The 230,292-nt window shown below is 47.8% G+C and overlaps 1 protein-coding gene across 2 annotated transcripts; it reads right to left on the minus strand.

Annotated features, from left to right (window-relative positions):
- Nucleotides 1–23,815: 23,815 nt before the first annotated feature.
- parga (poly (ADP-ribose) glycohydrolase a) lies at nt 23,816–144,612 on the minus strand. 2 transcript variants are annotated; one of them, XM_064949985.1, is made up of 19 exons: nt 144,565–144,612; nt 144,199–144,285; nt 143,931–144,037; nt 142,733–143,720; nt 138,734–138,902; nt 135,892–136,014; nt 130,191–130,262; nt 129,483–129,557; nt 93,579–93,671; nt 84,642–84,796; nt 68,714–68,793; nt 68,528–68,588; nt 68,221–68,296; nt 65,191–65,338; nt 52,631–52,709; nt 52,159–52,267; nt 31,012–31,117; nt 27,015–27,143; nt 23,816–24,263 (listed from the first exon to the last, which is right to left on the minus strand). In XM_064949985.1, exons 3-19 carry the CDS (start codon nt 144,034–144,036, stop codon nt 24,142–24,144), a joined length of 2,691 nt encoding a protein of 896 aa, XP_064806057.1. In that variant the 5' UTR covers nt 144,037; nt 144,199–144,285; nt 144,565–144,612; the 3' UTR covers nt 23,816–24,141. The 2 variants fall into 2 exon arrangements, with proteins under 2 accessions (XP_064806057.1, XP_064806056.1); XM_064949984.1 differs by having other exon boundaries at nt 144,199–144,606.
- Between the last annotated feature and the right edge of the window lie 85,680 nt (nt 144,613–230,292).

Consider the following 230,292-nt stretch of genomic DNA (forward strand, 5'->3'; position numbering starts at 1 on the left):
TGACGCTGTGTCATATAAAAAAAAAAAAGTCATTCATTTCCATGTGTCCCATCTGTGCTTGGAGCTGACCCAAAATAAACTAGCAGTGTTATTAAAACTCTTATTGAAACATTCAGCGATGATTTTAAATACCTCCAGACCTTTAATAAAACCTCCCAGGAAAACATTCAGGGAACCAAAGTAAACCGTTCTCAGAACCTCCCTGGAACCATAGTAAGACGTTGTCAGACCTCTATGGAACCATAGTAAAACATTCTCAGAACCTCCCTGGAACCATAGTAAAACATTCTCAGAACCTCTCTGGAACCATAGTAAAACATTCTCAGAACCTCTCTGGAACTATAGTAAAATGTTCTGAGAACCTCTCTGGAACCATAGTAAAACATTCTCAGAATCTCTCTGGGACCATAGTAAAACATTCTCAGAACCTCCCTGGAACCATACTAAAACATTCTCAGAACCTCCCTGGAACCACAGTAAAACATTCTCAGAACCTCCCTGGAACCATACTAAAACATTCTCAGAACCTCCCTGGAACCACAGTAAAACATTCTCAGAACCTCCCTGGAACCACAGTAAAACATTCTCAGAACCTCCCTGGAACCATAGTAAAACATTCTCAGAACCTCCCTGGAACCATAGTAAAACATTCTCAGAACCTCCCTGGAACCCTAGTAAAACATTCTCAGAACCTCCCTGGAACCATAGTAAAACATTCTCAGAACCTCCCCGGAACCATAGTAAAACATTCTCAGAACCTCCCTGGAACCCTAGTAAAACATTCTCAGAACCTCCCTGGAACCATAGTAAGATCTTCTGAGAACCTCTCTGCAACCTAAAAATAAACTTTCACAGAAAAGGTGACACTTTCAGTTCAGTTCTCAGAAAGTTAAAAAATAATTTTGTTTTGCTTCATTCCCACAAACAATGTGAAACCAAAAACATACGTTCCAATAACTTCTAAGGAAACAAATGTGTTAGCTGGGTATCTATACAGTTCTAATCTCAATTAAACGTCATACATACCCTAGAGTTTAAGAGAGGGTACTTGCAACCATTTTAACATGTTTTGATTCAAAAAGAGGCCTCTGTATAATACTCTGAGGACTTTCAGACGAGATCCAATTCATATTCAGTATGGAAGCTCAGCGGGGAATCGTTTTTAACTGTGAGACACTGGATCAACGACCATATAGCTAGTAACTATACCTCATACTATGAAACAGCCCTTTCCATCATCATACTAGCCTTGTTATATAGAAACCGAGATATTACAGAGACTAACAAATTGATACTGAATGACAAAGCACATTGGCTAAACTGCTTGATTATAATAGTCTCAACCCTCCCCAGTCCCAGCTCTCCCTAGCTCAGCCTCAATCCCAACCCTCCCCAGTCCCAGCTCTCCCTAGCTCAGCCTCAATCCCAACCATCCCCAGTCCCAGCTCTCCCTAGCTCAGCCTCAATCCCAACCATCCCCAGTCCCAGCTCTTCCTAGCTCAGCCTCAATCCCAACCATCCCCAGTCCCAGCTCTCCCTAGCTCAGCCTCAATCCCAACCCTCCCCAGTCCCAGCTCTCCCTAGCTCAGCCACAATCCCAACCCTCCCCAGTCCCAGCTCTCCCTAGCTCAGCCTCAATCCCAACCCTCCCCAGTCCCAGCTCTCCCTAGCTCAGCCTCAATCCCAACCCTCCCCAGCTCTCCCTAGCTCAGCCTCAATCCCAACCCTCCCCAGTCCCAGCTCTCCCTAGCTCAGCCTCAATCCCAACCCTCCCCAGTCCCAGCTCTCCCTAGCTCAGCCTCAATCCCAACCCTCCCCAGTCCCAGCTCTCCCTAGCTCAGCCTCAATCCCAACCCTCCCCAGTCCCAGCTCTCCCTAGCTCAGCCTCAATCCCAACCCTCCCCAGTCCCAGCTCTCCCTAGCTCAGCCTCGACGCCAACCTTCCCCAGTCCCAGCTCTCCCTAGCTCAGCCTCAATCCCAACCTTCCCCAGTCCCAGCTCTCCCTAGCTCAGCCTCAATCCCAACCCTCCCCAGTCCCAGCTCTCCCTAGCTCAGCCTCAATCCCAACCCTCCCCAGTCCCAGCTCTCCCTAGCTCAGCCTCAATCCCAACCCTCCCCAGTCCCAGCTCTCCCTAGCTCAGCCTCAATCCCAACCCTCCCCAGTCCCAGCTCTCCCTAGCTCAGCCTCGACGCCAACCCTCCCCAGTCCCAGCTCTCCCTAGCTCAGCCTCAATCCCAACCCTCCCCAGTCCCAGCTCTCCCTAGCTCAGCCTCAATCCCAACCCTCCCCAGTCCCAGCTCTCCCTAGCTCAGCCTCAATCCCAACCCTCCCCAGTCCCAGCTCTCCCTAGCTCAGCCTCAATCCCAACCATCCCCAGTCCCAGCTCTCCCTAGCTCAGCCTCAATCCCAACCCTCCCCAGTCCCAGCTCTCCCTAGCTCAGCCTCAATCCCAACCCTCCCTAGTCCCAGCTCTCCCTAGCTCAGCCTCAATCCCAACCATCCCCAGTCCCAGCTCTCCCTAGCTCAGCCTCAATCCCAACCCTCCCCAGTCCCAGCTCTCCCTAGCTCAGCCTCGACGCCAACCCTCCCTAGTCCCAGCTCTCCCTAGCTCAGCCTCAATCCCAACCCTCCCCAGTCCCAGCTCTCCCTAGCTCAGCCTCAATCCCAACCCTCCCCAGTCCCAGCTCTCCCTAGCTCAGCCTCAATCCCAACCCTCCCCAGTCCCAGCTCTCCCTAGCTCAGCCTCAATCCCAACCCTCCCCAGTCCCAGCTCTCCCTAGCTCAGCCTCAATCCCAACCCTCCCCAGCCCCAGCTCTCCCTAGCTTAGCCTCAATCCCAACCCTCCCCAGTCCCAGCTCTCCCTAGCTTAGCCTCAATCCCAACCCTCCCCAGTCCCAGCTCTCCCTAGCTCAGCCTCAATCCCAACCCTCCCCAGTCCCAGCTCTCCCTAGCTCAGCCTCGACGCCAACCCTCCCCAGTCCCAGCTCTCCCTAGCTCAGCCTCGACGCCAACCCTCCCCAGCCCCAGCTCTCCCTAGCTCAGCCTCGACGCCAACCCCAGCAATGACGCACAAACACATACACACTGCACAACATTCACACTGATAAATAACTATGGAGAGGAATGTTACATTTTTTAAATTTAATCTTTATTTAACTAGGCAAGTCAGTTAAGAACCAATTCTTATTTTACAATGACGGCCTACCCCGGGACAAACCCTCCCCTAACCCGGACGACGCTGGGCCAATTGTGTGCCGCCCTATGGGCCTCCCGATCACGGACGGTTGTGACACAGCCTGAGAACGAACCAGGGTCTGTAGTGACGCCTCTAGCACTGAGATGCAGTGACTTAGACCGCCGTGATACAGCCTGGATTCAAACCAGAGTCTGTAGTGACGCCTCTAGCACCGAGATGCAGTGCCTTAGACCGCCGTGATACAGCCTGGATTCAAACCAGGGTCTGTAGTGACGCCTCTAGCACTGAGATGCAGTGACGTAGACCACCGTGATACAGCCTGGATTCAAACCAGGGTCTGTAGTGACGCCTCTAGCACTGAGATGCAGTGACTTAGACCACCGTGATACAGCCTGGATTCAAACCAGGGTCTGTAGTGACGCCTCTAGCACTGAGATGCAGTGACTTAGACCACCGCGCCGCTCGGGAGGATTCTAAAAAAATAAAAAGGAGGACAGGAAGCCCAGGGCGGAAATCACGTTTCCAATACTTCCTGAATGTGACTTTCCCCACTGAAATATATGTACTTTCCTCTCTAAAACAGATGTGTAGGGAATCTAATTATACCCTTACAAATTATCAAAAGGGCCAAACCTAGCAATGTCTCCTTTGAAATGTGGAAGAAACATCTGTCTATGGCTGCCATGAAACGAGAGAAAAACAGCTGTGCCTGCTATGCTGTTGACTTGCATGGCTTATAAAAGCTATACAAATATATAGAAACTCCAAGTAATTTATTCGGTAAATTAACAAAAGTTTCGGTAATCACTGTGCCGTTACCATGGCAATATTATCAACAGACTCAGTAGGTAGTTTTTTTTTTTTTTTTGAGGTACACCCCACACACCAGTTCACAACGATAGTTGGTGCCAGGCACGCTGGTTCCAGTATCCCAGAAACGACCGGCCTCCTGGACTTTTCACACACGACAGTGTCTAAGGGTTTACTGAGAACGGTGCAACAAACAAACACACATCCAGTCAGCGGTGGGTGAAAACAGCTGGTTGATAAGAGAGGTGGGAAGGAGAATGGCAAGAATCGTGCGCGCTAACAGGCACTAACAGGCCGGCCACAAACAGACACATAACGGCGCAGTACAACAGCGGTGTGCACAACTCGTTGATCCTTGTCACGGACGGGTTATTACAGCAGGCGACCACACCTGAACGTCAATTGTACGCTCCCTCAAAACTTGAGACATCTGTGGCATTGTGTTGTGTGACAAAACTGCACATTTTAGAGTGGCCTTTTATTGTCCCCAGGACAAGGTGCACCTGTGCAATGATCATGCTGTTTAAATCAGCTTCTTGATATGCCACAGCTATCAGGTGGATGGATTATCATGGCAAAATAGAAATGCTCACTTACAGCAATGTAAACCAATTTTGTGCACAAACATTTTATAGAAATAAGCTTTTTGTGCAGTATGAAAAGTTTGATATCTTTTATTTCAGCTCATGAAACATGGGGACCAACGTTTCAAATTTTGTTAGATAGAGAGTGGGAGGGAGGGGGGGGGGTCTGCGTTCCAAATGACATCACTATTTCCTGGACAAAAGCAGTGCTCTACGTTGGATACGGCAGGGAAGCCTGGTGGTTAGAGAGTTGGACTAGTAACCGGAAGCTGACAAGGTACAAATCTGTCGTTCTGCCCCTGAACAGGCAGTTAACCCACTGTTCCCAGGCCGTCATTGAAAATAAGAATTTCTTAACTGACTTGCCTGGTTAAATAAAGGTAAAAAAATATATTTAAAAAATACACAGATTAGGGTGTTTTGTATGTATGTCCTCCTTGCCTTTACCACTAGACCGCACTGTTCTCGTTGACATGGTACTGCATTACACAATGCAGACCATCCGTTTATTTACGCAGACCTAAGTGGTCAGCACCAGAGGATGTCATACCATTATGTGATAATGTCATATCGTTACGTGATAAGGTCATATCATTACTGTGACATACAGTTCAATTAGACAATACTCGTCTTCCAAATGCAAATGCCAGGCAACATTTACTCACCCTCCTGTTTTTCACACTGTGTGAAATTGTGTTTTTTTTTAATTTTATTTTAAAGTATATATGCTGAATGTCACCAATGAGCCAAACTAACCTCACATGTACGACACATGGTTCTCCTGCTTGGCCCACAGCACTAAGCTGTTCCATACTAACCTCACATGTACGACACATGGTTCTCCTGCTTGGCCCACAGCACTAAGCTGTTCCATACTAAACTCACATGTAGACACATGGTTCTCCTGCTTGGCCCACAGCACTAAGCTGTTCCATACTAAACTCACATGTACGACACATGGTTCTCCTGCTTGGCCCACAGCACTAAGCTGTTCCATACTAACCTCACATGTACGACACATGGTTCTCCTGCTTGGCCCACAGCACTAAGCTGTTCCATACTAAACTCACATGTACGACACATGGTTCTCCTGCTTGGCCCACAGCACTAAGCTGTTCCATACTAAACTCACATGTACGACACATGGTTCTCCTGCTTGGCCCACAGCACTAAGCTGTTCCATACTAACCTCACATGTAAAAAACACACATGGTTCTCCTGCTTGGCCCACAGCTCTAAGCTGTTCCATACTAAACTCACATGTACGATACATGGTTCTCCTGCTTGGCCCACAGCACTAAGCTGTTCCATACTAAACTCACATGTACGACAATGGTTCTCCTGCTTGGCCCACAGCACTCTGCTCCATACTAAACTCACATGTACGACAATGGTTCTCCTGCAAATGCCCACAGCACTAAGCTGTTCCATACTAAACTCACATGTGTGAAATGGTTCTCCTGCTTGGCCCACAGCACTAAGCTGTTCCATACTAAACTCACATGTACGACACATGGTTCTCCTGCTTGGCCCACAGCACTAAGCTGTTCCATTCTTCATCTCCAGCTACCTTAGTCAATATCCATCCTCCCTCTCTGACAAAAACTCCATTCATGTTGTGATTTGACAAAGTAAACTCTTCTTGCTGAATGGCTGTGTCTCTGAACTCTGTCTGATCTACATGTTTCACATGCTTCCTCCGTCTTCCTGTTTTGATCTCCTCTCCTCTCCCTTCCCCTCTTCTCTCCCTTCCCCTCTTCTCTCCGTTCCCCTCTCCTCTCCGTTCCCCTCCTCTCCCTTCCCCCTTCTCCCCTCCCTCCTCTCCCCTTCCCCCTCCTCTCCTCTCCCTTCCCCTCCCTTCCCCTCTCCTCTCCTCTCCCTTCCCCTCTCCTCTCCTCTCCCTTCCCCTCTCCTCTCCTCTCCCTTCCCCTCTCCTCTCCCTTCCCCTCTCCTCTCCTCTCCCTTCCCCTCTTCTCTCCCTTCCCCTCTCCTCTCCCTTCCCCTCTCCTCTCCCTTCCCCTCTCCACTCCCTTCCCCCTTCTCTTCCTACCCTTCCCCTCTCCTTTCCCTCTCTCCTCTCCTCTCCCTTCCCTTCCCTTCCCCTCTTCTCTCCCTTCCCCTCTTCTCTCCCTTCCCCTCTCCAGGCTCCTCTCCTTCCCTCTCTCCTCTCCTCTCCTCTCCTCTCCTCTCCTCTCCCTCTCCTCCCTCTCCTCTCCTCTCCCCTCCCCTCCCCTCTGCTGACTTTCAGCAGTAGGAGCAGTTCCTCTGCGGCTGCCGGTGCTGAGTGAGGATAATTGGTCTCTCATGAGGCCCTGGCTGTAACAAGCTGAGACGGTTCCTGGTCCAAAGGCAACTTCCTCCATCAGAACCAGAGATTCTGCTTGCAATGTGGCTTCTACTCTGGTTGAGATGTAAATTCCAGTCAAACATACATGGAGGAAACTGAGGAGGAGGAGAATACACTGAGGAGGAGGAAGGAGGAGGAGAATACACTGAGGAGGAGGGAGGAGGAGGAGAATACACTGAGGAGGAGGAAGGAGGAGGAGAATACACTGAGGAGGAGGAAGGAGGAGGAGAATACACTGAGGAGGAGGAAGGAGGAGGAGAATACACTGAGGAGGAGGAAGGAGGAGGAGAATACACTGAGGAGGAGGAAGGAGGAGGAGAATACACTGAGGAGGAGGAAGGAGGAGGAGAATACACTGAGGAGGAGGAAGGAGGAGGAGAATACACTGAGGAGGAGGAAGGAGGAGGAGAATACACTGAGGAGGAGGAAGGAGGAGGAGAATACACTGAGGAGGAGGGAGGAGGAGGAGAATACACTGAGGAGGAGGAAGGAGGAGGATAATACTCTGAGGAGGAGGGAGGAGGAGGAGAATACACTGAGGAGGAGGAAGGAGGAGGAGAATACTCTGAGGAGGAGGAAGGAGGAGGAGAATACACGGAGGAGGAGGAGAATACACTGAGGAGGAGGAAGGAGGAGGAGAATACACTGAGGAGGAGGAAGGAGGAGGAGAATACACTGAGGAGGAGGAAGGAGGAGGAGAATACACTGAGGAGGAGGAAGGAGGAGGAGAATACACTGAGGAGGAGGAAGGAGGAGGAGAATACACTGAGGAGGAGGAAGGAGGAGGAGAATACACTGAGGAGGAGGAAGGAGGAAAATACACTGAGGAGGAGGGAGGAGGAGGAGAATACACTGAGGAGGAGGAAGGAGGAGGAGAATACACTGAGGAGGAGGAAGGAGGAGGAGAATACACTGAGGAGGAGGAAGGAGGAGGAGAATACACTGAGGAGGAGGAAGGAGGAGGAGAATACACTGAGGAGGAGGAAGGAGGAGGAGAATACACTGAGGAGGAGGAAGGAGGAAAATACACTGAGGAGGAGGGAGGAGGAGGAGAATACACTGAGGAGGAGGAAGGAGGAGGATAATACTCTGAGGAGGAGGGAGGAGGAGGAGAATACACTGAGGAGGAGGAAGGAGGAGGAGAATACTCTGAGGAGGAGGAAGGAGGAGGAGAATACACTGAGGAGGAGGAGAATACACTGAGGAGGAGGAGAATACACTGAGGAGGAGGAGAATACTCTGAGGAGGAGGAGAATACACTGAGGAGGAGGAAGGAGGAGGAGAATACTCTGAGGAGGAGGAGAATACACTGAGGAGGAGGAAGGAGGAGGAGGATACACTGAGGAGGAGGAAGGAGGAGGAGAATACTCTGAGGAGGAGGAGAATACTCTGAGGAGGAGGAGAATACACTGAGGAGGAGGAAGGAGGAGGAGAATACTCTGAGGAGGAGGAGAATACTCTGAGGAGGAGGAAGGAGGAGGAGAATACACTGAGGAGGAGGGAGGAGGAGGAGAATACTCTGAGGAGGAGGAGAATACACTGAGGAGGAGGAAGGAGGAGGAGGATACACTGAGGAGGAGGAAGGAGGAGGAGAATACTCTGAGGAGGAGGAGAATACACTGAGGAGGAGGAAGGAGGAGGAGAATACACTGAGGAGGAGGGAGGAGGAGGAGACTACTCTGAGGAGGAGGAGAATACTCTGAGGAGGAGGAGAATACACTGAGGAGGAGGAAGGAGGAGGAGAATACACTGAGGAGGAGGGAGGAGGAGGAGAATACTCTGAGGAGGAGGAGAATACTCTGAGGAGGAGGAAGGAGGAGGAGAATACACTGAGGAGGAGAATACACTGAGGAGGAGGAGAATACACTGAGGAGGAGGAAGGAGGAGGAGAATACACTGAGGAGGAGGAAGGAGGAGGAGAATACACTGAGAAGGAGGAAGGAGGAGGAGAATACACTGAGGAGGAGGAAGGAGGAGGAGAATACACTGAGGAGGAGGAGAATACACTGAGGAGGAGGAGGAAGGAGGAAGAGAATACACTGAGGAGGAGGAAGGAGGAGGAGAATACACTGAGGAGGAGGAAGGAGGAGGAGAATACACTGAGGAGGAGGAAGGAGGAGGAGAATACACTGAGGAGGAGGAAGGAGGAGGAGAATACACTGAGGAGGAAGGAGGAGGAGAATACACTGAGGAGGAGGAAGGAGGAGGAGAATACACTGAGGAGGAGGAGAATACACTGAGGAGGAGGAGGAAGGAGGAGGAGAATACACTGAGGAGGAGGAAGGAGGAGGAGAATACACTGAGAAGGAGGAAGGAGGAGGAGAATACACTGAGGAGGAGGAAGGAGGAGGAGAATACACTGAGGAGGAGGAGAATACACTGAGGAGGAGGAGGAAGGAGGAGGAGAATACACTGAGGAGGAGGAAGGAGGAGGAGAATACACTGAGGAGGAGGAGGAAGGAGGAGGAGAATACACTGAGGAGGAGGAAGGAGGAGGAGAATACACTGAGGAGGAGGAAGGAGGAGGAGAATACACTGAGGAGGAGGAGAATACACTGAGGAGGAGGAGGAAGGAGGAGGAGAATACACTGAGGAGGAGGAGAATACACTGAGGAGGAGGAGGAAGGAGGAGGAGAATACACTGAGGAGGAGGAAGGAGGAGGAGAATACACTGAGGAGGAGGAAGGAGGAGGAGAATACACTGAGGAGGAGGAAGGAGGAGGAGAATACACTGAGGAGGAGGAGGAAGGAGGAGGAGAATACACTGAGGAGGAGGAGAATACACTGAGGAGGAGGAGGAAGGAGGAGGAGAATACATGAGGAGGAGGAAGGAGGAGGAGAATACACTGAGGAGGAGGAAGGAGGAGGAGAATACACTGAGGAGGAGGAAGGAGGAGGAGAATACACTGAGGAGGAGGAAGGAGGAGGAGAATACACTGAGGAGGAGGAAGGAGGAGGAGAATACTCTGATGAGGAGGAAGGAGGAGGAGAATACACTGAGGAGGAGGAAGGATGAGGAGAATATTAGGAGGGGGAGGAGAATACACTGAGGAGGAGGAAGGAGGAGGAGAATACCAGGAGGAGGAAGGATGAGGAGAATATTAGGAGGGGAGGAGAATACACTGAGGAGGAGGAAGGAGGAGGAGAATACTCTGAGGAGGAGGAAGGATGAGGAGAATATTAGGAGGGGGAGGAGAATACACTGAGGAGGAGGAAGGAGGAGGAGAATACTCTGAGGAGGAGGAAGGATGAGGAGAATATTAGTAGGGGGAGGAGAATACACTGAGGAGGAGGAAGGAGGAGGAGAATACTCTGAGGAGGAGGAAGGATGAGGAGAATACTCTGAGGAGGAGGAAGGATGAGGAGAATATTAGGAGGGGGAGGAGAATACACTGAGGAGGAGGAAGGAGGAGGAGAATACTCTGAGGAGGAGGAAGGATGAGGAGAATATTAGGAGGGGGAGGAGAATACACTGAGGAGGAGGAAGGAGGAGGAGAATACTCTGAGGAGGAGGAAGGAGGAGGAGACTACTCTGAGGAGGAGGAGAATACTCTGAGGAGGAGGAGAATACACTGAGGAGGAGGAAGGAGGAGGAGAATACACTGAGGAGGAGGGAGGAGGAGGAGAATACTCTGAGGAGGAGGAGAATACTCTGAGGAGGAGGAAGGAGGAGGAGAATACACTGAGGAGGAGAATACACTGAGGAGGAGGAGAATACACTGAGGAGGAGGAAGGAGGAGGAGAATACACTGAGGAGGAGGAAGGAGGAGGAGAATACACTGAGAAGGAGGAAGGAGGAGGAGAATACACTGAGGAGGAGGAAGGAGGAGGAGAATACACTGAGGAGGAGGAGAATACACTGAGGAGGAGGAGGAAGGAGGAAGAGAATACACTGAGGAGGAGGAAGGAGGAGGAGAATACACTGAGGAGGAGGAAGGAGGAGGAGAATACACTGAGGAGGAGGAAGGAGGAGGAGAATACACTGAGGAGGAGGAGAATACACTGAGGAGGAAGGAGGAGGAGAATACACTGAGGAGGAGGAAGGAGGAGGAGAATACACTGAGGAGGAGGAGAATACACTGAGGAGGAGAATACACTGAGGAGGAGGAAGGAGGAGGAGAATACACTGAGAAGGAGGAAGGAGGAGGAGAATACACTGAGGAGGAGGAAGGAGGAGGAGAATACACTGAGGAGGAGGAGAATACACTGAGGAGGAGGAGGAAGGAGGAGGAGAATACACTGAGGAGGAGGAAGGAGGAGGAGAATACACTGAGGAGGAGGAAGGAGGAGGAGAATACACTGAGGAGGAGGAAGGAGGAGGAGAATACACTGAGGAGGAGGAAGGAGGAGGAGAATACACTGAGGAGGAGGAGAATACACTGAGGAGGAGGAGGAAGGAGGAGGAGAATACACTGAGGAGGAGGAGAATACACTGAGGAGGAGGAGGAAGGAGGAGGAGAATACACTGAGGAGGAGGAAGGAGGAGGAGAATACACTGAGGAGGAGGAAGGAGGAGGAGAATACACTGAGGAGGAGGAAGGAGGAGGAGAATCCATGAGGAGGAGGAGGAAGGAGGAGGAGAATACACTGAGGAGGAGGAGAATACACTGAGGAGGAGGAGGAAGGAGGAGGAGAATACACTGAGGAGGAGGAAGGAGGAGGAGAATACACTGAGGAGGAGGAAGGAGGAGGAAATACACTGAGGAGGAGGAAGGAAGGAGAATACACTGAGGAGGAGGAAGGAGGAGGAGAATACACTGAGGAGGAGGAAGGAGGAGGAGAATACTCTGATGAGGAGGAAGGAGGAGGAGAATACACTGAGGAGGAGGAAGGATGAGGAGAATATTAGGAGGGGGAGGAGAATACACTGAGGAGGAGGAAGGAGGAGGAGAATACTTGAGGAGGAGGAAGGATGAGGAGAATATTAGGAGGGGGAGGAGAATACACTGAGGAGGAGGAAGGAGGAGGAGAATACTTGAGGAGGAGGAAGGATGAGGAGAATATTAGGAGGGGGAGGAGAATACACTGAGGAGGAGGAAGGAGGAGGAGAATCCTGATTAGGAGGAAGGATCAGGAGAATATTAGTAGGGGGAGGAGAATACACTGAGGAGGAGGAAGGAGGAGGAGAATACTTGAGGAGGAGGAAGGATGAGGAGAATACTCTGAGGAGGAGGAAGGATGAGGAGAATATTAGGAGGGGGAGGAGAATACACTGAGGAGGAGGAAGGAGTTTTGTACTCTGAGGAGGAGGAAGGATGAGGAGAATATTAGGAGGGGGAGGAGAATACACTGAGGAGGAGGAAGGAGGAGGAGAATACTCTGAGGAGGAGGAAGGATGAGGAGAATATTAGGAGGGGGAGGAGAATACACTGAGGAGGAGGAAGGAGGAGGAGAATACTCTGAGGAGGAGGAAGGATGAGGAGAATATTAGGAGGAGGAGGAGAATACACTGAGGAGGAGGAGAATACTCTGAGGAGGAGGAAGGATGAGGAGAATATTAGGAGGGGGAGGAGAATACACTGAGGAGGCGAAAACCCCAAACCATCAGCAACGTCATTGTTTATTGATTGATTAATTGCTAAACAGGAGCAGCCTACAATAGCATAGTAAGCAGCAGTATCACTTGGCCAGCTCTGGCCACACTACGCGTCAGCAAAACCAGTGCTGCTACTCATGAAAAACACTAAACCTCCTGCTGATGTTGCAGTGGTATCCTACATCCATAGATAACTGTAGCTTCATCCAATGGGAGACCAACCCTCCAACAACAGGAAGCAGTGGTATCCTGCATCCATAGATAACTGTAGCTTCATCCAATGGGAGACCAACCCTCCAACAACAGGAAGCAGTGGTATCCTGCATCCATAGATAACTGTAGCTTCATCCAATGGGAGACCAACCCTCCAACAACAGGAAGCAGTGGTATCCTGCATCCATAGATAACTGTAGCTTCATCCAATGGGAGACCAACCCTCCAACAACAGGAAGCAGTGGTATCCTGCATCCATAGATAACTGTAGCTTCATCCAATGGGAGACCAACCCTCCAACAACAGGAAGCAGTGGTATCCTGCATCCATAGATAACTGTAGCTTCATCCAATGGGAGACCAACCCTCCAACAACAGGAAGCAGTGGTATCCTGCATCTATAGATAACTGTAGCTTCATCCAATGGGAGACCAACCCTCCAACAACAGGCAGCAGTGGTATCCTACATCCATAGATAACTGTAGCTTCATCCAATGGGAGACCAACCCTCCAACAACAGGCAGCAGTGGTATCCTGCATCCATAGATAACTGTAGCTTCATCCAATGGGAGACCAACCCTCCAACAACAGGCAGCAGTGGTGGGAAGCTTGCCAAAAAAAAATAAAAATAAATTAAGGAATTCCCTGGCTAATTAATTAGCACTATACCATTTGTATTATCTGAATAATGTCTGCGATAGTATTTCCCCCCCTGTCTTGACAACAACTGTAGCCACCAGTAGCTAGGTTTTGAAATTGGTAGGTACCACAGCAGTAGTACACTTCACATGTACCTATCCTGATTATTGACTCAATGTCATTGAACACACACACACACACACACACACACACACACACACACACACACACACACACACACGCGCACCGGTTTGTGTCCAGAACTGAAACGCTGCTGGATATTTCACACTCAACAGTTTTCTGTGTGTATCAAGAATGGTCCACCACTCAAAGGACATCCAGACAACTTGACACAACTGTGGGAAGCATTAGAGTCAACATGGGCCAGCATCAAGAGCAAAAGGGGGTATTAAAACTCCATATTAGGAAGGTGTTCCTAATGTTTTGTACACTCAGTCTATAAGTAAGTCTTTATTAGGAAGGTGTTCCTAATGTTTTGTACACTCAAGTCTATGGAAATCTATATTAGGAAGGTGTTCCTAATGTTTTGTACACTCAAGTCTATGGAAATCTATATTAGGAAGGTGTCCCTAATGTTTTGTACACTCAAGTCTATGTAAATCTATATTAGGAAGGTGTTCCTAATGTTTTGTACACTCAGTCTGTAAGTAAGTCTTTATTAGGAAGGCGTTCCTAATGTTTTGTCAACTCAGATTATATGTAAATGGTGCAACTCTAGATTAGAAAGGCATTCCTAATGTTTTGTCAACTCAGATTATATGTAAATGGTGCAACTCTAAATTAGAAAGGCATTCCTAATGTTTTGTCAACTCAGATTATATGTAAATGGTGCAACTCTAGATTAGAAAGGCATTCCTAATGTTTTGTCAACTCAGATTATATGTAAATGGTGCAACTCTAGATTAGAAAGGCATTCCTAATGTTTTATCAACTCAGATTATATGTAAATGGTGCAACTCTAGATTAGAAAGGCATTCCTAATGTTTTGTCAACTCAGATTATATGTAAATGGTGCAACTCTAGATTAGAAAGGCATTCCTAATGTTTTGTCCACTCAGATTATATGTAAACGGTTCAACTCTCGATTAGAAAGGCATTCCTAATGTTTTGTCAACTCAGATTATATGGGATAAAGGATAAAGCAATAAAGCAATCCTTCTCACCCCCCCCCCCCCCCCCCTTAAATGATTTAGATGCACTATTGTAAAGTGGCTGTTCCACTGATGTCAGAAGGTGAATTCACCAATTTGTAAGTCGCTCTGGATAAGAGCGTCTGCTAAATGACTTAAATGTAATGTAAATGTAAATGGTGCAACTCTCGATTAGAAAGGCATTCCTAATGTTTTGTCAACTCAGATTATATGTAAATGGTTCAACTCTCGATTAGAAAGGCATCCCTAATATTTTGTCCACTCAGTGTATTTGTAAGTGATCATGTTTTGTGACAGATGGTGTCAGAAAGGTCACAGACATGTATGGGGTCCCGTCGGATAGGGAACAAGCCATGAGCATCTCTGCTTTGCTCTGGAGGGTCTAACCTTGTGAAGGCTGCCACCAAAGAGCCTTTTGATGTCAGCATGCTGGAGTTAGACCCCCCCCCCATAGCAGGCTCTAATTCCACAGAGACACACAGCACCCTTCCCCGTGGAGGGAGAGAGACAGCACTTATACCTGGGGAGAAATCAATACTCAACACTCTAGGGAAGCATTCATGGCATATTCACATTCTTTTGAATACAGTAATGACTGTAGGACGGGGGGCGTGTATTACAAATGATCTAATTAAATCTGCAAAAAAAAAAAAAAAGAAACATCCCTTTTTCAGGACCCTGCCTTTCAAAGAAAAATCGTAAAAATCCAAATAACTTCACAGATCTTCATTGTAAAGGGTTTAAACACTGTTTCCCATGCTTGTTCAATGAACCATAAACAATTAATGAACATGCACCTGTGGAACGGTCGTTAAGACACTAACAGCTTACAGACGGTAGGCAAATAAGGTCACAGTTATGAAAACTTAGGACACTAAAGAGGCCTTTCTACTGACTCTGAAAAACACCAAAAGAAAGATGCCCTGGGTCCCTGCTCATCTGCGTGAACGTGCCTTAGGCATGCTGCAAGGAGGCATGAGGACTGCAGATGTGGCCAGGGCAATAAATTGCAATGTCCGTACTGTGAGACGCCTAAGACAGCGCTACATGTAGACAGGATGGACAGCTGATCGTCCTCGAAGTGGCAGACCACGTGTAACAACACCTGCACAGGATCGGTACATCTGAACATCACACATGCGGGACAGGTACAGGATGTCAACAACAACTGCCTGAATAACACCAGGAACGCACAATCCCTCCATCAGTGCTCACTGTCCACAATAGGCCTGTCTCTAGGCTAATGTTCAGCGGCCTGTCTATAGCCTAATGTCCACAAATACAGTGGGGAGAACAAGTATTTGATACACTGCCGACTTTGCAGGTTTTCCTACTTACAAAGCATGTAGAGGTCTGTCATTTTTATCATAGGTACACTTCAACTGTGAGAGACGGAATCTAAAACAAAAATCCAGAAAATCACATTGTATGATTTTTAAGTAATTAATTTGCATACAAATTACAGACCTCTACAATGCTTTGTAAGTAGGAAAACCAGCAAAATCGGCAGTGTATCAAATACTTGTTCTCCCCACTGTATCTTGGTATCTGGCTTGATGACAATCTGTCATTTAAAAAAACGTGTCTCTGAGCCGGTAAAGTTCAAGGTTGGTTTCTTTTAGACACAAAGCATGTCTGACTTTTGTTAATAGAAAGGAAATTGTCCAGGCCACGTTTGTCTATTTTAGATTATGAGAACATGATCTATATGCATGCAGCAGCATGTACACTTAAACCACTAGATGCTGCTTTCCATTGTTCCCTTAGGTTTATTACTGGTGATGGTTCTAGAACTCACCATTGTTCCTTACGGTATATTACTGGTGATGGTTCTAGAACTCACCATTGTTCCCTAAGGTTTATTACTGGTGATGGTTCTAGAACTCACCATTGTTCCTTACGGTTTATTACTGGTGATGGTTCTAGAACTTACCATCGTGTTTTGTATCAAAACATAGGTTGGCCCTCTTTGTATGTAAGGAAAGAGCAGCATTCTCTTGTGTTTATCTACAAAACACTCATGCAGAAACTTCTTATGTATCTATCATCATTAATTCAATTTAGACTTAAAAATGACCAATCCCGGTTTCATGCTTGGATAACACTGGAGGCCCCTTCGGTCTCCAGAGTTGGGTAAAGCTGCTTTTAAAAAAAGCTCTGAAATGAGATGTTCTGGTCCCTCTGTCATTTCAGAGTAATGACCAGAGACGTTTATGTTGATAAATGTGTCTTGTTTTCTTAATATCTTCTGTAATTTTGTATATTGAATGTCTTTGTTGTATTTATTCAGGGCTCATCTGTAAAACAGACCTAGACTCATTATAACTTCCTTGTCAAAATAAAGGCTAAATACATTTAACCTGTCTATAGACTGACGTCCACCAGAATAGAACCATGAGTCATTGAGGTCGTTAAGGTATGGTTCTATTTCAACCTGCACCATCAGTCAGAGGTTAAGGTATGGTTCTATTTTAACCTGCACCATCAGTCATTGAGGTTGTTAAGGTATGGTTCTATTTCAACCTGCACCATCAGTCAGAGGTTAAGGTATGGTTCTATTTCAACCTGCACCATCAGTCAGAGGTTAAGGTATGGTTCTATTTCAACCTGCACCATCAGTCAGAGGTTAAGGTATGGTTCTATTTCAAACTGCACCATCAGTCAGAGGTTAAGGTATGGTTCTATTTTAACCTGCACCATCAGTCAGAGGTTAAGGTATGGTTCTATTTTAACATGCACCATCAGTCATTGAGGTTGTTAAGGTATGGTTCTATTTCAACCTGCACCATCAGTCAGAGGTTAAGGTATGGTTCTATTTTAACCTGCACCATCAGTCAGAGGTTAAGGTATGGTTCTATTTCAACCTGCACCATCAGTCATTGAGGTTGTTAAGGTATGGTTCTATTTCAACCTGCACCATCAGTCAGAGGTTAAGGTATGGTTCTATTTCAACCTGCACCATCAGTCAGAGGTTAAGGTATGGTTCTATTTTAACCTGCACCATCAGTCAATGAGGTTGTTAAGGTATGGTTCTATTTCAACCTGCACCATCAGTCAGAGGTTAAGGTATGGTTCTATTTTAACCTGCACCATCAGTCATTGAGGTTGTTAAGGTATGGTTCTATTTTAACCTGCACCATCAGTCATTAAGGTTGTTAAGGTATGGTTCTATTTCAACCTGCACCATCAGTCAGAGGTTAAGGTATGGTTCTATTTTAACCTGCACCATCAGTCAGAGGTTAAGGTATGGTTCTATTTCAACCTGCACCATCAGTCAGAGGTTAAGGTATGGTTCTATTTCAACCTGCACCATCAGTCATTGAGGTTGTTAAGGTATGGTTCTATTTTAACCTGCACCATCAGTCAGAGGTTAAGGTATGGTTCTATTTCAACCTGCACCATCAGTCTTTGAGGTTGTTAAGGTATGGTTCTATTTCAACCTGCACCATCAGTCAGAGGTTTAGGTATGGTTCTATTTTAACCTGCACCATCAGTCAATGAGGTTGTTAAGGTATGGTTCTATTTTAACCTGCACCATCAGTCAATGAGGTTGTTAAGGTATGGTTCTATTTCAACCTGCACCATCAGTCAGAGGTTAAGGTATGGTTCTATTTTAACCTGCACCATCAGTCAGAGGTTAAGGTATGGTTCTATTTCAACCTGCACCATCAGTCAATGAGGTTGTTAAGGTATGGTTCTATTTTAACCTGCACCATCAGTCAATGAGGTTGTTTAGGTATGGTTCTATTTTAACCTGCACCATCAGTCAATGAGGTTGTTAAGGTATGGTTCTATTTTAACCTGCACCATCAGTCAATGAGGTTGTTTAGGTATGGTTCTATTTTAACCTGCACCATCAGTCAGAGGTTTAGGTATGGTTCTATTTTAACCTGCACCATCAGTCAGAGGTTAAGGTATGGTTCTATTTCAACCTGCACCATCAGTCAATGAGGTTGTTAAGGTATGGTTCTATTTCAACCTGCACCATCAGTTAGAGGTTTAGGTATGGTTCTATTTCAACCTGCACCATCAGTCAGAGGTTGTTAAGGTATGGTTCTATTTCAACCTGCACCATCAGTCAGAGGTTTAGGTATGGTTCTATTTCAACCTGCACCATCAGTCAGAGGTTGTTAAGGTGTGTGACTCATTTCAGGAAACTAGGTGTATGTTGCACTTCACTACTTAACAGGAGAACCGTTTGAAATTAAACACAAAAATAAAAATGCATTTTTGGGCAGAAATGCCTTCTGGAACATGTGAACTTTCAAGAGCCTTAACAACAAAAGTGTATGCCATCTTTAAATACGAATCAAATTGTTAAATGATTTGCCTAGTTGGTTTAGCAACAGAAAAAGACAGGAATCTTCCCGCTAGCCATGATTGGCTGAGATAATGGATGGGCGGGACATGCTGAGAGATGAGTTTGGATTGGTCTACCATGTAGCGTGCTTCTGTCTATATCATGAGCTGCTCATTATGTATAGGTAATCATTTCTAACGTGTCTTTTTTGAAAAAGATACCACAAAGACCTTCAAAAGTGTTGCTAATGATCTCCACTTTCTGGAGGACGATTGTGCCATGCTGACTCTCTAGGACTCTGAAAAGGAATAAGATGACGAGGAAATAAGTTGACCGAGTTGATTGCAAATATGTGGAGGGAGTCGAAAAGAGAACACACAAAACACCTAATCTCCCGGATTACATCATCATACTAAGGGTATTCATGGCATCTGTGACAGAGAGGAAGAAGCATTCATCCATGTGAACGGGTAAGAGTCTAGCTCCATTTTTTAGATATTACACATTTCTAATTTTGTCAGAAAGTTGTTTTCATTGCAAGTTAAAGCGTACTGTTAGCTAGCTAGCTAATGTTAGGTGTAGTAATATTATTTGCTTCTCAGAAATTAATTTGCATTGCTAGTTATAATAATGTTAGCTAGCTAGCTAGCTAGTTGGTTAGCTTTAGCTACCTGCAAATTCATGCATGGTAGTAGCGTTATGAGTTGGAATTATAGTTAATTATTTAGCTAGCTAGCTACCTACAGGTCTAAACCGTTGACACTTTCTGTATCCTGTCCATATGACAAATAAACATATATTTTATTTGATATAGTGTGTGTTTACTAGAGACTAATGTGAAGAACAACATGACCTGCGCCAAAGTCAAATTAGGACATAGCGTTAGGCCAACGAGACAGTGTCCAAGTTCTAAAATTCTCCAGTAGAATGCCCTGCTTTTATTACATCACACTCACAACCGTAAGTCATTTGTCATTAGCTCGCCATTAACTTGTAAATAATGATCTTGTTGCAAGTTTATTTTCCTGTAGTAATGAATACAAATTTGCTAAAGTTAAGACGTTGTCAGCTATGATATAGTCAATATTTGAACCCGGATAGCCAGCTAACTTAACATTAGCTAACAAGCTAGAAACGAACCAAAACATTGTTTTGAAAGTTGCTTTTAATTGCCTGGTTTCCTAGATTGATATTTACTAAATTCAGTTTTAAACAGATAGGTTTATTGGTTTTAAAATACCCATAATGCTATTTTGGACCATCAAGCTGCTCATGTCATGCAGCCTGTTGTTTTTGTGTTTATACTTTTTTCATAACGACAACGACAACTTTGATGTCAGACGACAATAGAATGTTCATGATGTCACGTCGACAACTGTCTACAGACAGTGTTATAAACCAGTCTTTAGTCTTGAAATCTTTGGTTGTTTAGTACACTACATTACTCCCTCTGTTTAGCACATGGCCTCACATGTGAATCCTTAAAGAGATGGGTGGGGCTAAAGCTTGAGAGGGTGTGAACGATGCTGAATGGGGGTTACAGTTTATCAACTTTCAAAGCAGAATTACTTTCCCATTGTTCCTCAACTGTAGTGTAGGATATACCATGTTTCTAGTTCTGAGTCTCTACTTTTATCCAGTGTAAAAAAAAAATAAAAAATTCAATTTTTGCTACATAAGGCCGAATCGAGCCAATCTGTCTGGTACGGTTCAATTTTAACCTGCACTAATATAATATATCCACTTAGAGGCCCATGGCTAGGGCCATGGTAATATATATCCACTTAGAGGACCATGGCAATATATATCCACTTAGAGGCTCATGGCTAGGGCCATGGTAATATATATCCACTTAGAGGACCATGGCTAGGGCCATGGTAATATATATCCACTTAGAGGACCATGGTAATATATATCCACTTAGAGGACCATGGTAATATATATCCACTTAGAGGACCATGGCTAGGGCCATGGTAATATATATCCACTTAGAGGACCATGGCTAGGGCCATGGTAATATATATCCACTTAGAGGACCATGGTAATATATATACACTTAGAGGACCATGGCTAGGGCCATGGTAATATATATCCACTTAGAGGACCATGGCTAGGGCCATGGTAATATATATCCACTTAGAGGACCATGGCTAGGGCCATGGTAATATATATCCACTTAGAGGACCATGGCTAGGGCCATGGTAATATATATCCACTTAGAGGGCCATGGTAATATATATCCACTTAGAGGGCCATGGTAATATATATCCACTTAGAGGACCATGGTAATATATATCCACTTAGAGGACCATGGCTAGGGCCATGGTAATATATATCCACTTAGAGGACCATGGTAATATATATCCACTTAGAGGACCATGGCTAGGGCCATGGTAATATATAACCACTTAGAGGACCATGGCTAGGGCCATGGTAATATATATCCACTTAGAGGACCATGGCTAGGGCCATGGTAATATATATCCACTATGAGGGCCATGGTAATATATATCCACTTAGAGGACCATGGTAATATATACCCACTTAGAGGACCATGGCTAGGGCCATGGTAATATATATCCACCTAGAGGCCCATGGCTAGGGCCATGGTAATATATCCACCATTAGACATTGAGGTTAAGGTATATTTTAATTTAACCAGCACCATTGTTTCTGTGAATAATTGAGGTCTGAAAAAGGACATTTGAAAGACAGTGCAGGCATATGTTATATTCAATATGGATTCCTAGGATCATATTACAAACTAAAAAAACAACAATATTCGTATAAAACGAGTTACATATTTTTAATTAATTATCCCCCCCAAAAAAATCCATAATCACACAAAACAATTCAAAACCAATTTTTCACTTTTCTATGTTTTAAGATGTTGAGGCATACAGCATTATCTTAATAAATCACTTTTCCTACAGTCAGACTACTACTTAGAGTTGAAAATCTAATTATATTATTGGACAGGGTGTCATTAAGTACACTTGTTCACATTATTTCCTGTATGTGGCACAAAAATAACAAATAATATATCCACTTAAACCCACGGCTTGGGCCATGGTAATATATATCCACTTAGAGGACCATGGTAATATATATCCACTTAGAGGACCATGGTAATATATATCCACTTAGAGGACCATGGCTAGGGCCATGGTAATATATATCCACTTAGAGGACCATGGCTAGGGCCATGGTAATATATATCCACTTAGAGGACCATGGTAATATATATCCACTTAGAGGCCCATGGCTAGGGCCATGGTAATATATCCACTTAGAGGACCATGGCTAGGGCCATGGTAATATATATCCACTTAGAGGACCATGGTAATATATATCCACTTAGAGGACCATGGCTAGGGCCATGGTAATATATATCCACTTAGAGGACCATGGCTAGGGCCAAGGTAATATATCCACTTAGAGGACCATGGCTAGGGCCATGGTAATATATCCACTTAGAGGACCATGGCCCATAATAATCTGAAATATTTGAAAAATAAAAGAAATGATCACGGCACACACTTTAAGTGATCATCCCCACAGAGTCAGCTTCTCTCCAGTGTAGAACAGAGTAACCAGCCAAAGACTGAAAATTATTTCCCTTATGATCAAATTAAAACATTTTTTAGTATTTTATTTTATTTTATAAATCCTCTCAAAGAACAGCTCTATTCATTCTTTCCATCAATTGAATTTCTGACAACTGATTCATTTAGTCTGGATTTATGTGGAGGGGGGGTGTAAAACCAAGGAAACATGACACACTCACAAGATGGATGACAGCCTTCCAAATCACAAATCCCAACACATCGAATCTCTATCCATGTGCGTATCAGCTACCAGTAGCAGAGTGGCAGGACAAAACTTCCACTGGAATCTCTCGTGGGGCACAGCGCTTGCTTTGTGTCCGGTGGGGGGGGGGAGTGGCATCTACGGTCTTCTAGGCGGAGCCCACCTGTGTGACGTGGCGTCTCCGATCTTCTAGGGGGAGACAGAGCTGCGTGTGTGTTTCTGGTCTAGGGGGAGAGAGCTGCGTGTGTGTTTCTGGTCTAGGGGGAGACAGAGCTGCGTGTGTGTTTCTGGTCTAGGGGGAGACAGAGCTGCGTGTGTGTTTCTGGTCTAGGGGGAGACAGAGCTGCGTGTGTGTTTCTGGTCCAGGGGGAGACAGAGTTGCGTGTGTGTTTCTGGTCTAGGGGGAGACAGAGCTGCGTGTGTGTTTCTGGTCTAGGGGGAGACAGAGCTGCGTGTGTGTTTCTGGTGTAGGGGGAGACAGAGCTGCGTGTGTGTTTCTGGTCTAGGGGGAGACAGAGCTGCGTGTGTGTTTCTGGTCTAGGGGGAGACAGAGCTGCGTGTGTGTTTCTGGTCTAGGGGGAGACAGAGCTGCGTGTGTGTTTCTGGTCTAGGGGAAGACAGAGCTGCGTGTGTGTTTCTGGTCTAGGGGGAGACAGAGCTGCGTGTGTGTTTCTGGTCTAGGGGGAGAGAGAGCTGCGTGTGTGTTTCTGGTCTAGGGGGAGACAGAGCTGCGTGTGTGTTTCTGGTCTAGGGGGAGACAGAGCTGCGTGTGTGTTTCTGGTCTAGGGGGAGACAGAGCTACGTGTGTGTTTCTGGTCTAGGGGGAGACAGAGCTGCGTGTGTGTTTCTGGTCTAGGGGAGACAGAGCTGCGTGTGTGTTTCTGGTCTAGGGGGAGACAGAGCTGCGTGTGTGTTTCTGGTCTAGGGGGAGACAGAGCTGCGTGTGTGTTTCTGGTCTAGGGGGAGAGAGAGCTGCGTGTGTGTTTCTGGTCTAGGGGGAGACAGAGCTGCGTGTGTGTTTCTGGTCTAGGGGGAGAGAGAGCTGCGTGTGTGTTTCTGGTCTAGGGGGAGACAGAGCTGCGTGTGTGTTTCTGGTCTAGGGGGAGACAGAGCTGCGTGTGTGTTTCTGGTCTAGGGGGAGACAGAGCTGCGTGTGTGTTTCTGGTCTAGGGGGAGAGAGAGCTGCGTGTGTGTTTCTGGTCGTGTGTGTTTCTGGTCTAGGGGGAGACAGAGCTGCGTGTGTGTTTCTGGTCTAGGGGGAGACAGAGCTGCGTGTGTGTTTCTGGTCTAGGGGGAGAGAGAGCTGCGTGTGTGTTTCTGGTCTAGGGGGAGAGAGAGCTGCGTGTGTGTTTCTGGTCTAGGGGGAGACAGAGCTGCGTGTGTGTTTCTGGTCTAGGGGGAGACAGAGCTGCGTGTGTGTTTCTGGTCTAGGGGGAGAGAGAGCTGCGTGTGTGTTTCTGGTCTAGGGGGAGACAGAGCTGCGTGTGTGTTTCTGGTCTAGGGGGAGACAGAGCTGCGTGTGTGTTTCTGGTCTAGGGGGAGAGAGAGCTGGCCTCGTGGTAGATGAAGGAGTAGAGGCTGACGTCGGGATGGTGGGTGAAGCAGCCCTGACACATTGAGCTGTAGTACTGACCCAGCAAACTGTACAGAGCCCCTATGAGACAGAGACAGAGACAGAGATGTCAGATACATCATCCATTCACCAAACAACCACAGCAGAGAATCTAGCAGAGGGCAAATATTGACAAATGGTATCGCAATTCTTATTGATTTTACAGTTTGTGATTTAATAAAACTAATTGCTTACCAAAATTACATAATTCTATAACCAATATAGTAAGATGTATGCCTTTGCAATGTGCAAAATCTGCATATATGTCAGTGTTGTATGTATAGAATTATAGAACATCATACAGTGTTGTATGTACAGAACACCAGACAGTGTTGTATGTATAGAACACCAGACAGTGTTGTATGTACAGAACACCAGGCAGTGTTGTATGTATAGAACACCAGACAGTGTTGTATGTATAGAACACCAGACAGTGTTGTATGTATAGAACACCAGACAGTGTTGTATGTATAGAACACCAGACAGTGTTGTATGTATAGAACACCAGGCAGTGTTGTATGTATAGAACACCAGACAGTGTTGTATGTATAGAACACCAGACAGTGTTGTATGTATAGAACACCAGACAGTGTTGTATGTATAGAACACCAGACAGTGCTGTATGTATAGAACACCAGACAGTGTTGTATGTACAGAACACCAGACAGTGTTGTATGTATAGAACTATAGAACACCAGACAGTGTTGTATGTATAGAACACCAGACAGTGTTGTATGTATAGAACACCAGACAGTGTTGTATGTATAGAACACCAGACAGTGTTGTATGTATAGAACACCAGACAGTGTTGTATGTATAGAACACCAGACAGTGTTGTATGTATAGAACACCAGACAGTGTTGTATGTATAGAACACCAGACAGTGTTGTATGTATAGAACACCAGACAGTGTTGTATGTACAGAACACCAGACAGTGTTGTATGTACAGAATTATAGAACACCAGACAGTGTTGTATGTACAGAATTATAGAACACCAGACAGTGTTGTATGTACAGAACACCAGACAGTGTTGTATGTACAGAACACCAGACAGTGTTGTATGTACAGAATTATAGAACACCAGACAGTGTTGTATGTTTAGAACTATAGAACACCAGACAGTGTTGTATGTATAGAACTATAGAACACCAGACAGTGTTGTATGTATAGAACTATAGAACACCAGACAGTGTTGTATGTATAGAACTATAGAACACCAGACAGTGTTGTATGTATAGAATTATAGAACACCAGGCAGTGTTGTATGTACAGAATTATAGAACACCAGACAGTGTTGTATGTACAGAACACCAGACAGTGTTGTATGTACAGAACACCAGACAGTGTTGTATGTACAGAATTATAGAACACCAGACAGTGTTGCATGTATAGAACACCAGACAGTGTTGCATGTATAGAACACCAGACAGTGTTGTATGTACAGAACACCAGACAGTGTTGTATGTACAGAACACCAGACAGTGTTGTATGTATAGAACTATAGAACACCAGACAGTGTTGTATGTATAGAACACCAGACAGTGTTGTATGTATAGAACTATAGAACACCAGACAGTGTTGTATGTATAGAACACCAGACAGTGTTGTATGTATAGAACACCAGACAGTGTTGTATGTATAGAACACCAGACAGTGTTGTATGTATAGAACACCAGACAGTGTTGTATGTACAGAATTATAGAACACCAGACAGTGTTGTATGTATAGAACACCAGACAGTGTTGTATGTATAGAACACCAGACAGTGTTGTATGTATAGAACACCAGACAGTGTTGTATGTATAGAACACCAGACAGTGTTGTATGTATAGAACACCAGACAGTGTTGTATGTATAGAACACCAGACAGTGTTGTATGTATAGAACACCAGACAGTGTTGTATGTATAGAATTATAGAACACCAAACAGTGTTGTATGTATAGAACACCAGGCAGTGTTGTATGTACAGAACACCAGACAGTGTTGTATGTATAGAACACCAGACAGTGTTGTATGTATAGAACACCAGACAGTGTTGTATGTATAGAACACCAGACAGTGTTGTATGTATAGAACACCAGACAGTGTTGTATGTACAGAACACCAGACAGTGTTGTATGTATAGAACACCAGACAGTGTTGTATGTACAGAACACCAGACAGTGTTGTATGTATAGAATAATAGAACACCAGACAGTGTTGTATGTATAGAACTATATGGTAGAGGGAGATCTGGTGTGAGCCAGGGGAATACAGTAGATATGACATGGTAATGTGGATAGGGAGATAGCATGTGCCTTACCGACGCTGACGTGTCTCTGTGTGAGGGTTAGGGACATGGTAATGTGGATAGGGAGATAGCATGACGTGTCTCTGTGTGAGGGTTAGGGACATGGTAATGTGGATAGGGAGATAGCATGTGCCTTACCGACGCTGACGTGTCTCTGTGTGAGGGTTAGGGACATGGTAATGTGGATAGGGAGATAGCATGTGCCTTACCGACGCTGACGTGTCTCTGTGTGAGGGTTAGGGACATGGTAATGTGGATAGGGAGATAGCATGACGTGTCTCTGTGTGAGGGTTAGGGACATGGTAATGTGGATAGGGAGATAGCATGACGTGTCTCTGTGTGAGGGTTAGGGACATGGTAATGTGGATAGGGAGATAACATGAAGTGTCTCTGTGTGAGGGTTAGGGACATGGTAATGTGGATAGGGAGATAACATGAAGTGTCTCTGTGTGAGGGTTAGGGACATGGTAATGTGGATAGGGAGATAGCATGTGCCTCACCGACGCTGACGTGTCTCTGTGTGAGGAAGTAGTGCATGTCGTAGACGTCTTTCATCAGGGCGCTGTCACCAAAGGTGAAATAGGCCACGTCTCGGCCTGCCTCAGAGGCTGCCAGAATCTGGAGCAGAGCTGGAGGGGTGGGGGGGAGAAGGACGGAGAGAGAGAGACGGAGAGACAGTGAGAGACATGGAGACAGACAGAGAGAAAGAGGGAGAGAGCGAGAGAGAGAAACTGTCTATACAGGACCGATACTTTCTACAGAACCAGTACAAGACATGATACAAGGATCAGAGTAAACATGCTGAAGACAGCGACAACACAACCAGATTCAACCGGCGCAATTTAAATTGTCATATTACACACCATGGCTCAGAATGAATGAAGAAATGACAAAAATACCCAGTCCCCCACTGAGGAGCCATACTTAGTCACCGTGTGAGCAAGGGAAGGCAGGCTCTGGCCCCAGAACCTTGTGAATATTTCATTAAGAGTCTGGAAATAAAGTCTGCTTTATTAATAAAGAAACCGTGACAGAGAGAGGCAACAGTAACGAGCTACGAACGCTGCTGAATAAACATCTGCGACGGTGGGGGGCTGAAGCTTCTCCTTTCAGAGTTTCCTTTCCTCCTTTTTCTACATTGTCATCACTCTTTCAACTTGTCCCACAATTAAAAGTATGGGATGGAGCGATTCGAGAGAGAGTCCAGGTAAACAGAGGGGAAACATTGGGCTATATTAAGTGTCTGTTCCCCCCCCCCCCCCCAGAGGCATGTCATTAAGAAGAAAGTGGAGTAAGAAAACTGCCAGTTGACTTCAGAGACCTGGACCGACGTCAGGCTAATTAACTAACTGGTTCCGGACCGATGCTAGGCTAATTAACTAACTGGTTCCGGACCGATGCTAGGCTAATTAACTGACTGGTTCCGGACCGATGCTAGGCTAATTAACTGACTGGTTCCGGACCGATGCTAGGCTAATTAACTAACTGGTTCCGGACCGATGCTAGGCTAATTAACTAACTGGTTCCGGACCGATGCTAGGCTAATTAACTAACTGGTTCCGGACCGGAATTAACTGACTGGTTCCGGACCGATGCTAGGCTAATTAACTAACTGGTTCCGGACCGGAACTGACTGGTTCCGGACCGACGTAGGCTAATTAACTAACTGGTTCCGGACCGATGCTAGGCTAATTAACTAACTGGTTCCGGACCGATGCTAGGCTAATTAACTAACTGGTTCCGGACCGATGCTAGGGTAATTAACTAACTGGCTTTGGACCGATGCTAACTAACTAACTGGTTCTGGACCGATACTAGGCTAATTAACTAACTGGTTCTGGACCGATGCTAGGCTGATAAACTAACTGGCTCTGGACCGATGCTAGGCTAATAAACTAACTGGCTTTGGACCGATGCTAACTAACTAACTGGTTCTGGACCGATACTAGGCTAACTAACTAACTGGAATACATGCTGATAAACCATATATACAGTACCTTCAGAAAGTATTCACACCCCTTGACTTTTCAAGAATTTTGTTTGGTTTAGGACCGATGCTAGGCTAATTAACTAACTTGAAAAAAAAAAAGTTTAATCGCTTTTGAATTCAGGCTGTAACAACAAAATGTGGAATAAGTCAAGGGGTATGACTACTTTCTGGAGGCACTTTATATACCAAACATTAGGAACACAGAGTTTCCCCTCCACTCCTTTTCCCCTCAGAACTGCCTCAATTAATCGGGGTATGGACTCTACAAGGTGTCGAAAGCGTTCCACAGGGATGCTGGCCCATGTTGACTACAATGTTTCTCACAGTTGTGTCAAGTTGGCTGGATGTCCTTTGGGTGGTGGACCATTCTTGACCATATACATGGAAAACTGTTGAGCGAGAAAAACCCAGGTCATATGTCAAAACTGTAACTGGAACCACTCAAGAACATTCAATGTCGTTTTGGTAAGCAACTCCAGGGTATATTTGGCCTTCTATTTTAGGTTATTGTCCTGCTGAAAGGTGAATTTCACTGCCATTGTCTGTCAACCAGGTTTTCCTCCCGGATTTTGCTTAGCTCTATTTTGTTAATTTTTTATCCTAACACACTCCCTAGTCCTTGTCAATGACAAGCATACCCATAACATGATGCAGTCATCACCAAGATTGAAAATATGAAGAGTGGTACTCAGTGATGAGTTGGATTTGCCCCAAATATAACGCTTTGCAATCAGAACATAAAGTACATTTCTTTGCCACTTTTTTTGGAGTTTTACTTTCATGCAAACAAGATGCATGTTTCGGGAATATTTTTTATTCTGTACAGGCTTCCTTCTTTTCACTCTGTCATTTAGGTTAGTGTTGTAGAGTAACTACAATGTTGTTGATCCATATTCAGTTTTCTCCCATCACAGCCATTAAACTCTGAGCTGGTTTCAGCTAGTGTATTTAGTCTCACAGCACCACTGGGTGCTAAGTGTTAGCGGTAGTTTAGTCTCACAGCACCACTGGGTGCTAAGTGTTAGCGGTAGTTTAGTCTCACAGCACCACTGGGTGCTAAGTGTTAGCGGTAGTTTAGTCTCACAGCACCACTGGGTGCTAAGTGTTGGGTGCTAAGCGGTAGTTTAGTCTCACAGCACCACTGGGTGCTAAGTGTTAGCGGTAGTTTAGTCTCACAGCACCACTGGGTGCAAGTGTTAGTCTCACAGGTAGTTTAGTCTCACAGCACCACTGGGTGCTAAGTGTTAGCGGTAGTTTAGTCTCACAGCACCACTGGGTGCTAAGTGTTAGCGGTAGTTTAGTCTCACAGCACCACTGGGTGCTAAGTGTTAGCGGTAGTTTAGTCTCACAGCACCACTGGGTGCTAAGTGTTAGCGGTAGTTTAGTCTCACAGCACCACTGGGTGCTAAGTGTTAGCGGTAGTTTAGTCTCACAGCACCACTGGGTGCAAGTGTTAGCGGTAGTTTAGTCTCACAGCACCACTGGGTGCTAAGTGTTAGCGGTAGTTTAGTCTCACAGCACCACTGGGTGCTAAGTGTTAGCGGTAGTTTAGTCTCACAGCACCACTGGGTGCTAAGTGTTAGAAGTAGTGCAGTAGTCTAGTGGTATCCTCCTCTGAGCCCCTGCCTGAGATTTTACCATAATTCTGTTACCAAACTTTGCATCTGCACAGCTTTTCCCCGTAAATGTTCATAAAAACAATTTTTACTGTGTAAATGATTTAAAGTTAGTCCTTGTGCATAGAGTTGTACGGGTTGTTAAACTTTGAAATCAAATGGTTTTATGTTTGGCATACATTCCTAAGTGAAAAATCGTGAGTCTCGGCGTAAATCCGTTAACGTGGAATTGCCCCGAGGTCTATAATGGATAGGTGGGCTGGGGCAGGCGATCAATTCCACTGTTAATGAAAAATATTAACGCTGTCAGTTGATCAATATGACGGGAGACAAATAGGCATTAAGTAAATAAATGTATTCCACAGCCAAGGCTAACGAGAGAGGGGCCAGTTCACACTAACAGCAATGTGTCCCAAATGGCACCCTATTCAGTACACTACTGTTGGCCATGGCCCATAGGGTGTACACTACATTATAGGGAATAGGGTGCTATTTGGGACTCAAATCAGGGCCCGTTGAAGCGTGGCTTTTCAACTGGAGATTTAATCATATTCTCTACTATACTCAACAGTACAGTCCAATTTGGACCACGTCGACACAGAAGAACGTTAAACAATTCATGGATTCTTTAAAATGTGTGTTTTTTAGTAAAAAAAAATGGTTTAAATAGCAAGTATTGTGATATGTGGTTGTGTTTTATTTTTTAACCTACTTTAGTTAAATTCAAGTTGCCCTGGATAAGAACGGTGCTCAACTTGGGCCGGAACACAAAATGAGTACAGGCACGTTCAGTCCACCTCAAGAAGTGGATAAGAGTGGCTCCTAAATGACTAAAATGTAAATGTAACATCAGCCATTTTGAGTGAAGTGCTAATGTTGCCCCATGCTTACCTTTAAACCTAGCGTCTCCACCGAACACACCACAGCCCCAGTTTCCTGTAGCAACCGCAGAGAGATCCTGACTCCTCTCCCCTGGGCGGGAAAAGCCACAGTATGCCTGAAGGATGGAGGGGGGGAGAGAAAGATTTAGAACAAAACACAAAAAAAGAGCAACAAAATTTCTCAGACAAGTGGTACCATGTAAATTGCACTGGTGAGAAATAAATCCTCAGTAATAAGTCCTCAGTTGGCTGGTCGATGCAGATGTGAGAATACGGACGTGACAGAATGTCAAGTCATTAGACCATGGCAGGCCCTGGCTGGGTACCAGCCAGTAGTAATGTGATGAGATCTCCTTGAACTACAAGCCAGAAGGAAGCCTTTTGCTCCTCTGACGGCCGTTTCGCGCAGTCCCACGTCACCGGTTAGTGTAGTCCCACATCCCTGTTTAGTGTAGTCCCACATCCCTGTTTAGTGTAGTCCCACATCACCGGTTAGTGTAGTCCCACATCCCTGTTTAGTATAGTCCCACATCACTGTTTAGTATAGTCCCACATCCCTGTTTAGTGGAGCCCCACATCCCTGTTTAGTGTAGTCCCACATCCCTGTTTAGTGTAGTCCCACATCCCTGTTTAGTGTAGTCCCACATCCCTGTTTAGTGTAGTCCCACATCCCTGTTTAGTGTAGTCCCACATCCCTGTTTAGTGGAGCCCCACATCCCTGTTTAGTGTAGTCCCACATCCCTGTTTAGTGTAGTCCCACATCCCTGTTTAGTGTAGTCCCACATCCCTGTTTAGTGTAGTCCCACATCCCTGTTTAGTGTAGTCCCACATCCCTGTTTAGTGTAGTCCCACGTCACCGGTTAGTGTAGTCCCACGTCACCGGTTAGTGTAGTCCCACATCCCTGTTTAGTGTAGTCCCACATCCCTGTTTAGTGTAGTCCCACATCACCGGTTAGTGTAGTCCCACATCCCTGTTTAGTATAGTCCCACATCACTGTTTAGTATAGTCCCACATCCCTGTTTAGTGGAGCCCCACATCCCTGTTTAGTGTAGTCCCACATCCCTGTTTAGTGTAGTCCCACATCCCTGTTTAGTGTAGTCCCACATCCCTGTTTAGTGTAGTCCCACATCCCTGTTTAGTGTAGTCCCACATCCCTGTTTAGTGTAGTCCCACATCCCTGTTTAGTGGAGCCCCACATCCCTGTTTAGTGTAGTCCCACATCCCTGTTTAGTGTAGTCCCACATCCCTGTTTAGTGTAGTCCCACATCCCTGTTTAGTGTAGTCCCACATCCCTGTTTAGTGTAGTCCCACGTCACCGGTTAGTGTAGTCCCACGTCACCGGTTAGTGTAGTCCCACATCCCTGTTTAGTATAGTCCCACGTCACCGGTTAGTGTAGTCCCACATCCCTGTTTAGTATAGTCCCACATCCCTGTTTAGTGGAGCCCCACATCCCTGTTTAGTGTAGTCCCACATCCCTGTTTAGTGTAGTCCCTCATCCCTGTTTAGTGTAGTCCCTCATCCCTGTTTAGTGTAGTCCCTCATCCCTGTTTAGTGTAGTCCCTCATCCCTGTTTAGTGTAGTCCCGCATCCCTGTTTAGTGTAGTCCCGCATCCCTGTTTAGTGTAGTCCCACATCCCTGTTTAGTATAGTCCCACATCCCTGTTTAGTGTAGTCCCACATCCCTGTTTAGTGTAGTCCCACATCCCTGTTTAGTGTAGTCCCACATCCCTGTTTAGTATAGTCCCACATCCCTGTTTAGTGTAGTCCCTCATCCCTGTTTAGTGTAGTCAAACATCCCTGTTTAGTGTAGTCAAACATCCCTGTTTAGTGTAGTCCCACATCCCTGTTTAGTGTAGTCAAACATCCCTGTTTAGTGTAGTCAAACATCCCTGTTTAGTGTAGTCAAACATCCCTGTTTAGTGTAGTCCCACATCCCTGTTTAGTGTAGTCAAACATCCCTGTTTAGTGTAGTTCCACGTCCCTGTTTAGTGTAGTCAAACATCCCTGTTTAGTGTAGTCCCGCATCCCTGTTTAGTGTAGTCCCGCATCCCTGTTTAGTGTAGTCTCTTATCCCTGTTTAGTGTAGTCAAACATCCCTGTTTAGTATAGTCCCACATCACTGTTTAGTGTAGTCCCTCATCCCTGTTTAGTGTAGTTCCACGTCCCTGTTTAGTGTAGTCAAACATCCCTGTTTAGTGTAGTCCCACATCCCTGTTTAGTGTAGTCCCGCATCCCTGTTTAGTGTAGTCAAACATCCCTGTTTAGTGTAGTCAAACATCCCTGTTTAGTGTAGTCCCACATCCCTGTTTAGTGTAGTCCCACATCCCTGTTTAGTGTAGTCCCACGTCCCTGTTTAGTGTAGTCCCACATCCCTGTTTAGTGTAGTCCCACATCCCTGTTTGTGTAGTCCCACATCCCTGGTACGTTTCATAATGTAATCATGAGAACTCTAGTAGGATCCTATACATTGACATGTAAATGGAATATGTAATGTACTGTATACTGCCTGCCGGGCTTGATGCTTGGGCACATCATTCAATGTAATGGCACGCTGCGTGTCAACTAAAAGCCCCTGAAGAAAGATCCGGTTGGCCCGAGTATTAACCATGCATTTTTAAAACGATCATTTAACAACTTCACATGTTGTAGAACTGCCAATTACACCTCCTATCAGACCCTACAGCCCATTTACATCGCGAAGGGGGGATTTTGATACGGCTGGACTTGACATCCTCTAACGAATACGGATACGAAGGGGCTCTGGACATCCATTTTCATCCCAAATGGCACCCTATTCCCTATATAGCGCACTACGGGACCTGGTGGAAAGTAGTGCACTATATAGGGAATAGGGTGCCATTTGGGATGTACCCTCCCCTGGAAGGCCAGAGGTAAATTCTAGGGTTTAAAAAGGGCAGATGGGACCGTTTCCTAACAACCCTCCAAAACAGGATTGATCTCCTTGTTCGGGTTATTTTTCCATCTCCTGTCAGAACGGTCAGTTTCTCTCTGAAGTGAAATTGGACAACATCAACATTTCACGTCTTCATTTCACATTGTCGTTTTCCTATCGGAGAATATTACGTGAAGAAATGGATAAATACGTTTTTATGATGTAATTAACCACCACGGTCAGGTTACTATAGTAAAAACCAAAAATAATTTACAAAATAATAATGTGTTCGCAATAACTTCACCGGTTAAACAAAAAACGTTGGATCAACTAATGCATGAAGTAGCAGAGATCGTAATGAAACATGATAGCCTTAACTAGCTAATCATAGACGTGATCCATTCCTGAATCAACAGCCAATGTTTATTATTGTTTATCTCAGAAGAACACGTGAGTCATTTCAGATCACTTTACATTTGGCAGTAGTGATCACGAGATCATTGCGTTGTCTTTTGTCTGATTGTATGCAACGGCTAGACACCAACGCTATTAAATCAACGTGACGAGACTAATTTGAACTTAAATGACAATTAAGGTTCTCGCTGATGCATGTAATTTTTTTTTTTAAAGGGACACACGGACACACACACACACACACACACACACACACACACACACACACACACACACACACACACACACACACACACACACAGATGGAAGATCAAAGCTTAACATCAAAGAGCGGTAGCTGTATCCTGACAACCTCCTCACTTCCACTTTCATTAATATTACAGAACGTTCATATTTGAGTCTACAGTACAACGGAAAGACAAAATTCACTTAAAAGCAGAAGCACTCCAGATACGAGAAGCAGAGAATGGGTGCTTCTCAAAGACGTAGCCAATTGTTTAAATACAGTATACACTAGTGACTCAATGCCACAGAGCCACCATCTTGGTTCTCTCCCCCAACCATTGTAAAGAAGATTCTAGAAGCTATAGAAAAATGATTTACATTAGTTTTCCCCCCACATTATAAACACCTTAATCCGTACTGTTAAATTATATTATATGACCGAAACTAACAAATATATATACAAAAATGTTCCTTAAGTATAACTTTTAGAGAGTAGAAAATGCTACTGTCCCCACTAAAACAAAACACTTAAATACATTTAATGTTGTTGTTGAAACATGTTGATTAAATAATGCAGAATCCCATTCATTCACATGGACTGCTTCTTCTGAGGAGCACCAATATGGCCGACCTGTGGCTTCAAAGCCTCTCATTGGCCCAATACATAGCATCAGCAATCCAGGGTTTATATACATCATTGACCCCAAACCAACACGACGACTACGTTCATGTTTTATAAGTTGACAAATGGTTATGTCACGTAAGGATGTTTTGTACTTGTTTGTTCTACAGTAGTGGTAACTCAATAAGATGAGCATGGTTCGTGGCTGGAGATTTGGGATAACGATGAATGTACACTTTAGGATCACTCTCCCAAACCTCCAGCCACTGTGGTGGTTAATTTCTGTATTATCAAACGAGGAGAGTCAAACTTATCACACAAGTCAGAGTTATACGTAAGCTGAATCTTTATTAGTGAGAGCTCTGCAATAGCGATGGCTGGTCGACGAACTGGCCCCCTCAGATGATTCGTTGAGAGCCAAGACACAAAGCCTACTAAAATATTTTACAGCAAAGATCCACCCCCTAGTCTACGTAACAAACAACAGATGTGTGGAACGGGTCACAAGGTGAGACTTGAGGTAGAGTACCTCATGATAAGCAGTCGACCACACTATCTACCAAGAGAGTTCTCATCTGTATTATTCTTAGCCGTCTATTTACCACCACAGAACGAAGCTGCCACCTAAGACTGCTCTCAACCAACTCTATAAGGCCATAAGCAAAGAAGAAAATGCTCACCCAGAAGCAGCGCTCCTAGTGGCCGGGGACTTAAATGCAGGCAAACTGAAATCAGTTTTACCAAATTTTCACCATGTGCAACCAGAAAAAAAAATCCTAGACCACCTATACTCCACACACAGAGATGCATACAAAAGGTCCCTCATCTTCCATTTGGCAAATCTGACCATACGTCTATCCTCCTGATTCCTGCTTACATGTAAAAACTAAAGCAGGAAGTACCAGTGACTCGCTCAATATGATGGTCAGATGACGCGGATGCTAAGCTATATGACAGTTTTACTAGCTCAGACTGGAATATGTTCCGGGATTCATTCAATGGCATTGAGGAGAATACCAGCTCAGTCACCAGCTTCATCAATAAGTGCATCGATGACGTCGTCCCAACAGTGACTGTACATACATATCCCATCCAGAAACCATGGATTACAGGCAACATCCGCATCGAGCTAAAGGCTGGAGTTGCCGCTTTCAAGGAGCGGGAGACTAATCCGGGCGTTTATAAGAAATCCTGCTGTGCCCTCAGACGAACCATCAAACAAGCAAAGCATCAATACAGGACTAAGATTGAATCAAACTACACCGGCTCTGACGCTCGTCGGATGTGGCAGGGCTTAAAAACTATTACGGACTACAAAGGGAAACCCAGACGCAAGCTGTCCAGTGAAGCTAGCCTACCAGACGAGCTAAATGTCTTTTATGCTTGCTTCAAGGCAAGCAACACTGATTCATGCACAAGTTCACCAGCTGTTTTGGATGACTGTGTGATAACGCTCTCGGTAGCTGATGTGAACAAAACCTTTAAACAGGTCAAAATTCACAAAGCCGCTGGGCCAGATGGATTACCAGGAAGTGTACTCAAATCATGTGTGGACCAACTGTCAAGTGTCTTCACTGACATTTTCAACCTCTCCCTGACCAAGTCTGTAATAACTCTCCCTGGTCGAGTTACCACCGGTCGAGTTCCTACCGCTCCACTTGGTCTAGATACCACCGGTGGAGTTACCACCGCTCACCCTGGTCTAGTTACCACCGCTCCCCCTGGTCTAGTTACCACCGCTCCCCCTGGTCTAGTTACCACCGCTCCCCCTGTCTAGTTACCACCGCTCCCCCCGGTCTAGTTACCACCGCTCCCCCCGGTCTAGTTACCACCGCTCCCCCTGTCTAGTTACCACCGCTCCCCCCGGTCTAGTTACCACCGCTCCCCGGTCTAGTTACCACCGCTCCCCTGGTCTAGTTACCACCGCTCCCCCGGTCTAGTTACCACCGCTCCCCCCGGTCTAGTTACCACCGCTCCCCCTGGTCTAGTTACCACCGCTCCCCCTGGTCTAGTTACCACCGCTCCCCCTGGTCTAGTTACCACCGCTCCCCTGTCTAGTTACCACCGCTCCCCAGGTCTAGTTACCACAGCTCCCCCGGTCCAGTTACCACCGCTCCCCCTGTCTAGTTACCACCGCTCCCCGGTCTAGTTACCACCGCTCCCCCTGGTCTAGTTACCACCGCTCCCCCGGTCCAGTTACCACCGCTCCCTCCGGTCCAGTTACCACCGCTCCCTCCGGTCCAGTTACCACCGCTCCCCGGTCCAGTTACCACCGCTCCCCCGGTCCAGTTACCACCGCTCCCCCTGTCTAGTTACCACCGCTCCCCCTGTCTAGTTACCACCGCTCCCCTGGTCTAGTTACCACCGCTCCCCTGTCTAGTTACCACCGCTCCCCTGGTCTAGTTACCACCGCTCCCCCGGTCTAGTTACCACCGCTCCCCGGTCTAGTTACCACCGCTCCCCGGTCTAGTTACCACCGCCCCCTGGACTAGTTAACACCCTCCCCTGGTCTAGTTACCACCGCCCCCTGTCTAGTTACCACCGCTCCCCTGGTCTAGTTACCACCGGTCTAGTTACCACCGCTCCCGCTGGTCTAGTTACCACCGCTCCCCTGTCTAGTTACCACCGCTCCCCCTGTCTAGTTACCACCGCTCCCCTGGTCTAGTTACCACCGCTCCCCTGGTCTAGTTACCACCGCTCCCCCTGGTCTAGTTACCACCGCTCCCCTGTCTAGTTACCACCGCTCCCCTGGTCTAGTTACCACCGCTCCCCTGGTCTAGTTACCACCGCTCCCCTGGTCTAGTTACCACCGCTCCCCCTGTCTAGTTAACACCGCTCCCCCTGTCTAGGTACCACCGCTCCCCCGGTCCAGTTACCACCGCTCCCCCGGTCTAGTTACCACCGCTCCCCGGTCCAGTTACCACCGCTCCCCCGGTCCAGTTACCACCGCTCCCCCGTCCAGTTACCACCGCTCCCCGGTCCAGTTACCACCGCTCCCCGGTCCAGTTACCACCGCTCCCCCTGTCCAGTTACCACCGCTCCCCCATGTCTAGTTACCACCGCTCCCCTGGTCTAGTTACCACCGCTCCCCCTGGTCTAGTTACCACCGCTCCCCCTGGTCTAGTTACCACCGCTTCCCCTGGTAGAGTTACCACCGCTCCCCTGGTCTAGTTACCACCGCTCCCCCTGGTCTAGTTACCACCGCTTCCCCCGGTCCAGTTACCACCGCTCCCCCCTGTCTAGTTACCACCGCTCCCCCTGGTCTAGTTACCACCGCTCCCCCTGTCTAGTTACCACCGCTCCCCCTGGTCTAGTTACCACCGCTCCCCCGGTCTAGTTACCACCGCTCCCCCCGGTCTAGTTACCACCGCTCCCCGGTCTAGTTACCACCGCTCCCCTGGACTAGTTAACACCCTCCCCTGGTCTAGTTACCACCGCCCCCCTGTCTAGTTACCACCGCTCCCCCTGGTCTAGTTACCACCGGTCTAGTTACCACCGCTCCCGCTGGTCTAGTTACCACCGCTCCCCCTGTCTAGTTACCACCGCTCCCCCTGTCTAGTTACCACCGCTCCCCCTGTCTAGTTACCACCGCTCCCCCTGTCTAGTTACCACCGCTCCCCCTGTCTAGTTACCACCGCTCCCCCTGTCTAGTTACCACAGCTCCCCCCGGTCCAGTTACCACCGCTCCCCCTGTCTAGTTACCACCGCTCCCCCTGGTCTAGTTACCACCGCTCCCCCTGGTCTAGTTACCACCGCTCCCCCTGGTCTAGTTACCACCGCTCCCCCTGTCTAGTTACCACCGCTCCCCCGGTCTAGTTACCACCGCTCCCCTGGTCTAGTTACCACCGCTCCCCTGGTCTAGTTACCACCGCTCCCCCTGTCTAGTTACCACCGCTCCCCCCCTGTCTAGGTACCACCGCTCCCCCGGTCCAGTTACCACCGCTCCCCCGGTCTAGTTACCACCGCTCCCCCGGTCCAGTTACCACCGCTCCCCCGGTCCAGTTACCACCGCTCCCCGGTCCAGTTACCACCGCTCCCCGGTCCAGTTACCACCGCTCCCCCGGTCCAGTTACCACCGCTCCCCCCTGTCCAGTTACCACCGCTCCCCCATGTCCAGTTACCACCGCTCCCCTGGTCTAGTTACCACCGCTCCCCTGGTCTAGTTACCACCGCTCCCCTGGTCTAGTTACCACCGCTTCCCCTGGTAGAGTTACCACCGCTCCCCTGGTCTAGTTACCACCGCTCCCCTGGTCTAGTTACCACCGCTCCCCCGGTCCAGTTACCACCGCTCCCCCTGTCTAGTTACCACCGCTCCCCCTGGTCTAGTTACCACCGCTCCCCTGTCTAGTTACCACCGCTCCCCTGGTCTAGTTACCACCGCTCCCCCGGTCTAGTTACCACCGCTCCCCGGTCTAGTTACCACCGCTCCCCCGGTCTAGTTACCACCGCTCCCCCTGGACTAGTTAACACCCTCCCCCTGGTCTAGTTACCACCGCCCCCTGTCTAGTTACCACCGCTCCCCCTGGTCTAGTTACCACCGGTCTAGTTACCACCGCTCCCGCTGGTCTAGTTACCACCGCTCCCCCTGTCTAGTTACCACCGCTCCCCCTGTCTAGTTACCACCGCTCCCCCTGTCTAGTTACCACCGCTCCCCTCTCTAGTTACCGCCGCTCCCCCGGTCTAGTTACCGCCGCTCCCCCGGTCTAGTTACCGCCGCTCCCCCCTGTCTAGTTACCACCGCTCCCCCTGTCTAGTTACCACCGCTCCCCTGTCTAGTTACCACCGCTCCCCTGTCTAGTTACCACCGCTCCCCTGGTCTAGTTACCACCGCTCCCCCTGGTCTAGTTACCACCGCTCCCCCGGTCTAGTTACCACCGCTCCCCTGTCTAGTTACCACCGCTCCCCCTGTCTAGTTACCACCGCTCCCCCTTGTTTAGTTACCACCGCTCCCCCTGTCTAGTTACCACCGCTCCCCCTGTCTAGTTACCACCGCTCCCCCTGGTCTAGTTACCACCGCTCCCCGGTCTAGTTACCACCGCTCCCCCGGTCTAGTTACCACCGCTCCCCTGTCTAGTTACCACCGCTCCCCCTGTCTAGTTACCACCGCTCCCCCTTGTTTAGTTACCACCGCTCCCCTGTCTAGTTACCACCGCTCCCCCTCTCTAGTTACCAACGCTCCCCCCGGTCTAGTTACCACCGCTCCCCTCTCTAGTTACCACCGCTCCCCCGGTCTAGTTACCACCGCTCCCCCTGTCTAGTTACCACCGCTCCCCCTGTCTAGTTACCACCGCTCCCCTGTCTAGTTACCACCGCTCCCCTGTCTAGTTACCACCGCTCCCCTGGTCTAGTTACCACCGCTCCCCTGTCTAGTTACCACCGCTCCCCGGTCTAGTTACCACCGCTCCCCCTGTCTAGTTACCACCGCTCCCCCTGTCTAGTTACCACCGCTCCCCCTGTCTAGTTACCACCGCTCCCCCTGTCTAGTTACCACCGCTCCCCCTGGTCTAGTTACCACCGCTCCCCCTGTCTAGTTACCACCGCTAGTTACCACCGCTCCCCTGTCTAGTTACCACCGCTCCCTCTGTCTAGTTACCACCGCCCCCTGGTCTGGTTACCACCGCCCCACCTGTCTAGTTACCACCGCTCCCTCTGTCTAGTTACCACCGCTCCCCCTGGTCTAGTTACCACCGCTCCCCCTGTCTAGTTACCACCGCTCCCCCGGTCCAGTTACCACCGCTCCCCCTGTCTAGTTACCACCGCTCACCCCTGTCTAGTTACCACCGCTCCCCCCGGTCCAGTTACCACCGCTCCCCCTGTCTAGTTACCACCGCTCCCCCTAGTCTAGTTACCACCGCTCCCCCTGGTCTAGTTACCACCGCTCCCCCTGGTCTAGTTACAACCGCTCCCCCTGTCTAGTTACCACCGCTCCCCCGGTCCAGTTACCACCGCTCCCCGGTCCAGTTACCACCGCTCCCCCGGTCCAGTTACCACCGCTCCCCGGTCCAGTTACCACCGCTCCCCCGTCCAGTTACCACCGCGCCCCTGTCTAGTTACCACCGCTCCCCCTGTCTAGTTACCACCGCTCCCCTGGTCTAGTTACCACAGCTCCCCTGGTCTAGTTACCACCGCTCCCCCTGGTCTAGTTACCACCGCTCCCCCTGGTCTAGTTACAACCGCTCCCCTGTCTAGTTACCACCGCTCCCCCGGTCCAGTTACCACCGCTCCCCCGGTCCAGTTACCACCGCTCCCCCGGTCCAGTTACCACCGCTCCCCCGGTCCAGTTACCACCGCTCCCCGGTCCAGTTACCACCGCGCCCCCTGTCTAGTTACCACCGCTCCCCCTGTCTAGTTACCACCGCTCCCCCTGGTCTAGTTACCACCGCTCCCCCTGGTCTAGTTACCACCGCTCCCCCTGGTCTAGTTACCACCGCTCCCACTGGTCTAGTTACCACCGCTCCCCCCGGTCTAGTTACCACCGCTCCCCCCGGTCTAGTTACCACCGCTCCCACTGTCTAGTTACCACCGCTCCCTTGTCTAGTTACCACCGCTCCCCCTGTCTAGTTACCACCGCTCCCCCGGTCTAGTTACCACCGTTCCCCCGGTCTAGTTACCACCGCTCCCCCGGTCTAGTTACCACCGCTCCCCCGGTCTAGTTACCACCGCCCCCTGGACTAGTTAACACCCTCCCCTGGTCTAGTTACCACCGCCCCCCTGTCTAGTTACCACCGCTCCCCTGGTCTAGTTACCACCGGTCTAGTTACCAGAGCTCCCCGGTCCAGTTACCACCGCTCCCCCTGTCTAGTTACCACCGCCCCCCTGTCTAGTTACCACCGCTCCCCCGGTCCAGTTACCACCGCTCCCCCTGTCTAGTTACCACCGCTCCCCGGTCCAGTTACCACCGCTCCCCCGGTCCAGTTACCACCGCTCCCCCGGTCCAGTTACCACCGCTCCCCCGGTCCAGTTACCACCGCTCCCCCGGTCCAGTTACCACCGCGCCCCCTGTCTAGTTACCACCGCTCCCCCTGTCTAGTTACCACCGCTCCCCTGGTCTAGTTACCACAGCTCCCCTGGTCTAGTTACCACCGCTCCCCCTGGTCTAGTTACCACCGCTCCCCCTGGTCTAGTTACAACCGCTCCCCCTGTCTAGTTACCACCGCTCCCCCCGGTCCAGTTACCACCGCTCCCCCCGGTCCAGTTACCACCGCTCCCCCCGGTCCAGTTACCACCGCTCCCCCCGGTCCAGTTACCACCGCTCCCCCCGGTCCAGTTACCACCGCTCCCCCTGTCTAGTTACCACCGCTCCCCCCTGTCTAGTTACCACCGCTCCCCCTGGTCTAGTTACCACAGCTCCCCCTGGTCTAGTTACCACCGCTCCCCCTGGTCTAGTTACCACCGCTCCCCCTGGTCTAGTTACCACCGCTCCCCCTGGTCTAGTTACCACCGCTCCCCCTGGTCTAGTTACCACCGCTCCCACTGGTCTAGTTACCACCGCTCCCACTGTCTAGTTACCACCGCTCACCTTGTCTAGTTACCACCGCTCCCCCTGTCTAGTTACCACCGCTCCCCCCGGTCTAGTTACCACCGTTCCCCCCGGTCTAGTTACCACCGCTCCCCCCGGTCTAGTTACCACCGCTCCCCCCGGTCTAGTTACCACCGCCCCCCCTGGACTAGTTAACACCCTCCCCCTGGTCTAGTTACCACCGCCCCCCTGTCTAGTTACCACCGCTCCCCTGGTCTAGTTACCACCGGTCTAGTTACCACAGCTCCCCCCGGTCCAGTTACCACCGCTCCCCCTGTCTAGTTACCACCGCTCCCCTGGTCTAGTTACCACCGCTCCCCCTGGTCTAGTTACCACCGCTCCCCTGGTCTAGTTACCACCGCTCCCCCTGTCTAGTTACCACCGCTCCCCTGGTCTAGTTACCACCGCTCCCCCTGGTCTAGTTACCACCGCTCCCCTGGTCTAGTTAACACCGCTCCCCCTGTCTAGGTACCACCGCTCCCCCGGTCCAGTTACCACTGCTCCCCTGTCTAGTTAACACCGGTCCCCCTGTCTAGGTACCACCGCTCCCCCCGGTCCAGTTACCACCGCTCCCCCGGTCTAGTTACCACCGCTCCCCGGTCCAGTTACCACCGCTCCCCCGGTCCAGTTACCACCGCTCCCCCGGTCCAGTTACCACCGCTCCCCCGGTCCAGTTACCACCGCTCCCCCGGTCCAGTTACCACCGCTCCCCCTGTTTAGTTACCACCGCTCCCCTGGTCTAGTTACCACCGCTCCCCCGGTCTAGTTACCACCGCTCCCCCGGTCTAGTTACCACCGCTCCCCCGGTCTAGTTACCACCGCTCCCCCTGGACTAGTTACCACCGCTCCCCCTGGACTAGTTAACACCCTCCCCCTGGTCTAGTTACCACCGCCCCCCCCCTGTCTAGTTACCACCGCTCCCCCTGGTCTAGTTACCACCGGTCTAGTTACCACCGCTCCCGCTGGTCTAGTTACCACCGCTCCCCTGTCTAGTTACCACCGCTCCCCCTGTCTAGTTACCACCGCTCCCCCTGTCTAGTTACCACCGCTCCCCCTCTCTAGTTACCACCGCTCCCCCCGGTCTAGTTACCGCCGCTCCCCCCGGTCTAGTTACCGCCGCTCCCCCTGTCTAGTTACCACCGCTCCCCCTGTCTAGTTACCACCGCTCCCCCCTGTCTAGTTACCACCGCTCCCCCTGTCTAGTTACCACCGCTCCCCCTGGTCTAGTTACCACCGCTCCCCCTGGTCTAGTTACCACCGCTCCCCCCGGTCTAGTTACCACCGCTCCCCCTGTCTAGTTACCACCGCTCCCCCTGTCTAGTTACCACCGCTCCCCCTTGTTTAGTTACCACCGCTCCCCCTGTCTAGTTACCACCGCTCCCCCTCTCTAGTTACCAACGCTCCCCCCGGTCTAGTTACCACCGCTCCCCCTCTCTAGTTACCACCGCTCCCCCCGGTCTAGTTACCACCGCTCCCCCTGTCTAGTTACCACCGCTCCCCCTGTCTAGTTACCACCGCTCCCCCTGTCTAGTTACCACCGCTCCCCTGGTCTAGTTACCACCGCTCCCCTGTCTAGTTACCACCGCTCCCCCGGTCTAGTTACCACCGCTCCCCCGGTCTAGTTACCACCGCCCCCCCGGTCTAGTTACCACCGCTCCCCCTGTCTAGTTTCCACCGCTCCCCCTGTCTAGTTACCACCGCTCCCCCCTGGTCTAGTTACCACCGCTCCCCCTGTCTAGTTACCACCGCTCCCTCTGTCTAGTTACCACCGCCCCCCCTGGTCTGGTTACCACCGCCCCACCTGTCTAGTTACCACCGCTCCTCTGTCTAGTTACCACCGCTCCCCTGGTCTAGTTACCACCGCTCCCCTGTCTAGTTACCACCGCTCCCCTGGTCTAGTTACCACCGCTCCCCCTGGTCTAGTTACCACCGCTCCCCCTGGTCTAGTTAACACCGCTCCCCCTGTCTAGGTACCACCGCTCCCCCCGGTCCAGTTACCACTGCTCCCCCTGTCTAGTTAACACCGGTCCCCCTGTCTAGGTACCACCGCTCCCCCCCGGTCCAGTTACCACCGCTCCCCGGTCTAGTTACCACCGCTCCCCCGGTCCAGTTACCACCGCTCCCCCGGTCCAGTTACCACCGCTCCCCCGGTCCAGTTACCACCGCTCCCCCGTCCAGTTACCACCGCTCCCCCGGTCCAGTTACCACCGCTCCCCCTGTTTAGTTACCACCGCTCCCCTGGTCTAGTTACCACCGCTCCCCCGGTCTAGTTACCACCGCTCCCCGGTCTAGTTACCACCGCTCCCCCGGTCTAGTTACCACCGCTCCCCCTGGACTAGTTAACACCCTCCCCTGGTCTAGTTACCACCGCCCCCTGTCTAGTTACCACCGCTCCCCCTGGTCTAGTTACCACCGGTCTAGTTACCACCGCTCCCGCTGGTCTAGTTACCACCGCTCCCCCTGTCTAGTTACCACCGCTCCCCTGTCTAGTTACCACCGCTCCCCCTGTCTAGTTACCACCGCTCCCCTCTCTAGTTACCACCGCTCCCCGGTCTAGTTACCACCGCTCCCCCTGGTCTAGTTACCACCGCTCCCCCTGTCTAGTTACCACCGCTCCCCCTGTCTAGTTACCACCGCTCCCCTGTCTAGTTACCACCGCTCCCCTGTCTAGTTACCACCGCTCCCCCTGGTCTAGTTACCACCGCTCCCCCTGGTCTAGTTACCACCGCTCCCCCGGTCTAGTTACCACCGCTCCCCCTGTCTAGTTACCACCGCTCCCCCTGTCTAGTTACCACCGCTCCCCCTTGTTTAGTTACCACCGCTCCCCCTGTCTAGTTACCACCGCTCCCCTCTCTAGTTACCACGCTCCCCGGTCCCGGTCTAGTTACCACCGCTCCCCCTCTCTAGTTACCACCGCTCCCCCCGGTCTAGTTACCACCGCTCCCCCTGTCTAGTTACCACCGCTCCCCCTGTCTAGTTACCACCGCTCCCCCTGTCTAGTTACCACCGCTCCCCCTGGTCTAGTTACCACCGCTCCCCCTGTCTAGTTACCACCGCTCCCCCGGTCTAGTTACCACCGCTCCCCCGGTCTAGTTACCACCGCTCCCCCGGTCTAGTTACCACCGCTCCCCCTGTCTAGTTACCACCGCTCCCCCTGTCTAGTTACCACCGCTCCCCCTGGTCTAGTTACCACCGCTCCCCTGTCTAGTTACCACCGCTCCCTCTGTCTAGTTACCACCGCCCCCCCTGGTCTGGTTACCACCGCCCCACCTGTCTAGTTACCACCGCTCCCTCTGTCTAGTTACCACCGCTCCCCCTGGTCTAGTTACCACCGCTCCCCCTGTCTAGTTACCACCGCTCCCCCCGGTCCAGTTACCACCGCTCCCCCCTGTCTAGTTACCACCGCTCACCCCTGTCTAGTTACCACCGCTCCCCGGTCCAGTTACCACCGCTCCCCTGTCTAGTTACCACCGCTCCCCTGGTCTAGTTACCACCGCTCCCCTGGTCTAGTTACCACCGCTCCCCTGGTCTAGTTACACCGCTCCCCCTGTCTAGTTACCACCGCTCCCCCTGGTCCAGTTACCACCGCTCCCCCGGTCCAGTTACCACCGCTCCCCTGTCTAGTTACCACCGCTCCCCTGTCTAGTTACCACCGCTCCCCCTGTCTAGTTACCACCGCTCCCCCGGTCTAGTTACCACCGCTCCCCTGTCTAGTTACCACCGCTCCCCTGTCTAGTTACCACAGCTCCCCCGGTCCAGTTACCACCGCGCCCCCCGGTCTAGTTACCACCGCTCCCCCTGGTCTAGTTACCACCGCTCCCCTGGTCTAGTTACCACCGCTCCCCTGGTCTAGTTACCACCGCTCCCCCTGTCTAGTTACCACCGCTCCCCCTGGTCTAGTTACCACCGCTCCCCCTGGTCTAGTTACCACCGCTCCCCCTGGTCTAGTTAACACCGCTCCCCCTGTCTAGGTACCACCGCTCCCCGGTCCAGTTACCACCGCTCCCCTGTCTAGTTACCACCGCTCCCCCTGTCTAGTACCACCGCTCCCCCCACCGGTCCAGTTACCACCGCTCCCCCGGTCTAGTTACCACCGCTCCCCGGTCCAGTTACCACCGCTCCCCCCGGTCCAGTTACCACCGCTCCCCCCGGTCCAGTTACCACCGCTCCCCCCGGTCTAGTTACCACCGCTCCCCCCGGTCCAGTTACCACCGCTCCCCCGGTCCAGTTACCACCGCTCCCCCATGTCTAGTTACCACCGCTCCCCCTGGTCTAGTTACCACCGCTCCCCCTGGTCTAGTTACCACCGCTTCCCCTGGTAGAGTTACCACCGCTCCCCCTGGTCTAGTTACCACCGCTCCCCCTGGTCTAGTTACCACCGCTTCCCCCGGTCCAGTTACCACCGCTCCCCCCTGTCTAGTTACCACCGCTCCCCTGGTCTAGTTACCACCGCTCCCCTGTCTAGTTACCACCGCTCCCCTGGTCTAGTTACCACCGCTCCCCCAGGTCTAGTTACCACCGCTCCCCCGGTCTAGTTACCACCGCTCCCCCCGGTCTAGTTACCACCGCTCCCCCTGGACTAGTTAACACCCTCCCCCTGGTCTAGTTACCACCGCCCCCCTGTCTAGTTACCACCGCTCCCCTGGTCTAGTTACCACCGGTCTAGTTACCACCGCTCCCGCTGGTCTAGTTACCACCGCTCCCCCTGTCTAGTTACCACCGCTCCCCCTGTCTAGTTACCACCGCTCCCCTGGTCTAGTTACCACCGCTCCCCCTGTCTAGTTACCACCGCTCCCCCGGTCCAGTTACCACCGCTCCCCCCCGTCTAGTTACCACCGCTCACCCTGTCTAGTTACCACCGCTCCCCCGGTCCAGTTACCACCGCTCCCCTGTCTAGTTACCACCGCTCCCCTGGTCTAGTTACCACCGCTCCCCTGGTCTAGTTACCACCGCTCCCCTGGTCTAGTTACCACCGCTCCCCCTCTAGTTACCACCGCTCCCCCGGTCCAGTTACCACCGCTCCCCCTGGTCCAGTTACCACCGCTCCCCCGGTCCAGTTACCACCGCTCCCCCGGTCCAGTTACCACCGCTCCCCGGTCCAGTTACCACCGCTCCCCTATCTAGTTACCACCGCCCCCTGTCTAGTTACCACCGCTCCCCCTGTCTAGTTACCACCGCTCCCCCGGTCTAGTTACCACCGCTCCCCCGGTCTAGTTACCACCGCTCCCCCGGTCTAGTTACCACCGCTCCCCCGGACTAGTTACCACCGCTCCCCCTGGTCTAGTTACCACCGCTCCCCTGTCTCGTTACCACCGCTCCCCGTCTAGTTACCACCGCTCCCCCTGTCTAGTTACCACCGCTCCCCGTCTAGTTACCACCGCTCCCCTGTCTAGTTACCACCGCTCCCCCTCTCTAGTTACCACCGCTCCCCTCGGTCTAGTTACCACCGCTCCCCCGGTCTAGTTACCACCGCCCCCCTGTCTAGTTACCACCGCTCCCCCTGTCTAGTTACCACCGCTCCCCCTCTCTAGTTACCACCGCTCCCCTCGGTCTAGTTACCACCGCTCCCCCCGGTCTAGTTACCACCGCTCCCCCCTGTCTAGTTACCACCGCTCCCCCTGTCTAGTTACCACCGCTCCCCCTGTCTAGTTACCACCGCTCCCCCGGTCTAGTTACCACCGCTCCCCCGGTCTAGTTACCACCGCTCCCCCGGTCTAGTTACCACCGCTCCCCCCCAGGTCTAGTTACCACCGCTCCCCCTGGACTAGTTACCACCGCTCCCCCTGGTCTAGTTACCACCGCTCCCCTGTCTAGTTACCACCGCTCCCCCTGGTCTAGTTACCACCGCCTAGTTACCACCGCTCCCGCTGGTCTAGTTACCACCGCTCCCCCTGTCTAGTTACCACCGCTCCCCTGTCTAGTTACCACCGCTCCCCCTGGTCTAGTTACCACCGCTCCCCCTGTCTAGTTACCACCGCTCCCCCGGTCCAGTTACCACCGCTCCCCCCCCTGTCTAGTTACCACCGCTCCCCCTGTCTAGTTACCACCGCTCCCCCCGGTCCAGTTACCACCGCTCCCCCCTGTCTAGTTACCACCGCTCCCCCTGGTCTAGTTACCACCGCTCCCCCTGGTCTAGTTACCACCGCTCCCCTGGTCTAGTTACAACCGCTCCCCTGTCTAGTTACCACCGCTCCCCCTGGTCCAGTTACCACCGCTCCCCCGGTCCAGTTACCACCGCTCCCCCTGGTCCAGTTACCACCGCTCCCCCGGTCCAGTTACCACCGCTCCCCGGTCCAGTTACCACCGCTCCCCCCGCTATCTAGTTACCACCGCGCCCCCTGTCTAGTTACCACCGCTCCCCTGGTCTAGTTACCACAGCTCCCCCTGGTCTAGTTACCACCGCTCCCCCTGGTCTAGTTACCACCGCTCCCCTGGTCTAGTTACCACCGCTCCCCTGGTCTAGTTACCACCGCTCCCCCTGGTCTAGTTACCACCGCTCCCCCTGTCTAGTTACCACCGCTCCCCCTCTCTAGTTACCACCGCTCCCCCGGTCTAGTTACCACCGCTCCCCCCGGTCTAGTTACCACCGCTCCCCCCGGACTAGTTAACACCCTCCCCCTGGTCTAGTTACCACCGCTACCCCTGTCTCGTTACCACCGCTCCCCGTCTAGTTACCACCGCTCCCCTGTCTAGTTACCACCGCTCCCCGTCTAGTTACCACCGCTCCCCCTGTCTAGTTACCACCGCTCCCCCTCTCTAGTTACCACCGCTCCCCTCGGTCTAGTTACCACCGCTCCCCCGGTCTAGTTACCACCGCTCCCCCTGTCTAGTTACCACCGCTCCCCCTGTCTAGTTACCACCGCTCCCCCTGGTCTAGTTACCACCGCTCCCCTGGTCTAGTTACCACCGCTCCCCTGGTCTAGTTACCACCGCTCCCCCTGTCTAGTTACCACCGCTCCCCTGTCTAGTTACCACCGCTCCCCTGTCTAGTTACCACCGCTCCCCGGTCTAGTTACCACCGCTCCCCCTGGTCTAGTTACCACCGCTCCCCCTGGTCTAGTTACCACCGCTCCCCCGGTCTAGTTACCACCGCTCCCCCTGTCTAGTTACCACCGCTCCCCTGTCTAGTTACCACCGCTCCCCTAGTTACCACCGCTCCCCCTGGTCTAGTTACCACCGCTCCCCCTGTCTAGTTACCACCGCTCCCCCTGTCTAGTTACCACCGCTCCCTCTGTCTAGTTACCACCGCTCCCCCTGGTCTAGTTACCACTGCTCCCCCTGTCTAGTTACCACCGCTCCCCTGGTCTAGTTACCACCGCTCCCCCTGGTCTAGTTACCACCGCTCCCCCTGGTCTAGTTACCACCGCTCCCCCGGACTAGTTACCACCGCTCCCCTGGTCTAGTTACCACCGCTCCCCCTGTCTAGTTACCACCGCTCCCCTGTCTAGTTACCACCGCTCCCCTGTCTAGTTACCACCGCTCCCCTGTCTAGTTACCACCACCGCTCCCCCTGTCTAGTTACCACCGCTCCCCTCTCTAGTTACCACCGCTCCCCTCGGTCTAGTTACCACCGCTCCCCCGGTCTAGTTACCACCGCTCCCCCTGTCTAGTTACCACCGCTCCCCCTGTCTAGTTACCACCGCTCCCCTGTCTAGTTACCACCGCTCCCCTGGTCTAGTTACCACCGCTCCCCCTGGTCTAGTTACCACCGCTCCCTCTCTCTAGTTACCACCGCTCCCTCTCTCCAGTTACCACCGCTCCCTCTCTCTAGTTACCACCACTCCCCCTGGTCTAGTTACCACCGCTCCCCTGTCTAGTTACCACCGCTCCCCCTGGTCTAGTTACCACCGCTCCCCCTCTCTAGTTACCACCGCTCCCCCTGTCTAGTTACCACCGCTCCCCTGTCTAGTTACCACCGCTCCCCTGGTCTAGTTACCACCGCCCCCTGGTCTAGTTACCACCGCTCCCCTGGTCTAGTTACCACCGCTCCCCTGGTCTAGTTACCACCGCTCCCCTGGTCTAGTTACCACCGCTCCCCGGTCTAGTTACCACCGCTCCCCCTGGTCTAGTTACCACCGCTCCCCTGTCTAGTTACCACCGCTCCCCTGTCTAGTTACCACCGCTCCCCTGGTCTAGTTACTACCGCTCCCCCTGTCTAGTTACCACCGCTCCCCCTCCCCCTCTAGTTACCACCGCTCCCCGGTCTAGTTACCACCGCTCCCCTGGTCTAGTTACCACCGCTCCCCTGGTCTAGTTACCACCGCTCCCCCTGGTCTAGTTACCACCGCTCCCCCTGGTCTAGTTACCACCGCTCCCCCCGGTCTAGTTACCACCGCTCCCCCGGTCTAGTTACCACCGCTCCCCCCCGTCTAGTTACCACCGCTCCCCCCGTCTAGTTACCACCGCTCCACCCCGTCTAGTTACCACCGCTCCCCCCTGTCTAGTTACCACCGCTCCCCCCGTCTAGTTACCACCGCTCCCCCCTGTCTAGTTACCACCGCTCCCCCCTGTCTAGTTACCACCGCTCCCCCTGGTCTAGTTACCACCAATCCCCCTGTCTAGTTACCACCGCTCCCCCTGGTCTAGTTACCACCGCTCCCCCTGGTCTAGTTACCACCGCTCCCTCTCTCCAGTTACCACCGCTCCCTCTCTCTAGTTACCACCGCTCCCTCTCTCTAGTTACCACCACTCCCCCTGGTCTAGTTACCACCGCTCCCCCTGTCTAGTTACCACCGCTCCCCCTCTCTAGTTACCACCGCTCCCCCTCTCTAGTTACCACCGCTCCCCCTGTCTAGTTACCATCGCTCCCCCTGTCTAGTTACCACCGCTCCCCCTCTCTAGTTACCACCGCTCCCCCTGGTAGAGTTACCACCGCTCCCCTGTCTAGTTACCACTACTCCCCCTGGTCTAGTTACCACCGCTCCCCTGTCTAGTTACCACCGCTCCCCCTCTCTAGTTACCACCGCTCCCCCTCTCTAGTTACCACCGCTCCCCCTGTCTAGTTACCACCGCTCCCTCTCTCTAGTTACCACCGCTCCCCTCTCTAGTTACCACCGCTCCCCCTGTCTAGTTACCACCGCTCCCCTGGTAGAGTTACCACCGCTCCCCCTCTCTAGTTACCACCGCTCCCCCCCCCTGTCTAGTTACCACCGCTCCCCTGGTCTAGTTACCACCGCTCCCCCTGTCTAGTTACCACCGCTCACCCCTGTCTAGTTACCACCGCTCCCCCTGGTCTAGTTACCACCGCTCCCCCTGTCTAGTTACCACCGCTCCCCCGGTCTAGTTACCACCGCTCCCCTGTCTAGTTACCACCGCTCCCCCTGTCTAGTTACCACCGCTCCCCCTGTCTAGTTACCACCGCTCCCCCTGGTAGAGTTACCACCACTCCCCCTGTCTAGTTACCACCGCTCCCCCTGTCTAGTTACCACCGCTCCCCCTGGTAGAGTTACCACCGCTCCCCCTGTCTAGTTACCACTACTCACCTTATTCAGTTCTCTGTTCATTTTCTCAGGGTGAAACTGGTCAAGGAAGTTCCTGAACTTCAGAGCGTCCATCGCTACGATCTCTGTGCACCTCCTCTGCCAGGTGTCTCTGTGGACGACAGAGTTAAGTCATATCAATCAAATGTACTTTATAAAGCCCTTTTTACTTCAGCAGTTGTCAAAGTGCTTAACAGAAACCCAGTCTAAAAACAAACAAACCCAGAGAGCAAGCAGAGGCAGAAACCCAGTGTCTAGGAAAACTCTCTAGAAGGCAGGAACCTAGGAAGAAACGTAGTGAGGAACCGGGCTCTGAAGGGTGGTCAGTCCTCTCCTGGTGACCGGTTTGTTGGGAGGAAAAGTCATTACATCAGGCTCTTGGTAATTGGGTAATCAATATTGTGAACAACTTCAGAGTGAAATCCTTTAAATATGTAAAGTATATTTTAAAACGGTCTGATCAGTAAGCGCGTACCTCGGGGTCTTGTCCTGATGTTTGCCGTTCCATAGGTAGCTGTCTGCGTAGCCAGTGTACGTACTGTACTGCTCAGTACCTGGGGGAAGGCCAAACAGAACACACACCGTTCATGATCAGACCAATATCATTAAAGCGATAGTGAAAGATTTTGGCAATTAACTTGTTCTAATTACACCCGAGTCATGTGTACACATGGATACCATTTGAATGCTTCTGCGTGCTGTTTGAAAGACGTTTAAGAGGGAGTTTCGCGAGCCAATGCTAACTAGCGTTAGGGCAATGACCGGAAGTTTACCATTGGCTCGCAAAAAACACCTTCAACTTCCTTCCAAAACTGTACACAGAGACATACAAATGATATCCCTGAATTCATCTGACCGGCTCAGTAGGAAATGGCTTAGTTGCCAAAAATCGCATACTTTTTCCTTTAAATGTTAGTGCTTTGACATCGGCAATTGAAGGACGTTATCAATGGAGCGTCAAATTACTGACACACCAGTGACTGACTATGACCCCGAAAAAATGTGATATTATTTGAGTAGTTGAGATATGATAAAACAAAACTGTCAGGAAAGCTGTGATTTTTACAGCCAGCCAATCGCTTAATCTTTTTGTTAATTATTCCATGTGAAGTGATGCCACAGGAGAGCAGCTGTCTCCAACAACAGGAAGGTCAACTTATTACCTCCCTAGGAAGAAGAGAGAGCTAGTCTGCATCACAAATGGCACCCTATCCCCTATATAGTGCACTACATAAGTAGCCCAACCCACAGGGGAGGAAGGGACAGAGGGGGAGGGTTCAGAACAACAGCCCAGCCCACAGGGGGGTGAGGGATAGAGGGGGAGGGTTCAGAACAACAGCCCAGCCCACAGGGGAGGAAGGGATAAAGGGGGAGGGTTCAGAACAACAGCCCAGCCCACAGGGGGGTGAGGGACAGAGGGGGAGGGTTCAGAACAACAGCCCAGCCCACAGGGGAGGAATGGATAGAGGGGGAGGGTTCAGAACAACAGCCCAACCCACAGGGGAGGGAGGGATAGAGGGGGAGGGTTCAGAACAACAGCCCAACCCACATGGGAGGAATGGATAGAAGGGGGAGGGTTCAGAACAACAGCCCAACCCACAGAGGAGGAAGGGATAGAAGGGGGAGGGTTCAGAACAACAGCCCAACCCACAGGGGAGGGAGGGATAGAGGGGGAGGGTTCAGAACAACAGCCCAGCCCACATGGGAGGAAGGGATAGAAGGGGGAGGGTTCAGAACAACAGCCCAACCCACAGGGGAGGAAGGGATAGAGGGGGAGGGTTCAGAACAACAGCCCAACCCACAGAGGAGGAAGGGATAGAAGGGGGAGGGTTCAGAACAACAGCCCAGCCCACAGGGGAGGAAGGGATAGAGGGGGAGGGTTCAGAACAACAGCCCAGCCCACATGGGAGGAAGGGATAGAAGGGGGAGGGTTCAGAACAACAGCCCAACCCACAGGGGAGGGAGGGATAGAGGGGGAGGGTTCAGAACAACAGCCCAGCCCACAGGGGAGGAAGGGATAGAGGGGAGGGTTCAGAACAACAGGGGAGGAAGGGACCAGAACAAAAGCCCAGCCCACAGGGGAGGAAGGGATAGAGGGGGAGGGTTCAGAACAAAAGCCCAACCCACAGGGGAGGGAGGGATAGAAGGGGGAGGGTTCAGAACAACAGCCCAACCCACAGGGGAGGAAGGGATAGAGGGGGAGGGTTCAGAACAACAGGGGAGGAAGGGACAGAGGGGGAGGGTTCAGAACAACAGCCCAGCCCACAGAGGAGGAAGGGATAGAGGGGGAGGGTTCAGAACAACAGCCCAACCCACAGGGGAGGAAGGGATAGAGGGGGAGGGTTCAGAACAACAGCCCAACCCACATGGGAGGAAGTGGGAGGGTTCAGAACAACAGCCCAACCCACAGGGGAGGAAGGGATAGAAGGGGGAGGGTTCAGAACAACAGCCCAACCCACAGGGGAGGGAGGGATAGAAGGGGAGGGTTCAGAACAACAGCCCAGCTCACAGAGGAGGGAGGGATAAAGGGGGAGGGTTCAGAACAACAGCCCAACCCACAGGGGAGGGAGGGATAGAGGGGGAGGGTTCAGAACAACAGCCCAACCCACAGGGGAGGGAGGGATAAAGGGGGAGGGTTCAGAACAACAGCCCAGCCCACAGAGGAGGAAGGGATAGAGGGGGAGGGTTCAGAACAACAGCCCAACCCACAGGGGAGGAAGGGATAGAGGGGGAGGGTTCAGAACAACAGCCCAACCCACAGGGGAGGAATGGATAGAAGGGGGAGGGTTCAGAACAACAGCCCAACCCACAGGGGAGGAAGGGATAGAGGGGGAGGGTTCAGAACAACAGCCCAACCCACAGGGGAGGAAGGGATAGAGGGGGAGGGTTCAGAACAACAGGGGAGGAAGGGACAGAGGGGGAGGGTTCAGAACAACAGCCCAACCCACATGGGAGGAAGGGATAGAGGGGGAGGGTTCAGAACAACAGCCCAACCCACAGGGGAGGGAGGGATAAAGGGGGAGGGTTCAGAACAACAGCCCAGCTCACAGAGGAGGGAGGGATAAAGGGGGAGGGTTCAGAACAACAGCCCAGCTCACAGAGGAGGGAGGGATAAAGGGGGAGGGTTCAGAACAACAGAAGGGACAAATGAACCTCTCATTCATTAGGCCTCATTAGTACCTGCGGTGGCTTTGTGTGTGTATACAAACAAGAGCAGATTACTGAAGCCTGGTCAGTGGGTGCCTCCTCTCAAGAAGAAAGAATCTCACAAGCCCTTCAACATTTGACAAGCCCACATCATTTTATTTTTTCTAGTGAACTTACACTCATTTGATGTATTTAACCAGGATTGTCTACTCTGTAAAAATCCCCACTGATTTCCAGGGAGTCCTGGTAAGTAATCACTGCCTCAGTAAGGCTCTCTGGTGTTTAATTCCAGTTCCCAGAATGATACACAAGGTTTATTAAATACGAATGTAGTGTTCCGGAAAAGATTTAAGGCGGTATACCGTATAGCGGGGTGTTTGGAAATACCCACGGGATGGTTTGCTTATACCGTGAATACCGTTTAAACTATTTCTTTACATTTTTTTTCAATAGATTTGAATATTTGTAGTTACTTTTTAAATGACATGTTAGGAGATAAAGCAGACTGCGTTCTTCATTTCACCTTTCACATTATTAAGCTTACCGTACTTCTCCAAAACGGCTTTCTGCCGTGTTTGAGAAGTCAAGCTCTGTATTTTGTCACTGTGCCTCCTCCTACCGTTTTCTTCCTCCTATGTTCTCCCCCCCTCTGCTCCGTGTTTACATGCTGCTCTTCCTCCTATGTTCTCCCCCCTCTGCTCCGTGTACCCATGCTGCTCTTCCTCCTACGTTCTCCCCCCTCTGCTCTGTGTACCCATGCTGCTCTTCCTCCTATGTTCTCCCCCTCTGCTCCGTGTACCCATGCTGCTCTTCCTCCTACGTTCTCCCCCCTCTGCTCCGTGTACCCATGCTGCTCTTCCTCCTCTGTTCCCCCCCCTCTGCTCTGTGTACCCATGCTGCTCTTCCTCCTCTGCCCCCCCTCTGCTCCGTGTGCCCATGCTGCACTTCCTCCTACGTTCTCCCCCTCTGGGAATATGCTGCTCTTCCTCCTATTCTCCCCCTCTGCTCCGTGTACCCATGCTGCTCTTCCTCCTAAAGTTCTCCCCCTCTGAATAGGGAATAGGGAATAGCTGCTCTTCCTCCTATAGGGAAAAGGGAATAGGTTTAATGGAATCTTCCTCCTATGTTCTCCCCCTCTGCTCCGGTATAGGGAAAAGGGAATGGGAATCTTCCTCCTATGTTCTCCCCCTCTGCATCTGTAGAGGATGCTGCTCTTCCTCCTATGTTCTCCCCCTCTGCTCCATGTACCCAGACAGACATGAAAAGGGAATGCTCTTCCTCCTACGTTCTCCCCCTCTGCTCCGTGTTTACATGCTGCTCTTCCTCCGACGTTCTCCCCCCTCTGCTCCGTGTACCCATGCTGCTCTTCCTCCTATGTTCTCCCCCCTCTGCTCCGTGTACCCATGCTGCTCTTCCTCCTATGTTCTCCCCCTTAACTCCATGTACCCATGCTGCTCTTCCTCCTAAGAGTTTCCCCCTCTGCTCCGTGTTTACTTGCTGCTCTTCCTCCGATGAAAGAGAGAGATACTTTTATTGATGCATGCAGCTCTTCCTCCTATGAAAGGGGAAGTGATATTGACATGCAGATCTTCCTCCTAAGAGGACTGCTCCGGTTCCCATTCAGCTCTTCCTCCTATGTTCTCCCCCTCTGCTCCGTGTACCCATGCTGCTCTTCCTCCTTCACGTTCCTCCCCCTCTGCTCTGTGTACACATGCTGCTCTTCCTCCTCTGCTCCCCCTCTGCTCCTGAAAGTGTACACATGCTGCTCTTCCTCCTCCGCCCCCTCTGCTCTGTGTACATGCTGCTCTTCCTACTCTGCCCCCCCTCTGCTCCAGTACAATGCTGCTTTTCCAAATATCCTAGTTCTGAAAAGGGAATAGGGAAAAGGGAATAGGGAAAAGGGAATAGGGAAAGGGAATAGGGAAACAAATAGGGAAAAGGGAATAGGGAAAAGGAATAGGGACAAGGGTGAAGGAATAGGGAATAGGAAGGTAGGGAAAAGGGAATAGGGAATAGGGAATAGGGAATAGGGAAAAGGGAATAGGGAATAGGGAATAGGGAAAAGGGAATAGGGAAAAGGGAATAGGGAAAAGGGAATAGGGAAAAGGGAATAGGGAATAGAATAGGAAAAGGGAATAGGGAATAGGGAAAAGGGAATAGGGAAAAGGGAATAGGGAAAAGGGAAAAGCCAGCATCTGGAGAGGAGCTTGGTTAATAGATAAGGGATACGTCCCAGATAACACCATGATATTAGACAGACATTTCACTAGAAAAGGGAATAGGGAAAAAAGGGTGCCATTTGGGACGGCAAGTAGACTAGTAGTTAGAGCGTTGGGCCAGTAACCAGAAAGGTTGCTGGATCGAATCCCCGAGCTGACAAGGTAACAATCTGAGTTCTGCCGCTGAACAAGGCAGTTAACCCCACTGTTCCCCGGTAGGCCGTCATTGAAAAGAAGAGTTTGTTCTTAACTGACTTGCCTAGTTCAATAAAGGTTAAATGAAAGAGAGAGATACTTTTATTCATGCACTGCAGGACGCAGGGGAAGTGAAAGGGGAAGTGATATTGACAGAGCAGATCCTCGGAAGAGGACGACCAAAGGTTCTTATTCAGACTAAACAAATGTTTGGATTCTCTGGAAAGCCAATGGTTGGGCATTTGACCCATTTCACCGGAGCAAGACTTGAAGTCTTTATAAAGCCAGTCGTTTCCCTCCCTCTTATAGCCACACAAAGTTGTTTAACATCTGAAAGATAATTTTGATAGGCAACAGACCAGACTAGAGGCCTTGGACTGACTAATGATTAGGAATTTCATTCACTTCAATGCTTTGATGCATTAATACCCCCAGGTCTCAGCTTTAATTGTTTCTGACAAATATACAGTATCTTATTTGTTGAGGACTGGTCAGTTGGGCGGGGCAGAGAAAGGTCAGAAACAAATTAAATCTGCAGCTTTGTCAAAGGACAACTGGACAAGTGGTGATGATTTCCCTCGAGAGGTTGTGGCGAAATCCGCATGGAGCCTTCACCGTGCGCTGCCACTTTAAGAGCGCATGAGCAGTAAGGAAGGAGGACATAAATACCGCTACAAGGTTACTGTCAGTCATGCCCCAACAAATTGAAGCTGTTCTGAGGGCCAAACGGGGTGCAACTCTAGATTAGGAAGGTGTTCCTAATGTTTTGTCCACTCAGTCTGTAATAATGGCACTGTATTCCCTATAGGTTGCCATTTGGGACACACCCAGGCCATATCAGTGAACGCTGTGGAAGTGGGACACAACCCAGGCCATATCAGTGAACGATATGAAAGTGGGACACTCCTTCCAGGAACTCACAAGCACCAAGAGTTTTCTAGCCCACCCAATCAGCATTCTAACCCTCTCCGCCAGCCAGCCAATCAGCATTCTAACCCTCTCCGCCAGCCAGCCAGGGACAGAGAGAGGACAGGTCACCTCTGAGAGAGGAGTAACCTTCAGCCTCCCTCCTCACCACTACTTGTCCCGACCCCGCACAGATCCACTCTTCCCTCCACTAGCCTCTCTCTCCTCCCCCCTCCACTAGCCTCCCCCCTCCACCACTAGCCTCCCCCCTCCCCACTAGCCTCTCTCTCCTCCCCCTCCACTAGCCTCCTCCACTCCTCCCCCTCCACTAGCCTCTCCCCCCCCTCCACTAGCCCCCCCCCCCTCCACTAGCCTCTCTCTCCTCCCCCTCCACTAGCCTCTCTCTCCTCCCCCTCCACTAGCCTCTCTCTCCTCCCCCCTCCACTAGCCTCTCTCTCCTCCCCCCTCCACTAGCCTCTCTCTCCTCCCCTCCACTAGCCCCCCCCCCCTCCACTAGCCTCTCTCTCCTCCCCCCTCCACTAGCCTCTCTCTCCTCCCCCTCCACTAGCCTCTCTCTCCCCCCCCTCCACTAGCCTCTCTCTCCTCCCCCCTCCACTAGCCTCTCTCTCCTCCCCCCTCCACTAGCCTCTCTCTCCCCCCCCTCCACTAGCCTCTCTCTCCTCCCCCCTCCACTAGCCTCTCTCTCCTCATCCCTCCACTAGCCTCTCTCTCCTCCCCCTCCACTAGCCTCTCTCTCCTCCCCCCCTCCACTAGCCTCTCTCTCCCCCTCCACTAGCCTCTCTCTCCTCCCCCCTCCACTAGTCTCTCTTTCCTCCCCCCTCCACTAGCCTCTCCCCTTCCCTCCTCCATCTCTCCTCTTTCCCCTCATGCCTCCCTTTCCTCTCCTCTTCCCTTCCCTCACCCCAACCTACCTACCTCCCTCCCCTCTCCTCTCCTCTTTCCCCTCATCCCTCCCTCCCTCCCCTCTTTCCCCTCATCCCTCCCTCCCTCCCCTCTTTCCCCTCATCCCTCCCTCCCTCCCCTCTCCTCCTTCCACTCCCTCCCCTTACCCCTACATCCCTCCCCTCTCCTCTCCCTCCCCTTACCCCTACCTACCTACCTCCCACCCTCCCCTCTCCCCCCTCATCCCTCCCCTCTCCTCTTTCCCCTCATCCCTCCCTCCCTCCCCTCTCCTCCTTCCACTCCCTCCCCTTACCCCTACATCCCTCCCCTCTCCTATCCCTCCCCTTACCCCCTTCCACTCCCTCCCCCTCCCCTACATCATCCCTCCCTCCCTCCCCTCTCCTCCTTCCCCTCATCCCTCCACCTACCTACCTACCTACCTACCTATCCTCTCCCCTTACTCCTACCTACCTCCCTCCCTCTCCCCTTCCCTCCCCTCTCCCCTCTCCCCTCATCCCTTCCCCCTCCTCCTTCCCCTCCCCACTCAAATCACTTAATGTTATTACAGCAGTACTAGAATTCATGACCTCAGAGCAGAAAGACCTGCCCAAGACCACTAATGGACTCTCCCATTCCATCATCTTTATTAAACCTTTTCCTGTGCCACCACCACCAGCAGCATTTTGTTGTATCATTGCGGGCCGGTGGTATTAAATCATATTCCCCCGCAATACGTCTTGACATGGGGGGTGGGGGTTAATGGATATTACCTCCCCCATTGAAATTTGCCAAAGTGCCCAGGCCTAATTGAATTAGTCTTGATTGCCTGGCCGGGCTGCGCTGTGACAGGGGAAAGCAGATGATTCACCGATGGTTATCCCGCTGACCAGGAAGGACGTGATGCAGAACAGAGCAAAAAAAAAAAAAAAACTCCCTCTGAGAAAACTAACCTGTGTGGTGTTACAGGGTAGCTAGCAAAAATGTTACTACGACTAACATCATGGATCTGCATTAGATTACACGTCAAACGTCTCAATGCAAAGTTATACACCTCTCTTTTCTATTTGAGGAGTTATCACATAAAACGGATCAGAATTCCCCAACAGTGACAAAGTCATGTAAAATGTAAAACTCCCAACAGAAATACCTTCACATGTATACCTTCAAATTAAAGCAAATTATTTGCACTCTTCACTACTGGTTTAAAAGAAAAAAACTGTTCTGCTGACTTATAAGAAAATACTTTATGGATGAATGTATACTTGAAAGGTTGCTAGCCAATTAGCATGCTAACGTTTGCCCTACGAGACTACCAGCTTCACGTTAGCACGACACGAGTCAGCCAGCTGCTATCAACACCTAGCTTACAGCTACATTAAAGTAAACCAAAGCTTTGGAAATACATAACACCATCTAACCAGTTATCAAAGAATGTTAGCTATACGCAGTTATCTAAGACAGCAAGCTAGCTATCCAGCTAACGTTAGCTATTTAGCCAACTTACTACTATCCTAGCCAACCACCACGGTTATGGTCAGCAAGCTAGAGCCCAACTACTGGAGACCAGCTAGAACTACTAAAACGTAACCACAAATCAAAGCAGAGAGAGCAGGGGCAGATTGATTGATGGCAAAACGTTTTAAAGCGTGCAGACTGAGTTAGTTATCAAAGCTAGGGGGAGGCAGATGCTTCACCGGCCGATTAAGAGTCAGGGAATTCAAAAATAGTTAGATTCCAGATGTCCGTCAGCTAGTGTGCTAGCATAAGCCAAGGTAGAAAAAGTTACAAAACACACGTAGCGTACTTCACAGAGAACATGCCGAAAAGTTGACGAAACAAAAAAGGAGAACAGACGAGGTACTACACAATTAGAGCAGGTATGATTTTCTCTTTCGTTTGGAGCCCACGGCAAGAAGGCACTGTAGTCTGCTGTGCTAAAAGGTTCCCACTAGATACCGTTAGCTACAAAGTCAGTGAAAAAAAGCACGCTGCATGGCAGCACTTGCTCCTTGTTTACATAACACTTCCTGGGATTGGTGGATTGTAGCTCACCCCTACCAACAGTTGGGTCTGGAATGTAATTACATGCTAGTGGCTAACGTTAGCCGGCTTGAGCTAGCCACCGAGCAAGCATATGAACTCGGTAGCACAGAATATATCCTCCAATGTAATGTTGAGAAATAATGCATTGTGGGTAGTTTAGAAGATATCTGGAAATGCAATAACCCAAAAACATAACTATGGTGACTAAAACTGAGTTACCTAGTCTTTGACCACAGTGTTGTTATACTGGTGAGTAAAAGCTCATGCTTCCTAACCCAACCAGTTATGCATTAGGGGGCGCTATTAAATTTTTTGGATGAAAAACGTTCCCGTTTTAAACAAGATATTTTGTCACGAAAAGATGCTCGACTATGCATATAATTGACAGCTTTGGAAAGAAAACACTCTGACGTTCCCAAAAACTACAAAGATATTGTCTGTGAGTGCCACAGAACTGATGTTACAGGCGAAACCCAGATAAAAATCCAATTGATACAGGGAGATACAGGAGGGTTGGTGATATGTTTTCAGGATTTCACTGTATGCATCCTTGTAGTCTAACTTCAAACCAGTTAGATATATATATATATTTTTCAACAAATTGTCTTTTTACAACAGTGTCTCTTTAAGAAAGGGGGAGATGTAGACAAGCTTGATTGATTATTGATTATGAATCAGCTGTGTAGTGCTAGGGGGGAAAAAACCAAAACGCGAACCTCTTGGGGTCCAGAGGACCGAGTTTGGGAAAACACCGTTGAAGACGGAGTGTTTGTGTGTCTACGTGTTTGCTTGCTGATTGTGCCTGTTGAGAGGTGGCTGATGAAGAGAGAGAAGGGAATCGTCACAGTGTGGTATCAACCAGACAGCCTCACAAATCAGCCTACGCACGTACACACCGTAGGCAGAATCCCTCTCTCTCCTTCGTCAACAACTCACCAATCACGCCGGTCATCCCTCTCCTCTCCTTGTTGGGACAGGAGGGTTCACATCTAAGAAGAGCTATGAGAGATCAGCCTGCAAAATAACGGACAATGGCTTCTAGCAGCTGCGAACCATATATTTAAGAAATATATATATGGAGGACTCAGAGTTTAAAGCCAGTGTTTTTAATGTTTTGGTTATACTGTATTTCTAGGCAAAGCCAAAAAATATATATTTTTAAAAATGATGTTTCAGTCTAAAATGTGATTTAAAATAACTGACAGGATCTGTGCTCTCAATGACTTGAGTGAAACTCTGTGCCATAAAAATACATGTAAAAAAAAATAATCTACCTTTCTGATCATACTATTTTCATTCAACTAACTTACTATTCCATGTTAACGCTTGCTTAAGCAGGCCGAGATGAGTTTTAGTGGCCTCGTTCAGACAGCCAGTGTGCGCCCAGGGGCTAAAACGCATCTCTGCCAGAGTTCACTAGGCTGAAGAGAGAGAGCGAGCCACCTTTGTCCTTGCATGCAGCCTTTCAATTCAGTTATCCAAAATGCATTCAGACATGACCCCCCCTTATAAACTCTTTGTCAACTTTTCCACTCATCATTATTCATGATTCACTCAGAACAATCATTATCATGGTCGCATCCACATTAATGTAGATGTATTTAGAAACATATTCTGTTCCTATTTACAATAAAACGTGACTCCAAAATAACACTAATTATTGACCATTAATTTATTTTGGGTACCAGATCTGAAACACGAGCTAAATGAAGAGCAGACACATCCAAAAGAATCACAAGCTTGACTTAATCATTACGTGCTAGGAATATGGGACCAAATACTAAACTCTAGACTACTTTAATACACATAAATGAATTTGCCCCAATACTTTTGGTCCCCTCAAATGTGTGTGTGTGTGTGTGTTGGGGGGGGGGGGGACTACGCACAAGAAGTGCTGTAACTCCTAAACGGTTCACCCGATATGAATGAACATACCCTACAATTACAGCTGACAGTCCACACATTAACTACACAGCCGTTGTTTCCTTTCAAATCCAGAGCGCTGGAGTACAGAGGCAAAACAACAACACCGATGTCACTGTCCCAACACTTTTGGAGCTCACTGTATTTCCGTTCGGTTTTCACTGTTCAAACATATGAATGGTTCAGGTTGAAAATAATGAAGCTTGTGTGGCAAAGTTAAGCAACGCCTTATAAAACATGGATATATTGATTGTAACATTACTGGTAAATAAATCTGTGTTTGTTTGTTAGTTTATTTGTCCATCAGAGCTATAAAGTTCAAGCACTTGATGTAATCCAGTAATTACCCCAGACACAGACAAACAGAGCAATCAACAGTCCTGATTGGGCCGATCTCAGGAAGAGCCAATCAGAGGAAATAACAGGGAGAGGTTGACAACTCCAGGAAGTGATTGTCACAGCAGTAGGTCCTGCTGGCTGGTGCTGTAAGAGGTACCTTACAGGTTGGACTGAAGGGTTCTGTCATTTACAGCAAACCCTGCTGTGAGTTACCCTTCATATGTCCTGGTCTTATTTACTCCTTCCGATGAGGGGTCCCCACAGCATTACACAGTACCCAAGCCAGCCAAATGGAGATGCAATGTCTATGTGGCTCTGCTCTCTCAGATTTCTCAACAGATTCTTGTCCACCAAAATATACCGAACACAAATATCAACGCATGAAACAGTTACAGTTCAAATAAGGAAGTCAGTGAATATAAATGAATTCATTAGGTCCTAATCTATGGATTTCACATGACTGGGAACACAGATAATCATCTGTTGGTCACAAATACCTTTAAAAAAAATAAAATAAATGGGCCTCAGGATCTCATCACGGTATCTCTGTCACGGTATCTCTTTATCTCATCGATAAAATGCAATTGTGTTCGTTGTCTGCAGCTTATGCCTTCCCATACAATAACCCCACCATGGGACAATTCTCTGGCAACAGCTCTGGTGGACATTCCTGCAGTCAGCATGACAATTGTACGCTCCCTCAAAACACCAGACGTCTGTGGCATTGTTGTTCTGTGACAAAACTGAACATTTTAGAGTGGCCTTTTACTGTCCCCCCCAGCACAAGGTGCACCTGTGAAATGATCATGCTGTTTCATCAGCTCCTTGATATGTCACACCTGTCAGGTGGATGGATTATCTTGGCAAAGGATAAAATGCTCACTAACAGGGATGTACAGCAATGTGTGCACAACATTTGAGAGAAATAAGATTTTTTTTGTGTGTGCCTATGAAACATTTCTGTGATCTTTAATTTCTGTATGGTGCACTGTATATCATCTACTGCATCTTTATGTAATACATGTATCACTAGTCACTTTAACTATGCCACTTTGTTTACATACTCATCTCACATGTATATACTGTACTCGATACCATCTACTGTATCTTGCCTATTCTGCTCTGTACCATCACTCATTCATATCTTTATGTACATATTCTTTATCCCCTTACACTTGTGTGTATAAGACAGTAGTTTTGGAATTGTTAGTTAGATTACTTGTTGGTTATTACTGCATTGTCGGAACTAGAAGCACAAGCATTTCGCTACACTCGCATTAACATCTGCTAACCATGTGTATGTGACAAATAAAATGTGATTTGATTAGACTAGAGCAGACACTGGTGGGGATTGTCTGACCTGTGACGACGAGACACTCATTCTGCAGCAGGGCTTCAGTGAAGAGGCGAGAGACGATGAGTTCAGGGTTAATCAGGAAGCGAATCTCTTCCTGAACCAGACCCGATCCGGTGACCCCTCCGCCCACAAACCGGTTGGCAAAGTCCACCTGTGGGGGGGGGGGGGACAGAAAGAAAGAAAGAAAGAAAGAAAGAGAAAGAGAGAGAGAGAGAGAGAAAGAAAGAAAGAAAGAAAGAAAGAAAAAGAGAAAGAGAGAAAGAGAGAAAGAAAGAAAGAAAGAAAGAAAGAAAGAAAGAAAGAAAGAAAGAAAGAAAGAGAGAAAGAAAGAAGAGAAAGAGAGAAAGAAAGAAAGAAAGAAAGAAAGAAAGAAAGAAAGAAAGAAAGAGAGAAAGAAAGAGAGAAAGAAAGAGAGAAAGAAAGAGTAAGTATCTAGGATAAATCATAAAGAAAGAGTACAGTATCTAGGATACATCATAGAGAGAGAGAGACAGTATCTAGGATACATCATAAGACAGCCGAGTACAGTATCTAGGATACATCATACAGCCGAGTACAGTATCTAGGATACATCATACAGCCGAGTACAGTATCTAGGATACATCATACAGCCGAGTACAGTATCTAGGATACATCATACAGCCGAGTACAGTATCTAGGATAAATCAGACAGCCGAGTACAGTATCTAGGATAAATCATACAGCCGAGTACAGTATCTAGGATACATCAGACAGCCGAGTACAGTATCTAGGATACATCATACAGAAGATGATAAAGTCCACCTCCAGAACACAACAGAGTAATGGACAGCAGAACAGAGTAATGGACAGCAGAACAGAGTAATGAACAGCAGAACAGAGTAATGGACAGCAGAACAGAGTAATGGACAGCAGAACAGAGTAATGGATAGCAGAACAGAGTAATGGCCAGCAGAACAGAGTAATGGACAGCAGAACAGAGTAATGGACAGCAGAACAGAGTAATGGACAGCAGAACAGAGTAATGGGCAGCAGAACAGAGTAATGGATAGCAGAACAGAATAATGGCCAGCAGAACAGAGTAATGGACAGCAGAACAGAGTAATGGATAGCAGAACAGAGTAATGGATAGCGGAGCAGAACAGAGTAATGGCCAGCAGAACAGAATAATGGGCAGCAGAACAGAGTAATGGACAGCAGAACAGAGTAATGGACAGCAGAACAGAGTAATGGGCAGCAGAACAGAGTAATGGGCAGCAGAACAGAATAATGGGCAGCAGAACAGAGTAATGGACAGCAGAACAGAGTAATGGACAGCAGAACAGAGTAATGGACAGCAGAACAGAGTAATGGCCAGCAGAACAGAGTAATGGACAGCAGAACAGAGTAATGGACAGCAGAACAGAGTAATGGACAGCAGAACAGAGTAATGGACAGCAGAACAGAGTAATGGACAGCAGAACAGAATAATGGCCAGCAGAACAGGCAGGCAGTCAGACTGTTGGGTGGGGGGGGAGGGGGGCAGTCAGACACAGTTTGGTGGGGGGAGGGGGGGCAGTTAGACAGTTGGGTGGTGGGGGGAGGGGGAACATAGTTAGTCAGACAGTTGGGTGGTGGGGGGGCACGTAGTCGGTTGGGTGGTGGGGGAGGCACATAGTCAGACAGTTGGGTGGTGGGGGGCACGTATTCAGACAGTTGGGTGGTGGGGGGCACGTAGTCACTGGGGGTGGGGGGCACATAGTCAGTCAGACAGTTGGGTGGTGCGGGGGGCACGTAGTCAGTTGGGTGGTGGGGGAGTCATATAGTAAGTCAGTTGGGTGGTGGGGGGGCACATAGTCAGTTGGGTGGTGGGGGAGGCACATAGTAAGTCAGTTGGGTGGTGGGGGGGCACAGTCAGTTGGGTGGTGGGGGGGCACATAGTCAGTCAGTTGGGTGGTGGGGGGGCACATAGTCAGTCAGTTGGGTGGTGGGGGAGGCACATAGTCAGTCAGTTGGGTGGTGAGGGGGGCCCAGTCAGTCAGTTGGGTGGTGAGGGGGGCCCAGTCAGTCAGTTGGGTGGTGGGAGGGGCCCAGTCAGTCAGTTGGGTGGTGAGGGGGCCCCAGTCAGTCAGTTGGGTGGTGGGAGGGGCCCAGTCAGTCAGTTGGGTGGTGGGAGGGGCCCAGTCAGTCAGTTGGGTGGTGGGAGGGGCCCAGTCAGTCAGTTCGGTGGTGGGAGGGGCCCAGTCAGTCAGTTCGGTGGTGGGAGGGGCCCAGTCAGTCAGTTCGGTGGTGGGAGGGGCCCTCGGAAGCAGCACACACAGTCCGCTGTCTTTCTTTGACAGGCTGTCAGAGAGCCCCTCCTCACCAGAGAGCCCCTCCTCACCAGAGAGCCCTTCACTCCGATGGCAGGGAGCCCAGGCCCTAGCTGAATCTGGTCATGTCACCCATCAGCTGTCAGCCCGTGGCAACCACAGCCTCCACAGGCAAACTAAAAGGTGAAAGGGACTGGGGAGAGGGGGCCGGCCTGACAGGGAGAGAGGAGAACGGACTGGGTAGAGAGCAGAGGGAGTGCAGGGCCTCGACCCCAGTCCCAGCATGCACACTCACTCCCACAGACGTGTTGTCACCCGTCTTCTTCCTCAAAAGGACCTGTTCAGTAGCAGTAAGCATCCCGAGTTAAAGCTGGGAGTGCGTGCGCGAGGTCGACTCTGTGATTGACAATCACAGCATATAAAAAGAGAAGGGAAAGGCAGGGAGGCCCCTCTAGGCTGGATGTGTGGCTCAGAATATAGAATGAAAAAACCCTGGCATGTACAGTAAGACTCCTGCTCCACCAAGATGCTTCTAGAATACTAAATCATGCCCTCTCGGCACAACACATGTGCATGTAAAATGGCTCCTGATTCCCTATTTCATCCACTACTTCTGACCAGAGGCCTATGGGCCTTTGTAAACAAAACAAAAAATAAATAAAAATAATTAGTGCACTAAATAGGGAATAGGGTGCCATTTGGGACAGAACCCCGTATACTTTAGTCAAATAGAGTTGTATGTCAAGTCTTCCGTACATCTTACCTGCAGCATGCCGTGCCCATCGTCTTCTATGGTTCCTTCACATGTTATGTGAAGCTTGGTGAGCTGATTCTGGGAGCTGGAACATAGAAAAACGAACGGCCATTTTCTTTTTTTTTTAGCTTGATCACCAATCAGGAAAAAAAAAAAAAAATCCCCTTGTTCCTATTTGGATAAAATCCATACAATTATTGGATACAATAACAAAATATATATATATATCATATTATATATTATTATCATATTATATATATATATAAATATATATATATATAAAAAAAGGACAGTAATTCCACATGAAGTGCATTACTTTTTCCAATTTGGAGGCCGATCCAAACACTTTCTTGTGTACGTCACAAGTCCAGTAGGTTCTGAAACATAAAACAAAACGCAAAAAAAATAAAAAAGTTAAAATCAAAATCATCAATGCTTTTGGTTTGAAACCAATATAAAATAAATGACATAACATTGATTTGATAATACAAAAAAACATTACTTTGCTCGATTACACTTCTAAAATAGCACAAAAGTGTTTTCAGTTTCTCCCTCTTCTTTGGGGAAGAGCCCTCAAACAACCTGAAAAGGAAGTAAGAGTTCATGTTAAGTCTCAAAGAGAGTCTTTCAAAGGCTACAGAACAGCTTAATAAATACATTTAAAATCAAGTTTAAAAATTTGTCTTGTTTCTAACAGTGTAAATAACAGTAGGGATGAACGATATATCGGTGAACATATCGGAATCGGACAATATTAGCTAAAAAATGCTAACATCAGTATTGACCTGATGTCTAGATGAACACCGATGTGAAAAAACGATGTCAAAGCTACCGTGCAGACCTATATAATGTAGGTACAGTGGGGCAAAAAAGTATTTAGTCAGCCACCAATTGTGCAAGTTCTCCCACTTAAAAAGATGAGTGAGGCCTGTAATTTTCATCATAGGTACACTTCAACTATGACAGACAAAATGAGAAAAGAAAATCCAGAAAATCACATTGTAGGATTTTTAATGAATTTATTTGCAAATTATGGTGGAAAATAAGTATTTGGTCAATAACAAAAGTTTATCTCAGTACTTTGTTATATACCCTTTGTTGGCAATGCCAGAGGTCAAACGTTTTCTGTAAGTCTTCACAAGGTTTTCACACACTGTTGCTGGTATTTTGGCCCATTCCTCCATGCAGATCTCCTCTAGAGCAGTCATGTTTTGGGGCTGTTGCTGGGCAACACAGACTTTCAACTCCCTCCAAAGATTTTCCATGGGGTTGAGATCTGGAGACTGGCTAGGCCACTCCAGGACCTTGAAATGCTTCTTACAAAGCCAGTCACAGGAGTGCTATAGGGGATATGGGTGGAGATCTTGGGATTGGGCATCAAGGGGGTTGAGGTTAGAACAGATCCCTTAAGGGAAAAACAATGGTTTATTACCCAATCACTTCGTCTTCCTGTCGGGCCATAAAATATGTAAGGATTGGAGAGAAGGAGGAGTGCCTAAATTGAAGCATATATATATGTTGAAACATGTTCTTGTCTAATGCAGCTGTATTGACACTCTGGGCAGAATAAACTTGGTTCAGCTTTCATAAATGTTAGTTGAGTGTTTTTCTACTCTGAGAATTAGAACCTAACACTGTGTCAAAACAGATACACGTCAAATAACACTATCACTATGTGCCGCATTATATAAGCGTCAAGTAACACCTTTCTATTGGAGAATGTTGTGTGTTCTGAATTTGCCGAGCGCCACCACTACTATCAGTAGCACTGTCAAAGCTGTACAAACAAACACCAGCCACGAACGATGTGTTTACACAATGTGTTTACACAATGTGTTTACACAATGTGTTTACCCGATGTGTTTACCCGATGTGTTTACCCGATGTGTTTACCCGATGTGTTTACCCGATGTGTTTACCCGATGTGTTTACCCGATGTGTTTACCCGATGTGTTTACCCGATGTGTTTACCCGATGTGTTTACCCGATGTGTTTACCCAATGTGTTTACACAATGTGTTTACACAATGTGTTTACACAATGTGTTTACAATACCGCGTTGGTAATAAAGCACTATTTGTTCAACCACAACTTCTGGGGTCGCTAGCTTTAGCTTGGTACCTAGCTAGCTTTAGCTTGGTACCTAGCTTTAGCTTGGTACACAGCTAGCTTTAGCTTGGTACACAGCTAGCTTTAGCTTGGTACACAGCTAGCTTTAGCTTGGTGCCTAGCTAGCACCAATACAACCAGCCTGAAAACAATGACCAGTAGAAACTGCAGTTATTTGCACTATTCTTAGCAATGATTTAGGAATCCTTGTGAGTAAGTATTAGCTAGGTTGCCACTTGTTGTTTGCCTATCAAAATTGAACTTCAGTTCATGAAAATAAATAGCTAGCCAGCCACTTAAACCTGTTGCCCAAAGCTAACGTTATAAGCAGCCAGCTAGCTTCATCTGGCTAGTGAGGATCGACCGGACCGGGTTATGTGTTGTGAAGTGAGCCACAATAAGAATTAGGCACAATAGTGGAATTTGCAGTTTGCCTTCAAAATAAAAGTACCTCTTTGAAAGTGATGCAGAAAGTTACAATTGGTGGAATCATGCCATATTTACACAAGATAATGTTAAACGAGGTTGGAATGTGAAGCAATGAAATGGGGGATCAGTCTGCTCAGTGACACCCACAGAACACAACTGTGAAAAGATTACGCAAATATTAGCATTGTAGCTCTCATCACGAGACTGTGACGGTGTGAAATCACCTCCCCAGTCAGCCTACTGTGTGTATTGACATTCATATTGCACTGTACAGCTTTACCTAAGGATTGGGGATCAATGAAATGGGGTCTCAGTCTACTCAACACCCAAGCTATTTTTCCCAACGTCCTCCTCAGAATTATCAGACTCCAAAACAACTATTGTTTTTCCTCGGGAATGCTACAATCCAAGTGTGCAAAACCCTTAGAGACCTACCCAGAAAGACTCACATCTGTAATCACAGCCAAAGGTGACTCTAACATGTATTGACTAAGGGGCGTGAATACTAAATGAGATTAAATTTAAAAAATAAATATTTAATCCATTTTGAATTCAGGCTGTAACAACAAAGTGTGGAATAAGTCATAAGGGGAATAAATACTTTCTGAAAGCACTGGACGGACGGACGTGTTCTAAACAAGTATGTCCATACCATCTGATTAGGTGATCTGGACCGCAGGTCACTGTTCTAAAAGGGTTCTGAAAACTGATTAGTGTACTATCTCCCCCCATCTACAGTGATGAGAACCAGGTAGCTAGAATGTAATCCGATACCACTTCCTGATTTCACAGACGGACCACTTAGACGTTACATGGTACATTATGATAGGACATAGGATTTCACCAAAATGACTGGAGTTTCATTATTTATTTTTTTCTTTCTTTCTGGGGGTGGATTATCCCTGTTAAGTAAGTAGCCTAATTATGTATCGACTGCACTACTATATTTCAGAACATCAAAGGCCAGTTGATGGTGGGCCTGAGGTGGTGGAACTAGGTGGAATGACGATGGAAAAAGCCACTGGGTGTTGGGAGTCCAGAAAGGTAGATCACACACACACATCCCAGTCCTTCTGGGCAGGCAGTGAATAATACTACTACCCTCTACTGAAATACCTTACCTGTAGGGGTCCTTTAAAGACCTACTGACAATTAGTTGGTTTCATTACTAAAATGAGAAGGATTGAAAGAGACCGAGACATGGAGAGAGAAGGTAAGAGCGAGAAGGAAAGAGAGTGAAGGAAGAGAGAGAGAGGAGGAAGAGTGAAGGAAGAGAGAGAAGGAAGAGAGAGAGAGATGGGGAGAGAAGGTCAGAGAGAGGGAAGGAAGGAAGAAAATAAAGAGAAGGGGGAGAGAAAGAGGGACAGAGAGAAGGAAAGAGGAGGAGAAGGAAAGGGGGAGAGAGAGAAAGAAAGAGGGACAGAGAGAAAGAAAGAGGGACGGAGAGAAAGAAAGAGAGTGAGAAAGAAAGAAAGAAAGAGGGAGAGAGAAAGAAAGAAAGAGGGAGAGAGAAGGAAAGAGGGAGAGAAATAAAGAGGGAGAGAGAAAGAAAGAGAAAGAAAGAGAGAGAGAGAAAGAAAGAGGGAGAGAGCACAGGCCTCAAACTTTGTCCATCCATGTGAGTTCAGTCAAGCTTGAACTTTTGATATGAATTAGAATCATCTCTCGCTCAGCTTCCCTTTCTCTCACTGCAGCCGGGCCAGGCCGGTTATGTAGAAATCAGTGGAGGCTCCTCAGAGGAGGGAGGGGAGAACCATCCTCAGTGAATTTCATAAAAATCAGTTGTACTTTTGAGATAAAATGATGCTAAATATAATCACGTCACCACATAACTGATTAAAACACTATTTTGTATGATATTACAGCACTGTTGGAGCTAGAAACCAAAGAATTTTGATTCTGTTGAAAATCGTATCTTAAAAGGAAGCAAAGGGAACAAAAAGGGGGATAAACATCCCTGAATTTGTCCAACAGAAACTCTCGTTTGCAACTGTTGGACTAATGAATGCACCCTATATCAGCTAGATGCAGGCAACTGTCTGTCACCTCAAATTTGTCTATCGACCTGTGTGTACCTACGTTGTTACTTTTATTCATAGGCGAGGTTGTAGCAACCTCATGATGGGTATAGGGAACATTAGAGAATCATGTAGTAACCTAAACCTGTCACTGTTACATTGAACTGGGTGAATATGAATGACAGTAACCTAAACCTGTCACTGTTACATTGAACTGGGTGAATATGAATGACAGTAACCTAAACCTGTCACTGTTACATTGAACTGGGTGAATATGAATGACAGTAACCTAAACCCATCACTGTTACATTGAACTGGGTGAATATGAATGACAGTAACCTAAACCTGTCACATTGAACTGGGTGAATGACAGTAACCTAAACCCATCACTGTTACATTGAACTGGGTGAATATGAATGACAGTAACCTAAACCTGTCACTGTTACATTGAACTGGGTGAATATGAATTACAGTAACCTAAACCCATCACTGTTACATTGAACTGGGTGAATATGAATTACAGTAACCTAAACCTGTCACTGTTACAATGAACTGGGTGAATATGAATGACAGTAACCTAAACCTGTCACTGTTGCATTGAACTGGGTGAATATGAATGACAGTAACCTAAACCTGTCACTGTTACATTGAACTGGGTGAATATGAATTACAGTAACCTAAACCAATCACTGTTACAATGAACTGGGTGAATGGAATATGAATGACAGTAACCTAAACCCATCACTGTTACATTGAACTGGGTGAATATGAATGACAGTAACCTAAACCAATCACTGTTACAATGAACTGGGTGAATGGAATATGAATGACAGTCATGCAATATGCTGTAATGGAAATAAGGTCATGCTAACGAAAAAAATAGTTTGTCCTCCCTCATCTAAAAATGGCACTGACCGCCACTGTTAGAAAGTCCTTCTTACATCGTTGCAACAATGGCAGTTGGCCCCAGGCCTCAGTCCCATCACAAAGTCACACTCATGTGTCCCTCCACTCCACAGCACTTACACAAAAAGGAAACGAACAGAAGACAATGAAAAAAAACAAAAAAAAACATGGCCCCCTTTCCACTTCCCCGCAACCCCAGGGCTACATTAACAAGGCCCCATGTCCCTTTTAAAAGAGGAGCAGGGACGCCAGGAGGCTATTCATCTCATGCAGTCTACTACAAAAGCTGACTGCCTACAGAGGTGCACTAGTGAGGCTATTTGAACTGAATGTCTAACCCAGCATTAAGACCAAATCTACTAAACTCCTGTGCTTTGCCTTTCTCCGGCATGCCATTTCAATCGGAGAGAGAGAGAGGAATTTCAATCAGAGAGAGAGAGAGAGAGAGAGCGAGAAATTTGATGAGAGCAAAAGGAATGACAAGGCTTAATGACGAAAGGCTTGATGCACTGAGAGGCTGAGAGCCCCTCCAGGCCCAGAGAAACTCATTCATTTAAGTCCATTCCTCATTTTTCTTTTCTGTCATTGTAGCCTAGTAGAAACAAATCTTGAGTCATGTTATTTAGCCCACAGGGCTCTCACATGGCAGCTAGCCAGCCAATGGTTGGTAAGAGCAGGTAAGAGCAGGCTTTTAGTAATAGAATTCCAATACGGTATTTTGGGGAATGGTGAAATGAATACATAATTATATAATGGCAACAATCCATCAAAGATGTTCCGTGTAGAGATGTGATGTGACGTAGCTCGGTTGCCTATTTAGAGAAAAGTGTTGCAGAGTGTAGGTCATTAAGACTGGAACTCTCATTTGTATGAAGAAACTAACAATAGAACAGCACCAAATCTACTTTACCGAGACAAACAAGAACACTTTTTTTCTATCTTTTTTAAAGAACTCCCCCTGTTAGACGACAAATGTATTTAAATGAATCCCAGATACATTTCTACTCATTGAGTTAAAAGGAGGACTGGCTGAGGGATCTAAGAAAACGTCTGTATTATTGCATCTCCCCAACGGGGAGGCCAAGGGTCCTTCCAAAATGGCACTCTCCTAAATGACCAAATCAGTGAAATCTCAATGCTCTTGTCTTGGACACAACACCATCAGTGGACGGTGTAGGCAGGGTGGACGGTGTCCTTGGGTGGTCAATAGGGGTTTTTCCCTGCCCTTATTGAGGTTGGGGGTTTATCTTCCACCAGGAATCTCCAGCAAAAGGTTCATTAAGCCTCAGCTTGTTCCCAAGTGCCACTAGACTGAACACTGGAGATTATAACAGAACATGGCCAAATCATTATCAATAGTGTTGTGATGTGGCCTAGGTTACATTGGGTATTTACCCTCTCTCTCTACGGGGGTGGGGTGGGTGGCTCTCTACAGGGGTGGGGGGGTGGGTGGCTCTCTACAGGGGTGGGGGGTGGGTGGCTCTCTGGGGTGGGTGGCTCTCTCACAGGGGTGGGGGGGGGTGGGTGGCTCTCTACAGGGGTGGGGGGGGGCTGGGTGGCTGGGTGGCTCTCTACAGGGGTGGGGGGTGGGTGGCTGGGTGGCTCTCTACAGGGGTGGGGTGGGTGGCTCTCTACAGGGGTGGGGGGGTGGGTGGCTCTCTCTACAGGGGTGGGGGGGGTGGGTGGCTCTCTACAGGGGGGTGGGGTGGGTGGCTCTCTGGGGGGTGGGTGGCAGGGGTGGGGGGGTGGGTGGCTCTCTACAGGGGGGGGGTGGGGGGTGGGTGGCTCTCTACAGGGGTGGGGGGGGGGTGGCTCTCTGGGGTGGGGCTCTCTACAGGGGTGGGGGGGGTGGGTGGCTCTCTACAGGGGTGGGGGGGGGGTGGGTGGCTCTCTACAGGGGTGGGGTGGGGGCTCTCTGGGGGTGGGTGGCTACAGGGGTGGGGTGGGGGGCTCTCTACAGGGAGGGGGGTGGGGGGGTGGCTCTCTACAGGGGTGGGGGGTGGGTGGCTCTCTACAGGGGTGGGGTGGGTGGCTCTCTACAGGGGTGGGGTGGGTGGCTCTCTACGGGGGTGGGGTGGGTGGCTCTCTACAGGGGTGGGGTGGGTGGCTCTCTACAGGGGTGGGGTGGGGGGCTCTCTACAGGGAGGGGGGGGTGGCTCTCTACAGGGGGGGGGGGGGGGTGGGTGGCTCTCTACAGGGGTGGGGGGGGGGTGGATGGCTCTCTCTACAGGGGTGGGGTGGGGGGCTCTCTACAGGGTGGGGGGGGGGCTCTCTACAGGGGTGGGGGGGGGGCTCTCTACAGGGGTGGGGGGGGTGGCTCTCTACAGGGGTGGGTGGCTCTCTACAGGGGTGGGGGGTGGATGGCTCTCTACAGGGGTGGGGTGGGGGGTGGCTCTCTACAGGGGTGGGGGGGTGGGTGGCTCTCTACAGGGGTGGGGGGGGGGGGCTCTCTACAGGGTGGGGGGGTGGCTCTCTACAGGGGTGGGGTGGGGGGCTCTCTACAGGGTGGGGGGGGTGGCTCTCTACAGGGGGTGGGGTGGGGGGCTCTCTACAGGGTGGGGGGGGGCTCTCTACAGGGTGGGGGGTCTCCCTCTCCTCCCACAGGCAACTCTACAGGGGTGGGCTAATCAGCCTTAGTTCCACTAGACTGACCAGCTCAGACAAACAGGATCTCTCCTTCACTGCTGCACGGCTACAGTCCGTCTCGGTGGTCTTTTACCAGGAACGCTTGTCCACCAACACACACACCATCGTCAGGGTTTCAGATCATTTCCAAACGCTTTTACTGTTAGCTAGCGAAGCGTCCATCTCAGACCCAAAGTAGAGGACTTCCTGGTTCTCTTTTCATTCAGGAAATCCTTATCCGACTGGCTGAATTAAATATTGAAGGGCTGTAGTTACAGCCACTATAATCCTCATGTATTTTAGTAAAAGGGCTGTAGTTACAGCCACTATAATCCTCCTGTATTTTAATAAAAGGGCTGTAGTTACAGCCACTATAATCCTCCTATGTTTTAGTAAAGGGCTGTAGCTACAGCCACTATAATGCTCCTGTATTTTAGTAAAAGGGCTGTAGCTACAGCCACTATAATCCTCCTATGTTTTAGTAAAGGGCTGTAGCTACAGCCACTATAATCCTCCTATGTTTTAGTAAAGGGCTGTAGCTACAGCCACTATAATGCTCCTGTATTTTAGTAAAGGGCTGTAGCTACAGCCACTATAATCCTCCTATGTTTTAGTAAAGGGCTGTAGCTACAGCCACTATAATCCTCATGTATTTTAGTAAAAGGGCTGTAGTTACAGCCACTATAATCCTCCAGTATTTTAGTAAAAGGGCTGTAGTTACAGCCACTATAATCCTCCAGTATTTTAGTAAAAGGGCTGTAGTTACAGCCACTATAATCCTCCAGTATTTTAGTAAAAGGGCTGTAGTTACAGCCACTATAATGCTCCTGTATTTTAGTAAAAGGGCTGTAGTTACAGCCACTATAATCCTCATGTATTTTAGTAAAAGGGCTGTAGCTACAGCCACTATAATCCTCATGTATTTTAGTAAAAGGGCTGTAGCTACAGATGGCCATCTGAGACAATGTTAATCTAATTTTCCCTTCTCCACTTAGATAATCACACTATCTGGGTCCCAAACGGTTCCCTATGCCCTTTAGGGCCCATAGGGCTCTGGTTAAACGTAGTGCACGATAAAAGGGCACTGGGGGGGGGGGGGGGGGTACCATTTGGAATGCAAAATAAAGTGTGATGCAGACAGAGATGGGGAGTGTGTACAGAGCAGCAGCTCCAGTCCTCTCCGTTCAGGAATTAGAGAGTGAGGCGCTAGTATTACATTACTTTAATCCTGTAAGGTCACCGGTGGAAGTAAAAGCTCCTCTATTAGGGAAAAAAAACCCGCACCACCACGGGCAACAACAATTCTGTTATCAGATCTTCTCCAAGGACAGACCTCGGGGGGGTTGGGTTGGAAATCGGAACAGACCTCGGGGGAGGGGGTTGAAATCGGGAAGCCTCCAACATTGACTCTGTACCGGTACCCCCTGTATATAGCCTCCGCATTGACTCTGTAACCCCTGAATATAGCCTCCACATTGACTCTGTACCGGTACCCCTGTATATAGCCTCCACATTGACTCTGTACCGGTACCCCCTGTATATAGCCTCCACATTGACTCTGTACCGGTACCCCCTGTATATAGCCTCCACATTGACTCTGTACCGTAACCCCTATATATAGCCTCCAACATTGACTCTGTAACCCCTGAATATAGCCTCCACATTGACTCTGTACCGGTACCCCCTATATATAGCCTCCACATTGACTCTGTACCGGTACCCCCTATATATAGCCTCCGCATTGACTCTGTAACCCCTGAATATAGCCTCCACATTGACTCTGTACCGGTACCCCCTATATATAGCCTCCGCATTGACTCTGTAACCCCTGAATATAGCCTCCACATTGACTCTGTACCGGTACCCCTGTATATAGCCTCCACATTGACTCTGTACCGGTACCCCCTGTATATAGCCTCCACATTGACTCTGTACCGGTACCCCCTGTATATAGCCTCCACATTGACTCTGTACCGGTACCCCTATATATAGCCTCCGCATTGACTCTGTAACCCCTGATATAGCCTCCACATTGACTCTGTACCGGTACCCCCTATATATAGCCTCCACATTGACTCTGTACCGGTACCCCTATATATAGCCTCCACATTGAAAAGGGCTGTGCTCTGTAACCCCTGAATATAGCCTCCACATTGACTCTGTACCGGTACCCCTGTATATAGCCTCCACATTGACTCTGTAACCTCTGAATATAGCCTCCACATTGACTCTGTACCGGTACCCCCTGTATATAGCCTCCACATTGACTCTGTAACCCCTGAATATAGCCTCCACCCCCTGTATATAGCCTCCACATTGACTCTGTAACCCCTGTATATAGCCTCCACATTGACTCTGTACCGGTACCCCCTGTATATAGCCTCCACATTGACTCTGTACCGGTACCCCCTATATATAGCCTCCGCATTGACTCTGTAACCCCTGAATATAGCCTCCACATTGACTCTGTACCGGTACCCCCTATATATAGCCTCCACATTGACTCTGTACCGGTACCCCCTATATATAGCCTCCGCATTGACTCTGTAACCCCTGAATATAGCCTCCAAATTGACTCTGTACCACTACCCCTGTATATAGCCTCCACATTGACTCTGTACCGGTACCCCCTGTTTTTAGTAAAGGGCTGATATAGCCTCCACATTGACTCTGTAACCCCTGAATATAGCCTCCACATTGACTCTGTACCGGTACCCCCTATATATAGCCTCCACATTGACTCTGTAACCCCTGAATATAGCCTCCACATTGACTCTGTACCGGTACCCCCTATATATAGCCTCCACATTGACTCTGTACAAGTAACCCCTATATATAGCCTCCACATTGACTCTGCACCGGTACCCCCCTGTATATAGCCTCCACATTGACTCTGTAACCCCTGAATATAGCCTCCACATTGACTCTGTACCGGTACCCCCTGTAGATAGCCTCCACATTGACTCTGTACCGGTACCCCCTATATATAGCCTCCACATTGACTCTGTACCGGTACCCCCTGTATATAGCCTCCACATTGACTCTGTACCGTAACATCCTGTATATAGCCTGTACATTTGTCAACAGTTACAGCCTCAAGGCTTCTTGGGTATGACGCTACAAGCTTGGCACACCTGTATTTAGAGTTTCTCCCATTCTTCTCTGCAGATCTTTTCAAGCTCTGTCAGGTTGGATGGGGAGCGTCGCTGCACAGCTATTTTCAGGTCTCTCCAGAGATGTTCGACTGGGTTCAAGTCCGGGCTCTGGCTGGGTCACTCAAGACATTCAGAGACTTGCCCCGAAGCCACTCCTGCATTGTCTTAGGTGTGTTCTTGGGGTCGTTGTCCTGTTGGAAGGTGAACTTTCACCTTAGTCTGAGGTCCTGAGCACTCTGGAGCAGGTTTTCGTCAAGGATCTCTTTGAACTTTGCTCCATTTATCTTTCCCTCAACCCTGACTAGTCTCCCAGTCTCTGCCGCTGAAAAACATCCCACAGCATGATGCTGCCACCACCATGCTTCACCGTAGGGATGGTGCCACCACCATGCTTCACCATAGGGATGGTGCCACCACCATGCTTCACCATAGGGATGGTACGATGAGCGATGCCTGGTTTCCTCCAGATGTTTGGCATTCAGGCCAATAACTTCAATCTTAGTTTCATCAGACCAGAGAATCTTGATTCTCATGGTCTGAGATTCCTTTAGGTGCCTTTTTAGCAAACTCCAAGCAGGCTGTCATGTGCCTTTTTACTGTGGAGTGGCTTCCGTCGACCTCATGGCTTGGTTTATGCACTCTCAACTGGGTGACCTTTATTTTTATTTTATTTTACCTTTATTTTACTAGGCAAGTCAGTTAAGAACAAATTCTTATTTTCAATGACGGCCTAGGAACAGTGGGTTAACTGCCTGTTCAGGGGCAGAACGACAGATTTGTACCTTGTCAGCTCGGGGATTCGAACTTGCAACCTTTCGGTTACTAATCCAACGCTCTAACCACTAGGTTACCCTGCCGCCTCTACACTCTAACCACTAGGCTACCCTGCCGCCCCTCCACTCTAACCACTAGGCTACCCTGCCGACAGGGGTCTACATACTTTTCAGAATGCACCGTCATGGATTATAATGAGGTTATAATGCTTGTATGAACCCTTATGTCTTATACCCTAATAAACATTTAATATCAATCATTAACTGCACTGCACTGGTCTGCAGAGCAGTGTTCAGGTAACTAATGCTTGCCTCACTGAGTCAAGACTATTGAGGGCGAGTGAACAAGGACGTAAGAGATATCATGTCTTCACCTTAGACCACCTTAAGGTGACCCTGTAGAATAACCGGACTGTCTGCTACCTCATGTATAATTTGGCTCATAATCAAAGTGCATGGGGCATTTGCCAGACATAGAGGAAGTGATGCAGTCGAGAACGCTGTGAGACCGGTGAGTTAGATCAAGATGAAGTCTGAGTGCCAGAGAGTCTGCTGTGAGGTCAAATCCCAACTGGATCCGTCACCAAACAGACCAACTGGGCAGCGTTTTGACCCTCAGAATGTTCCACTTTTGTAGGCTGAGTGCCAACTCATTTTTGTCATTGTCACCTTTTGGTGTATACCACAACAGAAGGTTCAATGAGTTAGCTTGAATAAACAACCCAAAACAACTAGTGATGATCTTGTTCATGAAGACCTTGTATTTTTGGTTGTTCAGACAATTAGACCAAATCCATATATTTTTTTTTTTACCCCTTTTTCTCCACAATTTTGTGGTATCCAATTGTTAGTAGCTACTATCTTGTCTCATCGCTACAACTCCCGTACGGGCTCTGGAGAGACGAAGGTTGAAAGTCATGCGTCCTCCGAGACACAACCCAACCAAGCAGCACTGCTTCTTAACACAATGCGCAGCCAGCCACACCATTGTGTTGGAGGAAACACTCTGCACCTGGCAACCTTGGTTAGCAACCGGATCGCCACAGGAGTCGCTGGTGCATGATGAGACAAGGATATCTCTACCGGCCAAACCCTCCCTAACCCGGACGACGCTAGGCCAATTGTGCATCACTCCACGGACCTCCCGGTCGCGGCCGGTTACAACAGAGCCTGGGCGCGAACCCAGAGTCTCTGATGGCACAGCTGGCGCTGCAGTACAGCGCCCCTAACCACTGCGCCACCCGGGAGGCCGACCAAGTCCATTTCAACCAAAATGTGTTTGTTTTTTCTGAACATTTAGGCAAGTTAGCTGGCTAACTCGTGGTTAACATTCTCCCCTCTAGGGGACAGGTCAACATTACTGTTACCTGGTGTTTGGTTCCCATGTTGATCCTGTGAAATAGATCTGCTACAGCACTGACCTGACACAGAAAGAATCTTATGTGTCGAAATACAATAACCCTCTTTCATAGACACTATGCCCTAAAAAAACATATTCAATAAAAGCCATACAATGTTGATACAAGTCAAATTGAATCGAAATGGTCTGCACAGTTATGGAAATGTAATCCGGTGATGTAATAAAGATAAGTCGAACAGTGGCTCTTAAAAGATGTGCTCATTTGAATTTATGCTGGACTGTTGTGTGTTAATAATAATAATAATATATCCCATTTAGCAGACGCTTTTGTCCAAAGCGACTTACAAGTCGGCTGGGGCCACTACTTTTTATTTTACATAATTTACTGGCCCCAGCGGTTAGAGCAAATTCTTATTTTCAATGACGACGCTTGGCGTTGTTAACTGCCATGCTCTACCGACTGAGCCACACAGGACCCAGTCATTTGTGGCAGTTGGATAAAAGGCATGCCAGCACCGTAATTGAGGGAGCAAGACTGATCCTTATTGAATAATTTCTTATAATGGTAAGGTATTAGTGTTCAATGTGCACCCCAATCGACAGGTAGCCTGGTGGTTAGAGCAGGTAGCCTAGTGGTTAGAGACAGGTAGCCTAGTGGTTAGAGACAGGTAGCCTAGTGGTTAGAGACAGGTAGCCTAGTGGTTAGAGACAGGTAGCCTAGTGGTTAGAGACAGGTAGCCTAGTGGTTAGAGACAGGTAGCCTAGTGGTTAGAGACAGGTAGCCTAGTGGTTAGAGACAGGTAGCCTAGTGGTTAGAGACAGGTAGCTTAGTGGTTAGAGACAGGTAGCCTAGTGGTTAGAGACAGGTAGCCTAGTGGTTAGAGACAGGTAGCCTAGTGGTTAGAGACAAGTAGCCTAGTGGTTAGAGACAAGTAGACTAGTGGTTAGAGACAGGAAGCCTAGTGGTTAGAGCAGGTAGCCTAGTGGTTAGAGACAGGTAGTCTAGTGGTTAGAGCAGGTATGCTAGTGGTTAGAGCAGGTAGCCTAGTGGTTAGAGACAGGTAGCCTAGTGGTTAGAGACAGGTAGCCTAGTGGTTAGAGACAGGTAGCCTAGTGGTTAGAGACAGGTAGCCTAGTGGTTAGAGACAGGTAGCCTAGTGGTTAGAGACAGGAAGCCTAGTGGTTAGAGCAGGTAGCCTAGTGGTTAGAGACAGGTAGTCTAGTGGTTAGAGCAGGTATGCTAGTGGTTAGAGCAGGTAGCCTAGTGGTTAGAGACAGGTAGCCTAGTGGTTAGAGACAGGTAGCCTAGTGGTTAGAGACAGGTAGCCTAGTGGTTAGAGACAGGTAGCCTAGTGGTTAGAGACAGGAAGCCTAGTGGTTAGAGCAGGTAGCCTAGTGGTTAGAGACAGGTAGCCTAGTGGTTAGAGACAGGAAGCCTAGTGGTTAGAGCAGGTAGCCTAGTGGTTAGAGACAGGTAGTCTAGTGGTTAGAGACAGGTAACCTAGTGGTTAGAGCAGGTATGCTAGTGGTTAGAGCAGGTAGCCTAGTGGTTAGAGACAGGTAGCCTAGTGGTTAGAGACAGGTAGCCTAGTGGTTAGAGACAGGTAGCCTAGTGGTTAGAGACAGGTAGCCTAGTGGTTAGAGACAGGAAGCCTAGTGGTTAGAGCAGGTAGCCTAGTGGTTAGAGACAGGTAGTCTAGTGGTTAGAGACAGGTAACCTAGTGGTTAGAGCAGGTATGTTAGTGGTTAGAGCAGGTATGCTAGTGGTTAGAGCAGGTAGCCTAGTGGTTAGAGACAGGTAGCCTAGTGGTTAGAGACAGGTAGCCTAGTGGTTAGAGACAGGTAGCCTAGTGGTTAGAGACAGGTAGCCTAGTGGTTAGAGACAGGTAGCCTAGTGGTTAGAGACAGGTAGCCTAGTGGTTAGAGACAGGTATCCTAGTGGTTAGAGACAGGTAGCCTAGTGGTTAGAGACAGGTATCCTAGTGGTTAGAGACAGGTAGCCTAGTGGTTAGAGGCAGGTATCCTGGTGGTTAGAGACAGGTAGCCTAGTGGTTAGAGACAGGTAGCCTAGTGGTTAGAGGCAGGTATCCTGGTGGTTAGAGACAGGTAGCCTAGTGGTTAGAGCAGGTAGCCTAGTGGTTAGAGTGTTGGGCCAGTAACCGAAAGGTTGCTGGATCAAATCCCTGAGCTGACAAGGTAAAAATCTGTCGTTTTGCCCCTGAACAAGGCATTTACCCCACTGTTCCTAGTCCGTCATTGTAAATAAGAATTTGTTCTTAACTGGCTTGCCAAGTTAAATAAAAACTAAAATAAAAAAATTATGAGTGGTTAGACATGGAAGTGGTACAGTGGATACAAGGACTATATTTCCAACAACAACAACAAAATGTAAGCGTTACTGAAGCTTTCAGACAAATATGAGGAGATATACTGAACAACTACCTCAGAGTGATTACAGAAGACAAAGTGATTAGTGAGGAAAGCAAAGTCAGTAGGCTAGTGCCCCCTTATGGAAATGGGACTCGTTTCAGACCTCCTCATCTATCGGATGTCAACCCGCCTACAAAACATCAACATCTATGTTCCAGGAACACAGACGCTAACTGTACCACTGTGTTCCCGTGGGAACACAGAACTCTTGACTTGTCAGAGCTATTCTATTGGCCGTTGCCTCTGATGTCAAAAGATTATGTCAATAGATACACCTTTCAGTATCCTAATGTAAAAACATGACGAGTACTAAAACCAACTGAGCTCCAGTGGTTCTCATTAGCTCGGTTGGTATAGCAACGCCAAGATAGTGTGGTTTGATCCCTGGATCAACAGTATATAAAACACAATGTGAATCGCTTTCGATAAAGGTGTCTTCTAAAGGTGTCTTCTAAATGGCATTTATTATATATATATATATATATATGAACTATTTTACAAAAATGTGCCTCCTTTGTGATCAAAGATGACAGAGGGTAAATCACACCTTTCTGTAGAAGTTGATGTCAGGGGAATATCCTAATGTTAAATGACCATATGACTACATGAAACATAGTAAGTAGTACCTGCAGAAGTTGATGTCAGGGTAGTTGAAGTATTCTGACTTCCTAGAGTTACGCCGGGGGAAGGTACAGAAGAAGGCATTGGCCAATAGAGAAGCCACCTGCATCTGAGACAGGGTGATGGAGTGGTTCACCCCTTCCTTCAGCAGAGGGATGGGCTGGGGAAAAGACAAAAAACATTTCTTGAATTGCATTTTGAGTCATTTAACAGACGCTCTTGTCCAGAGAGACTTACAGTTGCTTGATTTTTTAGTGGAGTAAACGTGGAGTAAAATAGGAGTAATGATATAAAATAGGAGTAGTGGAGTAAATATGGTGTATATGTTGAGTAAAATAGGAGTAGTGGAGTAAATGTGGAGTAAAATAGCAGTAGTGGAGTAAAATAGGAGTAGTGGAGTAAATGTGGAGTAAAATAGCAGTAGTGGAGTAAAATAGGAGTAGTGGAGTAAATGTGGACTAAATGTGGAGTAAAATAGGAGCAGTGGAGTAAATGTGGACTAAATGTGGAGTAAAATAGGAGTAGTGGAGTAAATGTGGAGTAAAATAGGAGTAGTGGAGTAAAATAGGAGTAGTGGAGTGAAATAGGAGTAGTGGAGTAAAATAGCAGTAGTGGAGTAAAATAGGAGTAGTGGAGTAAATGTGGACTAAATGTGGAGTAAAATAGGAGCAGTGGAGTAAATGTGGACTAAATGTGGAGTAAAATAGGAGTAGTGGAGTAAATGTGGACTAAATGTGGAGTAAAATAGTAGTGGAGTAAAATAGCAGTAGTGGAGTAAAATAGCAGTAGTGGAGTAAATGTGGACTAAATGTGGAGTAAAATAGGAGTAGTGGAGTAAAATAGGAGTAGTGGAGTAAATGTGGAGTAAAATAGGAGTAGTGGAGTAAACGGCCGAAGCAGTGATTGAAGGAGGTCAACATAATAATTTTGGCCATTTAAAGCCCTGGTCTGTGAATCCAAAAACACCAGGGTTCCTGCCTGTTCCTAAAACGTGGCGATTGATTGGTTCATTCATTCCTTAAGGAGCAAGAAAAGACAAAGGTGCATATGAAATGGCATCCTATGGCTCTGGTCAACAGTAGTGCACTCTATAGGGCCCTAGTCAACAGTAGTGCACTATATAGGGCTCTGGTCAACAGTAGTGCACTATATAGGGCCCTGGTCAACAGTAGTGCACTCTATAGGGCCCTAGTCAACAGTAGTGCACTATATAGGGCTCTAGTCAACAGTAGTGCACTATATAGGGCTCTGGTCAACAGTAGTGCACTATATAGGGCTCTGGTCAACAGTAGTGCACTATATAGGGCTCTGGTCAACAGTAGTGCACTATATAGGGCTCTGGTCAACAGTAGTGCACTATATAGGGCTCTGGTCAACAGTAGTGCACTATATAGGGCTCTGGTCAACAGTAGTGCACTATATAGGGCTCTGGTCAACAGTAGTGCACTATATAGGGCTCTGGTCAACAGTAGCGCACTATATAGGGCTCTGGTCAACAGTAGTGCACTATATAGGGCTCTGGTCAACAGTAGTGCACTATATAGGGCTCTGGTCAACAGTAGTGCACTATATAGGGCTCTGGTCAACAGTAGTGCACTATATAGGGCTCTGGTCAACAGTAGTGCACTATATAGGGCTCTGGTCAACAGTAGTGCACTACATAGGGCTCTGGTCAACAGTCTGGGCTCTGGTCAACAGTAGTGCACTATATAGGGCTCTGGTCAACAGTAGTGCACTATATAGGGCTCTAGTCAACAGTAGTGCACTATTAGGGCTCTGGTCAACAGTAGTGCACTATATAGGGCTCTGGTCAACAGTAGTGCACTATATAGGGCTCTGGTCAACAGTAGTGCACTATATAGGGCTCTGGTCAACAGTAGTGCACTATATAGGGCTCTGGTCAACAGTAGTGCACTATATAGGGCTCTGGTCAACAGTAGTGCACTATATAGGGCTCTGGTCACTATATAGGGCTCTGGTCAACAGTAGTGCACTATATAGGGCTCTGGTCAACAGTAGTGCACTATATAGGGCTCTGGTCAACAGTAGCACTATATAGGGCTCTGGTCAGTAGCGCACTATATAGGGCTCTGGTCAACAGTAGTGCACTATATAGGGCTCTGGTCAACAGTAGTGCACTATATAGGGCTCTGGTCAACAGTAGTGCACTACATAGGGCTCTGGTCAACAGTAGTGCACTACATAGGGCTCTGGTCAACAGTAGTGCACTACATAGGGCTCTGGTCAACAGTAGTGCACTATATAGGGCTCTGCAACAGTAGTGCACTATATAGGGCTCTGGTCAACAGTAGTGCACTATATAGGGCTCTGGTCAACAGTAGTGCACTATATAGGGCTCTGGTCAACAGTAGTGCACTATATAGGGCTCTGGTCAACAGTAGTGCACTATATAGGGCTCTGGTCAACAGTAGTGCACTATATAGGGCTCTGGTCAACAGTAGTGCACTATATAGGGCTCTGGTCAACAGTAGTGCACTATATAGGGCTCTGGTCAACAGTAGTGCACTATATAGGGCTCTGGTCAACAGTAGTGCACTATATAGGGCTCTGGTCAACAGTAGTGCACTATATAGGGCTCTAGTCAACAGTAGTGCACTATATAGGGCTCTGGTCAACAGTAGTGCACTATATAGGGCTCTGGTCAACAGTAGTGCACTATATAGGGCTCTGGTCAACAGTAGTGCACTATATAGGGCTCTGGTCAACAGTAGTGCACTATATAGGGCTCTGGTCAACAGTAGTGCACTATATAGGGCTCTGGTCAACAGTAGTGCACTATATAGGGCTCTGGTCAACAGTAGTGCACTATATAGGGCTCTGGTCAACAGTAGTGCACTATATAGGGCTCTGGTCAACAGTAGTGCACTATATAGGGCTCTGGTCAACAGTAGTGCACTATATAGGGCTCTGGTCAACAGTAGTGCACTATATAGGGCTCTGGTCAACAGTAGTGCACTATATAGGGCTCTGGTCAACAGTAGTGCACTATATAGGGCTCTATAGGGCTCTGGTCAACAGTAGTGCACTACATAGGGCTCTGGTCAACAGTAGTGCACTACATAGGGCTCTGGTCAACAGTAGTGCACTATATAGGGCTCTGGTCAACAGTAGTGCACTATATAGGGCTCTGGTCAACAGTAGTGCACTATATAGGGCTCTGGTCAACAGTAGTGCACTATATAGGGCTCTGGTCAACAGTAGTGTACTATATAGGGCTCTGGTCAACAGTAGTGCACTATATAGGGCTCTGGTCAACAGTAGTGCACTATATAGGGCTCTGGTCAACAGTAGTGTACTAGGGCAGTGTTTCCCAACTCCAGTCCTCTCAAACAGCACACATTTTATTGTAGCTCCGGACAAACTCAGTTAGTTGACAAGTTGAATCTGGTGTGTTTGTCTGGGGCTACAATAAAACGTGTACTGTTTGGGAGTACTGGAGGAGTGGAGTTGGGAAACACTGATATTTCAAATAGGGTGCCATTTTGGAAGCAGACATAGCGTTGATTAAGGGAGGTTAAAATAATGAGTTTGGTCATTTAAAACAAGGCAGCTGAATGATATTAAGTAAATTGAACAAAAGACTAATTTAGGCCCTACTCGTGGGGATGTTCAAATCAACCAGTATAGCCTTAATCACAGTCGAGGGTCATCTATAATCTATTTAACTCAAGTAGGGCTAAATTACTAATCCGGATTGAGGGTTAGCAAATACGCAATGTCTTTAACGTGAGTGGTAGTCATTTTTTATGGCATAAAATGTAAGTGAAAAAGAGCACAGTGGAACGAGACGAATGTAGAATAGACGACACACGAGACCAGATTTGTCCTAAATCGGCACAAAACCAGCTACAAAGGCACCGCGACGACAGAGAACAATCCTTTTTTTTCACAAAATGGTGGTTAAGGAAAAATGATGAAGGTATTTTTTTTTTTGTGGTCCCTTGTTCAAATCAAAAGAATTACAAATCTTTACACACCGTCATGACTGCTGACACATTCAATACATAAATCAGAGAGCTAGATCGGCACTAGTTCCCAATTTGGTGTTAGTCAGAGAGAGGAGGAATGTAATGGGGACTGAGCCCATTCGGTTTGGGCCTTCCCATTAATCTCTGGTCCAGGCTCCTCCAGCAGCACCTCACGGAAAAACCAATAGATTTCAAGAGGCTCAATCTCATCTCAGACTAGCTGACTCTTTATGGCCAAGTTAGCTCTAATCCGGGGGCTCGGGAATCGGTTTGTGCTGTGGAATCTAGTTGTCTTTCTATTTTTTGGGGAGGTTCACTGATGCTCATGTTAGGGAATGGTCTTTAACATGTCAACATGTAGCCTAAGGCTTGTATATACCGTATACTGAGGCATTTGGGGGAAAAGCATCATGCTGGTTTTCCCCCAATATCGTCAATACCGTTGAAACTATTTATTGAAAGTGTATTTTTATTTTTTATAAATACATTTGAATATTTGTAGCAACTTAAAGTAAATCCCTGCAGTCAAACTTGTGCAATACCGTTAGGAGATAAAAGCAGATTGCATTGTTCATTACACCTGTCACATTATTGTTCATTATGAAGCTTACAGGCAAATCCCCAGTCACACGGTGTTTGTTTACACACAACGACGAGAGACCAGAGCCTTGTTGTGCAGCATGCGCCAGGTGATCTAGTTACAGTATAGAATTCACAACTAAATGTCTGCCAGCTAGATATCTGATAACTATTAATTACCTGTCTTAACATGCGATTCATGCTCTACAGTTATGTTAGGGTTGTGGCGGTCACGAAATTGTGTCAACCGGTGATTTGTCAAGCAATAACTGTAGGTCTTATGGGCAATTGAACATTAATTAACATTAAAAAAAAAAAAATAAACATTTAGCATCTCCTGGCTTCCACACTGATGACCTTTGGAACATCAACATTTTTAAAAAGTCTAATATGTAATATAGAGACAAGATTTGCTTAGAATTCTGTGGCCTTATTTAATAATTTATAATACTAAGAATATAAATGAACAAAGCTGAATGAAATAAAAAGGGTATTTTCTCCAAAGGATTTGAGGGACACACAGGGCTATTCCGTGTTGAGCGGTTAAAGAAATAGGTGTTCCTACATGCTTCATTTAGAGTTATTAACTTTTAGTTCTACAAATGTTGGTCTTAATGTTTAGATGTTTAATACTACAAAAATCTCTGAAACTGGAAACACTTATCTCCCTCACTCGCTTTAAGCACCAACTGTCAGAGCAGCTCACAGATTACTGCACCTGTACATAGCCCATCTATAATATAGCCCAGACAACTACCTCTTCCCCTACTGAATTTAATTAATTATAGTTATTAATTATGTATATTAATTATTTAATAATTATTGTCTTTATGTTGAGATGTTTAATACGTTGTAAGGCAGCATGATGCAACTCTTATGATGATTTGAAAAAAGTTGCTTGAAAAGGCATGAGCTCCGCTTTGTTTTTGTGCGCAGGCTGTACACACGACATCAGGCACTCAGTCGCAATTTGACAAGCACTTGATAATGATAATGAATTTCACGGAGGCATCCCCTTTGTGTGGTCATAACGCACCCTAAAAAAAATTTTATCCATGCCTTTCGTTGGTCAGTGGCCGTTGTACGCTTCTCTCTGAGTGCTGTGCGCTCCGTCACATGATCGGGTCTTTCTCAAAGGCTACAAGTGAAGACAGAGACACATCGGGGATGGAACTGTGCTCGTCCTTTTCCAATTCCGAGGTGCAAAAAAACAGAAGAACCGTCTACATGTACTTTTCGCCAGCCAACAACGTGAGTAGACCTAACAAACAGCAACAGTGCAGAACAAAAGTTGACCTATTCTGTGCGAATAAATATTCCAAACATAGTCTGGGACAGTTGTGGGATGCGATAGAGCCCAAATGAATACAACCAATGGCATTTAAAAAAAAATAATAATAATAAAAAAAAAAATTATGCAATGTGGCTGACGCAATGGATCCGAACATTTAGCTTTAAATGTTGATAAACTATTAGGCTAATTCTTCACATTATAAGTGCAGCAATGTGCACATGGTAGTAGGCTATAAGTGGGAATGTCCCATTAGCGGAAAAGTGACCACAAATGCAATTATGCAGGTAACACTTTAATTATAAAGGTTTCTTATGGTGAAAATTATCTTCCCCAAACTCACGCGTGGCTTAATGTATCTCAGTTAGGCTCTACACCCCTTGTAAAGCAGATTAATGTGCTTATTTTTTTAAAGACGTTATTTGGCCGCTTTAGTTGTGATACAAAACCTTATTTTAAAAAAGATACAGGCCTATGGGCTAGGCTAAATGAGGTGTGCGATTTCAAAAAAAGTTGCAAAAGAAAGGCATTGTTTTTTTAATGCTGGGCATCATTCACACGTGATAGGCTAATATTGTCACCCATCAGACCAATGCTGATTTAATCTTGTCTTTACACACACACACACACACACACACACACACACACACACACAATATAGTGTAGACAGTTGAAGTCTGAAGTTTACATCCACATTAGCCAAATACATTTAAACTCAGTTTTTCACAATTCCTGACATTTAATCTTAATAAAAATTCCTTGTCTTAGGTCAATTAGGATCACCACTTTATTTTAAGAATGTGAAATGTCAGAATAATAGTAAAGAGAATGATTTATTTCAGCATTTATTTCTTTCATCACATTCCCAGTGGGTCAGAAGTTTACATACACTCAATTAGTATTTGGTAGCATTGCCTTTAAATTGTTTAACTTGGGATCAAACATTTCGTGTAGCCTTCCACAGGCTTCCCACAATATGTTGGGTGAATATTGGCCCATTCCTCCTGACAGAGCTGGTGTAACTGAGTCAGGTTTGTAGGCCTCCTTGTTCACACACAGTGTTTCAGTTCTGCCCACAAATTAGCTATAGAATTGAGGTCAGGGCTTTGTGATGGCCACTCCAATACCCTGACTTTGTTGTCCTTAAGTCATTTTGCCACAACTTTGGAAGTATGCTTGGGGACTGATGTCTTGAGATGTTGCTTCAATATATCCACATCATTTTCTTGCCTCATGATGCCATCTATTTTGTGAAGTGCACCAGTCCCTCCTTCAGCAAAGCAACCCCACAACATGATGCTGCCACCCCAATGCTTCACGGTTGGGATGGTGTTCTTCAGCTTGCAAGCCTCCCCCTTTTTCCTCCAAACATAACTGGTCTGATGAAACAAAAAATAGAACTGAGGACATTTCTCCAAAAAGTACGATCTTTGTCCCCATGTGCAGTTGCAAACCGTAGTCTGGCTTTTTTATGGTAGTTATGGAGCAGTGGCTTCTTCCTTGCTGAGCGGCCTTTCAGGTTGTAGATATAGGACTCGTTTTACTGTGGATATAGATACTTTTGTACCTGTTTCCTCCAGCATCTTCACAAGGTTCTTTGCTGTTGTTCTGGGATTGATTTGCACTTTTCGAACCAAAGTACGTTTATCTCTAGGAGACAGAATGCGTCTCCTTCCTGAGCGGTATGACGGCTGCGTGGTCCCATGGTGTTTATACTCGCGTACTATTGTTTGTACAGATGAACGTGGTACCTTCAGCCGTTTGAAAATTGCTCCCAAGGATGAACAAGACTTTTATGAGGTCTTGGTCGGAGTTCTTTTGATTTTCCCATGATGTCAAACAAAGAGGCACTGAGTTTGAAGGTATGCTTTGAAATACATCCACAGGTACACCTCCAATTGACTCATTATGTCAAGTAGCCTATCAGAAGCTTCTAAAGCCATGACATCATTTTCTGGAATTTTCCAAGCTGTTTAAAAGGCACAGTCAACTTAGTGTATGTAAACTAAATGACTTAAATGTAAATGTAAACTTCTGACCCACTGGAATTGTGATACAGTGAATTATAAGTGAAATAATCTGTCTAAACAATTGTTGTAAAAATGACTTGTGACATGCAAAGTAGATGTCCTAACCGACTTGCCAAAACTATAGGTTTGTTAACAAGACATTTGTGGAGGTGTTGAAAAACAAGTTAATGACTCCAACATAAGTGAATGGAAACTTCAGACTTCAACTGTATGTGTATGTTTCCACCATAATTTGCAAATAAATTCATTAAAAATCCTACAATGTCATTTTAATTTTTCCTAATTTTGCCTGTCATAGTTGAAGTGTACCTATGATGAAAATTACAGGCCTCTCATCTTTTTAAGTGGGAGAACTTTCACAATTGGTGGCCGACTAAATACTTTTTTTGCCCACTGTATGTCATACAATAAAATGCAAATGAATTACTGGATTTTTGTTTTAGATTTAGAAAACCTGCACAATTGTCAGTGTATCAAATACTTGTTCTCCCCACTGTGTGTGTGTGTGTGTGTGTGCGCGCGCATATATATATATATATATACATACATATACACACACGCACATTTTAATTATGCATTTAAAAGCATACAGAATCAAACAAATCATATGTGAAATTATCCCTGCCATATTACTTTCAAAAAGCACATTTCAGTCCAAAGGCTTGTTTTAATTTTTTGGGGGTGCAAATTCCCAGAGCTCAATCTTGGACTTCCCACTAGGGAGCAATGTGATTATTGACTGATTGGCTGACGGACGGCCTGCTAATGAATATGTTCCGGCTAGAGATCTGCATTGTACATCCAGGGTAGTATCCCAAACAGCACCCTAATCCCTATATAGTGCACTACTTTTCACTTAAGCCCTTGTCCAAAGTAGTTCACTATTTAGAGAGAAGCATGTTTACCCCACTCACAGGGTGTTTGTATGTATATACCCTGATGTTACCTTTGCATTCAGCTTAGATACTGAGTCACGTTTTGAGCTTCTGTGTCGTGTGAATGATTCAGAAGGAACACAGGACAGAGACACAGACAGACTGTATATGTAGTTACCTTGTTGCACAGCTCAGACACACTCAGTGCTAATTGGACCATTTCAGGCAGCAGAGACCGAAACAGATGATGAACGACATCGGGCTCCAGATCCTTGGAGAGGAAGAGAAGAGGTTTGTTTATGTTTAGTTGTTTAAAAAAACAATTAGCCTATTGGGTTTTAAATCATGCATGAATAAACAATAACAAAACCACACAGCCATGCAATCTCCATAGACAAACATCGGCAGTAGAATGGCTTGACTAAAGAGCTCAGTGACTTTCAATGTTGCACAGGTAATTTTGTCAAATTTCTGCCCTGCTAGAGCTGCCCCCGGTCGACTGTAAGTGCTGTCAGTGTGAAGTGGAAACGTCTAGGAGCAACAACGAGCTCACAGAACGAGCTCACAGAACGGGAACGCCGAGTGCTGAGGCACGTAGCATGTAGAAATCATGTCTTCGGTCACTACTGAGTTCCAAACTGCCTCTGGAAGCAACGTCAGCACATGAACCGTTCACGGGAGCTTCATGTAAAGGGTTTCCATGGCCGAGCAGCAGCACACAAGCCTAAGATCACCATTATGTGCAAATGCCAAGCTTCGTCTGGAGTGGTGTAAAGTTCGCCGCAATTGGACTCTGGAGCAGTGGAAACACATTCTCTGGAGTGACGAATCACGCTTCACCATCTGGCAGTCCGACGATGACTCTGGGTTTGGCGATGCCAGGAGAACACTACCTGCCCCAATGCACAGTGCCAACTGTAAAGTTTGGTGGAAGAGGACTAATGGTCTGGGGCTGTTTTTCATTGGTTCGGGCTAGGCCCCTTAGTTCCAGTGAAGGGAAATCTTAACGCTACATCATACTATGACATTCTAGACAATTCTGTGCTTACAACTTTGTGGCACTAATTCGGGGAAGGCCCTCTCCAGTTTCATCATGACAATGCCCCCGTGCACAACGTGAGGTCCATCAGCGTGGAAAGCGAAAGGGGGATACCTAGTCAGTTGTATAACTGAATGCATTCAATTGAATTGCATCGTATTTAACTCAACCTCTCTGATTCAGAGGTGCGGGGGGGGGGCTGCCTTAACCGCCATGGAAGAAATTGACTGGCCTGCACAGAACCCCGACCTCAACCTCATCGAACACTTTTGGGATGAATTGGAATGCCAACTGCGAGCCAGGCCTAATTGCCCCAACCTCACTAGTGCTCGTGGCTGAATGGAAGAAAGTCCCCGCGGCAACGAAGAGCGGAGGCTGTTATAGCAGCAATGTTCCAACATCTAGAGGAAAGCCTTCCCAGAAGAGTGGAGGCTGTTATAGCAGCAATGTTCCATCATCTAGAGGAAAGCCTTCCCAGAAGAGTGGAGGCTGTTATAGCAGCAATGTTCCAACATCTAGAGGAAAGCCTTCCCAGAAGAGTGGAGGCTGTTATAGCAGCAATGTTCCATCATCTAGAGGAAAGCCTTCCCAGAAGAGTGGAGGCTGTTATAGCAGCAATGTTCCAACATCTAGAGGAAAGCCTTCCCAGAAGAGTGGAGGCTGTTATAGCAGCAATGTTCCAACATCTAGTGGAAAGCCTTCCCAGAAGAGTGGAGGCTGTTATAGCAGCAATGTTCCAACATCTAGTGGAAAGCCTTCCCATAAGAGTGGAGGCTGTTATAGCAGCAACGCTCCAACATCTAGTGGAAAGCCTTCCCAGAAGAGTGGAGGCTGTTATAGCAGCAATGTTCCACCATCTAGTGGAAAGCCTTCCCAGAAGAGTGGAGGCTGTTATAGCAGCAATGTTCCACCATCTAGTGGAAAGCCTTCCCAGAAGAGTGGAGGCTGTTATAGCAGCAATGTTCCAACATCTAGTGGAAAGCCTTCCCAGAAGAGTGGAGGCTATTATAGCAGCAATGTTCCAACATCTAGTGGAAAGCCTTCCCAGAAGAGTGGAGGCTGTTATAGCAGCAACGCTCCAACATCTAGTGGAAAGCCTTCCCAGAAGAGTGGAGGCTGTTATAGCAGCAATGTTCCAACATCTAGTGGAAAGCCTTCCCAGAAGAGTGGAGGCTGTTATAGCAGCAATGTTCCAACATCTAGTGGAAAGCCTTCCCAGAAGAGTGGAGGCTGTTATAGCAGCAATGTTCCAACATCTAGTGGAAAGCCTTCCCAGAAGAGTGGAGGCTATTATAGCAGCAATGTTCCAACATCTAGTGGAAAGCCTTCCCAGAAGAGCGGAGGCTGTTATAGCAGCAATGTTCCACCATCTGTGGAAAGCCTTCCCAGAAGATGGAGGCTGTTATAGCAGCAATGTTCCAACATCTAGTGGAAATGCTCTAGAAACTGGAGGCTATTAAAAGGACCCCCATGTGGGTAATGGATAAGTGCACACTTTAGGAAAAAAGCATAGGCTGTTATAGCAGCAAAAAGGGGGAGGGGGGGTACCAACTCCATATTTAATGCCAATGACTTGGGAATGGAATGTTCGACATACTTTTGTAAATAGAGGTCAGTCTCATCGCTCTGTGGCATTGACACCATCTTCATTTTTAAGTTGTATGCGGCAATGCTCTACCAACTGAGCTACAAAAGGACCCCCCATGTGGGTAATGGATAAGTGCACACTTTAGGGAAAAAAAGCATAGGGTATTTGAGATGCATAGCCTGCAAGGGAGGGGGCTCAAACCTTCCAAGAGGCCAAACATTGACATCTATCTGGCCCAGAAAAACAAGCCTGCAAGGGAGGGGGCTCAAACCTTCCAAGAGGCCAAACATTGACATCTATCTGGCCCAGAAAAACAAGCCTGCAAGGGAGGGGGCTCAAACCTTCCAAGAGGCCAAACATTGACATCTATCTGGCCCAGAAAAACAAGCCTGCAAGGGAGGGGGCTCAAACCTTCCAAGAGGCCAAACATTGACATCTATCTGGCCCAGAAAAACAAGCCTGCAAGGGAGGGGCTCAAACCTTCCAAGAGGCCAAACATTGACATCTATCTGGCCCAGAAAAACAAGCCTGCAAGGGAGGGGGCTCAAACCTTCCAAGAGGCCAAACATTGACATCTATCTGGCCCAGAAAAACAAGCCTGCAAGGGAGGGGGCTCAAACCTTCCAAGAGGCCAAACATTGACATCTATCTGGCCCAGAAAAACAAGCCTGCAAGGGAGGGGGCTCAAACCTTCCAAGAGGCCAAACATTGACATCTATCTGGCCCAGAAAAACAAGCCTGCAAGGGAGGGGGCTCAAACCTTCCAAGAGGCCAAACATTGACATCTATCTGGCCCAGAAAAACAGTCTAATGTGCTATACAGCTGTAATGTATTGTACCCTGCCAAAATAAAGATAGCGAAAGCCATATTTTTAGACATTAATACAATTCATTAAATTAAAACATGTAATTCAATCAATCAAGTTTCATATTCAAACCATCAATATTCAACATTTACAGAGAACAATAGAGAATTATATATTTCTAAATATTTTGAAAATCAGCTTAAAATCCTGGTTTTACTATTTTATCAATTTAGTGTGAAAACAAACATTTCTGAAATGAAAATCAACAACATGATCACTACACTGTGCAAGGTTCTCTTTTTTTATTTAAACGTGTTCACTACGTTTCCGTTGCGACAAATTTAGTGGGGTTGTAATGAATTCAGGATAATATGTCAAACATGCAATAGAAAGTGTGTGAGTGATATGTTTATATGTAGTATGTATATATATATATATATATATATGTCTACCTGGAACACATGTGCTGAAAATCTGGGGGAAAAATAGGATACAAATACAAGTGGTAAAAATTAATAAAAATTACACCCCCTTCTGTAGAATGACCCATATAGGCCTAAGTGCTGTTATTCCATCATTGAAGATATTTACAACTATGTATTTATTTACACCCGTATCGGCTGACAAATGTCAGTGTGATCAATCACTGAGCAATTTCATCAAGGTTTCAGGAAGGGAGCATGGGGGGGGGGGTGTGTGGGCTGATTGAACGTGGCTTCTTTCTCGAACAGATGATCATGAACCATGAGTGTGTGTGTGTGCGTGTGTGCGTCTCATGTGTGAAGGATAGAAAGTGTGTTCACTTCCTGGACAGAGTAGAGACAGGGAGACTTGACTGCCGATTTAGCATTGGGCCACAGGAGAGGCATTTATATTGTAGGAAACAGGGCCTGACTAAACGCTGTCATAAGTAATAACCTGGGTGAAATCATAACGGATCCCTCTGGGTATAATGAATGAAGCAGGGACTGATGGGTAGGGATGGAAGAGATGGGATTTAGCTGAGCTAGCATTGCCCCGGGTTACCTCTAAATCACAGGGAGACAGACGATTAAATCAACTGAACTAACACTGGCTGTTTTGACTTGAAACAGGTCTATTCATCACATCAAACTGAAAGTCATCAAGTAAGAGGAGAGGGGGCTGCCGAGGAGAGGGGGTTGCCAGTGACCGGAGAGGGGGCTGCCGAGTAGAGGAGAGGGGGCTGCCGAGGAGAGGGGGCTGCCGGATGGAGCGGGGGCTGCCGAGGAGGGGAGAGTGGGCTGCCAGAGACCGGAGAGGGGGCTGAAGAGGAGAGGAGGCTGAAGAGGAGAGGAGAGGGGGCTGAAGAGGAGAGGGGCTGCCGGATGGAGCGGGGGCTGCCGAGGAGGGGAGAGTGGGCTGCCAGAGACCGGAGAGGGGGCTGAAGAGGAGAGGAGAGGGGGCTGAAGAGGAGAGGGGGCTGAAGAGGAGAGGAGAGGAGGCTGAAGAGGAGAGGAGAGGGGCTGAAGAGGAGAGGAGAGGGGGCTGAAGAGGAGAGGAGAGGGGCTGAAGAGGAGAGGAGAGGAGGCTGAAGAGGAGAGGAGAGGGGGCTGAAGAGGAGAGGAGAGGGGCTGAAGAGGAGAGGGGGCTGAAGAGGAGAGGGGGCTGAAGAGGAGAGGAGAGGGGCTGAAGAGGAGAGGGGGCTGAAGAGGAGAGGAGAGGGGGCTGAAGAGGAGAGGGGGCTGAAGAGGAGAGGAGGCTGAAGAGGAGAGGAGAGGGGGCTGAAGAGGAGAGGAGAGGGGGCTGAAGAGGAGAGGGGGCTGAAGAGGAGAGGGGCTGAAGAGGTGAGGAGAGGGGGCTGAAGAGGAGAGGGGGCTGAAGAGGAGAGGAGAGGGGGCTGAAGAGGAGAGGGGGCTGAAGAGGAGAGGGGGCTGAAGAGGAGAGGAGGCTAAAGAGGAGAGGAGAGGGGGCTGAAGAGGAGAGGAGGCTGAAGAGGAGAGGAGAGGGGGCTGAAGAGGAGAGGGGCTGAAGAGGAGAGGAGGCTGAAGAGGAGAGGAGGCTGAAGAGGAGAGGAGAGGAGGCTGAAGAGGAGAGGAGAGGGGGCTGAAGAGGAGAGGAGGCTGAAGATGGAGAGGGGGCTGAAGAGGAGAGGGGGCTGAAGAGGAGAGGAGAGGGGGCTGAAGAGGAGAGGAGAGGAGGCTGAAGAGGAGAGGAGAGGAGGCTGAAGAGGAGAGGAGAGGAGGCTGAAGAGGAGAGGAGAGGGGGCTGAAGAGGAGAGGGGGCTGAAGAGGAGAGGAGAGGAGGCTGAAGAGGAGAGGAGAGGGGGCTGAAGAGGAGAGGGGGCTGAAGAGGAGAGGAGAGGAGGCTGAAGAGGAGAGGAGAGGGGCTGAAGAGGAGAGGAGAGGGGGCTGAAGAGGAGAGGGGCTGAAGAGGAGAGGAGAGGGGGCTGAAGAGGAGAGGAGAGGGGGCTGAAGAGGAGAGGGGCTGAAGAGGAGAGGAGAGGGGGCTGAAGAGGAGAGGGGGCTGAAGAGGAGAGGAGAGGGGGCTGAAGAGGAGAGGAGAGGGGGCTGAAGAGGAGAGGGGGCTGAAGAGGAGAGGGGGCTGAAGAGGAGAGGAGAGGGGGCTGAAGAGGAGAGGGGGCTGAAGAGGAGAGGGGGCTGAAGAGGAGAGGAGAGGGGGCTGAAGAGGAGAGGGGGCTGAAGAGGAGAGGAGAGGGCTGAAGAGGAGAGGGGGCTGAAGAGGAGAGGAGGCTGAAGAGGAGAGGAGAGGGGGCTGAAGAGGAGAGGAGAGGGGGCTGAAGAGGAGAGGGGGCTGAAGAGGAGAGGAGGCTGAAGAGGAGAGGAGAGGGGGCTGAAGAGGAGAGGAGAGGGGGCTGAAGAGGAGAGGGGGCTGAAGAGGAGAGGGGGCTGAAGAGGAGAGGAGAGGGGGCTGAAGAGGAGAGGGGGCTGAAGAGGAGAGGAGAGGGGGCTGAAGAGGAGAGGAGGCTGAAGAGGAGAGGAGAGGGGGCTGAAGAGGAGAGGAGAGGGGCTGAAGAGGAGAGGGGGCTGAAGAGGAGAGGGGGCTGAAGAGGAGAGGGGGCTGAAGAGGAGAGGAGAGGGGGCTGAAGAGGAGAGGGGGCTGAAGAGGAGAGGGGGCTGAAGAGGAGAGGAGGCTAAAGAAGAGGAGAGGGGGGCTGAAGAGGAGAGGAGGCTGAAGAGGAGAGGAGAGGGGGCTGAAGAGGAGAGGGGGCTGAAGAGGAGAGGAGGCTGAAGAGGAGAGGAGGCTGAAGAGGAGAGGAGGCTGAAGAGGAGAGGAGAGGAGGCTGAAGAGGAGAGGAGAGGGGGCTGAAGAGGAGAGGAGAGGGGGCTGAAGAGGAGAGGAGGCTGAAGAGGAGAGGAGAGGAGGCTGAAGAGGAGAGGAGAGGAGGCTGAAGAGGAGAGGAGAGGGGCTGAAGAGGAGAGGAGGCTGAAGATGGAGAGGGGGCTGAAGAGGAGAGGGGGCTGAAGAGGAGAGGAGAGGGGGCTGAAGAGGAGAGGAGAGGAGGCTGAAGAGGAGAGGAGAGGAGGCTGAAGAGGAGAGGAGAGGAGGCTGAAGAGGAGAGGAGAGGGGGCTGAAGAGGAGAGGGGGCTGAAGAGGAGAGGAGAGGAGGCTGAAGAGGAGAGGAGAGGGGGCTGAAGAGGAGAGGAGAGGGGGCTGAAGAGGAGAGGGGGCTGAAGAGGAGAGGGGCTGAAGAGGAGAGGAGAGGGGCTGAAGAGGAGAGGGGCTGAAGAGGAGAGGAGAGGGGGCTGAAGAGGAGAGGGGGCTGAAGAGGAGAGGGGCTGAAGAGGAGAGGAGGCTGAAGAGGAGAGGAGAGGGGCTGAAGAGGAGAGGAGAGGGGGCTGAAGAGGAGAGGGGGCTGAAGAGGAGAGGGGGCTGAAGAGGAGAGGGGGCTGAAGAGGAGAGGAGAGGGGGCTGAAGAGGAGAGGGGGCTGAAGAGGAGAGGGGGCTGAAGAGGAGAGGAGGCTAAAGAGGAGAGGAGAGGGGGCTGAAGAGGAGAGGAGGCTGAAGAGGAGAGGAGAGGGGGCTGAAGAGGAGAGGGGGCTGAAGAGGAGAGGAGGCTGAAGAGGAGAGGAGGCTGAAGAGGAGAGGAGAGGAGGCTGAAGAGGAGAGGAGAGGGGGCTGAAGAGGAGAGGAGAGGGGGCTGAAGAGGAGGGAGAGGGGGCTGAAGAGGAGAGGAGGCTGAAGAGGAGAGGAGAGGAGGCTGAAGAGGAGAGGAGGCTGAAGAGGAGAGGAGAGGAGGCTGAAGAGGAGAGGAGAGGGGGCTGAAGAGGAGAGGAGGCTGAAGATGGAGAGGGGGCTGAAGAGGAGAGGGGCTGAAGAGGAGAGGAGAGGGGGCTGAAGAGGAGAGGAGAGGAGGCTGAAGAGGAGAGGAGAGGAGGCTGTAGAGGAGAGGAGGCTGAAGAGGAGAGGGGGCTGAAGAGGAGAGGGGGCTGAAGGAGAGGGGGCTGAAGAGGAGAGGAGAGGGGGCTGAAGAGGAGAGGAGGCTGAAGAGGAGAGGAGAGGGGGCTGAAGAGGAGAGGAGAGGAGGCTGAAGAGGAGAGGAGAGGGGCTGAAGAGGAGAGGAGGCTGAAGAGGAGAGGAGGCTGAAGAGGAGAGGAGAGGGGGCTGAAGAGGAGAGGAGAGGGGGCTGAAGAGGAGAGGAGAGGGGGCTGAAGAGGAGAGGGGCTGAAGAGGAGAGGAGGCTGAAGAGGAGAGGAGGCTGAAGAGGAGTGGAGGCTGAAGAGGAGAGGAGAGGGGGCTGAAGAGGAGAGGGGGCTGAAGAGGAGAGGAGGCTGAAGAGGAGTGGAGGCTGAAGAGGAGGAGAGGGGGCTGAAGAGGAGAGGAGAGGGGGCTGAAGAGGAGAGGGGGCTGAAGAGGAGAGGAGGCTGAAGAGGAGAGGAGAGGGGGCTGAAGAGGAGAGGAGAGTGGGCTGAAGAGGAGAGGAGAGGAGGCTGAAGAGGAGAGGAGAGGAGGCTGAAGAGGAGAGGAGGCTGAAGAGGAGTGTAGTCTGAAGAGGAGAGGAGGCTGAAGAGGAGAGGAGAGGGGGCTGAAGAGGAGAGGAGAGGGGGCTGAAGAGGAGAGGAGGCTGTTGAGGAGAGGAGAGGGGGCTGAAGAGGAGTGGAGGCTGAAGAGGAGAGGAGAGGGGGCTGAAGAGGAGAGGAGAGGAGGCTGAAGAGGAGTGGAGGCTGAAGAGGAGAGGGGCTGAAGAGGAGAGGAGAGGAGGCTGAAGAGGAGAGGAGAGGAGGCTGAAGAGGAGAGGAGAGGAGGCTGAAGAGGAGAGGAGAGGAGGCTGAAGAGGAGAGGAGAGGAGGCTGAAGAGGAGAGGAGAGGAGGCTGAAGAGGAGAGGAGAGGAGTGGAGGCTGAAGAGGAGAGGAGGCTGAAGAGGAGAGGAGAGGGGGCTGAAGAGGAGTGGAGGCTGAAGAGGAGAGGGGGCTGAAGAGGAGAGGAGAGGAGGCTGAAGAGGAGAGGAGAGGAGGCTGAAGAGGAGTGGAGGCTGAAGAGGAGAGGAGAGGAGGCTGAAGAGGAGTGGAGGCTGAAGAGGAGAGGGGGCTGAAGAGGAGAGGAGAGGAGGCTGAAGAGGAGAGGAGAGGAGGCTGAAGAGGAGTGGAGGCTGAAGAGGAGAGGGGGCTGAAGAGGAGAGGAGAGGAGGCTGAAGAGGAGTGGAGGCTGAAGAGGAGAGGAGGCTGAAGAGGAGAGGAGAGGGGGCTGCCAGAGACCGGAGAGGGGGCTGAAGAGGAGAGGAGAGGGGGCTGAAGAGGAGAGGGGGCTGAAGAGGAGAGGAGAGGGGCTGAAGAGGAGAGGAGGCTGAAGAGGAGAGGAGAGGGGGCTGAAGAGGAGAGGAGAGGGGGCTGAAGAGGAGAGGGGGCTGAAGAGGAGAGGAGAGGGGGCTGAAGAGGAGAGGGGGCTGAAGAGGAGAGGGGGCTGAAGAGGAGAAGGGGCTGAAGAGGAGAGGGGGCTGAAGAGGAGAGGGAGGCTAAAGAGGAGAGGAGAGGGGGCTGAAGAGGAGAGGAGAGGGGGCTGAAGAGGAGAGGAGGCTGAAGAGGAGAGGAGGCTGAAGAGGAGAGGGGGCTGAAGAGGAGAGGAGAGGAGGCTGAAGAGGAGAGGAGGCTGAAGAGGAGAGGAGAGGGGGCTGAAGAGGAGAGGAGAGGGGGCTGAAGAGGAGAGGAGAGGAGGCTGAAGAGGAGAGGAGAGGAGGCTGAAGAGGAGAGGGGGCTGAAGAGGAGAGGAGAGGAGGCTGAAGAGGAGAGGAGGCTGAAGAGGAGAGGAGGCTGAAGAGGAGAGGAGAGGGGGCTGAAGAGGAGAGGAGAGGGGGCTGAAGAGGAGAGGGGGCTGAAGAGGAGAGGAGGCTGAAGAGGAGAGGAGAGGGGGCTGAAGAGGACAGGAGGCTGAAGAGGAGAGGGGGCTGAAGAGGAGAGGGGGCTGAAGAGGAGAGGGGCTGAAGAGGAGAGGAGGCTGAAGAGGAGAGGAGAGGAGGCTGAAGAGGAGTGGAGGCTGAAGAGGAGAGGAGGCTGAAGAGGAGAGGAGAGGGGGCTGAAGAGGAGAGGGGGCTGAAGAGGAGAGGGGGCTGAAGAGGAGAGGGGGGGGCTGAAGAGGAGAGGAGGCTGAAGAGGAGAGGAGAGGGGGCTGAAGAGGAGAGGGGGCTGAAGAGGAGAGGAGAGGAGGCTGAAGAGGAGAGGAGGCTGAAGAGGAGAGGAGAGGGGGCTGAAGAGGAGAGGAGGCTGAAGAGGAGTGGAGGCTGAAGAGGAGAGGAGGCTGAAGAGGAGAGGAGGGGCTGAAGAGGAGAGGGGGCTGAAGAGGAGTGGAGGCTGAAGAGGAGAGGAGGCTGAAGAGGAGAGGAGAGGGGGCTGAAGAGGAGAGGGGGCTGAAGAGGAGTGGAGGCTGAAGAGGAGAGGGGCTGAAGAGGAGAGGGGGCTGAAGAGGAGAGGAGGCTGAAGAGGAGAGGGGGCTGAAGAGGAGAGGGGGCTGAAGAGGAGAGGAGGCTGAAGAGGAGAGGGGGCTGAAGAGGAGAGGGGGCTGAAGAGGAGAGGGGGCTGAAGAGGAGAGGGGCTGAAGAGGAGAGGAGGCTGAAGAGGAGAGGGCTGAAGAGGAGAGGAGGCTGAAGAGGAGTGGAGGCTGAAGAGGAGAGGAGGCTGAAGAGGAGAGGAGAGGGGGCTGAAGAGGAGTGGAGGCTGAAGAGGAGAGGAGAGGAGGCTGAAGAGGAGTGGAGGCTGAAGAGGAGAGGGGGCTGAAGAGGAGAGGGGCTGAAGAGGAGAGGAGGCTGAAGAGGAGTGGAGGCTGAAGAGGAGAGGAGGCTGAAGAGGAGAGGAGAGGGGGCTGAAGAGGAGTGGAGGCTGAAGAGGAGAGGAGAGGGGGCTGAAGAGGAGAGGAGAGGGGGCTGAAGAGGAGAGGAGGCTGAAGAGGAGAGGAGGCTGAAGAGGAGAGGAGGCTGAAGAGGAGAGGAGAGGGGGCTGAAGAGGAGAGGAGGCTGAAGAGGAGAGGAGAGGGGGCTGAAGAGGAGAGGAGGCTGAAGAGGAGAGGAGAGGGGGCTGAAGAGGAGAGGAGAGGGGGCTGAAGAGGAGAGGAGGCTGAAGAGGAGTGGAGGCTGAAGAGGAGAGGAGGCTGAAGAGGAGAGGAGAGGGGGCTGAAGAGGAGTGGAGGCTGAAGAGGAGAGGAGAGGGGGCTGAAGAGGAGAGGAGAGGAGGCTGAAGAGGAGTGGAGGCTGAAGAGGAGAGGGGGCTGAAGAGGAGAGGAGAGGAGGCTGAAGAGGAGTGGAGGCTGAAGAGGAGAGGAGGCTGAAGAGGAGAGGAGAGGGGGCTGAAGAGGAGAGGGGGCTGAAGAGGAGAGGGGGCTGAAGAGGAGAGGGGGCAGAAGAGGAGAGGAGGCTGAAGAGGAGAGGAGAGGGGGCTGAAGAGGAGAGGAGTGGGCTGCCAGAGACCGGAGAGGGGGCTGAAGAGGAGAGGAGAGGGGGCTGAAGAGGAGAGGGGGCTGAAGAGGAGAGGAGAGGGGGCTGAAGAGGAGAGGAGGCTGGAGGAGAGGAGAGGGGGGCTGAAGAGGAGAGGAGAGGGGGCTGAAGAGGAGAGGGGGCTGAAGAGGAGAGGAGAGGGGGCTGAAGAGGAGAGGGGGCTGAAGAGGAGAGGGGGCTGAAGAGGAGAGGGGGCTGAAGAGGAGAGGGGGCTGAAGAGGAGAGGAGGCTAAAGAGGAGAGGAGAGGGGGCTGAAGAGGAGAGGAGAGGGGCTGAAGAGGAGAGGAGGCTGAAGAGGAGAGGAGGCTGAAGAGGAGAGGAGAGGAGGCTGAAGAGGAGAGGAGAGGGGCTGAAGAGGAGAGGAGGCTGAAGAGGAGAGGAGGCTGAAGAGGAGAGGAGAGGGGGCTGAAGAGGAGAGGAGAGGGGCTGAAGAGGAGAGGAGGCTGAGGAGGAGAGGAGAGGGGGCTGAAGAGGAGAGGAGAGGAGGCTGAAGAGGAGAGGAGGCTGAAGAGGAGAGGAGAGGGGGCTGAAGAGGAGAGGAGAGGGGCTGAAGAGGAGAGGAGGCTGAAGAGGAGAGGAGGCTGAAGAGGAGAGGAGAGGGGGCTGAAGAGGAGGGGGGCTGAAGAGGAGAGGAGAGGGGGCTGAAGAGGAGAGGAGGCTGAAGAGGAGAGGAGGGGGGCTGAAGAGGAGAGGAGAGGAGGCTGAAGAGGAGAGGAGGCTGAAGAGGAGAGGAGAGGAGGCTGAAGAGGAGAGGAGAGGGGGCTGAAGAGGAGAGGAGGCTGAAGAGGAGTGGAGGCTGAAGAGGAGAGGGGGCTGAAGAGGAGAGGGGGCTGAAGAGGAGAGGAGAGGGGGCTGAAGAGGAGAGGGGGCTGAAGAGGAGAGGGGGCTGAAGAGGAGAGGAGGCTGAAGAGGAGAGGAGGGGGCTGAAGAGGAGAGGGGGCTGAAGAGGAGAGGGGGCTGAAGAGGAGAGGAGGCTAAAGAGGAGAGGAGAGGGGGCTGAAGAGGAGAGGAGGCTGAAGAGGAGAGGAGAGGGGGCTGAAGAGGAGAGGAGAGTGGGCTGCCAGAGACCGGAGAGGGGGCTGAAGAGGAGAGGGTGCTGAAGAGGAGAGGAGAGGGGGCTGAAGAGGAGAGGGGGCTGAAGAGGAGAGGAGAGGGGGCTGAAGAGGAGAGGAGGCTGAAGAGGAGGGAGAGGGGGCTGAAGAGGAGAGGGGGCTGAAGAGGAGAGGGGGCTGAAGAGGAGAGGGGGCTGAAGAGGAGAGGGGGGGGCTGAAGAGGAGAGGGGGCTGAAGAGGAGAGGGGCTGAAGAGGAGAGGGGGCTGAAGAGGAGAGGAGGCTGAAGAGGAGAGGAGAGGGGGCTGAAGAGGAGAGGAGAGTGGGCTGCCAGAGACCGGAGAGGGGGCTGAAGAGGAGAGGAGAGGGGGCTGAAGAGGAGAGGCGGCTGAAGAGGAGAGGAGAGGGGGCTGAAGAGGAGAGGAGGCTGAAGAGGAGAGGAGGGGGGCTGAAGAGGAGAGGAGAGGGGGCTGAAGAGGAGAGGGGGGGCTGAAGAGGAGAGGAGAGGGGGCTGAAGAGGAGAGGGGGCTGAAGAGGAGGGGGGGCTGAAGAGGAGAGGGGGCTGAAGAGGAGAGGGGGCTGAAGAGGAGAGGAGGCTAAAGAGGAGAGGAGAGGGGGCTGAAGAGGAGAGGAGAGGGGGCTGAAGAGGAGAGGAGGCTGAAGAGGAGAGGAGGCTGAAGAGGAGAGGAGAGGAGGCTGAAGAGGAGAGGAGAGGAGGCTGAAGAGGAGAGGAGGCTGAAGAGGAGAGGAGAGGAGGCTGAAGAGGAGAGGAGGCTGAAGAGGAGAGGAGAGGGGCTGAAGAGGAGAGGAGAGGAGGCTGAAGAGGAGAGGAGAAGAGGAGAGGAGGCTGAAGAGGAGAGGAGAGGGGGCTGAAGAGGAGAGGAGAGGGGGCTGAAGAGGAGAGGAGGCTGAGGAGGAGAGGAGAGGGGGCTGAAGAGGAGAGGAGAGGAGGCTGAAGAGGAGAGGAGGCTGAAGAGGAGAGGAGAGGGGGCTGAAGAGGAGAGGAGAGGAGGCTGAAGAGGAGAGGAGGCTGAAGAGGAGAGGAGGCTGAAGAGGAGAGGAGAGGGGGCTGAAGAGGAGAGGGGGCTGAAGAGGAGAGGAGAGGGGGCTGAAGAGGAGAGGAGGCTGAAGAGGAGAGGAGAGGGGGCTGAAGAGGAGAGGAGAGGAGGCTGAAGAGGAGAGGAGGCTGAAGAGGAGAGGAGAGGAGGCTGAAGAGGAGAGTAGAGGGGGCTGAAGAGGAGAGGAGGCTGAAGAGGAGGGAGGCTGAAGAGGAGAGGGGGGCTGAAGAGGAGAGGGGGCTGAAGAGGAGAGGAGAGGGGGCTGAAGAGGAGAGGGGGCTGAAGAGGAGAGGGGGCTGAAGAGGAGAGGAGGCTGAAGAGGAGAGGAGAGGGGGCTGAAGAGGAGAGGGGGCTGAAGAGGAGAGGGGGCTGAAGAGGAGAGGAGGCTAAAGAGGAGAGGAGAGGGGGCTGAAGAGGAGAGGAGGCTGAAGAGGAGAGGAGAGGGGGCTGAAGAGGAGAGGAGAGTGGGCTGCCAGAGACCGGAGAGGGGGCTGAAGAGGAGAGGAGAGGGGCTGAAGAGGAGAGGGGGCTGAAGAGGAGAGGAGAGGGGGCTGAAGAGGAGAGGAGGCTGAAGAGGAGAGGAGAGGGGGCTGAAGAGGAGAGGGGGGCTGAAGAGGAGAGGGGGAAGAGGAGAGGGGGCTGAAGAGGAGAGGGGGCTGAAGAGGAGAGGGGGCTGAAGAGGAGAGGAGGCTGAAGAGGAGAGGAGAGGGGGCTGAAGAGGAGAGGAGAGGGGGCTGAAGAGGAGAGGGGGCTGAAGAGGAGAGGGGGCTGAAGAGGAGAGGAGAGGGGGCTGAAGAGGAGAGGAGGGGGGCTGAAGAGGAGAGGAGAGGGGGCTGAAGAGGAGAGGGGGCTGAAGAGGAGAGGGGGCTGAAGAGGAGAGGGGGCTGAAGAGGAGAGGGGGCTGAAGAGGAGAGGGGGCTGAAGAGGAGAGGAGGGGGGGCTGAAGAGGAGAGGGGCTGAAGAGGAGAGGGGGCTGAAGAGGAGAGGGGGCTGAAGAGGAGAGGAGAGGGGGCTGAAGAGGAGAGGGGGCTGAAGAGGAGAGGAGGGGGCTGAAGAGGAGAGGGGGGCTGAAGAGGAGAGGGGGCTGAAGAGGAGAGGAGAGGGGGCTGAAGAGGAGAGGGGGCTGAAGAGGAGAGGAGAGGGGGGGCTGAAGAGGAGAGGGGGCTGAAGAGGAGAGGAGGCTGAAGAGGAGAGGAGAGGGGGGCTGAAGAGGAGAGGAGAGGGGGCTGAAGAGGAGAGGGGGCTGAAGAGGAGAGGGGGCTGAAGAGGAGAGGAGAGGGGGCTGAAGAGGAGAGGGGGCTGAAGAGGAGAGGAGAGGGGGCTGAAGAGGAGAGGGGCTGAAGAGGAGAGGGGGCTGAAGAGGAGAGGAGGCTAAAGAGGAGAGGAGAGGGGGCTGAAGAGAGAGGAGGCTGAAGAGGAGAGGAGGGGGGCTGAAGAGGAGAGGAGAGGGGGCTGAAGAGGAGAGGAGGCTGAAGAGGAGAGGGGGCTGAAGAGGAGAGGGGGCTGAAGAGGAGAGGGGGCTGAAGAGGAGAGGAGAGGGGGCTGAAGAGGAGAGGAGGCTGAAGAGGAGAGGAGAGGGGGCTGAAGAGGAGAGGAGAGGAGGCTGAAGAGGAGAGGAGAGGGGGCTGAAGAGGAGAGGAGAGGAGGCTGAAGAGGAGAGGAGGCTGAAGAGGAGAGGAGGCTGAAGAGGAGAGGAGAGGGGGCTGAAGAGGAGTGGAGGCTGAAGAGGAGAGGAGGCTGAAGAGGAGAGGGGGCTGAAGAGGAGAGGGGGCTGAAGAGGAGAGGAGGCTGAAGAGGAGTGGAGGCTGAAGAGGAGAGGGGCTGAAGAGGAGAGGAGGCTGAAGAGGAGAGGGGGCTGAAGAGGAGAGGAGAGGGGGCTGAAGAGGAGAGGGGGCTGAAGAGGAGAGGAGAGGGGGCTGAAGAGGAGAGGAGGCTGAAGAGGAGAGGAGAGGGGCTGAAGAGGAGAGGAGAGTGGGCTGCCAGAGACCGGAGAGGGGGCTGAAGAGGAGAGGAGAGGGGGCTGAAGAGGAGAGGGGGCTGAAGAGGAGAGGAGAGGGGGCTGAAGAGGAGAGGAGGCTGAAGAGGAGAGGAGAGGGGGCTGAAGAGGAGAGGGGCTGAAGAGGAGAGGGGGCTGAAGAGGAGAGGGGGCTGAAGAGGAGAGGGGGCTGAAGAGGAGAGGGGGCTGAAGAGGAGAGGGGGCTGAAGAGGAGAGGAGAGGAGGGCTGAAGAGGAGAGGAGGCTGAAGAGGAGAGGAGGCTGAAGAGGAGAGGAGGCTGAAGAGGAGAGGGGGCTGAAGAGGAGAGGGGGCTGAAGAGGAGAGGAGAGGGGGCTGAAGAGGAGAGGAGGCTGAAGAGGAGAGGAGAGGGGGCTGAAGAGGAGAGGAGAGGGGGCTGAAGAGGAGAGGAGGCTGAAGAGGAGAGGAGAGGAGGCTGAAGAGGAGAGGAGAGGGGGCTGAAGAGGAGAGGGGGCTGAAGAGGAGTGGAGGCTGAAGAGGAGAGGAGAGGAGGCTGAAGAGGAGAGGAGAGGGGGCTGAAGAGGAGAGGAGGCTGAAGAGGAGTGGAGGCTGAAGAGGAGAGGGGGCTGAAGAGGAGAGGGGGCTGAAGAGGAGAGGAGAGGAGGCTGAAGAGGAGAGGAGAGGGGGCTGAAGAGGAGAGGAGGCTGAAGAGGAGTGGAGGCTGAAGAGGAGAGGGGGCTGAAGAGGAGAGGGGGCTGAAGAGGAGAGGAGGCTGAAGAGGAGAGGAGAGGGGGCTGAAGAGGAGAGGGGGCTGAAGAGGAGAGGGGCTGAAGAGGAGAGGGGGGCTGAAGAGGAGAGGAGAGGGGGCTGAAGAGGAGAGGAGGCTGAAGAGGAGAGAGGGGGCTGAAGAGGAGAGGAGAGTGGGCTGCCAGAGACCGGAGAGGGGGCTGAAGAGGAGAGGAGAGGGGGCTGAAGAGGAGAGGGGCTGAAGAGGAGAGGAGAGGGGGCTGAAGAGGAGAGGAGAGGGGGCTGAAGAGGAGAGGGGGCTGAAGAGGAGAGGAGAGGGGGCTGAAGAGGAGAGGAGAGGGGGCTGAAGAGGAGAGGGGGCTGAAGAGGAGAGGAGAGGGGGCTGAAGAGGAGAGGGGGCTGAAGAGGAGAGGAGAGGGGGCTGAAGAGGAGAGGGGGCTGAAGAGGAGAGGGGGCTGAAGAGGAGAGGAGGCTAAAGAGGAGAGGAGAGGGGGCTGAAGAGGAGAGGGGAGGAGGCTGAAGAGGAGAGGAGGCTGAAGAGGAGAGGAGGCTGAAGAGGAGAGGAGGGGGAGGCTGAAGAGGAGAGGAGAGGGGCTGAAGAGGAGAGGAGAGGGGGCTGAAGAGGAGAGGAGGCTGAAGAGGAGAGGAGAGGAGGCTGAAGAGGAGAGGAGAGGAGGCTGAAGAGGAGAGGAGAGGGGCTGAAGAGGAGAGGAGGCTGAAGATGGAGAGGGGGCTGAAGAGGAGAGGGGGCTGAAGAGGAGAGGAGAGGGGGCTGAAGAGGAGAGGAGAGGGAGGCTGAAGAGGAGAGGAGAGGAGGCTGAAGAGGAGAGGGGGCTGAAGAGGAGAGGGGGCTGAAGAGGAGAGGGGGCTGAAGAGGAGAGGGAAGAGGAGAGGAGGCTGAAGAGGAGAGGAGAGGGGGCTGAAGAGGAGAGGAGAGGAGGCTGAAGAGGAGAGGAGAGGGGGCTGAAGAGGAGAGGAGAGGGGGCTGAAGAGGAGAGGAGGCTGAAGAGGAGAGGAGGGAGGCTGAAGAGGAGAGGAGAGGGGGCTGAAGAGGAGAGGAGAGGGGGCTGAAGAGGAGAGGGGGGCTGAAGAGGAGAGGAGAGGGGCTGAAGAGGAGAGGGGCTGAAGAGGAGTGGAGGCTGAAGAGGAGAGGAGAGGAGGCTGAAGAGGAGAGGAGAGGGGCTGAAGAGGAGAGGAGGCTGAAGAGGAGTGGAGGCTGAAGAGGAGAGGGGGCTGAAGAGGAGAGGGGGCTGAAGAGGAGAGGAGAGGAGGCTGAAGAGGAGAGGAGAGGGGGCTGAAGAGGAGAGGAGGCTGAAGAGGAGTGGAGGCTGAAGAGGAGGGGGGCTGAAGAGGAGAGGGGGCTGAAGAGGAGAGGAGGCTGAAGAGGAGAGGAGAGGGGGCTGAAGAGGAGAGGGGGCTGAAGAGGAGAGGGGGCTGAAGAGGAGAGGGGGCTGAAGAGGAGAGGAGAGGGGGCTGAAGAGGAGAGGAGGCTGAAGAGGAGAGGAGAGGGGGCTGAAGAGGAGAGGAGAGTGGGCTGCCAGAGACCGGAGAGGGGGCTGAAGAGGAGAGGAGAGGGGGCTGAAGAGGAGAGGGGCTGAAGAGGAGAGGAGAGGGGGCTGAAGAGGAGAGGAGAGGGGGCTGAAGAGGAGAGGGGGGCTGAAGAGGAGAGGAGAGGGGGCTGAAGAGGAGAGGAGAGGGGGCTGAAGAGGAGAGGGGGCTGAAGAGGAGAGGAGAGGGGGCTGAAGAGGAGAGGGGGCTGAAGAGGAGAGGAGAGGGGGCTGAAGAGGAGAGGGGGCTGAAGAGGAGGGGGCTGAAGAGGAGAGGAGGCTAAAGAGGAGAGGAGAGGGGGCTGAAGAGGAGAGGGGCTGAAGAGGAGAGGAGGCTGAAGAGGAGAGGAGGCTGAAGAGGAGAGGGGCTGAAGAGGAGAGGAGAGGAGGCTGAAGAGGAGAGGAGAGGGGGCTGAAGAGGAGAGGAGAGGGGGCTGAAGAGGAGAGGAGGCTGAAGAGGAGAGGAGAGGAGGCTGAAGAGGAGAGGAGGGGGCTGAAGAGGAGAGGAGAGGGGGCTGAAGAGGAGAGGAGGCTGAAGATGGAGAGGGGGCTGAAGAGGAGAGGGGGCTGAAGAGGAGAGGAGAGGGGGCTGAAGAGGAGAGGAGGCTGAAGAGGAGAGGAGAGGAGGCTGAAGAGGAGAGGGGGGCTGAAGAGGAGAGGGGCTGAAGAGGAGAGGGGGCTGAAGAGGAGAGGAGAGGGGGCTGAAGAGGAGAGGAGGCTGAAGAGGAGAGGAGAGGGGGCTGAAGAGGAGAGGAGAGGAGGCTGAAGAGGAGAGGAGAGGGGGCTGAAGAGGAGAGGAGAGGGGGCTGAAGAGGAGAGGAGGCTGAAGAGGAGAGGAGAGGAGGCTGAAGAGGAGAGGAGAGGGGGCTGAAGAGGAGAGGAGAGGGGGCTGAAGAGGAGAGGGGGCTGAAGAGGAGAGGAGGCTGAAGAGGAGTGGAGGCTGAAGAGGAGAGGCTGAAGAGGAGAGGGGGCTGAAGAGGAGAGGAGGCTGAAGAGGAGTGGAGGCTGAAGAGGAGAGGGGGGCTGAAGAGGAGAGGGGCTGAAGAGGAGTGGAGGCTGAAGAGGAGAGGGGCTGAAGAGGAGAGGAGGCTGAAGAGGAGGGGGCTGAAGAGGAGAGGGGGCTGAAGAGAGAGGAGGCTGAAGAGGAGTGGAGGCTGAAGAGGAGAGGGGGCTGAAGAGGAGAGGAGGCTGAAGAGGAGAGGGGGCTGAAGAGGAGAGGAGAGGGGGCTGAAGAGGAGAGGGGGCTGAAGAGGAGAGGAGGCTGAAGAGGAGAGGCTGAAGAGGAGGGGGCTGAAGAGGAGAGGAGGCTGAAGAGGAGAGGGGGCTGAAGAGGAGAGGAGAGGGGGCTGAAGAGGAGAGGAGAGGGGGCTGAAGAGGAGAGGAGAGGGGGCTGAAGAGGAGAGGAGAGGGGGCTGAAGAGGAGAGGAGAGGGGGCTGAAGAGGAGAGGAGAGGGGGCTGAAGAGGAGAGGAGGCTGAAGAGGAGAGGGGGCTGAAGAGGAGAGGGGCTGAAGAGGAGAGGAGGCTGAAGAGGAGAGGCTGAAGAGGAGAGGGGGCTGAAGAGGAGAGGAGGCTGAAGAGGAGAGGGGGCTGAAGAGGAGAGGAGAGGGGGCTGAAGAGGAGAGGGGGCTGAAGAGGAGGGGGGCTGAAGAGGAGAGGAGGCTGAAGAGGAGAGGAGAGGGGGCTGAAGAGGAGAGGAGAGGGGCTGAAGAGGAGAGGGGCTGAAGAGGAGAGGAGAGGGGGCTGAAGAGGAGAGGGGGCTGAAGAGGAGAGGAGGGGGGCTGAAGAGGAGAGGAGGCTGAAGAGGAGAGGAGAGGGGGCTGAAGAGGAGAGGAGGGGGGCTGAAGAGGAGAGGGGGCTGAAGAGGAGAGGAGAGGGGGCTGAAGAGGAGAGGGGGCTGAAGAGGAGAGGGGCTGAAGAGGAGAGGGGCTGAAGAGGAGAGGGGGCTGAAGAGGAGAGGAGGCTAAAGAGGAGAGGAGAGGGGGCTGAAGAGGAGAGGAGAGGGGGCTGAAGAGGAGAGGAGGCTGAAGAGGAGAGGAGGCTGAAGAGGAGAGGGGGCTGAAGAGGAGAGGAGAGGGGGCTGAAGAGGAGAGGAGAGGGGGCTGAAGAGGAGAGGAGAGGGGGCTGAAGAGGAGAGGAGGCTGAAGATGGAGAGGGGGCTGAAGAGGAGAGGGGGCTGAAGAGGAGAGGAGAGGGGGCTGAAGAGGAGAGGAGAGGCTGAAGGGAGAGGAGAGGAGGCTGAAGAGGGAGGGGGCTGAAGAGGAGAGGAGGCTGAAGAGGAGAGGAGGGAGGCTGAAGAGGAGAGGGGGGCTGAAGAGGAGAGGAGGCTGAAGAGGAGAGGAGAGGAGGCTGAAGAGGAGAGGAGGCTGAAGAGGAGAGGGGGCTGAAGAGGAGAGGAGGCTGAAGAGGAGGCTGAAGAGGAGAGGGGGCTGAAGAGGAGAGGAGGCTGAAGGAGAGGAGAGGAGGCTGAAGAGGAGAGGAGAGGAGGCTGAAGAGGAGAGGAGAGGGGCTGAAGAGGAGAGGGGGCTGAAGAGGAGAGGAGAGGGGGCTGAAGAGGAGAGGGGGCTGAAGAGGAGAGGGGGGCTGAAGAGGAAGAGGAGAGGGGCTGAAGAGGAGAGGAGAGGAGGCTGAAGAGGAGAGGAGGCTGAAGAGGAGAGGAGAGGGGCTGAAGAGGAGAGGAGAGGAGGCTGAAGAGGAGAGGAGAGGGGGCTGAAGAGGAGAGGAGAGGAGGCTGAAGAGGAGGGAGGCTGAAGAGGAGAGGAGAGGGGGCTGAAGAGGAGAGGAGAGGGGCTGAAGAGGAGAGGCTGAAGAGGAGAGGAGAGGAGGCTGAAGAGGAGAGGAGAGGAGGCTGAAGAGGAGAGGAGAGGGGGCTGAAGAGGAGAGGAGAGGAGGCTGAAGAGGAGAGGAGGCTGAAGAGGAGAGGAGAGGGGGCTGAAGAGGAGAGGAGAGGAGGCTGAAGAGGAGAGGAGGCTGAAGAGGAGAGGAGAGGAGGCTGAAGAGGAGAGGAGAGGAGGCTGAAGAGGAGAGGAGAGGGGGCTGAAGAGGAGAGGAGAGGAGGCTGAAGAGGAGAGGAGGCTGAAGAGGAGAGGAGGCTGAAGAGGAGAGGAGAGGGGGCTGAAGAGGAGAGGAGAGGAGGCTGAAGAGGAGAGGAGGCTGAAGAGGAGAGGAGAGGGGGCTGAAGAGGAGAGGAGAGGAGGCTGAAGAGGAGAGGGGCTGAAGAGGAGAGGAAGAGGAGAGGAGGCTGAAGAGGAGAGGAGAGGAGGCTGAAGAGGAGAGGAGAGGGGGCTGAAGAGGAGAGGAGGGCTGAAGAGGAGAGGAGAGGGGGCTGAAGAGGAGAGGGGCTGAAGAGGAGGAGGCTGAAGAGGAGAGGGGGCTGAAGAGGAGAGGGGGCTGAAGAGGAGAGGAGGCTGAAGAGGAGTGGAGGCTGAAGAGGAGAGGGGCTGAAGAGGAGAGGGGGCTGAAGAGGAGAGGAGGCTGAAGAGGAGAGGAGAGGGGGCTGAAGAGGAGAGGAAGAGGAGGGGGGCTGAAGAGGAGAGGAGGCTAAAGAGGAGAGGAGAGGGGCTGAAGAGGAGAGGAGGCTGAAGAGGAGAGGAGAGGGGGCTGAAGAGGAGAGGAGAGGGGGACCGGAGAGGGGGCTGAAGAGGAGAGGAGAGGGGGCTGAAGAGGAGAGGGGGCTGAAGAGGAGAGGAGAGGGGGCTGAAGAGGAGAGGAGGCTGAAGAGGAGAGGAGAGGGGGCTGAAGAGGAGAGGAGAGGGGCTGAAGGCTGAAGAAGAGGAGAGGAGAGGGGCTGAAGAGGAGAGGAGGCTGAAGAGGAGAGGAGAGGGGGCTGAAGAGGAGAGGAGAGGGGGCTGAAGAGGAGAGGGGGCTGAAGAGGAGAGGAGGGGGGCTGAAGAGGAGAGGGGCTGAAGAGGAGAGGAGAGGGGGCTGAAGAGGAGAGGGGGCTGAAGAGGAGAGGAGAGGGGGCTGAGAGGGGGAGGGGGCTGAAGAGGAGAGGAGGGGGGCTGAAGAGGAGAGGAGAGGGGGCTGAAGAGGAGAGGGGCTGAAGAGGAGAGGAGAGGGGGCTGAAGAGGAGGGGGGAGGAGAGGGGGCTGAAGAGGAGAGGAGAGGGGGCTGAAGAGGAGAGGGGGCTGAAGAGGAGAGGAGGAGAGGAGAGGGGGCTGAAGAGGAGAGGGGGCTGAAGAGGAGAGGAGAGGGGAAGAGGAGAGGGGGCTGAAGAGGAGAGGAGAGGGGGCTGAAGAGGAGAGGAGAGGGGGCTGAAGAGGAGAGGGGGCTGAAGAGGAGAGGGGCTGAAGAGGAGAGGAGAGGGGGCTGAAGAGGAGAGGGGGCTGAAGAGGAGAGGAGAGGGGGCTGAAGAGGAGAGGGGCTGAAGAGGGGGGCTGAAGAGGAGAGGGGGCTGAAGAGGAGGAGGCTAAAGAGGAGAGGAGAGGGGGCTGAAGAGGAGAGGAGGCTGAAGAGGAGAGGAGAGGGGGCTGAAGAGGAGAGGAGAGGGGGCTGAAGAGGAGAGGAGGCTGAAGAGGAGAGGAGGCTGAAGAGGAGGGGGGCTGAAGAGGAGAGGAGAGGGGGGCTGAAGAGGAGAGGAGGCTGAAGAGGAGAGGGAGGGGGCTGAAGAGGAGAGGAGAGGAGGCTGAAGAGGAGAGGAGAGGGGGCTGAAGAGGAGAGGAGAGGGGCTGAAGAGGAGAGGAGGCTGAAGAGGAGAGGAGAGGAGGCTGAAGAGGAGAGGAGAGGGGGCTGAAGAGGAGAGGAGGCTGAAGAGGGGGGGGCTGAAGAGGAGAGGGGGCTGAAGAGGAGAGGGGGCTGAAGAGGAGAGGAGGCTGAAGAGGAGTGGAGGCTGAAGAGGAGAGGGGGCTGAAGAGGAGAGGAGGCTGAAGAGGAGGGGGGCTGAAGAGGAGAGGAGGGGGGCTGAAGAGGAGAGGGGGCTGAAGAGGAGAGGAGAGGGGGCTGAAGAGGAGAGGAGGCTGAAGAGGAGAGGAGAGGGGCTGAAGAGGAGAGGAGGCTGAAGAGGAGAGGAGAGGGGGCTGAAGAGGAGAGGAGAGGGGGCTGAAGAGGAGAGGAGGCTGAAGAGGAGAGGAGGCTGAAGAGGAGAGGGGGCTGAAGAGGAGAGGGGGCTGAAGAGGAGGAGAGGGGGCTGAAGGGAGAGGAGGCTGAAGAGGAGAGGAGAGGGGGCTGAAGAGGAGAGGAGGGGGCTGAAGAGAGGAGAGGGGGGCTGAAGAGGAGAGGAGAGGAGGCTGAAGAGGAGAGGAGGCTGAAGAGGAGAGGAGAGGAGGCTGAAGAGGAGAGGAGAGGGGGCTGAAGAGGAGAGGCTGAAGAGGAGAGGGGCTGAAGAGGAGAGGGGCTGAAGAGGAGAGGGGGCTGAAGAGGAGAGGAGGCTGAAGAGGAGTGGAGGCTGAAGAGGAGAGGGGGCTGAAGAGGAGAGGAGGCTGAAGAGGAGAGGGGGCTGAAGAGGAGAGGAGAGGGGGCTGAAGAGGAGAGGGGGCTGAAGAGGAGAGGAGAGGGGGCTGAAGAGGAGAGGAGGCTGAAGAGGAGAGGAGAGGGGGCTGAAGAGGAGAGGAGAGGGGCTGAAGAGGACCGGAGAGGGGGCTGAAGAGGAGAGGAGAGGGGGCTGAAGAGGAGAGGGAGAGGGGGCTGAAGAGGAGAGGAGAGGGGGCTGAAGAGGAGAGGAGGCTGAAGAGGAGAGGAGAGGGGGCTGAAGAGGAGAGGAGAGGGGGCTGAAGAGGAGAGGGGGCTGAAGAGGAGAGGAGGGGGCTGAAGAGGAGAGGAGAGGGGGCTGAAGAGGAGAGGGGGCTGAAGAGGAGAGGGGCTGAAGAGGAGGGGGGCTGAAGAGGAGAGGGGGCTGAAGAGGAGAGGAGAGGGGGCTGAAGGGGAGAGGAGGCTGAAGAGGAGAGGAGGCTGAAGAGGAGAGGGGGCTGAAGAGGAGAGGAGGGGGCTGAAGAGGAGAGGAGGCTGAGGAGAGGAGAGGGGGCTGAAGAGGAGAGGAGAGGGGGCTGAAGAGGAGAGGAGGCTGAAGAGGAGAGGAGAGGGGGCTGAAGAGGAGAGGAGAGGAGGCTGAAGAGGAGAGGAGGCTGAAGAGGAGAGGAGAGGGGCTGAAGAGGAGAGGAGAGGGGGCTGAAGAGGAGAGGAGGCTGAAGAGGGGAGGCTGAAGAGGAGAGGGGGCTGAAGAGGAGAGGGGGCTGAAGAGGAGAGGAGGCTGAAGAGGAGAGGCTGAAGAGGGGGCTGAAGAGGAGAGGGGGCTGAAGGGAGGGAGGCTGAAGAGGAGAGGAGAGGGGGCTGAAGAGGAGAGGGGGCTGAAGAGGAGAGGGGGCTGAAGAGGAGAGGAGGCTAAAGAGGAGAGGAGGGGGGCTGAAGAGGAGAGGAGAGTGGGCTGAAGAGGGAGGAGGCTGAAGAGGAGAGGAGAGGGGGCTGAAGAGGAGAGGAGAGTGGGCTGCCAGAGACCGGAGAGGGGCTGAAGAGGAGAGGAGAGGGGGCTGAAGAGGAGAGGGGGCTGAAGAGGAGAGGAGAGGGGGGGCTGAAGAGGAGAGGAGGCTGAAGAGGAGAGGAGAGGGGGCTGAAGAGGAGAGGGGGAGGAGAGGAGAGGGGGCTGAAGAGGAGAGGAGAGGGGGCTGAAGAGGAGAGGGGGCTGAAGAGGAGAGGAGAGGGGGCTGAAGAGGAGAGGGGGCTGAAGAGGAGAGGGGGCTGAAGAGGAGAGGAGGCTGAAGAGGAGAGGGGGCTGAAGAGGAGAGGGGGCTGAAGAGGAGAGGAGGCTGAAGAGGAGAGGAGAGGGGGCTGAAGAGGAGAGGAGGCTGAAGAGGAGAGGGGGCTGAAGAGGAGAGGAGGCTGAAGAGGAGAGGAGAGGGGGCTGAAGAGGAGAGGAGGGGGGCTGAAGAGGAGAGGAGAGGGGGCTGAAGAGGAGAGGGGGCTGAAGAGGAGAGGGCTGAAGAGAGAGGAGGCTGAAAGGAGAGGAGGCTGAAGAGGAGAGGGGGCTGAAGAGGAGAGGGGGCTGAAGAGGAGAGGGGGCTGAAGAGGAGAGGGGCTGAAGAGGAGAGGGGGCTGAAGAGGAGAGGGGCTGAAGAGGAGAGGAGGCTGAAGAGGAGGAGAGGGGCTGAAGAGGAGAGGGGGCTGAAGAGGAGAGGGGCTGAAGAGGAGAGGGGGCTGAAGAGGAGAGGAGAGGAGGCTGAAGAGGAGAGGAGGCTGAAGAGGAGAGGAGAGGGGGCTGAAGAGGAGAGGAGAGGGGGCTGAAGAGGAGAGGAAGAGGAGGGGGCTGAAGAGGAGAGGGGGCTGAAGAGGAGAGGGGGCTGAAGAGGAGAGGAGGCTGAAGAGGAGAGGAGGGGGGCTGAAGAGGAGAGGAGGCTGAAGAGGAGAGGGGGCTGAAGAGGAGAGGAGAGGGGCTGAAGAGGAGAGGGGGCTGAAGAGGAGAGGAGAGGGGGCTGAAGAGGAGAGGAGAGGGGGCTGAAGAGGAGAGGAGAGGGGGCTGAAGAGGAGAGGGGGCTGAAGAGGAGTGGAGGCTGAAGAGGAGAGGAGAGGGGGCTGAAGAGGAGAGGGGCTGAAGAGGAGAGGAGGCTGAAGAGGAGAGGAGAGGAGGCTGAAGAGGAGAGGAGAGGAGGCTGAAGAGGAGAGGGGCTGAAGAGGAGAGGAGGGAGGCTGAAGAGGAGAGGAGGCTGAAGGGGGGAGGCTGAAGAGGAGAGGAGAGGGGGCTGAAGAGGAGAGGGGGCTGAAGAGGAGAGGAGGCTGAAGATGGAGACAGATTCAGAATTACCACTACCTCCTCTCTATATTTACCACAACCTCCTCTCTATATTTACCACTACCTCCTCTCTATATTTACCACAACCTCCTCTCTATACTTACCACTACCTCCTCTCTATACTTACCACTACCTCCTCTCTCCTCCTCTCTATATTTACCACTACCTCCTCTCTATACATACCACTACCTTCTCTCTATACATACCACTACCTCCTCTCTCATCCTCTCTATATTCATCACTACCTCCTCTCTATATGTACCACTACCTCCTCTCTATACTTACCACTACCTCCTCTCTCATCCTCTCTATGTTCATTACTACCTCCTCTCCCCTACTCTCTATATTTACCACTACCACCTCTCTATATTTACCACTACCTCCTCTCTCCTCTCCATATTCATCACTACCTCCTCTCTACATTTACCACTACCTCCTCTCTATACTTACCACTACCTCCTCTCTCATCCTTTCTATATTCATTACTACCTCCTCTCCCCTACTCTCTATATTTACCACTACCTCCTCTCTATATTTACCACTACCTCCTCTCTCCTCCTCTCTATATTTACCACTACCTCCTCTCTATATTTACCACTACCTCCTCTCCCCTACTCTCTATATTTACCACTACATCCTCTCTCCTCCTCTATATGTACCACTACCTCCTCTCTATATTTACCACTACCTCCTCTCTATATTTACCACTACCTCCTCTCTCATCCTCTCTATGTTCATTACTACCTCCTCTCCCCTACTCTCTATATTTACCACTACCTCCTCTCTCCTCCTCTATATTTACCACTACCTCCTCTCCCCTACTCTATATTTACCACTACATCCTCTCTCCTCCTCTATATTTACCACTACTTCCTCTCTATATTTACCACTACCTCCTCTCTCCTCCTCTATATTTACCACTATCTCCTCTCTCATCCTCTCTATATTTACCACTACCTCCTCCTCCTCTATACTTACCACTACCTCCTCTCTATATTTACCACTACCTCCTCTCTATATTTACCACTACCTCCTCTCCCCTACTCTCTATATTTACCACTACCTCTCTCCTCCTCTCTATATTTACCACTACCTCCTCTCTCCTCCTCTATATGTACCACTACCTCCTCTCTATATTTACCACTACATCCTCTCTATATTTACCACTACCTCCTCTCTATACTTACCATTACCTCCTCTCTCCTCTATATTTACCACTACCGCCTCTCTATATTTACCACTAACTCTCTCCTCCTCTCTATATTTACCACTACCTCCTCTCTCCTCTATATTTACCACTACCTCCTCTCTATATTTACCACTACATCCTCTCTATATTTACCACTACCTCCTCTCCCCTCCTCTCTATATTTACCACTACCTCCTCTCCCCTACTCTCTATATTTACCACTACCTCCTCTCTATATACACCACTACCTCCTCTCTATATACACCACTACCTCCTCTCTATATATACACCACTACCTCCTCTCTATATATACACCACTACCTCCTCTCTACATATACACCACTACCTCCTCTCTACATTTACCACTACCTCCTCTCTACATTTACCACTACCTCCTCTCTATATTTACCACTACCTCCTCTCTCCTCTATATTTACCACTATCTCCTCTCTCATCCTCTCTATATTTACCACTACCACCTCTCTCCTCCTCTATACTTACCACTACCTCCTCTCTATATTTACCACTACCTCCTCTCTATATTTACCACTACCTCCTCTCCCCTACTCTCTATATTTACCACTACCTCTCTCCTCCTCTCTATATTTACCACTACCTCCTCTCTCCTCCTCTATATGTACCACTACCTCTCTCTCATCCTCTCTATATTTACCACTACCTCCTCTCTATACTTACCATTACCTCCTCTCTCCTCTATATTTACCACTAACTCTCTATATTTACCACTCCTCTCCTCCTCTCTATATTTACCACTACCTCCTCTCTCCTCTATATTTACCACTACCTCCTCTCTATATTTACCACTATATTTACCGCTACCTTCTCCCCTACTCTCTATATTTACCACTAACTCCCTCTCCTCTCTATATTTACCACCAACCTCCTCTCTATATACACCACTCCTATATTTACACCACTACCTCCTCTCTATATATACACCACTACCTCCTCTCTATATATACACCACTACCTTCTCTCCCTCCTCTCTACATTTACCACTACCTCCTCCCCCCCCACCTATGCTGTACATCAAGTTATTAGCTTATCAGTTGTCCAAAAAATACATAGTGTGTGTGTGTGTGTTGTTTGTGTGTGTGGGGGGGGGTGCATATTCTAGAATCTGGTTCCTCATATTTCAGTTTTTTGATTTCATAAAAACAAGCGACTCCTGATACAAGCGCACGTCGCTTCAATTTTATTGTGAGGAAAAATATGGACACTACATATACAAAAGTGTGTGGACACCCCTTCAAATGTGTATTCGGCTATATCAACCACACCCGTTGCTGACAGGTGTATACAAATCCAGCACACAGCCATGCAATCTCCATAGACAAACTTGCCAGTAAAATGGCCTTACTGGAGAGCTCAGTGACTTTCAACGCAGCACCATCATAGGACGCCACCTTTCCAACAAGTCAGTTCGTCAAATTTCTGCCTTGCCAGAGCTGTTATTGTGAAGTGGAAACGTCTAGGAGCAACAACGGCTCATAGCACATTAAAAAAATGGTCCTCGGTTGCAACACTCACGGAGTTCCAAACTGCTTCCGGAAGCGACGTCATCACAATAACTGTTTGTCGGGTACTTCATGAAATGGTTTTCCATGGCCTGACCCGAGCAGCCTCACAAAAGCCTAAGTTAATCAGGCGCAATGCCTCGGCTGGAGTGTCGGCTGGAGGGGTGCAAAGCTCGCTTTGCTCGCATTGGACTCTGGAGCAATGGATACGCGTTCTCTCTGGAGTGATGCTTCACCGTCTGGCAGTCCGATCTATCAGACCGATGCCAGGAGAACGCTACCTACCCCAATGCATAGTGCCAACTGTAAAGTTTGGTGGAGGAGGACTAATGGTCTAGGGCTGTTTTTCATTGGTTCGGGCTGGGCCCCTTAGTTCCAGTGAAGGGAAATCTTAACGCTACAGCATACCATGACATTCTAGACAATTCTGTGCCTCCAACTTTGTGGCAGCAGTTTGGGGAAGGCTCTTTCCTGTTTCTGCATGTGCCCCCGTGCACAAAGCAAGGTCCATACAGTAATGGTTTGTCGAGATCGGTGTGGAAGAACTTGAATGGCCTGCACAGAGCCCTGGCCTCAACGAACACTGACTGTTAGCCCAACATCGGTACCCGCCCTCATTAATGCTCATTAATGCCATTATTTGTTACATGTGTGTATTGTTTTGAGTTGTTAGACGCTACTGCACTGTTAAACATAAGCATTTTGCTGCACCCTCAATAACACCTGCTAAATATGTGTATGTGAGCAGTAAATTTGAATTAATTATGTGTATGTGATTTGAATGGAATTAAGTCCCCCAGTGGAAAGCAATGTTATCAGCAATGTTCCATCATCTAGTGGAAAGCCTTCCCAGAAGAGTGGAGGCTGTTATAGCAGCAATGTTCCATACATCTAGTGGAAAGCCTTTCCCAGAAGAGTGGAGGCTGTTATAGCAGCAATGTTCCAACATCTAGTGGAAAGCCTTCCCAGAAGAGTGGAGGAGGCTGTTACAGCCGCAAAGGGGGGACAAACTCCATATTAATGATTTTGGAATGAGATGTTCGACAAGCAGGTGTCCAGACTTTTGTTCATGTATTGCATTTCCTATGTGTCAGTGTAAAACAAAATGTAAATAATTCATTCTATAAAAACATGATTTATGACATAAGTGTTTTGCAAATCAATTTGACAGGTTTAAGAATGGAATAATGCGTTTTCTCTGTGATATATGATGTCAGGCAGCTGTTTTCCTCCGACAGCCTACTAAACGCTACCTTTATACGGGATTAAATGAGTTCTCGACTCCCGTTTCGCCCCTGAATGTATAGCTGCCGACACAGCACTGTCATTCTCATACGTACTATACATTATATCAATTACATTTTGTGCTTAAAGATAAAGAAAAGGGTGATACCGAGTCACTGATATGTGTGTTCCGCATTTTACCCGACCCCTCTGAGTGAGAGATTTATGGGGGGGGGGGTTGCCTTAATAATCAACATCCATGTCTTCGGCGCCCAGGGAACAGTGAGGTTAACTGCCTTGTTCAGGGGCAGAATTACAGATTTTTTTTAACTTGTCAGCTCGGGGATTCGATCCAGCAACCTTTTGGTTACTGGCCCAACGCACGCTCTAACCACTAGGCTACCTGCCGTCTTGACACGCTCAGAATACAGAGGGATATATAGAATAGTGAAGACATCAAAACTATGAAATAACACACATATGGAATCATGTCGTAACCAAAAAAAGAGTGTTAAACTAATTGTCTTTTTTTTTATTATATTTGAGATTCTTCCACCCGTTTGCCTTGATGACAGCTTTGCAAATACTTTGAAGAATCTGAAATATATTTTAGATTTGTTTAACACTTTTTTGGTTACTACATGATTGGTGTTATTTCATAGTTTTGATATCTTCACTATTATTCTACAACATAGAAAATAGTACAAATAAATAGAAAATGAGTAGGTGTGAGGACCTGAGCCCTAGGACCATGCCTCAGGACTACCTGACATGATGGCTCCTTGCTGTCCCCAGTCCACCTGGCCGTGCTGCTGCTCCAGTTTCAACTGTTCTGCCTGTGATTATTATTATTTGACCATGCAGGTCATTTATGAACATTTTAACATCTTGGCCATGTTCTGTTATAATCTCCACCCGGCACAGCCAGATGAGGACTGGCCACCTCTCATAGCCTGGTTCCTCTCTAGGTTTCTTCCTAGGTTTTGGCCTTTCTAGGGAGTTTTTCCTAGCCACCGTGCTTCTACACCTGCATTGCTTGCTGTTTGTGGTTTTAGGCTGGGTTTCTGTACAGCACTTTGAGATATCAGCTGATGTACGAAGGGCTTTATAATTACATTTGATTTGATTTTGATTTGTGTGTGTAACCTTTTGCCTGGTACTGTATTTTCTTGAGACAACAAAGAAATTGTGTCTTTTCAAACAATTCTATTCTCCCGTAGCTCTACTGGAGCTATTTATTGTTAAACCTTTATTTAACCAGGAAGGGCTCATTGAGATTTAAAATCTCTTTCAAGAGCGTCCTGGCCAAGATAGGCAGCACCAAGTCATTACAACAATTAGACAGACAGACAGACATGAAAAACCACAAGTAATCTAGTAAAAACCATAGAATTCACAAGAGTATAACAAAATCAAAAACAGCTAAAAACATTGACAGGTGAGGGAAGCAAAGATTTCTGAACAATAAAAATGCACAAATAAAAAGGTAGTAAACCCAAAATGTCTTTTTAAATTAAAGTATACCAGTGACTGAGCCTACGAGTGACTAGAGAAGGCCAGCCAACCCTGGTATACAAAGTGCAGTGGTGCGTAAGGGTTTTGCAGTTTAAAATAAATCTCAAAGTGCCATGGTAAAGGGTGTCAATTGATCTCAAACACTGAGCAGAAGCATTCATATAAAATATCCCCATAGTCTCGTAAAGGCATAAATATAGCTGATACTAGCCTCCTTCTGGCATTCAAATGAAAAACCTTATTCCTAAAATAAAATCCCAATTTCAGCTTCAATTTTCTTTGTAAATTGGTGAATACGCAATTTAAAAGAGAGGCCGTCATCAATTAAAATTCCAAGATATTTATGAGGTTACAACCTCAATCTCCTGATAGGTAACAAATAATAGGTGAAAAGTTCAGAGGTCTATTTCTTGCTTTAGAAAACACCATTAGTTTAGTCAGTATCGAGGATAAGCTTCAATTGACAAAAGGTATGTTGAACAGTAAATAAATAAAACGCATTTTGCAAGTTCTAAGAAGCTTTCATAAGAGACGAGGCACAAGATGATAATAATAATAATAATAAATAACAGTATCATCAGCATTAAAATGGGATGTTAGAAGAACAACAGCAGAGCTGTAGAGAGAACGACACATCACTCCTTTAAAATCAGTTGATGACTAGACTTTATAAACCAATTGACTGTCAAGATGTCACCCATCTTGTATAAAAGGAGTTGGTGTCCACATCACCAACAAACTAACATGGTACAAGCACACCAAGACAGTCGTGACAGGCAGGGCACGATTCAAGATGGATCCCAATTCCCCCTCAGGAGACTGATCCCAAGTTCCCTAGTAGTTCCCTAGTGACGGTTAGCTAGATAGCAGGCAGATGGATCCCATGTTCCCTAGTGACGGTTAGCTAGATAGCAGGCAGATGGATCCCAAGTTCCCTAGTGACGGTTAGCTAGACAGCAGGCAGATGGATCCCAAGTTCCCTAGTGACGGTTAGCTAGACAGCAGGCAGATGGATCCCAAGTTCCCTAGTGACGGTTAGCTAGATAGCAGGCAGATGGATCCCATGTTCCCTAGTGACGGTTAGCTAGACAGCAGATAGGATCCCAAGTTCAGGCAAATTGCTAGATCCCATTTTCCCTAGTGACGGTTAGCTAGATAGCAGGCAAATTGATCCCATGTTCCCTAGTGACGGTTAGCTAGATAGCAGGCAAATTGATCCCATTTTCCCTAGTGACGGTTAGCTAAATAGCAGGCAAATTGATCCCATTTTCCCTAGTGACGGTTAGCTAAATAGCAGGCAAATTGATCCCATTTTCCCTAGTGACGGTTAGCTAGATAGCAGGCAGGTGCTGGTGTTGCGTTTATTTGGAGGTTCTCTCTGACTGGTCTGCTGTAGCCTGGTCCCAGATGGGTAAGTGTTGTCTTGCCAACTCATATTGTGATCGGCAGCAAGAGAGCACAAAAGATTGGGGACCAAGCAAGAACTGTAGCTACAGCAACAAGACAGGTGCCAACTGGCGACACATAAAAGAGAGAGACAGACAGAGACACAGACAGACAGAGAGAGACAGAGACAGGGAGAGACAGAGACAGGGAGAGACAGAGACAGGGAGAGACAGGGAGAGACAGGGAGAGACAGAGACAGACAGGTAGAGACAGGTAGAGACAGGTAGAGACAGAGACAGGGAGAGACAGGGAGAGACAGGGAGAGACAGGGAGAGACAGACAGACAGGGAGAGACAGGGAGAGACAGGGACAGAGACAGAGAGATGACAGAAAGAGACACAGGCAGACAGACGCAGGCGGACAGAGACACGACAGAGACAGGGAGAGACAAAGAGAGGGAGAGACAAAGAGATGAGTAGAGGATGGTGAGTTTGCCACTAGATAAGACAGACAGAGACACAGGCAGACAGAGACAGGGAGAGACAAAGAGAGGGAGAGACAGAGAGATGAGTAGAGGATGGTGAGTTTGCCACTAGATAAGACAGACAGTCAATAAGGCAGCTCTCTCATCACTGTGTGTATCCAGGTCTTCGCTGGGCTGTATGGCCCTGTAAATGATCTATCAAATTACATTTTATTAGTCACTTGTGCCGAATACAACCTTACAGTGTAATGCTGACTTACAAGCCCTTAAACCAACAAACCAGTTAAAAAAATATATATAATTACACACACAGATAAAAAAAAAACAGATAAGAATTAGAAAAAAGTAACAAGTAATGAATTAAAGAGCATTAGTAAAATAACAATAGTGAGACTATATACAAGGGTGTACTGGTACAGAGTCAATGTGCAGGGGCACCATTTAGTTGAGGTAATATATAGATAGAGGTCTTAAAATGACTATGCATAGATGTTAAAACTAAGATTAGCAGTGGTGTAAAAGAGGGGGGGAGGGCAATGCAAATAGTCTGGCAAGCCCTTTGATTAGGTGTTCAGGAGTCTGGCTTGGGGGTGAACGCTGTTTAAGAAGCCTCTTGGACCTAGACTTGGTGCTCCAGTACCGCTTGCCTTGCGGTACCAAAGAGAACAGTCGATGATTTAGGTGGCTGGAGTCTTTCACAATTCTTAGGGCCTTCCTCTGACACCGCTTGATATAGAGGTCCTGGATGGCAAGAAGCTTGGCCCCAGTGATGTACTGGGTTGTACGCACTACCCTCTATAGGCCGAGCAGTTGCCATAACAGGCAGTGATGCAACCAGTTAGGATGCTCTCGATGGTGCAGCTGTAGAACATTTTGAGGATCTGAGGACCCATGCCAAATCTTTTCAGTCTCCTGAGAGGGGAATAGGTTTTGTCGTTCCCTCTTCACGACTGTCTTGGTGTGTTTGGACCATGATAGTTTGTTGGTGATGTGGACACCAAGGATCTTGAAGCTCTCCACCTGCTCCACTGCAGCCCCGTCGATGAGAATGGGGGCGTGCTCGGTCCTCCTTTTCCTGTAGTCCACAATCATCTCCTTTGCCTTATTCACGTTGAGGGAGAGGTTGTTGTCCTGGCACCACACGGCCAGGTTTATGATCTCCTTCGTATGGGCTGTCTATTTATTGTCGGTGATCAGGCCTACCACTGTTCTTAACCACTGCAAACTTAATTATGGTGTTGGAGTTGTGCCTGGCCGTTCATTCATGAGTGAACAGGGAGTACAGGAGGAGACTGAGCACGCACCCCTGAGGGACCCCTGTGTTGAGGATCAGCGTGGTGGATGTGTTACCTAGGTGTTAAATCCCTTAGATTATTGATGAGCTTTGAGGGCACTGTGGTATTGAATACTGAGCTGCAGTCAATGAATAGCATTCTCACATAGGTGTTCCTTTTGTCCAGGTGGGAAAGGGCAATGTGTAGTGCAATAGAGATTGCATCATCTGTGGATCTGTTGGGGCAGTATGCAAATTGGAGTGGGTTTAGGGTTTCTGGGATAATGGTGTTGATGTGAGCCATGACCAGCCTTTCAAAGCACTTCATGGCTACGGACGTGAATGCTACGGGTCAGTAGTCATTTATGCAGGTTACCTTGGTGTTCTTGGGCAAAGGGACTATGGTGGTCTGCTTGACACATGTTGGTATTACAGACTCGGACAGGGAGAGGTTGAAAATGTCAGTGAAGACACTTGCCGGTTGGTCAGCGCATGCTCGGAGTACACGTCCTGGTAATCCATCTGGCCCTGCGGCCTTGGGAATGTTGACCTGTTTAAAAGGTCTTAATCACATCGGCTACGGAGAGCGTGATCACACAGTCTTCAAGAACCGCCGGTGCTCTCATGCATGTTGTTTCAGTGACATTTGCCTCAAAGCTAGCATAGAAGTAGTTTAGCTCGTCTGGTAGGCTCGTGTTACTGGGCAGCTCATGGCTGTGCTTCCCTTTGTAGTCTGTAATGGTTTGCCAGCTCTGCCACATCTGACGAGCGTCAGAGCCGGTGTAGTACGCTTTGATCTTAGTCCTGCATTGACGCTTTGCCTGTTTGATGGTTCGTCGGAGGGCATAGCGGAATTTCTTATTAGCTTCCAAGTTACAGTCCCACTCCTTGAAAGCGGCAGCTCTACCCTTTAGCTCAGTGAGGGTGTTGCCTGTAATCCATGGCTTCTGGTTGGGGTATGTACGTACAGTCACTGTGGGGACGACGTCATCCTAGACACGATTGAGTTTCAGACAGTAAAGAGGCTAGTCCCCAGAGTAAGTTATTCACAATTTACAGAGAATCAATATAAGCCATAGAATTTTGATTATAAACTTAAAAAAAATTAAAATAAAAAGTGATTTCGGCTATAAACCAATCAAATGTATTTATTTGGTTATTAGCTTTTTTGTGAATCTTCCTGGGGTCCAAACAAAACATGACAATTAACAAAACACCGATACACAAAAAGACAGTGACACAAATGTAAAATACAACGACACAAAAATATATTAATAAATAGTAATAGGGGAAGACAGACAGTGATAAATGTAATCAGTTTGTCACTTCAAAACTATTTTATAAAAATTTAAAAAAAAAAGGTAACATTTCACCGATAATACACAGCTAAACACCGATACACAAAAAGACAGTGACACAAATGTCAAATACAACGACACAAATTTAAAATAAAACATAATGTGTGTCCCCTCACAGTCCGTTTCATGAGTTATTTAATCTGTCATTGTTGTTTTTTTACCAGGGACCTAAATATTAATAGGGGAAGACAGACAGTGATAAATGTAATCAGTTTGTCACTTCAAAACTATTTTATAAAAATTAAAAAAAAAAGGTAACATTTCACCGATAATACACAGCTAAACGTACAGCGTCTGCTGTATAACGGTTGCGGTCTTTAGAGGCAGATTGTAGCCAGATGACTGACTCCGTATGAACGGATCATTGGTCCATCTGTGCCTAGCACCAGACGAGATCACAACAGCCCTGTGGTTTATGCCAATCTGACTGGTATATATTTACAATGGTTACTAAAAACATGATTAGTTTAATAGTGGTTCTTAAAACCAGATGCTGATTGTGTGTGTGTGTGTGTGTGTGTGTGTGTGTGTGTGTGTGTGTGTGTGTGTGTGTGTGTGTGTGTGTGTGTGTGTGTGTGTGTGTGTGTGTTTAAACGGATGGGGCCAGAGAAAAGGATTTTATTTTCAGATGTCCTTGAACCCAAATGGTCCACCTGATGACTATATTTTAGAAGGTGGATGGTTTTAACCAAAGAACATTATTTTCTTACCTTGTTGCAGAACAAATGAAGAGCTGTGAAGTCCCATCTCTTGGCATGAGCAACATTGTACTTCAATATGGCATTCTAAAATGGGGACACCAATAAATGTCATTAAAAACAATGTTCAGGACGCGCGTGCTTTTGTTTTGTTTGTTTGTTTTTTTGCAGTAAGTATCTTTGCCTTGATATCTGGGATCTTGGTGCCATCTCATGGCCAATTCGGGTAATAACATGTATTATTTATACAATAATGGATTTGATAGGTCCTCTCTCTAAAAACCACATTTGATAACACAGTGGATATGCATTTCAACACCACATAAAACACCCTCTCAATAATAATAATAATAATAATAATATCTAATAGTGATGCATCTGGTCAACAATAGATACTGTACATGTTGAATACATTGCTTAATGCTAAATTGTAATTATTTCCCCACTATGGCCTATGCCTACCTTCCCACTCTTCTACATTTGCACAAACTGTACATAGATTTTTCTATTGTGTTATTGAATGTATGTTTGTTTATGTGTAACTCTGTGTTGTTATTTGTGACGCACTGCTTTGCTTTATCTTGGCCAGGTCGCAGTTGTAAATGAGAACTTGTTCTCAACTGGCCTAACATGGTTAAATAAAAACACATTTTCAAAAAAAAAAATTTAAAAATTGCTCCACAGTGAACAAACAAAATATAAATTTCGTCATTAACTTACCTTCACATCATGAGAACTGGAAAACTCTCTGTTTAAAGCTTTCTGGATGAGTTCCCACCGTTCCTGCACTTCCTGCAAAACCAGGAAGTTAAACACCATCATCATCATCATCCTCCGCCTAATCTTTCCTGATCGTACAGGTCAGGTCAGGGTTAGTGGTCGGTTCTTTCCAAAACATGATATTGATTTGCATCATCACAAAACGAATGCCTTTATTAGTATCCCTGATTGATTTTATTTGGCAGTATACAGTTGAAGTCGGAAGTTTACATACACTTAGGTCGGAGTCATTAAAACTCATTTAATAATATATAATATAATATATAATAATAATATATCCCATTTAGCAGACGCTTTTGTCCAAAGCGACTTACAAGTCGGCTGGGGCCACTACTTTTACATATGGGTGGTCCCAGCGGGAATCGAACCCACGACGCTTGGCGTTGCAAGCGCCATGCTCTACCGACTGAGCCACACAGGACCACTCCACACATTTCTTGTTAACAAACTATAGTTTTGTCAAGTCAGTTAGGACATCTACTTTGTGCATGACCCCAGTAATTTTTCCAACAATTGTTTACAGATTATTTCACTGCATCACAATTCCAGTGGGTCAGAAGTTTACATACACTAAGTTGACTGTGCCTTTAAAGAGCTTGGAAAATTCCAGAAAATTATGTCATGGCTTTAGAAGCTTCTGATAGGCTATTTGACATCATTTGAGTCAATTGGAGGTGTACCTGTGGATGTATTTCAAGGCCTACCTTCAAACTCAGTGCCTCTTTGCTTGGCATCATGAGGGAATCAGCCAAGACCTCAGAAAAAAAACTTGTAGACCTCCAAAAGTCTGGTTCATCCTTGGGAGCAAATTCCCAAATGCCTGGAGGTACCACGTTCATCTGTACAAACAATAGTACGCAAGTATAAACACCATGTGACCACGCATCTGTCATACCGCTTAGGAAGGAGACGCGTTCTGTCTCCTGGAGATGAACGTACTTTGGTATGTAAAGTGCAAATCAATCCCAGAACAACAGCAAAGGACCTTGTGAAGATGATTGGAGGAAAAAAGTACAAAAGTATCTATATCCACAGTAAAACAAGTCCAATATCAACATAACCTGAAAGGCCGCTCAGCAAGGAAGAAGCCACTGCTCCAAACCCGCCAAAAAAAAGCCAGACTACGGTTTGCAACTGCACATGGGGACAAAGATCGCACATTTTGTAAAAATTTCCTCTGGTCTGATGAAACAAAAATAGAACTGTTTGGCCATAATGACCATCGTTATGTTTGGAAGAAAAAGGGGGAGGCTTGCAAGCTGAAGAACACCATCCCAACCGTGAAGCACGGGGGTGGCAGCATCATGTTGTGGGGGTGCTTTGCTGCAGGAGAGACCGGTGCACTTCACAAAATAGATGGCATCATGAGGAAAGAATTACGTGGAAATATTGAAGCAACATCTCAAGGCATCAGTCAGGAAGTTAAAGCGTGGTCGCAAATGGGTCTTCCAAATGGACAATGACCCCAAGCATACTTCCAAAGTTGTGGCAAAATGGCTTGAGGACAACAAAGTTAAGGTATTGGAGTGGCCATCACAAAGCCCTGACCTCAATTCTATAGAAAATGTGTGGGCAGAACTGACGAAAAATCATGTGCGAGCAAGGAGGCCTACAAACCTGACTCAGTTGCACCAGCTCTGTCAGGAGGAATGGGCCAAAACTCACCCAACTTATTGTGGGAAGCTTGTGGAAGGCTACCCGAAATGTTTGACCCAAGTTAAACAATTTAAAGGCAATGCTACCCAATACTAATTGAGTGCATCTAAACTTCTGACCCACTGGGAATGTGATGAAAGAAATAATTCTCTCTACTATTATTCTGACAATTCACATTCTTAAAATAAAGTGGTGATCCTAACTGACCAAAGACAGGGGCTATTTACTGGGATTAAATGTCAGGAATGTATTTGGCTACAGTAAACTTCCAACTTCAACTGTAGATATACACACAACATTTGAACAACTTCCCAAGGATATAACAAAGTCAATGACTTATTTATATTATTGTTGATTTGTTAGAATTACACTGAACCAAAAATATACTCTGAAAAGCAAAGATTTTAAAGGTAAAAGGGCAAGATGAACACACATTTATATAAGCGCAACATGTAAAGTGTTGGTCCCATGTTTCATGAGCTGAAATAAAAGATCAGAGAAATGTTCCACAAGCACATCAAGCTTATTTCTATCACAAGAAGCTGAATTAAACGGCATGATCATTACACATGTGCACCTTGTGCTGGGGACGAGAAAAGGCCATTAAAATGTGCCGTTTTGTTAACACAATGCCACAGAAGTTTTAATAGAGCGTGCAATTGGCATGCTGACTGCAGGAATGTCCAACCGAGTTGTTGCCAGAGAATTTAATGTTAATTTCTCTAACATAAAGTTAGAGCCCAACCGGCCTCACAACCGCAGACCACAGTGTAACAACGCCAGCCCAGGACCTCCACACGCGGCTTCTTCACCTGCAGGGATGGTCTGAGACCAGCCACCCAGACAGCTGATGAAAGCGTGTAGGTTTGCACAAGCAAAGAATTTCTGCACAAACTGTCAGAAACCGTCTCAGGGAAGCTCATCTGCTCGTCATCCTCACCAGGGTCTTCACCCTGACTGCAGTTCAGCGTCGTAACCGACTTCAGTGAACAAACGCTCACCTTCGATGGCCATTGGCACGCTGGAGAAGTGTGCTCTTCACGGATGAATCACGGATTCAACTGTACCGGGCAGATGGCAGACAGCGTGTATGGCTTTGTGTGAGCTAGCGGTTTGCTGATGTCAACGTCGTGAACAGAGTGCCCCATGGCGGTGGTGGGGTTATGCCTTGGGCAGGCAAAAGCTATGAACAACGAACACAATTGCATTTTATCTTTGGCAATTTTAATGTACAGAAATACCATGAGATCTTGAGGCCCGTACATCTGCCACCACTCATGTATCAGCATGAAAATGCATGGCGCAAGGATCTGTAAAAAATTTCTAGAAGCTGCAAATGTCCCAGTTGGTCCCCAACCTTTTCTGCCATAACTGCCTCCACTCTTCTGGGAAGACATTCCACTAGATGTTGGAACGTTGAGGCAGGGACTTGCTTCCATTCAGTTACAAGAGTGAGGTCGTGCACGGATATTGGGCGATTAGGCCTGGCTCGCAGTCAGTGTTCCAATTCGTCCCACAGGTGTTCGATGAGGTTGAGGTGAGGGCTCTGTACAGGCCTGTCAAGTTCTTCTACACCGATCTCAACAAACCATTTCTGTATGGACCTCACTTTGTGCATGGGAGGGCATTGTCATGCTGAAACAGTTAACGGTTTTGTCCAAACTGTTGCCACAAAGATGGAAGCACAGAATTGTCTAGAATGTTTTTGTATGCCGAAGTGTTAAAATTTCCCTTCACTGGAACTAAGGGGCCTAGCACGAAAAATGGAAAACAGCCCCGGGCCGTGATTCCTCCTCCACCAAACTTTACAGTTGGCACTATGCTTTGGGGCAGGTAGAGTTCTCCTGGCATCTGCCAAACCCAGATTTGTCTGTTGGACTGCCAGATGGGTAAGTGTGATTCATCACCCCAGAAAACACATTTCCACTGCTCCAGAGTCCAATGGCAGCGAGTGTTACACCATTCCCAGCCGACGCTTGGCATTGAGCATGGTGATCTTAGGCTTGTGTACAGCTGCTCGGCCATGGAAACCCAACTCACAAAGCTCCGCTCCCGACAAACAGTTCCTGTGTCTGCTTCCAGAGGCGTTGGAACTCAATAAGGAGTGTTGCAACCGAGGACAGACGATTTTTAAGCGCTATGCACTTCAGCGGTCCTGTTCTGTGAGATTCTGTGGCCTACCACTTTGCGGCTGTGCCATTGTTGCTCCTAGACATTTCACAATAACAGCACTTACAGTTAACTGGGGGTCAGCTCTAGGGCAGAGATTTGACAAACTGACTTGTTGGAAAGGTGGCATCCTATGACGATGCCATGTTGAAAGTCACTGAGCTCTTCAGTAAGACCATTCAACTGGCAATGTTTGTCTATGGAGATTGCATGGCTGTGTGCTCAATTTTTATACACCTGTCAGCAATGGGTGGGGCCGAAATAGCAGAATCCACTAATTTGAAGGGGTGTCCACATACTTCCGTATATATAGTGTATTTTTGTTGAGTGTAATTAGAGTGACAGAGCCTTCAGAAAGTATTCAAACCCCTTGACTTCATCCACATATTGTTACGTTACAGCCTGAATTTAAAAATAGATGTTTGTCGCTGGCCTACACACAATAACCCATAATGTCAAAGTGGAATAATGTTTTTGACATTTTTACAAATTAATACAAAATGAAACGCTGAAATGTTTTGAGTCAATAAGTATTCAACCCCTTTGTTATGGCAAGCCTAAATAAATTTGCTTCACAAGTTTTTGAATGACTACCTCATCTCTGTACCCCACACATACAATTATCTGTAAGGTCCCTTAGTCGAGCAGTGAATTTCAAAAGACAGATTCAACCAAATACCAGGGAGGTTTTCCAGTGCCTGGCACAGAAGGGAACCTATTGGTAGATGGGTGTACAAAAAAAAAAAAAAAAAAAAAAAGACACTGAGCATGCCTTTGAGCCTTTGAAGATATTAATTACACTAAAAACGATAAAGGCATCCTTCCAAACTCAGTTGCTGGAGAGGAAGGAAACCGTTCAGGGATTTCACCATGAGGCCAATGGTGACTTTAACGGAGGATGGATCAACAATGTAGTTACTCCACAATACTAACCTAATCAACAGAGGGAAAAGAACGAAGCCCGTACAGAATATTTTTCTCTCTCCAAAACATGCATCCTGTTTTTTAATATGGCACTAAAATAATACTGCAAAAAATGCAGCAAAGCATTTAACTTTTTTTCCTGAATACTGTGTTATGTTTGGGGCAAATCCAATACAACACATTACTGAGTACCACTCCCCATATTTTTAAGCACACTGTTGGCTGAATCATGTTATGGGTATGCTTGTAATCATTAAGGACTGGGGAGTTTTTCAGGATGAAAAAAGAAACAGAATGGAGCTAAACACAGGCAAAATCCTAGAGGAAAACCTGGTTCTGTCTACTTTCCACCAGACACTAGGAGATTAATGCACCTTACCAACACAATAGTTCCTGAGCGGCTGAGTTACAGTTTTGACTTAAATCGGCTTGAAAATCTATGGCAATACTTGACAGTTTTTTGTTGTCTAGAAATTAACAATAAGCCATTTGACAGAGCTTGAATAATTTAGAAAATAATAAAAACGTGCAAATGTTCTACAATCCAGGTGTGCAAAGCTCTTAAGAGACTTCGCTGCCAAAGGTGATTCTAACGTATTGACTTAGGGGTGTGAATAGTAATGCAAATAAGATATTTCTGATTTCTGTCACTTTGTCATTATGGGGGGGGGGGTTGCATTTATTGAATCCATTTTGAATTCAGGCTGTAACAACAACAAAATGTGTAATAAGTCCAGGGGTATGAATACTTTCTGAAGGCCCTGGAGATCAGCTCTTTCCCTAATGGTGAGAGATGTAGCTCAGAAGATGACTTGTAAGCTATAAACAACACTTGAAGTGAGTCCAATTTCCAACATGACAGTACAACGTGTAACTACGGGAGAAGCAGTACCTGATTTCCTACAGGGAACAGGTTGCTCTTTGAACAGGGCATTTTCACATGGACCTCGTCCCAGGTGTCTCTGAACTTGATGGGATAGGGAACAGGAATTTTGCCTGTTTGAAGGAGGTCTGTCTGTTGAAGAGAAAATACAGCATGATGAGAACATGAACGGCATCACCAGTGGAAGTTCTACCATTCATCCGGATGACCAGACGACGATGATGATGATGATGATGAATCATGTGTTTTACTAACTTTCACTATTTAATCATGAATAATGCACATTCATTCGTTCATCATACTTCACACATCCTTGGGGAGGCAGGTAGCCTAGCGGATAGAGGCAGGTAGCCTAGCGGTTAGAGGCAGGTAGCCTAGCGGTTAGAGACAGGTAGCCTAGCGGTTAGAGACAGGTAGCCTAGCGGTTAGAGGCAGGTAGCCTAGCGGTTAGAGGCAGGTAGCCTAGCGGTTAGAGGCAGGTAGCCTAGCGGTTAGAGGCAGGTAGCCTAGCGGTTAGAGGCAGGTAGCCTAGCGGTTAGAGACAGGTAGCCTAGCGGTTAGAGACAGGTAGCCTAGTGGTTAGAGACAGGTAGCCTAGTGGTTAGAGACAGGTAGCCTAGTGGTTAGAGACAGGTAGCCTAGTCCCCTGAGCAAGGCCGTTTAACCCACTGTTCCCCTGAGCAAGGCCGTTTAACCCACTGTTCCCCTGAGCAAGGCAGTTAACCCACTGTTCCCCTGAGCAAGGCCGTTAACCCCACTGTTCCCCTGAACAAGGCCGTTTAACCCACTGTTCCCCTGAGCAAGGCAGTTAACCCACTGTTCCCCTGAGCAAGGCAGTTAACCCACTGTTCCCCTGAGCAAGGCAGTTAACCCACTGTTCCCCTGAGCAAGGCAGTTAACCCACTGTTCCCCTGATCAAGGCAGTTAACCCACTGTTCCCCTGAGCAAGGCAGTTAACCCACTGTTCCCCTGAGCAAGGCAGTTTAACCCACTGTTCCCCTGAGCAAGGCAGTTTAACCCACTGTTCCCCTGAGCAAGGCCGTTTAACCCACTGTTCCCCTGAGCAAGGCAGTTAACCCACTGTTCCCCTGAGCAAGGCAGTTAACCCACTGTTCCCCTGAGCAAGGCAGTTAACCCACTGTTCCCCTGAGCAAGGCAGTTAACCCACTGTTCCCCAGAGCAAGGCAGTTAACCCACTGTTCCCCTAGTTAGCAAGGCAGTTAACCCACTGTTCCCCTGAGACAAGGACAGTTAACCCACTGTTCCCATTCTAGCAAGGCAGTTAACCCACTGTTCCCCTGAGCAAGGCAGTTAACCCACTGTTCCCCTGAACAAGGCCGTTTAACCCACTGTTCCCCTGAGCAAGGCAGTTAACCCACTGTTCCCAAGAGCAAGGCAGATTAACCCACTGTTCCCCTAGCAATCATTTAACCCACTGTTCCCCTGAGCAAGGCCGTTTAACCCACTGTTCCCTAGCAAGGCAGTTAACCCACTGTTCCCCTGAGCAAGGCAGTTAACCCACTGTTCCCTGGAGTCAAGGCAGTTAACCCACTGTTCCCCTGAGCAAGGCAGTTAACCCACTGTTCCCCTGAGCAAGGCAGTTAACCCACTGTTCCCCTGAGCAAGGCAGTTAACCCACTGTTCCCCTGAGCAAGGCAGTTAACCCACTGTTCCCCTGAGCAAGGCAGTTTAACCCACTGTTCCCCTGAACAAGGCCGTTTAACCCACTGTTCCCCTGAGCAAGGCAGTTAACCCACTGTTCCCCTGAGCAAGTGATTAGTTAACCCACTGTTCCCCTGAGCAAGGCAGTTAACCCACTGTTCCCCTGAACAAGGCAGTTAACCCACTGTTCCCCTGAGCAAGGCAGTTAACCCACTGTTCCCCTGAACAAGGCAGTTTAACACACTGTTCCCCTGAGCAAGGCAGTTAACCCACTGTTCCCCTGAACAAGGACGTTTAACCCACTGTTCCCCTGAACAAGGCCGTTTAACACACTGTTCCCCTGAACAAGGCAGTTTAACCCACTGTTCCCCTGAACACGGCCGTTTAACCCACTGTTCCCCTGTAGGCCGTCATGGTAAATAAGTATTTGTTCTTAACGGACTTATCCTAGTTAAATAAATAAAAATACATCCAACACAAATATTGAGACCAGGACTATAGTGGAATAGCACAAATCAAGGCTGAGACCATTCTATGGAGGGTCTAGTACAGTGATCAACTAGATTCAGCTGCGGGCCAATTATTAGCAGATGGCCGTAAATAATTATAAATCACTTGTAGACTGCACACTGACCACAAGAAACCCAAACAGATATAATATTTGACCAATACAATCATTTCAAACTTTGGTTTACAAGACCACATATCTGTATATTATGCATGGGGGGGGGGGAACCCTGATCTTACTGTTCACTTGTACCTGGTTGTCTAGGTCAGTGATTAGTGAGTAACTCCCCTCACCTGGTTGACCCCACTGGCTTGGACTAAAGGGGTTGACCCCACTGGCTTGGACTAAAGGGGGTTGACCCCACTGGCTTGGACTAAAGGGGGTTGACCCCACTGGCTTGGACTAAAGGGGGTTGACCCCACTGGCTTGGACTAAAGGGGGTTGACCCCACTGGCTTGGACTAAAGGGGGTTGACCCCACTGGCTTGGACTAAAGGGGGTTGACCCCACTGGCTTGGACTAAAGGGGGTTGACCCCACTGGCTTGGACTAAAGGGGGTTGACCCCACTGGCTTGGACTAAAGGGGGTTGACCCCACTGGCTTGGACTAAAGGGGGTTGACCCCACTGGCTTAGACTAAAGCATTCAGTTAGTTTTCCAAGGAGCTGCTCCCTCTCTCTCACCCTGATCATGACAGTGTGATGGTCAGGAATATTCTTCAGTGGTGGGAGTGGTCGACCACACTGTGGCATTCTCCTCAGATCACTGATGGGGCTTCCCAGCCACTTGGAATCGTATGGTGGAGGGCCGTCCTCTCCATCTCTGCGTTGTTTCTCCGAGGGAGCTTGGGCACTGTCACGTTGAAAAAAAAGGAGAAACGACTTTAACATGACACTGAAGAAAAAAAAAAAAAATGCAATAGATCAACAACAGGATGCACGAGGGTTTATAATAAACACCTTAAGAAGACATCAGAACAATCTAGCTAAAAACTACTGCCTACATCACAATAGACTGCCTTTTGACATTGACTTGATCTCTGTACGGACAGGAAGACACTGACTTGATCTCTGTACGGACAGGAAGACATTGACTTGATCTCTGTACGGACAGGAAGACATTGACTTGATCTCTGTACGGACAGGAAGACACTGACTTGATATCTGTACGGACAGGAAGACATTGACTTGATCTCTGTACGGACAGGAAGACATTGACTTGATCTCTGTAACGACAGGAAGACATTGACTTGATCTCTGTAACGACAGGAAGACATTGACTTGATCTCTGTAACGACAGGAAGACATTGACTTGATCTCTGTACGGACAGGAAGACATTGACTTGATCTCTGTACGGACAGGAAGACACTGACTTGATCTCTGTACGGACAGGAAGACACTGACTTGATCTCTGTACGGACAGGAAGACACTGACTTGATCTCTGTACGGACAGGAAGACATTGACTTGATCTCTGTACGGACAGGAAGACATTGACTTGATCTCTGTACGGACAGGAAGACATTGACTTGATCTCTGTAACGACAGGAAGACATTGACTTGATCTCTGTAACGACAGGAAGACATTGACTTGATCTCTGTACGGACAGGAAGACATTGACTTGATCTCTGTACGGACAGGAAGACACTGACTTGATCTCTGTAACGACAGGAAGACATTGACTTGATCTCTGTACGGACAAGAAGACATTGACTTGATCTCTGTACGGACAGGAAGACACTGACTTGATCTCTGTACGGACAGGAAGACACTGACTTGATCTCTGTACGGACAGGAAGACACTGACTTGATCTCTGTACGGACAGGAAGACATTGACTTGATCTCTGTACAGACAGGAAGACACTGACTTGATCTCTGTACGGACAGGAAGACATTGACTTGATCTCTGTACGGACAGGAAGACATTGACTTGATCTCTGTACAGACAGGAAGACACTGACTTGATCTCTGTACGGACAGGAAGACATTGACTTGATCTCTGTACGGACAGGAAGACACTGACTTGATCTCTGTACAGACAGGAAGACACTGACTTGACAGGAAGACACTGACTTGATCTCTGTACGGACAGGAAGACATTGACTTGATCTCTGTACAGACAGGAAGACACTGACTTGATCTCTGTACGGACAGGAAGACACTGACTTGATCTCTGTACGGACAGGAAGACACTGACTTGATCTCTGTACGGACAGGAAGACATTGACTTGACCTCTGTACGGACAGGAAGACATTGACTTGACCTCTGTACGGACAGGAAGACACTGACTTGATCTCTGTACGGACAGGAAGACATTGACTTGATCTCTGTACGGACAGGAAGACATTGACTTGATCTCTGTACGGACAGGAAGACATTGATTCTTCTGTTGCCATATTTTCTCAACCACTTGGTGAGTCACAACAGCCACCCCGGAGAAGAGCATGTTTCTCTGACAGTAAACAGGAACACAAATAACCGTCACGATAAAAACTAACCACAAATTAAAACAGCATGAATAACATTCAAATTCGGCGAGGTGTTCTAAATTGGTCAGTAGCCTAATAGTGAAAAAAACCCATAAAGAAGCTTCACAGCTTGTCCCTGAAACAACTTTATTGGTGGAAAATACTTATTCAAAAAGGTGAACCAAGAGAAAGGAGCATTCTGAGCCGGACACAGACTCATATCCTTACAGATCTTTGTTTACAACCCTAACAGTAGTAACCTACTTTAATTACTTACACACTAACTAACTTTTTGTTTTAAAGTCTGAAGTGAAGTATATATATTTGTGTGTGGATTCCTCATGTCTCGCTCAATGATTTAGATGCACTATTGTAAAGTGGCTGTTCCACTGGATGTCAAATCGGATGTAAGTCGCTCTGGATAAGAGCGTCTGCTTATATTTAAATGTAAATGTAAAAGTATAGCACCTATAAATATTTGTGACCAGATTCACCTGTCTCGCTCATTGGCCGGTCCAAATCGGATGTTCGGTATTATATTTATTGAATGTAAATATAGCACCTATAAACTTTTTACTGTTCACTGGTACCTGGTTGTCTAGGTCAGTGATTGGTTTTTACTGTTCACTGGTACCTGGTTGTCTAGGTCAGTGATTAGTTAGGAACTCCTCTCACCTGGTTGTCTAGGTCAGTGATTAGTTAGGTAGGAACTCCCCTCACCTGGTTGTCTAGGTCAGTGATAAGTTAGGTAGGAACTCCTCTCACCTGGTTGTCTAGGTCAGTGATTAGTAAATGCAAATGAATCATATAAATACAAATGTTGTATTAGACCTGACATGTTGTGTGTGTATGTACTGACATGTTGGCTGTGTGTGATGTTTTAAATGCATTTCAGTCCGTGACTAATAATGTTCTGTACTATGTCTTATGTCATGGTTCATGTGGACCCCAGGAAGAGTTGTTGATGTGGATCCTAATAAATACACACACAAAAATGGCCAATTTGGATGCACTCAATTAGCTTCCTTCCTTCAGAGATCAAATTGTATTTTCCACAAATGAGTGTTGCAGGAATGCAAGTCTGATCTGTTTCTAACAACAAATGTTTCCAGAACAATCTGAGACGGTGGGTGTTAAAATCCTCTTGTACTTTTTGAGGTGGAACGACCCAGGACAAAGAATTCTCAGCTCTCAAAAACTGTCCTCACCTGCTGGGACCCCCACTGTCCTCACCTGCTGGGACACCCACTGTCCTCACCTGCTGGGACACCCACTGTCCTCACCTGCTGGGACCCCCACTGTCCTCACTGTCACCCACTGTCCTCACCTGCTGGGACACCCACTGTCCTCACCTGCTGGGACCCCCACTGCCCTCACCTGCTGGGACCTGCCTCACCTGGGGACACCCCACTGTCCTCACCTGCTGGGACACCCACTGTCCTCACCTGCTGGGACACCCACTGTCCTCACCTGCTGGGACACCCACTGTCCTCACCTGCTGGGACACCCACTGTCCTCACCTGCTGGGACACCCACTGTCCTCACCTGCTGGGACACCCACTGTCCTCACCTGCTGGGACCCCCACTGTCCTCACCTGCTGGGACACCCACTGTCCTCACCTGCTGGGACACCCACTGTCCTCACCTGCTGGGACACCCACTGTCCTCACCTGCTGGGACCCCCACTGTCCTCACCTGCTGGGACCCCCACTGTCCTCACCTGCTGGGACACCCACTGTCCTCACCTGCTGGGACACCCACTGTCCTCACCTGCTGGGACACCCACTGCCCTCACCTGCTGGGACCCCCACCTGCTGGGACCCCCACCTGCTGGGACCCCCACCTGCTGGGACCCCCACTGCCCTCACCTGCTGGGACCCCCACTGCCCTCACCTGCTGGGACCCCCACTGTCCTCACCTGCTGGGACCCCCACTGTCCTCACCTGCCGGTACCCCCACTGTCCTCACCTGCTGGTACCCCCACTGTCCTCACCTGCTGGTACCCCCACTGTCCTATCAACCAACATTTGTAATGAAGCCTATACCCGACATGTAATAGAGGATGCTTAGACTATATAATCTTGAGATATGACCGTGAATCTAAGACGTGACGTAATTTTGCTCTCTTGCATATTTGAATGTAAAACACGTGAACCCAGAATTCTGTATATAAATGGGTTACTTCCACAGCACCAGGTATTCAATACTGTACCTTGTGGATGGGGCGAAGAAGTCTGTTATTTTTCCTTGGCCCTTGGAGGAGGATCTTTCTGTGTCCTGCTGCTTGTCCAGATGCCTGTTGATCTTGCTCACGGTCTCCTCCATTTGCTCATCACTGTTCCCTTTAGGATCTGTGGAGACTTCCGAGACCGCCTTGTGATCCGTGGGCACTTCCGAGACCGGCTTGTGATCCGTGGGCACTTCCGAGACCGGCTTGTGATCCTTGGGCACTTCCGAGACCGGCTTGTGATCCTTGGGCACTTCCGAGACCGGCTTGTGATCTGTGGAGACTTCCGAGACCGGCTTGTGATCTGTGGAGACTTCCGAGACCAGCTTGTGATCTGTGGAGACTTCTGAGACCGGCTTGTGATCTGTGGAGACTTCCGAGACCGGCTTGTGATCTGTGGAGACTTCCGAGACCGGCTTGTGATCTGTGGAGACTTCTGAGACCGGCTTGTGATCTGTGGAGACTTCCGAGACCAGCTTGTGATCTGTGGAGACTTCCGAGACCGGCCTGTGATCTGTGGAGACTTCCGAGACAGGCCTGTGATCTGTGGTGATTTGCGAGACGGGATTGTGATCTGTGGTGATTTGCGAGACGGGTTTGTGATCCTTTAAGTTGTCAGATGGTGTTAAGGGCGCTGTCTCGTCATCCTCCGGGTCTATAATACTAGAGACAACAGGTTCCTCAGAGTCTGAACTGTGGGTCTGGGCCTCGGTCTCTGTCTCCATGAACTGGATCTTGTGACTGCAGCCAGACTCGGAGCTGTCTGGACTCACCATCTCTACATCCTCCGGTTGTGGTTCAGCAGCTTCACACATGTCAGAAGCTGGGCTTGTGGTGCTTTGGGGACGTTCCAACGGCCACTTATCAGGGTTATTCTGTTGGGACTTGGGATTGTTTTTCTGACTAAGAGATGTTGCTTTGGCACTATGCTGCTGCCATTCCATTGCGTGTAGACTTGCCTCTTTGGAACTTGCTAATGGAGAGGACACAAAAGACAACAGAATGAGAATCAACTTGGATCATAATTAACTTGACTGGTAAGTCATAGTGAGTGTAGCCTATAGGCCTACCGTAAAAACACATCAGAAAATCAAACAACTCAAAAAAAAATGGAACTGAAGAAAAATCCACAATCAGATTACACAGAGGATCATTTAATATTCCCTTGCTCAGGGAGTGTTACCTTTAAAAGCCGATGAAAGAGGGCTCCTTGAACCGATAGGTGCTTGGAGGCCAAATTCAACCCGCAGTCTCTTTTTAGCAGGCTCCAAGTCTGACAGCGCAGTCATGCTTCAAGATAGAGAAAGAGCACCATAATAACGTTAGCATCCCTAGAATAGATGGGACGTGTGTTGATAAACCATCTAGCTAACGTTAGCCATTTCACACGCCACAAGCATTTGATTGTCTATAGTTCATGCAAAATAAAGTGAATCGTTATGCATACTCACAATACAACCTCATTCAGTAATACCACCGATGCGTTTTGGTAACGATGGTTCCAGAATGGTTTCACACGGAGTCCTCTCCTCAGCAGGCTAGTGAAAAATATCATACGGCTTGCAAACATACGACAGTGGATCTATAGCTAGTTTAACAACACAAAATACATTTTGGCATGTACAGCCAGCAGTGACCAAGGTCTAGCTAATTCGTAAAGGTTAGCTAGACACAATTCGCTTCACAGTTTTACGTTGTTGTCATGAGCGTTTTTACTTGGTACAATTTGTTGTTGTGTTTTTTTTACAGCTGATGTGAGGTGAGGTTAACTCTTAAATCAAAGATATTACATAAATACGGTTTCGACTGTAACGTACCACAAAACAGACACGTCATCGTCTCAGCAACAAAACAAAATCACTTCCGGGTCACAGATATTTTTTTTTTACGTTTCAAAATGTCCCCCACGTTATATTCGAAGAGTGTCAAAAATACAGTACTTATTCATAATACAGTGCCTTCAGAAAGTGTTAACACTCCTGGATTTTTTCGGCATTATCTTGGGTTACAACCTGCATTTAATATGGATTTTTTAAATTAGTATTCAAGTATTCAAACCCTTAGTTATGGAAAGCCTAAATACGTTCAGGAGTAAAAATGTGCTTAATTAACAAAGTATAATAATAAATTGCATGGACTCTGTGTGCAAAAAAAGTGTTTAAATTATTTTTGATTGACTAACTTATCTCTGTACCCACACATACAATTATATGTACGGTCCCTCAGTTGAGCAGTGAATTTCAACCACAAAGATCATGTTTTTTTTTCAATGCCTCGTAAAGAAGGGCACCTATTGGTAGACATTGAATATCCCTTTGAGCATGGTGAAGTTATTAATTACACTTTGGATGGTGTAACAATACACCCAGTCACTACAAAGATACAGGCGTCATTCCTAACTCAGTTGCAGCAGAGGAAGGAAACCGCTCAGGGATTTCACCATGTGGCCAATCTAAGTAACATAATTTCGCCCGTGCGTCAATCTAAGTAACATAATGAAAAAAATCACCATCAAAATCTGTCAGTTTAAGCTAGAGATATCTGATACGGGCTGCATCTCAATCCCCCACATTTTCCTATGTTGGCCTTCCGCATCTGAAGAAATGTGGCTTGTCACCTAAAACCCCCACAAACTTTTACAGATGCACAATTGAGAGCATCCTGTCGGGCTGTATCACTGCCTGGTACGGAAACTGCTCCGCCCACAACCGCAAGGCTCTCCAGAGGGTGGTGCGGTCTCTACGACGCCCGTGACAGAGGGGGTCAAATACTTATTTCCCTCATTAAAATGCAAATCAATTTATAACATTTTTGACATGCGTTTTTCAGGATTTTGTTGTTGTTATTCTGTCTCTCACTGTTCAAATAAACCTACCATTAAAATTATAGACGGATCATTTCTTTGTCAGTGGGCAAACGTACAAAATCAGCAGGGGATCAAATACTTTTTTTTCCCTCACTGTATCTAGATATAGCCTTCATATAAGTTACATGGCATTTACTTGAAAACAAAAATACATTTTAGAAACTAGATATAAACAGACATTGCCTTCTGTGTATTAGTGAACAGCAGCCTTGTGTTTCCCTGCCAATTAGCAAACAGCTGTTTCCCAGTCAATGTGTATGTCGCTAAGGTGTTGTTGGGACCGCTTGGGTAAGAGAGCGCTGCGGTAGAACAGTTTGTGGGAACATTTCTCGCTGTGGGACTGCAGATACGTCTCAAAATTAAAGTACAGGCAACAAACTGTTATTATTTATTTACTGCGCACAAAGGTGATGTTGCCCTGCTCAGATGTTGCAAGGATCAGCCAATGGTTGCGTGCCACGTCATCAACGGCACCAGATTATGCGGTTAGTAAAAACAGAACAGAACATAGTGTAGAAGCCTATCACCTATTTCTGTAGCACAATGCAGCTTGATGTACCAGTACACCCCCTGGACAGGACACTATTCTATGTCCTCAGTACACCCCCTGGACAGGACACCAGTCTATCTCCTCAGTACACCCCCTGGACAGGACACTAGTCTATCACAGGGCCTTACCCCCAATCTATCTCCTTATTGCTGAGTGCCAAGCAGAGATACACCCAGTTCCATTTTCACAGTCTTTGGTAGGACTCGGCCAGGGATTGAACTCACAACCTTCCAATCTCAGGGTGGACACTGTATCTGATGCTTTCTGGTCAGTGAAACAGCACCTCTCTGTCTCAGTATGTATAGACCATGTATCTGATGCTGTCTGGACAGTGAAACAGCACCCCCTCTGTCTCAGTATGTGTAGACCATGTATCTGATGCTGTCTGGACAGTGAAACAGCACCTCTCTGTCTCAGTATGTGTAGACCATGTATCTGATGCTTTCTGGTCAGTGAAACAGCACCTCTCTGTCTCAGTATGTATAGACCATGTATCTGATGCTGTCTGGACAGTGAAACAGCACCCCCTCTGTCTCAGTATGTGTAGACCATGTATCTGATGCTGTCTGGACAGTGAAACAGCACCTCTCTGTCTCAGTATGTGTAGACCATGTATCTGATGCTGTCTGTACAGTGAAACAATATCCCTTTTTTGATGTACAGATAACGAGTAGCTGTTCTAGTCTCATCTGTGAGTTAAAACAGGGCCCGGGGATACAATTATGGTATGGTAATTACAGTAATCAGACAAATCACTTACTTTGAACTAAAACGGAATCTCATACCGAACACTACAACCACTTTGACCACTGGATTTGCGCGTTGACAAGTCAATTGAGTCAATCGAGTCGACCTCAATGGCTAGTTGTCAAGTCGCTGTGCCCGACTCGGTGCTCTTTGTAGATGGGTAAATAAACCGCTGTGCCCGACTCGGTGCCCTTTGTAGATGGGTAAATAAACCGCTGTGCCCGACTCGGTGCCCTTTGTAGATGGGTAAATAATTCTCTGTGCCCGACTCGGTGCCCTTTGTAGATGGCTAAATAAACCAGTTGAATCTATGCTGAAATTAAGAATGTTTCATTTGACAGAAAAAAACATCGACTCTTTTAGGGAACCACAACCCATTGGAACCTCCTTAGGTTATTTTTTGTGTTTGTGTTTGTGTTTATTTGCAAATTAACACTGGGAGGTTTGTTCCCGAGATGAAGAAAGAAGCATGTTATGCCAATTCCCATCAACTGGAATGAGGATATCAATTCCAACTCCGCCTTATCTCAGTTCACTGGTCACGATGGCAACACCCATCCGTAGCACGCGCTCCAGCAGGTGTATCTCACTGATCATCCCTAAAGCCAACACCTCATTCGGCCGCCTTTCGTTCCAGTACTCTGCTGCCTGTGACTGGAACGAATTGCAAAAATCGCTGAAGTTGGAGACCTTTATCTCCCTCACCAACTTCAAACATCAGCTATCTGAGCAGCTAACCGATCGCTGCAGCTGTACATAATCTATTGGTAAATAGCCCACCCATTTTCACCTACCTCATCCCCACAGTTTTTATTTATTTACTTTTCTGCTCTTTTGCACACCAATATCTCTACCTGTACATGATCATTTATCAATCCAGTGTTAATCTGCAATATTGTAATTATTCGCCTACCTCCTCATGCCTTTTGCACACATTGTATATAGACTCCCCTTTTTTTCTACTGTGTTATTGACTTGTTAATTGTTTACTCCATGTGTAACTCTGTGTTGTCTGTTCACACTGCTATGCTTTATCTTGGCCAGGTCGCAGTTGTAAATGAGAACTTGTTCTCAACTAGCCTACCTGGTTAAATAAAGGTGAAATAAATAAAAATAAATAAAAAAATTGAGGGACTGGACTTTTAGTCGGTGTATATTACCGACGCAATATCGACATCTAGTGGTAGGATCTTATAATTGCATAGAGAATGTCTGTTTGACAGTGACCCTTTAATTCATTAAACAGTATGTTGTATAAAAACATTGAACCTGCAGTATATAACCTAAACATGATGGCATTGAGACTGTACAGTAGCTCAGCGCTTGGTGGCATATTTTCCAAGTAGCAGCATTGTGCTGAGTGAGATAGTGACCTTTGATTTCACTGAGGGCGAACCAACCTTTACTCTGCAGGAGAATAATCTCTGTCTCATTTTGTGGCATTGGTGCCAAAGGAAATAATTTTCAGTCTTGAGTTAGCTACCTCTTCCCATGAAGGACCTTAAACGGCAGGCTGTACAGGGCATTCGGAAGGTACTCAGACCCCTTGACTTTTTCCACATTTTGTTACATTGCAGCCTTATTCTAAAATTGATTAAATCATTTAAAATTCTCATCAATCTACACACAATACCCCGTAATGACAAATTGAAAACATGTTTTTAGATTTTTTTTTGCAAATGTATAAATTATAAGAAACAGAAATACCATATTTACATTTGCTTTGACGATTCGAAATTGAGCTCAGGTGCATCCTGTTTCCATTGATCAACTTGATTGGAGTCCACCTGTGGTATATTCAATTGATTGGACATGATTTGGAAAGGCACACACCTGTCTATATAAGGTCCCACAGTTGACAGTACATGTCACAGCAAAAACCAAGCCATGAGGTTGAATGAATTGTCCGTAGAGCTCCGAGACAGGATGGTGTCGAGGCACAGATCTGGGGAATGGTACCTAAACATTTCTGCAACATTGAAGGTACCCAAGAACACAGTGGCCTCCATCATTCTTAAATATAAGAAGTTTGGAACCACCAAGATTCTTCCTAGTTCTAGTGTTTGGTTTGAGATTATCTTTTAGTTCAAAGTAAGTGATTTGTCTGATTACTGTAATTACCATACCATAACTATAACCTCAGGCCCTGTTTTAACTCGCACATGAGACGAGAACAGCTACTCACTATCTGTACATCAAAAAATAAACAACACCTGGGGCTAATCTAGGCTAATCTAGCTAATCTAGCTAATCTAGAACATGTTTTTATTTTACCTCAGTTTACCCAGAGTCAGCGGACCTACTGTTAATAAAAATAAATAAAGCAAAACTGTCTGGCCAATCTGAGAAAAGCCTTGGTCAGGGAGGTGACCAATAACCCCATGGTCACTTTGACAGAGCTCCATATTTCCTCAGGGGAGTTGAGGAACCTTCCAGAAGGACAACCATCTCTACAGCACTCCACCAATCAGGCCTGTATGGTAGAGTGGCCAGACGGAAGCCACTCCTCATTAAAAGGCACATGACAGCCCTCTTGGAAAATGCCAATAGACACCTAAAAGACTAAACAAGATTCTCTGGTCTGATGAAACCAAGATTGAACTCTTTGGTTCTGAATGCCAAGAATCACATCTGGAGGAAACCTGGAACCATCCCCAAGGTGAAGCATGGTGGTGGCAGCATCCCTACGGTGAAGCATGATGGTGGCAGCATCATGCTGTGGGGATGTTTTTCAGCAGCAGGGAGACAAGTCAGGATTGAGGGAAAGAGGAACAGAGCAAAGTACAGAGATCCTTGATGAAAATCTGCTCCAGAGTGCTCAGGACCTCAGACTGGGGTGAAGGTTCACCTTCCAACATGACAACGACCATAAGCACAGAGCCATGACAATGCAAGAGAGGCTTCGGGACAAGTCTCTGAATGTTCTTGAGTGGCCCAGCCAGAGCCTGGACCTGAACCCGATCAAACATCTCTGGAGAGACCTGAAAATGGCTATGCAACGACGCTCACAATCCATCCCGAAGAGCTTGAAAGGATCTGCAGAGAAGAATGGGAGAAACTCCCCAAATACAGGTGTGACAAGCTTCTAGCGTCATACCAAACAAGACTCAAAGCTGTAATCGCTGCCAAAGGTGCTTCAACAAAGTACTGAGTAACGGGTCTGAATACCTATGTAAATGTGATAATTATTTTTTTCATTTTTAATTATTTATAAATGATGGGGTATTGTGTGTAGCTTGATGAGGAACATCAGTTTTATTTAAACCGTTTTAGAATAAGGCTGTAACATCACAAACTGTGGAAAAAGTCAAGGGTTCTGAATACTTTCTGAATGCACTGTACATTCTAATCACAGGAGGTTGGTGGCACCTTAATTGGGGAGGACGGCTCGTGGTAATGGCGGAATATGTGAAGTGGTATCAAACACATGGTTTCTATGGTTTCCATGGTTTCTATGGTTTCCATGTGTTTGTTGCCATTCCATTCACTCCGTTCCAGCCATTATTATGAGACGTCCTCCCATCTGCAGCCCCCACTGATTAATTTATACATTTGTTTTGTCTTATTGTTTATTTGTTGTTCTTGTGTGTATTTTTTTTATCTGACTTAGTCTTGATTCTGTTTGAAGACATGTGTGTATTTCTTTCCTTTTTGTACATTAAATGCTGCATTGTTGAGGAAGAGCATTTCACTGTACTGTTAAAGGCCCAGTGCAGTCAAAAATGTGATTTCCCTAAGTTTTATACATATTTACAACAGTGGTGCCTTTTAGATAAGGGAGGAGGATTTTTAAAGGATTTTTAAAAATATTTATTTTTATGAAGATGGCCTTATTTTCATTACAGCATATTGGATGACTGTCATTCATATTCCATTCACCCAGTTCAATGTAACAGTGATGGGTTTAGGTTACTGTCATTCACCCAGTTCAATGTAACAGTGACAGGTTTAGGTTACTGTCATTCATATTCACCCAGTTCAATGTAACAGTTTACATTCATATTCACCCAGTTCAATGTTTTTAGGTTACTGTCATTCATATTCCATTCACCCAGTTCAATGTAACAGTGATGGGTTTAGGTTACTGTCATTCATATTCACCCAGTTCAATGTAACAGTGACAGTTCAATGTAACAGTTTTAGGTTACTTTAGTCATTCATATTCACCCAGTTCAATGTAACAGTGACAGGTTTAGGTTACTGTCATTCATATTCACCCAGTTCAATGTAACAGTGACAGGTTTAGGTTTAGGTTACTGTCATTCATATTCACCCAGTTCAATGTAACAGTTTAGACAGTTTCATATTCACCCAGTTCAATGTAACAGTGACAGGTTTAGGTTACTGTCGTTCATATTCCCCAGTTCAATGTAACAGTGACAGGTTTAGGTTACTGTCATTCATATTCACCCAGTTCAATGTAACAGTGACAGGTTTAGGTTACTGTCATATTCACCCAATGTAACAGTGACAATTCATATTCACCCAGTTCAATGTAACAGTGACAGGTTTAGGTTACTGTTCATTAACATGATTTATTAATTCACAGTTCAATGTAACAGTGATGGGTTTAGGTTACTGTCATTCATATTCACCCAGTTCAATGTAACAGTGACAGGTTTAGGTTACTGTCATTCATATTCACGCAGTTCAATGTAACAGTGACAGGTTTAGGTTACTGTCATTCATATTCACCCAGTTCAATGTAACAGTGATGGGTTTAGGTTACTGTCATTCATATTCACCCAGTTCAATGTAACAGTGACCGTTCAATGTTTAGTTTAGTTACTGTCATTCATATTCACCCAGTTCAATGTAACAGTGACAGGTAACAGTGATTAGGTAACAGTGATATGTTTAGGTTACAATGTTACTACATGATACTGTAATTTTCCATGTACCCATCATGAGGTTGCTACAACCTAGCCTATGAAGGAAAGATTACAATGTAGGTTGAGTGAACAAAAAAATATAGTGTATAGGACTACTACAATCTCTCTCTCTCTCGCTTCTCCTTAATTTTGGAATAAATACATTTGTGAACTGTTCAACTATTGTCTTTGTCTTTGAGTCAACTACTCACCACATGTTATGCACTGCAGTGCTAGCTAGCTGTAGCTTATGCTTTCAGTACTAGATTCATTCTCTGATCGTTTGATTGGATGGACAACATGTCAGTTCAGGTTGCAAGAGCTCTGATAGGTTGGAGGACATCCTCTGGAAGTTGTGAGCCTCCTAGGTTTTGTATTGATGTCAATGTACCCAGAGGAGGACGGAAGCTAGCTGTCCTCTGGCTACACCACGGTGCTACCCTACAGAGTGCTGATGAGGCTACTGTTGACCTTCATTGCAAAACAGTGTTTTATTCAATTATTGGTGATGTGAATATATTTTGTTAGTTTTATCTAAAAAGGATAACTTTAATGTTTCACTATTTTTATTTTTAATGAAATTCACTGAGGAGGATGGTCCTCCCCTTCCTCCTCTGAGGAGCCTCCACTGATTTACACACTATGCAGTAAATTAGCTAATTGACCAATAAGAAGGGAGTTCTAGACCTTTCTGCCAATAACATCTAGTTTTCAGTTTTCCCCTCCCCACTCAAACCACTCCCAGAAAGTCCTTTCTTGAAAAATGATTCTTCCCTAAGAAGCTATTTTTGTTTCTTCTTGACCTTTTCGGTTGAAATCAATCACAGTAAGATACTTATTGTTACCCAGGAAGTAATTCATATTGATATAAAACATGTCTGAAATGGACCGTTAACACATGCTGTATCCTGTCCGCACGTGACAAATAAAATTTGATTTGATTTTAAGGACACCTACATTAATAATTGGTATACGGTATACTGTAATAGTAGCCTTAAGAAATCAAGATTTTGTGTTGGACAGTCCTGAAGACGGGTATGGACACAGATGCCAACCCAACAGGCCATCACCCTAACAGAAGGCCTGATCCCTTCTCATCCTTCTCTCTGGATAGTTTGGGATATGCCAGGTCCCCCCACCCTCATCTAAATACAAAAACGTAACACCCTTCCCCTCTAACTTGGGTTCAGGATTTACTGTGGCCATATTGCTCACGGTGTGGGGGATACTTCTGTACCCTCTCTATCTCTCTCGCTGTGTGGGTTTTAAAGTCTACTAGAAATGATCTGACCATTGTTCATTCTGGAAGATCTATAAATATAAATGAAGAGTTTCATTTAAATTTTTTTGCATATATCTATTCTCTGAAATGTCGGTAAAATGGACATGAATTTAAAAAACGCATCATGTGTGTAACGGCCGTTGGTGGAAGAAGGACCAAAGCGCAGCGACGTCCGTGTTCGGCATTTTATTAAATAGAACTGAACACTAAATAACAAAAGGCACAACCGAAACAGCGCCGTCAGGTGCAAACCACACTAAACAGAAAATAACTACCCACAAAACCCATGTGGGCGAGAGCTACCTAAGTATGGTTCTCAATCAGAGACAACGACAGACAGCTGGCTCTGATTGAGAACCCTACCCGGCCAAACACAGAAATCCAAAACATAGAAAATGAACATAGAACGTCCACCCTAGTCACACCCTGGCCTAACCAAAATAGAGAATAAAAAGCCTCTCTATGGCCAGGGCGTGACAATGTGATTTGAAGATAGTGCTATTATTTTTGTTAATCTTGCCATGATATGGGCTATTTAAAAGAGAGACATGATTTTGTTTGAAATATATTGCAAGTTAATTTTATTTAGAGAAACAAATAATCATGTTTTGTTCCAAAGAGTTAGCTAGGCTAAATATTCACCCTAAACAACAGACCTCCAATAGAAAGAGTTAACCGATCGGGGTTTAAACAATTACATTAAATAAAGTTTCAACACATAAATAAATACATATTAAAATAATCCTTTAAAAAAAACTAGTTTGTGCAAATATCACATAGCCGATGTATTGTATCCAGAGAGTGAACAGTGTTTAACATGTGGACATTTAAGCAACTTTTAAACATTTTTGAATGGGTTTTTAGAGTTCCTTTCATTTATGATAAGTCAAGGGAAGCTTTATGAGTTTGATTAGTTAGGAAAGGATTTAAGGAAAAATAAGGATGTTGAAAGTCTGTCACAATTAATTTGCCAGTCAAGGATGGATGAATTCTAATTGTCATAGTGACACAACTGACTGGTTGCCACCTCCGAATGTCTGCAGCCAGTAGTAGGTTTTGAATATATTCCAAAGTGTGGAAAAAAGTTAGAGAAACCTAACTTATGATTGAACAAACAGATATAATTAAAATGATTTGCTGAATGACTCAATCTTGCGCCAGCTTCATAAACCATATGGAACGTTCCATCCATAACAACAGTGGATATAGCCAGAGACATGCATTTGTTTGTGGGTCCAACTTCTAGAATTGTTTATGTTGTTCTAATTCTAATAATCATTCACATAGCATTTATTTTTGTTGAAATATTCCCCATGTAATGTTGATGGGATGCCATAGAGTTTTGAAGTGTCATGTAAATGCATCATAATGCTCATTGTGTTAATTAACTGGAGCCAACATGGCTGCCATATAATGTTATAGTGTCATGTAAAAAGGCACTTAAAGAGAGAGAGGCACAAAAAAATGGCTGACCAACTTGACAAGAGGCCATCCCACTGCGCAAAAAAATATATGCTATATGAATCCTCCTCTGAGGAGCCTCCACTGATTTACACACTATGCAGTAAATTAGCTAATTGACCAATAAGAAAGGGAGTTCTAGACCTTTCTGCCAATAACATCTAGTTTTCAGTTTCCCCTCCCCACTCAAACCACTCCCAGAAAGTCCTTGCAAAAAATTATTTATTGAAAAATGATTTTTCCCTAAGAAGCTATTTTTGTTTCTTCTTGACCTTTTTGGTTGAAATCAATCACAGTAAGATACTTATTGTTACCCAGGAAGTAATTCATATTGATATAAAACATATCTGAAATGGACCTTTAACACATGCTGTATTCTGTCCGCACGTGTCCCCCCCCCAAAAAAAAAATCTATGTTATGATGTTGAATCAATGTGGAAAATTAATTGATTTATTTAAAAAAGTCTTCAATTTAAGGGAATGTCTTTTTTTCATCCAACTTTGAACCTAAATCCAATGTCATGGAGACATTTTTTTGTTGATTTCAAGACTAATTCACATTAGCTGACAGTTAAAAACACATGTTAAACTGCAGCGGGCCCAGAACAGAGTGGCACAAAATGCTCTAATCAGTGGGCTAACTAATATAAATACTATGCATGTCTCTCTTGGCTAAGAATTTAGGAAAGACTGACTTGCATTGCTTCTTGTTTTTATAAGAAACATTAATGTGTTGGAAATTCCAAATGGTTTGCATTATCAACTTACATGCTTACCCATGCAATTGTTTTTTAGTAGCAACTATCTTGTCTCATCGCTTCAACTCCCGTACGGGCTCGGGAGAGACAAAGGTTGAAGGTAACCAAGCACAACCCAACCAAGTCGCACTGCTTCTTACCACAGCGCCATCCAACCCGGAGGCCAGCCACACCAATGTGTCGGAGGAAACACCGTGCACCTGGCAACCTTGGTTGGCATGCACTGTGCCCGTGCACGACGGAGGGTCGTGCACGCGCGCAGTGTCTCTGGTGGCGCAGCTGGCGCTGCAGTACAGCCCCCTTAGCCACTGCGCCACCCGGGAGGCCCTGCCCTCCGAATTGTTAAACAATAGCGTGACGATGCGGTACAGAGCTCTAATTTGGCCCCGGCATGCCTCTGGAGGCTCCGCAATTGCATCACACCCTCCGTACTGAAAGGCGCTGCATGGCCAATCCGCAATGTGCTTTGGCCGTGCCTCATTTATGGTGGTGATATGACCTCTGCAGGTCGGGACATTCATACTTCTTGTCTTATGCTTTGCGGAGCAGTGCAGAGCTGTTGTCAAGGAAGTGAGTTTGTGTTTATACAGGACCTCATGTCCTCCACCTACCGTCAACCAATCATGTCATTGTGGAGCTTTATGGAACCCTCTGCATTGTTACGTTTTTAAATGAATGTCGATTGTAAAGTATTTTGTGGTGCGTGTTGGACGCCAGTAAGACGAGCTGTCGCCATTGGCGTTAAATAGTGGGGATCCTAAAAAAATAATAATAATATGTAAATCAAAACTAGAAGTTGAACTGACGTCTGTGTCCAGTAGGATGTCAGACTCTTCTTGGTTCGTTTATTACCCCATTGGAAGTAATACTCTATGCTGATCATCCAGACAGACAGACAGACATATACACAGAACATTGTCTAATGTAAAATACTTTTGCTTTAGGCTGGTTAAGATTTATTTTTTGATTAATACGGGTTATGTCATTAACAAATACGACAAACAATGTGCGAACATTGCTGTGATTTACAACAATGCAGCAAAACTTTTCATGCTGCTACAAAATACAAAAAAGTTACATTTGTGTAAAACAAAAAAAACACCAGCAGGCTCAATCTGGGAACTAGCCTCCAGAATGGGCTGCTCTCAGCTCTCCGCAAAGCATTCTCCTGGAATGTTCTCCCCGTCCTCATCCTCTATCCTGCGCTCCGGATTGACAGCACGGCATTGCTACCCGAACACCCCTCACACCGAGCCGCGGAGAAGAACGATCCGCTCCGGAATAAACCTACCCTCCTTCACCGCGCGTGTACCCGTTATTCATTATCTGACTGCGACATCAGGCGGTCCTATTGCACATCCACTTCCTTGTCTTCCACAGCCAATAGTTTAGCGGTGATTCATAAAAAACACATCATCAAGCTAGGTTGCATGGAGTCTGTCACACTGAGGTGTATAGAAATCTGACAGCTGAGAGGGAAGTCGTGGGTTCAGCTACTAGCTCTGGGCTTGTTTTACTTTCTCATTCAGTTCCCCCGGTCCTACCAGAAGCTGTGAGTCTGGGGTTGCCACATTTAAAACAAAAACAGGAACTCCAAGTCCAATCACCACGGCACCCTGAGTAAAACTTAAAAAGAACTGGAAGACAGAGAGAAAGGTAAGACGTATTATTTTGGTGCTGGGGACCACTAGAATGAATATGTATGATAATCTCTGTCCGTGACTCCCGTGCTTTCACTGCATCACTGTCTGCGATATCTGACTGTCCAGGACATCTATGGATGCTTATTATAGGACTACAGTCAGCATCCCGACATACTGTATGAGAGCCGCTACAGATGTTGGGCTTAGCAGTATGCGCCTGTACCCTCTGCCTGGTACCGAAACATGTCAGACAAACGCACCATCATCACACTGCTGCAGTAGCCCACGTTTAGCACACACACACACACGCACACACACACATGCACGCACGCACGCACGCACGCACGCACGCACGCACGCACACACACACACACACACACACACACACACACACACACACACACACACACACACACACACACACACACACACACACACACACACACACACACACACACACACAGTGCGCTTGTGAACTTTAACAAAGCAGCTACTCTAGCCTTGTCCACTAGGCTGTGTATTTCTGCAAGTTCACCTGTTAGAATGAATGACATAGAGGTTTTACAAAGAAGGGCACCTATTGGTAGACAGGTAAAAATAAAATCAAAAGCAGACATTGAATATCCTTTAAGCATGGCAAAGTAATTAATTACACATTGGATGGTGCATCAATACACCCAGTCACTACAAAGATACAGGCGTCCTTCCTAACTCAGTTGCCTGAGATGAAGGAAACTGCTCAGGGATTTCACCATGAGGCCAATGGTGACTTTCAAACAGTTATAGAGTTTAATGGCTGTGATTAGAAACCTGAAGATGGATCAACAATATTTGAGTTACTCGACAATACTAACCCAACTGACTGAGTGAAAAGGAGGAAGCCTGTACAGAATACAAACATTCCAAAACATGCATCCTGTTTACAACAAGGTAGAATATGTTTTTCTCCCCAAAACATGCATCCTGTTTTTTAATATGGCACTAAAGTAATACTGAAAAAAATGTGGCAAAGCATTTAACTTTTTGTCCTGAATATAAAGTGTTATGTTTGGGGAAAATCCAATTCAACACATTACTGAGTAACACTCTTCATATTTTCAAAAGGTGGTGGCTGCATCATGTTATGGGTTTGCTTGTAATCATTAAGGACTGGGGAGTTTTTCAGGATAAAAATGAAACGGAGTGGAGGTAAGCACAGGCAAAATCCCAGAGGAAAACCTGTTTCAGTCTGCTTTCCACCAGACACTGGGAGATGAATTGACCTTTCATCAGGACAATAACCAAAAACACAAGGCCAAATCTACACTGGAGTTGCTTCCCAATAAACACTGAATGTTCCTGAGTGGCCGAGTTACAATTTTGACTTAAATCTGCTTGAAAATCTGTAGCAAGATGTGAAAATGGTTGTCTGACATTGATCAACAACCCATTGGACAGAATTTGAAGAATTTTGAAAAGAATAATGGGCAAATGTTGCACAATCCAGGTTTGCAAAGCTCTTGGAGATTTACCCAGAAAGACTCACAGCTGTAATCACTGCCAAAGGTGATTCTAACATGCAGGGGCGCAACTTTAGTTTAAGAAGTGGGGGGGGACATAACATATTTTTTTTTATCCAGTCGGAGAAACACTTCAAACAGCCTATCCGACCGCTCGGAGCCGTCCGCATGGCCTTAACATCACGCCTCGTTTTGTAGGAACATCTTCCTAATATTTAGTTGAAGTGGATTTAACAGGTAGCATCAATAAGAGATCATAGCTTTCTCCTGGATTCACCTGGTCAGTTTATACCATGGAAAGAGCAGGTGTTCTTAATGTTTTGTACACTCAGTGTATGTAATATATTGTCATAAATAATACAATTTTAAAGGCTAAGAAGGCTGGTGGAGTCATTCATAGAGGGTTCTAGGAAGAACCATATACCGGAGGCTCTCGGTAGAACCCTTCATAGACGGTTCTAGGAAGAACATTTAGATGATAAAATGGTTCTTGGTAGAACCCTTCATAGTGGTTTCTAGGTAGAACCATATACCGGAGGTTCTTCGAAGAATCCTGCATAGATGCGAAGGGTTCTACCCAGCACTAAAAAGGGTTACCCTGAGGGGACAAATTTGCACCTATTTTTCTAATAGTGTAGGTAGGTAGATAAGTAGGTAGGTAGGTAGCTAGGTAGGTAGATAAGTAGATAAGGGGGGGGGGGGGGTAGGTAGCTCGGTAACGTAGTCTATCATGGCATGAAGGAGAAATTGTAAACAGTTAGCCTATATTTAATTCGAACCCAATGTGTGGTAGCCTTTAATACTATTTTATAACTGATATACATTTTATGCTACATAGATATAGAAGCTAACAATAACTGTTATAAACCACAGTTTTTATGCGAGTAAGGCACACCGTTTATACGGCACCTGTGATGGAAACAGGAAGGTTCGGTACAATGTTATAAATGCAGACAACAGTTTTTGTGACAAAACTAACAGTAGAGTTGAAAGTGTGATGGAAACATTGAACATTAGATTTTTATTTGGTACATGAAAACTTAAGCAAACAAAGTACATTTTGTCATCATTTTGTGCACTGTCATCATTTTGTGCACTATGTCATCATTTTGTGCACTGTCATCATTTTGTGCACTGTCATCATTTTGTGCACTGTCATCATTTTGTGCACTGTCATCATTTTGTGCACTATGTCATCATTTTGTGCACTGTCATCATTTTGTGCACTGTCATCATTTTGTGCACTGTCATCATTTTGTGCACTGTGTCATCATTTTGTGCACTGTGTCATCATTTTGTGCACTGTGTCATCATTTTGTGCACTGTGTCATCATGTTGTGCACTGTCATCATGTTGTGCACTGTCATCATGTTGTGCACTATGTCATTATTTTGTGCACTATGTCATCATTTTGTGCACTGTGTCATCATTTTGTGCACAATGGCATCATTTTGTGCACAATGGCATCATTTTGTGCACTATGTCATCATTTTGTGCACTATGTCATCATGTTGTGCACTGTCATCATGTTGTGCACTGTCATCATTTTGTGCACTATGTCATCATTTTGTGCACTATGTCATCACTCCCTTTTTTTGTATCTGCAACAAGTCAGTTTGGTGGAAACACACCACTCGTGGGAAAATGTGCATATTTTCACATGAAAATGCGTCTCCAATTGGATGTAAACCAAAGCCACAGCTACAATGGTGTCAGTATTTATCACAGATTTGTTTTCTTCTTCTCTCATTTCTTCTGGGACTCAGGTCGCTTGACATTCAATGTTGCAGTGTGTTATAGAGTATATTACATTTTTTACGATCTTGTCTCATTGCTGCAACTCCCCAACGGGCATCGGCAAGGCGAAGGTCGAGTCATGCGTCCTCCGAAACATGACCCGCCAAGCCGCGCTTCTTAACAAAGTATGTCTTATCCTAATGTGAACCTGGCAAGACATAGCCCATTAACATATATTACAGTGGCAAGACAAATTATGTGAACTTTTTGGAAATACCTGGATTTCTGCATAAATTGGTCATACATTTTGATCTGATCTTCATCTAGGTCACAACAATAGACAAAAACAGTCTGCTTATACTAATAACACACAAACAACGTTGCTAACAACGTGCTCTGCCATCTGGGCTATAGAGAACCACAGATACTGTCATTGTAGCCTACAATATGATACATGAGGCAATAGGCCAGGGCATCCACTAACTGCAGACCTCAGTTTCCAAAACTCGATCCTTGGGATACGCAAGGGGTGCAGGTTTTGTTTTTTGCCCTTGACACAGCTGTCAAGTCATCATTAAGCTTGAATTATTTGAATGAGCTGTGTAGTGCTAGGGGGAAAACTAAGCGTGTCCCCAGAACCGAGTTTGGGAAACACTGCTGTAGACCAATATCTTTCCTGCTCTTACGCTCTTGATGGACCCCAGGAAGAGTAGCTGCTGACTTGGCAGGAACTAATGGGGATCCATAATAAACCCCAGGAAGAGTAGCTGCTGACTTGGCAGGAAATAATGAGGGATCCATGATAAACCCCAGTGTCACGATCGTCGTAAGGACCAAAATGCAGCGTGGTATGTGTTCATGATGATTTTTTAATTAAAGAAAACACTGAACACTGAATACAAACTATACAAAAACAATAAACGACCGTGAAGCTATAATGAGAACTGTGCTGACACAAGCAACTAACATAGACATAGACAATCACCCACAAACAAACAGTGAAACCCAGGCTACCTAAGTATGATTCTCAATCAGAGACAACTAATGACACCTGCCTCGGATTGAGAACCATACTAGACCGAAACATAGAAATCCCAAAATCATAGAAAAACAAACATAGACTGCCCACCACAACTCACGCCCTGACCATACTAAATAATGATAAAACAAAGGAAATAAAGGTCAGAACGTGACACCCAGGAAGAGTAGCTGCTGCCTTGACAGGAACTAATGGGGATCCCATAATAAACCCCAGGAAGAGTAGCTGCTGCCTTGACAGGAACTAATGGGGATCCATAATAAACCCCAGGAAGAGTAGCTGCTGCCTTGGCAGGAACTAATGGGGATCCATAATAAACCCCAGGAAGAGTAGCTGCTGCCTTGACAGGAACTAATGGGGATCCATAATAAACCCCAGGAAGAGTAGCTGCTGCCTTGGCAGGAACTAATGGGGATCCATAATAAACCCCAGGAAGAGTAGCTGCTGCCTTGACAGGAACTAATGGGGATCCATAATAAACCCCAGGAAGAGTAGCTGCTGCCTTGGCAGGAACTAATGGGGATCCATAATAAACCCCAGGAAGAGTAGCTGCTGCCTTGACAGGAACTAATGGGGATCCATAATAAACCCCAGGAAGAGTAGCTGCTGCCTTGGCAGGAACTAATGGGGATCCATAATAAACCCCAGGAAGAGTAGCTGCTGCCTTGACAGGAACTAATGGGGATCCATAATAAGCCCCAGGAAGAGTAGCTGCTGCCTTGACAGGAACTAATGGGGATCCATAATAAACCCCAGGAAGAGTAGCTGCTGCCTTGGCAGGAACTAATGGGGATCCATAATAAACCCCAGGAAGAGTAGCTGCTGCCTTGGTTGGAACTAATGGGGATCCATAATAAACCCCAGGAAGAGTAGCTGCTGCCTTGACAGGAACTAATGGGGATCCATAATAAACCCCAGGAAGAGTAGCTGCTGCCTTGGCAGGAACTAATGGGGATCCATAATAAACCCCAGGAAGAGTAGCTGCTGCCTTGGCAGGAACTAATGGGGATCCATAATAAACCCCAGGAAGAGTAGCTGCTGCCTTGGTTGGAACTAATGGGGATCCATAATAAACCCCAGGAAGAGTAGCTGCTGCCTTGACAGGAACTAATGGGGATCCATAATAAACCCCAGGAAGAGTAGCTGCTGCCTTGGCAGGAACTAATGGGGATCCATAATAAACCCCAGGAAGAGTAGCTGCTGCCTTGACAGGAACTAATGGGGATCCATAATAAACCCCAGGAAGAGTAGCTGCTGCCTTGGCAGGAACTAATGGGGATCCATAATAAACCCCAGGAAGAGTAGCTGCTGCCTTGGCAGGAACTAATGGGGATCCATAATAAACCCCAGGAAGAGTAGCTGCTGCCTTGACAGGAACTAATGGGGATCCATAATAAACCCCAGGAAGAGTAGCTGCTGCCTTGGCAGGAACTAATGGGGATCCATAATAAACCCCAGGAAGAGTAGCTGCTGCCTTGACAGGAACTAATGGGGATCCATAATAAACCCCAGGAAGAGTAGCTGCTGCCTTGGCAGGAACTAATGGGGATCCATAATAAACCCCAGGAAGAGTAGCTGCTGCCTTGACAGGAACTAATGGGGATCCATAATAAACCCCAGGAAGAGTAGCTGCTGCCTTGGCAGGAACTAATGGGGATCCATAATAAACCCCAGGAAGAGTAGCTGCTGCCTTGACAGGAACTAATGGGGATCCATAATAAGCCCCAGGAAGAGTAGCTGCTGCCTTGACAGGAACTAATGGGGATCCATAATAAACCCCAGGAAGAGTAGCTGCTGCCTTGGCAGGAACTAATGGGGATCCATAATAAACCCCAGGAAGAGTAGCTGCTGCCTTGGTTGGAACTAATGGGGATCCATAATAAACCCCAGGAAGAGTAGCTGCTGCCTTGACAGGAACTAATGGGGATCCATAATAAACCCCAGGAAGAGTAGCTGCTGCCTTGGCAGGAACTAATGGGGATCCATAATAAACCCCAGGAAGAGTAGCTGCTGCCTTGGCAGGAACTAATGGGGATCCATAATAAACCCCAGGAAGAGTAGCTGCTGCCTTGGTTGGAACTAATGGGGATCCATAATAAACCCCAGGAAGAGTAGCTGCTGCCTTGACAGGAACTAATGGGGATCCATAATAAACCCCAGGAAGAGTAGCTGCTGCCTTGGCAGGAACTAATGGGGATCCATAATAAACCCCAGGAAGAGTAGCTGCTGCCTTGACAGGAACTAATGGGGATCCATAATAAACCCCAGGAAGAGTAGCTGCTGCCTTGGCAGGAACTAATGGGGATCCATAATAAACCCCAGGAAGAGTAGCTGCTGCCTTGACCGGAAATAATGGGGATCCATAATAAACCCCAGGAAGAGTAGCTGCTGCCTTGACAGGAACTAATGGGGATCCATAATAAACCCCAGGAAGAGTAGCTGCTGCCTTGGCAGGAACTAATGGGGATCCATAATAAACCCCAGGAAGAGTAGCTGCTGCCTTGACAGGAACTAATGGGGATCCATAATAAACCCCAGGAAGAGTAGCTGCTGCCTTGGCAGGAACTAATGGGGATCCATAATAAACCCCAGGAAGAGTAGCTGCTGCCTTGACAGGAACTAATGGGGATCCATAATAAACCCCAGGAAGAGTAGCTGCTGCCTTGGCAGGAACTAATGGGGATCCATAATAAACCCCAGGAAGAGTAGCTGCTGCCTTGACAGGAACTAATGGGGATCCATAATAAGCCCCAGGAAGAGTAGCTGCTGCCTTGACAGGAACTAATGGGGATCCATAATAAACCCCAGGAAGAGTAGCTGCTGCCTTGGCAGGAACTAATGGGGATCCATAATAAACCCCAGGAAGAGTAGCTGCTGCCTTGGTTGGAACTAATGGGGATCCATAATAAACCCCAGGAAGAGTAGCTGCTGCCTTGACAGGAACTAATGGGGATCCATAATAAACCCCAGGAAGAGTAGCTGCTGCCTTGGCAGGAACTAATGGGGATCCATAATAAACCCCAGGAAGAGTAGCTGCTGCCTTGGCAGGAACTAATGGGGATCCATAATAAACCCCAGGAAGAGTAGCTGCTGCCTTGGTTGGAACTAATGGGGATCCATAATAAACCCCAGGAAGAGTAGCTGCTGCCTTGACAGGAACTAATGGGGATCCATAATAAACCCCAGGAAGAGTAGCTGCTGCCTTGGCAGGAACTAATGGGGATCCATAATAAACCCCAGGAAGAGTAGCTGCTGCCTTGACAGGAACTAATGGGGATCCATAATAAACCCCAGGAAGAGTAGCTGCTGCCTTGGCAGGAACTAATGGGGATCCATAATAAACCCCAGGAAGAGTAGCTGCTGCCTTGGCAGGAACTAATGGGGATCCATAATAAACCCCAGGAAGAGTAGCTGCTGCCTTGACAGGAACTAATGGGGATCCATAATAAACCCCAGGAAGAGTAGCTGCTGCCTTGGCAGGAACTAATGGGGATCCATAATAAACCCCAGGAAGAGTAGCTGCTGCCTTGACAGGAACTAATGGGGATCCATAATAAACCCCAGGAAGAGTAGCTGCTGCCTTGGCAGGAACTAATGGGGATCCATAATAAACCCCAGGAAGAGTAGCTGCTGCCTTGACAGGAACTAATGGGGATCCATAATAAACCCCAGGAAGAGTAGCTGCTGCCTTGGCAGGAACTAATGGGGATCCATAATAAACCCCAGGAAGAGTAGCTGCTGCCTTGACAGGAACTAATGGGGATCCATAATAAGCCCCAGGAAGAGTAGCTGCTGCCTTGACAGGAACTAATGGGGATCCATAATAAACCCCAGGAAGAGTAGCTGCTGCCTTGGCAGGAACTAATGGGGATCCATAATAAACCCCAGGAAGAGTAGCTGCTGCCTTGGTTGGAACTAATGGGGATCCATAATAAACCCCAGGAAGAGTAGCTGCTGCCTTGGCAGGAACTAATGGGGAACCATAATAAATCGTAGGAAGAGTAGCTGCTGTCTTGGCAGGAACTAATGGGGATCCATATTAAACCGTAGGAAGAGTAGCTGCTGCCTTGGCAGGAACTAATGGGGAACCATAATAAACCCCAGGAAGAGTAGCTGCTGCCTTGGCAGGAACTAATGAGGGATCCATAATAAACCCCAGGAAGAGTAGCTGCTGCCTTGGCAGGAACTAATGGGGATCCATAATAAACCCCAGGGAGAGTAGCTGCTGCCTTGGCAGGAACTATAGGGGATCCATAATAAACCCCAGGGAGAGTAACTGCTGCCTTGGCAGGAACTATAGACTTTTATATGGGTGTAGATCAAAGAGAACTATTGTGTTTAAAGCACTGATAAAACTTTCCTTTAGTCATTCGTGTAGAATAAAACTACATGCAGTCTTGGGGGAACGGCAGAGACCGGCTGAACAGTTTTAACCATACAGGGAGTGAAAGAGAGACAGACAGACAGAGATAGAGACAGAGAGAGTGGAACAGGGGAGAGAGAGAGAGAGAGAGAGAGAGAAATAAAGAGCTGGAGAGACAGAGAGAGTAGAACAGGGGGAGTGAGAGACAGAGAGAGTAGAACAGGGGACAGAGAGTGACAGAGAGAGTAGAACAGGGGGAGTGAGAGACAGAGAGAGTAGAACAGGGGACAGAGAGTGACAGAGAGAGTGGAACAGGGGGGAGAAATAAAGAGCGAGAGAGAGACAGAGAGATAAAGAGACACAGACAGAGAGTGAGATAACTAGGGGGGAGAGTTAGAGACACACAGAGAGAGATCGATAACAGGGAGAGGGAGAGAGAGAGAGTGATAACAGGGAGAGAAAGAGAGACAGAGAGAGAGAGAGAGAGAGAGATAACAGGGAGAGAAAGAGAGACAGAGAGAGAAATAGAGAGAGATATGGTGTGGGAACACTATACCCCCAAACACAACTACCAAATCAATGTACGAATCAATGTAAGATTGAATGAAATAATGAAAAAACCTTTTTTTCCCCCATACATCACTGGCAGGTATTAAATACACTGCATTAAATACAGGAAAATAGACGAAGTGTTGACAACACGTAACAATGCTGCTATCATCATACAAAATACCGTTTGCCCAGGGGCATTCTGGGGTCCCAGCTCACCTCATCTCATCTCCAAACTTTTCTCTGGTGCTGCATCAATATAATGAACCTGGCTTTCCAGACTGGCTCTGTTGCAGAATGATACTCATTCTCACTTGAACAACGTGCCACTTATTTCAAGTCTTGTTTCATATTTTTTGTCAACTTTAAAACTTCTAGTTGTGTCTTCTGAATACTTCATATTACCTTTTTTTTACCAGGCAAGTCAGTTAAGAACAAATTCTTATTTTCAATGACGGCCTGGGAACAGTGGGTTAACTGCCTGTTCAGGGGCAGAACGACAGATTTTGTACCTTGCAAGCTCGGGGGTTTGAACTCTCAACCTTCCAGTTACTAGTCCAACGCTCTAACCACTAGGCTACATTCCTGAGATCTTTGCTAGGAATTTGACTTGGATGTATTAGGCACTCACTAAATGTGTCTGTGTGAAGAAACATGTGTTATTTTGTTCTAAAATGGAATACTGTGTCGGTCCCAAACTCCCTCGTTGTATGATGAAAACATTTTTTGTTATATTGTTAGTTAAAATAACTATCTTATTCTAAAGTGGACTATCTTGTTCTAAAATTGACTATCTTGTTCTAAAGTGGACTATCTTGTTCTAAAATTGACTATCTTGTTCCAAAATTGACTAGTTTGTTCTAAAATGGTCTAGTTTGTTCTAAAATGGTCTAGTTTGTTCTAAAATGGTCTAGTTTGTTCTAAAATGGTCTATTTATTCTCCCCTACAGACAGAGTGTTGAATGTGTTGTTGGAGGAGAGGCGTAAGGAGTAACGTCGGTCTGAATGCTTACCTCTGGACAAGATCTTCACCTGGAGACAGGCTCAGAGTAAAGAAGGGGAGAGAACTTCACAGAGGGCTTGTTCAAATTTCCTTCCTTCCTTCCTCCCTCCCTCCTTCCTTCCCTCCCTCCCTCCCTCCCTCCCTCCCTCCCTTCCTCCCTCCCTCCCTCCTTCCCTCCGTTTGTTCGTTCCTTCTTTTGTTTGTTTATTCGTTCCTTCATTCCATGATTCCTTCCTTTCCTCTGCTTCCTTCCTACCTACCTTACTTCCTTCCATCCTTGAAGTAATCACACATCTGAATTGGTTGGGTATTGGTGAAAGTGAATGGGTAGATAGCTTACTACCTATCCACTCACTAAAAAGTCTGTGCTTACCTCAAGGAAACAAGGAAAACAGGATGCATTTCTAAAGAATTGGAACTGGTCCAGAGATGTATTTCTAAAGAATTGGAACTGGTCCAGAGTTGTATTTCTAAAGAATTGGAACTGGTCCAGAGATGTATTTCTAAAGAATTGGAACTGGTCCAGAGATGTGGTCCAGAGATGTATTTCTAAAGAATTGGAACTGGTCCAGAGATGTATTTCTAAAGAATTGGAACTGGTCCAGAGATGTATTTCTAAAGAATTGGAACTGGTCCAGAGATGTATTTCTAAAGAATTGGAACTGGTCCAGAGATGTATTTCTAAAGAATTGGAACTGGTCCAGAGATGTATTTCTAAAGAATTGGAACTGGTCCAGAGATGTATTTCTAAACTGGTCCAATGTGGAACTGGTCCAGAGATGTATTTCTAACTGGTCTCAACCAACATCATGGAACGGTGGTTCCTGTAGGTTCATGCTCTACAACATCCGCAGAGTAACTGCCTCACACTGGAAGCGGCGCAGGTCCTAATCCAGGCACTTGTCATCTCCCGTCTGGATTACTGCAACTCGCTGTTGGCTGGGCTCCCTGCCTGTGCCATTAAACCCCTACAACTCATCCAGAACGGTCCAGCAGCCCGTCTGGTGTTCAACCTTCCCAAGTTCTCTCACGTCACCCCGCTCCTCCGCTCTCTCCACTGGCTTCCAGTTGAAGCTCGCATCCGCTACAAGACCATGGTGCTTGCCTACGGAGCTGTGAGGGGAAAGGCACCGCAGTACCTCCAGGCTCTGATCAGGCCCTACACCCAAGCAAGGGCACTGCGTTCATCCACCTCTGGCCTGCTCGCCTCCCTACCATTGAGGAAGTCCAGTTCCCGCTCAGCCCAGTCAAAACTGTTTACAGCTCTGGCCCCCCAATGGTGGAACAAACTCCCTCACGGGCCAGGACAGCGGAGTCAATCACCACCTTCCGGAGACACCTGAAACCCCACCTCTTCAAGGAATACCTAGGATGGATAAGCAATCCTTCTCACCACCCCCTTAATGATTTAGATGCAAATTTTAAATGTTCCACTGGATGTAGAAACTTATAATTCACCAACCTGTAAGTCGCTCTGGATAAGAGCGTCTGCTAAATGACTTAAATGTAAAATGTAAAGTTGGAACTGGTCCAGAGATGTATTTCTAAAGAATGGAACTGCTCAGAGATGTATTTCTAAAGCCTTGGAACTGGTCCAGAGATGTATTTCACAGAGGAATGGAACTGGTCCAGAGATGTATTTCTACAGAATCGGAACTGGTCCAGACTGTATTTCAAATAACTGGTCCAGATGTATTTCTAAAGTTGTCAACTGCCCAGAGATGTATTTCTAAAGATTTGGAACTGGTCAGAATGTATTTCTAAAGAATTGGAACTGGTCCAGAGATGTATTTCTACAGAATCGGAACTGGTCAAGAGATGTATTTCTAATAGACTTTAACTGGTCCAGAGATGTATTTCTAAAGATTTGGAACTGGTCCAATAGATGTATTTCTAAGAATAGGAACTGGTCCAGAATGTATTTCTAAACTTGGAACTGGTCCAGAATGTATTTCTAAAGAATTGAACTGGTCCAGAATAGATGTAACTTCTGAAGAATTGGAACTGGTAGACTGTATTTCTAAAGAATTGGAACTGGTCCAGAGATGTATTTCTAAAGACTTGGAACTGGTCCAGAGATGTATTTCTAAAGACTTGGAACTGGTCCAGGGACTTTATCTTGATGTATTTCTAAAGAATTGGAACTGGTCCAGAGATGTATTTCTAAAGAATTGGAACTGGTCCAAGATGTATTTCTAAACTACACTTTAACTGGTCCAGAGATGTATTTCTAAAGAATTGGATCTGGTCCAGAGATGTATTTCTAAAGAATTGGAACTGGTCCAGAGATGTATTTCTAAAGAATTGGAACTGGTCCAGAGATGTATTTCTAAAGAATTGGAACTGGTCCAGAGATGTATTTCTAAAGAATTGGAACTGGTCCAGAGATGCGTTTCATGACAACCATCTGAGTCCTGTGTAGCTCAGTTGATAGCGTGGTGTTTACAGCATTAGGGTTGTGGGTTCAACTCCCATGGGGGACCAGTATAAAAATAAAGTATTTAGATGTATGCACTCACTATCGTATAGTCGCTCTGGATGAGAGCATCTGCTCAAATGACTAAAACCAAACACTTTAAATGTTATGTTTATGATAACTTATAAAGCAACCTTGCCGCTCTGTGGTAATGCGCTCCCGTTGACAGTAAATCACGTTGGATGAGAGCGTCTGCTGATGTACTGACATGTTTATGTCTCTTAGCCTCTGTGCCACCAAGCTCTATGAGCTTTCAGTCAGACAGATGTCCCTTCAAGGGAAGAGACAACAACAGAGGAATCAATCCATCCGGTATTCTTTTCAGTTTACAGCCCAACTCGCTATCAATTATGTTGTCAATTAAGTTGTCAATGCCTGTGATGATTAAGCTTTTTAAATCAGAATGTATAATTTAACTCTTGACTACAATAGACTTCAACTCTTGGCTACAATAGACTTTAACTCTCGACTAGAATAGACTTTAACTCTCGACTAGAATAGACTTTAACTCTCGACTAGAATAGACTTTAACTCAGTCATTAGAATAGACTTTGACTAGAATAGGGGGGGGGTAGTACTACCAGTCATTAGTTTAGTGTTCTAGGTGGGGGGGGGGGGGGGTACTACCAGTCATTAGTTTAGTGTTCTAGGTGGGTGGGTACTACCAGTCATTAGTTTAGTGTTCTAGGTGGGGGGGGGGGGGGGGTACTACCAGTCATTAATTTAGTGTTCTAGGTGGGTGGGTTGGGGGTACTACCAGTCATTAGTTTAGTGTTCTAGGTGGGTGGGGGGGGGGGGGTACTATCAGTCATTAGTTTAGTGTTCTAGGTGGGGGGGGGTGTACTACCAGTCATTAGTTTAGTGTTCTAGGTGGGGGGGGGGGGGTACTACCAGTCATTAGTTTAGTGTTCTAGGTGGGTGGGTTGGGGGGTACTACCAGTCATTAGTTTAGTGTTCTAGGTGGGGGGGGGTACTACCAGTCATTAGTTTAGTGTTCTAGGTGGGGGGTGGGGGGTACTACCAGTCATTAGTTTAGTGTTCTAGGTGGGGGGGGTACTACCAGTCATTAGTTCAGTGTTCTAGGTGGGGGGGGGGGGTACTACCAGTCATTAGTTTAGTGTTCTAGGTGGGTTGGGGGGGTACTAGCAGTCACTAGTTTGGTGTTCTAGGTGGGTGGGTGGGTGGGTACTGTCAGTCATTAGTTTAGTGTTCTAGGTGGGTTGGGGGGTACTAGCAGTCACTAGTTTGGTGTTCTAGGTGGGTGGGTGGGGGTACTACCAGTCATTAGTTTAGTGTTCTAGGTGGGGGGGGGTACTACCAGTCATTAGTTTAGTGTTCTAGGTGGGGGGGGGTACTACCAGTCATTCGTTTAGTGTTCTAGTTGGGTTGGGGGGTACTACCAGTCATTAGTTTAGTGTTCTAGGTGGGTGGGTTGGGGGGTACTAGCAGTCATTAGTTTAGTGTTTTAGGTGGGGGGGGGGGGGGTACTACCAGTCATTAGTTTAGTGTTCTAGGTGGGGGGGGGGGTACTACCAGTCATTAGTTTAGTGTTCTAGGTGGGGTGGGGGTACTACCAGTCATTAGTTTAGTGTTCTAGGTGGGGGGAGGTACTACCAGTCACTAGTTTAGTGTTCTAGGTGGGTGGGTGGGTACTACCAGTCATTAGTTTAGTGTTCTAGGTGGGGTGGAGGTACTACCAGTCATTAGTTTAGTTTTCTAGGTGGGTGGGTGGGTACTACCAGTCATTAGTTTAGTGTTCTAGGTGGGGGGAGGTACTACCAGTCATTAGTTTAGTGTTCTAGGTGGGGTGGAGGGTACTACCAGTCATTAGTTTAGTGTTCTAGGTGGGTGGGTGGGTACTACCAGTCATTAGTTTAGTGTTCTAGGTGGGGTGGAGGTACTACCAGTCATTAGTTTAGTGTTCTAGGTGGGTGGGTGGGTACTACCAGTCATTAGTTTAGTGTTCTAGGTGGGTGGGTGGGTACTACCAGTCATTAGTTTAGTGTTCTAGGTGGGTGGGTGGGTACTACCAGTCATTAGTTTAGTGTTCTAGGTGGGTGGAGGGTACTACCAGTCATTAGTTTAGTGTTCTAGGTGGGTGGGTGGGTACTACCAGTCATTAGTTTAGTGTTCTAGGTGGGGTGGGGTACTACCAGTCATTAGTTTAGTGTTCTAGGTGGGTGGGTGGGTACTACCAGTCATTAGTTTAGTGTTCTAGGTGGGTGGGTGGGTACTACCAGTCATTAGTTTAGTGTTCTAGGTGGGTGGGGGGTACTACCAGTCATTAGTTTAGTGTTCTAGGTGGGTGGGTGGGTACTACCAGTCATTAGTTTAGTGTTCTAGGTGGGTGGGTGGGTACTACCAGTCATTAGTTTAGTGTTCTAGGTGGGGGGTGGGTACTACCAGTCATTAGTTTAGTGTTCTAGGTGGGGGGGTGGTACTACCAGTCATTAGTTTAGTGTTCTAGGTGGGTGGGTGGGTACTACCAGTCATTAGTTTAGTGTTCTAGGTGGGGTGGAGGTACTACCAGTCATTAGTTTAGTGTTCTAGGTGGGTGGGTGGGTACTACCAGTCATTAGTTTAGTGTTCTAGGTGGGTGGGGGGTGGGTACTACCAGTCATTAGTTTAGTGTTCTAGGTGGGGGGGGGGTACTACCAGTCATTAGTTTAGTGTTCTAGGTGGGGGGAGGTACTACCAGTCACTAGTTTAGTGTTCTAGGTGGGTGGGTGGGTACTACCAGTCATTAGTTTAGTGTTCTAGGTGGGGGGGGTACTACCAGTCACTAGTTTAGTGTTCTAGGTGGGTGGGGGGTACTACCAGTCATTAGTTTAGTGTTCTAGGTGGGTGGGTGGGTACTACCAGTCATTAGTTTAGTGTTCTAGGTGGGGGGGGGGTACTACCAGTCATTAGTTTAGTGTTCTAGGTGGGGGGTGGGTACTACCAGTCACTAGTTTAGTGTTCTAGGTGGGTGGGTGGGTACTACCAGTCACTAGTTTAGTGTTCTAGGTGGGTGGGTGGGTACTACCAGTCACTAGTTTAGTGTTCTAGGTGGGTGGGTGGGTACTACCAGTCACTAGTTTAGTGTTCTAGGTGGGTGGGTGGGTACTACCAGTCATTAGTTTAGTGTTCTAGGTGGGTGGGTGGGTACTACCAGTCACTAGTTTAGTGTTCTAGGTGGGTGGGTGGGTACTACCAGTCACTAGTTTAGTGTTCTAGGTGGGTGGGTGGGTACTACCAGTCACTAGTTTAGTGTTCTAGGTGGGTGGGTGGGTACTACCAGTCATTAGTTTAGTGTTCTAGGTGGGGGTGGAGGTACTACCAGTCATTAGTTTAGTGTTCTAGGTGGGTGGGTGGGTACTACCAGTCACTAGTTTAGTGTTCTAGGTGGGTGGGTGGGTACTACCAGTCATTAGTTTAGTGTTCTAGGTGGGGGGGAGGTACTACCAGTCATTAGTTTAGTGTTCTAGGTGGGTGGGTGGGTACTACCAGTCATTAGTTTAGTGTTCTAGGTGGGTGGGTGGGTACTACCAGTCATTAGTTTAGTGTTCTAGGTGGGTGGGTGGGTACTACCAGTCATTAGTTTAGTGTTCTAGGTGGGTGGGTGGGTACTACCAGTCATTAGTTTAGTGTTCTAGGTGGGTGGGTGGGTACTACCAGTCATTAGTTTAGTGTTCTAGGTGGGTGGGTGGGTACTACCAGTCATTAGTTTAGTGTTCTAGGTGGGTGGGTGGGTACTACCAGTCATTAGTTTAGTGTTCTAGGTGGGTGGGTGGGTACTACCAGTCATTAGTTTAGTGTTCTAGGTGGGTGGGTGGGTACTACCAGTCATTAGTTTAGTGTTCTAGGTGGGTGGGTGGGTACTACCAGTCATTAGTTTAGTGTTCTAGGTGGGTGGGTGGGTACTACCAGTCATTAGTTTAGTGTTCTAGGTGGGTGGGTGGGTACTACCAGTCATTAGTTTAGTGTTCTAGGTGGGTGGGTGGGTACTACCAGTCATTAGTTTAGTGTTCTAGGTGGGTGGGTGGGTACTACCAGTCATTAGTTTAGTGTTCTAGGTGGGTGGGTGGGTACTACCAGTCATTAGTTTAGTGTTCTAGGTGGGTGGGTGGGTACTACCAGTCATTAGTTTAGTGTTCTAGGTGGGTGGGGGGTACTACCAGTCATTAGTTTAGTGTTCTAGGTGGGTGGGGGGTACTACCAGTCATTAGTTTAGTGTTCTAGGTGGGGGGGTGGGTACTACCAGTCATTAGTTTAGTGTTCTAGGTGGGTGGGGGGTACTACCAGTCATTAGTTTAGTGTTCTAGGTGGGTGGGTGGGTACTACCAGTCATTAGTTTAGTGTTCTAGGTGGGTGGGTGGGTACTACCAGTCATTAGTTTAGTGTTCTAGGTGGGTGGGTGGGTACTACCAGTCATTAGTTTAGTGTTCTAGGTGGGGGGTGGGTACTACCAGTCATTAGTTTAGTGTTCTAGGTGGGTGGGGGGTACTACCAGTCATTAGTTTAGTGTTCTAGGTGGGGGGGGGGGTACTACCAGTCATTAGTTTAGTGTTCTAGGTGGGGGGGGGGGGGTACTACCAGTCATTAGTTTAGTGTTCTAGGTGGGTGGGTGGGTACTACCAGTCATTAGTTTAGTGTTCTAGGTGGGTGGGTGGGTACTACCAGTCATTAGTTTAGTGTTCTAGGTGGGGGGGGGGGGTACTACCAGTCATTAGTTTAGTGTTCTAGGTGGGGGGGGGTACTACCAGTCATTAGTTTAGTGTTCTAGGTGGGGGGGGGTACTACCAGTCATTAGTTTAGTGTTCTAGGTGGGTGGGTGGGGTACTACCAGTCATTAGTTTAGTGTTCTAGGTGGGGGGTGGGTACTACCAGTCATTAGTTTAGTGTTCTAGGTGGGGGTACTACCAGTCATTAGTTTAGTGTTCTAGGTGGGGGGTGGGTACTACCAGTCATTAGTTTAGTGTTCTAGGTGGGTGGGTGGGTACTACCAGTCATTAGTTTAGTGTTCTAGGTGGGGGGGGGGGTACTACCAGTCATTAGTTTAGTGTTCTAGGTGGGGGGGGGTACTACCAGTCATTAGTTTAGTGTTCTAGGTGGGTGGGTGGGTACTACCAGTCATTAGTTTAGTGTTCTAGGTGGGGGGGGGGTACTACCAGTCATTAGTTTAGTGTTCTAGGTGGGTGGGTGGGTACTACCAGTCATTAGTTTAGTGTTCTAGGTGGGTGGGTGGGTACTACCAGTCATTAGTTTAGTGTTCTAGGTGGGGGGGGGTACTACCAGTCATTAGTTTAGTGTTCTAGGTGGGTGGGTGGGTACTACCAGTCATTAGTTTAGTGTTCTAGGTGGGTGGGGGTACTACCAGTCATTAGTTTAGTGTTCTAGGTGGGTGGGTGGGTACTACCAGTCATTAGTTTAGTGTTCTAGGTGGGTGGGTGGGTACTACCAGTCATTAGTTTAGTGTTCTAGGTGGGTGGGGGGGTACCAGTCATTAGTTTAGTGTCCTAGGTGGGTGGGGGGTACTACCAGTCATTAGTTTAGTGTTCTAGGTGGGGGGGGGTACTACCAGTCATTAGTTTAGTGTTCTAGGTGGGGGGGTACTACCAGTCATTAGTTTAGTGTTCTAGGTGGGTGGGTGGGTACTACCAGTCATTAGTTTAGTGTTCTAGGTGGGTGGGTGGGTACTACCAGTCATTAGTTTAGTGTTCTAGGTGGGTGGGTGGGTACTACCAGTCATTAGTTTAGTGTTCTAGGTGGGTGGGTGGGTACTACCAGTCATTAGTTTAGTGTTCTAGGTGGGTGGGGGGTACTACCAGTCATTAGTTTAGTGTTCTAGGTGGGTGGGGGTACTACCAGTCATTAGTTTAGTGTTCTAGGTGGGGGGGGGGGGTTTAGTGTTCTTAGGGGGGGGGTACTACCAGTCATTAGTTTAGTGTTCTAGGTGGGTGGGTGGTACTACCAGTCATTAGTTTAGTGTTCTAGGTGGGTGGGTGGGTACTACCAGTCATTAGTTTAGTGTTCTAGGTGGGGGGGTACTACCAGTCATTAGTTTAGTGTTCTAGGTGGGGGGGGTACTACCAGTCATTAGTTTAGTGTTCTAGGTGGGTGGGTGGGTACTACCAGTCATTAGTTTAGTGTTCTAGGTGGGGGGGGGGGTACTACCAGTCATTAGTTTAGTGTTCTAGGTGGGGGGGGGGGGGTACTACCAGTCATTAGTTTAGTGTTCTAGGTGGGGGGGTACTACCAGTCATTAGTTTAGTGTTCTAGGTGGGTGGGTGGGTACTACCAGTCATTAGTTTAGGTTCTAGGTGGGTGGGTGGGTACTACCAGTCATTAGTTTAGTGTTCTAGGTGGGGGGTACTACCAGTCATTAGTTTAGTGTTCTAGGTGGGGGAGGTACTACCAGTCATTAGTTTAGTGTTCTAGGTGGGTGGGTGGGTACTACCAGTCATTAGTTTAGTGTTCTAGGTGGGGGGGGGTAGTCTATAGCAGACAGAGACCAGGGGTGGTACTACCAGTCATTAGTTTAGTGTTCTAGGTGGGTGGGTGGGTACTACCAGTCATTAGTTTAGTGTTCTAGGTGGGTGGGTGGGTACTACCAGTCATTAGTTTAGTGTTCTAGGTGGGGGGGGTACTACCAGTCATTAGTTTAGTGTTCTAGGTGGGGGGAGGTACTACCAGTCATTAGTTTAGTGTTCTAGGTGGGTGGGTGGGTACTACCAGTCATTAGTTTAGTGTCCTAGGTGGGGGGGGGTACTACCAGTCATTAGTTTAGTGTTCTAGGTGGGGGGGGTACTACCAGTCATTAGTTTAGTGTTCTAGGTGGGGGGGGTACTACCAGTCACTAGTTTAGTGTTCTAGGTGGGTGGGTGGGTACTACCAGTCACTAGTTTAGTGTTCTAGGTGGGTGGGTGGGTACTACCAGTCATTAGTTTAGTGTTCTAGGTGGGGGGGGGGGGTACTACCAGTCATTAGTTTAGTGTTCTAGGTGGGGGGGGTACTACCAGTCATTAGTTTAGTGTTCTAGGTGGGTGGGTGGGTACTACCAGTCATTAGTTTAGTGTCCTAGGTGGGGGGGGGTGTTCTATACTACCAGTCATTAGTTTAGTGTTCTAGGTGGGGGGTACTACCAGTCATTAGTTTAGTGTTCTAGGTGGGGGGGGGGGGGTACTACCAGTCATTAGTTTAGTGTTCTAGGTGGGGGGGGGTACTACCAGTCATTAGTTTAGTGTTCTAGGTGGGGGGGGGTACTACCAGTCATTAGTTTAGTGTCCTAGGTGGGTGGGGGGTACTACCAGTCATTAGTTTAGTGTTCTAGGTGGGTGGGTGGGTACTACCAGTCATTAGTTTAGTGTTCTAGGTGGGTGGGTGGGTACTACCAGTCATTAGTTTAGTGTTCTAGGTGGGTGGGTGGGTACTACCAGTCATTAGTTTAGTGTTCTAGGTGGGTGGGTGGGTACTACCAGTCATTAGTTTAGTGTTCTAGGTGGGTGGGGGGTACTACCAGTCATTAGTTTAGTGTTCTAGGTGGGTGGGGGGTACTACCAGTCATTAGTTTAGTGTTCTAGGTGGGGGGGGGGGGGGTACTACCAGTCATTAGTTTAGTGTTCTAGGTGGGGGGGGGTACTACCAGTCATTAGTTTAGTGTTCTAGGTGGGTGGGTGGGTACTACCAGTCATTAGTTTAGTGTTCTAGGTGGGGGGTACTACCAGTCATTAGTTTAGTGTTCTAGGTGGGGGGTCATTAGTTTAGTGTTCTAGGTGGGGGGGGGGTACTACCAGTCATTAGTTTAGTGTTCTAGGTGGGTGGGTGGGTACTACCAGTCATTAGTTTAGTGTTCTAGGTGGGTGGGTGGGTACTACCAGTCATTAGTTTAGTGTTCTAGGTGGGGGGGGGTACTACCAGTCATTAGTTTAGTGTTCTAGGTGGGGGGGGTACTACCAGTCATTAGTTTAGTGTTCTAGGTGGGTGGGTGGGTACTACCAGTCATTAGTTTAGTGTTCTAGGTGGGGGGGTCATTAGGGTACTACCAGTCATTAGTTTAGTGTTCTAGGTGGGTGGGTGGGTACTACCAGTCATTAGTTTAGTGTTCTAGGTGGGTGGGTGGGTACTACCAGTCATTAGTTTAGTGTTCTAGGTGGGGGTACTACCAGTCATTAGTTTAGTGTTCTAGGTGGGGGGAGGTACTACCAGTCATTAGTTTAGTGTTCTAGGTGGGTGGGTGGGTACTACCAGTCATTAGTTTAGTGTCCTAGGTGGGGGGGTACTACCAGTCATTAGTTTAGTGTTCTAGGTGGGGGGGGGGGGGGTACTACCAGTCATTAGTTTAGTGTTCTAGGTGGGGGGGGTACTACCAGTCACTAGTTTAGTGTTCTAGGTGGGTGGGTGGGTACTACCAGTCACTAGTTTAGTGTTCTAGGTGGGTGGGTGGGTACTACCAGTCATTAGTTTAGTGTTCTAGGTGGGGGGGGGTACTACCAGTCATTAGTTTAGTGTTCTAGGTGGGGGGGGTACTACCAGTCATTAGTTTAGTGTTCTAGGTGGGTGGGTGGGTACTACCAGTCATTAGTTTAGTGTTCTAGGTGGGTGGGTGGGTACTACCAGTCATTAGTTTAGTGTTCTAGGTGGGTGGGTGGGTACTACCAGTCATTAGTTTAGTGTTCTAGGTGGGGGGGGGGTACTACCAGTCACTAGTTTAGTGTTCTAGGTGGGTGGGTGGGGTACTACCAGTCATTAGTTTAGTGTTCTAGGTGGGGGGGAGGTACTACCAGTCACTAGTTTAGTGTTCTAGGTGGGTGGGTGGGTACTACCAGTCATTAGTTTAGTGTTCTAGGTGGGTGGGTGGGTACTACCAGTCATTAGTTTAGTGTTCTAGGTGGGGGGGAGGTACTACCAGTCACTAGTTTAGTGTTCTAGGTGGGTGGGTGGGGTACTACCAGTCATTAGTTTAGTGTTCTAGGTGGGTGGGTGGGGTACTACCAGTCATTAGTTTAGTGTTCTAGGTGGGTGGGTGGGGTACTACCAGTCATTAGTTTAGTGTTCTAGGTGGGGGGGGGGAATTCTAAAAAATCATTCTAAACCTGTTTTTGTTTTGTAATTGTTGTGTATTGTGTGTAGGTTGATGAGGAAAAAATATAATTTAATCCATTTTAGAATAAGGCTGTAACGTAACAAAATGTGGATAAAGTCAAGGGGTCTGAATACTTTCTGAATGTACTGTAGTTGAGGAGTTAGCAAGGTAACTTTTGTCAACTCTGAGTTCAACTTGGGTGAACTGGTACAGCGACTGTGGCTCACCTTGTAATCAGGTACGTTTCCATGGCAACGCATCCTTCAGAACTAACCTTCCCCGGGGCAGACAAACTGAAATTAGAGTCCCACCCTCTCGCAATGATTGCGTCATCATCCCCTTCATTTGACGATGACTGATGAAATATTTTATTGATCAAATCTTGTTGTTAAACAAACAAAACATGTTTTATGTTAAAATAATTATCACGTTGCACAATTAGTAATGAATGTATTTTAAACTTCACGCACAGTAAAGCTTATGCATAACTTAATACAATTATTTTATAGATAGGAGTGTGAAAAAATTAACTTGTGCATTGATAAGCACACTAAAACTTAGAAGAATGCATTAGGAGGAAGGCCCTAAAAATTGTCAAAGACTTCATCCACCCTAGTCATACCGCACGGCAAGTGGTACCGGAGAGCCAAGTCTAGGTCCCAGAGGCTTCTAAACAGCTCCTACCCCCAAGCCATAAGACTCCTGAAGATCTAATCAAATGGCTACCCAGACTATTTTCATTGCCCCCCCCGACCACATCATTAGGACGCATGATGTCGAGAGCTAAGGGAAAGGGAGATACCTTGTCAGTTGTACAACTGAATGCATTCAACTGAAATGTGGCTTCCACATTTAACCCAACCCCTCTGAATCTGAGAGGTGTAGAGAGGGCTGCCTTAATCGACATACACGTCTTCGGAGCCCTTGCTCAGAGGCAGAACAGCAGACGTTTCACCTTGTCAGCTCAAGGATTCAATCCAGCAACCTTTCGGTTACTGGACCAACCCTCCAACCCGTCAAGGGTGAAGTTTCCCCAGATGTTGATCTTGGGTCAGTTTGGCATTTCCCCCCACTAAGGGCTAAGTTTAGGATCGGGAAGATGATCATAGATCCCTGCCGATGAAAAACATCCCCACAGCATGATGCTGCCACCACCATGCTTCACTGTGGGGATGGTATTCTCGGGGTGATGAGAGGTGTGTTACACTGTAAAAAAAATAATCCTGTCGTTTATACAGTAAATTACTGTAAATTTACGGTAACTAATGGCAGCACAGAAGCCAGTAAGTTACTGTAGATTCATAGGACATTTACTGTAACAAACATTTACAGAGTATTACTGGAACAACTGACTACAGTAACATGCTGTATTTCTAGAATGTACAGTGCATTACTGGAAGCACAATGGTTAGTAAACTGTTGCAGATTTACAGTGCCAACAACAGTGTCAAGTGTCTGTGTGCAGCGGGTAGGACGGAGTCAGGCGCAGGACACAGAACTGAGTAAAAACGTACTTTACTCGAAACAAGACAAAACTAATTCCATACAGGGAATAACAATCCAGTACTACACAAACGAGCGAAAACTCAACAAAGAACAAACACTCACAAAACATTGTGGGAACCAGAGTGTTAAATAGGGAATGAATTATAACGTAATGGAAACCAGGTGTGTACAATCAAGACAAAACAAATGGACAAAGAAAAGCAGATCGGTGGCAGCTAGAAAGCCGTCGACCGACGAACGCCGCCCGAACAAGGAAAGGCACCCACTTCGGCTGAAGTTGTGACAGACAGGCAGTATTTCTGTGACATATATATTAGTAATTTGTATTTCACTGGCCTTAACTATTTTGTAACAGTTTAATTAGAATACATGTATATTGTAGTTTCTCATAAAAATATATTTTTGCAAGTAACCTGCTTAAATTCAACATTCTCGGTAACATAATCTTTTTACTTAACACCTGCATAGCACACTGCTGGGTATTATTCTAATGAGCTCCGCCCTCAAACAAGGCAAAGTAGTTTGAGGGCGGAGCTCTATTAGAATCATAGCTAGTCATAGCAAGTAAAATGTTTCTGTAGCCGTTACAGGGAATGTTGTTGTAGAGACGTTGGCTTTCAAATGATCCTGTATTCGTAACAAGATACCTTTTGGATGTATCTTTGTCCATCTCTGGCTAGTGCAAAGTACATTACTGTAAAATCCACAGTAACTTGCCACCAGCTTCCTGCAAGTTACTGTAAAATGTAGAGAAATTACAGTACAATACTGTAAGAAAGTAAATGCAACTGTAGTTATGTTGATATTTTACAGTATCTTACTGTAATTACATGGGATTAGTGCAAGCAGGTTGGCAACAAGGTATTTGTATATTACAGCATATTAGTGAATATTCTGTGTTTTATATCACTTCTAGAGGCCTAAACGAAGGCTTTCAAACTGGCTGCGATAACTCGTGATGTTACGTTTGATACCGGCACTCCGAGGAATGCGTCGAATCGCTAAGCAGCTAACTTCAAAGCGTGTATCACTTTATCAGAAGTGCCCCGTCAATGACGTCCGAAGCTCTGTTTGATCACGTGCTTTTGCAAATCGTATGTCGCAAAATGCGAGATCCCACTGATTTTGCAGTAGTTACGGTATTTTATTAGATTCCAAACTGCTCTAAAACATCAACCTCTACTAGACACGGTACTTACAAATATACTGTAGTTAGGATTTGGACCAGAACATTTCACCTGACTGGTAGCTTTGGGATGTGAGGGTGAAATCCTGTTGAAGGCACACTATGTTAATGTGAAACTGTAATTTTTTGTGAAACCACCCTTTCTGCACTGTTGATCAAGTCATGAGTTTTATTTAGTATAGTAGAAGCTTATGTCTCCTGTCACCAGGAGTGTGAAGGTGAACGGAAAGGCTCTGGAGCAACGAACCGCCCTTGCTGTCTCTGCCTGGCCGGTTCCACTCTTTCCACTGGGATTCTCTGCCTCTAACCCTATTACAGGGGCTGAGTCACTGGCTTACTGGTGCTCTTTCATGCCGTACCTAGGAGGGGTGCATCACTTGAGTGGGTTGAGTCACTGATGTGATCTTCCTCTCTGGGTTGGCGCCCCACCTTGGGTTGTGCCGTGGTGGAGATCTTTGTGGGCTATACTCGGCCTTGTCTCAGGATGGTAAGTTGGTGGTTGAAGATATCCCTCTAGTGGTGTGGGGGCTGTGCTTTGGCAAAGTGGGTAAGGTGGGTTATTACCGGTAAGGTGGGTTATTACCGGTAAGGTGGGTTATTACTGGTAAGGTGGGGTTATTACCGGTAAGGTGGGTTATTACCGGTAAGGTGGGTTATTACTGGTAAGGGGGGTTATTACCGGTAAGGTGGGTTATTACCGGTAAGGTGGGTTATTACTGGTAAGGTGGGTTATTACTGGTAAGGTGGGTTATTACTGTTAAGGTGTGATAAAAAAAAAAACTTTCACCTGTTCCGAGATCTGTGAAAACAAGAAAAAAACAAGAAACGTTTTTTCACTCCACATCTTTACCTCACATGCAAGCTGTGTGATTTTGCTGCCATCTAGTGTTGGAGGCTTGTAAAAACGCTGCCTCCAGCTGGATTGACTGGTGGGTTGATGATGGTCATTGTCCTCTCTTCCTCTCATGTGAAAGGAACAAACATACAATACATGTTGAATCATTGACTTGGATCAGTTCTTCACTATCAAGAATCATGTTTTTTTGTGTGTTTTTTTTGTGAGATGAGATGAATCATTACTCCCTGCTTCAAGACTTGGCTGCTAGAACTTGCCTTGAGGGCTATAGTTATTTGGGGGTCCGTGTGGGATATGTGTATGATGTGATGTGGATGATTTTACTTTAGATGCTAGTGTTATACGGTTGACAATTGTCCGGTTAATGAACTGCCTGTTATCTGTAGCATCCTGCTGTGCCAAATAGGAGCATAGCAGACAGGTCTACAGGGTCTGGTAGTAGTCTCTTATAGCAGACAGAGACTCCATACAGGGTCTGGTAGTAGTCTCTTATAGCAGACAGAGACTCCATACAGGGTCTGGTAGTAGTCTCTTATAGCAGACAGAGACTCCATACAGGGTCTGGTAGTAGTCTCTTATAGCAGACAGAGACTCCATACAGGGTCTGGTAGTAGTCAGGGTCTCCATACAGGGTCTGGTAGTAGTCTCTTATAGCAGACAGAGACTCCATACAGGGTCTGGTAGTAGTCTCTTATAGCAGACAGAGACTCCATACAGGGTCTGGTAGTAGTCTCTTATAGCAGACAGAGACTCCATAGTCTCAGGAGACTCCACAGGGTCTGGTAGTAGTCTCTTATAGCAGACAGAGACTCCATACAGGGTCTGGTAGTAGTCTCTTATAGCAGACAGAGACTCCATACAGGGTCTGGTAGTAGTCTCTTATAGCAGACAGAGACTCCATACAGGGTCTGGTAGTAGTCTCTTATAGCAGACAGAGACTCCATACAGGGTCTGGTAGTAGTCTCTTATAGCAGACAGAGACTCCATACAGGGTCTGGTAGTAGTCTCTTATAGCAGACAGAGACTCCATACAGGGTCTGGTAGTAGTCTCTTATAGCAGACAGAGACTCCATACAGGGTCTGGTAGTAGTCTATTATAGCAGACAGAGACTCCATACAGGGTCTGGTAGTAGTCTCTTATAGCAGACAGAGACTCCATACAGGGTCTGGGTCTGGTAGTAGTCTTATAGCAGACAGAGACTCCATACAGGGTCTGGTAGTAGTCTCTTATAGCAGACAGAGACTCCATACAGGGTCTGGTAGTTTATAGCAGACAGAGACTCCATACAGGGTCTGGTAGTAGTCTCTTATAGCAGACAGAGACTCCATACAGGGTCTGGTAGTAGTCTCTTATAGCAGACAGAGACTCCATACAGGGTCTGGGTAGTAGTCTCTTATAGCAGACAGAGACTCCATACAGGGTCTGGTAGTAGTCTCTTATAGCAGACAGAGACTCCATACAGGGTCTGGTAGTAGTGTCTTATAGCAGACAGAGACTCCATACAGGGTCTGGTAGTAGTCTCTTATAGCAGACAGAGACTCCATACAGGGTCTGGTAGTAGTCTCTTATAGCAGACAGAGTCTCCATACAGGGTCTGGTAGTAGTCTCTTATAGCAGACAGAGACTCCATACAGGGTCTGGTAGTAGTCTCTTATAGCAGACAGAGACTCCATACAGGGTCTGGTAGTAGTCTCTTATAGCAGACAGAGACTCCATACAGGGTCTGGTAGTAGTCTCTTATAGCAGACAGAGCCTCCATACAGGGTCTGGTAGTAGTCTCTTATAGCAGACAGAGACTCCATACAGGGTCTGGTAGTAGTCTATTATAGCAGACAGAGACTCCATACAGGGTCTGGTTTGGTACAGAGACTCCATACAGGGTCTGGTAGTAGTCTCTTATAGCAGACAGAGTCTCCATACAGGGTCTATTATAGCAGACAGAGACTCCATACAGGGTCTATTATAGCAGACAGAGACTCATGGGTCTGGTAGTAGTCTATTATAGCAGACAGAGTCTCCATACAGGGTCTGATAGTAGTCTCTCTGGTAGTATAGCAGACAGAGACTCCATACAGGGTCTGGTAGTAGTCTCTTATAGCAGACAGAGACTCCATACAGGGTCTGGACAGAGACTCTCTTATAGCAGACAGAGACTCCATACAGGGTCTGGTAGTAGTCTCTTATAGCAGACAGAGACTCCATACAGGGTCTGGTAGTAGTCTCTTATAGCAGACAGAGACTCCATACAGGGTCTGGTAGTAGTCTCTTATAGGGTCTGGTAGACAGAGACAGAGACCATACAGGGTCTGGTAGTAGTCTCTTATAGCAGACAGAGACTCCATACAGGGTCTGGTAGTAGTCTCTTATAGCAGACAGAGACTCCATACAGGGTCTGGTAGTAGTCTCTTATAGCAGACAGAGACTCCATACAGGGTCTGGTAGTAGTCTCTTATAGCAGACAGAGACTCCATACAGGGTCTGGTAGTAGTGTCTTTATAGCAGACAGAGACTCCATACAGGGTCTGGTAGTAGTCTCTTATAGCAGACAGAGACTCCATACAGGGTCTGCAGACAGAGACTCCATACAGGGTCTGGTAGTAGTCTTATAGCAGACAGAGACTCCATACAGGGTCTGGTAGTAGTATCTTATAGCAGACAGAGACTCCATACAGGGTCTCTTATAGCAGACAGAGACTCCATACAGGGTCTGGTTATAGCAGACAGTCCATACAGGGTTATAGCAGACAGAGACAGACAGAGACTCCATACAGGGTCTGGTAGTAGTCTCTTATAGCAGACAGAGACTCCATACAGGGTCTGCAGACAGTAGTCTATTATAGCAGACAGAGACTCCATACAGGGTCTGACAGAGACTCCATAGTAGTCTCTTATAGCAGACAGAGACTCCATACAGGGTCTGGTAGTAGTCTCTTATAGCAGACAGAGACTCCATACAGGGTCAGACAGAGACTCCATACAGGGTCTCTTATAGCAGACAGAGACTCCATACAGGGTCTGGTAGTAGTCTATTATAGCAGACAGAGACTCCATACAGGGTCTGGTAGTAGTCTCTTATAGCAGACAGAGACTCCATACAGGGTCTGCAGACAGACTCCATAGTCTCTTATAGCAGACAGAGACTCCATACAGGGTCTGGTAGTAGTCTCTTATAGCAGACAGAGACTCCATACAGGGTCTGGTAGTAGTCTCTTATAGCAGACAGAGACTCCATACAGGGTCTGGTAGTAGTCTCTTATAGCAGACAGAGACTCCATACAGGGTCTGGTAGTAGTCTCTTATAGCAGACAGAGACTCCATACAGGGTCTGGTAGTAGTCTCTTATAGCAGACAGAGACTCCATACAGGGTCTGGTAGTAGTCTCTTATAGCAGACAGAGACTCCATACAGGGTCTGGTAGTAGTCTCTTATAGCAGACAGAGACTCCATACAGGGTCTGGTAGTAGTCTCTTATAGCAGACAGAGACTCCATACAGGGTCTGGTAGTAGTCTCTTATAGCAGACAGAGACTCCATACAGGGTCTGGTAGTAGTCTCTTATAGACAGAGACAGAGACTCCATAGCAGACAGAGTCTGGTAGTAGTCTCTTATAGCAGACAGAGACTCCATACAGGGTCTGGTAGTAGTCTCTTATAGCAGACAGAGACTCCATACAGGGTCTGGTAGTAGTCTCTTACAGCAGACAGAGACTCCATACAGGGTCTCTTATAGCAGACAGAGTCTCCATACAGGGTCTGGCAGTACATGTTGTGTGTGTTTGTCTGAATGGCTGGCAGTGAGTGCTGTCTGTGTTTCTTATAGACAAGTATACATACTTCTCTTATTACCATGAATATCTGGCCCAGGCATGCTTTAAAGACATGCTCTGGACCTTATGGCGACTAAGAAGTGTTGTTTAAACCTCCTGTTGGGCTGAATGTGTCAATGTGTAGTTCATATGTTATCTATGAGTAGAAATACTTTTTTTACCTCAATTAGCCATGACATCCCCAACTTGTTGTTCCTGGAAGCTGTGCAGTGCAATTTTTCCCGACATTTTCCCCCACGGGCGGCCAACCCCCTAGCAATAAGAGTTCTATCCAATGAGCTTCGACCCCCTCGCCATTTTGAGTGACAGCTAGCAAGATGCAGACACAGCAGAGAAAGAGAGAGACCAATGACGTGGTGCACATATCTTTTTGTGTTTCGTGGTACATAATCTTCGGGGGGTCACTTGTGGGGGGGGAAATGGCACTGCACAGCTTCCAGAACAACAGTCAGGGATGTCATGGATAATTGAGTTAATTGGTTACTGGCCTAACACTCTAACCACTCGGCTACCTGCCTCCGAGATTGATAAATCTATTGGGTAATTTCACTGATTGCTAATCCAATGTATTTATTTCCTATGGGCCCTGGGCAAAAATAGTGCACTACTTTATATAGGGAATAGGATGCCATGTGGGACTGAAAGATGGAATGAGGCTCAGTCAGTATTTACAGCTAATCCGTGTTATTTTCTTTATGCCTTTAGATCAAATACACAATTGAATACTAAATAATTTCGCTCCTCTCACTGTCTGTCTTTCCCAAGGATAATACAATCTCACTTTATAAATGTCATTGCGACTTGGAAATCTCAACAGAATGAGGCCATTCGGATAGGTTGGCGTGTGTCTGTGTGTAGAGGGTAACAATGATGACCTCTCACCCCTCCATCCTCTAGTCCTCTCATCACTCCATCCTCTAGTCCTCTAGTCCTCTCATCACCCCATCCCCTTGTCCTCTCATCCCTCCATCCCCTAGTCCTCTCATTTCTCCATCCTCTAGTCCTCTCATCACTCTATCCCCTAGTCCTCTCATCACCACATCCTCTAATCACTCCATCCTCTAGTCCTCTAGTCCTCTCATCCCTCCATCCCCTAGTCCTCTCATCCCTCCATCCCCTAGTCCTCTCATCCCTCCATCCCCTAGTCCTCTCATCACTCCATCCCCTAGTCCTCTCATCACTCCATCCCCTAGTCCTCTCATCACTCCATCCCCTAGTCCTCTCATCACTCCATCCCCTAGTCCTCTCATCCCTCCATCCCCTAGTCCTCTCATCACTCCATCCCCTAGTCCTCTCATCACTCCATCCCCTAGTCCTCTCATCACTCCATCCCCTAGTCCTCTCATCACTCCATCCCCTAGTCCTCTCATCACTCCATCCCCTAGTCCTCTCATCACTCCATCCCCTAGTCCTCTCATCACTCCATCCCCTAGTCCTCTCATCCCTCCATCCCCTAGTCCTCTCATCACTCCATCCCCTAGTCCTCTCATCACTCCATCCCCTAGTCCTCTCATCACTCCATCCCCTAGTCCTCTCATCACTCCATCCCCTAGTCCTCTCATCACTCCATCCCCTAGTCCTCTCATCACTCCATCCCCTAGTCCTCTCATCACTCTATCCCCTAGTCCTCTCATCACCACATCCTCTAATCACTCCATCCTCTAGTCCTCTCATCCCTCCATCCCCTAGTCCTCTCATCCCTCCATCCCCTAGTCCTCTCATCACTCTATCCCCTAGTCCTCTCATCACCACATCCTCTAATCACTCCATCCTCTAGTCCTCTCATCCCTCCATCCCCTAGTCCTCTCATCCCTCTATCCCCTAGTCCTCTCATCACTCTATCCCCTAGTCCTCTCATCACCACATCCTCTAATCACTCTATCCTGTAGTCCTCTCATCCCTCCATCCCTTAGTCCTCTCATCCCTCCATCCCCTAGTCCTCTCATCCCTCCATCCCCTACTCCTCTCATCCCTCCATCCCCTAGTCCTCTCATCCCTCCATCCCCTAGTCCTCTCATCACCCCATCCCCTAGTCCTCTCATCACTCTATCCCCTAGTCCTCTCATCACTCTATCCCCTAGTCCTCTCATCCCTCCATCCCCTAGTCCTCTCATCCCTCCATCCCCTAGTCCTCTCATAACTCTATCCCCTAGTCCTCTCATCCCTCCATCCCCTAGTCCTCTCATCACTCTATCCCCTAGTCCTCTCATCACTCCATCCCCTAGTCCTCTCATCACTCCATCCCCTAGTCCTCTCATCACTCCATCCCCTAGTCCTCTCATCACTCTATCCCCTAGTCCTCTCATCACCACATCCTCTAATCACTCCATCCTCTAGTCCTCTCATCCCTCCATCCCCTAGTCCTCTCATCCCTCCATCCCCTAGTCCTCTCATCACTCTATCCCCTAGTCCTCTCATCACCACATCCTCTAATCACTCCATCCTCTAGTCCTCTCATCCCTCCATCCCCTAGTCCTCTCATCCCTCTAACCCCTAGTCCTCTCATCACCACATCCTCTAATCACTCTATCCTCTAGTCCTCTCATCCCTCCATCCCCTAGTCCTCTCATCCCTCCATCCCCTAGTCCTCTCATCACTCCATCCTCTAATCCTCTCATCCCTCCATCCCCTACTCCTCTCATCCCTCCATCCCCTAGTCCTCTCATCCCTCCATCCCCTAGTCCTCTCATCCCTCCATCCCCTAGTCCTCTCATCACTCTATCCCCTAGTCCTCTCATCCCTCCATCCCCTAGTCCTCTCATCCCTCCATCCCCTAGTCCTCTCATCACTCTATCCCCTAGTCCTCTCATCCCTCCATCCCCTAGTCCTCTCATCCCTCCATCCCCTAGTCCTCTCATCACCCCATCCCCTAGTCCTCTCATCACTCTATCCCCTAGTCCTCTCATCACTCTATCCCCTAGTCCTCTCATCACCACATCCTCTAATCACTCCATCCTCTAGTCCTCTAGTCCTCTCATCACCCCATCCCCTTGTCCTCTCATCCCTCCATCCCCTAGTCCTCTCATCACCCCATCCCCTAGTCCTCTCATCACTCTATCCCCTAGTCCTCTCATCACCACTTCCTCTAATCACTCCATCCTCTAGTCCTCTAGTCCTCTCATCACCCCATCCCCTAGTCCTCTCATCCCTCCATCCCCTAGTCCTCTCATCACTCCATCCCCTAGTCCTCTCATCACTCCATCCCCTAGTCCTCTCATCTCTCCATCCCCTAGTCCTCTCATCACTCCATCCCCTAGTCCTCTCATCCCTCCATCCCCTAGTCCTCTCATCACTCCATCCCCTAGTCCTCTCATCACTCCATCCCCTAGTCCTCTCATCACTCCATCCCCTAGTCCTCTCATCACTCCATCCTCTAGTCCTCTAGTCCTCTCATCACCCCATCCCCTAGTCCTCTCATCCCTCCATCCCCTAGTCCTCTCATCACTCCATCCCCTAGTCCTCTCATCACCCCATCCCCTAGTCCTCTCATCCCTCCATCCTCTAGTCCTCTCATCACTCCATCCCCTAGTCCTCTCATCACTCCATCCCCTAGTCCTCTCATCACTCCATCCCCTAGTCCTCTCATCACTCCATCCCCTAGTCCTCTCATCACTCCATCCCCTAGTCCTCTCATCCCTCCATCCCCTAGTCCTCTCATCACTCCATCCCCTAGTCCTCTCATCACTCCATCCCCTAGTCCTCTCATCACTCCATCCCCTAGTCCTCTCATCACTCCATCCCCTAGTCCTCTCATCACTCCATCCCCTAGTCCTCTCATCCCTCCATCCCCTAGTCTTCTCATCACTCCATCCCCTAGTCCTCTCATCACTCCATCCCCTAGTCCTCTCATCACTCCATCCTCTAGTCCTCTCATCACTCCATCCCCTAGTCCTCTCATCCCTCCATCCCCTAGTCCTCTCATCACTCCATCCCCTAGTCCTCTCATCCCTCCATCCCCTAGTCCTCTCATCACTCCATCCTCTAGTTTTCTCATCACCCCATCCTCTCGTCCTCTCATCACTCCATCCCCTAGTCCTCTCATTTCTCCATCCTCTAGTCCTCTCATCACTCCATCCCCTAGTCCTCTCATCACTCCATCTTCTCACCCCTCCATCCTCTAGTCCTCTCACCACCCCATCATCTACTCCTCTCATCACCCCATCCTCTACTCCTCATCCCTCCATCCTCTAGTCCTCTCATCACCCCATCCTCTCGTCCTCTCATCACTCCATCCCCTAGTCCTCTCATCCCTCCATCCCCTAGTCCTCTTATCACTCCATCCTCTAGTCCTCTCATCCCTCCATCCTCTAGTCCTCTCATCACTCCATCTTCTAGTCCTCTCATCCCTCCATCCTCTAGTCCTCTCATCCCTCCATCCTCTAGTCCTCTCATCACTCCATCATCTAATCCTCCCATCACTCCATCCCCTAGTCCTCTCATCACCCCATCCTCTACTCCTCTCATCACCCCATCCTCTAGTCCTCTCATCCCTCCATCCCCTAGTCCTCTCATCACTCCATCCTCTAGTCCTCTCATCCCTCCATCCCCTAGTCCTCTCATCCCTCCATCCTCTAGTCCTCTCATCACTCCATCCTCTAGTCCTCTCATCCCTCCATCCTCTAGTCCTCTCATCACTCCATCCTCTAATCCTCCCATCACTCCATCCCCTAGTCCTCTCATCACCCCATCCTCTACTCCTCTCATCACCCCATCCTCTAGTCCTCTCATCCCTCCATCCCCTAGTCCTCTCATCACTCCATCCTCTAGTCCTCTCATCCCTCCATCCCCTAGTCCTCTCATCCCTCCATCCTCTAGTCCTCTCATCACTCCATCCTCTAGTCCTCTCATCCCTCCATCCTCTAGTCCTCTCATCCCTCCATCCTCTAGTCCTCTCATCACTCCATCCTCTAATCCTCCCATCACTCCATCCCCTAGTCCTCTCATCACCCCATCCTCTACTCCTCTCATCACCCCATCCTCTAGTCCTCTCATCCCTCCATCCTCTAGTCCTCTCATCACCCCATCCTCTCGTCCTCTCATCACTCCATCCCCTAGTCCTCTCATCCCTCCATCCCCTAGTCCTCTCATTTCTCCATCCTCTAGTCCTCTCATCACCACATCCTCTAATCACTCCATCCTCTAGTCCTCTAGTCCTCTCATCACCCCATCCCCTTGTCCTCTCATCCCTCCATCCCCTAGTCCTCTCATTTCTCCATCCTCTAGTCCTCTCATCACTCCATCCCCTAGTCCTCTCATCACTCAATCCTCTCACCCCTCCATCCTCTAGTCCTCTCACCACCCCATCATCTACTCCTCTCATCAACCCATCCTCTCATCCTCTCATCACTCCATCCCCTAGTCTTCTCATCCCTCCATCCCCTAGTCCTCTCATCCCTCCATCCTCTACTCCTCTCATCACCCCATCCTCTAGTCCTCTCATCCCTCCATCCCCTAGTCCTCTCATCAAATCAAATCAAATTTATTTATATAGCCCTTCGTACATCAGCTGATATCTCAAAGTGCTGTACAGAAACCCAGCCTAAAACCCCAAACAGCAAGCAATGCAGGTGTAGAAGCACGGTGGCTAGGAAAAACTCCCTAGAAAAGCCAAAACCTAGGAAGAAACCTAGAGAGGAACCAGGCTATGTGGGGTGGCCAGTCCTCTTCTGGCTGTGCCGGGTAGAGATTATAACAGAACATGGCCAAGATGTTCAAATGTTCATAAATGACCAGCATGGTCGAATAATAATAAGGCAGAACAGTTGAAACTGGAGCAGCAGCACGGCCAGGTGGACTGGGGACAGCAAGGAGTCATCATGTCAAGTAGTCCTGGGGCATGGTCCTAGGGCTCAGGTCAGTTGAAACTGGAGCAGCAGCACGGCCAGGTGGACTGGGGACAGCAAGGAGTCATCATGTCAGGTAGTCCTGGGGCATGGTCCTAGGGCTCAGGTCCTCCGAGAGAGAGAAGGAGAGAATTAGAGAACGCACACTTAGATTCACACAGGACACCGAATTGGACAGGAGAAGTACTCCAGATATAACAAACTGACCCCAGCCCCCGACACATAAACTACTGCAGCATAAATACTGGAGGCTGAGACAGGAGGGGTCAGGAGACACTGTGGCCCCACCCGAGGACACCCCGGACAGGGCCAAACAGGAAGGATATAACCCCACCCACTTTGCCAAAGCACAGCCCCCACACCACTGGAGGGATATCTTCAACCACCAACTTACCATCCTGAGACAAAGCTGAGTATAGCCCGCAAAGATCTCCGCCACGGCACAACCCAAGGGGGGGGGGGCGCCAACCCAGACAGGATGACCACATCAGTGAATCAACCCACTCAGGTGACGCACCCCCTCCAGGGACGGCATGAGAGAGCCCCAGCAAGCCAGTGACTCAGCCCCTGTAATAGGGTTAGAGGCAGAGAATCCCAGTGGAAAGAGGGGAACCGGCCAGGCAGAGACAGCAAGGGTGGTTCACTCCATCACTCCATCCTTTAGTCCTCTCATCCCTCCATCCTCTACTCCTCTCATCACCCCATCCTCTAGTCCTCTCATCCCTCCATCCCCTAGTCCTCTCATTACTCCATCCTCTAGTCCTCTCATCCCTCCATCCTCTAGTCCTCTCATCCCTCCATCCTCTAGTCCTCTCATCCCTCCATCCTCTAGTCCTCTCATCACTCCATCCTCTAGTCCTCTCATCACTCCATCCTCTAGTCCTCTCATCACCCCATCCTCTAGTCCTCTCATCCCTCCATCCCCTAGTCCTCTCATCACTCCATCCTCTACTCCTCTCATCACCCCATCCTCTAGTCCTCTTATCCCTCCATCCTCTTGTCCTTTCATGCTTCTGTATTAGATAGTTGCATTGTTTGCTAGAGTGTAGGGCTTTTGGGTAATAAACCATTCTAGAGGGTCTCAGCTGAATCCAGGAGAGCCAGAGAGGTTATGGTAATTGGTATGCAGTGGTATACTGCAGCAGCCACTCACATCCCCATAGCAGGCATCAGAGATTTGAAGAGTATTAGTGAGGCGTATCACAACCAACCCCCCTCTGTCTGTCTGTCTGTCTGTCTGTCTGTCTGTCTGTCTGTCTGTCTGTCTGTCTGTCTGTCTGTCTGTCTGTCTGTCTGTCTGTCTGTCAGTGAGTTTCCACCCTGTCTGTCTGTCTGTCTGTCTGTCTGTCTGTCTGTCTGTCTGTCTGTCTGTCTGTCTGTCTGTCTGTCTGTCTGTCTGTCTGTCTGTCTGTCTGTCTGGTGCAGAATGGTTCAAACAGTACCCTACACTTTTGTTGTGTGATCTTTGTTGTTTTTGCCCTGACTGCTCTACATATTTCCAATTGGGATAACAAAGAGATTGATTGATTGAGAAGACAATGTTTCAAAGAAACCTGTAGGGTGACCTGTATTGAGTAGGTATCGGCAGTTGTAAAACAATATTTTTCATTGAATAATATTGTTCAAAATAACTTTTTATTCTTTGTTATTATTATTATTTGTATTATTAAAACTATTATTTTTTATTAGTGAGGCTGTTTCTGTTTGTGAAATCCTGTGATGTTGTTTTGTGAGTCGTATCAGACAGCATGAAATTAAATTCCCACATAGCAATTTATTCTGTAGCCCAGTCTCCCAGTGTGTGTGTGTGTGTGTGTGTGTGTCCGTGTGTGTGTGTGTCCGTGTGTGTTTGTGTGTCCGTGTGTGTGTGTCCACAAGCATTTCGCTACACTCTCGTTAACATCTGCTAACCATGTGTATGTGACAATAAAATTTGATTTGATGTGTGTCCGTGTGTGTGTCCGTGCATGTGTGCGTGTGTGTCCGTGCGTGTGTGCGTGTGTGTCCGTGCGTGCGTGTGTGTCCGTGCGTGTGGGTCCGTGCCTGTGTGTCCGCGCCTGTGTGTCCGTGCGCGCGTGTGTGTGTCCGTGCGCGTGTGTGTGTGTCTGTGCACGTGCGCGTGTGTGTAGACGTCACCTCACTTTTTAGCAAAATTTGATTTCACATCCCTTTCTGGATGACCAGTTATTGCTTCGTTGAAATAAAATGTCTTGTCACCTTCATTAATTGTTGCAGTAACTGACAACAGTGGTAATAGGTCATGAAATAGGTAATAGGTAATAGGTTTGAAATGTAAATTGCTCTCTGCTGCTGTAATTAATATTATTCTTGCCACAAGGGTTCCACTAGAAAACCAAATGTACAACCCAGCTAGCATATTTGGTTCGGCGGAATTTGTGAGAGTGTACGTTTTTTGGTTTCCATTTTCCATTGGTTCTGTTTCCTGACCGCTAAAACTGGACGTTTTTTTTTACGTTTAGAGAACGAAAGTCGAAATTTTGTCTGTTCTTGGAAACATACATTTTTAGGTTTCAAGGAGGTTATGAGAACGTTTTAGGTTTCCTGGAGGTTATGAGAACGTTTTAGGTTTCCTGGAGGTTATGAGAACATTTTAGGTTTCCTGGAGGTTATGAGAACGTTTTAGGTTTCCTGGAGGTTATGAGAACGTTTTAGGTTTCCTGGAGGTTATGAGAACATTTTAGGTTTCCTGGAGGTTATGAGAACGTTTTAGATTTCCTGGAGGTTATGAGAACGTTTTAGGTTTCCTGGAGGTTATGAGAACGTTTTAGGTTTCCTGGAGGTTATGAGAACGTTTTAGATTTCCTGGAGGTTATGAGAACGTTTTAGGTTTCCTGGAGGTTTTAATAATTATTTTTTATTAACGTGCTTATTATTATTATTTTTTAAATAACTTCCTTAAAACTTTCACTGAATGTTTCAATAAGACTTTTAAATAACACTTCTAGTTTATTTTGGGGTCAGCTCCAAGCACAGATGGGACACATGGAAATACATTTTCTTTAGGCATTAATCAAACAAACACGTTTATTTTTATTATGGCATCAGTGACATTCAAACTCATCTGTTCACCATCCATGGAATTAGTCCACTGCACCACCAGGATGGAACGAGCATGACATGTTTTTAACTCATACGAAGCTGTTCATTTTAGTCTATTCAAACAGACCCCATTTCAAAGGAAATTAGCGCTCATTAAGATCAGGTCTGGCCAATTAGTGAGCGCAGCCAACACACCTGAACACACTTAACAAGATAGAGGATAGAGAGAGTTTTGATGTTGAGAACGGAATGTACAGTAGTGTACATACACCTCAGCCAAATACATTTAAACTCAGTTTTTCACAATTCCTGACATTTAATCCTAATAAAAACTCCCTGTCTTAAGTCAGTAGTTAAGATCACCACTTTATTTTAAGAATGTGAAATGTCAGAATAATAGTAGAGAGAATGATTTATTTCAGCTTTAAATTTTGCATTTTTTGTTTACATTCCCAGTGGGTCAGAAGTTTATATACACTCAATTAGTATTTGGTAGCATTGCTATGCTAAACAATGGTTTACCTTGGGTCAAACATTTTGGGTAGTCTTCCACAAGCTTCCCACAATAAGTTGGGTGAATTTTGTCCCATTCCTCCTGACAGAGCTGGTGTAACTGAGTCAGGTTTGTAGGCCTCCTTGCTAGCACACGCTTTTTCAGATCTGCCCACAAATCTTCAATAGGATTGAGGTCAGGGCTTTCCGATGGCCACTCCAAAACCTTGACTCTGTTGTCCTTAAGTCATTTTGCAACAACTTTGGAAGTATGCTTGGGGTCATTGTCCATTTGGAAGACCCATTTGCGACCAAGCTTTTAACTTCTTGACTGATATCTTGAGATGTTGTTTCAATATATTCACATAATTTCCCCCCCTCATGATGCCATCTATTTTGTGAAGTGCACCAGTCCCTCCTGCAGCAAAGCACTCCCACAACATGATGCTGCCACCCCCGTGCTCAATGGTTGGGATGGTGTTCTCCAGCTTGCAAGCCTCCCCCTTTTTCCTCCAAACATAACGATGGTCATTATGCCCAAAAGGTACTATTTTTGTTTCATCAGACCATTTCTCCAAAAAGTGCGATCTTTGTCCCCATGTGTAGTTGCAAACCGTAGTCTGGCTTTTTTTATGGCTGTTTTGGAGCAGTGGCTTCTTCCTTGCTGAGCGGCCTTTCAGGTTATGTTGATATAGGACTCGTTTTACTGTGGATATAGATACTTTTGTAACCGTTTCCTCCAGCATCTTCAAATCAAAAATCTAAATCAAATCGAATTGTATTTGTCACATACACATGGTTAGCAGATGTTAATGTGAGTGTAGCGAAATGCTTGTGCTAGTTCTCTAGTTCTGACAATGCAGTAATACCCAACGAGTAATCTAACCTAACTATTCCACAACTACTACCTTATACACACAAGTGTAAAGGGATAAAGAATATGTACATGAAGATATATGAATGAGTGATGGTACAGAACGGCATAAGCAAGATGCAGTAGATGGTATAGAGTACAGTATATGCATATGAGATGAGTAATGTAGGGTATGTAAACATTATATTAAGTGGCATTGTTTAAAGTGGCTAGTTATACATTTTTTTTACATCAATTTACATCAAATTACATTTTTAAAGTGGCTGGAGTTGAGTCAGTATGTTGGCAGCAGCCACTCAATGTTATTGGTGGCTGTTTAACAGTCCAATGGCCTTGATGGCCTTGAGATAGAAGGTCCTTTGCTGTTGTTCTGGGATTGATTTGGACTTTTCGCACCAAAGTACGTTCATATCGAGGAGGCAAAACGTGTCTCCTTCGTGAGCGGTATGACGGCTGCATGGTCCCATGGTGTTTATACTTGTGTACTATTGTTTGTACAGATGAACGTGGTACCTTCAAGTGTTTGGAAATTGCTCCCAAGAATGAACCAGACTTGTGGAGGTCTACAATTGGTTTTCTGAGGTCTTGGCTGATTTCTTTTGATTTTCCCATGATGTCAAGCAAAGAGGCACTGAGTTTGAAGGTAGGCCTTGAAATACATCCATAGGTACACCTCCAATTGACTCAAATGATGTTAATTAGCAAACCAGAAACTTCTAAAGCCATGACATAATTTTCTGGAATTTTCCAAGCTGTTTAAATGCACAGTCAACTTAGTGTATGTAAACTTCTGACCCACTGGAATTATGATACAGTAAATTATAAGTTAAATAATCTGTCTGTAAACAATTGTTGTAAAAATTACTTGTGTCATGCACAAAGTAGATGTCCTAACCGACTTGCCAAAACTATAGTTGGTTGACAAGAAATTTGTGGAGTTGTTGAAAAACGAGTGTTTAAACCTCTAGTGACTCCCCATCCCGCATGCGGGAGTGTAATCATCGCCTGACACTAATTAGCATAACGCAACGGACATAAATATTCCTAGAAAATATTCCTATTCATGAAAATCACAAATGAATTATATTGAGACACAGCTTAGCCTTTTGTTAATCACCCTGTCATCTCAGATTTTCAAAATATGCTTTACAGCCAAAGCTAGACAAGCATTTTTGTAAGTTTATCGATAGCCTAGCATAGCATTTTGTCCAGCTAGCAGCAGGTAACTTGGTCACGGAAATCAGAAAAGCAATCAATTTAAATCGTTTACCTTTGATGAGCTTCAGGTGTTTTAACTCACGAGACTCCCAGTTAGATAGCAAATTCTCCTTTTTTCCAAAAATATTATTATTGTATGGCAAAATAGCTCCATTTGCTCTTCACGTTTGGCTGAGAAATTGCCCGGACATTGCAGTCACGAAAATGGTGAAAAATATTCCAAATTAGCTCCATAATATCGATAGAAACATGGCAAACGTTGTTTATAATCAATCCTCAAGGTGTTTTTCAAATATCTATTCGATAATATATCCATCGGGACAATTCATTTTTTCAGTAGGACTGATTGGAATAATGGCTACCTCTGTATTTTACACGAGAATCTCTCTGGCAGCATCAGGTGACCACTTGCGGAATGTAGCCGCTTACGGGTATTCTTCAACATAAAGGCGTAAAACTACATCACAATGCTGTAGACACCTTGGGGAATATGGAGAAAGAGTAATCTGGTTGATAGCCCATTCACTGCTCAATAGGGACTCATTGGAACGTAGTGCTTTCAAAACATGAGGCACTACCGGATTGGATTTTTCTCAGGCTTTCACCTGCAATATCAGTTCTGTTATACTCACAGACAATATTTTTACAGTTTTGGAAACTTTAGTATTTTCTATCCTAAGCTGTCAATTATATGCATATTCTAGCATCTTGTCCTGACAAAATATCCCGTTTACTACGGGAACGTTTTTTTCCCAAAAATGAAAATACTGCCCCCTAGTCACAACAGGTTTGACTCCAACCTGAGTGAGTAAACTGAGTAAACCTCCGACTTTACTTGTAGTTATTTTTAATGAACATTCTTAGAACATTCTCTGAACATTCCGAAAGTTTTCTTGTGGTTTTCATGGAATGTTTTCTTAACGTTCTCAGAACAATTTGAAACAATGTCTTTAAATAGAACCAGGAGGAAACTTGCAGGAAACATTGTCAGGACTTTGCCCTGTTGGGTGAGGGTCATACAGCCCCCTTTCCAACCCCCACCCCCCATAAATACATTTTTCCCATAACTCTCCACTCTACAAAAATGTACTGTATACTCTATCTTGCAAAGTCTACACATTCTAGTTATCAGAATCACATGGAATTGTTGTGCAATTTAAACGTTTAAATATGAAACTATTTGTGAAAAGATTAAATGTAATTTTAGCCTTCTAAATGAGAGAATTGTTTTCATAAGTAAACTATGCTCACTCAGTGGCCACGCCCAAGAGAACAGACATTGGTTGGAGAGGGATGAAAGACACCCTTCTCTTCTCCAGTATAAAAGCTCCCGTGACCCAATTCACGTCAGACAAATCTAACCCCAGAGTGAGCTGTGGTTGAGAATGGTTGAATATCCACTCTACATAAAGACATTTACATGACCAGCCAGATTTCAGTGCAACGCTGATGATGGCAAAATGGTATGAACTTTGAACTCTTATTCACTAAAGAAGAAGTGATATATCCTAGAAGTTGAGTTATCAGCTGCAAAGTTGTGGTAAGTTGTATGCAAAACAAAAATAGTACAACCACACTCTCACCAAGCTCTAATAAGCATATGGTTTTCAGAACGTTATGTGCTAGCTGGGGAAGCTCTAAGTAAGCGTTAATTGTTTGATAGCTTGGTGTTTTAGTAATGCAAGTCTGCTTTCTGACAGGGCACTCTATTTGTGTGTGTGTTGGCGCGTGTGCGTGTGCAAGCCAAGTATATGTGTGTGTGTACATGCTTGCGTGCTCACGCGCGTGTGTGTACTGCGTCACGTTGGCTAATGGTGTTTAATATTCAAAGCACATTACATGTTTCCCTCAGTCACCATGTCTTAATGGAGGAAATAGAGGCTATATCCCAAATTAAACCATATACACTATTTAGTGCACTACTTAGACCGGAGACTATATGTAAAGTAGTGCACTAATTATGGAATAGAGTGCCATTTGGGACGTTACCAGAGCACTTCTAAATTCATGAAGATGTCTGCTCTGAGTTCTGAAGATATCTGCTCTGAGTTCATTAAGATGTCTGCTCTGAGTTCATTAAGATGTCCGCTCTGAGTTCATTAAGATGTCTTCTCTGAGTTCATTAAGATGTCTGCTCTGAGTTCTGAAGATGTCTGCTCTGAGTTCATTAAGATGTCTGCTCTGAGTTCATTAAGATGTCCGCTCTGAGTTCATTAAGATGTCTGCTCTGAGTTCATTAAGATGTCTGCTCTGAGTTCATTAAGATGTCTGCTCTGAGTTCATTAAGATGTCTGCTCTCAGTTCATTAAGATGTCTGCTCTGAGTTCATTAAGATGTCCGCTCTGAGTTCATTAAGATGTCTTCTCTGAGTTCATTAAGATGTCCGCTCTGAGTTCATTAAGATGTCTTCTCTGAGTTCATTAAGATGTCTGCTCTGAGTTCATTAAGATGTCTGCTCTGAGTTCATTAAGATGTCCTCTCTGAGTTCATTAAGATGTCTGCTCTGAGTTCATTAAGATGTCTTCTCTGAGTTCATTAAGATGTCTTCTCTGAGTTCATTAAGATGTCCGCTCTGAGTTCATTAAGATGTCTTCTCTGAGTTCATTAAGATGTCTGCTCTGAGTTCATTAAGATGTCTGCTCTGAGTTCATTAAGATGTCTTCTCTGAGTTCATTAAGATGTCTGCTCTGAGTTCATTAAGATGTCTGCTCTGAGTCATTAAGATGTCTGCTCTGAGTTAATTAAGATGTCTGCTCTGAGTTCATTAAGATGTCTGCTCTGAGTTCATTAAGATGTCTGCTCTGAGTTCATTAAGATGTCTTCTCTGAGTTAATTAAGATGTCTGCTCTGAGTTCTGAAGATGTCTGCTCTGAGTTCATTAAGATGTCTGCTCTGAGTTCATTAAGATGTCTGCTCTGAGTTCATTAAGATGTCTGCTCTGAGTTCTGAAGATGTCTGCTCTGAGTTCATTAAGATGTCCGCTCTGAGTTCATTAAGATGTCTTCTCTGAGTTCATTAAGATGTCTGCTCTGAGTTCATTAAGATGTCTGCTCTGAGTCATTAAGATGTCTGCTCTGAGTTAATTAAGATGTCTGCTCTGAGTTCATTAAGATGTCTGCTCTGAGTTCATTAAGATGTCTGCTCTGAGTTCATTAAGATGTCTTCTCTGAGTTAATTAAGATGTCTGCTCTGAGTTCTGAAGATGTCTGCTCTGAGTTCATTAAGATGTCTGCTCTGAGTTCATTAAGATGTCTGCTCTGAGTTCATTAAGATGTCTGCTCTGAGTTCTGAAGATGTCTGCTCTGAGTTCATTAAGATGTCCGCTCTGAGTTCATTAAGATGTCTTCTCTGAGTTCATTAAGATGTCTGCTCTGAGTTCTGAAGATGTCTGCTCTGAGTTCATTAAGATGTCTGCTCTGAGTTCATTAAGATGTCTGCTCTGAGTTCATTAAGATGTCTGCTCTGAGTTAATTAAGATGTCTGCTCTGAGTTCATTAAGATGTCTTCTCTGAGTTCATTAAGATGTCTGCTCTGAGTTCATTAAGATGTCTGCTCTGAGTTAATTAAGATGTCTGCTCTGAGTTCTGTACTTGGCAGAGAAGAGATGCAGAGTGAAAACAGGACAGTTTATATCCTCATCTTTCTGAGTGCTCGTCTGTAAAAAGACCAGACCCACTGGGTACAGACATCAGTTCAACATCTAACTTTGATTTACATTTGGTTGAGTTGTCAACCAATGTGATTTTAATGTGAAATAAACCGAACAATTCACTCTGTAGTTCCCCGGCTGTAGTTCCCCGGTTGTAGTTCCCCGTTGTAGTTCCCCGGTTGTAGTTCCCCGCTGTAGTTCCCCGGCTGTAGTTCCCCGGCTGTAGTTCCCCGCTGTAGTTCCCCGCTGTAGTTCCCCGCTGTAGTTCCCCGGTTGTAGTTCCCCGTTGTAGTTCCCCGGTTGTAGTTCCCCGGCTGTTGTTCCCCGGTTGTAGTTCCCCGGTTGTAGTTCCCCGCTGTAGTTCCCCGGCTGTAGTTCCCCAGCTGTAGTTCCCCGCTGTAGTTCCCCGGTTGTAGTTCCCCGGTTGTAGTTCCCCAGCTGTAGTTCCCCGCTGTAGTTCCCCGGCTGTAGTTCCCCGGCTGTAGTTCCCCAGCTGTAGTTCCCCGCTGTAGTTCCCCGGCTGTAGTTCCCCGCTGTAGTTCCCCACTGTAGTTCCCCGCTGTAGTTCCCCGCTGTAGTTCCCCGGCTGTAGTTCCCCGGCTGTAGTTCCCCGCTGTAGTTCCCCGGTTGTAGTTCCCCGGTTGTAGTTCCCCGGCTGTAGTTCCCCGCTGTAGTTCCCCGGCTGTAGTTCCCCGCTGTAGTTCCCCGCTGTAGTTCCCCGTTGTAGTTCCCCGGCTGTAGTTCCCCGGCTGTAGTTCCCCGGCTGTAGTTCCCCGCTGTAGTTCCCCGGCTGTAGTTCCCCGCTGTAGTTCCCCGCTGTAGTTCCCCGCTGTAGTTCCCCGGCTGTAGTTCCCTGCTGTAGTTCCCGCTGTAGTTCCCCGCTGTAGTTCCCGTTGTAGTTCCCCGGCTGTAGTTCCCAGCTGTAGTTCCCCGCTGTAGTTCCCCGGCCGTAGTTCCCCGGCCGTAGTTCCCCGGCCGTTGTTCCCCATCCGTTGTTCCCCGGCCGTAGTTCCCCGCTGTAGTTCCCCGGCTGTAGTTCCCCGGTTGTAGTTCCCCGGCTGTAGTTCCCCGGCTGTAGTTCCCCAGTTGTAGTTCCCCGGCTGTAGTTCCCCGCCGTAGTTCCCCGGCTGTAGTTCCCCGGCTGTAGTTCCCCGGCTGTAGTTCCCCGGCTGTAGTTCCCCGCTGTAGTTCCCCGGCTGTAGTTCCCCGCTGTAGCTCCCCGGCTGTAGTTCCCCGGCTGTAGTTCCCCGCTGTAGTTCCCCGCTGTAGTTCCCCGCTGTAGTTCCCCGCTGTAGTTCCCGGCTGTAGTTCCCCGCTGTAGTTCCCCGGCTGTAGTTCCCCTCATAACTATCTAACTAGCTAGCTGGCTATCGGGTGGATGGTTTGTTTGAATTCTGAGTTCAGCCAGAGAGAGAGTGTGACGTCCCTTTGACATATAATAATGATTTATTGGGTTCATATAGCGCTTTCCCAGCTGTTGTGATGCACAGAAACAAATGTTGTGCCATCACACGTCAGCTATATGCTGGGGAATTGAGGATTGATATAAACCAATTAGGAATGAGGGGTAATGATTAGGTGGCCATGATGGAAGTGGGGCCAGGTTGGGAATTTAGCCAGGACACCTATTCTTACAATAAGTGGCATTTGAAAAAAAAAAAAATGAGAGTCTCATCCAAAAGACTGCACCTTATGCAGGGCAATGTCCCCTTCACTGCCCTGGGACATTGGGATCTCCTTAGAGTAGCGGGAAGAGTGCCCTCTACTTGCCACCCGACACCACTTCAACCCTTCAGCCTGTGATACAGCCCAGACTATGTCCAATAATAAGTTTTGTCAGAGCCTGGACATGCTGCCCAGTGGACACTACCACCCAAACCCCCAGAGGCCCCATCTATCAATCTCCATCTCTCTAAAATATGAACCCCCCCCCATCACATGCCCACAGTGCTGAGGGGATGGACAGGGGCTGGGAATCTTCTACTGCTAACTTGTGATTGTTGCCCTGTTGCCCCAGGAAGTAGAATTAATGTCCCTGGCAGGGAGAAGTGTTTTCTCTGTTGAACAGTGAAATGACTGCCCTGGTCTCTCTGTTGAACAGTGAAATGACTGCCCTGGTCTCTCTGTTGAACAGTGAAATGACTGTCCTGGTCTCTCTGTTGAACAGTGAAATGACTGCCCTGGTCTCTCTGTTGAACAGTGAAATGACTGTCCTGGTCTCTGTTGAACAGTGAAATGACTGCCCTGGTCTCTCTGTTGAATAGTGAAATGACAAACCAGTTCAATAATATCAGCCTCTAGGAGAGAGGCAGTACAGGGATATAGGGACAGATGAGTGGGTTTTGAGCCGATATGTGCAGTGGAGCAAATACATTCACAAGCTATTCTGTCCTGATTCGACGAGACTCAGTATTCACACCACAGCTGGGCGAAACGGACAACAATCCATATCCCCATGAACTAAAGTTAAAGATAATTTCACAACATTAATATGTTGATATGTGGTACACATAATGTTGCAATATTCTTAAACTACTACAATCACTTTGAATGTTGTAGCTAATCAATTGTTCCGTTAGCAGAAACGTCTATTCAGGAAATAGGTTGAGACACTTTTACTTTACTGTTTAACAGAAGACTTTATCTGTTGATCAGTTGCTATTTTGGATACAGTCATTGTCGAGTTAGTGCCAATAGGATTTCTTCTCCTTTTCATATACCACAGACCCTACCAGGAGATCGTTATCAAGGATTCCTGCTGCATTCGACTGTCTGGGAGAGAAATACTGCTTTACGGCGCTTATTGTGTACGACCTTGTGGAATGTCTGGGGGAAAGGTGGTGGACACATCCATACCACACACCCACCCACCCACGCACGCACGCACGCACACACACACACACACACACACACACACACACACTTGAGTGTTTAGAGAGGGAAATGTATGAACGTCCAACTATTGCTGGCCAGTGTTCATGAGGAGGCACTTGTCACAGGACAGGAAGAGGGCAGGTCCTCACTTACTTCCTCTCCTTCTCTCCTTCTCTTTGTTCTCTCCTTCTCTCCTTCTCTTTGTTCTCTCCTTCTCTCTCTGTTCTCTCCTCTCTGTTCTCTCCTTCTCTCTTTGTTCTATCCTCTCTGTTCTCTCCTTCTCTCCTCTCTGTTCACTCTTTCTCTCCTCTGTTCTCTCTGTTCTCTCCTCTCTGTTCTCTCCTCTCTGTTCTCTCCTTCTCACCTCTCTGTTCTCTCCTCTCTGTTCTCTCCTTCTCACCTCTCTGTTCTCTCCTCTCTGTTATCTCCTTCTCTCCTCTCTGTTCTCTCCTTCTCCCCTCTCGGTTCTCTCCTTCTCTCTTCTCTGTTCTCTCCTCTCTGTTCTCTCCTCTCTGTTCTCTCCTCCTCTCCTCTCTGTTCTCTCCTCTCTGTTCTCCCCTTCTCTCATTTTCTTTGTTATCTCTGGTCTCTCCTCTCTGATCTCTCCTCTCATCTCTGTTCTCTCATCTCGGTTCTCTCCTTCATCTCCTCCTCCTCTCCTCCTCCCCTTTGTCTCCTCCTCCTTCTCTTCCTCTTCAGATAGATGCTGTATAAGCTTTATGCTAATAAATGTATCTTGCCTTCTGATAGGTGGAAATGGGACTGTGTTGCTCCCATCTATCCAATCCTCTCAGACCTACAGAAGTGTCTTGGGGTCCATTTCAGTCTAGCATTATGCATAACGCCTTAAGGACATAAATCTCCCATATAACAGGTGTCCTGTCTGTGGTACATCTGCATTCTGCCTGATAACCTGTAGGGGGCACTGTGGTTCCATGGCTACATTTACATCACTGCGAACAAGGACAGGACTGCCTGCAGAGGAGAGGAGTGGTGAGGTAGGAGCTGCTTGGTGCATTTTAAATTGTCTAAATCTATTCTGTATATCTCTGTATATCTCTCTCTCTTTCACTCTCTCTGTTTCTCTCTGTTTCTCTCTCTCTCCCTCCCCTCTTAATGTCCAGATGCTTCTTTTACATTGTCTGGGTGACCACTGAGAATCAATATGTGCTGCTCTCAATTCACGCTGTCTGCCTTGTACTTGTTGTTCTTGTCTGGTCTTGAAACCAAAACTATAGTGGTTGAGGAGGGGTGTCCCTGGTCTATGGGTGAAGAGGGTTGTGCCCCCGGTCTAGGGGTTGAAGAGGGGTGTGCACACAGAGAGAGAGAGAGAGAGAGAAAGAAAGAAATCTGGTGATTCTGTCCCCAACCAAGGAGGACCTACAGCAGCACCTAGATCTTCTGCACAGATTCTGTCAGACCTGGGCCCTGACAGTAGATCTCAGTAAGACAAAAATAATGGTGTTCCAAAAAATGTCCAGTAGCCAAGACAACAAATACAAATTCTATCTAGACACTGTCACCCAAGAGCACACAAAGAATTACGCCTCAGCCTAAACATCAACACCACAGGAAACTTCCACAAGAATGTGAACGATCTAAAAGACAAGGCGAGAAGGGCCTTCTATGTCATCAAAAGGAACTTAGAATTAGGATCTGGCAAAAAATACTTGAATCAGTTGTCAAAGCCATTGCCCTCTACGGTTGTGAGGTCTGGAGTCAAACACCCAGAGACTCTGCATTCTGCAAAAATACAATTTATATACAACACAAAACCCCAAACAATGCATGCACAGCGTAATTAGGACTGTACCTGCTAGTTAGCAACATCCAGAAAAGAGATGTTACATTCGACAACCACCTAAAAGGAAGTGATGCTCTCACATTCCACCACAAGGCCATCACCTACAGAGAGATGAACCTAGAGAAGAGTCCCATCAGAGCCCTCACCTACAGAGAGATGAACCTAGAGAAGAGTCCCATCAGAGCCCTCACCTACAGAGAGATGAACCTAGAGATGAGTCCCATCAGAGCCCTCAACTACAGTGAGATGAACATAGAGAAGAGTCAGAGCCATCACCTACAGAGAGATGAACCTAGAGAAGAGTCAGAGCCATCACCTACAGAGAGATGAACCTAGAGAAGAGTCAGAGCCCTCACCTACAGAGAGATGAACCTAGAGAAGACTCAGAGCCCTCACCTACAGAGAGATGAACCTAGAGAAGAGTCCCATCAGAGCCCCCACCTACAGAGAGATGAACCTAGAGAAGACTCAGAGCCCTCACCTACAGAGAGATGAACCTAGAGAAGACTCAGAGCCCTCACCTACAGAGAGATGAACCTAGAGAAGACTCAGAGCCCTCACCTACAGAGAGATGAACCTAGAGAAGAGTCCCATCAGAGCCCTCACCTACAGAGAGATGAACCTAGAGAAGACTCAGAGCCCTCACCTACAGAGAGATGAACCTAGAGAACAGTCAGAGCCCTCACCTACAGAGAGATGAACCTAGAGAAGACTCAGAGCACTCACCTACAGAGAGATGAACCTAGAGAAGAGTCAGAGCCCTCACCTACAGAGAGATGAACCTAGAGAAGACTCAGAGCCCTCACCTACAGAGAGATGAACCTAGAGAAGACTCAGAGCCCTCACCTACAGAGAGATGAACCTAGAGAAGAGTCCCATCAGAGCCCTCACCTACAGAGAGATGAACCTAGAGAAGACTCAGAGCCCTCACCTACAGAGAGATGAACCTAGAGAACAGTCAGAGCCCTCACCTACAGAGAGATGAACCTAGAGAAGACTCAGAGCCCTCACCTACAGAGAGATGAACCTAGAGAAGAGTCAGAGCCATCACCTACAGAGAGATGAACCCAGAGAAGACTCAGAGCCCTCACCTACAGAGAGATGAACCTAGAGAAGACTCAGAGCCCTCACCTACAGAGAGATGAACCTAGAGAAGACTCAGAGCCCTCACCTACAGAGAGATGAACCTAGAGAAGAGTCAGAGCCATCACCTACAGAGAGATGAACCCAGAGAAGACTCAGAGCCCTCACCTACAGAGAGATGAACCTAGAGAAGAGTCAGAGCCCTCACCTTCAGAAAGATGAACCTAGAGAAGAGTCCCCTCAGATCCCCCACCTACAGAGAGATGAACCTAGAGAAGAGTCAGAGCCCTCACCTTCAGAAAGATGAACCTAGAGAAGAGTCCCCTCAGATCCCCCACCTACAGAGAGATGAACCTAGAGAAGAGTCAGAGCCCTCACCTACAGAAAGATGAACCTAGAGAAGAGTCCCCTCAGAGCCCTCAACTACAGAGAGATGAACCTAGAGAAGACTCAGAGCCCTCAGCTACAGAGAGATGAACCTAGAGAAGACTCAGAGCCCTCACCTACAGAGAGATGAACCTAGAGAAGAGTCCCCTCAGCCAGCTGGTTCTGGGGCTCTGTTGACACACACCAACAGACCCCACAGCGCCCCAGGACAGCAGCACAATTAGACCCAACCAAATCATGAGAAAACAAAAAGATAACTATTTGACACACTGAAAAGATTCAAAAACAGAGCAAACTGGAATGCTATTTGGTCCTAAACAGAGAGTACACAGTGGCAGAATCCCTGACCACTGTGACTGACCCAACATGAAGGAAATCTTTGACTATGTACAGACTCAGTGAGTATAGCCTTGCTATTGAGAAAGGCCGCTGTAGGCAGACATGGCTCTCAAGAGAAGACAGGCTATGTGCTCACTGCCCACAAAATGAGGTGGAAACTGAGCTGCACTTCCTAACCTCCTGCAAATGTAGGACCATTTTAGAGACACATATTTCCCTCAGATTACACAGACCCACAAAGGAATCATAAAGAAATAAAACATGAATAAACTACCATATATATTAGGAGAAATGCCACATTGTGACAATCACAGCAGCCAGGTGTGTGTCTCCTTGCCATGAGAAAAGGTCAACAAGTGAAGAACAAACAAAATTGTAAATACAACCTATAGTGATGTGTTTATTTATTTTCCCAATAGCAAGGCTCTGCTCACTGAATCTGTTTAGGGACAGATAGTGTTCCAATTGTCTCTGTTTTTTTGGTTGATTCTTTCCAGTTTGTAAAATAGTTGTCTTTTTGCTTTCTCATAATTTTGGTTCGGTGTCACGTGTGCTCCCTCTCATGCCTCTAGGTCACCAGGGTGCTCGTTATGGCGCACACCTGTCACCATCGCTATGCGCACCTGCGCGTCATTAGACTCACCTGGACTCTATCACCTCCCTGATTAACTTCCCTATATATGTCCCTCCCTTTGGTTCCTTCCCTATATATGTCACTCCCTTTGGTTCCTTCCCTATATATGTCACTCCCTGTGGTTCCTTCCCTATATATGTCTCTCCCTTTGGTTCCTTCCCTATATATGTCACTCCCTTTGGTTCCTTCCCTATATATGTCACTCCCTGTGGTTCCTTCCCTATATATGTCACTCCCTTTGGTTCCTTCCCTATATATGTCACTCCCTTTGGTTCCTTCCCTATATATGTCCCTCCCTTTGGTTCCTTCCCTATATATGTCACTCCCTTTGGTTCCTTCCCTATATATGTCTCTCCCTTTGGTTCCTTCCCTATATATGTCTCTCCCTTTGGTTCCTACCCTATATATGTCACTCCCTGAGGTTCCTTCCATATATACGTCTCTCCCTTTGGTTCCTTACCTATATATGTCACTCCCTGTGGTTCCTTCCCTATATATGTCACTCCCTTTGGTTCCTTCCCTATATATGTCACTCCCTGTGGTTCCTTCCCTATATATGTCACTCCCTGTGGTTCCTTCCCTATATATGTCTCTCCCTTTGGTTCCTTCCCTATATATGCCACTCCCTTTGGTTCCTTCCCTATATATGTCACTCCCTGTGGTTCCTTCCCTATATATGTCACTCCCTGTGGTTCCTTCCCTATATATGTCACTCCCTGTGGTTCCTTCCCTATATATATATATGTCACTCCCTTTGGTTCCTTCCCTATATATGTCTCTCCCTTTGGTTCCTTTCCCTATATATGTCTCTCCCTTTGGTTCCTTCCCTATTTATGTCACTCCCTGTGGTTCCTTCCCTATATATGTCACTCCCTTTGGTTCCTTCCCTATATATGTCACTCCCTTTGGTTCCTTCCCTATATATGTCTCTCCCTTTGGTTCCTTCCCTATATATGTCCCTCCCTTTGGTTCCTTCCCTATATATGTCACTCCCTTTGGTTCCTTCCATATTTGTCTCTCCCTGTGGTTCATTCCCTATATATGTCACTCCCTTTGGTTCCTTCCCTATATATGTCTCCACCTTTGGTTCCTTCCCTATATATGTCTCTCCTTTTGGTTCCTTCCCTATATATGTCCCCCCCTTTGGTTCCTTCCCTATATATGTCTCTCCTTTTGGTTCCTTCCCTATATATGTCACTCCCTTTAGTTCCTTCCCTATATATGTCACTCCCTTTGGTTCCTTCCCTATATATATGTCTCTCCCTTTGGTTCCTTCCCTATATATGTCTCTCCCTTTGGTTCCTTCCCTATATATGTCACTCCCTTTGGTTCCTTCACTATATATGTCACTCCCTTTGGTTCCTTCCCTATGTATGTCACTCCCTTTGGTTCCTTCCCTATATATGTCACTCCCTGTGGTTCCTTCCCTATATATGTCTCTCCCTTTGGTTCCTTCCCTATATATGTCACTCCCTTTGGTTCCTTCCCTATATATGTCACTCCCTGTGGTTCCTTCCCTATATATGTCACTCCCTTTGGTTCCTTCCCTATATATGTCACTCCCTGTGGTTCCTTCCCTATATATGTCCCTCCCTTTGGTTCCTGCCCTATATATGTCCCCCCCTTTGGTTCCTTCCCTATATATGTCTCTCCCTTTGGTTCCTTCCCTATATTTGTCACTCCCTTTGGTTCCATCCCTATATATATGTCTCTCCCTTTGGTCCCTTCCCTATATTTGTCTCTCCCTTTGGTTCCTTCCCTATATATGTCACTCCCTTTGGTTCCTTCCCTATATATGTCACTCCCTGTGATTCCTTCCCTATCATTACATTTACATTTAAGTCATTTAGCAGACGCTCTTATCCAGAGCGACTTACAAATTGGTGAATTCACCTTCTGACATCCAGTGGAACAGCCACTTTACAATATTGCATCTAAATTTTTTAAGGGGGGGGGGTGAGAAGGATTACTTATCCTATCCTAGGTATTCCTTGAAGAGGTGGGGTTTCAGGTGTCTCCGGAAGGTGGTGATTGACTCCGCTGTCCTGGCGTCGTGAGGGAGTTTGTTCCACCATTGGGGGCCAGAGCAGCGAACAGTTTTGACTGGGCTGAGCGGGAACTGTACTTCCTCAGTGGTAGGGAGGCGAGCAGGCCAGAGGTGGATGAACGCAGTGCCCTTGTTTGGGTGTAGGGCCTGATCAGAGCCTGGAGGTACTGCGGTGCCGTTCCCCTCACAGCTCCGTAGGCAAGCACCATGGTCTTGTAGCGGATGCGAGCTTCAACTGGAAGCCAGTGGAGAGAGCGGAGGAGCGGGGTGATGTGAGAGAACTTGGGAAGGTTGAACACCAGACGGGCTGCGGCGTTCTGGATGAGTTGTAGGGGTTTAATGGCACAGGCAGGGAGCCCAGCCAACAGCGAGTTGCAGTAATCCAGACGGGAGATGACAAGTGCCTGGATTAGGACCTGCGCCGCTTCCTGTGTGAGGCAGGGTCGTACTCTGCGGATGTTGTAGAGCATGAACCTACAGGAACGTGCCACCGCCATGATGTTGGTTGAGAACGACAGGGTGTTGTCCAGGATCACGCCAAGGTTCTTAGCGCTCTGGGAGGAGGACACAATGGAGTTGTCAACCGTGATGGCGAGATCATGGAACGGGCAGTCCTTCCCCGGGAGGAAGAGCAGCTCCGTCTTGCCGAGGTTCAGCTTGAGGTGGTGATCCGTCATCCACACTGATATGTCTGCCAGACACGCAGAGATGCGATTCGCCACCTGGTCATCAGAAGGGGGAAAGGAGAAGATTAATTGTGTGTCGTCTGCATAGCAATGATAGGAGAGACCATGTAAGGTTATGACAGAGCCAAGTGACTTGGTGTATAGCGAGAATAGGAGAGGGCCTAGAACAGAGCCCTGGGGGACACCAGTGGTGAGAGCGCGTGGCGAGGAGACAGATTCTCGCCACGCCACCTGGTAGGAGCGACCTGTCAGGTAGGACGCAATCCAAGCGTGGGCCGCACCGGAGATGCCCAACTCGGAGAGGGTGGAGAGGAGGATCTGATGGTTCACAGTATCGAAGGCAGCCGATAGGTCTAGAAGGATGAGAGCAGAGGAGAGAGAGTTAGCTTTAGCAGTGCGGAGCGCCTCCGTGATACAGAGAAGAGCAGTCTCAGTTGAATGACTAGACTTGAAACCTGACTGATTTGGATCAAGAAGGTCATTCTGAGAGAGATAGCGGGAGAGCTGGCCAAGGACGGCACGTTCAAGAGTTTTGGAGAGAAAAGAAAGAAGGGATACTGGTCTGTAGTTGTTGACATCGGAGGGATCGAGTGTAGGTTTTTTCAGAAGGGGTGCAACTCTCGCTCTCTTGAAGACGGAAGGGACGTAGCCAGCGGTCAGGGATGAGTTGATGAGCGAGGTGAGGTAAGGGAGAAGGTCTCCGGAAATGGTCTGGAGAAGAGAGGAGGGGATAGGGTCAAGCGGGCAGGTTGTTGGGCGGCCGGCCGTCACAAGAAGCGAGATTTCATCTGGAGAGAGAGGGGAGAAAGAGGTCAGAGCACAGGGTAGGGCAGTGTGAGCAGAACCAGCGGTGTCGTTTGACTTAGCAAACGAGGATCGGATGTCGTCGACCTTCTTTTCAAAATGGTTGACGAAGTCATCTGCAGAGAGGGAGGAGGGGGGGGGGGAGGGGGAGGAGGATTCAGGAGGGAGGAGAAGGTGGCAAAGAGCTTCCTAGGGTTAGAGGCAGATGCTTGGAATTTAGAGTGGTAGAAAGTGGCTTTAGCAGCAGAGACAGAGGAGGAAAATGTAGAGAGGAGGGAGTGAAAGGATGCCAGGTCCGCAGGGAGGCGAGTTTTCCTCCATTTCCGCTCGGCTGCCCGGAGCTCCCTATATATGTCACTCCCTTTTGTTCCTTCCCTATATATGTCACTCCCTTTGGTTCCTTCCCTATATATGTCTCTCCCATTGGTTCCTTCCCTATATATGTCACTCCCTTTAGTTCCTTCCCTATATATGTCTTTCCCTTTGGTTCCTTCCCTATATATGTCCCTCCCTTTGGTTCCTTCCCTATATGTGTCACTCCCATTGGTTCCTTCCCTATATATGTCACTGCCTTTGGTTCCTTCCCTATATATATCACTCTGTTTGGTTCCTTCCCTATATATGTCACTCCCTTTAGTTCCTTCCCTATATATGTCTCTCCCTTTGGTTCCTTCCCTATATATGTCACTCCCTTTGGTTCCTTCCCTATATATGTCACTCCCATTGGTTCGTTCCCTATATTTGTCACTCCCATTTGGTTCCTTCCCCATATATGTCACTTCCTGTGGTTCCTTCCCTATATATGTCACTCCCTGTGGTTCCTTCCCTATATATGTCACTCCCTGTGGTTCCTTCCCTATATATGTATCTCCCTTTGGTTCCTTCCCTATATATGTCACTCCCTTTGGTTCCTTCCCTATATATGTCACTCCCTTTGGTTCTTTCCCTATATATATGTCACTCCCTTTGGTTCCTTCCCTATATATGTCTCTCCCTTTGGTTCCTGCCCTATATATGTCACTCCCTTTGGTTCCTTCACTATATATGTCACTCCCTTTGGTTCCTTCCCTATATATATATGTCACTCCCTTTGGTTCCTTCCCTATATATGTCTCTCCCTTTGGTTCCTTCCCTATATGTGTCACTCCCTTTGGTTCCTTCCCTAAATATGTCTCTCCCTTTGGTTCCTTTCCTATATATGTCACTCCATTTGGTTCCTTCCCTATATATGTCACTCCCTTTGGTTCCTTGCCTATATATATATATATATCACCCCCTTTGGTTCCTTCCCTATATATATATCTCCCTGTGGTTCCTTCCCTACATATGTCACTCCCTTTGGTTCCTTCCTTATATGTCCCTCCCATTGGTTCCTTCCCTATATATGTCACTCCCTTTGGTTCCTTCCCTATATATGTCTCTCCCTTTGGTTCCTTCCCTATATATGTCACTCCCTTTGGTTCCTTCCCTATATATGTCACTCCCTGTGGTTCCTTCCCCTATATATGTCACTCCCTTTGGTTCCTTCCCTATATATATCACTCCCTGTGGTTCCTTCCCTATATATGTCACTCCCCGTGGTTCCTTCCCTATATATGTCACTCCCTGTGGTTCCTTCCCTATACATGTATCTCCCTTTGGTTCCTGCCCTATATATGTCACTCCCTTTGGTTCCTTCCCTACATATATATGTCACTCCCTTTGGTTCCTTCCCTATATATGTCTCTTCCTTTGGTTCCTTCCCTATATATGTCACTCCCTTTGGTTCCTTCCCTATATATGTCACTCCCTTTGGTTCCTTACCTATATATATATGTCACTCCCTTTGGTTCCTTCCCTATATATGTCACTCCCTTTGCTTCCTTCCCTATATATATATACGCCACTCCCTTTGGTTCCTTCCCTATATATGTCCCTCCCTTTGGTTCCTTCCCTACATATGTCTCTCCCTGTGGTTCCTTCCCTATATATGTCCCTCCCTTTGGTTCCTTCCCTATATATGTCTCTCCCTGTGGTTCCTTCCCTATATATGTCACTCCCTTTAGTTCCTTCCCTATATATGTCTCTCCCTTTGGTTCCTTCCCTATATACTCCATTTGTTTCCTTCCCTATATACTCCCTTTGGTTCCTGCCCTATATATGTCACTCCCTGTGGTTCCTTCCCTATATATGTCACTCCCTTTGGTTCCTTCCCTATATTTGTCCCTCCCTTTGGTTCCTTCCCTATATATGTCTCTCCCTGTGGTTCCTTCCCTATATATGTCCCTCCCTTTGGTTCCTTCCCTATATATGTCTCTCCCTGTGGTTCCTTCCCTATATATGTCACTCCCTGTGGTTCCTTCCCTATATATGTATCTCCCTTTGGTTCCTTCCCTATATATGTCACTCCCTTTGGTTCCTTCCCTATATATGTCACTCCCTTTGGTTCTTTCCCTATATATATGTCACTCCCTTTGGTTCCTTCCCTATATATGTCTCTCCCTTTGGTTCCTTCCCTATATATGTCACTCCCTTTGGTTCCTTCACTATATATGTCACTCCCTTTGGTTCCTTCCCTATATATATATATGTCACTCCCTTTGGTTCCTTCCCTATATATGTCTCTCCCTTTGGTTCCTTCCCTATATGTGTCACTCCCTTTGGTTCCTTCCCTAAATATGTCTCTCCCTTTGGTTCCTTTCCTATATATGTCACTCCATTTGGTTCCTTCCCTATATATGTCACTCCCTTTGGTTCCTTGCCTATATATATATATATATATATATATATATATATATATATATATATATATATATATATATATATATATATATATATATATATATATACATATATGTCACCCCCTTTGGTTCCTTCCCTATATATATCTCTCCCTGTGGTTCCTTCCCTACATATGTCACTCCCTTTGGTTCCTTCCTTATATATGTCCCTCCCATTGGTTCCTTCCCTATATATGTCACTCCCTTTGGTTCCTTCCCTATATATGTCTCTCCCTTTGGTTCCTTCCCTATATATGTCACTCCCTTTGGTTCCTTCCCTATATATGTCACTCCCTGTGGTTCCTTCCCTATATATGTCACTCCCTTTGGTTCCTTCCCTATATATATCACTCCCTGTGGTTCCTTCCCTATATATGTCACTCCCCGTGGTTCCTTCCCTATATATGTCACTCCCTGTGGTTCCTTCCCTATACATGTATCTCCCTTTGGTTCCTGCCCTATATATGTCACTCCCTTTGGTTCCTTCCCTACATATATATGTCACTCCCTTTGGTTCCTTCCCTATATATGTCTCTACCTTTGGTTCCTTCCCTATATATGTCACTCCCTTTGGTTCCTTCCCTATATATGTCACTCCCTTTGGTTCCTTCCCTATATATATATGTCACTCCCTTTGGTTCCTTCCCTATATATGTCACTCCCTTTGCTTCCTTCCCTATATATATATACGCCACTCCCTTTGGTTCCTTCCCTATATATGTCCCTCCCTTTGGTTCCTTCCCTACATATGTCTCTCCCTGTGGTTCCTTCCCTATATATGTCCCTCCCTTTGGTTCCTTCCCTATATATGTCTCTCCCTGTGGTTCCTTCCCTATATATGTCACTCCCTTTAGTTCCTTCCCTATATATGTCTCTCCCTTTGGTTCCTTCCCTATATACTCCATTTGTTTCCTTCCCTATATACTCCCTTTGGTTCCTGCCCTATATATGTCACTCCCTGTGGTTCCTTCCCTATATATGTCACTCCCTTTGGTTCCTTCCCTATATTTGTCCCTCCCTTTGGTTCCTTCCCTATATATGTCTCTCCCTGTGGTTCCTTCCCTATATATGTCCCTCCCTTTGGTTCCTTCCCTATATATGTCTCTCCCTGTGGTTCCTTCCCTATATATGTCACTCCCTTTAGTTCCTTCCCTATATATGTCTCTCCCTTTGGTTCCTTCCCTATATACTCCATTTGGTTCCTTCCCTATATACTCCATTTGGTTCCTTCCCTATATACTCCCTTTGGTTCCTGCCCTATATATGTCACTCCCTTTGGTTCCTTCCCCAGGTGGTATTGATTATGTTTCTGTTTCATGGCTGTGCATTGTTCGTTTTTTGTATTATGTTTTCATTTATTTATTAAATGATTCAGTCCCTGAACTTGCTTCCCGTTTCCCAATTCACACATTACATTCTGTCTAATTGTGTTGTTGTCCTTGGGCTCTTTGGGGTCTGTTTGTGTTTGTGAACAAAGCCCCAGGACCAGCTTGTTTAGGGGACTCTTCTCCAGGTTCATCTCTCTGTATATGATGGATTTTTGTTATGGAAGGTTTGGGAATCGCTTCCTTTTAGGTGGTTATAGAATATAATGGCTCTTTACTTGATTTTGTTAATTAGCGGATATTGGCCTAATTCTGCTCTGCATCCATTATTTGGTGTTTTACTTTGTACACGGAGGATATTTTTGCAGAATTTTGTTTGTCCCATTAAGTTAATTCTTGGTTGGTGAGCTGACCCCAGACCTCACAACCATAAATGGCAATGGGTTCTATAACTGATTCAAGTATTTTTAGCCAGATCCTAATTTTGATGGCATAGAAGGCATTTCTTCTTGCCCCTCAGATCATTCACAGCTTTGTGGAAGTAACCTGTGGCGCTGATGTTTAAGCCGAGGGATGTATAGTTTTTTTGTGTGCACTAGGACAACTGTGCCTAGATGGAAATTGTATTTGTGGTCCTGTCAACTTGGCCTTTTTTTGGAACACCATTAGTTTTGTCTTACTGAGATTGACTTTCAGGGCCCAGGTCTGACAGAATCTGTGCAGAAGATCTAGGTGCTGCTGTCGGCCCTCCTTGGTTGGGGACAGAAGCTCCAGATCATCAGCAAACAGTAGACATTTGACTTCAGACTCTAGTAGGATGAGGCCCGGTGCTGCAGACTGTTCTAGTGCCCTCGCCAGTTTGAGATATGTTGAAGAGGGAGGAGCTTAAGCTGCATCCCTGTCTCACCCCACGGCCTTGTGGAAAGAAATGTGTGGTTTGTTTTTTGGCCAATTTTAACAGCACACTTGTTTGTGTACATGGATTAAATAATGTCCTATGTTTTACCCCCAACACCACTTTCCATCCATTTGTATAGCAGGCCCTCATGCCAGATTGACTGGAACGATTTTTTAGAAATCCACAAAGCTTGAGAAGACTTTGCCATTGTTTTGGTTTGTTTGTCAATTAGGGTGTGCAGTCTGTCGTATGGTAATTTGGTTCAAAGCTTTAGTGTTTACTGTTTAGCTGCTTTCTGACGTGCTGTTCCTTTTTCTGTATTTCTATAATGTTTTAGTGATTCAACATAGTGAAGGCGTTTTCTGGGTCTCTGTTTTTGGATGGATAGAATTCTCAATTTCCTTCTTAGGTTTTTGCTTTTCTTCATCAAACCATTTGACATTGTTTTATAACTTTTCTTCGGTTGTCTGCTTGACATTTTTAGATTTGATAGAGATGCCGCGAGGTCAAATATACTGTTTAGGTTAACTTCCAAGTTTACACCTTCACTATTACAATCAAACCTTTTGTCCAGGTAATTGTCTAGAAGAGATTGAATTTGTTGTTGCCTAATTGTTTTTTGGTAGATTTCCACACTATTTTCCTCCCATCTGTAAGGACTGAAACCGGAGATGAGAAGCAGGTAGGAGGAGTCAACATTTAATTGGAACAGATACAGGAAGAGCATCAGCACACAGGTGGTAAACCAAGACAGACGATAATCAATGCTGAAGCAAGGAACTGAGGAACAAGGAACAGAGGAACAAGGAACAGAGGAACAAGGAACAGAGGAACAAGGAACAGAGGAACAAGGAACAGAGGAACAAGGAACAGAGGAACAAGGAACAGAGGAACAAGGAACAGAGGAACAAGGAACAGAGGAACAGAGGAACAAGGAACAGAGGAACAAGGAACAGAGGAACAAGGAACAGACATATACAGTGGTTTGCGAAAGTATTCACCCCCTTGGCATTTTTCCTATTTTGTTGCCTTACAACCTGGAATTAAAATAGATTTTATATTATATATTACATATATAAGGAAGGTAATGACAGAGGTGATTGGGTGAGTCCAATAATCACTGATGCGCGTGACAGGGGGAAGGCAGGTGTGTGTAATGATGGTGGCAGGTGTGTGTAATGATGGTGGCAGGTGTGTGTAATGATGGTGGCAGGTGTGTGTAATGATGGTGAAAGTAATGCTGGGGAGCCGGGCGCCTCTGAGCGCCAGGGGGAAAGAGCGGGACACCATGTATAGCATTTCTTAATGTTATTTAGTTCCTTTGGCTTTGATGATAGCGGTGTCAGTGGGCTGACTGTGAACGCTCTGAGAGACTCTGGGTTGAGGTCAGTGATAAAGTAGTCTACAGTACTACTGCCAAGGGATGAGCTATAGGTGTACCTACCATAGGAGTCCCCTCGAAGCCTACCATTGACTATGTACATACCCAGCGTGCAACAGGGCTGCAGGAGTTGTGACCCGTTTTTGTTGGTTATGTTGTTGTAGTTGTGTCTAGGGGGGCGTATAGGGGAGGGAATGCTGTCATCTCCAGGTAGATGTTTGTCCCCCTGTGTGCTCTCTCACTCTCTCTCTCTCTCTCTGCTCTCTCTCCCCTTCTCTCTCACTCTCCCTTTCTCTCTCTCTCCATCTCTCTCTTTCTCCTTTTCTCTATTTCTTTCTTTCCCACAATCCCCCTTGTTCTTGGCAGCTAATCGGTAGCTCTGCGGATGATGTAAACCTTTGTTAAAACATGAGAAAGCAAATCTCACCGTCACCACAGAGAGGCTGGCGAAGTGTGTGTGTGTGACATAGTGCTGTGTGTGTAGCTGCGAACATGCTGATGAGGTACTTGGGTTACTGGCCCTGCGGTGGCAAGGTTTACTGTAATGTCTTCTCGGCTCGTATAGATAATGACTAACACTACAAATAGGTGAACATTTATATACCGCTGCCAGGTGCCGATTTATTGTTGCGAGGTTATTGACTTGGAAGTAAAGTATTTTTTCCTGCATCCCAAATAGCACCTAACCCTTTGCTATTTGGGATACACCTTTGTCTCTCGCTAAAAACCTTGTCGAGTTTCTTATAAGTCTGCTGCTGTTGAAAATGAAAAAAACAGAGGAAAATCGAATGGAAAAGTTGTCCCTCTGTCAGTATGATGGTGTAAATAAAATAAAATGCCTACTAATGTTGCCGAGTTCTAATAATCCAACGATTGTCAAATTCTAATTTATTTATAACTCTCTGTTATAAATCATGACAAGTCAGGATACCTAATTTACTATAATAATAACATATGCCACCTAACAAACACCGTATCCAAAGTGACTTACAGTCATGTGTGTATATACATATGGATGGCCACAGTGGGAATCCAACCCACAACCTTTGGCGTTGCACCACACTCTTATTCTACTACTAGATTGACATCTTACTAGGGATGAACGGTATCCTTCACTACCATACCGGGCTATATGGGTTTACCGGCGGTGACCGTAAGACCTGTATTGTTCCCTATCGATGTGTTTTTATTTTGGTTCGCACTAAAACATTTTGAATCAACAGGGATCTCGATCCAGGATCTGTTGTAGCCATGGAGCTTAATGTTGACTTCCTTAGCTAGCGAGTTAGCAAACCACATACACACTGTAGCTGGAGATGATTATTATCATTATCTTAGATAGTTAATTTATAGTTGAAACACTGGCGTAGTTCAGTTAGTAGAACACGGTCCTCTGTAGTTCAGTTAGTAGAACACGGTCCTCTGTTGTTCAGTTAGTAGAACACGGTCCTCTGTAGTTCAGTTAGTAGAACATGGTCCTCTGTAGTTCAGTTAGTAGAACACGGTCCTCTGTAGTTCAGTTAGTAGAACACGGTCCTCTGTAGTTCAGTTAGTAGAACACGGTCCTCTGTAGTTCAGTTAGTAGAACACGGTCCTCTGTAGTTCAAAGTTAGTAGAACATGGTCCTCTGTAGTTCAGTTAGTAGAACATGGTCCTCTGTAGTTAGTAGAAACACGGTCCTCTGTAGTTCAGTTAGTAGAACACGGTCCTCTGTAGTTCAGTTAGTAGAACACGGTCCTCTGTAGTTCAGTTAGTAGAACATGGTCCTCTGTAGTTCAGTTAGTAGAACACGGTCCTCTGTAGTTGAGTTAGTAGAACATGGTTCTCTGTAGTTCAGTTCAGAACATGGTTCTCTGTAGTTCAGTTCGTAGAACATGGTCCTCTGTAGTTCAGTTAGGATCAGAGATGACCTGCAGAGTCACAGAGTGGAATGCTACTTTCTTCTTCACCACAAAGAATGTTAGCAGCTCAGTCAACCTTGGTCTTTGTGTGTGTGTGTCTTTCTGTCTGTTCAATAAGATTCTATTAAAGAGATTAAATTGTTTTCGTAGCCAGCTGCACCATCAAAGACGGACAGAAACAGCCACCAGGCAGCCCCCCACACTTGAGAGGGGCTCAGGCACTCAGCTAAAGGCACTTATTTGTCTATTTCATCATGCTAATAGCTGCGACCATCATCCCATTACAGGCCTGGAGCAGTGGGACGGAGGGGGAGGTCCAACTAATGCAGTTGGTTTAAGGTCACTACTTTTAAATCAGGTTACACCGCATGCATCCCAAATCACACTCTATTCCCTTACACACTGCACTTCTTTTGAACAAGGCCTGATCAAGAGTAGTGCGCTGCGTAGGGGAATAGGGTGCCATTTGGGAGACTGGACGCTGCTCTCCTCTCCCGCCCTGTCGTATGACGTGCATCATGACAGACAATCAGCTGGGTTATAACCTAAATGAACTGAACTCTATCTATCTCCCCATACATCTCTCTCTCTCTCTCTCCTCCCCACATCTCTCTCCCCACACATGTCTCTCTCTCTATCTCTCTCCCCACATCCCTCTCTCTCTCTCTCTCTCTCGCTCTCTCTCTCTCTCTCTCCCCACATCTCTCTCTCTCTCTCTCTCTCTCTCTCTCTCTCTCTCTCTCTCTCTCTCTCTCTCGCTCTCTCTCTCTCTCTCTCCCCACATCTCTCTCTCTCTCTCTCTATCTCTCTCCCCACATCTCTCTCTCTCCCTCCACATCTCTCTCTCTCTCTCTCTCTCTCTCCCCACACTTCTATCTCTCTCCCCACACATCTCTCTCTCTCCCCACATACATCTCTCTCTCTCTCTCTCTCTCTCTCTCTCTCTCTGCTCTCTCTGCTCTCTCAATTCAATTCGAAGCGCCTTTATTGGCATGGGAAACATGTGTTAACATTGCCAAAGCAAGGGGGGTAGATCATATACAAAAGTGAAATAAACAATAAAAATGAACATTCAACGTTACACATACAAAAGTTTCAAAACAATAAAGACATTACAAATGTCATATTATACATACATATATATATATATATATATATATATATATATATATAATTATACAGTGTTGTAACAATGTACAAATGGTTAATGTACAAAAGGGAAACTAAATAAGCATAACTATGGGTTTACAATGGTGTTTGTTCTTCACTGGTTGCCTCTTTTCTTGCCGCAACAGATCACAAATCTTGCTGCTGTGATGTCACACTGTGGTATTTCACCCAGTAGATATGGGAGTTTATCAAAATTGGGTTTGTTTTCGAATTCTTTGTGGATCTGTGTAATCTGAGGGTAATATGTGTCCCTAATATGGTCATACATTGACAGGAGGTTAGGAAGTGCAGCTCAGTGGGCAGTGTGCACATAGCCTGTCTTCTTGAAAGCTGTCTGCCTACGGCGGCCTTTCTCAATAACAAGGCTATGCTCACTGAATCTGTACATAGTCAAAGCTTTCCTTAAGTTTGGGTCAGTCACGCATTAAGTCAGGTATTCTGCCACTGTGAACTCTCTGTTTAGGGGCAAAGAGCAATCTAGTTTGCTCTGTTTTTTTTGGTTAATTCTTTCCAATGTGTCAAGTAATTATCTTTTTTGTTTTCTCATGATTTCTTTGGGTCTAATTGTGTTGCTGTCCTGGGGACCTGTGGGTCTGTTTGTGTTTGTGAACAGAGCTCCAGAACCAGCTTGCTTAGGGCCTCCTCTCCAGGTTCATCTCTGTAGGTGATGAATTTGTTGTGGAAGGTTGGGAATCGTTCCTTTAGGTGGTTGGAGAATTTAACGTCTCTTTTCTGATTTTGATAATTAGTGGGTCGGCTAATTCTGCTCTGCATGCATTATTTGGTGTTCTACGTTGGACACGGAGGATATATTCGCAGAATTCAGCAGGCAGAGTCTCAATTTGGTGTTTGTCCCATTTAGTGAATTCTGGTTGGTGAGCGGACCCCAGACCTCACTTGGACCCCAGACCTCTCTCTCCTTTAGTCTCCTCGCTCTGTCTCTCTCTCTCTCTCTCTCTCTGTCTCTGTCTCTGTCTCTCTCTCTCTCTCTGTCTCTCTCTCTCTCTCTCTGTCTCTCTCTGTCTCTCTCTCTTTCTTTCTCTCTCCTTCCTGGCACTCCGGAGCATCCCAGATTGAATACCCCACATTCTTCCAGGCAGATTTAATTAACGAATTAGCCCGGTTTATTCATTAACAATAAAACCTTCAAAGTGAAAAACCCATTGTAAATAATGCCTCTTTAAACCATATTGTCCCACCCACCCATTCAGACTAGAAAACAGGTCAATTTGGATAAATTAATTTAATTTAAACAATCCTTCTCCCTTATTTGCCCGAAGGCTCCAATTACCCAGCAAAGCGGAAGCCATGACATCATACTTAAAATGAAAGAGGGTGTGTTCTGGAAACCCATATGCTGTATGTGCATGGATGTGTGACCACAAAGTATGTTGTTATCACTGTCGTTATCACTGTCATTATCACAGCTGTTATCACTGCTGTTATCCCAATCTTGTTATCACAGCTGTTATCACTGTCGTTATCACTGTCGTTATCACAGCTGTTATCGCTGTCATTATCATAGCTGTTATCACTGTTGTTATCACATCTGTTATCACTGTTGTTATTGCTCACTGTCATTATCACAGCTGTTATCACTGTCGTTATCACTGTTGTTATCACTATTGTTATCACTGTCATTATCACAGCTGTTATCACTGTCATTATCATTGTTATCACTGTCATTATCACAGCTGTCATCGCTGTTGTTATCACTGTTATCACTGCAGTATGTAGCGTTTTAGCCTCATTCTCATGCTGAAGTTCTCCTGCTGAAGCTCCAATACTGTGTTGTCCTCCTACTTCAGTCTCCTGCTGAAGCTACAATACTGTGTTGACCTCCACCCATTCTCCTGCTGAAGCTACAATACTGTGTTGTCCTCCGCCCATTCTCCTGGTGAAGCTACAGTACTGTGTTGTTCTCTGCCCCATTCTCTTGCTGAAGCTACAGTACTGTGTTGTCCTCCACCCCATTCTCCTGCTGAAGCTACAATACTGTGTTGTCCTCCGCCCCATTCTCCTGCTGAAGCTACAGTACTGTGTTGTCCTCCGCCCCATTCTCTACTGAAGCTACAATACATGTTGTCCTCCGCCCCATTCTCCTGCTGAAGCTACAGTACTGTGTTGTCCTCCGCCCCATTCTCCTGCTGAAGCTACAGTACTGTGTTGTCCTCCGCCCCATTCTCCTACTGAAGCTACAATACTGTGTTGTCCTCCGCCCCATTCTCCTGCTGAACTACAATACTGTGTTGTCCTCAGCCCCATTCTCCTGCTGAAGCTACAGTACTGTGTTGTCCTCCGCCCAATTCTCCTGCTGAAGCTACAGTACTGTGTTGTCCTCCGCCCCATTCTCCTGCTGAAGCTACAGTACTGTGTTGTCCTCCGCCCCATTCTCCTGCTGAAGCTACAGTACTGTATTGTCCTCCGCCCCATTCTCCTGCTGAAGCTACAGTACTTTGTTGTCCTCCACCCCATTTTCCTGCTGAAGCTACAGTACTGTGTTGTCCTCCGCCCCATTCTCCTGCTGAAGCTACAATACTGTGTTGTCCTCCGCTCCCATTCTCCTGTTGAAGCTACAATACTGTGTTGTCCTCCGCCCATTCTCCTGCTGAAGCTACAATACTATGTTGTCCTCCCGCCCCATTCTCCTGCTGAAGCTACAATACTGTGTTGTCCTCCGCCCCATTCTCCTGCTGAAGACCAATACTGTGTTGTCCTCCGCCCATTCTCCTGCTGAAGCTATTGTCTGTGTTGTACTCCTCTCCCATTCTCCTTGCTGAAGCTACAATACTGTGCTGTCCTCCGCCCATTCTCCTGCTGAAGCTACAATACTGTGTTGTCCTCCGCCCCCATTCTCCTGCTGAAGCTACAATACTGTGTTGTCCTCCTTTATTCTCCTGCTGAAGCTACAGTACTGTGTTGTCCTCACGCCCAATTCTCCTGCTGAAGCTACAGTACTGTGTTGTCCTCCGCCCCCATTCTCCTGCTGAAGCTATAGTACTGTGTTGTCCTCCGCCCCCATTCTCCTGCTGAAGCTACAACACTGTGTTGTCCTCCGCCCCATTCTCCTGCTGAAGCTACAATACTGTGTTGTCCTCCCACGCCCCATTCCCCTGCTGAAGCTACATTACTGTGTTTGTCCTCCGCCCCATTCTCCTGCTGAAGCTACAGTACTGTTGTCCTCCGCCCCATTCTCCTGCTGAAGATACAGTACTGAGTTGTCCTCCGCCCCATTCTACTGCTGAAGCTACAGTACTGTGTTGTCCTCCGCCCCATTCTCCTGCTGAAGCTACAGTACTGTGTTGTCCTCCGCCCCCATTCTCCTGCTGAAGCTATAGTACCTGTGTTGTCCTCCCAGCCTTCTCTGCTGAAGCTGTACTGTGTTGTCCTCCGCCCCATTCTCCTGCTGAAGCTTCAATTACTGTGTTTTCCCTCCGCCCCATTCTCCTGCTGAAGCACACTGTGTTGTCCCTCCGCCCATTCTCCTGCTGAAGCTGTACTGTGTTGCATCCGCCCCATTCCTACTACTGAAGCTACAGTACTGTGTTGTCCTCCGCCCCATTCTCCTGCTGAAGCTGGTACTGTTGTCCTCCGCCCCATTCTCCTGCTGAAGCTACAATACTGTGTTGTCCTCCGCCCCCATTCTCCTGCTGAAGCTATAGTACTGTGTTGTCCTCCGCCCCATTCTCCTGCTGAAGCTACAATACTGTGTTGTCCTCCACCCCCATTCTCCTGCTGAAGCTACAATACTGTGTTGTCCTCCGCCCCATTCTCCTGCTGAAGTTACAATACTGTGTTGTCCTCCCACCCCATTCTCCTGCTGAGCTACAATACTGTTGTCCTCCGCCCCCATTCTCCTGCTGAAGCTATTGTACTGTGTTGTACTCCGCCCATTCTCCTGCTGAAGCTAATACTGTGTTGTCCTCCACCCCATTCTCCTGCTGAAGCTACAATACTGTGTTGTCCTCCTTCCCATTCTCCTCCTGAAGCTACAATACTGTGTTGTCCTCCCGCCCCATTCTCCTGCTAAGCTTACAATACTGTGTTGTCCTCCACCCCATTCTCCTGCTGAAGCTACAATACTGTGCTGTCCTCCGCCCCATTCTCCTGCTGAAGCTACAATACTGTGTTGTCCTCCGCCCATCTCTCCTGCTGAAGCTACAGTACTGTGTTTCCTCCGCCCCATTCTCCTGCTGAAGCTACAATACTGTGTTGTCCTCCGCCCCATTCTCCTGCTGAAGCTACAATACTGTGTTGTCCTCCGCCCCATTCTACTACTGAAGCTACAGTACTGTGTTGTCCTCCGCCCCATTCTCCTGCTGAAGCTACAGTACTGTGTCTGTCCTCCGTCCCATTCTCCTGCTGAAGCTACAGTACTGTGTTGTCCTCCGCCCATTCTCCTGCTGAAGCTATAGTACTCTAACAACACCGTCTCTGTGGTCAACAGCAGGGAAATCCAATTTCTTCAGCAGGTCCATTTAACGGTGCATTAGCATACAAAAGCAGGGAGGACAACACTGTGCGTGTGTGTGTGTGTGTGTGTGCATATGTGTGTGTGTGTTTGTGAGAATGTGTGTGTTGTGTGTGCGTATGTGAGTGTGTGTGTGTGTGTGTGAGAATGTGTGTGTGTGTGCGTGTGTGTGTGTGTGTGTGTGTGAGTGTGTGTGTGTGTGTGTGTGTGAGTGTGTGTGTGTGTGTGTGTGTGTGAGTGTGTGTGTGTGTGTGTGTGTGTGTGTCTGTGTGTGTGTGTGTGAGAGAGAGAGTGCACGTACGTAGCTATAGCCAGAGGGCCCAGGAGAGTAAGGGAGGGTTGGTGGTGAGCTCAGTTCAGTTTAGTGATTCCCGTTGAGTGGATGTGCATTATGATTGCAGCATCGGGTAGTAGTTGTTCAATTAAAACCTGTTCGCAGGTTGGTTAATCAGGGCTGACGTAGCATTATAACAACTCTCCTCTGATCACAGGTTGGTTAGTCAGGCTGGACGTAGCATTATAACAACTCTCCTCTGTTCGTAGGTTGGTTAATCAGGCTGACGTAGCATTATAACAACTCTCCTCTGTTCGTAGGTTGGTTAATCAGGCTGACGTAGCATTATAACAACTCTCCTCTGATCACAGGTTGGTTAGTCAGGCTGACGTAGCATTATAACAACTCTCCTCTGTTCATAGGTTGGTTAATCAGGCTGACGTAGCATTATAACAACTCCCTCTGATCACAGGTTGGTTAATCAGGCTGACGTAGCATTATAACAACTCTCCTCTGATCAGAGGTTGGTTAATCAGGCTGACGTAGCATTATAACAACTCTCCTCTGATCAGAGGTTGGTTAATCAGGCTGACAAAGCATTATAACAACTCTCCTCTGCTTTTAGAGCATGAAGCGAGAGAGAGGGTGACCGTGCAGTATAACAACACAGGGTGGTAGCCGAAGTCTGGATTCCAAGTGGCACCCAATTCTCTATTGGCCCTGGTCTAAAGTAGTGTACTACATAGTGAATAGGGTGCCACTTGGGATGCAGCCTAGTGTGATTGCATTTCATATCCAGATTTCAACCCAGTAATGTATAGCATCTGAACCATGTGTTTGTTTCCCAGTATGGATGGTTAATTATAACATTACAGTATAAGTTCATTACAGACGCCTAGAGTGGCTATGTTTGGTTGGTATGGAAACTATAGTTAAACTGGTAGCAACCTGAGGATGTAGTGTCGAATGTGATATAACCTAATTAGAGTAGGATGGAGTTAATTTAGGAGGGAGTTAACGTAGGATGAGGGATGTAGGATGGAGTTAATGTAGGATGGAGTTAATGTAGGAAGGAGTTAATATAGGATGGACTTAATGTAGGATGGAGTTAATATAGGATGGAGTTAATGTAGGATGGAGTTAATGTAGGATGGAGTTAATGTAGGACGAGGGATGTAGGATGGGGTTAATGTAGGATGGAGTTAATGTAGGATGAGGGATGTAGGATGGAGTTAATGTAGGATGGAGTTAATGTAGGAAGGAGTTAATATAGGAAGGACTTAATGTAGGATGGAGTTAATATAGGATGGAGTTAATGTAGGATGGAGTTAATGTAGGATGGAGTTAATGATAGGATGGAGTTAATGTAGAATGGAGTTAATGTAGGATGGAGATAATGCAGTATGGGGATAATGCAGGATGGAGTTAATATAGGATGGAGTTAATATAGGATGGAGTTACATGTAGGATGGAGTTAATGTAAAATGAGGGATGTAGGATGGAGTTAATGTAGGATGAGGGATGTAGGATGGAGTTATGTAGGATGGAGTTAATGTAGTTGACGAGGGATGTAGGATGGAGTTAATGTAGGATGGAATTAATGTAGCGCGGGGATGTAGGATGGAGTTAATGTAGGAAGAGGGATGTAGGATGGAGTTAATGTAGGATGGAGTTAATGTAGGGTGTAGTTAATATAGGATGGAGTTAATGTAGCATGAGGATTGTAGGATGAAGTTAATGTAGGATGGAGATAATGTACGATTTCAGTTAATGTAGGATGGAGTTAATGTAGGACGAGGGATGTAGGATGGAGTTAATGTAGGATGGAGTTAATGTAGGATGGAGTTAATGTAGGATGGAGTTAATGTAGGATGGAGTTAATGTAGGACGAGGGATGTAGGATGGAGTTAATGTAGGATGGAGTTAATGTAAAATGAGGGATGTAGGATGGAGTTAATGTAGGATGAGGGATGTAGGATGGAGTTAATGTAGGATCCAGTTAATGTAGGATGGAGTTAATGTAGGATGAGGGATGTAGGATGGAGGTAATATAGGATGGAGTTAATGTAGGATGGAGTTAATATAGGATGGAGTTAATGTAGGACCAGGGATGTAGGATGGAGTTAATGTAGGATGGAGTTAATGTAGGATGGAGTTAATGTAGGACTAGGGATGTTGGATGGAGTTAATAATGTAGGATGAGGGATGTAGGATGAGGGATGTAGGATGGCGTTAATGTAGGATGGAGTTAATGTAGTATGGAGTTAATGTAGGAGGAGTTCATGTAGGATGGAGTTAATGTAGGACGAGGGATGTAGGATGGAGTTAATGTAGGATGGAGTTAATGTAGGATGGAGTTAATGTAGGATGGAGTTAATGTAGGATGGAGATAATGCAGGTTGGAGATAATGCAGGATGAGTTAATATAGGATGGAGTTAATATAGGATGGAGTTAATGTAGGATGGAGTTAATGTAAATGAGGGATGTAGGATGGAGTTAATGTAGGATGAGGGATGTAGGATGGAGTTAATGTAGGATGGAGTTAATGTATTGCGAGGGATGTAGGATGGAGTTAATGTAGGATGGAGTTAATGTAGCGCGAGGGATGTAGGATGGAGTTAATGTAGGAAGAGGGATGTAGGATGGAGTTAATGTAGCATGAGGATTGTATGATGAAGTTAATGTAGGATGGAGATAATGTAGGATTCAGTTAATGTAGGATGGAGTTAATGTAGGACGAGGGATGTAGAATGGAGTTAATGGATGATGGAGTTAATGTAGGATGGAGTTAATATAGGATGGAGTTAATGTAGGACGAGGGATGTAGGATGGAGTTAATGTAGTATTCAGTTAACGTAGGATTGAGTTAATGTAGGATGAGGGATGTAGGGTGTAGTTAATATAGGATGGAGTTAATGTAGCATGAGGATTGTAGGATGAAGTTAATGTAGGATGGAGATAATGTAGGATTCAGTTAATGTAGGATGGAGTTAATGTAGGACGAGGGATGTAGGATGGAGTTAATGTAGGATGGAGTTAATGTAGGATGGAATTAATATAGGATGGAGTTAATGTAGGACGAGGGATGTAGGATGGAGTTAATGTAGGATGGAGTTAATGTAAAATGAGGGATGTAGGATGGAGTTAATGTAGGATGAGGGATGTAGGATTGAGTTAATGTAGGATTCAGTTAACGTAGGATGGAGTTAATGTAGGATGAGGGATGTAGGATGGAGTTAATATAGGATGGAGTTAATGTAGGACGAGGGATGTAGGATGGAGTTAATGTAGGATGGAGTTAATGTAGGATGGAGTTAATGTAGAACTAGGGATGTTGGATGGAGTTTATGTAGGATGAGGGATGTAGGATGGTGTTAATGTAGGATGGAGTTAATATAGGATGGAGTTAATGTAGGACTAGGGATGTAGGATGAGGGATGTAGGGTGGAGTTAATGTGGGATGAGGGATGTAGGATGGAGTTAGTGTAGGATGGAGTTAAGGGGATGGTAACTGGTACCTCTATGGGGATATAATGTAGGGGTATGGTAACTGGTACCTCTATGGGGATGTAATGTAGGGGTATGGTAACTGGTACCTCTATGGGGATGTAATGTAGGGGTATGGTAACTGTGTACTCTCTATGGGGATGTAATGTAGGGGTATGGTAACTGTGTACCTCTATGGGGATGTAATGTAGGGGTATGGTAACTGGTACCTCTATGGGGATGTAATGTAGGGGTATGGTAACTGGTATCTCTATGGGGATGTAATGTAGGGGTATGGTAACTGGTATCTCTCATGGGGATGTAATGTAGAGGTATGGTAACTGGTACCTCTATGGGGATGTAATGTAGGGGTATGGTAACTGGTACCTCTATGGGGATGTAATGTAGGGTATGGTAACTGGTACCTCTATGGGGATGTAATGTAGGGGTATGGTAACTGGTACCTCTATGGGGATGTAATGTAGGAGTATGGTAACTGGTACCTCTATGGGGATGTAATGTAGGAGTATGGTAACTGGTACCTCTATGGGGATGTAATGTAGGGGTATGGTAACTGTGTGCCTCTGATGGGGATGTAATGTAGGGGTATGGTAACTGGTACCTCTATGGGGATGTAATGTAGGGGTATGGTAACTGGTACCTCTATGGGGATGTAATGTAGGAGTATGGTAACTGGTACCTCTATGGGGATGTAATGTAGGAGTATGGTAACTGGTACCTCTATGGGGATGTAATGTAGGGAGTATGGTAACTGTGTACTCTGTATGGGGATGTAATGTAG

This window comes from Oncorhynchus masou, chromosome 31, assembly GCF_036934945.1.
Source record: "Oncorhynchus masou masou isolate Uvic2021 chromosome 31, UVic_Omas_1.1, whole genome shotgun sequence".
Lineage (NCBI taxonomy): Eukaryota > Metazoa > Chordata > Actinopteri > Salmoniformes > Salmonidae > Oncorhynchus > Oncorhynchus masou.

Bases quoted from the DNA above. Each gene is read 5' to 3' on its own strand.
- parga (XM_064949984.1), bottom strand. From the start codon at position 144,317: ATGTTTGCAAGCCGTATGATATTTTTCACTAGCCTGCTGAGGAGAGGA. The intron at 130,263-135,891 runs GTACTGCTTCTC...CTGGTTTTGCAG, and splicing joins TGTTCCCTGTAGGAAATCAG to GAAGTGCAGGAACGGTGGGA. The intron at 84,797-93,578 runs GTAACTACATAT...TCTTTTCCCCAG, and splicing joins TGTCTGAGCTGTGCAACAAG to CCCATCCCTCTGCTGAAGGA.